Genomic DNA, 249,880 nt, shown 5'->3' with positions numbered 1-249,880 from the left:
GGTCTGGCCAGCTGAAGCGGGAGCCTTGCTGGTGGCTGAGGCCTGGTGCCCTTGGAGAGGTGTCGCTGAACGGTGGTGGGTGACCTGTGGCCCTTCAGTGGGAGACCCAGCTCCTAGGGAAGCCCTCTACCCTCCTGTTGGCCTTGCTAACATCTGCTCAGATTTCCCCTGCACTTTGCCTTAGCGCCTTTGCCTCCATCCCTGTGATCAGGCAGAAAGTTCTAGGAGTTTGAGCTCATCAAGCCAAGCTGGTCCCGAGATGGACTCAGGTCAGCTGCTGGGATCGGGTGCCTCGAAAGAGGGGGCAAGGAAGGAGCTCGTAGGGGATTAATGTGCCACTAGTTGGCATTACTCTCCTCACCAATCCCTTCTGGCCTGGCTAAACCTCACATCACGGCGTTTTGTTTCCCTTCCAGATGGTTGTGATGGTTATACAGGTGCAGCTGGTTTTGTTAACTTCATACAATGCCTGACCTTGAATTTTGTTATTTTCATCCTGTAGCCCTTGTGTATTACAAAAGAGAGAGGACAGGTGCCTCCCATCACTTTCTTTATGCCTCTAATTATTTTACCACCTCTTTCTTCTGCAGTTCCCTCCTAATGTAAGCAGTCTCCATCTTTCCATTCTTGCCTTCTGTGAGAAATTTTCAAGCCCCTAATTATTCTTTCATTTCTGAACCTCTGCTGGCTCCTTTTTAGGACGCGTGCTTTTGAAGTTGCCTTTGTAGCCTGATCTGAGAGGATGCGTACTTGGCTTTCAGCAGCTTGATAGCGTGTGCGAGCTTGTTAACTTCAGATGCGGCTCTTTTGGCGTGGCCATTATCCTGACATCAGAAGTACCTGGCACCGAGGTTTCAAGAACTTGGTGAGTTTTAAAAGATGTTAACGGGGCCTGCGTACAAAAGGCCGCATCCCGGACTCTGATCCACCACGTGCCTGTTGTGCAGCACAATGGACACATGGTATCGAGTCAAAGCCCCAGGCGGGGGCGGCTCGACTGCCCTTCTCGGCACCTGCTTGGCCTTCTTTCCTGTTTTGTATTTCACTTTATGTTGAGACTTTTTGTTTCCTTCCCGCCTGCTCTATGCCACGGTTTTCTACCACATCTGTCACCTGGTGGCTGAGCTCTTTACCCACAGCCTTCACTTGACGGACAGTTGTTTCTTTTCTTAGCTTATTAAAGGTTTTGGTTGTTAACACATCTGAGCCTGGGCACCCTGGTGTCTGACCATTTGTGTGCTCTGCCTGCAAGGACGCCGGGTTGGACTCGTTATCAGTTCACGTGGCCCTAATGATTGCCTGTCCCTGGGTGCCGTGCGGTGACACACCTGCGCTGTATTTCAGGCCTCACCGGAGCTGCTGTAGTGGGAGCTGCTTGTCCTTTGGTGCGTTGCCATATTCCCTCCTGCGCCCTGACTTCAGAATTTCGGGAGGAAGGATCTCATGCTTGTTTCCCAACGAGCTGTCTAGACAGGAGTGATGCTAATCAGTAAGAGGACTGAAACAGAACTAAACTTATTGTGCTAAACAAACTTGATGAGTTAATTTTAATTAAGCAGTAATTTAGAGCAAATGAGAAGGTGAAAGGTAGCCACTGCTCTTCGAGTGAGGCGGCTGCAGCGTTTGAGTCATGGTATTAGAACTGGCTCTGAGCCAGGCTGATTGCTGCTACTTGCATTCCTTAATTCTGATTAGATTTTAACTGTTGGCGAGACTCAGCAGGGGAAGCGGAAGAGGGCTTAGGTGAGGGAAGCAGAGGCACTGTCAGACCGTGCAGAGGAGGATACCTGTTACTTTCTGAAGGTGGTAGGAGGCTGGCTGCTCACGTTACTTGTTTTTGCCTGTGGGCCCCTCTGCCCCACCTCTGATGGGCTGAGGCCAGTGTTAGGCCGGGAGCTGGGCTTTTTGTCCAGTTCAGGACCCAATAACCAGAGTGCAGGTTGCTCTGTCATCTTGTAGACGGGATGGGACGCAACTGATTGTGTTTGCTCTCTGTTCCTCAGCTGGCTCGTGTCCCTCTCTCTTTGCAGCCCACCCCTGCCTCCCGTTAGCTGGCATGGTGCAGCGCGTGTGGGAACACGCACCGTCCGGCAGCGTGAGGCGACGATGGATGAACGCTGCGGAAGGGGTAGGAGTTCTGTTGGTTACAGCAGCCTTATTGCTCGATGCACACGGAATTGCTACTGCTGCCTTGTGCCCTGCGCTGCCTTGCCTGGCTGCTGCACCAGCAGGTGGGTGTCTGTCTCCCAGAGGAGACTGGGTTGGGATCCAGTCCTGACGGACAGCTGCGGCCACCAGGAATGCCTCGTCTTCGCATCATGTGAACCTGTGTGACCCAGCTCCTCGCAGGGAGAACTGTCCCCTCGGGCTGCTGAGCAGCCTTGTTCCGTTCGGGTCATACCTGCTTGCTTGTCAAAGTGACTCAGATCTCAATTCAGCCTGGTGCTGGGACGGGGCAGAACTTCCCTGACGCAGGAGCTCCTGCCATTGATGTCTGATACAGCTACTCGGTCCTTTTTCTGGCACGTGGACCACAAGCTTGTTTTAGTCTTTCTGCTGCAGGTTTCCTTCTGTCCCTGCCTGCTGGGAGTGCTCTGTGCTTTGTAGCGGGGCAGTGGTGGGAGAGAGGCAGGTGACAAATAATGACACTCATCATCTGATCTCGTTTGGCCCTTTTTTGCCTTTCTCCCATGCTATTTGCATTTCATCAGGAAGAGAGCTGTAGAGTTTCTCCTGCAAATACATAGCAGAAAAGAGGCAGCTGGAAGCTCGGGAGCCTTGGCTGACATTTCTGAGCCTCTTGTGGCAGCACAACACAACCGTGTTGTTGGTAAGTGCCCCTAAACGCGCTCACTTCTCAGCTTGCAGGGGACCGCTTTTAAACTGCAGTGGAAGTGAAGTGGAGGGTGCTCAGGCTGCAGGGAGCCCGGGCACAAGGCTAATAGCCCGGGAGCTGGTGCTGTGATGAGCTCCGCGTGAGCTCCCTGTGGTAACTAACGCGCAGGAATGCCAGCTGGGACCTGGTTTTGTCCCCGCCTGAGCTGCTGGAGGGAGGGAGGTGGCCACCCCCACCCCAGCAACAGCCATGGCTGTGTTCTCTGTGTCAGCAAACTCCATCCAAGGGCCTTAGATAAACCACGTGCCTCTGCAACACCACAAGGAGCCTAGGAGTAGAGGCTGGGGGGGGGAAAAAGAGAGATCTACACCAACTAATACCAATTCTTTATTTTCTTTCCTCTTTCTTTCATTTTTTTTTTTTTTTGGTTGGTACTGGGGACTCGAAACAGCTGCAGTTAAAGATGCCTTAGTTTTCCTGTTGTGACGCCGATTTAGGATCCCTGTGGAAACAGGAGGTGTTAGCGCAGGGGTGTGTGGTTCACCCCAGGTTAGCCTTCCTTCTGAGACAGGTAATGGCCCGGTAACGAGCCCCGCGCATATTCCGAGCCCCATTTCCTTGACACTGAATCTGCATATTGGTCGCTATTTAAAAAAGTACAATGTTTGATTTGTTGATTTAATCACAAAACAAAACACGTGAATGGAAACACTCATTTACGTGACTATTGCTTATACACCTAAGATGAAGCGTTGACTACAAATGGCCACACATAGTTCCTCAATGAGAGAGAGTGTGTTCTTACTGAGACCGCACCCAGGCAAAAAACCATCCAAGACTGAAATACGCTGTGCTTGCCTTCACCCCTAGGCTATAGAAAAGGATTGGGGGTGGGGTGGGGGGGTGGGGGTATTTAAGGGGTGTAATTAACTGAAATCGGGCTTTTTGCCTGTGCTACAAGACACACAGTTTATAAATGGAGGGGTCCTGAGGCTGAACACAGCTCTTGTTTATGCTGTGGTGGTTTCTTCACTTATATACTGAAAAAATGTTTTTATATGCCCATCTTCATTACAGTGCACGTGCTGTGCTGTGAAAGGGCTTCTGTAAAAGGAATAGCTAAACTGTTTTAGAGAATTTCTTTATGTGATACATTTATACAGTATGTGCAGTAGAGTATTTCTGTTAAATATTTGTGTAACAAGCTCTATTCTGGTAATTCAGGGAGTGTCTAATTGACGTAAACAGTTGAACTGTAAAAAAAATTTAGCAAATAGGTAATTATACAAAACAAAACCTGATTCTCAAATTTTCCTTTATCATGTCTTTTATTCAAGGTCTGAAACTTAAAGCTTTGGGAATGGATTTTGTTTTATTCATCTTTAAATAGCTTGTACGTCATTGAAGACTTGCCAACTCTGAAAACATATAAATAGCCTACTTCCATGTGTCTTCTGTGCATGCTCTGCCTCTCTGCAGCTCTAGGTGTAAGATTAAAAACATCTGGTCAAACCCAGAGGTGTGCGTGTGCGCTTGGCCGTCCCGTGTGTTGGGTTTGGGATGTGGTTGTGAGCGAGAGTTCTCTAAGGGAGGACGTGAGGGAACAGGGTACCCCAGGGAACAAACAGCGTTCTCAGTAATTCCAGCCAGTCTGGTCTGCTGTAACTGAGGACTGCGACGTTGGAGCTACAGCAAAGTTGGGGATTTTGCTTGAGGCGGTGCTGTCTGAGTGGGAAAGGTGAAAGCACGTGATTTCAGTCCAGCGCCAGCTACTGTCCTCAGTTTTCTTACAGCAAGCGAGGTCAGGTGCCGTGCTCGTTGCTTGGCGCGCTGCAGCGTTACGCCTTTAACAGCCTTTGGGAGCGTTCAGGTCCGGCCTTTCAAAAATCCCACACTCCCCCTCATTTCACAATAACCAACCTGGCAGGAGTTGTTCCTCCCTCACTGAAGTTTTTAAGTGATTTTTTTTTTTTTCCCCCCCCAACATACATGGTAAATCTTGATAGAAAGCGTTTAACAGTGTGCACTAACAAACTTATACAACATATACATTACATATATATATTTATATATATAGAATGTTCTATATACAAACATATACAACTTTTTAGATCTCTACAGACTACAAGAAAATTGGTAATTCTAGTCACAAGTGGTGAACTTAACAGAAATAGTAACTTGTAACTGTCTGGAAATATGTAAAATGTGTAAGAGTGGAAAGCAAGATACAGCTGTGACCTGATGGGGAGTACTAGAGAAAAGTTGCTTAAAGGTTTAGTATTAAAAATGGTAAGTTGTAAGTTTGAGGGATGCTGAATTCTCCTTTCTCTGCTGCATAAAAATGCAAATGGAAATCTACTGGCAGGTGTTTTTTTCCCCTGGTGTTAAGCTAGAGACTGTTGGCAGCCGAGGTCAGTCAGGCATTGTGTAAAAGACTTGCTGAAGACACTTTTCTCTCTGGGCGTGCTGTAGTGATTAGCAATTAAAAGTTGCTCTTAAATTTTTACATGTGATTCTCAAACAAGCGAGCGAGCTCTAGCTCCAGCCTGAAGACATCGCCACCGAAATCAAGGCGAGGGGGATCCTTCGCAGGATCAGCCACTCACCCAAGGTGCAGCCGAAAACTCAGGCAGAACCGGGAGCTGCCTTGTCACTGACTTGAAGCGGCCGCTGCCCGAGCACCACATGCTACTGCTCCGCCGGCTGCTTCCTTACACCAGTTCACAGTGGGAACTGGCCCTGGAGCCCTCGGGTGCACCAGTGCCACACTGGAACCGGTACCGGCCTTGCCACCTGCACCGGCTCCGCAGAAGCAAACGCAGAGGCGGGTGTGGAGCGGCCCTGGCCTGGCAGGAACGAGGGCTGCTTCGCTCCTCTGTGCTGGCAGAGAAGGCAGGAGGAGGGCGGGCTGGAAAGCCGGGGGGAGGGTTTGAGTGCTGCCCTGATGGATTTTGTTGCCCAGAGACTAGTGGAGTGGGTCTGGAGTCCAGGCCGGAGCGAATACAGAATTGCTGTAACGTTGGTCTCATTTCTCACTCCAGATGCCTGGTTACAGCGGCGCTTTGGTGGCCTGGTGCTGGCCGTCCCCCAGCCCGGCTCCTCGCGGCCGAGGGGTGAGCCTGCCCTCGGCACAGCCAGCCCCTGGGCTCATGGGCACGCCGGTTCCTTAACTCTCAGCAGAAACCGAGGCGTTGCTTGGGCTTTGACCTTTTTCCCAACAAGTTTTTACAGCTCTCGCAACTACAGAGTGGTTTCTGCTGTCACAGAGGAGAACTTGTGGAGTCTCATTCTCGGCAGACCTGTCACAGCCATCATTTTGATTTTGCCTATAGAGAAACTTAAAAATCCTGTAAAGCATGAAATTCCTGCTGTGCTACAATGTGAATTTAGAACTTAACATCTCCAATCTGTTCCAACCCTTTAACTTGTGCAGCTGGGCTGAGTGAAGCCAGACTTCCGGACTGTACAATTTTCTGGGCTCCATTTTACGGTAAGAAAAGGACGGACACGGGAAAGGCATCTTTGAGAGAGAACAGCGGAGCGGGGGGTGAGACCCGGGCGAGGAGGGGCGTCCTGCACGAGCGTCCGTCAGGGCTCCTTGAAGGAACAGAGGCTGTCACTCTTCTCTTACAGAAAATTTTTAAATGCTGCTTTTCCACCTTTTCCTCACTTTTCTAATTTGAAACCATGTCCAGGCACATGAGAACAAGCCCTCGCTGCCTTGTTTCCAAGCCAACCTTGGGAAAATCTCTCACTAGCGGCTGTCCCGTGTGGCAGTGAGGCTCCTGAGGGCGGCCGTGGCTGCAGCGCGCGCACGGACACGGGGTCTGTTTGCGCAGACAGGTAGTTGGTTCTACTTACTGTTCTCTCCTGTAGCTGCAGGTTGGGCGGTTTTCTGCAGAGTTCGCTGTTGAAAACAAACAAGCTACTTGGAAGCAAAAGAAAATTACTTTGAGCAGCGTGAGCAGAAAATCAATTGTCACTCACCCATGGTGTCATTTTACGTCTGTGCCAATTCAGCACCCTGTGTTGACAACTGGTTTTCGTGCTCCTCCCCTGGGCCCGTCGCTTATCTCGCTGCTGCGACCTGTCCCCCCCAGCTTTAGGGGGTCACTGGGCGGTTTCCTTCACATAATTTCAACCGTGCGCTTCAGAAAAATCGCTGCTCTGCGAGGTGCTGAGCAGCGTCTGCGGACAGAACGTGACAGGACGGTGGTTTCCCTTCTTGCCTTTCCCCACTTGACGAAGCGGTTTCCTAAGCTGGTTTTCTATTCCTGCTACTGAGAAATAAGGCAACCGAGTGGTACAGACACCACGGGGATGAAAAATGCCATTGCCCCCCTCAAGGACAACGGTGATGAATCTAGAGCACATTTTAAACAGTGTAGATACGGGTGACGTGTCATGTGCTCTGAATTGCAAATAAACCCTCTACGCTCACGTTTCAATGATAGTGCCTGTCTAGCTACTTGGATAAATCTGTAAATTTTGGGCATAGGATTTTGTATTTGTTTATTCTTCTGGTAGGCGTTAAGAGCACTGATTTCAAGCAAAGGTTTTCAAGGGAAATAAATAAGAGGTACGAAAATGCAGCTCAACACATTTTTTGTTGAGAATGGTAGCAAACATGCCTGAAATGTACTGGCTTTTTGTAATGTCACTTTTAAAAAATAAAGATTTTTGCCATTTAAGTATTTTTTGGGTATTTTTTCCCTCGTAATAGAAATAAATCCCATTTTTCTTCAGTCACAACATGCTTTCTTTTTCTCTTTTTTTTTTTTTTTAAAGGTCAATTAGTCATGCAAAGTTTTATAAGTGCATTAACATTCGAGTTTGTACAGAATATTTTTAACCAGATGCACTCCCCACAGTTCATACCTACAGCTTCTGAAAAAACTACATGCCACAGTGATGGTTGAGTTCCTTTCGGAAAAAAATTGGCTACCGCGTGAGCCCGTTGTTGGAGTAAGACCCACACGGTTCCAGCTTCTGTCTCGCGGTCTGTAAAATTTCTCCTTGACTCCCACTGTGATGAATCCAATAACAGTAACAGGAAAACGTCTTCTAGGAGAAAAAAAACTGTCTCTGGCCAGTGACGGGTACATTTGGGAATGAGTGTTGCTTCCCTGAACAGAGTTCTTAATAAAGCCACGAGCAGCTGCTTTGAAAGTCTAAAACTGGTACCACTTTTTGTCCTTGTATTTCAGCATCACCTACAGAAATGGGAAACAAACAGATGGATACATGGTATCGCATAGATATCACATAGAGATACGAGGTATCACCTCTGATACAGCCCCATTAACTGTTGCAAACTTCCCAAGTGAAAAAGGAAGAGCAATGCAGTACCTCCCTAACGCTGTCATCAGGTCTTGAGTCCACCGAGACCTTCTATTTGATTTCATAACTGTTACATTAAAAAAAATTAATAAATAAAGGAAATAGTGCTATTGCTGTTCATTAAAGGTTTTTCCTGAGGAGCTTTAACTACTTTTCTTCTGCAAAAAGTACAGAGGGATGGGAATAACCAGGAACTTGCTTTTTCCGCCTACGGAAAGGAGCTTATCTGTGGAGCACAGTAGATGTGCCCTGAATGTATAAACTTTTTGCACATTTCAGGGCACATTCTTCCTGCATATTTTTGCCTCACACTTACAAAAGCCAACAAAAATGTCAAGGTCTTGTCCAGAGATGTGATGCACCTTAAATGAAAAATGTGCATTTTGGGAAGTGTTCTTTATGTTGTTTCATAAACATAAAATCAAAGAAATTCACTGTAGTCAATTCCCAGCCTTAACAGCGTGGGGTGGAAGAGCTTTCCCTTTCCAGCTCTCAGCACAGAAGCTGTGTATTCCCGGCCAGCCCTGTGCTGTGTAACTACCGCGGTGCTGTGCTAAAATGTTCTCCTCCTCCTCCCGGGGAGATCTGTAAGGCTCCTGCACACACACCCACCTACCTGTTTTCTGCCCTACTGCACAGAAGTGGCTTAAAAAAAAAATAAACTAATGAATTAGCGAGAAAGGCAGGAGATGGGAAGCTCGAAGTCGAGAAGCTAACAATGGATGCTCATTTCTGAAAACGCCAAAGGAAGGGCTGTGCAGCGAAGGTTATTTTCAGCATCCTCATTGTTTGGGAGCAGGAAAATGGCATGTGGGTTAATGTGAGTGCACCTGAACCAGCGTGACTGGGAGAACCATACGCGATTTCCCAAAGGGAAGCAAAGGCTCGGTGGCAGGGTTGGCAGTTCCTAGTGCTGGGGGTGTGCTGCCGGCGCCCCTACCTCGTGTGCATGTTTGGAAAACGCCTCAGCGCTGGCCATCATGCTGGCAGTCCTTTCATCCAGCTCCCCCAGCTTCTGTCCTCTCTCATCAAGGGCAATGCGCGCACGAGTCAGGTCCCCAATGACGCCTCCTGCGGCTCCTCGCACGCCTTCAATTCCGCCTGATCCAGGGATGTGCTGGGCAAGACTGCGAGAGGCTTTTCCTGCTGTGGCCTCGCCAACTGCAAAGGAGAAACGGACAGAGACAGGAGTGAGGTCCTGCCCGTGGCTTTCTCAGTGCTTCTTGCCCTCGAGCTGCAGCCTCGCAGCACTGACGCCGTTCGACATGCAGATGGCATGCGTAGATTTTGCTTTGCGCAGTCGTGGGCTCCTGCCCTCAACTGCTCAAAAGAAGCTGCCAAGGTGAAGGAATCACGGCAAAGCACGATTCCCGTTCTTCACAATGCCATCTCTATTTTTTCATCAGTGATCTAAATCTTGCAGACCACTCCATCCCTAGATGACAGGTGCAGGGAATCCCCAAATTAATTTCTGCGTCTGCACACACATACACACCCATCCCACCACCGCAAATTACTTACAAAGCTCCTCTCTGTCAAAAGCTTGTCCACTTCCTCCAAAAAGTCCTTTGAGAAAGCCTCTGTTCTGGGCTTCTGGTGTTTCCACAGGAGTAAACAAATCCCCAAGCATGTCCTAGCAAAGTCAGACAAAAGTCCACATGAAAAATTAGTGAGGTGAAGGCAGCTCTAGGTGTTTGCTTTATTTGCATTAACGAGCCACACACATTAAATTGAATCAACTAATGTTAAAAGAGTCTGTTGCATGAACACTATTGAGTATTTAACGTTTGCGTTTTGTGACAGGCAAATACTTGGGCTAACGAGGTCCACTCATGCTCTCCAAGGGGCTTGGTTTGTCGCTGCTCGGTCTTACGTTCAGGACTACAGAGAAAAAAAAATTTAAGCAGTACAGAGTGAAAATAGCAGTGATAAGATCACCTTTCGCTTACAGAAAGAGCAGAGGCGACACTGTAATTAAATAATAAATTTGTTGTGAATTATGTGTTTTGCTTTAGTGATTATCCAGGCAGCAGGGCAGTCGCTCTCTGTTTGCCCTGTGTCATGTCCCTGAGTTCAGCGCCCGCTAGCAGAGTTCAGAGAGTTTTGTTGTTTGTTGTTTGGTCGGGTTTTGTGGGTTTTGTTTGGGTGGTTTTTTAAACAAAATCCCATCATCTTGCACACACCCGCCGTTACTGCGCACGCTGGCAGCGCCATCAGTGCCGCTACATATGCACGTCTGCTGAAGGTGCTGGCACGGTGCCGGGTCTCGCAGCAGCCAAGCCACCGAACGCCCGGCTCCGATGGATTTGCAGTAGGACAAGCGGGCTCTCCAGACCGGAGCTGCTACAGCAGGCGCGCAGCCCCAGCGGCGCCGGAAGCGGCTGAGGTGTGTGCACGGGGCACGGCGGCTGCCCTGCGGCTCAGCTCCATGTTTGCTCGTCCAAGCCTCGACGGGCAGCTGGAGCAGCGGGACTCACCCCTCCCGCTCCTCTGCACAGTCACCTGCTCGGGGGAGAAAAATGACCGCAGCCCTTCGCGCCCCAGCAGAGGCTCTCGCGCAGCCTGGATTTGTTGTCCTCGGTACCAGGCGACACTGGGGCGTCTGCTTTTTGTGCACGTCTGATGACTCTGCCAGCCTTTCGCCGTCCTCTCTGCATAAAAGCCAAGGTCTAAGCAGCCACAGTCCAGCAGCACGGAGAAGCAAGGGCTGTGTTTCCCTTTGGCTGGTTGTCATATGAGGCTATTAAGGTTAATTAAAAATAAATATATATATAAAAACACTCTGGCTTGTAACAGCCTTTCACTGCAGGGCCAAGTTCTAAGATCCACTGGCAAACTTTTTGGTAATTTTAAAACCAGTTCCCTGCAAAATAATGTCTCCTGCGATGCAGCCAGGCTGGTGCGCGGTGCTCCCGCACCCAGGGCTGCTCCAGGCCCGGGACAAACAGCGCTGCGACGCCAGCGGAGCGGCTCAGCCCTGCCATTCCCTAGGGCACAGCGAGGGCTGGCAGGACCATTTATTCTACATTTCTATCCTAGTTCATTACTAATTATATAACCTAGCACTTATTCCCCCTGCTTTTTTCTCTTTCATTACTCCTGTTTCTCCCTGTAACCTCTCACAATTCCTCCTCTTCAGTAAATGAAGTTTTAATTTGTATTTTCACTGTAAAATATAACCAGCCCAGACCTAACATTGTAAAGATCTTTTCCTCAAAATAAGTTATTTTAATTAGACCATTTCTATAGCTACGGTATTTTAACATACAGTGGGAGATGCTTTCCTCGTGGAAGAAGGGGAGTACCAATTATCAGAGTAAAAACAATGGTAAATAATTTAAAAATATGTTAAAACAGAGCCTATTTTTTGTCCTAACCACACTGGCTTGTCTCATGCTCCCACCCATCTACTGCAAGCTGCAGGTATTAAGACACTTCTAGAGTTAAAATAAAAAATGATAAAAATACGGGAAGGAATTCATACTTTTGCCGAGGCAGTTGCTGTATGGTTGGACACACGCGGGTACCAGCTGCTGTAGCTGCTCTCCATTTGCAGCTTCCCCTTCTTCCCCTTCAGTCGTTTTTAATGAAATCTTTTGTGCAGTAGGACCGTGAGAGGGGCCGAGAGAGGTGGGCTGCCAAGGGTCGCATTGGGGCAACCAGCTGCAGAGGCTGCAGTGCCTGTGGGCAGGCCACAGGCTCGGGCCAGCTGTCAGGGCACAGGACCGAGGTGACAGCGACAACAAAAAGCCCAAACAGCGACAGAGCTCCTGCCCTCCCTCTGCTGCTTCGGCATCACTCAGCCAGGGCAAGTGGCGAGGAACGCGCCTGCCCGGCTCCCGCAGCGCCGCCTTTGCTTCCCATACTAAACTAGCAGCAAACACCTGGCAACTTGGACCCGAGTCGGACCACGGGCCGCCCCGCAGCAGCAGGCGGGCAGCGCTGGCAGGGTTTGAGCCCTACCTGCAGGTTGTCACACATCTCCTGGCTGTACGTCAGGCGCTGGATCTCTGTGGGAGAGCTGAGGTACAGAGCTTGCCCCTCGTTGGTGAAGCAGAAGGTCCGTGCTATCCTCATGTCTGTTACAGGCAAGTAGTTGATGTCCAGCAGCGGGCGAAGGCTGGGCAGGCTGCAGGGAAGCAGACACCTGCGTTAGTCACCATCCGCCACGCACCGTACGCCCGCTCCACGGCTGCATTTTAAACCAACGTTTAAATTTATGCTTTTCGTAACTGGAATAGTTAAACTGCAGCTCTAAGCTGAAAAAACTCTGCCGTCAGCACGCAGCCTGCCCGCCACACTTCGCTTCCTTGCGTGGAGACGCCCCAGCCGCCTTGCTGCAATGACCCTTAGGGTCCTGCTACTGCCGGGATTTGGGATGCACGGCACGGCGTGCTTGTGCCGCGTGGCTGGGCCGCTCGCAGGGCGAGGCCTGTCCCCCGTTACCGCAGGGGCGCCTGCGGACAGTGGGGTGGCAGGGCCCTGCTTCCACCCTGGGGACAAAGGCTCCTCCGTCACCTTTGCTGCCCTCCAGCTTCTCCCAGTTTGTGGTTTTGGACAGCAGTTTCCAAAAGGGAACAGGGGTGAGGGCACGACTGGGGGGCTACTGCTCAGCCAGCAAACTGGCGGGGACGGCAAGGCAGGGAGCCCAGGTGCTCCGAGCAGAGAATCGTCCGAAACGGCAGGAGTGGGACTTGCTGCTTCACACCGGCTCAGCAGGACCCTTTAGCGGCCGAGTGTCTCTGCACTCCTCTGTACCCGACCTCCTATAACTCAGCAAAACTGTAAGGGTTTGCTTTTATGACAGTTAAAAGTCACCAGCCGTGAACTGCCCCGGGTGGGGGATTGCTATGAAGAAAAGCAGTTTGCTCTGCCGTGCGGCTGCCTTAGCTCCCTGCGTGGAGACAGGCTGAGGAAGGGTCTGGCAGTGGGCAGGGCAGCGCATGCAGTGTGCCCACCAGGCAGTTAAAGCAGCACGTCAGGCACCCTGGGGCAAACGCAAGCGGGATGTGATGGCACTGCACCACCTCTTTGCTTAGTTTTTCCACAGGATGAGTTAGAAAAGTACCTCAGTGTCATGATGTGCCCATTGGCACAAAAGCACGCCAGGCAGACGCTGTTACAGAGGGTGACCACATCTGCTTGCAATAAAAAGGACGTTTCGGTGATGTTGTGGACATAAAGACATGTTTGGGAAGGCAATGAGAAGACTTTGGCTTGTTTTTCTGAACAAATGACTGCAAATTGATGGTCACTCATATCCTGTGAGGAGGAAGGGGAATGCATGACAAGTTTCCTTTTCCTTGCTTTTTCACCATCGTCGGCGCTGTGCGGGTCCCTCCAGACCTCATACGGTGGATGTGTCAACGTCCCCATGCAGTCCAGGCAGGCGAAGGTCAGCACAGCTCCTTTCAGTGTCAGAACTGTGCCTGCAAAACACAAATTCCTCTCACCGGCACTGGCACCACAATTAAACCGGTTGTCGGAACCGTGAGCGCGTGGCACGGCTGCCGTGCAGCTTTTGTAAACAGAGCAAAGACATCAACCCAGGTAAGGTGACACGTCCTGCTTGCTCAGCTCCTCCCGACCACACAAGAGGTGAACAGGCTGCCAGCACTGAAGAAGTCTCAGGCAGCCGATATCAAACAGCGCATATAATAGTGCCACTGAGTACCATAAAGACAGGCTGTTGTTTATCTCTGCATTATACTAGCAGGGTATTTATTCCCCAGCAGTAAAATTGCTCCTTTTAGCCCGGTGACCTTCCAGCATTGTTTTTCTAAACAAACCGGCACTGGAAAACCTCTGTTCCTGCGCGTTCTCTGATTTTTGTCATTATTTTACTTTAAACATCCAAAGCGCATACCGCCTCTCCTCAGGCCTGACCTCTCACCGCCCTCTGTTCTCTCTGCTACACCATCTGTCACTCACTCAGCCAAGGAGCTCTCCTGGTACATCAACCTGCCAACATTTTTGTTTCCTTTCCTGAACTCCCTTCTGCTTCCCTGCAGCTTTCTGAGAGCGAGACACCCGAACCGCTCGCAGCATCCCAGGCAGGATTGCAGCAGAGCTGCACGCAGGACTGTAATTTCACATCGGGAAGGCACTCCGCTGATTTCTCTGTCCTCACGAGAAACATGTCGCATTGCCCACGACACGAGGCAACCTTTGGAGCCAACACAACCGGCGTGTTTTGGTTCACGAAGCTGCGGGTCTCTCACGAGCATCTTTCTTTACCTCTGTGCCCTCTATGTAGGAGCGACCATTCTTACCTCACGTGTTGAGGAATTTCTGCCCCAAAGGCCATCCAAAATCCAGTGGTTATTCCCCCTGTTGTACCAAGAGAGATAACAAACGGGCAAAGAGCTGCGCACTTACCGCTTGGCGACACCATGACTGGCTCCGACTGCCGTGAGTCGTCGCTAGCAGGCAGGTTGAGGGAGAGGATTAAGACCATTCCGAGGCCCGTTCCAACCCAGAGGCAGGGGGACACGGCAGAGTCGTTCTTTCGGGCAAAGGACTCCATGAAGTACAAGGCGGTAATTGCCTCCTTCGAGTCCCTGTCGATACTGGACACACTGGAGCTTCGGGAACGGCTGAAGGAGTTTTCCCTATTTTCTGCATAAACAAACACAAGCAGAGAGGCATAAGGCGGCAATTCTAGAACAGGCACAAGCCTGCAACAAATACAAACTCCCTGTAGAGTACAGAAAATACAGAGTTGTCGTAACCTGAGCAAACATTCTGATAGCAGCACGGTGCCAGCTTGCTGCCAGTGTATAAATAAGTGTGGAAAATGCTGTCAGACTTCATCAGTTAGATCTGCATTAGAAATAGCGGCTTATTATGGAGATTAGCACAGACTAATTAGAATTTACAACAGCCTTAGCTCAAAGGACTTGTTCTAAATAGCACGAAATAATTTTAGACCCATATGTTACCAATGCATTTAAAATTAATCCATGTATCTCACTGCTGCAGGACGTGAAGGGAGACACCATCAACAACTTCGGAGCACGTGTCCTTTGCTCTGCTCCTGCCTCCACTGCTGGGTTCCAGCGCCGCGTTCACAGCCAGTGGTTACTGTCAAGCTATTAATAACAGCTCTTTGGGGAAAAGACACCCATTGCTAAACTGATCCCAGCATCCAAAATGTCTCAGGGTACATATCCGCGCTGGCTTCCCAGGGGGTGAAGTGAGAAACCTGCTCCGCGCCCTTGGCCAACAGCTGCATCGTTCTGCCCAAGCTTTAGCAGGCGACAGCGAGAGCCAGCTGGAGACAGAGCTGCACTGTCCTCACTACAAACACCACGGTACGGAGACCACCTCTGAGCTTTTCAGAGAGCAGGAACAACCAACAGGCTCCGACCGCTGCAGGGCTGAGGGTCCCTGCTGGGCTTTGCTGGGTGCCAGGCAGGAAGCACAGAGCCGTGCAAAGAGCTCCCAGCATCAGCGGGGTGGCCGGTGGCAACGTACTGGAGGCGATAAAGCACACTGAGGCTAGAAAGTTACTGAAGAGTAAAGGAGCCCGAGGGAAGAAGAGTAGGGCTGGCTGCTAGCACAGCAGTTCTTCACAAAGCTGTTTGGGCCAGTGCTGCTGTCTACCAACCTCTAGTCAAAACCAGCGCCGGACCACTGGAACCCTCACATGCTCTTCTGCAACAATGACAACCAGAGGACCAGGAGGTTCTGGAGGTGGGGAAATAGTAGGAGCTTTTGGACCCGAGATAAAAGGCTCGCTTCTGAGCCCATCATTATGAAGTAGATCTGTGTCTGGTATGAAATGATTCCTCTTACAGCTCAGAAGAGAGAGATCCCTCTTCAGAGCCAGCACACACGTCTGGAAGGAGGAATACCTTCTGCCACGGCTGAAGAATAAAATTAGACAAGGACTTTCTCACGTGCCCCAACTTAAAACTGGGCTGCACCTCATACTGTATCTGTGGTTCCTGCTCTCCATCAGAAGCAGCAGTTTTGCTGGGGAATCTCTTCCTCAGACAACGTGCTGCAGCGTTGAATTCCCCCACCCAGCTGACGGCATGAACTGCTGAAATCGCCCTCCTCGCAGCAACTACCTGGGAAAGACTGGGGAGCGCCACGGCAAAGCACCGCTGCGACCGCGCCAAGCCTTGCTACATGCGCTACCTTAAGAGCTGGCACACAGGCATGGGGGCAGATGCGATGCTCCTGCTCCTCTTTCACACTCGGGACAGCTTCTGTTCTTTGAGAGCATCCGTAACTTGTCAAACGGGCGCGTCACAAGGTAGCTGTCCTTGGCACTCCAGTCCCACTTCCACGGAAGAGAACCTTACGTCTGCTTGCACTTCCAGGCACTGCCCTCACCCCGTTTCGCCTGCACGTAGGCACTGCTGTGCCTCTCTAGTTCTGGCTCAGTACTGCTAAATATATCTTATAAAACTGGGATTGTTCATTCATGTGCAAACACAGCTTCTAACACCTTGAGAATTAGTGTCTCCCATAACCCCAAGCACTTTGTACTTCTCCTGCAGTGGACTGGTTGGCCCGGCTCCTTCCTAAGCACAGTGACAGCTGCCAGGTAAAGAAGGGGAAGACAGTAATTTCAAGGCAGAGATCATCAGGGCTCCACAGATATACAGAGAGATAGATATATATATATTTTACCCCCCAAAGGGTACCTGATTTTTTAGAAAAATGTCATTATGTAATTAATTTTCTCTTTAACAGGTGTATTAATATCACAGTCACATAAAATTCAAATATGGTAGCGCTCAAAGATGTTGAAGCGAGGAAGATGTTGAAAGGACAAATGCAGTTAGTGTAGGCGCATACATAGAACTTAAAATATATGATGTGCCATTTGCATGTGTCATCAAGCTTTCTCCCTCCCTAAATTAACAAGAAATGTTCTTCACTCCTGTAGAGTACAGTTAACTAATACATCTTTGCAGAACCGACACGAACAGATATAATCTTTGGGACGCTGCTGGGAACATACTGTGCCATTTTCTATTACATATACTGCTGAAACTGAAATGCTAAAGACCAGCACAACACATGTCAAAATTTGGTGTCATTAAACATATCTGGACAGCACATGAGAACCTGTGACAGGCTGCAATCACCATGTGACTTTATTGGCTAGCTCTAAAGCAAGGTAGGAATCTCTCCTCTTCCTACATTTCAGGACAAAATTTAGCTTAGGCCTGTTCCTGGGACTCCTCTCTCAGAGGTTACGCCCCAGATTCTCTATCTAGAAACCACTCCATTGTATCCACTTTGGGAAATTTAAAAACCGTGTCATATCCCTTCCTAGCACGACTGCAATGCTTTTAAATGATGTCATGCTAAACGAACACCACCAATCTGTAGCAATGCTTAACCCAACCACCAAATTCTGGGTTTTCTCTTGTATTTTCCTTTTCCTGTGCTGCGTGATGGGAGCAGCAAGGATGCCAGCGACACCGCCTCTCCGAGGAGGGAACCAGGGCACCCCAGGGCAAACTGAGTTTATCTGGGCTCCCTGCCTCGGGGGGCAGGGGGGCAGGACGCTCGCCCCGAGGCAGATACTCTGCTGCTCTGCAGTGCTCCTTCCCCCTTCTCTTCCTCTGCAGAACATCCTGCTACATGACACTTCCTCATACACGTGCTCCTGCCTCTAAACTGCCTCCTGCTCGGAGGGAGCCCCGAATTCCCTTTTCTCGGAGAGGCACATATCCAACTCCCAGACCCCTCTGCTCCCACCCAGCCGCCTCTCTGACGACTACATCCTTTTTCCTCCTCTTCCTCCACCACACCTGGATTTCCTGGCTCTTCTCTTTTTCCAGACAGGTCTCCAGGCCGTTCCTGCAGCTAGCAGCAGAGGAGCCGAGAGCACCGTCAGAGGGGTCCAGTGTCCCCTGAGGCTGATGGGTGACTACCATCGGGGAGATGCTGCTATTCAGGCTGCTGGGCTCTGAGCAAAAGCATTATCACCTGCAGCCGGTGCATTTCTAAAAGCTGCGTTCCATGGGTTAAGACCACACAATGTGAACACCACTCCTCTCCTAACAGCAGCCCTGCTTTCCTCAAAATGTTTTCATTCTGCCCTGTCCTGTGCATGGACTGGGTTACCGAGATGCTGGTGGAAACTCAGACACCAGCTTCCTTCGTGATACTGGACTGATTGTTACAATTCCAGCTATGAGCAGCAGCGTACAAAGAGCAGGCTTCGGATTTAAAAGCAACTCCAAACCCTCTAAGCTGCTACCCACCTCATGGACAGAAACACACAGGACACTCCAACGCACATGCTAAGATAAAACAAAAGCCGTGGCTCTGAGTCTTACCTTTGTTCATCCGTGTGTGAGCAGTACAGTGACGCTCGTCGTGTGAGAATGAACTGATTCCGTGTAATTGCTGAAGCATTGCCCGTCTGGAAATGTAACCTACTGCCACAAAACCGCATGCATTGCAAAAGGACAAGAACAATTGAGCCAACCGTCATCATGACATTTCTGTGAAAGCAGCCCTGAGCAGTTCCTGTCCTAGCTCTTCCCTTGCACGCCAGAGCTGTCCCGCTGCACTGCACCGCTCTCTAGGAGAAGATTTAATTTAGGGATTAGGGGTTTTCTGAGAATTTAGAAGCTAAATTGAGTAAGCAATTCCATTTGTTTCAACTGTCACCTTTACAGAACAGAGATTGCAGAGATTGGTTTTTTTAACTTCCTTTTGCTTTGTGGAAGTAAAGCTGGAATTTCCTTACTTTCCCATGGAATTAAAAGAAAAAAGGAGGGAGGATATTAGTAACAATATGTATGTTATCTATAGGGGAAAGTCCTGACTTCTTTATTCTCAGCTGTAGCAAAGGCTTTGTAAGGGCACACACATCCTCACCTACCACCTCTTCCAAGAAATTGTCATTGTGATTATTCTAAAATAGTGGAGTTAGCACTAACACAGAAGCATAAATAAATAAAACAAAACAAAGTAACTTTCTTCTTGAAGTTAGGAATCATGAAAGTAAAAGTGTCACTTGTTACGAGGCATAAAAAGAACCCTACCAGTGACAAAGATTAACATTTTCACTGCAAATGTTTACATTCATTACTGAAGAGTTTTGCAATTGACTGTCATGGGTCTTGGACGCTATTTCTAGGGCCTCTCCTGGTTTTAACATACCGAGTAAATTGATCTACTTACAAAAAGTACACAGAAATCAACCTTTGTTTTTTGATATGGAACCCAATATATTCTGGAAACAAAGCTAAATGGTTGATATTCTCCTCACTTGGAGATTTCTAAAAGTTTTAACCCCAACTCTCAGACCTAACAGAAGTTAATGTAACTGTTAAAACATTTCCCAGTTTAAGGATCATCATACAATTTTAAGAAAACTCTATCACTTTCAAAGTTACATAGTCAGGGAAGCATGCAAAGCTCTGAATGCCAGTGTAAACATACAGTGAAGGAATTATACTTCAAACATGAATTTGCACACAGTAACTCCATAAAGACACGGAGACCAAACGGGGTCGCTGACGGCAATGCTTCAGCAGCACACAGGAGCCAGGCGCAGGGAGCAGCGCGGCAGGGGTTCACGCATTTAAGAGCGCTGCACGTTTGCTTGGCTAAAAACACCTTCAAACACATCTTAACCGCACCACTCCAAAGCTGCATTCCACACAAAGCAACTCACTAGAAAGCAGCAGAAGTTGTCTTAAGCACAAACAATGCAATAATAATCTGGAATTTTACTGCAAATGATTCCTACTGGATCAACTTGAACAAGTTTCCCTAAATGTATGTTGAAAAGCCTGTGAACCCACTGCTTGCAGAGCATTCACACCAGGGTGGCTACGTCTGCTTACACGGCTCTCACAGCTGGGGGATGCTCGACCCTCCCCGGAACATGGCCTGAACCGTGCCGCCCTGAAGCTGCTGCAGTTACAGCAGCGTAACCTGAATGGCTTCATGGAATCGTACAGATACAAGACTGACGTAAACGATGGCAAATAAAGGCCTGAAAGAGAAAATAGATTCAAGTCACCAGACTTGGATCTCCATTTTGATATTTCCAGAATATGGTAAAGTTCAGGCTTGGGTTTTAGTTCATCATGTTTTACAACCAGGAGGGAACTGTTAGGGCAGAACTATTCTTCATATCGAAAATGAAGCAGAAATAAGTTATTTTTATAGAAATATAAATATGCGAGAGATCTTTCCAGTAAGTAATCTATCAGACTTCCATATTCAATTGTATGAATCACTTCCCTTGACTCACCCGAGCAAACTGTCTTAACATCCAGATCACCAAGAGCTCAATTTGGATATAGGTTATAAGTTCGGACATATGTTTTTTAATCAAAGACATTACAATTCTCTAGAACTAAACCTTAACGGAAAATATCCATTCTGCTGAAGCGTCTGTTGTAACAATGATAGTCTGGGAAAGAACAGTATGCTGTATAACTTTCATATGTGGAAGTACCCAAGAATAAGGTGGAGACAAAAGGTATTATAGAAGAAAAACCTTGGATTCATTCAATAACAAAATCAAAATATTTAATGTTATAACGAAGCAAGTGAAAGCATTTTAACAGACTGTTTTTTCCCTCTCTGCTTGTGTAACTGAAGTGTAGTTAGAAAAGCTCTGCTTTAAAAAAACCCTTTGGAACAGCTACGATATGTGAACCATCTCAGAACAGTCCTATACTCCTCCCTAGTTCTCCATACATAACAGCCTGTTCCATTCTGCCACAGAAATACCAGAAACCACCACCACCTCCAAAAGGGTTTCCAAAATTATTACAGATGTAGAAAAACAATTTATGTTGATCTGGAGTGATTGCCAGCAAGCAGAAAAACGCTCAAGTTGAGCATGCAGTGCAAAACACACCCTCCAAATTCAACATGCCTGGAGTACAGTGTGGAATTAGCTTAACTTAGAATCAAATCATCATTTTAATTAAAACTGACTGGAAATTCAGTGAATGCAAGAACAACATTTTCACTTAGTTGGTTGTTTGATAAACAAGGAAAATTTGCAGATTCCAGTAAGAAAACAAGTCGATCCTAACATCCTAGTAGAACCTGACAAAAAATGTACTTCAAGTAAAAACCAGGCTTGAACTCCACCTAGCCCAGCAGTCGGAATCCAGGCATCAGCAGCTTGCATGCACCCATGCAAAGCTCTTCTCCACTTCTTCCCAGGCCTTCCCTGCCATTCGACGTGCCCTTTCACAAGGCGCCTCAGTCTTTAGACAGCCTCCCCCCACTGCTTTTTCCAGGGACATGGGACATTGCAAGCTCTGTTGTCACCAGATTTAGGCAGACGCACAATTAAACTCCACTTAAAGCTCTGAGGGAAACCAGTGGTTCGATCTGATAAAGATTACAATTCAGTCTAAATGACAACAGCTCCACTGGCTTTTTGTAGCCTGGTGACCGTGGCAATAGCACAAAACTGGAGGCCATAAGCTGTAGGCACAAATCAGTAACAGGGCCAACTCCATCCATCCACCCACGGCTTCTGCACCTGTGGCTACAAAACACAGCGTGGGACAGCATTCCCCGTGTCTCCTCTGGAAGGCTGAGCCTGTCTGGTCCTATTTTTTATTTACTGCGGACCTAATATAAAATACGAATGTATTCTGGGGAACCTGAACACCATTGCTAGGGTCTGGAAACTGGGCTCCACCTTGCCGTAACAACCTTCTTTTATGCATGTCCTCTAGCAGACTTGCTGGGCGAGTGGCATGCCCCGCCGGTTTGGGCTCAGAAGCCCTCTCTCTCACACTACATCCTAAGGGGATGGGTCGAAGAAGGTGGGCTGAAATGCCCCCTCACTCCCAGGACAGCTACCGTTAGATTTGATGTGTCTGCACCACAGGCAGACTGGGCTTTGCCCCTTGCTCACCTTTAAAACCTCTCTACGTCTCCTTTCTAGGAGGAAGCAGAAAAAGAGAAGGTTTTTATTTTACCTACAGTAAAGAACAAGCACACACACTCCCATCTCCACCACAACCAAAAAAGAACTTAACATTATGGACAAACCACTTCTGGAAACAATTACATTCCCCTAAGAATAATCTATGGCTCTCGTAGTTCAGTGTTCAACCTGAATGCTTTGAAATGGATTTGAAAACCTTACAGAAGATGCTGGAATATCCTTCCCTGGAACACTTGCTTTTTTTGTTGCCAAATGTTTTATTACAACCATGCAGAATTTGCTGTTCAGAAATCTTTGAGTCTGCAGTACCCATTAGACCAGAAGCGCTGTGATTTTGCTAAACACAGGAAAAAATAATGTCAACTTCCCAATAACTTCTTTTTTTATTTGACTAAAGCTTTCTGCAGTATGGAACAGGCTTTCTAGATATAGAACAGGTCCTCTACGCAACATCGTCATCTGCTTCTCTGCTCAGAGAAGAAATGCGGTGATGAACTGGGCAGTTAGTGGAGACTGTGGTTTACCATAGTCTCCAAGTTATTTCCTACTATACTGTTCTTACTGTTACTGGTTACAACGATGTCAAGTAACTTCAAACGCTAACAAAACTGAAATGATTTACAAGCAGAACAAACACCATAATCCCCTCACTGAGAAATAAACAAATTTCAAGCCAAGGGTTTTTCCATCTGCCATGAAAGCCACGGCACTCAGGGGCCTCGTGCAGTGCGGTCCCACAACGGCTGGAACGTGCCCGGCGCACCAGCCAAGTGCCACTTTGGCCGCCTGCTTGGGCAAGGGAGTTTACCAGAAATCACCCCCTCTGCAACAGAGAGGCACAGCAAAGGGAATGCGGTGGAGAACATGAGCTGTTCTGAAAACCTGCCAGAGATGCAATAACCTCCGCAGAGAAGCCATTTTGGTGGTTAACTACCCTTGTGATCAAAACTAATCCCCTACGGTCGCCCTGAAGCCATGCCTCTGCCTCAGTAACTTATGGCCATTACATCCTGTCCTTCTCTCAGCAGACATGGACAGCAGATGGCTCCCTTCCTCTCTGCAGTACCCTGCCATGCATTTGAATAATTTTGTGCTTTTTCTCCAATATTTTTCCTAGATCAAGCAATTAGGCTTTTTCTGTCTTTCCTCGGAGGCTGGGGAACCACTACCTTTGAAAACCACAGCCATCACCTTCCAGGCCATCACCATTTAGTTCACATCCACACGTGGGCTTCAGACCCAACAGATGCAAGAAGAAAAGGAGCCAATGATAAACCCCAAACCCTCCCTCTCCTCCCCGCACGGCAGGGAAACCTAATGGTCACGTTCACTCACCCAGTCCCAAAGCCCCAGTGTGCTACGCACGCAGGACCGCTGCGGAGGACGTACCAGCACAGCCATCCCTGACCAGAGAAAAACCGGTACGAGTTGTACAGGAGTCACGTAGGAAACACTGCGACACACAGCACAGCGTCGGCTGAGCCTGGTTCCTCGGGCTGCGGACGCTTTGTAAGATAACCACACAGCACCGCGCCTCCAGGACCCCGACCACAACGTACCGGACTTCTGAGAGCAAATGTCAGCCCTCCTCTGGGGCTTCATAAACACGTTTACAGGCTAACACTGATTAAGGTACAGATTAAGCCTAAGACTTTGGAAACCTCGTTACAGAGACAACAGACCAAAGTAACAGGCTGACACACATACACAGAAACCGACTGTAAACTTCGCTGAATCTAAAAACCAAACCAAAAGCTTAAGAAAACCTCAGCGCCAAAACCTAAACCAAAATCCATCAGGAAAAAAATCTGGAAGCCCCTGCCAGGCTGTCTACAAGGCTTCTTATGGTGATCCTCACAAATACTTCTGAATAACAAAAGGAATGTAAAGTATATAGCATATACCAAATACTACACTTTTCCAAAAGAAATCGGACAAAATCACATAAGAGACAAAGCAATCTATCCCCCAAATAGTTTTAATCATTCTATATGCAGATGCAAATGAGAAACTTCAAGTCTAAAATATACTGGATCTATTAAAATGGAAATTATATTGTACTTGCCATAGAATTTTTGATAAGGTTATTAAAGATAATGACTAAATACTCTTGAGCGGTTCGTTTTGCCAGCTCACAGTGACATTCCAATTCAAGTGCTCTATATCAAATTTTAACTACATGTAATCAAAAGAGTTAATCCGAAAGCTGAGGTAAATGCTGAAACTGAATTATGTTAAAGAAAAGCTAAAGTAATTCAAAGACTCTGCTCTTAGCATTCCCAGAAAATTAACATGCACAGCAAATCCTTGTTAAGATTCCTTGCTCAGAGGCAAGTTTGTAGCACTAAGACAGACCTAAATGGCCTTTCTAGTCAAGGGGGATTAAGCCAGACTAGTTAAAAACTACATAATGGGAAATAAAAATAATGAAAAGAAGACAGACAGTTTTCTACCACTGCTGATGGGAGAAAACAGATTTCCAAACAAGTCTTTTCTTTCTTCCTAAGACATATGATAGAACCACATACGGACACACATATACAGACCGCCCCGATTTCTGTGGGCAGAGCCTGCCAGCACAAGCTCTTGGTGGCACCCAGCAAGTCACGGCAGAGAGAACCTTCTGAAGAATGCAAACTGGCTTAAAAAAGCAGAATGTTTGAAAAAAGCAACAACCAAGAAGTATCGAATCTAAAAGACTTCTCAGAGTTAGTTATGATTTATTAAAGCAAAGAGGACTGTGTGCCAGTGTATGTATTGTTGATATTTAAAAGCACAATCTTAACCTGATAATTAAAAAATGGAGTTTATACACTGTGCAAGAAAGCCTTATCAAAGAAATACAATCACTAACTCCTAAAACCTCAAAAATCTCTGGTCAAAAAGGACTAGATGAACTTCCAGCAATGGAATTTCCTATACTTGTAGTTTTGTCTACAGTGCAAATAAATTCTCATATTATTGCAAGGAAGAAACAGCTTAAACCAAGATTGTTTAGAATCAATAATATGGTATTAAGAACTTGTAAAGTTCTAATATTTTGCTAAAATGAGAGATAGGATATCAAGCAAGTAGAGTATTTATTAGTATAGCTATGAGTATATTGCACTTACGAAACCAGAAGATACTACAGGACAACATATAACATTTTAAATAGCATAATATTTAAGAAGTGCTGTATCAAATGTCTAGCTAATTATTGACGAAAATATAACTTTAACAGGCTATTTGATCTAGATGCTTGTGTTTTGGGGGAAAAAAACCCCAGGCTTTGAAAATGAAATAGCAGTAATCGTTAGCTTGGAATAAAGTCTACTTGAGTTTAAAAAGCTTTAGAGCTTTTCAAGTTTTTCCATCTTGGATGAGGATACTGGGAAAAACAAAGGTTTAAACAACAGCAATCATGCACACAGAGACACCACTTCTCTGCTCATTACTTGGCTTTTGAATTCTTCTTCTATGAGTGTGGAAGAAATATCAGCATTTTATGAAACTGAACATTTGCAATATTTTGACCAGCAGAAAACAAGACACCCCCTCTCCCTCCATTTTCTTCCTATGATTCATCATTGCAAAGACGTTCTTCAAAAATGCTTTTCTATATCAGGAATCCTTCTGCGCATGTAACGAGGTAAGAGTCAGCAAAAACTTGACAATCAGCTAACAGGAATGAAGTCAGAAGAATTTATTGTGTGAAAGTTGCTCGAAAATACACTTGATGAAAACGCTGGAAATACAGTTCCTATTGCACAAAAGATCAGATTTAAACAAATAGATTTTGAAATCCAATGTGAGAAGAGAAGACTGATTAATTATTCTGATATTTTATGATTAGTCACCAAATTCTATTATCTTTTAAATCTACTAAAATTAGAAGAGGTTGTAAAGAGCAGGAACTGGAAGCATTATTAAAAAAATCTCCAAGTGTTATCAGTGCCTCAGAGACAGGCTTAAGGAAAGGTAGGAACCATTTAACCACACAAAAAAAGGCTTTGTAAATTTTTTTTAAATGAGTAAAACCTGCTTAACAGTACTGAGATCGCAATCTCTAGTCAAAATTCTACTCAGAATAATAAAATCCTATCGAATACTAACCTGAAATACTGCCTCTCCAGCAAGGACATAAACTATGTAACTTTATTCACCACATGAGAATATATATATATAAAATATAAATCATTTCTTGTGAATACATCCATTGTTCATTGTAGCATATACTCCTAAATAGCCAAAAAATTCTTAGCACAGAGAGGATTTTTTCGTTTTATTGTGGAACAGCCCAAGCAGAAGGTTTTGATCAAAGCCAGTTCCACATTTTGGAGAGAATGCTTATTCTCAGTATATTCTTTCTCAAACCTTTTAACTTCTCGTCTCCCTTCTCCCTCAACCTCCTCCTTACCCCCAGCCTAAGACTCTTTCCAAGGATCATACCACCTTCCACCATATTATTTAGTTAAACCCCTTCAGAAATAAATCCAAGCCCTTGCCAAAATAGCACGTCTAGAAATTCAAGATGCACGAAGAACAGCGGAATGGCAGTCATTCCAGCCAGAGCGGTCAGCAGAGCCAGAAGTCAAAAGACTAATACCACAGGCATCTAAAAAAAGTTTAGACAAGTTGGACAGATGGTTTTGTTTTAATGAGAGAACATAAATAACCAGAAAATTACTTTTGTCTGTAGACCTGCTGAAAGGAGCCTTGTACACAAACCCACACACCTGAGGACAAACCCAAACCATGGTCCATCACATGACATGTTAATATAAATCACTCTAAAGACTGTTTGGCTCCTCCTTGCAACAGTCATTTCACTGACCTTACTGGGAGCTGTAACACCACTCAAGTGACACCACTGATACTTTAAAATAGGGATTTTTTAATGTCACTTAACACCTCATCCCTGAAATAGATGACTATCTCTAGAAAGAGATATACTTTAATATTAAACTTGGTAGGTATTCTAATCAATGATAACCCACAGAAAGTGAATCTTTCACGATACTGATACGCAGAAGGCATCAGCATATCACCAAAAGTATCACTGTATCACTAAGTGTTTTGTACGCAAGGGTCAGTGGGACCTTAGGGGGTTGTAGGTTCTGCCTGCCAGTGACCCTGCTTACTCTGGGAGGATGGGAGGGAAAAAGAAAAGCAGCAGCATGAAAAATTGAGGTAGTACTGTGGCCCAGTTATGTACAAGTAGGGCTGATACTGCAGCAGTATTCGCATACAAGAATTCTAGAAGAGTGTGGTACTACACAGGATGAAGAAAACCACACAGGAATAGAAACTACTGTGGCAGTGACGTATTTTTGACCACGAGCTATTATATGACAATGGTACTTACCATTTTGTGCAGCACATAAAAAGAGGTAGATGAAAAGGTTATGTTACAATCACCATCAATAACTGATGTGGAGGAAAAAATGGCAATTAGGCAGATGAAAGCTGTCCTTAGGCACTGGAATTCATAAACACCTCAGAGCTCTGTAAATCTGCTTTAGTACAATGTTCACACAGGAGCCATTAATTAATCCAAGTTAAAACTGAAATTTATAGTAGGTTTAGTATTTAAACAGGATTACTTCTTATAACTGATTGCTGAGGATTATGCTTTGTCATACGTTATCGAAGCCTACAATGCGATTTAACATTTTTGCTGTTCAGCCTACGACTTAATCTTTGAAGCATCCACAGTACTGTGACATTCTCCTAAAGGAGAGATGGTTGGATGGTCAGTGAAGAACCAGCAGTGTGCCAGCTGAAATGTCACTGCTCCCCAAGTTTTGACCCTGTTCCTCTGCGGAAGATTAATACTCATCTAGTAAAGTCAGAAAAACAGATCCCATGGGCACTTCTCTTTTGCTTTAGTGCAAAGGGAGCTGGATAACGTTACCCAAACCAGAAAGATGCTTAAGCTAAACACTTCTGACCTGAAGGAGTAATGAACAACTCAAAGGATCTCTCTTCCACCAGTATCTCTTCTGGTGTGACAGACTCCGGCGATGGGAGGTGACTTCTACCAGACACCTAATGGCGCAGCTGGCAGATGTGACACCTTCAGTGAGCACAGCCGTTTCGCAGAGCCTCTGGCTGTGCTTCGCTGTGTCCCATGAATGAGTGCAGGGAAATGCTGTTCTTAAATCAAATGGAAGGCGCTGCTAGCAACGTGCTTTGGGATATCAGCTCCATTCCAGGCAAGAACATATTCTTGGAACCCTCTGTGCCAAATTAGGATGTTTTCTTACAGGGTCTCTCACATGTAAGTACTATTTTTCTGTTGCGTGATCCCCTCAGTAGTCAGAAGAGGGACCAAAAAAGAATTTGCTTTTTTATACCAAAGGTTCTAGTAATTTGCCATTAGTAACAAAGGCATTTGCAATAATTTGTATTTGAAAACATACAATTAGACACTCTGAGTGATACAATCCCTGTGCTCTGATTCGCTTAACTATCAGAAAAATTAGGGAGTACTGGTTCCAGCTGTAAAGAGCTTCTGTCGCACCAACACCTTTGCAAGTGGGCAGGTCAGCATACAAATGCTCCTTACGAGAGAGAAAGCTAGCATCATGGTGCTGTCAATTGCCTACCACTTACAGCATCATTTTGTCTTGTATAGCACAAAATCATTCTGCAACTTGATCAAAATTAAAGCCTGGATTTTTAAAAGACTTAGTTGTTAAAATCAATTATTTTATTATAAAAATATTAAACTCTATACTTTCTGTTGTTTAAATATTATTTTTTACCTATTACTAAAAATTGAATACAACCAAAGCTACAGTCCTACACAATTTATTTTGATGTTTTTGATAGACTGAAGTTTTTCTGCACAGAAAATGCATTGCTTTATTACAAGAATGAGGGGGAGCTGGAAGCGTGGGGGACGAGGGTCAAGGACACTGACAGCAGAGTGGGAACACTATCAGGATCAAAGAAAAACACATCAGCTGAATGTTTTTTGCTTAAGTGACCTGCAGATATAGCTGGCACTGCTGAAATTATAGTGGGCTTATTGCAAGTTTTAAGCACATCGCATCGCCATGAGTGGTCCAATTTGTATCTCTCAGTTTCATCGAGACTCTGCACCCAGGTAGATCAAGATTTGAAGACTGTTTTTTCAAGCATTAAAGCAAGAAATTTACTAAAATTACAAAAATTTGGTTAATTATGGGCTGTAATTTTACCATAAATGGTGGCCAGGGATTTTGGAATTTTCAAAAACCTTCAGTACCAACAAATAAATAAATCAATAAATATGTGCAAAGCCTGAACTCACATTCTAAAAATATCTTACTCCTTTTCAGACTTGGTAAGTAAAGACAACGAGAGCTTAAAATGTTAGTAATAGTAGCTGTCACAACAACTGTACATAAGCTGCTATGAACAACTGCTGTTCCAGAACCGAGTGCCCGCCCCACAGAGGCGCGGGTCGGCCAGGTTCAGCATTCCGCATCCTCAGGCAGCACCGAGCTCAGGAGCAGGCTTGTTAGTAACAACACCAACACACAGGGGTTGTCCTCATTCTGAACACTCAGATGAAGACAGCAGTTCAGGGCAGTGACTAGGACAAGGATCATGCTGAACTCATTTGCTTTTACACCCGGTGAGAAATTCACAAATACCTAGCAAAATATTCATGGCTACCCACCTTCTGTGGTGACTGGGAGAGAAATCTCCATGCAGGCTGCGGACTGCGCTTTTCTGAAGGGGGGCCTCCCAGGCCCTCGGCGGTTTGCTTTTGAGACATCTGCACTGGAAAGTCGTTTTCCTGAACTGCAGCTCTGGGATGTTGGACTTGTACAGTGACCGTTCACGTGATCTGGAAAATAAATGCATTAAGTGCTAGGTAAAGTGCCCGCTTCCAAAATTTACAATGGAGGAGAGATGCATGTTCAGATACTTAAGAATGAGTTAAATAGCATCTTCTGAGAATAACTACCCATTTGTCTTACCGACTCAGTAAGTATATGTAAGAATAACTCACCATCTCTTTAAGGTATACTTTGAAAAAACCCCAAAGGACACAGAACCGGTGCATGTTCTTGCAGCTGCAGATCCCACAGCATTTTGTTGACCTATCCCCACAGGCAATTTATCAAGATACTGCTGGTAGCACCGCCATCCCTGCTGTTGTGTCTCCTAACAGATACCAAATACATTTGAACACTATCTTTCCTTTTTGATGTCATAAGGAACTGCAAGTATAATTTACCACAGGATAGAATTTAGAGCATCTTCTCTAGCCAACTCAAAGCTGCACAAAACAGGCACCTAACTGCCACTGCTTGGGATAAAAGCAGCCATAATATTGCTAAGTCTTTTATTCTTTATGTACCACACAGATATATTTTACTGCTAAGGAAACTGACTGCTGAACAGTTGATTTGTCTGCTACAGATCTAAAGGGATGAGGCTAAGTCCTTGGACCCCTGCTAGAGGCCACGGTCAATCAGCACAGTCGCTGCTGTCTGCTGGGGTGAGAAACAAACCACGGCTGCTTTGACCCCTGCCTACATTCGCCTGTTCTTCCCCACTGGCAACAGGTCTTTAAACCCCGACAATCCACTGATTGAGGCTGAGATCAGAGTGGGTTGGACTGGATTGTAAAATATTCAGCCAATATTTTTCTTCCTCTCATGTTGGGTAAAGCAACATGAGAAGAATTACCAAACAAAATTTTCCCCTCAATATACAAAGGGATGCACACTGAGGTATAATTAAATTATTTTTGGTCTGCAAGTAATTCATACTTACTAATTTAAGTAAACAGCAGGTAATGAGCATAACAAAAAAAGACTTCTGCAAGTACACTGACTACTTCTATTCAAACTATGGAAGTCAATACTATAGGTATGGACAAGCCTGGAGTTTCTTCCTTCATCTCTAAATGTCAGTTTATTTATTTCTGAGAATTAGATTAGTCTCAGATTCTGCATATAAATATCATATTTTGTTAACTCTCTTTGATTTCTATTGTATCCAAGAAAAAGATGAACGTTAATATACCAAGATAAATTTATCTCTTGGTTACTATGCCATGACAGCTCCACTGTACCTGTTTAAAACCTATTTCTATATTCAGATGATAAAACAGATTCTATACTGAATACAGCATATAGCGTGCTATTATATGTAGTCTTCCAACGTGTAAGTCATGTCCTTTCCAAGTGAAAGTAGTACAGCCTTAATGAACAAAATTGGAAAGAATTGTTCAGAATTACAGTTTAGAAAGCAATTTAGTATCTGTACTGCATAATGAGACGGCTCTGTAGGAGACACAATTTTCATGATCCTTATCATGTTTCTTAATAACATGGCTATTAACTGAGCTAACAGCAGATATAAAGCTGATGTGGATGATTCATTCAAGTTATAGTCAGGGAATTTTCCAAAATATGCAGGAACTATTCATATATTTCAGCAGAAAGTCCTTTGAGACGGGGGCTTTGTTCAAGGGCACAGGCTGACTGTTCAACCTCAGCAGCAGACACATCCTCATCCAGCTGCTTCCTTTCTTCAAAATTCAGTTTGTGTGAAGGAGTTGCAGCATGAGATCTAATTATCTCCAGGGGGATCCTAGGAAGTGGCGAGGAACATAACAGAGTAATAAAGAATCATATTCTGTAGAAACATCAACAACATTTGTGAGGCCCTTTCCCTGAACCTTGTACAGAACGGGCACGATTCATCTTAACCCCCCTAGTCACTTGGCCAAGTTTTAAGATAAGCGCTGCCATGCTTCTCTTGGTGTACTTGCTTGTCTCTGTTACCTTCAAAGGCCTGAATTAAACAAAAACAATCAGTAGGAGCTGGGTACGTAAACCCCTATAACTGTTTTGACAATGCCATTCCAAATAACCAAAGCCAATTCCTGTGTTAAAAAAAAGTAATAAATCATCAGGCCTCATCCTAGAAACTGCAGGGACACCCCTTCAAGTACTGAAGTTGGAGAAATGCTAACGAGTGCTACAACAACGAGCAAAAGAAGGTTTTTAGTGATCAGCTATGTGCTTTTCTATGTTTTAACACTGCTCTGTTCTTCTGATTAGATATGATTATTTTTTAAACATATCCAAGGAGCAATGCAGCTCTTCAAACCTTAGTAAAACCAAAAAGACACTGTACAAAGAGTAATATAATTATGCAAAGTATGACTGCAACATTTTTGTGGAGAAGCTGAAAAGAATCAAGCAGATAAGGACCACCCAAATCTATGAGAAAATCCTGTGTGTGTAATTAAAAAGTAATTTCTCACATTTTTTATAGGATAAGCTCAGTGATATAAAACATTTCTAAAGAAAGCTTACGTCCTATTTAAGAAAGAGTTCATTACCACATTGTCTGGGAAAAAAAAAAAGCGTGCAAGAAAAGTCACCCCAAAGAACAGAGAGAGGAGGCTTGTAAAAACCTGGCTCTCCCCCCAGCTTTGTTTGACTGCAAGGAGGAACAACATACTACCTTTTTTCCTTGCTGGCTTACCGCTTTTGTCACATGCTCACCGGGGCTGTTCTCATAACAGAAACACCAGTTGATGCTGGAGACCTCAGCACTGGTACCCGAGAAGCAGCGCACAGATCGCTCTGTGCCGCACTGCAACAGCTCCTAACGCTCTCCTCGCCTGGGGAGAAAGCCCTGCACAAAAAGCCCCCTTCTCTTCCCTACCCTTTTCCACCACTGCACTTGCCATCGCCTCCTATCCCTTCCCGTGGGTGCTGCTGCCCGTGAGGACAAGGCAGTTTGCGTTACATGCTCTGGTGCTCCCAGACTGCAGCAGCAAGTACCGGTTACCACTGCACGGCCCGGGGCAGCCTGGCTCAGCAGAGCTTGCCCTCCAGGCAGTCTTCAGACTGGGTAACAGCCATCCCACTCCGTCAGGGCAGCCGCTTTTTCTCCTGGTTGTGGGTAGTGAAGTAAATAGCCAGGGCTCACTTTGTAGCTATTCTGTTCATTAATTTAAAAATGTAAGGCTCGTGTAAGCCATTGGAAGTAATCATAGCGTATTACCCCATGCCACAGTGTATTAGTCCATTTCATACCGATTTATCTCCACACATTCTATCTAAGATATATTAAAATATATAAGACAAGTTCATGACACAAAATTCTCTAATGCTCTCCGTGTGCTGCTGCTACTGCGCAGGTCCTGGTGGTTTGCCTTTGGGCTCTCAGTGTTACCCCCAACAATTAAAAATGCTTTAGCTATCCCCATTACCAAACAGTAGCACCATTCAGTGCAGCGTGCACCCCAAAAACTGCTTAAAAAAAGAAACAACAGGGCTGAATGGAAGGCCAGTGTGTCACACCAAATACCAGCGAGACTATGAGATTCAGAGGAACCAAAGAAGGAACATTAGTTACCGCGAACTTAGTGAAACCACTAGAGATTGCACATGCCAGGTGACAGCGGCAAGCCTGCTGGAGCCTCAAATTTGTTGTTTTGAGGAGTATTACACAGGCAGGGAGCATATTACATATACACATGCTGATTTTAGTTTACACACAGTAACATGTATATGTTACACAACCTGTCTTGTCATACCACTGTTCTGAACTACTGGGTGACCTTTGCAAAATGCAAAAGGAACCAAAACATTAGCACTGAAAAGCTGATCTCTTGTTAAAACCAAGTGTATTAAAAATGTCAGCAAGAAAGGAAAAACATGTATTTGCAGTTGCTGCCCAGCAAGTTGTGTTACACTGGACATAAATAAAAAAAATTAAGACCATTTCTCTCAGTTCTACAAAGAGATAAATTCTGACCTGAAAACTAGCTGAAAACCAGTTTTTACTAATGATCTGAGAGAGGCTGAGAACAAAGGAATTTAAACATGAGTGATTAGAAGCATTGTAATATCATCCTAAATTGTAACAAAGCAATCAATAAAGGAAGCAGGCGAGAGGTCCAGAGACAGATGCTTTAATATGGAGCAGAAGGAACGTGAAAAATGAGTCCCAGAGAATCTCCTCAACCAACCCTGAGGAACGCAATGTCTACTGTTAAAGGGAGGAAAAGTTTCCTCTGGGGAATTTGTCTGTATTATCAACAAATTAGATTTTGGGCGATAACTATGGGTGTGACTAACCTGATTTCTTTACGCAGCAAAGAAATACCTATTTAAATCAAGAAAGAGATCTCCTAACTGTAGAACTGGCCTGAAGAACGGTCTCAGGTTTGCATGCAAAATAATGAAAACTGGTGTTCAAGGCACGTGGTCGTTCATCAGTGAGGACACAGACGGCCACCTTACACTTTCAAGTCAGGATCATGATTTTCTCTTGGTGCAGGTCTGCCAGCCAGGCAGGGCAGGAGGCAAGAGCCCTAGCAGAAGAGGTGAGCAGAGATGTCCTGCCAGCAAAAGCGTCTATTTACCTTCATCAGTTTGAAGAGAAGGATGAATTGCCCTATTGACATACCGCTCGTACATTTAGGTCCGCACTGAGAGCATAATGTGCTGTCATTGTAATGCACTGCCTGGGTAATATAACGGCATTCTTCTCATGGTAATGAACTCCTGTCGTGCACTTGATTCTAGATATTAGCGTTTTTTTGAAAGCAAGGTGAACAGATTTATTTTTCTGAGAAATAAAATACTGTGAAGTGGTTGAAAATGTTGTGTGTTGTCACTGACAGACCCCCTTTTAAAACTGGTATTTTTCCCTGCAATTATGAATAATGAAACCAAAATACAAAACAACACAAATGAAGAACACTAAGAATATATTACCACGTCATAACATTACTTCTGCCTTATCATATCTGAAAAACCAAACCCGGCAGTGCAAATCTAAAAAATATACCTAGCTTTGTTCCCTGAGTGGGAACATTTTGGCTACCTGTATCTAAGTCTGCTCCTCAGATTCCTCTGCTGAATTTCTAGCCATCAGGTAACACCCCACTACCGGACTGAATGTCTCAGAAAGTTCACAGGTCTCAGCGTGCCTCAACAGCATAATGTAACGTAAATTGTTGCTGTGCTTTGTGCAACAAACAGGAAAGCAGACAGAAAGCTTGATTTCATTACAAAACACGCCAAGCTGTACAGAGGACAACACTGAAACATGCATGTAGAGTGGATGAACCCCAAGACCACCTAGGATATCAACAACCAATCCTGAGCACCCCTCATTAGTAGCATTGCACCTGCATTTTCAAGATGGAAAAATCTGGGTTTAATTCTCTGGTTTTGCAAAGGAAAGATTTTTCAGAGAGGCTGGATCAGAAACATTTTTTCATCTTAAACATGGCAAAAATAAAGCATGACACATACATGTTGGAGACTTTCCAAACAAAACTCCGCCTTTCCATCTGAAATGAATAAACATAATGCAAGATAACTATAACAAAAGTGTAGTCTATTCTAACCAGGTTCTTTCAGAGATTCTTCCTTTGATTTTTCCAAAACCTTTTGTTTTTAACTAGAGGTAAGAACGTCTGAAATAACTGAGCTAGCACCATTTCACAGATGTTAACATATACATAGTTTGCTTGCAAATACTTAACAGGAAAAAGCATAGGCATGGTCAATTTAGGCATTCCAAATATAATTAGATTTACACACAATTTTAACGCAGCAATGAAACAATCCTAAAAAAAAACCCCTAAGTTTTTCCAAACTCGCTAACATTATACATCATAGATTTTGACAGATTTCATACCAGGTCACTGTAATAAATAAATCAGTAACAAGTGTTCATTCTTATTTTAGTGTTGCAAACCCAAATTTTATAGTTGGTAACCCCTGATTTAGAGTTATTATTTATCCTTCTTCTGGTATCACTTTGTTGTCAAAAGTACACATGGGAAATTATTACTCTCTAAAAACTCTTCTGCTTGCATACACAGGTCACTTCCTAAACTTTGGATGGTGCTTGAAGTGCAAACAAGGCAACAGGACCACCTGCCTCCTGCCCGAGTCTCTGCCTACAGCTGACGGACTGTGAGAGCTCAGTCCCAATCCAGATTACCCACTAGAGAGGACCTCTGGGTGCAGGCAGGTCTGGTAAATCTATACGTAGCCCCAGATTTTGGTTGCTGGAGGGAATTACAATCTGAGAATTGCACAGAGCCCACAGAATGGAAGAATACTATGTATGTGTTGGCACTGCTTGAAAGGGGTGGAAAAATGACTTACCTTTGAGAGTCCTCAGTAAGGAACTCCTCTTGAAGTGAAAACAGAGAACGTAGGAACAGAGAATATCTATTACACTGTGAGCCTAACAGCTCCCTATCATTTTGTTATTATCAACTCGACAATGTATGATGATCTTCACTGCTTGTTTTGTTGTTTCAGCTAACAAATTTTACTGCCTTTCCTTCGTGACTACATTTAACTATCAGTTATAAACATTTTAGTTAGGGTATAATTTTGATAATTTTAAGCACTTACCTTTCCTTTAAACAACTTGCTTGTTGAATCTCCCATATCAGGTTTTTGTTTGTTTGTTTTAAATCTGGAAGCATTAGAACTCAGAACACAGCCCCTTTTGGCATTTGAAATATAACCACAGAGCACATGCCTACTCTGCTGTAATAGTCAGCAGTTAACCTGGTGGTCAGCTCTTCTTGCTCTTTTTTTTTATTCTGGTTATTTGAACTGGCAGGGTGCTAATGTATCTGTTAATACAGTTTCTCTTTTAAAAATTTTTTACCATAAACCTTTCCTTATTTAATTAAGGAAGAAACTGGTGCTGTCATACACCTGACCTTCAGCAAATGAAAGAGATTCTTGTCTAGTAGGGTTCTAGCTACAGAATATCAAAATACAAACCTGAAAAATGCAAAATTGCAGAGGCCAAATGCTTAAAACCATTTCTGTAAAAGACTTTCATCCAACCTACAATGTTTTTCATCTTAATAGCAACCAAACTTGCAGCAAAAAAGGCAAATCGCACTGTGCACTGAATCAGTGAGAGCACAGCCAGCAGCCTGGGGGATGTAATCGTCCCCCTCTCTCTGGCACTTGTGTCACAAGTCCTGTGCCCAGTTTTGGGCTCCCCATTACACATAAAATATGCACATACAGGCAGGAGTTCAGCAGGGGTCCACCACGCTGTGGTATGGGAGCTGGCACACATGATGGAAGGGGAGAGGCTCGGAACTGGGTTTTTTCAACCTTAAGAAGAGAAGACCAAGGAGACCTTATCACTGTCTGCAACTACCTGATCCAAGTATGCGGAGAAGATGGAGCCAAACACTTCTCAGAGGGCACGGTGATCAGATGAGAGGCAAAGGACACAACTTGGAACACAGGGAATTCTGGTTAAATGTAAGGAAAAACTTTTTTCTGGTGTGGATGATCAAATACTGGAAGAGGTTGCTCAGATAGGTTGTGTACCCCCCGTCCTTGAAGGCATCTGAGACTCAGCTGGACACTGTCCTGACCTACCTGCTCCAACCAGACCTGCTTTGAGCGAGGTGATGGCCTAGACAGCCTCTAGAGGTCCCTTCCAACTTTAATTATGCTATAATTCTAAGTGATTCCTCAAGTTAGCTGCTATTTTCAGAATGAAATTGAATAGAAATTACCCTTCTAGAAGACGATACACACTGAACAGTCCACAAAACCCTCTGAGTGTAAAAAGACATAAAATTTTCAATGTATATTGCCAAGTAAGGCAAGAAAAGCATTGTTACTGCTGGACGTCTGATTTGCCTTTTCTAAAAATGTCAGACAGCAACTCACACAATTTAAAAATTTCTGACATGTTCCTTAGCATTGTAAACAGAATCACAGATCCAGGAAAACTAGTCTAGAACTTTCCACTTAAAATCTACCTATTTGCCCAATACAGCTTCAAAGTTTTGCCAGTGCCTAATGTCTGCTGTAAAATACTTTGAAAGGGTAAAGCAAGCATTGATGTAACCCCACTGCTTATCCTTAAAATAAAAATCAGGTCTTCTTTATGATATCTGGGTACTGTTTCATAGGTTTGGGACCACCCAGGAAGTGACACTACCCTTGCAATGAAATGCAAAGGCATTGAATGACGGATGTTTTCATATTATAATTCTATTATGATATGCATAAAGCATTAAGGAAAGAACAACCAGATTCCACAAACCTCATAGAAAGTGGAATGCAGGGTTAGAACCAAAGCTCCATTGTCTGACCCCTACAATCATATTTTATGAAGCCAACTTTCCGAATTGAAGTTTTTGGGCTCTGCATCAGAAGACATTTCTCAAATCCTTGCAAAAACTAAGCTTATTTGGTACTTTGTCTAGTTTTTCACTGCTGTATAAAATGGGAGCCATTAACTCTGACCTGCTAAAGAATTCATTCACTGCTTATAAATGCAGAAAGCATAAAAAATTATATTAATCGTTCGAAGATTACAGCTTAGCAAGAGGAAACAGAAGATGTCTGTCTGTAATTTCATTTTATTTTGTTCTTTGGCTAATAAAATCTAGGTGATAGCATAAATTTGTACAGTGAAACCATCTGTTCACAGGAATTAAATAAAAATCAGCAGTTACCAAGTATCTACACCTTTAGTTAGGACTTTTGTCTAGCTCCCTGTGATCAGCTGGAAACTCTGTAAGCTTTTAATAATATAAGCAGAAATACTAACAAAAAGAAAATTACAAGCTGATACTTAAAGTGGCTGGTGAAGCAAAGTTAGAAAACTCTCATATTAAAGCAGTTGTATGTGTCTGGATATATCCCAGATTCTCCACCTGATTAAATTAGATTAAATCATTCCTTTCACTGCAACAGTGCGTGGAAGTGTAGATGATCTTTTCAGAAAACTTTGGGAAAGAGTATTAGGTTAAAAAATAAAGATACTATCATGCAGAGCTGCCTCTGCAGGATAACAGGGAAACTGTACAGTACAGGCAACAGCAATGTCATGTTTTTCTTTGGCCAACTCGAATAAACCCTGGGTTACTGTGGTCTGCAGTATCCAGCCCCACATATGGCAGAGTCTCCCGTTTCTCTGGCGATATGGCATCCACAGGGGACAAACTCTTCGGCAAGGGCAGACAATAATCACTACATCGAAATAAAAAGATGCTGAGGTTGACTTTATCAGTCATACAAGGGTCGAAATGGAGTCCCAAAGTACCTTTAAGTCATGAAAATCCTGACAAGGTTTAACTAGAACACCCTGAGTCATCAGATTATTCCCTTAAATACTAGCAAACTACTCCCCAAGCAATTTTCAGCACTTGCAGCACCTCCACCTGAAATAGATTTAATTTCTACTTAATCTCTACTATTACAAATCAAAGCAAAATGAGAGTAAGGACATTACATGAGCCAGACCCTAAGAAGGGAGCAGAACTGTAAGCTGCCAAATGCTAATGTGCTTCCCAACTAGCTGCAGTTGGTGCTGAGAGCAGGTGATGCATCAGCACTCTGTAAAGAGCTATGAGCCAGGGCCAATGCGATGGACATACGCTACCTTACCGTTTAAAAATGGTGGCCAGAGTATCTTTACAAAAAGTGTGGACCAGAGAGTACTGTTATCCCCTGAATATTCAGACTATGGGTACAATCTCAGGCAACAGCCAAACAGTGGCTAGATAATCTCTAAGAGCCCTGCCAGCATAGCCAGGGTATTTTGAAGCAGAAGTAAATGAAATGAAATGCAGACATTACTCATCACCTTTTCCAGGAACTCTTATTTAAATTTAGCTTCTTGTGTTGGAAACGAAGGGCTTTTTCCAGCCTGTTGTAAACTAAGCTATCTATAATTCAGCACAGTTTTAATGGCTAGAGTAATTAACAGGAATCTTCTGCCCTTCAAAGACAGTCAGGAAGGAGAACTGAAATAAGTTTTTCTGTTTTGTTTCAGGATTTTTTTTTTTTTAAAACCTTCTTCTGCATTGATTAGCCATGAATATCTGCCAGTTTATACACTGAATGTTGCTTCCACATACTTTATCCTTAGCAATCCACCAGGCTTCTTGGTAATATGAGTACAGAGTCCCCAGTAGCTGTGGCAGTAACAACAAACAGAATGCTCAAGTGACAGTTTTCATAATACCTTTTGGTGTGTTTGAAGCTTTTGAAATTATTGGAGTTCCACCAGTTTCTGCAAGATTTTGAAATAGACCTTCTTAGACTTATTTTTAGTTTATATTTAAGTTGTTCTACAGTATTAAAATGCAATGGGTACAGATAAATAGAGGAATGGTAGAAATATGACTGTTCTGAAATCAAAATCACAGACAGGATTATGTATTTCATTAATCTTCAAACTTCCCTACATATGTCATACATTTAAGATGGACCATCATGCCTCCTATGCTCTTAGGTTGGATTTAACTTTTACAGCTTTCCTTTTGTACATAGTTGTCCTGCTCCCCAGTCCTGGGGGTTTTAATGGTTACAATATTGTCCAGCTCCCAGCATGATTACAGGAAAGCTGATGATAAGGCAGTTTTTACCTCTGATATGCAACTTCTTTATATGACCCAATAAAGCCCTCACTGCTTCTAGCCAATTTGTTTCTTGCATTTCTGAAAATCTATAAATCCAGTCTTTTACAGATAAAATTTACCTTTCTTTTGTGTTATGATTTAGGATCTAAATCTATTTCATGCTATGCATCCTTCAAGATGATATATTTTTAATAATACTGATAAAAATAAGTTTGATCCGTGGAATATGGTTTAGCCTTAGGTCCTACTCTATGGTTATTTTGGTAGTCTAAGTATTTGCCTACCCTCTTAATAGCTGCCCAATTATTTAGTGATAAATATTAATTTACAGGTCTATAGCTGCCTACATCACTCCTTTTACCTTTTTGGAGTATTATGAGTATTACAATAATTCTTTTTTTTTTTTTTTGGTTGTGTGTATTCCTACATTCCTAGTTTCTTAAACATCACAGTTGATGGAGTAAGTTATTCCAACTAAATCCCTCTGTACACGAAACCTGCACAATCTGAATTTCCCAATGATTTTTCAACATTTATTTACTTAATCTTTATCAGGAGCTATTAGCAGTTCTCCAAGTTCTTCAGTCATTTATAATGTGGAAGACACGTTTATTACCCTGCCTTTTGCCTTGGGGAACAGTGCTGCGTTGGTTGATACATGCACATGATTCCTAGTGACAGAAATTAAGTTCAGCTGCATTATGCAAGGATGTAATCTAACTTTTATTTCTATCTCTAAAAAGACACTCAAAGTAATGAGGCATGGCTACATGGCTTTTTCAGTCATCTTACACAAGAAACTTCCCATGAGAGCAAAACTAGAAAGGACTTCTTGAGACTGAGAATATTTAAAGACAAGTATAAAAATCTTTGTGTGAACCACACATTCCAACCCGAACGCCAGGAGCAACCCCCTTTATGTGGATATTTAAGAGGGCATTATCTACTCCAAATATTTTTAGGTTAGGCAAGATGTTGAATTTTCATTTTAGGTTTCTTGAGGTGAAATTTTTACTCTCACTATGCATTTCCACTGAAATATTAAAGAAAAATTGAGAAAAAGGTAACAACAAACTGTGTACTTATCAGTTGGGTGAGGTAAGTCTCAAGGAGAGGGCTGAGATACAAATGGCTGATTTCTGATCTGACTTCTCAGAAGTTCAAAGACACTATAAACTACAGATGTACTACCGTCTTATCACTGTCGTGGCTTGGAATTTGTACAAGTAAAGAAAACAGACTAGCGCATGCATTGGGTGTTACAGGCAGAGATAAACATCACTGACAAGCAGTTATAATGGCTCAAGTGGGCAAAAGGTCCTGGAGCCTTTTCATAGTAAAATGTTACACACAGAGTGTGTAATGATTGACAAAATACATCTACATGAAATAAATAAATATTCAACAAGCAAAATGCTGACAGCTGCCAACAGAACTGTATGGGTTAATAGGTGGTTTTTAGAAAGCCTTTTCAGACAAAGCCTCCGAGGTTATTGTGTTATCTCATGAATCAGTTGGTAAAATGTTTTGCCAATGAATGTAAGGAAGTTTAAAGCTGTTGGCTTTCGCCTACCGTACCAAGATCAGTCTTAAGATCTGTTGGCAGACTTAACTTTCTTGATCCTTTAACTGAAACAACAGAAAAAGGAGAAAGGCAGTTGTTAATAAGTAAGAAAGAAAAAGGAGCGAGGGACAACAACATGCCATCTTGTGCTTAACATCATGTTTCAAATTTGTAGCACTTTTTAAAATCAGCATATAAAGGCAGAATTATGGTTTAAATATTTTCATGTACACCATTCAGCAAAATGAATGTAACTGAACAAAGAAGCACTGGAATAAACATTACTCCAGCTCTCAAGAGGCGAATGGTGCTTTACACAGCTTTGGCTGTGTGCTGCAATATCTTACCTTGTGATGACAGGAATGATTAAAAAAACCTCAAATGAGATTAAGGCAAATATTGCAAATGCTGGTTATGCACCATAGCACAAATATTTAAACACCTGGAAACCAATTTAATAAGAGGGTGCAATGAAATGATGAGTTCTGATGACATCATACCTCAAGATACCATTTGAAAAAGAGCGGGCATATTGTACAGGTAATGGAGACAGAACACACCACTGGAATATCACGGAAAGGAAGACAGATTGCACAGAAACGAAATACAGCAGCTTTGGGATATAACATGGTGTTATCTAGACAACAAAATATTACACTCAATTTACTGAAAATTTAATTGTCTGTTGTGTTCCAATTATGCAAGAAAACTATGATTTTGCTTCTGTTCAAAAATGTTTTCATTTCCTTATATGCGAGCACATTTTTAAACAATGAACACCCGAGAACTGAAATGAAGCATGTCTTGTAGCAGCCAAAATGGCATTAAGTTTATTAAAAGAATGCCTTAAGAAATCTTTCATTAATTATTCAGAAGACTTAATGTCCAATACGGTTCTTTCATTTTGCATTCACTCAGTATTTGGTCACATTGTTTTCTGGCTTTTACCCCTTACCCATACTGTCTGTTACTAGAAGTGAACAATAAAGTTTTTGGCAGCTAACTATTATACTTCTACAGAAAGTCCCACACGGTAAGTATCATAGTGACAGGAACACAGGGACACATGAATATAAGGAACAAGTCCTTTGTCATTTCTATTTAATAAGCTTTTAGGTCAGAAGGATGCCCAGAACAGCCACTTACCATTTCAAGTCACAGAGCCCCTAAAAAGAAATTCTGTTTCATTCTTTCATGGTGTCATAAACTACGAAGCCTGCAATGTGGTAGAAGAAAATATCAGCTGACACCTACATTAGATGCTTTTTTTTTTCTTTCTTCAGGGAAGAGCAGGAGAGCCCTTGAGCAACATTTCGCAACCATACCATTTGAAAAAGAGCGGGCATATTGTACAGGTAACGGAGACAGAACACACCACTGAAATATCACGGAAAGGATAGCCCTCCCAGTAACACATTTCTAGCTGTCACTTTAACTGGATGCTTTGGGACAAGGTGAAAAGATCTCTTCAGATCAACCCAGCATCAAAATACACATCGCTAACACTACTACGTGAAAATTCTCTAATTTAGATACCGAGTGTTAGGCTCCCACGTCCACTTTAGGCACACACACTAACAGCAGCTTGATTTTCAGAAGAGCCTTTTAAAACCATTCCATTTATCTGAGCAGCTGTCATACACTCTTGCAGACTGGATGGAGGATACTGCTCCAAAAAATCAGGGCTTTGCTATAGAGAAAAAAGCATCATTTGTGATAAAACCTCCTTTTAAAGGAAGGACAACATCTGGCCCAACCAGTCCGCTGAAAAAGGATTCCCAATTCCTAAGGAAGACTGTAGGACACTTTACTAACAGACTAGGATCTAGATTAGGATATTTCAGAGCTATAAAACCTAGCTGCAAATAACATCAGGAGCTTCTTTAGTGCTGTCATCATGGAGGCTTAGAGCTTTGCAAATTGGTGGTTTATTTAATGCTTTAATTTCTATGTTACAGGTGCTTCTGTACAACAGGAATTATATGTCTTGTGTTATATGCCACAGCTGTTCCCAAATTGCCGTATGTGTGTCTGAACTGCAAGACGGCAGAAATAGCTCCCAGCTATTTGTGTGCAGGCTCACACGGCACATGCAAAGCGTGCATTTTCTGATTCCGCTGAAGGACTGTAAACAGGCTTGATTTGGGAGCTGCCACAGCTGTGCGCAGTCAGAGCGGGCACACCACACTGAAGGCTGCCGTCTAACAGGCTGAGCATGCTGAACCGGCCGAGGATTGGAAAGGAATATATAGCTGATGACTTGGTTTATGGGTACAGCGCTGGAATAGAGGACATGGGGAGCAGGTGGCCAAAGGAGACACACAGCGCAGGGAAATGCAGGAAGCGCAGTTGAGGATGCCAGGAGTCACTCCTAGCGATATCTCCATCACCAAATTTGGAAATTTTTGGTGTAGGACATGATTGTGCTAGGACAGAGCGTGGACCCCTGTCAATAGACAGTATCTTTAAAGGTAAAAACAAAAGGAGCAGCTGGTTGCTTTCATGATTTACTGTGATTAAAGCTGTGCTTATTTTTTTTTATTAGGTAAAACTAACCTTTTACTGTTAAACAGGCCAGAATGCAGATATTATGTAACCTTTTTTTAGTACCCAAATCGTGTATATTTTACTCTACATTTATTATAAAGGAGGATCATGCATGTAATCCTATCTTGCTGAGAAAGAGCTTTTGAAAACCAGTTTAATTTAAGGATGGAGTATAAAGGTTAAAGAGGATAGGAGAGTGGTTTGTTACCGTTATCTGTTTGCATTCATGCTGGAGGCAGCCAGCAGAAATTGTGATGCCACAGTGCAAGGGCCAGACAGCCCCTGCCCAAAAGATCTTAATGTGTAAGAAGTCAAGTTATTGAACTGTGGGATGAGAAAGAGGCACAGACAGAGTTAGTAAGTACGGTCTGGCAGCTAGCTAAGCTGAGCACCCCGCTCTCCAGACCTGACAACATCCTATCTCACAGCCATACGGCTCCCATCACTCTTTCAACGACAACACCAAGGCACAACCGACAAATGTGTGCTTGCAGCTATGAATTTGGTGGTGTTTCCTTCAGCTACTACAGCAGGACCGTAGTCAGAGGATTTGATATTTTTTATAATGAAGGTGACTTCATAGAGCTATTTTTCTGTTAGGGAGCTTCCACCTCCCCAACACTTTGGAATATCAGTCCCAGTTCCCCACTGCTAAAACATGGATTTAAGAGCCTAATATTTAGCTACCTGGTTGGACAGGGTACACAGTAAGGTCCTGGAGATTTGGCTGCTGGGGGTCAGTGTACAGGCTGCCCATTTGCTTTGGTGGCCTCAGCAGCACTTTCCCGTAGGAGCTACTGTCAAGCTGACCCTGACTCCCTCTGCCCTGCGCTGCAGCTCCTGCCACGTCACTGCCACTTGTGCCTGGCCACTCCTGCTGACCCGGACCCAGGTGCCCAGACCGACATCCTCCCCGGTCCCTGGACCTGCCTGGCAGTCACCGGGCCATGTTTAGTCCTGGTGACCACCCCCAGAGCCACCCTGCTCCCTTGCTTAGCTCCTGCCTCCCCAGGCCAGAGCGGCCACTCGCCCCCGTTGGCGAGCTCCAGCCCCCTGGAACCCTGAGCCAGGCACCACGGGCTGCACGGGGGCCAGCCCTGCGCCAACCACCACGGCCCCAACCCAGGTCCCCATTTCCTCCCCTCCGCCACCTCACACTGCTCCCTGCTCCTTGCTAATCCCTACGGACACATCCCTTCTCAAGACCTTAAGTAAGAGCGAATTCATCTGATCCGAACTCCCCTCACGTATTGGAACAAGTGATAAAATGCACCTCGTATTCACGGTGCAGGAGCTAACCTCCCTTTAACGATTAATTTGCCTTCTGACTAGCAAACATTGTTTTTACTTCAATAAGTAGAAATGGTTATGCTGGCAGTGTTATCAATAATTAAGATTAAAAATAAATTACACTCTTTGTTTTCCACGCACACAAAATGTTTTGAAAAATTTACTTTCTTGCTTGTTTTCCAGGAGAATATAATGTTCAAACTGAGCCACATCTCTTCAGCTACTCTGCAGTTACCCATGAATTAAAAAAAGGCAACTTTTAGAAATTTAATAATATTCTTCTCAAAACAAAGCTATTTAAAAACATTTCATGTAGGAAAGCAGAAGCCTGGCATGACATGGGCCTAATCCCAGCAGATTTCATCAGCAGAATGAATCAGGATAGCAGCGCTTGGAAATCATGGTTCTTATAAAAGCTCATAATCTTGCCATTATGAACCTGTTCCAATGCTCATGGGAATCAACTGCAGAATTCTTTACATAGCCTTCTCTAAGCTTTATAGAATTAAAAGCATTTTGGATGTGAGCCCCCAGTGTGAAAATGATTTCTTAAGAAAAAATATAAATGCACTTTCAGTTTAGAACATGCATTCGAGAAGTCATTCTCCTATACACAGACTGATGATGTTCTTCCTTCTGGTCTTTGAAAAAAAGTCAAAATTGTCCATCACATCTTACACAACAAAGTTAAATGATCTCTCAAAGATGCATTTTCATGTGCTCACAGTATATTCGCAACTACTTCCATACAAAGCTGCATGGAAGTGGCTAAACAGTAAGGGACGTATATATTATACAATTATATATATTATATTCCAAAGAGCCCCTGATTAAGTTTTCCTAATGAGATGATAAAAATAAAGGTAAACTTTACTGGAATGGGTACCGTTCCGTAACACATTATGTAGTCATTAACTGTGTTACTCCACAGAGCACCATTCACGTTAGGAGTGCTTACAACGCCTCAGAGGGGCTTTTTGGTTTAGAGCTACTGAGCTCTCCAATAGCGCCGTGAATGTATGCAAAGAGTGACTGCAGCACAAAGCCCTAACTTTTGACCTCCAAATGACAAACAATGATCAAAATGCAGCTTGACTTTCTCCATCAAAAGAACACGGCATACACGAGTAAGAAGAAAATAGCCTGATGGAATTGAAAAATCCTGGCCTCCACTTTATATGATCTGTGTTCTTTATATGATCTGTGTTCTTTATATGATCTGTGGGGTTTTTTAAGCCAATCAAATACCGTTCTATGGCATGCCGTGCCGCACCACTGTCTCATGAAACATACTTTATATAGATAAGGTTTTTTGGGTTTTATTTTAAAGGGGTTATTGTTCCACAATTTTTACCAATGTTATTCCATATATATTGCTATATCTGGAATATATTTTACTTACAGTGGAAACACCACCACTCAGATATTCACAAATAAGCAGAATCTTTCAAATGGCTTTATTAACTTTTCGTCTTCCTGTATAGTACTGGAAATCCACCATTATAGTATTTGAAAAATGATTTAATTAAGATACCAGTGGTTAAGGAAGATTATTATTCTCATCTGCCTACCATTCTTAAAATGCAAGGTTGTCACTTGCTGCTACTCTCTGTGTGGCGCTGTGAATTTCACAAAGATTTTCATCAAATGGTTTAATTTCATGTTCTAGTCTGAAAGACATACAGAACGGCATTCTGATTTTTCAATTACGTTGTCTGCAAAGCCATGCTTTAGCAAACAGAACAGGAGGAGCAGCTGAAAAGACTATCTTGTGAAACAAGTTTAAAATATTGCTTAATGGAAGAAGCTGGATTTGTACTGAGTTAGAAACTAGCCCTGCATGTAAAACAAGGAGCATCCTTCAGCACGGAGTCCCTTGCTCAGTGCTCCAACACTCCTATCAGTGATAGAACACAAATGCCTAATCCCGATTTGGGGCAGGGGACAAAAGAAACAAAGCTGGCTCTGCAGAAGCATAGTCAGAGGTTTAAACACTGACAAGCAGTAGGATGTAGGAAAAATATATTTTTCGGGGAAACCAAGATGGTTCAGGCAGGCTAAGTAATGTTCAGGATCAGACCAAGAGATGAGGAGGAAGATTTTTCAAGTTCTTCAAGAAGCCTTTATCAACACTGTTCTTATGGGCCTGACTGGAACTGAAATCCAAGTTGCTAATGACTCTTAGATGTAAAACTGTTTGCATCTACATTGGCAATTAGCGTGCTGGAGGGATTCTTCCTAAGCATTGTCCTGGAGCCTCAAAGCATGCATGCAGGCACATCAATGTTGTTCCTCAAATCATTCCTCTTCTGATGGAACTAAGGATGGAGCTGCTTACTGGCATGCCATCACGTGCGTAGCGTTTGTCATGTGACTAGTGTCCTCAGGCTGTTTGCACTTTGCATATGTATTGTACAGGGGGCCGGTAACTGGCACGAACTTCACTGCCAGGTGAAGAACTGGCATTGCTGTGGTCTGGTGACCATAATGAACTGCAACAAAACAAACTGTTCCTTCTGTCTTTACAACCTCATCGGCTGGTGACGTAGCCATACCCAGTAGGACCCTCCTTGAGCAGCAACTTGAATCACTTGACTCAGCAGCCAAGTGTGCCTTCTGTTTTCGCTGAACTTCTGGAGGATAAAGTCTTGGATCTTGTGGTCACGGGTTTTACAAACACAGCTATCAGGGGACTCTGCAGAGTACAGGACACCTCATTACAGAGCTTGTGTGCCATGAACGTTAAAGAGATCAAAGGCAAGACTGGAAGTAGAAGGATCCTGCCTGACGAACCTGTAACTATGCAGATCTGCAAGTTGTGCTCTACGAGAAAGAAATGTCAGCCAGTATAAAGGCTGAAGTAGCTGCGAGCCTGTGCTGATAAGCACAAGGTAGTTCCACAAGTTCTTAGGTCACACAGATGACTAGACTGGATTGCGTCCAGTTTTAGAAAGATGTATGCCAAAGCAAAATCATTTTAGTTGTGCATTAATTTGAAAAAAGAAAAATAATATCAGTCACAGTAAAAGTAACTTCTATTTTAAAAAGCAGTTAACTCTAATAATAGTTTCTGCCTACAAAAATTGCACCTGATTTCCCATTTTGAAGTTTCAAATATAGCTTGGAAAACAACATGGAAGGGCTAAAATAGGAAATATTCATAAATATCCCATGTTTTCCCTGCTGAATGATCTCCAAAACAGAAAAGCAGAATAAATTTTGGAGCAAATTATCTTAAATTTATCTAAAACAGATATTTCTGATCAACAGCTGAATAAGAAATTGAATTTAACTGCAGAAAAAATAAGGTTTTATAGGAGTCAGTCATCATTATAGAACTTAGCATATGCACAGATGTTTACCAAGTCAGTGATCCCTTAGTTTTCAGAAAAGAGAGAGTTTCTAGCTTTTTTCTGGAGAGAGGATTGAAAGGATGAATCCCAGTTAGCCACACAGTAGTCTTAATTATACTGAGTTATCAAATGTTTTATTTTAAAGCCCATATCATGAGTTTGAGGCCCAGCTTAAGAGTTTGAGCTAGTGTTATACCAATATTTCACCTTGATATTACCATGTTTACAGAATTCGGTTGCAAATAGTACAAGGAAATATATATTTCAAAACAGCTGTTTTGTTTTAGTTCTTGATACGTCAGGGAAACCCTTTTGTTAGTGTAATTTTTCTAAGTTACTAATTAATGGCCTCCATTCCAGATTAATATGTCCTGTTATAATAAAGTAAAATACGTGAAATAATATCAGAGAATTTGAATAGCATCTCTGTGGAAATTTGTTACTGAAACTAAGGCAAAAAATCTATCAATACTTACCAAACTACAAGAAGTGTGATATGCATACCACAAGCAAAACGAATGTATCACAGCTATACCTCCTTATTTTCCATCACATTTAAAAGTCAGCTACTAGAAAGGAGTTCTAAGCAACGATTTTTATAAAGAGATCAATGCGGACTAGGCACTTGCAGGAAAAAAATCTCTAGGAATGAGATCAACTCCACCTTCTGAAGGACTATGGGTAAAATGGGAAACGTTTATAAATTTTTAAATGGCCAAGATTTCACTGCTGGGTTAAAGCGGTTGGTGAGTATTTTAATTTGAGGTTACGCTTCCAGTATAAATTACATAACTTAGCCACTGGTGAGTTCTAATGGTTAAAATTTACCACCTCCATATTGCTGGTTTTCAACTAATTTCTCTGCATGCACATATGCATAATATATATATAAAATTACAAGGTCTCCCTACTGAAAAGAAAGAAGTCAAAGTCTTTTAAGAAAACAAGAGAAACAAGCCTCTAATAGGAGGATATAGGAATACACCTGCATGATGTTGTTAATTCAAATGTTTTCATACTCTTCACCTCAAGATGTATCATGTACATGTAATTTTTCTTTAAGTAAATAGACTTAGGATTTTATTGTGCTATGTAATAAGCACGTCTCCAGTAATTCCTTCTCTTTGGAACTGTAACTATGCACTTCACTTCTTTGGGATTAATGAAACACAGTGATGCATGACATGAATGGCTTATACAGACTGCAGGAAGAGAAGCCAATCACCTTTACCTGAAGTGGGAGACTTGCAACGCTCTAGCTCCAGGGAAACTGGACTGTCACTGAGTTCAGTCAGGCCTGAAAAACGGAGTTAAAAAGTTAAGTTACAATCTAACAGGGCATGCTTCAACTTTCTTGGCTGATGGTATTCTGCACTTTAAAGTCAGTTTGGAGAAAGAAACAGTGTGAAATGTGAGGCAAATATTTTCAGGTAACTGCAGTTATCAGGCTGTCACTGCAGAAATTTAGGTCTGGTTTTAAAAAATCATGCCTCTTGTTAACTCAGGTTTGTTTTCTGAGTGCCTCAGGGTAGACAAAGAGTGACTGTACCTAACAAGAGAAAACGAGTAAATATAGTTTAAAATTTAAATGTCTGTGATATGAATCGAACTTACTCATCCCTGTCAACGTGATGTGAAACAACTCAACAACTCTATGCTTTCAACTGCTGCAAAATTAAGGGAGGAGACCTTAAGCCAGAGGGAGAAGAGGAAAAAAAACCCCAAAACCCAAAAAACACCCCAGTACTGGTGAAAGAAGAAAGCGAATAAAAAAAAATAAATTACTGCTACTACGCAATATTAGGAACTTCTCTAGGAATTCACACAGGACAGCTCTTTTTAAGGGCACAGAGGCAATGGTAATGCTATCTGAATGTAACACAGAATTTTAGGACAAGATAGCTCACGTACTGTTCATAAATACTTGTGAGGAACTTGTTTTCAGCAGTCTACAGTGGAAGACGGCAACAAGTAATCTTAGTTTATACTGCTTAAGCTCGGGCTTGTTTCTGTGATCAAACTAAGATTCCACCTTTGGCACAGGTCACACGTACAGGTTTAAATGTGCCTTTTGGCATGCCGGGGGCGGGGTGGGGTGTGAAGTCTGAGCTCGTGCTATCCTTTACCATGGCCTAGCTGCTGAGTGGGTAAACTGGGCACGGCTGTACCTGCTCAAATGTACCCTTCATACGTACCCCATGGTGCACGCTTGCTATATGGAGCCCTGCCACTTCATGCTACTGGGGACTGGCAGGCAGCCCAGCACCAGGCACCTGCCTGCTAGAAACCGGCCTCAGCCCTCAGGTCACAGAGCCTAAGGAGCGTTAATCCACATTCAGATGTGCATGACTGTCATGCCTACACTGTGTTTACACATGCTCTGCATATGTATCCTGGAAGTCAAATGTCCTATTGCAACCTTTCAATGTGCTTTAAGCTGGCACCATGACTCCTGCAATGTGACATATTTTAATTTTTATGGCTTCTGGACCCTCAGGCTCACAGATCCTCATCTCTAAAATTCACAGACTCTTGTTAAAAAAAAAATAATAAAAAATCTGCTACCATTGGGTGACCAGTGCTGTTCTCTTCATATTGAAAACAATGGGACCTTAATATCTTTTTAATTTTGAACTTTTCTGAGAAATGGGAAGAATCCAGAGTCCAAAAAAGCAGATTAAAAACCTTCTACCACTAACCAAGCTGTGTGAGTGCTTAGAACAACTTTGAGCATGCTTTGGAAAAACAGCAGTATTGATTTGGCGCATTAAGTCAGTAGTAAAAACATCTTTGCTCCCGATTTTTAAGCAAGAAAAGATCATAATCTAGATACTAATGTTGAAAACCATATATATATATATATGTATATGTATATATATATATTTTTTTTAGAAGCATTCTTGAATCCTTGAGTCAACTTAGAATCTGTGAGGGAATTTTATGTTCCAATCAATTGTGAGTCCAGTCATTTTTGCTGTTATGACTGAATTCAAGAATTGCAGCCATTTAGGGACCCTCTCTACATATAGCTTTCTTACATCAAGTCTTCTACCCAACTCTGGTGTTTCTGTATGTACCTAGAGATTTGGGACATAATTGGTTTTTGCTGCAGAACTGCAAAGAACAGTGGGACCAAGTTTGGCACATTCGCATAGCATCAGAGGCCTTGGATAAATAAAATGAAATATTAAACATTTTCTTTTGTAAACGCAGGATTTGACATACTAATATATTAACAGTATGGTTACGATGTGATTAATGAAATGCTTCTAAACCTTGTGCAGTTACTATTCGTGATAGTTACAATGTCAAATGCCAGGTCAGATTTTGCTTCTAAACGGTTTCTTTTTTGTGTGTGAGATTGCAGAAATGATACTACAGCTCAGTATAAATTATGGTGCCACTGACTTCAGTATGAAAGGTACCAAATTGCACCACTGTTCTGAAAAACCAAGAGCAACCACCGTGAGACTACCACAAGCCCTTTATGTTTGGCAACAGTTTTCCAACTTACAACAGTAAAGATACATTTCATGTTATGGTATTCAAAAACTGGTGAACATGTGAACTTCTCTACAAATCTAAATGACTTGTCAAGTCTCCATCACCTTTAACAATGGCCACCAACAGATGCTTTTTTTAAAAAAATAAAAATACAGTAAGTCCCCATGTTAAGCATAAGTGGTACTACGTGCCCTGCACAAGGGCATTGTCTTAACCTCAGACACTTAGATTTGCTCAAGCAATTTCTTTTTTTTATTTGCTTAAGCAAATAAGCAGATTTTCTCCTGCCACAAATCTTTCTTGCTCAGAAATATTATGACTTATTGTTATCCACCCATGTATCCAGTCTCTTTTAATCTTACTAAATTCTAAATCCCAAAGTTGTTACACAGCCATGAATTGCACTATCATCCTTCACTGAAAGGAATAAACATACATTTGTCAATTTTTATGTGTTGCCTTTGATTCCATTAAATGTCTTTTGTTTCCCTTTGAGATGAGGAAGGCAGCTCTCAAGCTTTTCTTTGTACTACTGTTTATTTTCTACTGTCATCTCCTTTGTAAGGAAACCAAGCTAAATCTTTTCAATAATTTATCATGTGTATTTCCACACAATTCAGCTTCCCTCGAATGTTTGAGAGACTGCAACAGCTACTGAAGTTAGATTACAAATATATTTTCATTTTGAAGTTCTGTAAGCCCAATCTGTGTCCCAAGACATTTTAGCTAATTCTAGTCAAAAACCCCCATCCCAGCAAATTTTGAGTCCAGGTAGAGCAAGAACACAGCAGCAAAACTAAAGGCAAATAACTGAGACTGGCCATGTAAACAACCACCTGTGAGAAGATACACCCACTGACATTATAAAGAAGTGGGCTTTGATTTGAAAAAAATTATAAAAATGTGAAAATCCTGCAAGATGTAATTATATCACATTAGGCATTAAAGCACTTTAGAAGACATTTCACAGGATGGCCAGGGTTGGAAAGGACCTCTGAAGACCTGCTAGTCCAACCCCCTGCTCAAGCAGGGTCACCCACCACGTCCCATGGATACTTTTCAAGATTACTGTAGTTTCCATTTCCTCATCATTAGGGGATCAAAAACCCCATACTGTCTATAGCAAGGCATAACAACTTTTAAGAACTCATAATTTAAAATTTCTATCTCTGATTAAATCCTTCAGACTGATTATTTACTTAAAAGCACCCAAAGCCAGCACATCTTTGCTTATAAATAAATGAATTATAATTTATCATAAATATTCACACGCCAATAAATAAGCCCAGTGTTATCTTAATCCATCATCTTCACAATGAATTTCCATACTATGTTTTCTTTGTGTTTAAATATGATGTGTTCCTTGAAATGACAGTTAGTTCAGAATATAGCTGTCGACTTAAAACTCAACCTATATTAGCTTCTACTGTGTTGTCAGGTGTGATTTAAAGTGTCAATTACTAATAGCTAATGACTCATAACACAGTTTTCCATGTCCTCCTGTCAGACCAAGGTTACTTTTGCTCACATCCTCTCAAGGGACTGGCCTGAAAGAGGAACAAGGAGATCTCACTGAAAATTCTTCATTCTGAAAATTATTTCCTATGGATCAACATCCTTTTAAACTTGCTGACTTTCTGGATGCTTCAAAAATTTATTTTCTTGTTTTACCAACAGATGGTATGAATTTCTACTAGGAGATGCAAATTGCTTTTGCAAGTTGGTATTGGTATTTTTATATTCTGCTGCAAGGATGATCTCTGTAGATGCAGTAAATGTACTTGTTTTAATATCTGAATATATGTTGCTATCTAGCACTAGGTAATAACATGTACCATTTTATTTCAACTTAAGAGAAAAAAGAAAAAAAAAAGGAATCCCAACCAAACACCACCACAGTTCTGCACTACTGCAGAGAGAGTTTATTTTATTTGGCTTGGCACATACTCTCGCTACAAAGGCAGGTGGCTGCCAGCAGCTGTGTATCAGAAGGGGCAGGACATCAACACCAGAAAGCTACCTCCAGCTCTGCACTTACCTCACCTTAGCCTCTTACTTTCCTCAAATTACTTCCCTGCTAGGACAATTTGGTTTCAGTCTCTGCTGTTATGTATGTCTAGAACTCATCACATTTCTCCTTCTAATTTCTTCTCTTCTTGCTTCTCCCTTCCCACTTGCACCTCCCAAACCAGAGCATGTGCTGTCTTAATCCTTAAGTCCACTCTAGTTGCTTTTGAGTCTAGCTTACACACATATACATTACTCTTACCAAGCTCTCTATAGATGTATTGGCTAGGACGTGAAACAATTATTTCACCAACTGTGCTTTGAATATTGGATGACCTTGACATGGGTGATTTTGTCTTTCCTTTGGAAAACCTCTCCAACATACTGCTTCTTTTCCTTGTTTGATGGGTTTTTTTTCCCCTTTCGCTCTTTAGTTGCAAGGCACCCCAGACTGAAACATCAATACTTTCTCTCTTTGTCCCAGGATTTGAGGAGGTTCTCTCACATAAACAGGGCAATAAATATCTTCTTTTGATATTTGAATGATTCATAAATATGCATCTCTAACTTACATGACTTCCATCCAAGTTAAAGTAGTAATCCTGTCTTTCTAAAATTTACTCACATAAACTTAACATTGCCAAGATAAACTGCTTTTTTGTGCTGAATTCTCCTCTTTACTACTTCAACGCAGCTGACAGCACCACTGTCTTCCCTGATACTCTAATCCACAATACTGTTTCATCCCTGGGACATCACACTTTAACTCCCGGATTCCGGCTGAATACTGAACTAGACTGTTTCTTCCTGTAAATCACCTCAAAAATGACTGACAAAAAGTCTAAGTATTTTGCTCACTGATAATCTCTTTTTTGGCTTCAGTGCCTGCAAGTCTTATTTTCTCAAACTGATCCTCATGAAATTATCTTCCTGGTTCATTACTTAATTGAATCAACTTCTGACATGCCTTCCCATTAACTTCCATTTTCATTTATATAACCCTCAAAACTTTAGACATAATGCTTATGTTATCACATGACTGCTGCTGCTTTTCCCTTAATAATATCAGCTTCAACTACACAATTTCCAAAAAGAATTTATTTTTCTTTTCCCATCATCATCTCTTATGAGAAGAGATAAAGTTGTACGCAAAATCCTAAATCCATTCTCAATACCCCTTTTAAAACTCCTAACTCAGATAAGACATGTAACAAAACATAACTTGAGAATGACTTAGCAAGATATTTTACAGTCTCTGATATTCTTGCCTTGTTATCTTATTGCCTAGTGCATCTTTCAGATCATACAGTACATACTCTTGTATAAATATCAAATGGAAAAAGCAATAACCAAATAATTTTTGAGGAAAGAAATTAAGTTGTTAATGATCTTGCACAAGAGTCAGACTCATACTCTTCAGTTATGATGTATACAGAAAGATTTTGTGGACTTTTCTGATTTTGTGGTTGAAGATGGAAACAAGGTCATACATTTTCAGCTATGAAAAACTGTGCTCTGTGCCTGTCATTTTGAATGAAAAAGTTGGTTATTTTTGCTCTTAGAATTTATTAATTTTTCAGTAGGGGAAAGCCCCCAAACCTTTGACTTCTGTCTGTCCCTCGGGTTCTCTGTTACACACCTGACATTAGCCAGACCAGACTAAAGCTTTAAGACATTATACACCAAATCTTTTTACGGACTGCTGAATTTGTAACTGGACTAGTTGTTTAACTAAACAGGCCACCTTTTATGAAGTACTATGAAATAAAAATCATAGAAATCAATTGATAACAATCTAGAAAGACAGAATAGACTTTCTTGTGCAAGTGTACAAATTATTTTAATAGCTACACAATTCTGTATTTATGTGGGATGATAAAACAACTGCCACTTCTTTACCTTGCCTATACCAAGTATTTAATGTAAAATTGCCTATCCAGTTGTTCTGTGAAAACTACTGTAAAATGAATAAGAGGCATCCTGGAGACCTAATTACGTATAAGCACTGCAGTTAATTAAGATACATACAGCTCATCTGTTGAACAGTAATTTTTGAAAAATTAATAATAGCTTTGTTCATTACATTCTGCAGTGATGAATACCAATATTTAAATTGCGTATCACTATAACTCAAAATTTAAAGATATTAAAAACATTAATTTTCACAGCTCTCTTTGATGTATGTATTTTTATTCCCGTTTTACATTCCCCATTAAAGATCAGAGGCATGGGATGGTTCCCCAAAGCCAAATATTCAAGTACCAAACCAAGATTAAAATTTTAAATTTCACAGCACCCAATCCAATTGGTACTCTTTTAAGCCACATTACTCTTCTGAAAATAGGGAAGAATTAATTAATAACTACAACCAGGCAGTGCCATTGCAAAACAAGAAATGCTTCATATAAGTGAATGTACACTGACATGAATATAAAACCAAAGAAAGATACTGTCATCAAGAAAGTAACATTGTTGAAAAATCATTTCTAAGGCCCAGTCTGCCCCACATAAGTCACTGGGGTTTTCTCATTGACTCTTGGAAGAAGAAAACAGATCTGAAGTATCTGTATAATAAAGACAATTGTCAAAATTAAGCATGGTTGACATCACAGAAGGTAGTAAGTTTGCATGCAAGCTGAATGTGTTTAAACAAAACACATTACAAAGCACAAATACACGGGTTTAAGTCAGGCATAGTCCAATCATGAGAAAGCTGTTTGCCTAACCGTCATAGAACTTACTCTGATAGGAAGTACGGATCCGTTTCGTTAAATCTGGATAAAAGTTAGACAGGCCACGCATGCAAAAGTTGTCTTTGGAACATGCCAGTACACCAGCATCAGCAGCAGGCAGAGGAAAGAGAGAAAAAACAGTCTAAAGTGAAAGGACGTGATAATCATAACCAGCATCTAGAACAGCCAAGGTGAAGAAATTTCAGCAGATGCTTACCTTCCAATTGGGAGATATAACAAGAAAAATCAAAAAAGTAAAAGACATGGGATGGATGGTGAGAAAGCAGCTGAGGCTTTTTTTAGATGCATAGTTTCTATAAGCAATCTAGAAGTGCAGATTCCTTCTTAGCGGTCACTTGTCCCCAGCGGGCTCCATTCTAGCAGCACGGCATAGCTGGAGGGCTGCCTCAGAGACTAGCCAAGGCTGTCGCTGGCACTGTGACACGGTGCTGATAATAGCTATTTCTACAACAGATACCCTCCACCCTTTGTACAGGGCTACTGCAGCATTTTGCTTGTGGCTAGCTGCTCAAATTACTTTGGGAGCTGCTGCGAGGCTGGCTGAACCAGACAGAAGCTGAAGGTAGCTAAAAGCTGCTTGTCTCTTCTCTCCTCAGCTGTGCCCAATTTACATCTTTAACACTTGGCACAGATGAGAACTAAGCTTGCCATGATTAAGTGCCTAGAAAGTGAGATAAATGGTCTTTCAGGAATGGAAGTGGACCTGAAGACTTACATTTTGTTCTCTAAATTTTACTTTCTGTTTGGAGTATACACACATATTCCCAATTAAAAAAGTTTCCATTGACTTTATGGAGAAATATAATTTGATGATTTAGTGCAGGGTCTGCTGAAAAAAATGCTGATGCTGTAAACACACTATAAGCTGCTGCTTTTTTATTTTACAGTTAGATTTAAAACTCAACATTTTCAAACAGATTTTAAAATAAAATTCTAAAACCACAGCTATGTAAAACACATTTCATAATTGTGTCTAACTGTAGTAAGTTACTATGGAATATGTAAAAAGACTTGAAACACAGAAGATCTTCTGACTTTTTTCTCATACAATAAATTCTTTAGATAACCAAAAATGTATGGTAAAATTTAGCTACGCTGATGGACCAATACTTCTAACATACAATGCGTAATAATAACTGTGCCTTACAAATGTGCTCCTCTTGGCATCAAATGTTTAAATGGGGTACACCTGGATTTAGTAAGTTTCTATCAAGAGCTTCAATTCACTAACAAAGTGGCTTATTTGAACTACCTGTGCTACCTACACAGCATGTCTCTCAGGTGTTAACACTTCGCCAAACACAACTGCCTTTTCACATACCAACAAATAGCACATGGCAGAAGAGACAAGTAAGTTTAAATTGAAGTCTTACCTATTGGTATGAACTTACTGAAACCAGAAAGAAAACAGCACACAGACTACACTTCAAGTGACTGCCAGAGAAACCATTTACTGCTCTGCTCATTAAGATTTTTTACATAGACTCAGCTAAGGGAATCACTTGCTGACCTCCATCCCAAAAGAATAAACTTCATAAAACATTTTCTTTCTGAGAAAGTGTCAGTACCTAAAGCATGTCAGGTTTCTTTCGTCAAGTTACAAAACTTCCATTGGCCGGCAAATAGTCATGCACTTCAAAAGCACTGTAAAAAGCCACAGGCAAAAGGACCAAAGAACATATCAGGCTCATAATCACAATAATTTATTTCCTACCTGCAGCAAACTGCTTGCTTTTGCGAGGTGAACGGGGCTGACGCTGGTACGGATCACTTGATCCATATAGGTCAAGGGTTCCCATGCTCAGCAGTACTGTCTTCTGCATGATGTCCACAACAGCCAAACCGTTGCAGTTTCCAAATGCCACTCTGAGAAAAGAAATGTTCCCCAAAGGGATTACTAATATGTAATTAAGTGGTGCAAACAATAATTATTATTCATTATTATGAATACAGCACGAAGATTTTCTTCAGAAACTATCAAAGATTACATTTTATAATTCTTAGATTTTTAATTCTGAATTTACAAAATTGTGTCCTGAAGCAGAGTAGCTGACTTTCCAGAAAGACTTTCAAACAACCTTCTGTGCCGAACGCATTGCCATAACGTCTAAATATCTCTTTACTGAGCAATGTAATTCTAGTCATAATGATCTAAATTAAGCCTACAAATCTGGACGTAGATCTTAAAAAGTGGTTATACATAGATATAAAATACAAATACAGATTAAAATCTAGATACAACTACATGTATAAATAATTATTTTAAACGAAATATAAACGATAAATTAAATCTATTAAGCTGTACTGTGGAGATACCCAAATCTGAAAGGTAGTTATATAATTTCCTACCAACTCTATCAGCTTGGCCAAAACTGTCTCTGCCCCTCTGCAATGCTTCTTACACATGCCATTCTGATGGTGGTTTGATCAAGATCTCCAAACTGATATGAGATTGCCTAAGATCTGGACTGCAGCCTTGTTATAAGGAAAAAGAGATGGAACAATTTCTTTCTTTTTTTGCCTAGGAAGTCCCTTCTGAAGCATTCTGCCTGATTCTTCTCTATCACTATTACTGATTTCCCGACACCAGTTTCAGAAAGTGGGAAGAAGCACTGGACCAGCAGCACTTTCTCCTCCTCTCCCACAAAAATGTTTTCTAGTCTTGCTTCTTCCCCAGATTGGAAGGGGTGGAGGGTGGGGGGAGGAAGAATACAGTGCATCGATCTGAGGAGAAGAAATAAAAAGGGAAAAGGAAGAAAACAGATGCTAAACATGTCTATATGTAAGAACTGGGAGAAAGTCTGAAGTTAACCATAGCATATGGAAACCCATATAACTCAGCAGGTAATATCTTTGCTTCGTATTCTCACTAAAACATTAAACCTATTTAAGATTTAATATTAAAATAGGCAAGCAAAACTGAATAATTCTGGATTAAATAATGGCAAATCAGTTCACAGAGCATATGACTATTGGAAGGATCCATATGCCAAAGTCTTGACACTGCATTGTTGGAGAACTGATTTAAGCAGGGATATTATATACTGAGAATTATTGTACAGAAGTCTCTCCTTTTCTATCAGAGTACAGTTTTAACTTCCAGATAGAAAGGATTGCAGGTGCAGCCACAAGGAAACTCAAAATCTCAAACCATGCTCAATCAGATTAAGAATAATTTGTGATCAAGTTTCATCATTTTATGTAAGAAGGGGTTAAGGTGGTCAGTTCAAAGCCCGGCAAAAATATTTAAGCATTCAGTTCATGCTAAAATTGAGCTGTGCACTCACCTCCACCTGACTCTTCTTAATATAGCTCCAAAATATCTTACAGGAGATATGTGAATTTGTGTGTGGAAAAACAGTAAGGAAAGAGAGAAGTAATGAGATGGAGGAAGGGGAATCAGGGTAGACAGAACATTTCCCTCTGTTGTACCTTTTCTCCTTCTGCTTCCGTTATAAAAAAGAGAGTTACATATAGCAAATAGAAAAGGTAAAGGATGAAAATGAGGTGAGTTTTAATTATTTGTCAAACTGTCTAATTAAGGCACCATCTATAACAGTGACTCAAATTCTACTGGTTGTTACTACACCATATTTTTTCTACCCTTGACTTAACACTGACTTTCATACAGCATCTGTGGAAATATGACGAATGTACCCTTTTCCCCATTGACTCTTCGTTGATCTGTAGCTTAAACAGCTACTAATATACACCAGCTTAAAGTGTGTACAAATCCACCTTGATTTGGCAATATTTGTGCTTATGGGGAAAGATCATAAGGTGAACTGGGGAATAAAGTCCATATTTTATGAATACAGAGTAATATCTGTTTCAGAAATTACTAAAGCTTGTTTTGCTTAATAGAAGAACAAAATAATTTTTAAGAGAGTTTTCCTGGGACAAAAAGGAACCCTGTCACATTTGCCAGAAGACCATATTGTGCAAAGTTTTATATGTCTTCATGTTTCTTAACACAAATTGACTGATAAAGAATAGAAAAAAAATATTTTGCTGTTTGTTTTTGGCATTCTTGTATTTCGCTCTAAAGCATATGTTAATAGACATTGTCAGAGAAAGGATATTGAAGTGAAAAAGATTACTACGGCAAAGCAATTCCTGTGTTCGTAAATCCCTGTGTTCTAGGTGGAGAAGAAAAATAAAGGAATAAAAATACCAAGTGTCAACCTCATCTGTTAATACTTCAGTGAGCAAAAACTAGAGCTATCTGAATTTTGAAAATTATTAACCTGAGACATTAAATTTGGAAAATATGAGTCACAAGAAGAGCTAGTGGTCATTCACTCTCTGGTCAGCAAATTAACAGAACAGATCATCACTTCCTGGTCTGCCTTTTTCTAGACTTCTTTAAATTCACACAGAAGCATGGATATAATATTGCTTCTACCTAAATTACTTTACCAAGAAAAATCAGAAATTGCTCATTAATATTGTAACACTTCTGAGGAATGATAAGAAAATCTAGAGAGACAGTACTATTAACAAGGTTTAAGATAAATTGCTAGCATCCAAGTCTTAATGAAATCAAATGCAAAAGAAGCATAATGATTTCTCAATTTTAAGTGATGAATAGAATTAGTTGCTAGGAAATGTTCTATTCTGTGGGTATCTTTCACAGAAATATCATAAAATCCTCATCAGACATTTCGCGACAATACGTAGACTGGCTGAAAATTTTTATCACATGAGCTAGTAACAAATTTTCAGAGACAATTTTCAACAGAACATACAGTAAAACATTTATTAATTGTGTTTAACCTTGTAGACCTTCAGTCGTAATTGAAGCATTTTGTAAATGTTTCTCTTCTACTTTCATTACATAATGAAGTTTTTTGATCATTTCAGTAGAAAAAACCCAGGTGTTGATACTTCTAATTTGTAGCTCGGTACCATTAAAAGTAAACAAAACACATTAAATAAAGTTTCACAATGTCTGAAGTCTTTTACCTTTGCTGGGGATAAAGTAGTTTTTTTAATCTTACTTTAGTCCTGTTTCATGGCTGCAGCAATATCAGGGACACTACGTTCCTATTATTTGTAATATACAGTTACAGAAATCAAAGTAATTAAAAGAACACTGGAAGCAGACACTTCGGAACACACTCACCATCCTGTGCCTTCCTGCTAGTTAAACTAATTATTATAGGAAAAATAATTAAGCAAAAAATGACCCAAAGAACACTACAACTAGCATGGCAAAACCGATAGTGGCAGCTTTTCCACGTTGTGAGGTTAGAAAACAGGAGAAAAGTAAAGTATTGAACAAAAATTCAATGAAAGATGGGACTGTACCTTGTCATAGGCCCAAGGAAAATGTTGAGAGACGAGAGAGGGAGAGAGAAGAGAGTTTGCAGAAGGAATTTAAAGAAATAGGCCTTTCTTGGGACTAGCTTTTGTAGGAAAGTTAAGTTCAGGTTATTGGGCTATTTTATTGATACATGCATTTATTTCTGATACACTCGTATTTAGTATATGGTGTTTTAAAGGAGGCTGTCCTCTAAACTATTACTGCTCCTAGCAAAGGAAACAATTTAGAGCATTTGATTGAATCAGGTATGTTTAGGCAACCACTGTGAGTACCAGGAGAACTGCAACTGGCAGGTACTTCACAAGTGGGAGAATGTTGTGATATTCCTGAAGTCAGGTGCTGCCTTGAGGCCTGAGACTCGCAAGGGAACAAATGAGGCAAACCCCAAGAATTTGCACAAGTGACAGAAGTATCTAGGTATGGTGAAACAAAAGAAACTTCTACAGATCATGAACAGGAAACTGTCTCAAAATTGAGGCCAAAGACTTAACAAAACAGCCCTCAAACAACATTTTTTTTTGCTCAAATGTAAAGGCTCCGCATACAGTTTCTGAAAGTCTCTGAAGAGAATCAAGTGACTTACTGGAAATCAGCAGGAGTCAGACACCTAACACCCATTATTGTCTATAGTTTTTATTTGAGTTACATCTTCTACAGGGAAAACCATTTTAATGTATCTGAGCAACCATCAGTGAGATAAAACATTAAAAACTGGCAGATAAATTGAACCTTAGGAAAAAAATACCGACGCGCCCATTTGCATTTCCATACAGAATTTAGCATTTGAATGTTCCTTACTCAGTTTTCGGTTTCAGGTCACTGATCCTCTTGCAAACAGATTAGTACAGACAGAAAAATGCTGTTCTCAGAAGACAATCTCCAACTAAGGTATGATGTCGTGATAAATGATATTTAACACTTAATCCCATCACCATTCTCTATAAAATGTATTTCACCTTGGTGATCCTTTCAAAATAACTTTTAAAATTACAGATTTGAAAGGTAATTAGATTTTATTTGAAAGGATGGATAGAATAATTTGAAAAGATTAAGCCTTTTAAATAGGACTAGTGAAAAGTTTAACTTCTCATATTACAACCTTTACGTGAGTTCAAATAATTACCCCCCAAGAATCTGGGTTAGAGCAACTTAGATTATTTTTACTCTGACTTTTAATTGTCTGTGGGAAACTTCACCGTATAATAGGAAAATACATCATTTAGTGCAATAAACAATAAATCAATGCAACCTTAACTTTGAGTTACTTACAGTCCATAAGCAGAGTTTACAGCAAGACTGGTAATCTGTTGTGGAGGCTCACCATCCACCCACACCAACTGAATAACAAGATCTGCCTGGTATCCAGGAGGCATTCGCACAGGTCGAGTCTTAACACTAAGAAGAGGAGGTACAGAATAAGAACAAACAAACAAACAAGCAGACTGGGCCATGAATAACAACTGCTTTTCTTGAGAAAACACTAGTGAAGCACAACCCTTAGTAAGTCCAGAGCAGTACCAGCCCTTGCAGCACACCGTGTGTATACCCATAGGTTGAGACTGGGTGTTCCAATCAGAACAGGATTATTTTGGAGGAATTCCAGGTTCCGACTTTCCTTTCTGTCGTAGAAACAAATCTGAAAACTTCAATGTTCCCTAGAGGAGAAACTCTGGAGAAGATGTAGGTGGGGGTCAATAAAAATATTTTTTACTTAATCATTTTTCTTTGATATTCCTTTGTCAGAACATTTTCTTATGCTAGATAATGCACACTTTAAAAAGTCCTGTTTCCTTCTTAGGGGTATAGTCACCTCGTATGTGATCTGGTCTTAATGAACGAATCTTCCTACATAAAATCTGATATCCTTATTAACACTGCTCCATGTTCTGTTATGGCAAGCTCAGTGACTTGAGAAGCAAGTAGTGCAGGTGTATGTATTAAGGGGAGGTGTAAGAACTGAACACTTCTGTATGACTACTTGATGTGTGCTCCGGACTAACAGAACTGAACGTGATGATACACCAAAAGAAGATACTATGCAAGAACAGCAATACTTTAAGGTATTCATGTTATTCATTCGTACATTCATACTGCAGGTAGTAGTTTAGACGTAAAGCCCACTAGCCAGTGCATGTTCATAGTAGCTATAAATGTTGAGTCTGCTTATACTGTGTGCACCCCTCTGCACACAGCCATAACAGGGCAGTCTATCACATAAAATCCTCTAACCCTGGAAAAAATAGTACCCAGAGAAAGACTAAGAATCAGGAAAGTACTGAGCGTAGCTAGTTAATATAGACATGGACAACACATTGTGAAGAACTGCAGTTTTTGGCACGTAATATTTCTCTCTGCTATAAGTGCTTCTCTATGCATATATCTCTACCATAAATATCTTAAGCAGTATTATCCTGTGTGCTGGATCTTACAGAGAATTCTTTGATGACTCTGATGATGCAGACTATCTCCTAAACCTGACTATGATGTGACTCAGCAAGCTTTCCAAGCAGCCCTGGCCCATATACCTGAAAAGATGATGGATCAGATTAGAAAAAAGCCCAATTAATTTCTACTCAGAAGCAAATAGGCAAGCACTTCTTTCAAGAGAGGGTATTTAATCTTATTACTCAATAACCAAGACTATCAGGTTTTTTGTAGCTACACTGACTGCATCTGTTGGGATAGAGGTCTTGGTGGCAAACAGGGCTACCAGCAGTCTTGGAAAACTAAAGATAGATGCAGAAAGCTGAAGTAAAATGAAGTAAAACATAACCACCAAAAGGCACCAGGGCAAAAGTTCTGAGCAAGATAACTGCAGTAACACAACCAACAATGTACAATGCAAGAAGTGCTCTAATCCTGGCAGAGGTTACGAAGAACAGAAGACTGTGAGATAGTTCTCACACTTTTATGGTCTGATCTAGAGCATGGGAACAGACTGGACATGGAAGTACCTTATGAAACAAAGGGAAAAAATCTCCAGCTCAATGTTAGCAGTAGAAGCACTTGAAGATACTTTTTGGAGAAGTTCTTAAGGCATAAGGACTATTCCCTTAATAAGACATTAATATTTGTGGTGGGTTAACCTTGGCCAGCTGCTCTCTCACTCCCCCTCCTCAATAGGAAAGGGGAAAAATACTACATGAAAAAGCTCACGGGTCGAGATAGGACAGGGATATTGCTTACCAATTACCATCACAGGCAAAACAGACTTAACTTGGGGCAAACTGATTGCATTTATTGCCAATTAAAGATAAAGTAGGAGAGTGAAAAATTCTTTGAAAAGACAAAACTAAAAATACCCTCTCCCCACCCCTCCTTTCCAGGCTCAATTTTACTCCTGACTCTTCTACCTCCTTCCTCATCCCAAGCAGCACAGCGGGGATGGGGAACGATGGTGGCGGTCAGTCCACAACATTGTGTCTGCTAACTCTTTCCTCATACTCTTCCCCTGCTCCCTCCCAGGCGGCACAGCCCTTCGGGAGCAGACCACTCCAGCGTGGGTCCTCCCAGGCCACAGCTTCAGCCAGAAAACTTGCTCCTGACTGGGCTCCTCTCCACTGGCTGCAGCTCCTGCCAGGAGCCTTCTCCGACGTGGGCTCTCCATGGGCTGAGGGGGACAGCCTGCCTCACCATGGGCTCCTCCACAGGCTACAGGGGAATGTCTGCTCCGACACCTGGAGCACCTCTTCCTCACACCTTAGTGGCTACAGGGCTGTTTCACATACTTTTTTCTCGCTTCTCTCTCTCACAACTGCTGTGCAATATTTTTTGCCCTTTATTAAATTTGTTTTCCCAGAGGAGCCATCCTTTTGGCTGCGGGGCCAGCCATGCCCCGTGGTGGGTGGGTTGGAGCAGGTGGAACAGGCTTGGGGCAGCCCCAGCTGCTCCTCACAGGGGCCCCTGCACCCCCCCACCCCCCATACAACATCATCTATAACTGCCTTTTCAAAAGACATTCACACCCTATTGAATTAACCATTTCAGTAATACAGTTTGTGCTGTACTGCTTATATTTTTTTGTAGAGGGTTCACTAACCTTGCCAAAACTTTCCCTTATTTATCATTTAACAAGAAAGGTATTCCTCATCTATCTTTCTAAATGCATTTTCTTCACAGTGGCTTGGCACATTATTTCTTTTGCCTGTCGTACTGTTCAGATCTTATATATCCATTGATCTGGAGCAATAATCAGCCACTTGGCTTGGATCTTGTCATAGGAAAGACACGGCAGCTGAGTTCAGCAAGTAGGATGCTTTTTCCTTGGCCTCCTCTTCCTCATTCCTGATTGTGCAGGACCAGCTGTGAGAACAGACCTCAGGCCACCGGTTTGGACTAGCACTCCTCCCTGCCCCACGCAGGGTTGCTGCAGTCACAAGAGCAAAAAGAAAGCCCTCAACAGCCACAGTCTTGACCCAAACTGGAAAGGAATCTCGTCATGACAATGTGTCAATAGTGGAGATGAACAGCACTTTATCTGCCTGGTTAGAGTCAAGAAATTAACCACTTTAATTCTCTTGCATAAGAAAGCTTGTTACCCATGGCTGGTGACAGACTGCAAGAGATACACACCATACTGCAACTCTAGCATGCCAAACAATGATGGGAGCCAAAAAGCAGGGCTGGCAGTAGTGAGATAAGGCTTTCTGAAGTGCAGGCTGACCAAGCCAGAGTAAGCACATGGTGCAGTAGGGTTGCACAAGACCCCCTGTTGGAACTAATACACGGTTGTGTGAAGCCTGAAGAGAGGAAGCAGCAGAAACACGAGCTGGTGCAAGAGTTAAACAGTTCACTGTTAGCTGTGGGATGCCTTATCGCCTGCAACTTTCTCAGGTCCCGTAGCCTCCTCAAACTCCATAGCCCTATCACAGTATACCTTTTATACCTGAGGAAATGGGGTCGCATATCTGGGTATCGCGTATCTTGATACCACAGCAGAATATATGCAGCATTTCAGGATGAGGAATGAGACCTTCACTTGAATCTCCAAGACATAAACATCTCCTCTCACCATCACGACCGTGACCTGCTCCTACCTTTTCCCCTCTCTGACCACAGAAGTACGTGAGCTGTGTGGCCAGGTTGTGGTAGTGTGGGGTGGGGGTCTACAGGGGTGGCCCCCATGCTGCAGTCAGTTCCAGCTGGCTCTGCCACAGAACCCTGGCAGGACACAGCTGAGCCCCTCAGACAAGCTGGTGACACCTCTGGGAAAACAAATTTAAGAAAGGGCAGGAAATGCTGCCTGGAAAAAAGAAGGGAGGAACAAAAATGTGAGAAACAGCCCTGCAGATACCAACGTGTGAGAAGGAGGAGGAGAGGAGGTCATGCTCCAGGTGTGGGAGCAGTGATTCCCCCTGCAGCCCATAGAGAGGACCATGGTGGGGTAGATATCCACACCACAGCCCTTGGAGGACGTAATGGTGGAGCAAGAGGGTACTTCCTGAAGGAACTGTGGCTTGTAGAAAGCCCATGCTGGAGCAGGTTTATCCTGAAAGTCTGTACTCTGTGAGAGGGACCCCACACCAGAGCAGGGCGAAGTGTGAGGAGGAAGGAGTGGCAGAGAGCAACTGTTTTGGGCTGACCACGACCGCCATTCCCCATCACCCTGCAGTGCTTGGGGTGGAGGAGGTAGAAGAGCTGGGAACGAAGGAGTGAAATAGGGAAAAAAGGAAGGTGGGGGGGCAGGTGTTTTAATTTTGGGGTTTGTTTCTCATCATCCAACCCTATTTTAATGGGCAGTAAACGACATTACTTTTCCTCTAGTTGAGTCTGTTTTGCCTATGACAGTAACTGGTAAGTGATCTCCTTGTCTTTATCTCAGCCCACGAGCTCCTTCATCTTATTTTCTTCCCCTTGTCCTGTTGAGGACAGGGAGTGGCAGAGTGGCTGGGTGGGCACCTGGCAGCCAGCCAAGGTCAGCCCACCACAGTGGGCAACAGCTTTGCATTTCCTATTAACAGCAAACCTCTGCTGAAAGTTTGCACTTTCTCCCCTGTTCTGCTGGCACTAAAGCTTTGCCCTTCCCTTTGTTCCTAAGATACATATCCATAAGCATTTCTGAAGTGACACTATCCCTAAGTTTATTGAAGCCCTGGATTATCCAGGAGTATTCATGGCGGGGACAAAGGGACGAACATGTGTGAACTCGAGCTGCTAAGGAAGAGGGGTCTTTTGAGACAGGTGAAAACTGAAACTACAAACAAGATTTGTATACGATGAAAAATGTATTCTTTTCAAACAAACTTCACAGCAGGCAGAAGCTGAGTGTTTTATATACATAGTCCTCCAGAGTATCTTTGTGATGGGCCCCTTCAACTTCTTATGCCTGTGGGTGAGCCTTTAAGAGGCATGCTAGTGATGGTGTTTCCACCTTGCACCCCATTTTCAGTTTTCAGCTCCTGCCCTTAAAAATGTTACAAAAAATATAGAACAGGTAGATGAGATCCAAGAAGCAAGACTTAACTCTAATGCCCTTTCAGCTGAGCAGACATGTTTTCCATCCATATTTTCTAATGGATAGTTGATGATGCGGGGGAATACAAGCATCAAACATGCTGCTTTGGTAAGTTCCAACAAATGTCTGTCAAGGCAATGCGTTTGTCTTTTTCTTCTTTTAAATAAACTACCATGAGACTGACAATAGCTGCAGAATTAATTCTGATCTTCTAAAATATGTTTTATTATGATATTACTTTTCCAATGTGTTTTTAACAACATGCTGAAAAAAATCAGAGAACTTGAAGTGCCTTCTAATTTTTCTTTCAGATTGTTGTTACCTGAGCAAAAAAAAGCAAAAAACTACTTTTCACTGCAAATTTGAGGATCTTCTTTGGTAAGATGGATGTTATTTCATAGAGATTTTCTCTGAGCATAAGAATAAGTTATAGCTGGTGAAAGACCATAAGACTGGCATAAAACAGTTTCAGATTACATGATTCAGTTTGTCATTCCCATGTTCCTGTGACACTGTCCTCCTTAAGGATATCTGAGCTATTTCACTGGCTTCACTATCTATCTTGCTTGAACAGTAATGTTGATAGACAGTTCTTCATTTTGTTTTGGACTGCTTTTTTTCAAGTGTTCATATACCCTGGGGCTCCCAGCATAAGAAGGGCATGGAGCTGTTGGAGCAGGTCCAGAGGAGGCCATGAAGGTGACCAGGGGCAGGAGCCCCTCTGCTGTGCAGGCAGGCTGGGAGAGCTGGGGTTGTTCAGCCTGGGGAAGGGAAGGCTCCGGGGAGACCTTAGAGCAGCTCCCAGTACCTAAAGAGGGTCGACAAGAAAGCTGGAGAGGGGCTTCTTACAAGGATGTGTAGTGATAGGACAAGGGGTAGTGGCTTTTAACTAGAAGAGGGTAGATTTAGATCAGATATTAGAAAGAAATTCTTTACTGTGAGGGTGGTGAGGTGCTGGCACAGGCTGCCCAGAGCAGCTGTGGGTGCCCCATCCCTGGCAGTGCTCAAGGCCAGGTTGGACGGGGCTTGGAGCAACCTGCTCTAGTGGAAGGTGTTCCTGCCCAGGGCAGGGGGGTTGGAGCTGGAGGATCCTTAAGGTCCCTTCCAACCCAACCCATTCTATGATTCTATGATACTATAAACCTAAAGGGACCACAGGAGTATGCGCAGAAGAAATGTATAAATTTCAGTGATTTCCTTGACATGTTCTTATTATCCTACACTGAATTTGTTTGTTGTAAAGTTTTGGGTTTTAATTTTCTTTGTGAGATAATCACAGTTCTTTATCATTTTGGAGCTACTTGGAGCTTCTGTCAAAACCCCTGATTGATCTAATTTTAGGATGATACTAAAAGTCTGGGCACAAAGACTTACATCCTGGGTACAGCTTTTTGATGACAGTATTTACATCAAAAATATTTATATGCATACAGATTCACAAATACATCAGTTTCTTATGTTATTATAGCTGTATATTTCATTACAAAATCTTCCACAATAAGCAAGAGAAATATTTATTCCACACTGCTGCCTGCCTCTCTTGGTAACATTTACAAAAAAATGCCAAGTTTTCATTGCTTCAGCCCCTTCAGTCACCCTCTTTCTAGTACCTATTCAGAGCAAATATTCAGTCATTCTGACTAGCAAAAATTACGTAGTGTGGAGCACCACTCATTTGCTGTGACAAGGCTGAGAAGCAGATATGAAAATCAACACAATGGAACCAAGATTAAAAGCTAGTCTCTATGTAAAATTTTATGTGGATTATCAATATAGTTGAAGTTGTGCACTCACCCTGCATGTGTAGGTGGCTGTAGCTTTACGTTATTATCACTCTATCTTAGATTCTGTACTGCTGCCCACCTGAATGACTTGCATATAAAGTCAACAGCATCATCTAGGTCTCTGCTGGGTTTTCTGTGTTTCCAGCACTACATTCATTTTATCATCATAATTCTTCTTAGAAGTTTTTTGATGAACAGGGAATGTGGACCCAGTTAGGGTTTTGGGGAAAACTGTGGATATTTATATGCCTTTCTCTATTGAAAAGGAAGAGAGTGTACACAGTATGCTTTTATATAAATGTAAGAGGGAGTATGTCAGCAGTCCTAGTCATATATACTTCTACTTTGAAAAAACACTTCTCTGTCAAAATAAGTTTACATTTACTTTGTGTAAAATGGGACAAAAATCAGTTGGGCAGCTTAACGTGAGATCATATGGAGTTAAGCAAACCTCTAAAAATTAACCAGCAGAACCTCTACTAGGTCCATTACAGCTTTCCTGCCTCCAAGATCAACAATTTGTCTTCTCCCCAGACCAAATCAAATAAGAAGCCCTTAAGGGCAAGTCTTACCCACTGAAATAATCAATTACAGTCTTGCTGATTTCGGTATCATAAATAGATTTCACATTGGGATTTTTTTAGTAACTTCTCTCTGCCACTTCTATTGATTTTCATGGTTTATATTAATGGTTAAACTGAGGTCTGAGGTTCAACTGCCTGACTGAATAAGGTAGGCAAATGAATGGGATGCCAAAAAATACTGTTAATTTCACAAGAACAATGTCGCGATATTGCTTTTAAATGCTAATCCTATTTTCAGGAGCTCAACTGCCCAAAGTATCTGCAAAGTCAGGGAATGTTCATTTAAACTGTTTTTGAAATAATTGAGGTATTTAAAATCTTTAATAATAATTAGACTGAAATAATAATGAATTCACTAAAATGAGGGCAATTGTTATCAGCAGTGCACTATAATTGCTGGAAAATTACAGTTTCTAGTGCTTTGTACAGAATTCTGTTTTGCAGCTATTCAAGTCCATAATTTATCTGCCTTATTAGTAAGAACGTATTAATCTATTCCGAACAGTGTCAATATGTACTCTAGCAGACAACAACTTGCTTCTTTCTAAAGATTCAACATATATACACTTCCACACAGTGCAACTGTTTCATAACTGTATATTTTAACAATTGTTTCATGAGTATGAACACAGTTTCCATCTCTTACATACAAAAAAATGCATATACTTCACAAAGAAAGATTTTAGCGTTATACTAATTAACCAAGGAAAAGCTTTGCGCACGTCTGGTCTATGGAAGTCTCTTTGTGAACTCAAAAAAATAAATCCTCATACATGCCTTGATCTGTTCTGTGGTGCTTGTGTTCCATTCAAAATTGTGGGTAAGAGATGAAGATTTACTCCTAGATCATACTGGAAAATTACAGTCAAACCTTTACTATAACAGTTTACCTTCCTCATAATTACTTCTAGCCTTTTAAAATCCCTTGTTCATTACTTTGCCTTAATTATTTTGTTTGTTCCATATTCTGGTTTCTTCTCATTTTGTGGCGCATACATACGATTAACCTCTTTTTCTTGATACTTGATGGATTGTTACTACAACAATAGCAATGCTTTTTTTTAGAAAGATAAATGTTTGAACAATGGCATAGACTTACCTAAGACATGGGATGCTATCCTTCATCGTTCCTTCGCATGCTACAGTGTTGGTACTGCCTGAAAGGCTCTTTACAGAAGGAAGCTGGGAAGAGGCATCTGGAAATGCAGGAATTATTTCTGGTTCAGGAGTAATGATATCTTCTACTTCATACTGAAGTCGTACCTCTAATGACTTAAATAAATAAAAAGCTAAGTTATAATTTAACAAAGCAAGCTGCTGAAAGTTCTGTTAATTTCAAATAAATATCAGCAAGCCTTTTTTAAAAAATACACACACACACACACACACCCCTTTCTCATTATCATTTGCAGGCAAAGAATGCTGTCACTTGTTATTTATACAGCCTGACAGCAACCCCGGATAGGAACTAGTCATCTGCCCTGCAGTGACAGAGAAATACACAGCTACATTCTTCCAGTGCTGACTGATTTAAGGCTTTTACCGTAAGTGAAAGGCAAGAATACAGTTTTCCAGAGTTTATTACAAAAAGAGAAGATAAACACTGAGCCCCAAATAAATAATATTCTGGCATAAGAAGGCATCATTCAGGATAAATGTAATAAAAATTATCTGCCTATTGCCTGTTACCTTTTCCAAATTCATTAAAAACTCCACCTCCTTACTGCTAGCACAACAGAGTCTCTACAAGGCATGTTGTAGCCAGCGTGCCGAAACCTGACAGCGTGGGTAGTACTGACGAACAAACCTCGTTTTCCCATAGGTGGGGGCCAGGAAATCTGACATACCAGAGATAACGGTTCTCCTGAACTGGGGACTCCAAAACGCAGGGGAAACTGGACAGGGAGCTCAAATCTATACAAGTAATCATCTCAAAGAATCACAGTATATATGGGGCAGTTCTTTCTACCTCATAAATTGTCCAAGGAGATGCTCATTTTGAAAAGAATAAAACCCAAGGTACAGAACCCAAAGAGATAAGGTCTTGGGATTACTAAATTAATATTAATTTCAGTTCTGGTACTTTGAAGAGATCAGAAGCAATTACAGATGTAGACACTGCAAACTCCATCTTAGTGATTTCCCACTGAGACATCATCTGTACCAGATCAGAGACTAAGAAAATACCTAAGTTTTATAAGAATCAGGAGATAAAGATCAGTACTGAAGGCTCTCCTATTTCTCAGCCATTGTGTTAAAACACATTACACTTCAGAAAGAAGCAATTTTGCTCAACTAGAAGAGAAAGGGTCCTTTCTCAAAATTTCACTTTTTTTTTTTCTCCTTGCAAAATCCTTGGACTTTTTTGCCTGATTCAGCTAAAGAAACCTATGGACAACATTTGCTTTCAAAGACTAATGAGTGAAATACTGAATTCAGGAAAAACTCATCTCCTGGAAGTAATTGCTGCTGCCTGAAACAATTTATAATGTTGTTTAATCTTCATGCAGGACTGCAGTAACTGTTGAAGAGTATGCTCTTCTGCTTGCCATGTTAGAAATGCATCATTCTTCTTTGGATGTTTTTCTCTGTCTTCCTTTATCTACTAAAATTGATTTTGTTAAGTTGTAGCTATTCTTCATTTGCAGAGAGAAGGAAAAATTTAGGCTAATAACATGACTGTGGATTTTTTTTATGCTTTGGTCCCTACTTTGACTGGACCTTGGAAGGGGTACAGAACTGCTGCACCAATTTATTTTGGCACACGGTAAAGATCTTTTTGGAGGTTCCCATCACTAGGCTCATTAATTCTCATTTCTACATTCAAGCCAGTATAATTTTTTTTCCCCATAGTTCTTCCCAAGAGCTTTGAAGAGAAGCATCACTGAGGAAAGACTGATCATGTTTAATAGATACCTAGATATCCTTTTGAGACAGTAGGGAGTGGATTCAGGTGAGAAAACAGCGGCAGCAAATGCTTTTTACATAACTGCATGGCAATGAATCCAAGGTGGGATATTACACAGAATTTGTCTCATGCATACTATTGCTTCCAGATTCCAATATGAAATGATGCAAACAGTACTTCTATTGAGGAAATCCCAGACATAGCCTATGCGTCTAAGGCATATTCAGCACCAGACTTCCCTGCTACATGGAGAAACCTTTGAGTAGCCTCCAAGCTTCCCATTAACCACAGCAATGACATCAGGCAGTCAAATCAACATGGGGTCCCTAAAATACTGGGATTTGTGTACTGAACTCAAGGTGCAATCAGGCTGGCTGCTAGAGAAGGGTGGACACTAAGTGCTAGAACTTGGGCTCACCTCAGACAGCAAAGAAATCCTATAGAATTCAGTATAGACAAAGCCAGACAGCCTAAAGTCAGGTACATATTCTACAAAGACTCCTGTATTTTTTATTATAAAAAAAAATCCTCACCTTTTGAGAGTGAAGACTTGAATGCCTACAGGAAAAATGTGCAAACCAAGAGATGAGGCCCATCTCAGGGATGCACAAAACCCAGGGGAACTCAGTGACTATGCCACCAAGATCCGATAACATTAAAGTAACTCTTCAGAGAACAATTCCTCATATACATGCTTCTTAATTACGGATGAAATCTGAGAAACTGTTAAATTGCACATATTATAACACTTTAGAAAATATCAGATCTGATGCACTTCAGCCACAAGAGTAAAAAACCCAAAAATAAAGAAATTAAATGATAGGTAATGAAAGATAAGGTGCATTTGCTATGGAACAATGTAAGAATACTGAAATGTAATAATTTCAGCAGCATTATACATAGCTGGTCAGTAACGTGAAATTACTGTTCATTAGTTTTAAAACTTTCCTGAAAGGATACGTTCAATATGTTTAATAATTGCCTCTGAGGGAAAAAAATGAGAGGAAAGCAACAGAACAGCTATAGGTAATGAATTTCCTTAGCAGATGGCACATGGCTACAGGCCAAAAATGACAGGTTTTTGCCAGGCTAGAACTACAGACTTTCTAAAGCACATTGAAATAGTGTGAAAAGGAAAAGAACTGTAACCACTGGAAAAAACAGTGGAAAATGATAGGGAAATGTTGGGTCGGCCCCTGGGGTTTGTTGAGAGCTGGCAGACGCAAAGAAATACTTTCTGGCAAGAGAGTGGCTGAGTTGCAAACTGTTCTCCAGCACCAGAGAATGGCAAGGCTGAAGGACAGGCAGTCATGTTTAGTTTGGCTTTGCTTTAAAAGTAGACTCCTGATAAACTTTTCAGTCTTACGGAAGAATGTTTTACACTATAAATGCAGTTCAGCAATTGCTGTTAGCAGTGGTTGTGGCTCTTGTACAAAAATGCAAGTTTTAAACCAAAGTCAGACTTGCTGTACTACAGTGGTAAGTACAAGGTGACTGTGGTGCAGTTAAAAGAACAAGAACTGTGTGATTCTATTTGAAATAAGGTGACTGCTTAAGATGTGAAGACGCAAAAAGGAGTATTTGAACAGGATAAAGCAACAGAAAGCTTAGGGAAATAACAAGTGCTTAGCCACAAATAATCTGGTATTACAGGTAGTGTCCATTTTTAGGGAAACAAAGTCAGCACAAGCCAGAAAAAAACATAAATCTCTTATTTTTTTAAAGCCAGTGATAATTTTCAGTCCCCTTGTGGTACAAACACTATGAACATAAATTAAAGAGATTAAATACTTGAGTTAAAAAGAGTGTTATTACGTATGTACACAACGTACATTATAGATAATAACATACAGCAGCCACTATTTTTAGAGCAGGTAAACACAACAGAGATTTACTGTATCATAAAGCCTTAAAAGAAAACTCTGTCTGAAATCTGTACTATTGGTTACTATTGAAGCAAAAAACTAGAGAGCTGGCTCCTAAAAACTCAGATTTTTGTCACTAACAAGTAGGATCAAGATTTCACTCAAAAGGTTTAAAATGGAATGTCCCTAAACCTATATTTATACAGCCTGATATTAATTTTATTCAATTATACGAGCACAGACACAGCAAGGCAATTTAGAAATTATGTTCTTTTATAAGAGTAAAATTCTGAAGGACTTACTGCAATTTCAGTATTTACTTCATGTTTGCTGAACCTGTAAACAACCACATATGCAGAAACTCCTGCCACACAGAAAATTCGGCTTTCAGGACACCAACACATCATCTGAACAGCAAAAGGATCTTCTTCCACAATCTCAGCTGTTGCTTTTCCTTCTCCCACTTTCTGTTTTTCGAAGACCTTTGATGTTTTTAATTTGTACAGCATCTGTAGAGTAACTGGAATACATTAAAACACGTAAGAATAACTAACATGAAGCAAATCAGTTATAAAATTCCTCAGTTCCCATTTTCCTTTCAGTTGTGGCAGAACAAAGAAACTTAGGAAGGCCTAAGAGGAGAAGAAGATGGGTATTATACAATACAGATATTATTCTGGTACACAGTACTGGTAGGTTATGTATTTATTTAATACATCCCAAACAGATAATGGTCTGTGAAACAGTACTTTCTAGGCCGGGATGTCACAGATCAACCACTATGTCTATAATTAGGCTTATACTCAATGTTATAAAGAGGCTCTGATAATGCTGCCATTTTCCTAATGAGATGTGAAACGAAGATTTAGTTTGTCTGAGGTTATTGTCTGGCCAGAATGTAAAGACTGTATGGCACTTCAAGAGAAAACATTAGGCAAGTATTTATGTGGCCTGAGTAACACAAACACTTTCCGAATGAACAGGAGTTCTAAAATGTTTTTTATTTCCTGACTAGTAACTATATCTGTATTTATACCTGTACATTGAACCTTAATATCCAAAATCTTTGTCAAGACTAGAATTCCACTGCAGTGAATTCTGGAGGTAAAGGAGGGATTATAATTAACCTCATTTTGTTTTATTGACATTCCTCCCTGTTTTTTACTACTTTTACATTAATTTATCAGTGGCATTAATTAATAAGTGCATAAGGTCAGAAAAAAAGCCAGACAGGTGCAGCAACTATAAAAGTGTGTATATAGATAAAGGCAAAGCTGCCACGGCTGTTAGTGTAATTGTGGTAGATCAGCCTAGCCAGCTTGTGTAACAAGAGCAACAAGAAGATGAAAAAACGGCGTTTGAGTTATGTAACAGGGTGACATACACAGCAAAATGACATTTTCATTTTGCACTGCAGATATATTCCAGGAGTTTTAGCATATATTTTTTTGTATATGTACAAAAAGTTTTAGCATAAAAAATGCCACCACATTTTCACAAATTACAGAAGCCAGGGCTTCTGTAACGAACACATAATTCTGCCTGCCTTCTGTGGCAGTGCAAGAGGCCTCAGGAAGCCCTCAGTCCCACTGGGAAATGTAGAGTGGCACTTCAGATGTCATGGGTCCACGCATACTGGGTCAGAATCACAGAACCATAGGACTTAAGTTCAAGGTGAGGCTCTCTGTGCATCTGTGAATCACTAAGCATCGTCTGCACAAGGGCAAATAAGAAACTGCAATGACTTTTGAGCAAAGATACATTTGGAAATCTGTTTCAGTGGTTTAGCTATTCCCCTTTTCCCACAAATCTACGCTTTCAGATACAAAATGACACAATTAAAACATGACTAGAAGCACAGTATTTTGTGCCTTCAAATACCAGCAGAATATTATGTTTGCCATGAAATCTCAATTGAAATTTGAACTCTATTAAAAAAAAGTGAAGACCTTGTAAATAATAAAACCTTGTAACAATTAAACCCTTGTAAATAAGAAGTACCAAGTATGGTACCAGTAACGCAGTACACGCCCTGAAAAGCAGGACTAAGACCAGGACATAAGAGATGCACTGAAAGTACCATTGCTGCTGAAGGGATTGTGAATACTCACAATCATCTAGGCTTTTACCTTTCAGAAAAACTCCTATTGCAGCAGGTAGAGATTCATTAGTGGGTTATGTTTACATTCCCTATGATAAGTTTTTTCCTTTCCCCATTCTGCCAGGGTTAGAGACGCAACCATTAGCACGCTGGTTCCTGTGCAGACTGTACGCTAAATGCTTTGGGGTCTTGCAACAGTCTGTATTGCTTCACCCGAACTTTAATGCCTGTATTTGCACATTGTTGTCAAGAGCATAAGTAATGAAATATGCACAAGACAAGGTCTAATGCCTCGCACTACTTCTCTAAATAAAAGTAATTATCCTATTTTTGTTCATATTAAAGTGCTCTCAAACTTCTGTCTTTGCAGATAAAACTCCTGTTGACCGCATTTGCATTTTTTTCTTTCTGCTGTTCACCACAACTTGAAAATACTGGAAGATGTAAACTCTAAGCTGCATGTATCTGGTTTTCCTCCATTTCCAAATAGACAAATTATATAATAAAATTATATTATAAAAACCCAACTCATTGTCATGTTCAGTTGACATGCTTATGTAAAACTCCTTTGTGAGGTGAGGCTTTGGAAATCCTCATTATCTCCTTGTCCACCCTGATGAGTGAAAATATTTGGTATTAGGCAAAAAGAAAAATACCTGACAAAGTCACCAGGTTCAGCTGACATTAAAAAGTTGTAAACGTTCCCTGTATTTGGCTGGAAATGGTAGCAGTATTAACCATTACAATTCTGTGGCACAACGTGGAACTAGCAGGCAGTTTTGCATACTCCGTGTCCCTGGGACCATTACAGGTAGGGTATTAGGGTCAAATTAAATCTCCCTATGCCTAACATTTCATACAGAAATTTTTTTAACACTCTTTAAGAGACTGATACCTCATATATTCTACCCAGACATCCCTGTACCACAGAAGAGACAGAATACAAGACAACTCTACTGCAACTTTTGTGAACCACAGTCACACTATTTGAACCAGAATATTTTAGCCTTCAACCAAAAGGTTTGTATATATTTAATAAATATATTTTACTAATAAATGCCATATTTTCTGTAGAGGAAAATGCTGGGTTTTAGTATCTGTAGTTAGAGTAAGAATGTATGGAACATGTATTTTCAGAAACCTTTTCCTGCTCAGATTAATGGAAATTCTTCCCAATTATTTCCTGGAACTTGAGACTGGACAAGAAAAGATTTAGGTCTTCTCCACCCTCGCCAGGTTAGACATGTATCAAGATGTACTATTGTATTTTATTTTTCTTAGCTGTAAAAGGGTCTGTATTGTACTCAGAATAGAACAGACGTGACAATATTAGATCAAATTGAGCCCACTCTTAGACACACAAGAAGATTATGTCCTAGGGATTTTTAACCAACACTCCATCCTTCATAGGTTTTGGTACATTGGATCTGGAGTTTTTATTATGCTTAAAGACTTCCACTCTTTTCTGTCTAATATTTCTCATTAGCAGAGTTTATTTCCCTAATTTAATAAAAAATTGCTTAATTTAACCTCATTATTCCCGATTATATCATCTCAGGTATTACTACTCATACTGTTAGCTGTCATGTGGTTTTTTTAATATATATATATATATATATATCTCTGCATGTGACTTGTCAATATTATATAAAAGTGAACTTCAGAAACTTACTGGCAGAAGCATCCCAAAACTTTACTGATCCATCTGCATGGCTTAAAAAAATATAAAAATTAAATGTGTTAAAACAAGATGCAATTCTAAAACATCTTCTACTTTCAGTGAGTGATAAACATAAGCAGAAAACCTGTGTTTTGCTCATGTGGTAACTCTCCATGTCTTACTGACAATATATAATTATATATATACTAAACATAAGAAAATACTTTGTTATTATTTTTATTTGGTTAATAAAACACTTTTTCATGCATTTCCTACAAAGAACTAAGCCCCCAATGAACTTTAAGATCATAACACCAAGAAATTAATTCCCATACTAATGACAGCACCAAGTTACAGCACTTTTGGCTTTGCAGTGGGCCAGCCTCAAGCCTTCACTAAAAATGCCATGTCTAACGGACGTTGAAAGGACAGAGGGTAACTTTGTTTTGCATACTCCATGTCCCTGGGACCATTACAGGTAGGGTATTAGGGTCACACCTTAGAGCTGTGTTCTTTTTATTAACATAAAATCATCCCCAAAGTAAAGCTGGAAAAAGGACACATTTCTCTTTAAAATGGGAAAAAGTCCTCCATCACCTTATTGGTACTATTGCACACATCATAATCTTATTTTTAAAAACAAGGTATTAAGTATCACTGATAGTAACAATTTATCAAATATATCGCTATCATCAGCATGGCTGAGACCAGAGGGAAACGCAGGGTGTGTCATAGCTGAATAGCTTTTGCTTTACAGCCTGGCCCTTGAAAACACATCAGGTGTTGCTCACGGAGCTTCGACTGCAGTCGGAGCCTTCCTACGCCTTTTCGCTATGGGGCTGTGTCTCCACTCACAAGGTGAAATTCATCCCAGTGCACCACACTCACTGTCCCCAAATACAAAGTCCCCGAAGGCCAAAGGACAACAGCAACAGAAGAACAGCTGCTCCCCTTTTGAAAGCTATTCTCTGTGCCATTCATGGCCAAAACACCCTCTTGCAATGGATTCTCCTTTCCAAAGAACTCACCTTCACAAGCATATAGAATTGCTGTCTAACACTGGGGCCTCAAATGATAATTCTTAATGGTATTTCATCCCCAAATATAAAGTTCTGTTTTCTGGAGCAAATGGGAATTTCTGTGGTGACTCTGCACAAGGGAAAAAACTACATACCTCAAATGAAGAGGGCAGGATATGCATGCTCTGTGAAGGGTCAACTCTTAGCTATAGCTAACCCGCAATCAAAAGCTGTAGACACTAAAATTTTAAAAGTACCAATCCTCAGTTTCATTCTCACCCTGTAATAATGATTTCAGGATATGTCTGAGCTCCAAGGTTCCATGCTCCACCACTGATAGGCCACTCCTAAACAAATAAAAAGAGTACAGAGATCACAACTACTTCTGATGAACCTTCCTTGGTTAATATTTAAACTCAACAGCAGACAACATCTTCCTCCAAAAAGCAATACAACTCATAAAAGGAACAAAAATGTGTAGCACTTAAGGCTTTTAAAGCTTAATGAACATTTTTATACTATCAATTAAGGCTTTTGAAACTTAGTAACATTTTAATGTTATCAATTAAAGCTCTACCTTTTAAAAATATTTCTGCACAGCCAACACTCAACAATCCAAAATAAGAACTAGAAGAAGGAGTAACAAATAGTTCTGCTACTCTTCATATCGCTTGATTCTTGGAGTTTCTATAGGACACTGAGTAGACTGAGAAAGTATTCGAAGGATGAGGACTACTGAAGAAGCTGGCCCAGACAGAAATATCTGAGCATGATGCCACAAGATACAAAGGAATGCAAATTTTAGAGAACATATGACATCATCATCTCTTCTCTGCCTTTTGTTTCCTAGTGGCAAGACTTCCATTCTCTTCCTTGGTCTAGGCTGGTAGAGCAAAATGCTGGTCTGTGCCTAAAGATTGACATGTATGGATACAGGATACAGGATGTGGATGGATGATGATGTGTGCAGAGTATGAGCGGGTGGAAAAAAGCTGGGAGGACAAACTGGTTACGTGGATATGTGGAGTGGATGCTTGTGGGTACAGAAATGGGTGGGTGGCAAATGAGTGGCTACCTACATCGGGAGTATGTTTGTATGTACACAAAGTGAGGGGACAAAAGGGTGTGCAATGAATGCACACAGGTGGCAAAAAGTTTGGGAAACTATGTGTATGAGGTAAGGACAGATAAGCAGACAAATTCAAAGAAGAGCAAAAAAAATATTTTCTGAAGTATTTTTCTGAATCAAGATCCAAACCAAGTAGACAGGGTCCAGTTTCTTAGTTCATGAAAAAAAGGCAGCTCCAAGGAGAATACTTCTGTTAATATGAATAGGAAACTGATGACAACTGATTGGTTTACCTATATTTTTTCTAATTTATTTATTATGATGGATTAGTTCTAGTCAAAATATAAACTTGATTAATGCTTGAAACGTATAATGTAAGTGCATTTCCTCTTTTTATTTCTGCAGCTTGTCCTATTTCTAAAAGCATTACATTAAGACTTTGGTAGCTCAGTAAAGTAATTATTGATATCCCTATTTAATAAAAATCTCACAGACATGCTGTCAACCCTCAACTTCCACTGAAGGTCTTATGCTAACTTTTTTTCAGTTATAAGGTTTTCACTTTTTTCTTTGATAGAAATAACTTACCATTACAAATTTGAGTTCTACACTGATGGCTTTCCTTTCACTCAATCTGATTAGGCTTAAGTCCAGCAGCCTAATGCTTACATCCTACAAAATGATCATTAATGGTTGTGCTTAAGTGATGGTGTTTCTGAGGGACAAATACCAGGCTGTAAGCATCCTGCTAAGCTGTTGGTTGGACCAACTTGAAAGTGATTATTAAAGAAGTAAAATGAAAATCATTTGGTAAGATGTTAGAAATACATAGCTTGTATATCTACTTTCTTTGTTTAAAAAAAATACTGGTTTTGTTTACCTTATTGCTGTATCCTTGCTTTTTATGTTTTGCTCCTACAGAATAGAGTACAGGAATCAAATCTGGAGGACAGTCCGCAAAATATTCTGTGCAGGTAACAGGTGACTCATGAATGTCAATAGGATATGGATTTTCAAAGATGGGAAAACTAGTTAAGGAAGACAATTTATTAGAAGCACTGTGACACACTGAGCCATAGAAGAAAACATATTCTCATATTAAAGTGTATAACAGAATCTAAGTAAAATAATTACTAATAAAGTACATTTCCCCTTATTTATTCAAACATATGCGTTCTTTTTAATGTGAATAATAATTTATAGTTACTAAAATAAAGATACAAAAATTCCATTGCCACAACAAGAATCCTCTTGTCACATAAATAAATACTCATTCATGCAAACAGTTCCTAAGGCTAACAGGACTGCTTATGTGTACGAGGATTAGGAACCGATTTTTTCCACCATCTCAAAATCTTATTTATACAGAGGTGACACATTTTCTAGAAGCTTCAGGTTCATGGATATGATATATGCTATGCCCTAAGAACTACTTAAACAACTGTGGATTTTATATTGAGCAGCTTAGCTTATTGGGTTGGTAGACTACTGATTATACAATGAACAATTGCACCAACAGATGAAGCAGATCTCAGTTTATTTCTCACTTCCATCAGTTTGGACAGTCTGATGAGAAGGAAGGCCTTGCTTCTGGCATATTACACAATGTTATTCACAATTCAAAAATGTAGGAAATTTGGTTCTGATTTCAGTTACATCCATTTCTTATTGCTGAAATGATTTGAATTATTTTTGAATGTGAGATCAGAATGTAATTCGCTAAAAATGTTTCAAGACATTAAAGGCAAAACCTGTTCCTAGTTATACCAGTGTGATTGTGGATGTACATTACTGGTAGTGTTGGAGGCAGAATTAAATAAGTAAGAATTGAATTCTGCATTACACTATGTATAGTTCCTCTTTGATATGAACACTGATTCTGATGTGAAAGAACGATTTGACATTTAAGCCAGCAACTGAATCATTAAATAATCCTGTAGATTCACTACAAATCAATGCCATCATTTACTAAGATACTTAAGTAAATACTTAAGTGGTAGTCCCTGTGGAGTCTAGTGAAGTTAGGCATGCATATAAGCAGTAGTTGAATCTGGTTTCCAAAACACACATTCAGGTGATAATTCAGCATGTGACCAAATATTACTTAACTATGATGTTGAGTGAATGTTTGAGGGCTGTGCTGAAGGGACCACAAATTTAAATTTATTTCCAAACTTAAGAACAAATATTATCATAAGTTCCTGTTGATTAGCTGATCTTAGCTCTTAAGGTGGAGGTAAATATATAAAGTAAATTATTACCAAGAGCGGATGATTTTGGATAGTAAAATGACATTGCATGATATCATTTGAATTTTTACCATCACCTGCTGGACAGTTAAGATGTGCAAGTAACTTCATAATAGACTTCATACTTACTTGCTTTGTGTCAGGTCAACCACAATGAGATCTTTTTCCAAAAGCACAACTACAGCGTAGGGTTCTTGAAATTCTGTAAGCGAGGAATCAAGTGTAAAAGACATGCAGTTCTCTTATTAATCATTTTAAACAAGTAAGTCATGTTTATGTTCTCTAAACACTCACAGTATATTAAATAAATGTTTTAAGGTACAAATACTGGACATATCTAAAAACTAGACGTATCTGCCAACTAGGGCCAGACAGGAACTGAGAAATTACTTTTGGGCACTATTGCTGATCAACATTATCTGAAAACAAGCGTCAGATTAGGGCCAGACAGGAACTGAGAAATTACTTTTAGGTAGTATTGTTGATCAACATACATAGCAGCAATAGAACTGGCATATTACAGCATGCCAGTATATTGAAAGAAATAGAAAATGAGTAAGTTGTGTGTATCCCTACATAGCTGAATCCAATTGTTATACAGAAAATGTATTTTTGCTGTCCCGTAGTAATACTTCTACCGTGTACAACAAGAGATTGTTCGCAAGAGATTGTGAACAGCTGGTCCAGTCCACTCGATGATACACAATGCCTTCATTTCCAAAGTGATTCCAAAGGAATAATGCGAGGGCTTCCTGTGACTCTGCTGTGTGCTATTCAGACACTGCCACACTCCTTCCTCCCATACACTCTATAGATTATATTGGTCGGTTTTTTATTTTGTCCTTTTTTCATTTATCAAAAATAATCAATTAAAATGACAAATAAATGCTTCCCTTGATGCATAGGGTGCATTACTTTACACAGGATAAAAGTTATTTGAATATACATATATATGAAGTTACGATTCTTTTCAACAGCAGCAAACCATTCACGCATGCGCAAGCTCAGAGTACTCTCTTCAGATGGCTGATGCCAAAAGGCTGAGTAACTTGACAGCAACTGATTTACCTCCCTTTCAGGCCAGCTATGAACACACATTATCTGTGGCCTGTTTTTATACAATGCTATGAATAATACAAGTTAAGCCAAATCTTTTAAGTAACAGTGTGTGAGCAGGGGAAGGGGCTACAAAATCTTAGTAGTATCTTGACACAGTTAAATGAAAGGCCAAACTAACTCTGATTACTGAAAACTAAATTTTAGCATGACATTGAAACAAATATACAATTTATCTTTACTAAGTGTTTTTAATATGTATTTGATTTAGCTACATATATAAGGTATATTTTACATTTCTGCTTGAGGACTTAAAATGCTAAACTTACTGTCTTTTTGACTTACAGCTTTCCTTCATTTACTCTCTGGAGTTTTCTGTGAATGTGCTTCAGAATTTGGCAGCCCCGCAATATGCAGCAAAACACTTGTAACAGTTTAATTAAGGCTGAAGTGTAAGAACTTTTTTGCAGATAAGTAATCATTTAATCTTCAATAATTAAGAAAAAAAAAAAGAAAATATTTTCAGCCTCATGAAAAATGTCAGAAATATAAACACAGATGTTTATATGTGATTATGATTAATAGAAATGTTTCCTCACACTAACCCGTGTGCTTCAAGCTTATATCTGGAGATTTGTGCATGCTTTATTGTCCATTAATTACTTGCTTCCTGTACTGGGAATGCAAACAAGTTCCAGTTACTTTCAGAGATGTGGTTTTCTTGAGATGGAGACAACTGTGAGAATTCAAGTCCCTGGAATGTTGTTATAGTATGAGAGAAGATAATTTCATTTATATTTTCCATAGCTATGTTTTCCTTGATAAACTCACCATTGGGATATGGGGTTTCACAAAGAGTTAAAAAATCAACTATAGGGTGATCCATTTCAAGAACTGTAATTGCTTTCCCATGCATGATTGTTAAACTTGGTCTTCGACAAGCCTTATCATATGACAATCCACCAGAAAATATCACAAATGGTTCACTGTATTAAAAAAAACAACACAGTAATTGTAAGTTTACATAGTACATACAAGTTTACATTCTAGGTTTAGTACCTGTAAATATTAATAAATAGCTTTGCAAAAAGAAAGCAGGAAAGATTCTAAAAGGACTTTAACTCAGTAATGTAACATTGAGTTAATTACAGAATTAAAAACATACCTGTTTTTACAGGTCTTGTACTCTACTTTGAGAATTGGTTTACAGGACTCAGGTTTTTTTCCATCTCTTTGAATTTTTCCTAAGGAAAGAAAGAAGATGAAAACTGTATTAAATCATCATGATGATAGAACTATCAAACTAAAACGTACACAGTGAAGCAACTGTATAAGCAGTAAGATAACAGAAACTGAAAGCTACAGAAGATGATGAGTACTAGCTCCTGCTTCCGTAAAATATGCATTTGTCCAAATTAATTGCATTTATTATGGCTTTGTGTTTTTACTGCCACATACATCTAAGGGACCACAGACCACACTTCAAAGACATCTAAAACCCATGCAGATTACTAAGAAGGATGGCACTTAACTAATAATTAATGCATTTGACCAAATGTATACCTTTTTTCCTGAACATATTATAACCATAAAGAGCTTAATTTTTTTCCTTAGTCATTCTTAGATTGACTCAATTCTTTTTGTTGACAAAATGTTACGTGCTCTGGACTGTAACTAGTTGAGTGATAAAATTAAATGAAGCGTACAAACGAAATTCATGGGTGCTTGGTTAATCATGGCTCAGTACTTTCTTCCAGTCAGAGAAAAGTCACTTGTAAACCAGAAAACCAACAATTTTGGTTCTGTTACTTTGAAAAGCCTATGCTTGCTTTCAATATCAACCTGGTTGGATCATACAGGGCAGATGAAGCCAGCCTGCTCTCAGAGGTGCACAGTCACATGATGGGAAGCAAAAGACTCAAGCTGTGACATGGGGAATTCTGGTTGGTATCAGTAAAAAAAAAAAAATGTAACTGGAAGATGTTGTCCAGAGAGGCTGTGCAATTTGTTGTTGGAAGTGTTCAAGTGTCCAGTGTCAACTGGACACTGCCCTGAGCAAGCTGATCTAATCAGGCCTGGTTTGAGCCAGGGGTTAGACTAGATGACCTCTGAGAGGTCCTTTCTGATCTAAAGCACAATTCTGTGACTAAAAATTATAAAATAAAAGCAATTAGGAAATGTAAGAAAATGCTAAAACTCTTCTGGGCTACACGATTTTGTCTTCACCTTCTTCCTCCCTGTCCACTCACTCAGGTTTCTTGGTCATGTATTGATTTGCAAGAGAGTCAATACCTTTTTACCTCATTTATAGGAAGCAATGGCATATAAAGTCCCAGCCATAAAAGACTCGGCCATTTCTTAACATGGCTCCTTTAAATTCTCCATTGCAGTGACTCGGGAAGCCTTGTACCACCTCTATAACAAGCAACACAGTGCTTTGTACAAAATGTTTTACTTCTGAAAACTGCACATACAAGAACAGAAGTACAAAATATAGAAGAAATGTGAAAATCCCATAGCCTGAGGGTGTCAAAGACCAGCAACAGACTCTTAAGATGAATTCAATAAAAGACGACATTAGAGCAATATTAACCAGTAAGAGTTATTTATGACATCTATTAAAAAAAATGATCAAAATCAATCTCTAATTTTTATAATATTTTACAGCTACTTCGCAGATGAAAATACTTATGCAAGAGGCAACTCCGGGTCTGGGATACAATAAAAAAAATGAAACAGACATAGAAATTAGCCAACAGCATGGGGAATATTGTATCATTTCTTAGTTATACAGTTTTTAAATATCAAAATTACCATGTGGAATTGTGGTCTGGAATGGTCTGTTCGGACTTTTCAGATTCCATAGGGTCAAGCTGCCATCAGAGTGACTGCACATGAACTGCTTCCCTTCATGATGCCAAGCAACAGAATGAATAGCCTATAGAAACGAAAGAACTTGAGACTGAAACGGAATACAGTGTTTACAGTAATGATATCTTAATGTATGACTTCGAGTTATATTAATCAAATAGTATATCAACAATTAGATGGTTATGTTTGTCTGAAGTCCATTAACAGCACTACAGCACTTTTTAGTAACCAAAAGCTGTGTTCTACTGCTAGTCAAGCAAAACAATTCATTATAAAGGCTAACATAACACAAGAATGTAAGAAAGCCTGTACTCTCAGACCAAATTGAAGGAACAGGGTATTAAGGTAAATGTATAAGAACAAGGGACATACAGTGCAATCGTAGTTATGTCTGACAACTTTCCTTGGAAGTATTTCATCTGGTAAACATACAAGGAATCCTCTGTAACAAGTGTTACAGGTATACAACACATGCAGCCTTCCCCAGAGGACTATTTAGGAGAAGCAGAAATGGTACTCTGTTCTTGAATAATTCCCCACCACCACCACCACTACCACCCCGCACACTTAAGTTTCAGAGCAAGTACACAGAAATCTGGGATGTTTAATATAAAATGAAAACAACTAAAGATACTATAATTGTTTCATTCATATAGGAAATTACCAAAACAGTGCTGTAAGATACTTCTGGAACAGATAGTGCTTCAAAGAGGAATACCGCACCCCTATGTACACAACGCAATACCACACGATGAATGCTATACAAGCCAAAAAGCAACACTTCAGAAATTAATACGCCATTTTCAGTATTTCACTTATAATTACTGAAGCTGACTGAAAATATCCATAATAAATCAAACTGGCTGAAAGGATAATGGTGTAACTCCTTCATTTTCACTGGTATGTGCTGGAAACTAACAAAACCCGTTTTCTGACAAAGCAAAACATTGATTCATTGTACATCACAGTTTTTCATACACTCCCCTCAGAAGCACGAACTCACAGAATTTTCCCTTGAATCCATTTCCTTTCCAGAAATGTTAGCTGCCAAATAGCTAAAAACACAATATGGTTTTTTTTAATGTAAATGTAAATAAGAAAGATCTATTCTTAAACGCAGTTTATTAAATTGCCGGTTTTGGCAACGCAGAAAACACTAAGATCACTTACAATTGCATATGGCCAATCACCTGATTATCCAAATCACTTTAAAATCATGCCTGGGTATTCACAAGTCAGCACTGGAGTCGTTCATATCAATCTTGCTTAAGGTGACAAGAAATAAACCTAAGTGCTACCACTCATGATTCACAGCTCCCCGTTGGTCTTCCTCTTTTGACACGTATATCGATTGTTGCGGTTGGTAACGGCTAACGGTCCGGAGGGAGTATCAGCGGGAACCACAGAAAGGCTGTGACCGTTTACCAAAACTTTACTCTGCTCCTGAGGCTGGACAGTACAGCCACAAATGAGCCCTTGGATTAAGAGGACCCAGATGTTTAAAAGGAACGTGACATGCCCTGTGTACGAAAGCTCTGCTAACGCGCTGGGAAGCTGGTCATGCCAGTAAAGCCTCAACAAACAGAGCTGAACAACGTGAACTCCAGGGATTTATCTTTGTGTGACGTAATGGGTGTCACTCAGACTTCTGCTTACCAGAGTGGGGGCTGGCACCAAAACTATACCAAACTATAAGCGAAGCAACAAAAGACAACACAGGAAGATGGTTCATACAGAGTGCAATGTCGCTGCCCTCCCGCAGCAGGAACCGCAGATCTGTGGGGAGTGCTGCTTCACTTACTCTGAAGGCATGTCTGTCCTCGTGCACATCAATTCTGACACGGGCTCATTCATGCTTGCTATCATGCAGAACTTGAATCTGCTTTTGATGCTTTATCACACATAGAAACATTTCACATGGTTACAGTCGCTAACTGTGTGTGAGCAGGAGCTACTAACTAGCAGCTGAAAACTACCAAGCTGCTCGTTAACCTGCCTCTCAGCTACCAGGTGCCACCTGCCAGCATAAACCTCCTGCTGAGGGGAGCCGAGGTGGAACGCTCCTGTCACAAACAGGTGGTGTAGCAGCAACCCAAACTCACCTGTCAGGCTTTGCCCTGAAATGGGCAAGAAATACTCGGAATCGCTTTTGGAGGTCTCAGCTGGGAGTCATGACTAATACCGAAAGGTGGTATCGAACAAGTCCCCCATTTTCTCTCTGCTAGATTATGTCTAGCGTTCTGATCCACTTTAGCATCCACACAAAAAAGGAGCAGTTATTTGCTTAGAACAGGAGTTCATCACGGTGGGTGACTCATGTGAATGTTCACACGGTGTACGCACACGAAGCATATCACTCCAGATTGGGTCTGTCTCTCCTCCTGCAGTGCCCACAGCGGCTGCATACATATTCCATCTTCTCTCATACTCAGCGTGCACTAAATGTAAGTGTGCCCAACACCCTTTCAGCTCCTTCCCAACCACAAACCTCCTCCACTGACAAGAACCCATGTGGACTCTAGGACCACTTTTAACCATATTTTGACAAGCACCATACTCATCCCATCCTACTGCTTGAATCTTAAGAATCCTTTCCGTTAGTAGTACTGGGGGACCATTGCAGCGAGGGCCACATCCGATGCGATTATTTCCACAATGGCATAGTGCTTGATAAAGGCGGGGAGTTGTCATTTGGTAAATGTCTCTGTGAACTCGGCAGCTCCGTTTTGGAGATGTGTTCTAATTAAAGATGATGCCTATGTTTCAGAAGCTCTGAATATGTGTTGACACAACTTGTCAAACTTTTAAATAGTCTGTATATGAAGATGGCTGGGTTTTTGGGTCTGCCAACTATCAACAATAACTTGAGAATCCTTTGAAGGATCGGTCTTGTTTATGTGTTCTCTTTTTATACTAATCAATGGAAATAAACTTTTGAAGGAATTTATAACAAGGGCTTGCAAGGAAAGCCTTTTATAGAGGGCATCATATCGGAGCACTGATGGAAAGGGCCTGAATATCTCATATTCATCACTGAGAAGATGATCATGACACAAAGAAACAAATTTGCAGCTGACATCTTGAAAAGCAGACACCAGATACTTTAGCAAGAGGTTCAAGTTCTACTCTGGGACCAGGTGTTTCACAAACAAGAATGTTTTAGTCCCAGATAATGTGACTCGTACAGCCTTTTCTATCCTTGGTGAGCTCTCCCATTTGAAATGAGCAGACATAAAATCATTTAGGTCGGAAAAGACCTAAAGATCATCAAGTCCAACCGTTAACCCAAGACTGCAAAGTCCACCACTACTCCATGTCCCTAAGCGCCACGTCTACGTGTTTCTTAAACATTTCAGGGATGGTGATTCCACCGCCTCCATGGGCAGCCTGTGCCAATGTTTGACTACCCTTTCAGTGAAGAAATTTTTCCAATATCCAAACAAAACCTCCCCTGGCATAATTTGCAGCAATCTCCTCTCATCCTGTTGCTTGTTATCTGGGAGAAGAGACCTACCCCCACCTGCCTACGACCTCTTTTCAGGCAGCTGCAGAGAGCAGTAAGGTCCCTCCTGAGTCTCCTCCTCCTCAGGCCTAAATAACGCCAGTTCCCTGGGCCAATCCACATAAGACTTGTGCTCCAGCCCCTTCCCCAGCTTTGTTGCCCGGCTCTGGACACGCTCCAGCACCAAAACGTCCCTCTTGAAGTGAGGGGCCCAGACCTGAACACAGGATTCCAGGTGCTGCCTCACTCGTGCCAAGTACAGGGGGATGACCACTGCCCTGGTCCTGCTGGCCACGCTGTTTCTGATAAAAGCCTGGAGCGGTTTGTGTTCCAGATTGAAGTTAGGGAAGTTAGTGATAGGAAAGTTAGTGAGTTAAATTTAAGCTTTACTAGAGTTGTGGTGGTGTGATGTTTCTTTTAAGGATTTAAATACAGTATTCATGGGTCAGCCTCACCCTCCAGCTCCTTCCTCTGATGCTCTGTCCAGATCGGCACCATAACCCCTGAAGTAAGGTTCTGTTCCATGCAGGGTGCACTCTGCTTGCACAGTTCTTGTGCTAGTAAAGCTTTCACACTTGTAAGTGAACAGTTTGCCTGCATGATATTTGCAGATAGACATAGTTTTGCTCCATTTCAACCAGAAGTTAGCAGCCAACTTCAGTCTAAAGATACTTTACTTTCCAAGGCTGCCTCCTGTTTTAGCCAAGCAAATTGTCCCAGTCCCACATTTATGCCAGCAAAAGATTAAATGGTTTTCAGTGCTAGACTGTACATCATATTGGGATGCAAGCTTTAATTTTGCTAATCTTAGTCCTGTTTGCACAAATAATTTAATAAAAAAGAATGTCCCTTGAATAGAGCCAGTAGTAATAAATGTAAGTAAACTTCTGTTCGTTTATTCTCAGTTACCAGCCCAAAGAGCTGTGTACTGAGCATGACTGAGTGTTTAGTATTAAAAATTCCAATCTTGTAGGCAGGTTGGTGTGTTCCACTCTGATTTTTAAGCTTCTAGCAAGCTGAATGGAGACGGCAGGGTTTTAAATTTAGTCCCCTTCTTTTTTTTCCCAATTTAGAAAAAATGTGTGACATAAAACAATTGAGGTTTGGGTTTTTGTTTGTTTGTTTGGTGGTTTTGGTTTTTTTTTCAGGGGGGTTGTACCATAGATCTAAAACCTGCATTTCTGGAGGATTTGCATTTCTCTTACCTGAATGTGCAGTGTGTTGCCATTCAGGTCCTTACTTTACAGGGCCAAATAGGTCTGTGATTTGAAGTCATGACAACGTAATTCCTCTCTGTTTTCTGATTTTTCAGTTTGTACGTATGTCAGAAACTATACTCAATGTTCTGTACTCAATGTATGATCTTGCAAGTTTAGGCTAATTTGACTTCTGTGCAATTGGAGGACATGTTTTACCTATGAAAGGTTCCCAGCCTTCAAGACATTTAGTGTGACAAAGATGGAATAAGGAATGCAGCTGTAAATGCTGCAATTGCAGTCTGTGAACAGGGAGGGGACACAGTCTTCAGCTCCACCACTTCCAAGCTATTGGGTTGTCTTAGTGAGCTGTTCATTCTAGGAGCAATGTCAAGGGTAACACAGGACAAATCCAGTTGAGGCTTGATCCTGTGAAAGGATGAGTATTTGGATGAAGTCTGGAGGGTGCTGACATTTATTTTGAGTGACATTACCAAGCTGGACAGCTATCTGAAGAAAATTACAGAGAAGAAAGGACTTGCCTTGGTGATGAACACTGACAGTCCATCAAAGACGAGAAAATAAGCTGTTTCTGACAGTACACACCAAATGCTAATGGGGAAGCCTGGTGCCAGGGGAATTTTTGATACTAAACAGAAGTATCTGCTCCAGATAAAGATCATGCCACCTGACAATCCTTAAATATGCCAGAAGAGGAAGTGGTGAGTTAGATGAGATTTCCAGCTCTTTCACCATCAAATAGGGTGACTACATTGGTTTCAAAACTGGTGCTAAAGAAAGCGTAATGGTATTAAGAAAAATGAGGCGCGATTAATTTCATTCAGACCTCATTCAAAGAGGCACTTTGGTATTCCATGAAGATACAGAACATTGACAGTCATTTATCTGAGACCTCACAGATACCCTGCAATTGCAACTGGCTGGCTCAGCACCAGAACGACGATACTGAAAGACTGGTCAGCTGTCATAGGGCACAGAGGCCTTCCATCAGGCCAGATAGAACGGTGGAGGGGAGCAGGAGCAATGTTTTCTGGACAGTGATCTTAGGTGGCCAATCTATAAGAAAAGGCTTAGGTCTGAAAACCTGGGTTGGTGCCAAACTGGCACACGCTGAACTAATGATCTGTGACTCACAAAAGCCATAACCCAGGATCTAAAAAGGAACCCTTTTTAGGGGCTCCCTAGGGAGATGCTAGCAGATCTGGAACATGATCAATCTGGAGCCTGAAAGTCTGGAATAAAGTACAATGGCTAGTCACACAACTGTTTTAAAGACAAAATAAGAATCTTGCAACTATTTCAATAGATAATAGCAAGCCATCACAAGTTGTATAAAGTGGAGTAATGAGGCAGCAAATAAACACTGAGAAGGAAAGCACATGACTGATAAAAAGGCCAAAAAGTGTTCCAGAGGACAGTACTCAAATGTGGAACAACTAAATTATATTAAAAATTTTCAACACCCAACCGCTCTGTCTCAACAAGGGAAAAAAAAAACCAACCCCAAACCACAGTATTATGGAGACCCTGTTTTATGTAGTCTTACTCTGAACACAAGAGAGGACAGTGAGTGAACAGACACCCCCTGGAGACCTGTAAAAAGAAAAAAGCTGACCAGCCTTAAGTAAGAAAACAGGCACAATTTCACAAGTGTCTGCACAGGCAGACTGTCACTTGGAGACAACTAAGAGGGCATGTCCTCAGGCTGAAGTGCTGGCCTGTTTAAACTGAACTACCATGTCCTTTAGAACATTTGCTATGTGAATGGTCAGAATCTTAGCCTTGAAGCTCAGGGTAGTGTTGACATGTCTGTGAAAACAGGCCTGAAAGAGTGCAGGATGCAGATATATTCAGGTTACTGTTCAGAGTGAAAATACACTTGTGTACTGCTTATATGTAACAGAGTAGCAAGATGAAGGAGGAAAGAGAACCATAGGAAACCAGTTACTGTCTGGATCACTTCAAAGAAAAGGTCCTTTTCTAGCATCAGATGTAGTTGCATTCGCATTCATTCATGATGAACTTTACAGAAGGACTGGCAGAACAAAGCATGTTTTTCCCCAGGGCTAGTGCTAAATTCATAGTAACTAGGAATATATCTCTTTTTGAAACAGCCTGTTTATTGATACAAGACTGCATGTGTGGTTAACACAGTCTGCTTACAAGCAACAAGAGGCAATTGTCTGATAAAACTATGAGAACATAATTTTGAAAACTTTTTAATCAGACCTTGAGTACTAGCTAATACCAATAGCCCTACAGAGTAATTTGTCTTCCATTCTAATTAATGTTCTAGTAATACTCAGTAAAGATAATTACATAATTCCCAATGTAGCTCTATCTCAGGTCAGCTCATTACTACACACTGTTCAACTGAGGATCCCCACACAGAAGCTGATGAACTTGTCAGAATCAAGGGGAAGAGACTCCACGTCATAGTACACTTATAAGAGGCAAATGCATTAGAACTAGAGATTCCACGTTTTGATTTCTATCATCAATAACTTGTTCAAAAGCATAGCACAAACAGTATTTCCAGAACAAGCAATGCCTTAAGATAACAATCCATCTGCTCGATAAAGCATACGACAAACCGAATAACAGTTTTTCTGAATTAATGGAAGTTGCTTACCTCATCGTAATAAGCTCTGAGATCAGCTCTTTTAGATCGTAAGTCCCAGAGTACAACAGTCCCATTTTCATAACCTATCAATAGCTAGAGGAGGGAAACAAACACAATTGCAGTTTCAGATTCTAAAGGTATATACAAATATTGAAGAACTTAACTGTTTCAAGGGATTTTTTTAAAAAAAATAAGCACCATAAAAAGAAATGCCGAACGGATGTCCAAGATTGTAGATCACACTACACATAATACCCTGTTTTCAAATAATCATTCAGTATAAATCACTTCTCATTACTGAAAATTTAAGATCTGATATGGAAGAAAAAATTTGCTTTATATATCTTTTTTTGTGTAAAAGGGTAGGTTTTTTTTGTTGTTTGTTTACTTCTTGGGGGTGGTTTTGTTTTTGTTTTCTGCAAGGTTATGGGCTTGGACAGTCTCCACAATCACGCATCTACTGAGAAAATAAGACTGTAGCATGTTCCTGCACCTCACCTTCCTTGCCCCTGGTTGGAGGGAAAACTGTTTGAAACATAAGAGATAACATAAATAATTTCACATCAAAGAGTCACCAGATTAAACTCTCATTCAGCTACTCATACTCCTTTAATTTCTGCTTTCTATTTCTTTAAAACATTTTGAAGAACTTTTCCTGCAGAGAATAAATTGCCTGCTTGCCTAGAAATTGAAAATAAATTAACTGGAATGCCAATTTTTACTTCTTCTAGAAGTGGTATGTCATATCATGACGCACACATGAGAAATACCAGCAAAGAAGGCTTGTGAAAAGATGGAAGAGGAGAAAAGCAATGCTCAGGAGAAAAATAAGAATGAACAATCCTTTCTCCTTGCCTCTGGCAGACTCTCACACATTTCTGCTATGGAATATTTTCTACAACTGACAGCGATAACTGCAGTTGTTCCTTGTCCATAAACACATGGATCACAGAATGCAGGCAAGAATTTACGGTTTCTATATTAAGAATTTGAGCAGAATGACAAGATTTTCTCTTTATCTGTGAAACCTTACCAGCATCTTTGCTATCACTCACTTCAGTTGTATAAGTCATAAAAATGGAACTCGGCTGGACTGCTAAACAAAACTGCACTTTGTTTCCAAGTACAACTGATACATCAACACTGCTATAAAAAAATCTGGGACTACTCTCAACCCTACTAGATATGATTCTTTATATTGCATATTCATTATGGGGAGATTTATTACCTAATCTGAGAATGATTTATAGTTAATATATGTAATACCTGAATATGAACAATATCTCATTAGTTAAGAATTCTGCTCCTGAAAAAAATACAATCTGTCCTGGAGAAATTCCAGAATATTTATCATTTTTGCTCTGGATGGATCCATATGGGATTCTGTGGCAGGGTAAATGTGAAAACACATCCTGTTCAGAAAGCATGCAGCTAAATGGATAGCATTTGTGTCAGGATGCCATATGGTATTCTGGGATAATAGATGGCCACTGATAGACTGAACAAAGAGGTGTCTCGCTGTGGCTGCTCTCACTGTCAGTGTAGTGATCCTAGATGGAAGACAATTGTATATCCAGGAGTTAGTGATCCACAAAGTAGTTATCCTGAGTAGGTGCAGGCTTGTGCTGTGCTATTTTGTGCTGCAGACAGCACTTGCCTTTCAGGCCTGTGTAGTGCTGCACATATCCCTTGGCCACAAGATAAACTTGGCTGGCTAATTCTAAAGAAGGCTGAGGGCAGCTCCCGCTTGGTAAGGGCAATTACAGCAACTTTGTGTCTTTGTCTTTATCTTAATGTCAGGCAGTATGTGTCACGTGAACACCCTTTTGCTTGACAGTAGAAATGGGTAGTTTTTTAAAAAATAAATCTTTGGAGATCTCTAAAGACCAAAATGCTGGCACACCTTTTCACAGAGGGGACCAACACAGTGTGCTGTGTCCTTATTGGAGGTTCATCCAATGCTACACAACTTGGGGCTCCCATCATCCTTTTCATATATAACTCAAATAAATGTTAGTTTAATCAATATGTTATGGGGCCTGAGTCTCTTCCTTACTGTCATCATAACAAATGCTTGCATTAGTGCATTACAGCTGGGTACCAAACCAGTTGAGTTCGGTTAGTATCTAGCAGTAGTCTTTTCACCTCAGCTTTTGTACAAATATATTCAGAAAACTGAAGGAATAAACCAGCTCTTAGTATATGACCCTGCTCCTTAATAGGCTTTTCTCTCTGGTGAAGCAGGCTTGTCTTTTGATTTTTATCACTCTCTTTTGCAAAGATATCATGGTCCAGGTAATTACTAAAAGGTTAAATACCTCCTATCAGAGGCAGCATTTCACTTGATCTATCACTGAAATGCTTAATGCAAAACAGAACTACAGAACTGCAAGATACAAAGTGCTGTGATTTCAGGAAGAAGCTGGAAGAGTATCAGATTTGTTGCATAGTCAGGGATCTCTTTCTCTTTGCTCAGATGGTAGCCTTCCTGCCTAACTACCAGTACTGTGCTATGACACTGAAGTCAGAATTCCAGCTGGGAGAATGATTGGTCTCATTGCCAGGATCTTTATACTCCGACCTGTCTGAATCACAGGAAACTCAAACAGTCACACTCCTCTTGGCCAGACAAGCTCTATGTCTGTAACAGAAGTAAAAAAATCAAACGTCCATAAATGCCGTTGGAGGGGAAACACAAAGAAGAAAAATACGTGTAAACATGCACAAAGAGTCCAGGAAGGAAAAAACCCAAAGATTTCTCTTCAGCTTGTGTTTCCTGGCACCTTGGTTAATTACTCATGCTTAATTAGGTTAAGAAACATGCAGAAAGTTGGACAGAATTTGAGGGAGGGAGGAGCCCTGGCAAGATCTTCCTTGTCTAGTGGAGTTGCTCCACATCTTGACTTAAATCCCTCTCCATGAAATGCATTTGATGATGTCTTCTTAGGGAGATTTCTCCTTTACAATCAACTAATTGCATCCTGGCACGTGCCATCCAACCCCTTCCTTAATCTGGTAGCACAAAACAGCTGGGAGAAAAAACCCAAGCTTGCCAAGTGCACACTGTATTTAGGTGTTATTAGGTCTCAGAAATAGGAAGGTCAGCTCACCAGCTGATAGTTAATAACATAAAACGTTTTCCTATTAAGCTTTCTCCATTTGGTGGGAAACTGCAGATCATTGCAGTTAATGTCTTCTTCTGTGGCAGAAAGAAAATTCATGTTGGCTACAGATCTGCCACTTACAAATATCTGTGCACTTCAGCCTGTTCCTAATGTACACTTATTCATTGATTTGGCAGACATAGTTATATTTCATGAACTTAATCACTAGGTCCCCAAGTTGTTCTTCAGCGACACATTAAATGCCCAGATTCTCTTTGTTGTCTGTCTTCCAGCCACGGCTTGCTTGACTCATTAAGACGACTGTCTCCAAAGTCTGCCTTGATGGCAGACTGAATTCAGACAGTGCACTCTGGAAAAATTTTGAATGGTAGAAGTCTTCCGGAATTGCATTTACTCTTTTGGCACAGAAAAACGGGTCATCAGTCACTGATATAAACTGGAACTTATAGGAATTGAAAGAATTTTAACAGATGAATATGCAGTCAGCACACAATCTTCCCTGGCTTTCAAAAAGAGATCTTACGATCATCCTAGATTTGGAAAGGTTTGTCTGTGTTTTAGGACTCTTGACCACTCCACACCTATAGGAGAATGCTATTTATTTACTTCAGTGAAACATGCCCAGATCTGGTAACAACTTTGTGATACCCCAGAGAATATACTACTGGACCGTTGCAGAGCACAATACCTTTGTACTTGGAGAGTACACACGCATCTGTATTTTGAGCAATGATTATGACTGATTTGTACCCACTATTCATTTCCTGAAGCGTATCTAAAGAACGCTTTTATCTACCGCCCACCTATGAAGCGTTGTGGAGAGTCTGATTTCTCCCACCACCACCTCTTGATGGTCTTCAGTTACCTTGAAGCTGGGGAGCCAAGCAAAGTATTTAGAGCTGTCTTGAAACAGCTCAATTACCTAAGAACAACCCTGCTCAATTAAACAAAAGTCGACCTATTGCCATGTCTTCTACTGGAATGGCCAAGAGCAAATGACAAATACCAATATGGAATGAGGGCAAGTACTTATCATACAGCTCACATATTCTTTCAGCCCAAGTAATTTGCTCATTCAAAGATAGCCAACTCCTCACCTAGAATGACTCCATTTAACCTCATCTTTAATAATCTTTTAGGAAAATTCAGCAAACCTTTTCAGTAGCCCTTCAAATTGATTTCTCCTGTGTTAACTTTTCCAGCCTCCCTTGGGCCCAATATACATTTTCAGCACCCACTGCACCATTTGGAAAGTTTCATAGCTTCTACTTACTACACATTTGTACCTAACTGGCTTGTTTGGAATCCGAATTGTTGGCTTCATTTGATATCCTTTTAGGTTTTGTACTGAAAGAGACTATAAGCTGTTTCTACCCTCTTCATAACAACTATGGGTTTCAAACTAAGAATCACAATGAGCTCTTCTCTACAATGAATTGTCCTGACTCACTTAGTTGTGTCTCGTATAGAAAACCTTGCCCCTCTGTTGAATTTCTTTTAGCACAATTACGGGATTTTTGAGCTACAAGGACAAATATACTCAGTATTCAGCAGGCAAATCAACCATGTATTTATGCAATAGCCCTGTTTTATTCTCTGTTCTTCTCCAGATAATGACTAATTTTGATATTCTTTATTGGTCACTACTGAGCATTGAGCTGACATTTTCATTGAACTATCAATCAATCATCCCTCAAAGCTCTTGATACCAAACAGTAACCAGCTCAGACCCATTGCTTTATATTTAAAGTCAGAAATGTTTTCCCACACGTATATCACTTACTATCATTTACACCAAACACTTACTTATCGCAATATTTAACCTGCTGTTTTACTTCTCGGTTTTGCAGCCTCCTAAAGTCCAGCAAACTTGATCACATCGCTGCTCACTCTCTTTTCTAGGTTGTTCATGAGTGTGCTGAACAGCAAATGTCCCAGAAATTGGTTGGCTTGCTTTATTTTTTTCCCATTCTGAAGATTGTTTTATCCTCCATTCTTTCAACCAAAGTTTAATGAGGCTTAGTCGAAAAATTTAGTTCATTTTTTTCTCTACATTTTTTGATTTAGAGCTATGTATTTTAGAGCTATATTTCTCTAAATTTTCTTCTAAAATTTTTGATTTAGAGCTATGTCTTTTGATTTAGTGCTTGGATCTTCTTAAATTCTGTACTTCTACCAATACCTTCCTGAAAACATCAAACACTGAATTCCACATTCTGCAAATCTGCAAGCATTTTGTTAGCACCGATTTGTTCTTTACACCACTCTCATCTGTCAATGATATAAACAGCTACACTGGGATGGTTTCAGTATGGCTTACATTTTCTACTCTTTCTCCCCATAAATTTGCAGTGTTTGTTTTTCAGAGGGATCCATCTGATTTTGCTGTTGCTGTTGTTTTTAGTATGCTAGTACTTCAGCAGTGCCCAGATGTCTCCAATGTGCCCTCTGAGCAACAAGTAACTATCTCCAAGCAAGTTCTCCTCTTAATTCCCTTTCCTGGGACCTTTTAATCTTCATTCTTTCTGCTGAAGTTAAAATATTTCAGGTTTCTGTTTGGACATGGTGCATGAAATTCCTGTAAGAGATGTTCACTTACAGACCATTTTTTCTTTTAGTATTATATCCTTTTTCCCTACACCATGTGCTTTAGGTAGGTCAGCAGCAGCTTCTGCTGTGGCCCGTGAACAAAAGTTATGCCTTATCAATAAACCTTTATTTTTATCAGGTATTTTGCCGTAGATAGTTATATAGCATTTCTGGATGGCTTCTTGTTTGAGGCTAAAACACTACACTTCGTAGCATTTAATGACTTTATTTGCTGTATTCTAAATGGCTCGATCTATTGCGATTCTTCCAAAAAGGCTGAGAGATCCAGTCTAACTTGTTGGAGGGCTAGCTGGCAAGTGTATGATTTGCACAGTTCACTTTGCAATATGGATGAGTCCAGGGATGGATAATGCAAATGAAATTCAGATGTAGTCATCAGTGCTTTTTCTAAGTACCCATAATAATTTCAGCTTAATGTCCCCCACATCAGTATCGGAAATTTAAATTGCTGCTAGTTTCCAATACCCATCAGCTGTTACATCAGCCACACTGTCAAATAGATACAACTTTTGTAAGATGCAGTCCTTTTACAAATACACACTAAAATGCAACTGGCAAAAGTGATCAAAAATGATGAGATAGTTAATGGCCCCTTCCACACAGGCAAAATGCTCTAAAATTCAGTAATAATAAAAAAAACTCTAATAAAACTGGTATTCTGGCAACCAAATTTCATTTTGGAAAAGCTACCATACAAATAAAGCCAACTCCAATTTTGCCTGCTGATGGTTTCAGTCACAACCCCAACACTCTGACTGTATGTTTTGCTTCCACTTGTTGACAGCTCTTTGCTGTTCTCAATTCTGTTCACAAACAACAAGTTCCAACCTTGCAAGCTACTACCATTATTTTTGTGTAAGAAAAGACTTATTATCTTATGAAAGCTTACTATAATGTTTTCACAATAGCATGTTTATCCAAGTACTGAAGTAATGATATGAGGTTTTAGTCAATTCTTACTTAAGCAAAGTTAAGTTTATTTAATCAGGAACAATTCTGGTTGGCTATAGGTTTCAGAGTGCAGTATGTTGTCTGTATCACAGATTTTTTGTTCATTAAAATTGTATGAAGGGGATTTTTTTCTTAAAAATGTAAATAGTAAAAATTACCTTGCAAATACAGAAATAAAGCAGATGATAAAATTAGTGAGTAAGCAAAAGGAAAGAGCTATAATGGCTATGCAACGTTGCAGTGTTTTATACCATTAGTTGTACTCACTTTTCCCTCATCTCTTGGGCTGTCACTTAAATGTACAACTGGCCCAGGGTGAGTCTTTGTGGATCTGCAAGATAAAAATAAATTCAAATCTGTAAATATCTTCTGTATGAAGACCTAGATGCTTACCTTAATTTCTAGGTGTGTTAACACATACCTTCAGTGCTTTAAAAGTCATCCTAAAAAGCCCAGCAGGGGAAGATAACTATCTGAAAGTTATCAATATATTTAATGTTCTTCTCTACTTCCTTTTTGCTGTTACAGGCAAAGATTCTCCTTTGTTGATGAATTCTTTCTTTTGTTGTTTTCTAAAAAATTCTCACTATTCCTTCTTCTATTACAGTGATTCTCACCTCACTCCTCATTTCTAAGGCTTTTTTGCCTTTTCTATTCTCCACTCTCTTTGTGCCTGCCCTCCTTGCTTGCTCGATTTCAAGGCTAATGTGGCAAGGACTTGCAAAGTCTTCACTGGAGTCATTTGAAATACTGGTTAACAAGACTCATTAAGTTCCAATCTCATTAATGACAGGTCTTCAGTAATCTCACCTGCACTGCTCCATCAGGTAGCTTCTTGGCATCCCTGCAGTGGGGTTTCAGAAGCCGAGCACCTGGCCTTTGTCCATTCTGTAAAGCCCTACGACATCTTCAGACCAACCAATATAGTCACACCCGCAATGGCTCCTCAGCCGTTAAGACCCAACCCATGTGCCTTCGTAAGCCTCTATGGAGATGGCTTACTGTTCTAGCTGTCCCCTCTTTTTTTGTAACATACCAGCAACATGGTATGCAACTTGGTACAGGGACTGCTGCTTAAGTCATTGACATCCAGCACCTGACAGCAAATGCAAACCATAGGAAACTGAATGGAAAGATGAAGATTTTTCAACTGTCATCTCTTCTGACCAGACCTTTAGGCCCTGGCAGTCATATAGAACAAGAAAACAAGGAGAAGTCCACAAAGCTTCAGGCTATTTGAATGTCTGCACAAAACAAGACCATTCTTCCATGTAGGTTTTGGGGTCAGAGCACATGTGCCCCTTGGAGTCCAGCTTCAGCTATAGACTTCAATGGCTGGTCTTGGTTTACTAAAGGTCACCAGGAAAAAAAAGTATGTCAGAGATTGGCAGGGCCCATAAATCTAAGAATTTATCTGGAAGCCATACCTAAAACTACCTAAGCTCCAAGTTTTAAAACAATCTGCAAGAGAATTAGAGAAACAAAGCAAAACAAGGCTCTCCAACCATACTGCTCACAGGATTTTCCTAAATCAACAGCATTCCTCTTTGGCTCAAATACTGCACTATAGCAAAACCAGCCTCTGCTCTACCAGGTCAGACTACAACCCAAGACTGAGCGTGGCATGCAAAAATTCCCAGGCAACCGAAACATTGAAATACTGTGGAGCAATCCATATCCTCATAGACTCCTGCTTCCTAAAACAATATGCTTGCTCCAATGCTCTTGAAAGCATGCACGCTCTCCTCTGGCCTCTAGTTTTTGCATGTAGAATGTTTTATATATTTTGGCTATTTGGTCATGCATGAAGCTAGGCCAAAGCAGAGTGGGAAAGACCCTGTCTGCTATTTACCTCTGAGCTAAAGCCCATGAAAAATTACTCCAGACATCCTTAGACCTTCCAGACTAAGTTTATTCCAGGCCAAAGAGATAGAAAACTTCAAGTCATCTGAAGGCCAGACCACCTCCCAAGACTACACCTTCACATATATTTTAACATTACTGCTAGCTGCATGCACTAAGCTAGTGGCAGTGCATCAAACCCCTTCCCCAGGGAATCTCTTCCATGGGATGATCCCCTGCCCACATCTTCAGCTTTGGCAGATTATGTTTCCACAGATACCTGCAGCATGTTACTTTTCTACAGGAGGTCTTGGTGAGCAAGGCTTCTGCAAGAGCATTTCGCAAAACACCCCATCACAGAAGCGAGATCAGCAGGAAAGCAGTGGCCAGCCAGTTTCTACAGCAATGTTCTATACAGGCTGCCTTTAATGGTGCCAGCAAGTGCCCATTTGGCTTGAGTCATGGCACACAGTAATTTTGTGCAGAGAGGCAGTTAGCGGGAGATCTGACTGTCATTCCTACCCAAGCCAGCTCCCCAGAAGGGACCCCTCTGGCTGAGCTTCTGAGTAACCTGTTCTGGAATAAAAAAAAATAAATAAAAAAAAATTCCCACAACACCAGAGCTTGGAGCAGGAAGGGTAGGTAGGCAGCGATGGGGTGAGATGAGGATATCTGCAAGTAGTGCTCAGACCCACATGTTTATCACATCTGTCCTCAGGGAACGAATATGCCATCTCAGAACATTCTAGGCTGCTTTGAACTTTGTTTCTGATATAGGTTCACCTATCTGAACTGGTCAGAATATGGTGATGGAAAGAACTAGCTCTGTTTGGGGTACGTGGTGCCTATGCCATGACCGACAAAGGAGGAAGGATAAGAGGAAAAACGGTGAAAAGGCAGCATAAGAAATTTTGCTTTTTAGGCAGATAAGAACCACTGATGACAGAATCAGGAGCAGAGCCAAGCGAACGTCAGGCATGACTAAGCTGGCAACAGACAAAATGGTGTAAGGAGCACACGCAGGCTGACGTGGCACACTGCTTTGGTGCTTCCCAGCCCACTGAACCAGCCAGTATGCAGGCTGGGTTGCTTGGCCATACTGGTACTGGACCAGCAATACTGGCAAAACTAGGGCAAATGGAGCGAGAAAGGGAAAGAGCATACTGTCTAAGCTAAAATTTGATCCCTCTGGGCTGCTCTTTGTGCCTACCGATTTTAACAGTCAAGAACAATTTTGATAAATCTGTGCAACCACTGTTTTCTTTTTAAGATACATGTGTCATTGCTTACCAAAGAAATGTATCCATTTGTCTTTGGATAGAAGCGAAGTCTTAACATGAGCTGTAGTCACTCTGCATTACATCTTACTTTAGGCTAATTATACTTTCATTGTCACACAAACTAGTTGTTCCTCTGTAAATGATATAAAACTGTCTTTTATTATAAGTCTTACTTCTATCTTACATTTTTGCAGGGGTGTAGCATCAAATTTCCATGCTAAGACCTCAACTAAAATGGGTAACCTTCACTAATACGATAAATTTTCGAATCTCCACCATTTCTCTCTTGAATCTATTGTAAATGATAGCTGGAGGATCCTGAGATTTATTACACTGTAATAAAATTTCTTTTTGCTTTTCAGGATATTAGGCACTGTTAGTTTCTTTTAGGAGTATTCTCTTTTTCTTATTAGGTTCCTAGCTATTTCTTTAGTTTTGTTGAGTAAAAGCTTCATATACATTATCAGCAAAGTTGATATCAAACACAGCAGTCTGTGCACTAAATGCATGAGATATTACTTTTCCTCTTTCTCTTTCCTCTGTATTTGATATAAGTATTCTCTCAATGTTTATATTATAATACTCCTCAGGACTTTAATAGTTTACTTGTTTTGTACGATATCTGACTTGGCCAGGCTTCTTCCATTTCCTTCCAGTTTTATTATTTCAGTCTGTCAGGTATGACACCACCAAAAGACTTAACAAACCATTGTTCTGCTTTCACGTGTACACCCACCAGCCCCTGGTTCCATTCCTGTTAGCTCTTTGGTGTTGGACATTGGATGTAGGTGTCAAGGTTCTGCATACAGCCAGCTCCACCTAGCTCCAACAGCCCCACCACAGGGCACAGCTGAGCCCCTCAGCCAAGACGGTGGTGACACAGGGAAAATAAACTTAAGGAAGGGCAAAAAATGCTGCACAAGCAGTGAGGAAAAAAGTGAGGAACAGCCCTGCGAGCAGCAAGGTCAGCGAAGGAAGAGGGAAGGAGGTGTTCCAAGCACCACAGCAGGAATTTCCCCGCAGCCTGTGGAGAGGATCCCTTCAGACAGATATTTCCCCTGCAGCCCATGGGAGATGCCACACTGGAGCAGGTGGGTTTTTCCTGAAGGAATCACAGCCTGTGGAGAGCCCACACTGGAGCAGGGTTATCCTGAAGAACTGACCCGTGCTGGAGCAGGGGAAAAGTGTGAGGAGGAAGGAGGAGCAGAGAGGAGCTGTAACGGACTGATCACAACCCCCATTCCCCATCCTCCTGCGCTGCTCAGTAGCAGGATGGAAGTAGAGGAGTTGGGAATGAAGGAGCGAAGTTGAGCCTAGGAAAAACAGGGTTTGGAGGAAAGGTGTTTTAGTTTTTGTCTTTGTTTCTTACCAGTCTACTCTATTTTAACTGGCAATAAATTACATTTTCTCCAAGTCAAGTCTGGTTTGCCTGTTGACAGTAACTGGTAAGTGATCTCCCTGTCTTTATCAGGATCCATGAACTTTTCCATCTTATTTTCTTTCCCTGTCCTGTTGAGGAGGCGGAGTGAGAGAGCAGCTGGGTGGGGATCTCGCTACTAGCCAGGGTTCACCCACCACAAAGACCCTGATTGTTTAACAGCTGCCAGGAAACAGAGTCTATTAAGTCTGGCAATCATAACCCTAACTCTGTCAGGAAATGAGAAAGGATCTTTTTAAAATAGTTGTACATCCGAAAACTTGTTTCGGGTGTGCCACTGCAGATAATATCACACTCAGAGTTTATGAGGTGATGACAACAGATATTCCTGAAGATTTTGGAACTGTAAAACCTACTCCCTGGCAGTCCTCCTGCACTGCCTTTCTGGGGCTCCAAAAAACATGTTGGGTTTTCATACATATCAAGTAAAGTTGTTCCCTCCTTGGGCTAAATAACAAGGAATGTTCAGAAGGTGGAGCACAAAGCTTTTTGTTTGGTTTCAGATGGGACATGCATGGTTCCATCTTGGGGGAGACATTCTGGGCAGGATAGACTGACCTGAAATAACACCACTTCAGATGGAGCAGGGAAGAAAACCGTGTGTGAAAGGGTTGTAACTTTCTACAGTCTACTTGGTCTTCTGCTTGTTGCTCTGAACCTGTTCTATGGCTGGATACAGAAGGAGAGACATAGTAAAACCACTCTGCAACACATTTTGCTTGCTTTTCCTGAATGATTTTATCTCTTTCCTAGTGCAGGACTGTGGCTAGGAACCCAAAGGAACTAGTCCTTTGCACCACACTAAAACCAGGAATAGTCTACAGAAGGCAGAACAGTGCCTTACTTCTTGCATCTTCTTGTCTCCTCGAGGAAAGTATGTATAAACAGAATAAAAGCAATGTCTCTTGGAGCCCTACAGAAGCGTTGTTTTTAAAAGGAGTGCCTGGCATTAGGCTCTACAGTCAATTTCTACTAAGGGCAGACATCATGACTGCGCTACAAGTAGGACTGAATGAAGCAATTATTTAGTTAACTGTATTATATCAATAATACTAGTTTACAGAACTCATGAACCTCTCAGAGCTACAGATACAGCAATTACTACTTTCATACAGTAAATTATACTGCATGTGGAAATGTCGACACACAAAAATATTTTGTAACTTTAGTATATATAAAATGTTTTGTTTCCCTTCATTGCTATTACAGCAGAGTTGTCAAGGAGACTGGAAAGTTGTATGCTGTCATTGTGGAACAGCCTACAAAGAAAGAACACCGCTGAATAACATTAAAGCAAAAGCAGAGATCCAGCAGCTCCTAGAAACGACAAAGAGGTGCTGGGAAACCAACCACAGTTGAAGCTATTGTGAATAAAACACACTACTGTTGATGCCAGATACCTGTGTGTAGGCATTTCTTCAAGCTGGCTTTAGAAGACTGGGTGAATACTAGCTATTCCTTGAGAAAGGAGAAAATAAAGATGAATCAGTAGGTGAAAATAAGGCGTAAGTGAAATAGTTGAGCAGAGAATTCTTCATTCCCAAGTACTAGCTGGGGTACAGCTGAGGATGACTGAGAAAATAAAAGCTCTGAAAAGACATGAAAAGGATAAAAGACAAAGCCAAGTCCATACACAGCAGAAAGAAAAATATATGAAGGCCAAATCCAAAAAATATCAGCAATGATTTGCAGTAAAATATTCCTGAAGCAAAAGCTACCTTCAATTGAGCAAGAAAAAAGTACAAGCTAATGATACAAAGGACTGCAATGTTTTGTAGCCTTCACTGACCTTTAAGCCACAAAAACAGACTGCAGAAGAATTGGAAAATGGAACAAAAGGTTCCCATGACAGCTGTACAGAACTAGAAGTTTGTTAAGAATCTAGTGATACTTGAGCTGTTTTGCAGTTCATCAGAAGTTATTCCTGACAGCTGCAGGTATTAATTTGTTTGGTGCATATGCATTTGGGGAGATGAGGGAGCTGATATGCCATTAAGACTTGGCTCTTACTCAGAAGAACAGGACTGAAATGAAGAAACCATTCACTGTAAAACAGGAGTCTTCAAAAGACTTGTAAGGATGGAATCCTACAAGTATTTAGTTATTTTGTTCTAAAATTAGAAAGCTCAAGGTTCAGCAATATTATAATATTAACCCAGGAAAATGTGGGAAATACAGAGATGATATATGCCTCCATCATTCTGGGAAGTTTTATGCAGTCTAAGAAATGGATTGTCTTGCATACTGTTGTAAGAAAAATACCAAGACAATCTTTAAAATAGATAAAAGTAATGCATGACAAAATAGACTCAAATCAAGAGAAATCCATTTTCCATTTAAAAAAAAAAAAGTCTGCACAACTGCAGAAGCATTGTAATGATTTTGGAGAAGAATGAAGATCTGGTGGTAGAAAGTGGTAGGAGTTAGGTGAGGGGGGAAATAAGGGAAAACATCTATATTAGTCGTTGTTACAGAGCTGGAGTTGACTGTATGTGACAGTGCTGAGAAAAGCACATGCATAAGCAGATAATTCTGTTGTGCCAGTAGTCAGACATCTGCCGCAGTTCTGCTTTCCACAAAGGTGCAGCGCACCAGAGATTTTAAGACTTTCTTTTCATTGGTAGAGTCACAGAGAAAAAAATAAAAAGAATGAGTTAGATACATCATTCACATACTGTGGATCAAACCTGGGAACTGAGTAAGTAAGAATCAGTTCAACCTCAATATGCAACTCTGAGTCTTAGACACTATTTCTAAAATGTCTAGAAGGATGCTTTGCAACTTGCACTTTCTTTATACTAGGAATTATTTCCATTTGTATCCATGCACAGAGGCGGCAGCAGTTGCCCCTAGACTGCTACTTCTCTTCCTGTGTGCTGCTTTCCTTCACTGCTGTGGAACTACTGGCTCTGAGACACATCTAGAAAATGAGGATGGGCAAGGAAAGTGCAGACCAAGTTACGGTTCCATAACCAATTTCCAATTTGCCCAATTCTTTGATACTCCAAATTCCATAAATTTTGACGTTTCAGTTATTCATTCATTAGTTAGTAGGGTGTTTAAACAATGGAAAATGCATGTTTGTGAAGGGGGCTTTCAATGCAGATTTCTCATTTCTGGAGTTCAGTGGACTCACATATCAAGATCTTCTTTTCCCAACTCTAGATGACCTTCCAAAATGTATGATCCTGCAGGCTGAGACAATTATTCCCATTGTAGCTGGAGTAAATCGAGACATGCAGGGCTTATTGACTATTTTTCTCTTCTGGACCTGTTTCCAAACATTTTGAAGGAAAAGAGAGAACCTGTTTGCTTATTAGAGAGTAGAAAACCAAACAGTATCAGGAGCCCCAAACATCTCTGGCAAAGGACTAGCTCTGCTACATGATAAGGAAATGACAAATTAGTAAGTTTTGAGTTATTCTTTATTCTTAGCTGAAAAGATGTGTCAGTGTGGTCTGAGATGTGGCATGAGATGATAGAAACAGCTGAGACATGAACTGCTAGAGAAAATGTTTCTAAAACTCCATGTATTCTAATGCTCTTTCTCAGCTCTGGAAAAGGCCAGGTCCACTGAAGCTAAAGGATTTTTTCCTGTAACTTCTAGAATCAGTCGTGCCTCAGCACTGAAATTAATCTCAAGTGAAAAAAATTGTGTTTCCTTTGCATTATTGGTCTATTCAGACCTTTATTTCTCATTAATATTAGATACTGTTTAAGCAAGCTGGATGATCTCTCCTGTATGAGAAGACAACAGTCCCTATGATAGAATAGGTATTGCAACCATCTTTTTGACATGTATCTCTACTAGATGCTTCTGAACTGGTCAGAATGAGAAACTCAGCATCACTGCAAAATATAGTGCTCTACAGATCTTTCAGTATATTTTGATACAAAAGTAGCCACCAAAATCACAAATGGTAACAAAAACCCCGCTAAAAAAACCAAACCAAAAGCCAACTTTGTAAGTCAAAGTAGCCATGCAGGAAAAGGTGATAGGATTTCTTGTGTCATATGCAAAGTCTAAAAATGTTACATCCAAACCTGTCTCTCCTTCAACTCTTTAAAATACTAAGTATCTTCACCTCAGTGTTTCACTGCAACAGAATTACTGTTAGAAAAAAAATTCCTGCAGTTATTTCATGGGCCTCATTGACTGACAATGCTTGGGTTTTTTTTTCTGAGGATGGCAGTTATGTTCAAGAAGTGTGATGGAACTCTTTATGAGGTTGAATCCTTGTTACGTCCATGAACAGACTGAAGTGAACTGTTGGAATATGTTTTCTATGTTCCATATGTTTTTCACCGATGCAGTAGCATTTATTATATTATTTACTGAGCAATGTCATCATGACCTTAGAGGGACAAACTCAGCCCATGATGAAAGTCCAGAATGCGACCTGTAGGTGTTTTCCAAAGTGGGAAATGACAACACAGGTATTCTGTTCTGACCTCTTCAGGTTACCTTGGCCATAGTGTTAACAATGTATATAGAGGCTCTCTTCAACAATGTCCTGAAAAACTAGGAGAACTGGAATTTCAGCTGGTGGGGTGGTTTCTGGTTTTTGGGTTTTTTTTGTGGGTTTTTTTGTTTTTGTTTTTGTACTCTCACCAAATTAGCTGTAATCTGCCTTTACAGTGGCTTTGGTACAGTAATATATAGTTCAACATTCCCAACTCAAAGCAATTCAGGTTTTTTAAAAAATTAACCAGTTTGATCTCCTATCAGTTTTCACTGTAAAGCCTAGAAATCTTACTGACAGCTGAGTTAAATCCACATTACAAAAATGCATGGAAATTTCATTACAAGTAGGTACTAGTCAGTGAAAAGAATGAGAAGGGATTTTGAAAGAAAGTCGTTATGCTGGTAGACTTAGTCTGAGATTTTAGAAGCTAGATGATCTTTGCACAAAGGGGGAAGAACTCCTTCAGGCTTGTTTGTGCAGATGACACACAAATCTGACACACTTAAAATTCTATTTATAAAGCCTCCACCTAAACAGAGGACTTGAATATAACGGCAGAGCAATTGCTTTTACTGGTCTTTCCTGCCCAGTAAGTTTGACACAAATATGCTTGCACAGAAACTAAACCCTTTCTTTCCAAGCTTTACAGAGAACTGTAGTATCTTCAAACTAACCCCACACTCTGAAATGATATATTCTATCTCAGAATGAAAAACAATGTTATGAGCACTATTAACTCTGCCATATTTGTGGTAAACCTGATTCTGAAGTTTTACATACATACGTGTCCTGATTTCAGCTGGGATAGAGTTGATTTTCTTCTCAGTAGCTGGTAAAGTGCTCTGTTTTGGATTTAGTATGAGAATAATGTTGATAACACAGTGATATTTTAGTTGTTGCTAAGTAGCACTTACTCTGAATCAAGGACTTTTCAGTTTCCCATGCTCTGCCAGTGAGCAGGGGCAGAAGAAGCTGGGAGGGACCAGAGCCAGGACAGCTGAGCTGAACTAGCCAAAGGGATATTCCATACCATAGGACATCATGCTCAGTATATAAACTGGGGGGGTTGGCTGGGAGGTGCCAATCGCTGCTCAGGGACTGGCTGGGCATCAGTCAGCTGGTGGTGAGCATCACTTGGTGGTTTTTTTTCCCTTGGGTTTTATTTCTCTCTCTCATTGCCATTATTATTATTATTGTTGTTGGTTTTTTTACTTCATTTCAATTATTAAATGGTTCTTATCTCAACCTTACCTTTTTTCAAGTCTCCTCCCCACTCTGTGGAGGGTGAGGGGTGTGGGTGGAAGTGAGTGAGCAGCTGCATGAAACTTAGGTGCTGGCTGGGATTAAATCATGACAATACTTTTTCCTATTTTCTTTCATCTTTGAAAGTACCTAACAAAAAAAGGCCCTATGAACTTATAAAGCCCTGAACAACCTAGTTTCATAGCTGATCTTACCGCAAACAGGGAGCTGGTCTAGAAAGTTCCAGAGGGACCTTCCAATATGAATTACTGTATGATTCTATAATACTAAAATGTTGAAAATTACGTGAAGATTGTGTGAAAATAATGTGAAGATTAAAAAATATAAGAACATATCCATGGCCCAAAATAAAATTGTTCTTTCAAAAATACATCTCAGTACTGTTCTATAGGAAAGTCTACTATCATAAGCCCATTTCATAAGCCCATTCTCATGAAGTACACTTAAGAGTTATAACATTTCCTTTAAAAGCTAATCTAAGTTATGTTTTTCCTGCAAAAAAGCAATAGTACTGGAACAGACATCACGGTTTGTTACCAGAAAGAGTTCAAATTACTGAGAAAAGTCACCTAGCCTCAACTTCAGCAGTGCTATAGCACCTGTTAAAGGCAGCTGCTGTGGCAAACGTCACCGTTATCCCCACCAGCCTCTTACTCTAATACAGAGAAATTACTCTGGAGACACACAGCAGCCCCTGTCCACTTGTGCAATACAGGCAAGGACACCTTCCTCTATCTCATATCAAGATGTACATGATGAGATTGAACAGAGAAGTTACAGCCTTCTCAGACTAGCACACTGCTCACGGGGATCAAGTCATACTTGTAAAATTGGTAGAACTAGAAGCAGTGATGAATGAATACCTGTGCTCAACTGCCACCGAAACAGTTCAGGGCAAACTAGCTTTTCAGAAGAGGAAACTGTTACGGTAACCATGCAGCATCTCCAAGTACTTGAAGTGGTAAGGCCTATCTGTGTCATGTTGTCATTACCTATCACAACCTATGGAAGAAAAATTTCAGAAAAATCTAGATATGCTCTTGCATAAGCAATACAAAGAAGATGTACAAAGCTAGGAGAGGCTGCTTGTTTGCCAAAAGGTTCTAGAGAGGTTCTAGCTTCTTGCACAGCACCTAGCCTATCCGAACAACTCAGTACTGAAGGTTGTTAGTAAGCAGCCCTTATTTCCCACATATTTTTCATTGAAAAGAGGCATCACCCTATTCTGTTCTCATGAAAAAGGTCTGTTGTAGCCATTAAAGAAAAAGATTTATCCAAAAGTGTTTTGAAAGATTGAGGAAGTGAAACTTTGTGGAAGGCTTCCATTTCATAAAAAACTTTCAGATTTATTTCCATACAGAATAGAAACATCCTAATGCCTGGAGGAAAGAAAATTCCAAATGCACACAAAGTGAAAATATGTTCTCAAAACCTCAAAGGTGTTATCTATTCAATACAGTGTATATATACACACACATTTTAAAATACAGGAATCAAAAACCCCTCTAATATGTGAACATCACCAAAGCAAAGATAGAAAGAGAAAACAAGTAAGATACTTCCCACTTGAAGAATTCATAAAAATGAACACATTCGTTCTGGTTTTCATGAAACCACATTTTCTAGCAGTAATTTTTCAGCCAAGACTACTGAGCAGAGCTGAGCAAAGTCTTACAAAGGCAGATCAAACAAACACTCCGAAACTGAGAAACAGACCAAAGATTTACCAGCAGGCTGAATCCTGATTACCATTTCAATCCTTGTTTTGTTTTTATCTCCTCTGAAGATAAAATTAGATTTTTTAACTGTGCCTATGAAGTTTAGTGAGGGCAGAGGAGAGGAAAGAAAACGAGGCATGTTTTGTCAACCTGGGAGACACAGTGATTAGTGAAAGTCAGTAATAACAGCGAGGGAAAAAAGGGGAAAGGGGAGAATTTTGGAGAAAAGAGGTTGCTATCAAAGTGATCTCTGCTTGGGACACAGAATTTTATCCACTAGTGTAGGCCTGTGGCCCTATTCTTAGATACTGTCCTCATGGTTCACTGAGCTTGGGGAATTTCCTGAGCTTGGGGAATTTCAGTTTACTACCTGAGGTTACAGGTTTCTCATGAACTGAAGCAGATGTCTCAGAAACAGCACAAAATACTGTGAGTTCGCCCACGGCAGTTCCCCTTGCTGGAACTTCACAGAGGAAACAGCAAAGAAAGAATTTTTCCTTTCTAGTGAGGCTTTTAGTTGCAGCAAGCGTAGATTTATCCCAGTCAGATTTTTATGTAAGTCCCCATCCGTTTCATACCCATGTCACAGGCACCTGTGTTAGCTTGTCAGAGAACTGACACTTAACAGACACTCATTACCTTTCCCATCACTTCATCATGTTTTGATAAGCCTGCTTTAATTTTGAAATTAGCCCTGTGTTGAGCAAGAGGCTTGGCCTAGAGACCTCCAGTCCCTTCTCATCTAAATAATTTTACAGTTCCACTAAGAAAAGTTCTCCATAGAGTCTTAGGGCCAATATATCCCATTATTCTCTTCGTGGGGTGTTTGAAGGAGACAGTGATCAAGCTACCCTCATAAAAAGAGCAAAATCTGAATTTATGAGATCAATGATTACCTGCATTTCATGGAACTTCATCGTTAAACAGATTGCCAATAAATTTTCCTTTTATATAAAATATAATTACACGGTCTCTATCATAAATCTGAATTCCTACTTCCTGTAACAAAAGAGTTAATACTGCACATTCATTAAGAGAAAAGGTTTTCAAAAGATTTGTTAATATTTGTAAAACCAAATTATTCTTAAAAATGAATCTTAAGACAGCTATGAAAATGACCACAGACACAAAAGCAAAAAAGTCTGCACTTACAGTTCTATTGCCTTGTTCCACATGATAACATATCCAGAAAGAATAAAGGACTCAATATTTACAATGTGTGTGTTTCCCCTCTCTGTTCCAACATAAAGCCATTTACTCTGGAAAGGTAGATGGCAGTAAGTAATCCTGGAAAAGAAAAACAAAAATGTAAATGAATATCGTAGCAACAATTTTTTTAACACTTTCGCAGATGAAATAATCGTTCTTTCCATTTTATAACTTGAGACAAGACTGCCTAGCTGGCACAGCACTCTGAAGAATTTGCAGGTTTTGGGGGTCATCTCCAGAAAAATCATAAAAGAGCACCTGAAACAAAACAGGGCCATCCTGCCTGCCTGCCTACATTAAGGGCAGGAAAAAAGCTGTATCACTTGAGCACTGAACTAAGTCATGTTATCTCCATGGTTATGTAAATTGCACTATGATAGTATCCAAACTCTCAAGGCAGGCTTTCTTATTTCCTTTCTTAGAATAAGCAATTTTTCCAGTTCAACAAAGAGAAGTTAATGGACGTCAGCAGGATTAATGTTTTGCACAAGAGCAGTGTAACACCATCATTCACACAAGAAAGCCAATAAAGAGAACATTATCTGGGAGAGCAGGGCACTAGATAAGAGCATTACCAAGTGCCGTTAAGTATTATATCATAGACACACTGAATCCTACGCTCATATTATTTTTACAGGGTGATGAACCAGTGCTTATTAACTTGGAAAGATGTCATGCCAGTTCCCCATGATAATACATCAAAGTTTTCAGAGATGATGAGTAAGTGCATTCAAGTTTATTTGATATTATAGTTATTATATAGATATTACATACATTCAAGCAAAACAAAATCTATATGAGATAAAAAGCCCATTTGCTACTAAAATATAATCAAATGCATGCTACCTACAGAGACTGAAAATCTGATCTTACAGTATAGACTCATGAGTTTTGAAAAAAAGCAGGTATTTTGCTTGGCATGCTATATGTTACTATATTTATCATTCACTTCCACAAGCAGGCTATTTCTAGCTTTTATATATAAACTTTATTTAACAGCTATGCAATAATTTTAATCCTTAACAGCTTCCTTCCCAACAAATGTATAAACAGTATTTAAGAACATACATACTTGTTTTTTCATTCTTATGGTACAGCAATATTTCCAAATTAATTATAAAGGAATGAGAGGGGTGCTGGCTATCTTTCAGTAATTTGGCCCTCTCAGTCATGTAAAGTCCTCTGAGTACAAGATTTGCCACCCTCTGAATTAAAAGAATTGTTCAATATTTATACAGATTTCACATACTTTCTGTAATTGTTCCCTGTAAGGTATTCTCAACAAGAGCTGAGATTCCAGCAGATTCTACACAGTATTTGGATTGTTCTGCATTTTTCCAAGTATCTAACCATGTGTCAGAACATTTAATGTTGAATTCATTCAAGTGAGCAACATTTTTTAATTTTTTTTGTCCTTATGTATCCCACAGATGAAACATGCAGACTTCACATCCTCATTTACGGGGAAGACTATTACTGAATCATAAATCTAAAATAAAGCTTATCCTTCACAGAAAATTTGTTCCGTTGAGTCAAGTGAGACTTTAGTGTGATAGAGGCTTTGTTCTTTCCCTCTGTACAAGGCTAAACTTTACCATTAGTTGCTTAATTTTGGCAACAATTCCAGTGCCTTTAGTTGAAAGAGAACCAAGTTTTTAAAGAGAATTGCTTTGAGAATGGCACTTACAGTTTAATATGCGTAAATCAAACTGCCTTCAAGCAGCAACTTTGTACTTATATTGTGGATGCAGTCAGATCGACAAATAACAGACAGAAAAAAATGCAGGTGCATGCCACCTACGTATCCTTGCTGGAGTTAAAGCTGTTAGCTTTACTGTTCTGTTCATAACAGATGCAAAGAACAATTTGCCCTTTTCACTTTCCAGTTTCACAAATGTGAAGCTGGTTTTCACATCTTTCCTGATCCTTCTCCTTGAACATTTCCAACAACTCCATTTCTTTTGCCTTCTCTTCAGATGTACCATTTGCTACACTTCTGGTGAGATTCATATTTAGTCCAAAGTTTTATTTCTTGCATTTCTGTACTAGTGCTACTTTTCTTTCTTCACTCCAAGGCATATGAATGCTCTGTTAGGTCCCAGCCCACGCAAAAAACCTTCCTGGTCCCTGGTTGATAAATTCTCTTAAGCACTCCACACTGATGTTTACCCAAACTGATACTAGACATTATCAAATACCACCTTTTACAATACGCAAGCTTACAAGAAAATGCTATGCCCTTAAAGGCAACCCCGATATGTAACAAACCTACTAGAGCACAGGGATTACGAGGCATTTTAATACAACACATTGTTAGGCTTCACCGAACAAAGCCATACAATTTTCATATTATCAGGAAACTATGCACTGCTCTGAAGTAATTTTCTTTTATATTATGCAAATTAAATGCAAACTGCTTTATGTATTATTGACATTTCACTTTTACAGAAAATATTAACTTGACTTTGAGGCTTGAGAGCTTTGAAGGAAGACGCAGATTTTTAATGAACATCTTCCGTTTCAGTAAGTACTGCAATTACATAATGATTTCTTCAAGAGAAAACAATGACGTCTCATACTGTAGTTTTCATTGTGGGTGAAAGGTATCCTTCTATTAGTCATATATCCTACAAGCAAATTAAGATGTCCTTTGATGCCTTTACAAAAACAGTCAATTACCCAGAAAGAAAGAAAGGCTATTTTCCTTCTTGAAAAGGTAGGGGTTGTACTGATTTATGCCAGTATGCGGTGTTTCTGCCAATATTTAATCAGATTGTCAATCTGATTGAGATAACATGGAACTCAGAGACCTGAGAATTTGCTCAACGTTGATCACTTAACAGTAAGTCAGCCAGAAATGTGGATATTATACATTCTTAGAGCAAACCACAATATGAAACACATTGATCATTATAAGAAACAGTGAGAAACATGGACTGGTACCAAAAAAGGTGTTCCTATGCTGCCAAAATGGTCTGGAACATTGCAGTTTTCCAATGTATTCAAAGCACAAAACAGGATATAAAATGTATTTAAAAAAATATCAATAGATGCCAAATAAAACACATATATCAGAGTTTATTAAGCAAAAACTATTTAGCAAAAGTCCTGATAACATTTCTAAAGTTATGTAAGCAATGTAAGAGAGATAACGGAGTAACTTCAAGAGGCCTTGTCAAGAAACAGAACCTCATTTTAGAAAGGCATATATTCTGAGTAGTAAATCTTGAAAAGGCATATTTTTCAGAAAGTCACAGATCTCTACAGTCTTAACAACTCTGACCAGAAAAAATTCATTGCGTATTAGCAGAATTCTACAATGTTAAAATAATTTAGACTGCTCCATTCTCTGAAATACCAGTAAAAACTCTCAGATGGCTTAAAATCATCTTAATTACACTAATCATATTGCTCTAAGAAATATAAATGATAATTTTGTGAACACTTCCTTCTGCCTCTGCTTTGTAATTTTTGTTTTTCTATTTTTAGTATGAAAAATTTTCCTGGAACACTATTCCTGGTGGAGAGTGGGGAGAGCTGTGGAAGGCGGTATAATAAATCACATTTTTGTCAAAATGATGAACAGTTTTTTCCAATTTAATTACATGATTGCTCATTCCTTGACAACAAAACTGCAACTAAATTTATACTATGCAGTTTCCTCTCATAAAGATGAACTGAAATATGGGCAAGCATCAAATACGTATAGCCCCTATGCCCAGCATTGGCCAGCAGAAAGGTTCAGTTTCGTTAAGTTCCTACAAAAAACAAACATCAGCTTGAACTCCCTCTCAGAATCCTCAGAATCCTGAAATTAACTACACTGTACAGGCTCTCAGAAAAGACAGAAATCTAACAAATTTACAGAAAAGGAAGACAAAACATGAAGGGGCATTACCTTGGGAACATGCGTAGGTGCCAGGAGGAAGCCCCGTAGCTGCAAGGCATGCCAGCCATGGGCCTGGAGCAGCCACCTTCCCTCAGCTCTCAGTGACCTACACCCAACGCACCGTGCATTGTCCCAGCACGGATGAGTTCAGCTGCTGAGAAAGCTGATCACCTTCTTAAGAAGGTCATGCATATCAGAAGTCTACTTTTTCATTAGCGTGATTACGGCTGTCCTCCTGACTCAAGGAATCTTCTCCAACATCCTCCAGTGCTTTCAGCACTCCCTACTCATTTATGCTACTTACCTCCACTGGTCATCACAAGCCATTCTCTTGGCACTGCCACCTGGTAGACGGGCCATCCTCCCTGGTACTAGCCAAGGACTGGTTGATGTTCTGTCAGGTCATCTCACAAAGCAGCAATTTTTAGAAAGAAATCTGTGTCCTGTGTAGCCCTCATTGAATATTCACAACAGAGGAAAACCATGAGATAAGCCCTTCCCCTGCTTCTTGACTTTGCAGTACTTCTCCCCAGGGTACCTCACGATGTTGTATACAGTCCCTTCTCCCTCCACCAGCAAGCAGAAATTATTTCCATCCAACTCTTTTCTTCCCTCCTCACTACTCCCTTAATCTTTCGGTATTTTTGAACAAAAGTAATATTCAAAGTCCTCACTGACATACAAAGGAGCCCAGACTCATCTAGTGCCCCTCCTTCTCCAGCGGCTGAAAGCAGATTGGCCTTTCTAAGGGAGCTTCTGGCTCGTCAGTATTCTCAGAAAGTGTAGGATTGCATTTCTGTCACTTCACAAAGGAATGTTACAGCTGAGTTTATTGCTTTGAGTCATGAAATGCACACAAGAAGATTTAGACAGATATTCAAGCAAAGTAATTTGTAGCTGAACTTGAAGTAACTAAACAGAACCACAGGCTAAACCTACAGACAATGAAGAAAAGGAGCTGCATCCATCAGATCAAGCAAAGGATGTAAATTATGAGCTATCTGACCTCTGGAGGTATTTACTGTTCTCCCTGAACTACATATAAATTGGGAGCTCATCAGCTCTGTAAGACATGTACAAGACGTGGACAATATCAGCAATCCATGAAATCTGCTGTCCACGTCATGTGTTTGCAGCGGACGTCTGTGCAGCTCCCCAGACAGATGTGAGCCCTGGCTGTGCACAGTAATAATGTGTTCCCGTGCAACACGGGCTGTTTGAGCGATATACCACGAAGGCAGAGATCCAGGATGAACTCCATTATTAGTATTTCCAATGTTTAACTTAAACTTTTCATTTCATTTACTTGAAGTGTATGCGCACCTTCTAGGGCTGACCTAAGAGTACAGGAAATACTTTAAATTACTAACTGGCATGACTAAGAGTCAAATTAAATATATAGCAGTTCAATACCTCTGGACAGTTTTTCCTTTCAGAGTCTTGGTGATACTGTATCATGACATGAAACCTTCTCCTATTCAAACTAGATCCTCCATGTATCCCACAAGCTCATTTCAAAAATCTGTAGTAGCTCCAGTAGATCCTAGCAGACAGCGGATGAACCAAACATACCTTTGAGACTGATTCTTGTGGTCCACCTGTTTTTTAAAAGTGTGATTTAGTTTTAATTTCAGTTAAGAAAAGTCACAGAATCATAGGATGTCTTACATGTGGAAGCTGGACCACTGACAATGACAGTGGCATACTCTCCCTGGCTAGGTCTTTAGCATTACACAACAGTAATGCAGCGGATTCAACAGGTGTAATGTGCAGACTTGGACACAAGAAATTACAAGGAAAAGACAAGGAAATTAGATGGAAACTCGGTTCCCTGAATAAAAAAAGATGCTGGAAGAAATCAGCATACTTATCATTGGTTTCCAATTTGTTTCTGATGCCAACTCAAGGTCACTAGACAACAAAAATGAGAATAAAAGTTCCACAAAATCAGTGAAGTGAACAAATTAATGAAACAAGGTTGGCAAAAAGACTCTTGCTTTCATTTTTAGGGGAACAACAATGTACGAGATTTTTCTTCTGTCTACTGGCTTGTGAAATCATTATTTCTTACCTGCAGTACTGCACTTGTTCTCCATTAGTTTCTTTGAAGGTTAAGTAAAAATGGAGCTATAATACCAAGCACAGTGACAGTGATGGGCAATACAGACTGGGACAAGAGCCACTGAGTTTCTCATCAATAAAAGAAAGCCAAAAAACAAAGGATGGAAGAGGGAGTTGATGTTCTCAAAAGAAGACATTTTTTATGATTTCTTCCATTGATTTTGTAGCAGCTGCACTAAAAAACCCAACACCTAAGGGTAGTTTCTCTCATCTTTTCACCCAGCACTGAAGCTGTAAGTCAAAAATGCAGGTTTTGCTTCCCAGTCTCATAGTTTAAAAAAAGTAACCTGGGACTTAGCTCGAAGATGAAAGGTTGAAACTTGTCTTTTGCTAAACAGCTTGACTTTACATAGCTGTTAGAAAAGTAAACTAAAGATATGCTATTATTTCATCCCCAGGTTCCTGCAACATACACAAATCTGTGTTTATCATACATTCTTAATATAATGAGATTAAAACCTATTTCATATCAATGTCAAACAAGATATTTTGAATTACTCTCTACCATCAGGGTAAGACTGAAATACTGGAATTGACTTCAAGTAGAAAGAATTGCATTTTTACATGTGTCTACTTTTTCTATGTATACACACGTTTTTTCTTAACAGCTTCCATCAATTAAAATCATGTAGACTTATTGGAGACCAGCTGTTCTTATTTGCTATGCTTCAGTAGACAGGGACTCTGTGATTAATGGTCCTTGTTTTTCTGCAATCTGTAGTCTCTCTTCCTGCTCATGTACTGTTTAATGAGATAATCTCAACACTGACATTAGGAGCTCTATTTCTGATTTACTGGAATAATGCCCAGAGTTTATAGTGACAGAAGGAAAAGTATCCTAAATCATTGCACTGGATCCTGCTTAAAGCTGACATGTGCCTGGGCACCAAATGGGTGGGGTGGTTTCCAAGAACCAAATGACTTACTGCAAAATGCAAAAAAAGAATGGGTTCATGTTCTTCACTGCTTTAATATATGACTGGACATCCAATGTTACAAAGGATGGATCTGAACAGGACTATGAAAGATATATCAAAACTCAAATTTAAAAAACTTCACAAAATAAAACAACAGAATTCCTGGTACACCACCATAACCGTAGCAAACTGAAAATTCCAACAGATAGACTGTTTATGCCATCTGAACTTGTTTAACTTTTAAAAGACACCTTTTTTTTTCGCTCTTGTCTAACATGACTATGTGTGATACGAAGTACATGATGTGTTTTCCTATTACAGTATTGGACTTCTCATTTGTTACGACTAAGGCCGCAAAACATGGTTGTTCAACACATGGCTGTGTGCCTATATTTAAATTTTGCTATGTGAAAACAACATACCACGTTACCCTATGTCTACTGACAAACACGGTTTATTTTCTTCAAAGCATCAGAAACAAGCAGTACACTGCTCAGAGTATGATCTAAAGTTTTGCAGCATATAGCAACTTTGTGTCTACTGTTAAAGGCCGAAGGATTTGTTTCTGAGGAAAGCCTAAGTTACTCAGACAATCAGAGGCGTCCAGGTGACATAAAAATTAAATAATTCAGAGTATGTTTTTCTTCCCTATTGTAAAAACAGAACTTCACAAAGATGTTTTGCAAAATGGACTTCTGAAGAGACAGCTTCTTTCTCATAGAAATAACAGAAGGGACTACAGCCAGAGTAACAGAGAGGAAGAAGTAAATTGGAAAAGACGGTTTGTCAGGCCAGAGGGCCCTCCAGTCCCCGTACTCTTGTTAAGTCCTCAAGTAATTGTGCTAGCTATGCCGCCTTCTCTAGCAGTTCTATGGGTCATGACAATTCCAGGTATGTGTGTGTGCGTGCACACATACACACATGCACACAGATATATATGTGCTTTCACACAAATACATATATGTAGAGCAAATTTATAAAGTTATTTCATTAGCTGTTACAAGTAAATTTCACTTTTCAAACATTTTTAACTGTGCTGTATTTATAGCCACAACATTTGGCCTACCACCAGCTAGAAACTGTGATTTTGGTGTTTCAGAGTTGAGAAAATTCTGGTTTAGAAGCCTTCACTTGATACGCTTTCCACAGTCTCAGATTAAATCCCAAGACTATTTTATTTAGTTGCCAAAATATTTTATGTAAAAAGCTCTAAATAAAGTAATGAGTCAAATGAACAGCTCAGGGGTAGACTGGGGGAAATCGAGCCTATCTGGTACAGTTTTAGCAATAGGGGGGAAGCAGAAGTGATCGGCTTTAAGTAATTTTTCAGGTTTTTTGGTCTTTGCGCTATTAAATACAGCTGTTATCCCTAAGAGTAATTTACTTATAGTGTATCAGCCATTGTCTGTTAAACTGCTTTTAATGCACCAGTGTGAGGAAAATGTGAATTGATTTGCAATTGATTGATAACCATGAAACAGAAAAACATTTGCCAAATTATTAATCATACTTTGTCACGTGTTTTCATAAGTCCCGGATACATGCTTTTAAAATGAAAATATATATGTAAATAATGTAACATGGCAACTGTATTTGCTGTTCTGAGACTTTTTCTGAGCAGTTACCAAAAATCAAATTACTATACACCGTGCTAATGTTATTATTGCATATTTTAAAGTCTCGTTATGGAAATGGAACCTTTATGTACAGAGCAGTGTAAAAATAGATGTTACATATCTTAAACAGCTCTACTTGCCTTCAGAGAAGTTGTTTAGCAAATAGGTATAAAAGCAGATACTGTGGCATAATGCACTTAAGGACATTTTTAGTTGAAATGCAGCTGAAAATAATAGTATGGGCAGAATCCTGGTGGACTAAAAATTACTTTGGGGAAAGCCTGTGAAAGTCACCATTAAAAAAAAAGAACAGAGAATCTCAAATTCAAGGCTGGATCTGGATATAAACAGAGATCTTTTCAATATTCTAGAATGACAAATATGACCAGGGCTTCTGTAATTTTAAAAGAGTTTATTGCATCATGTACAGATTAGAAAAGAAGCATTGCTAATAGTTATATAGCCTAGGTGTTCGTGGAAACAGCAACAGATTTCTTTAGTAAATAGTCAATGAATCAATAAAAGGCGTTGTTATTTTAGAATAACATCTACCCTGGTGTAATTTAAGCATAGAGAAACCAAGCTAGTTTTAAACTATCCAGCTTAAGTTGTTGCAGCACTTTTTTTCTGCAGTGGCAGCAAATCAGCTTGCATTACAAATCCCACCCAAGAAGCTAAGTGTAAAAAAATTAAAGCTGAAGAAATAAAGTTAAGCCATATTGTCATCTATAATGTGACCATGATGTTATTACTACTTGCTCAAATATACTTAAAAATTTACACTAACCGAGGTTTGGCATTTCAAAAGGACAAATTTTGAAAAGTTGTAGTGAAATAGGAAAGGCAGGTTTACCAAAGGTAGGCTATTCCAGACTATTCCAATTGTAGGAAAACTAGCATGTCAAAATTAAATACAGCATTTATGAAAACTACTGTTTGTAATGTCTATTTTCCACTTAATTTTACTGAAAAAGAAAGTATTTTACTGGATATTTGAGGGATTCTCAAGTATTAGTTTTACAGCTGATCTTGTAATCTCATATGATCTTGGTACTAATACTAATGAAACCTTTTAGGGACACATGATCAGAGAGGAAGGACAATCTGCACAAGTAGAGTACAAGAAATGGAGTGAAATTTAAAATGCAAAGGGCAAGGCCTAAAACTCCAAAGAATAATAAATTCTACTTTAGAGCTGGAACCCATGATACAGAAGCAATGGAAAAAGATAATTTCAATTTCAGTTGTCTCACTCTGCTTCCACTCCTGAAGGGCTGCACTGCAAAGCGGCGCATTCCCTGACAGCCAGCTATTCATCAGTGAAGGAGTGTAATGGGTGTATTAGTCAATCACAGCAAGACCACAAGCACTGATAAGATGAAGCCGTGTAAAAGGAAGATGTCATTATGGTATGCATCAGTAAACATTGCTGGGGAGATTACAAAAGAAAACGGTAACATCAATGACCGAGCGCAGCACAGATGGGACCCTACCCAGAATATGTTTCCTTGTCTAATAATCAGCTCAGAGAGAACAGATACAAGAAGAAAGCTAGAGAAAAGAAAAGGGAACGAAGACACAAATGTATAAAGGAAAACACAGAATCTTGATTTTTGTAGTGGAAAAAACAAAGAAAAAAGCAGGTTGTGAATGGATATGAATGAGTTTTTTAACTGCAAAGGAGAGACAAAATCTTTAAAATACATGATATTGTGGGTACCAGGATATCATAATAAATGGGAATAAAAGAGCCATAAAAATAAAGTTAGTCTTGAAGCTGGAAGGTTTCTTGCCATCAGAAAGACGAAATTAGCATGGAACAATTTTCCCAATTAGGAGGAGGAGTGGGCTTAAGCTTGAATAGTTACATAAGAGTGCCATGATCCTGACCGGGAGGCTGCCACATGTGGAGGAGCCCGTGACCCACACAGCGGCTAACCCAAGCCGGCACAAGCCTGTGCCTCGTGTGGCTGGGCTGCATGTCCAGCGTGGCCTCCAGGCTGGGCGTGTGGCACCAGCTGCACGATAAACACAGCCAACTTGTGACAGAGGAGCCTGCAGGCAGCTCCCGCTGGGCAACGGCACCACCTCTCTGGCCTTGCCTTTACCTAAAAGTCTGGAAGGAAGTTTTAGTGTGAACAGCCTTTCTGTTTGATAGCAGAAATAATGAAAACAGTTGTTTTCTTATAGGAAAATCCTATAGTAACTTCCACGACCAAAATGGGGTAGCCCTATTGATGGATGGGGTCTGCGCAGCCTGATGACGGGGGGTTGGTTTGATGATGCACAACTTGGGGTTCCCAGCATCTACAGGGATACAAGATTATCTACACTATTCCCTCATTCTTTATAGGGCTAGCTCTAATAAAAAGCATTTGGAACGATAACTTACAGAGTCTGAGTGCCTTTACTACTGGCATCATAAGGGACCAGCATCTCTTGATTCAAAACATAGTCGGCTTGCTCATCATATAAAAGGAGGTATATGAGTTGTCTGGTTTGTCAGGGAACGAGACTGAGGAGGTCCCTTAGCTCGAATCCACCAGAAGGCCCACAGATTTAAGATCTATTGAAAAGAAGATCTCAGGGATCACGTGAATTTTCATCCTACTTTAGTGGAATTGCATAATCTCATAAATCTATCCAATCAAAACTGCTGATTCTTGGTATCAACAAGCTAATTAGTTTTGTATTTTTCCTCTTTTTTTATTATTTAGCTAATGCTTGTTGAAGAAAAAAATGAAAATTATGACCAAGACATTCATCATTTCAACTAGGTTGCATACCACCTTTCCAGGATAAGCTTATGGCTCTCATTGATCCTACAGGTCAAGTGTACTATGAAACTTTCCATAACATGATGTGAGACCTGGAAAAAGAATGTAATAATTTAATTTTTTAATTATTTTTTTTTTAACAGACAAGGCAGAGGTGTGTGGTAACTACATGAACGTGATTTGGGTCAGTCCCACCGAAGAAACTTTGTATCCAGTCCTTTGTCTTTCTGAGGATACATTTGACAAAATTCACTTTCCTGCCCTCCGCTACTAAGGCACAGCCCTATAGATCAGAGGTGTTCTTTATGAGCTTCAGGAATCTTTCCAAGCTCAATAACTCCATGTAAACAACATTAACTGTTTATTAAATTTCCTGAGCATCGTTCTTTCAGAAGTGATAAACTCTGATGCAAGACCATGCCACACATACTCAGTATTTATCTTACGTGTTTGAAATCTGTGCTATCTTCACACTTGGCAGTACACACACTTCACAACACACACATAAAAATCCTGCACAAGATTTTTGTTGTGCAAAAAATACTGCACAAGAAAGTTTTGTTAAAACTTCATCAAGATGTCGACGTGAACACCATTCAACAGCAGGGCTTGTTTTGCTTTCCTCATTCTTTTCCATAACAATCAACCTGAGAAAATTTAAATCCTTCCCATAAACCATGGCAGGATTGTATGGTGAAATACTGCTTTATATTTGAATTCTGTGGTTCTTTGGAATAGCTAAATGCTGCGCCACACCATTTAATCAGGATCTAGTTTATGGTATAGCATGGCTGTGCAAGTGCACTGAACCTATCAACTACTTTCATGCTTGATGACAGATCTCTGACTAATTTGAAAGTACATAAACAAAACAGAGTTTGCAGTTATACAATATTAACCAGGAGGCTCATTTATGAGCAGGCAAGCTATCACAGGAATTCAGTTCCCTGAACAGTCAATGAGACAGATAATCTAAATTTAGTAACTCACAAGTCCCTAACACACAAGTAAACAGATGCAGGTACTGCTGAGACTGCACAGCCCGTCACCAGTATTCATTCAATAGCCTCTTGGTGCCGTTTTGGTAAGGTGAAGTCTTAACAACACAGACCTGCAAAGATACAGCAAGACAGACAGACAAAGATGCAGCTACTCTCAGGACAGAATATAGACCAACACACAAAAGTAAAGTCATCAGATCCAAAAATACCTATTTTTTTTCTCTGCTTCCAAGCATTGCTGTAATACTCTCAGTCATCTTGTCTAAATACTGCAAAATCTCAGATGTAAGAGTCAAGGCTCCTCTTCCTCTGTGCCAACATACCCAACACTGAAGAAAGCGTTACGTATCAGAGCCAGTTATATAGATTTTGTCACCTGGTGATTCCCCTGCAGAAGGGCACGTGGTACTGTCATGGCAGTGGTGCACAGTGCATGCAGGTGGATTTAAAGACTCAACAGAACTTGTACATTGTGTTCACATGTGCCGAGTATGTCAGTTGTAGCGCTGTTGGCTCACTTGTGACATGCCAGTGAGCCTTGGCTGAAAGAAGAGGAGGGCTATGCCCCATGTCACTCAACACAACCAACCTAGCTCACCTTCAGAACGACAGGAGATGAATGTGCTCACACGTGAAACTAGTGCATGCAGGGCTAAAGGACCTGGACTCCACACTGTAATCCTTGCTGGTTTTTCCTATCCCAGTTGCATCAATCTTAAATGGGAAAACTATTTAAAATGTTGTATATTTAAAGCTATACTTGCTGAAGTCTGCTCTGACTACATTGAAATTATTAAGGCCTGTAATAGTTTCCAGTAGCTTAGCTTCATCCTAATGTTCTCTGCAGCAGACAAAGACGGTGTCTTGTTCCAGAAGCTGAGTTACTAATTTTGGTAAAACGTCTACTGAAGGTGAATCTGGCATCTCCTATGACATCAAAGAAGGAAAAGCAGGGACTAACATAAGGAATATCACCATAACGTTAATCTTCAATAGTACTGAAGAGACTCTGATGGAGTATTTGCAGAGGTTAAAAAGTTTTACCTGTCCAACCTACTTGCAAATGGAACAGCAAATGATATATTATCAACCATATGCTACTGTTAAACGTCTTATGAGTAGCTGTGTTACCGTTACAGCTCTTGGTATGGGGCCAAGCACTGAAACACATTGCTTACATTTATATTTATATTTTCTTGAAGGTTCTTACTGCATTGTATTACATTCCAATTATAGCAATAGAAATTTAAGGTGATAACCTTATATTTTATACAAGGCAAAACCATGTAATTTGCTAAAAAGTCCAGAGCATTACACTGTAGAACAAAATATCAGTTTGCCATTATTTCTCATTCCCAGTGTTCCTTCTACACTTGCTCCAAAGAGACAGTAAAGGAGCACTGCATTATCAGAGTTGATATTGCTAATGTTGCATCATCATTAGTTTAACAACAGGTCAGAAGAAGAAAAGAATAAATCTGGAGAGGTTGAAAACTATGACTTAACAGCTACAAAAGTGCATTTTGTACGTGAATTATAATTCATAAACCATTCAGTGTCTTAATGCTGAATGCTACACGGTGAGTGAAAGATAACCAGTGTGCTGCACTTAAGAGATCTTTGTTCTTTTCATCTATGTTGTTAACAATATCTGAAGAAAAGAACAAACATATTTTTACTTTTGTGAGAGGGAAAGGGGGAATACATATATGTATACACTTGGGGAAATTTGACTCAAGTAGTTGCACAAGCATATACAGAAACACTGCTAAGGGCAAATTTTAGTCCATTATACTGCAATCTTAAATGTCAAGAAACAGAAGCAAATTCCAAATTAAACAGTTAACATGAAGACTGGTGCACTGAGTAACAGCCAAAGACTTAAGTAACATTCATCCATCTAACACAATCTAACAGCTGTAAGGTTCATGCATCAAATATTTTAAAAACTCACAATAAACTGATTCTACATGAAAGCTAATTAATTGAAGACAAATTAATCAAGAATGTGGACTAATACAATTACCTTCCTCATCACAAGCAGATAAAATATTAAAATTTTAAGTTGCATTATATTGCATCACTTCACGAAGTAAATCTGCCAGGTTGTTTGTTTTTTTTTTTAAATAAAAATCTAAACCAAACAGCATATCAAGGAGACAAACATATTGTATGAATAAAATTACAATTTTTATAAATTCTCAAGAGAGACATGCAAACAGGAAAACATGAAGCCACCACATGCTCCATTTTCATAGGTAAAATACATCTGCATAATTATGTTTTGCTACATAAAAGCTGCTTTTTATAATAATTAAAATGAAGTTTAAATGGTGTTCTTATAAGAACTAGGCTTTGACTATGTAAACACTTCCCTATATGGCCTTTTCCAATACCTTCCTGTTTTCTGAAAGCACACTAAAACCTATTCTCTGTCAACAAACATTTCTCCTCACTTAAGAAACACCAAGGCTAGCTCATTCATTGGGTCAGAAACTTAAAATAAGACAAAAGAATCTTTCTCTCTTCAGTATGAATCTTGCCTTCCCTTAACCTCCCCCTGCAAGAGGAGAGGAGAGGACGAAAATAATTTTTTTCAACTGTTCCAACAGTGAAGACACCATTAATTTTTGGAAGACAGACCTCTGAATTTCTTGAAGAAAATCAATTTTGATCTTATTGCTTTATCAGCCTCCCAAATTCCCCCTACATCCATTTTGCCACAAATTTCTTATAGCTAAGGCAACCGTTATTTGCTGTTTCTCTGAACATCATGTAATCGATAACTTTTACGCTTTAATACAATAAATATATTCAGAAAAAAAGAAAAGGAAGCAGTCTTCTAGACTTAACTCTGTTGGGCATACGTATACAAAAATATTCCAAATTAATGAGAGGGTTAATTAGGGTTTTAGCCTTACATTTTTGTTAGTTGCCCAGAGGTTTATGTTGAGTTTTACATAATAAATGTGTAATCAAACTTAAAAAATCGAAAGTTAGACGATTTGAAATTAATAGATACGTATTTTAAAAGAAAATACAATAAAAATGAGGAGATTTCATTCTGGAGCCAAGTGCGTGAATACAAAACCCCCAAAACTACAGGCAGTGCTAGAGAATGCTGAGAAGAAAAGAACTGCCTATAAAGTTATTTCTTCATACTTACTGAAAATTCTTTTTAAATTTAAAACTGGACTTACTTTTTGGACAATATTATATACCAGTGTTATCAGGATATTTGCCTCATAGCCTTTGATGTGTGAATAAAAAATATTTAAATGGCAGTGATTGTACCAGTTACTTAAAATATATATAAAACAGCTAACAGTTGGGGCTTTTTTATTCCCAACTTACTAGACTTTGATAAAAGGCAGTACAGCTAGCTATGCATTTATTACAAATAATTACAACCTCAGACCCTATTTAAACCTCAGTTCAAAAATGCCATTACACAAAATGCGATTTATGCAGTTTTCCAGTATCCCAAATAACTTCCTTCCAAACATTTTGCCCAATGTTTTAGGCTGGCAGAAACCAAAGAAAATTTAGGTAAAGGTAATGACAATTATTTACTCTTAGGAAAGCCTAAATGTGTGTGAGCTTATTTTATCAAGAAATTCTCATAAAATTCTGACCAAGATGCCACACTAGTGTCTCTGAAGAGAAGTGAGAGGCAAACAGGTGAACAGACACTGCACTCTTCTAAGTATTGATTCCTTAGGTTGCGTGGAAGGTTGCTGGCTGGGAGAGCTAGATCATGATGTACTGGAATAACGTCTACAATATTTAGATTTATCAATGACAAATTGTGGATAAGGTACCTACCTGATAAGAATACCAAGCTTCAAATATTTCAACATATGTAAAATGATGATTTTCTGTCCAGAAGCAGTTAGAAAATGCACATATACTTTTTCATTTTATCTCATGCTGTCCCAAACCACTTGATATACTTTTGCTCTGGGGTATAAACTCTTTGGAATCAGGATGTATATTTTCTAAGTTATTATGTAGTACTTCCCACAACAAAACTTGCAACTTGGTGACATTTAAGCACAAACATAATATGTATCTGAATAACAAACAACAAAGAAAAAGTCTGTTTCCATAATAATTTTCAGATTTGCTGCAGCTGAAGCTTTGCTGAGCTTGTTTACTTGTTTACTTCACTTTATTGGTAAAGTACTAATACCTTTCACCACTGCACAAGCAAATATATAAATATCTAAAAGAAGTTGCTGCACCTTAATAAACACTGAATATATATACTAAGAGAATTACACAGTATTACTTAAATTTCCAGTCAAAACCATACTATGTATTAATTCTATGTTTTAATTTTTTTTAAAGAATCCATCCCAAAGATGACGTACAGAATAACTGTATTGCTCAAGGATTCACAAAAAAACAACTGCTGCATTTATGCACTGAATCTTGGTCTTCTGACTACTGACCTAATTCCTTAATAGAAACACAGAACTTGTTCTTACTATTAATAAAAACGTAGCATTCAAGCACCATAATATTGCATCAGTTTTTACTTGGGTGACTAAATACAGATTAAGGTGCTCACCTTCTGTTTGAGTTTGAAAATTACAACCACATTTACCACTGTTCCCCAAATTCACAATTCATTTATGCTAAACTTCCAGTATTTTACAAATATAGAATCCTTTCAAGATAAAGAAAATTATTTCCCTGATCCAGCCAGCTGAGGTACTGAACTGGCTGGTACTGAACAACAGATCAGTCAAAAGGATCACAGTGCTTGTGTCTGGTCTGACAAAAACAAACACACAACTGTTCACACCAGTTCATGTAAACAGAAGGTAAAATGAAAAACATTTTGACAAAAAGCAGGCAAAATTTTTCAAGTTCTGAGAAGGCTGCAGAAAGAGAAAGTGAAGGTTTTTTTTCAATGGGAACAAGACTCGAGGAGTGGAAGAAAAAATTTCAAGACAAAACTATCCACCTTCAGAAAGGCCAACCAATAAGCATGTATTATTAGAAATCCAGAAAGAACATTTGTGGTTTTAAAAAATGAAATATTTACTGTTATATAGTCTTACCTTTCTCTGTTAAATTTCAGAGAATGTAGGATGGCTGGTCGTTTCTGTCGAAGATTCCACAAATGAAGTGCATCATCTGCACTTGCACTGACCAAAGCACCCTAGAGCAGACAAAAAAGAGCACAGCATATTACTCTTCTGCAGATTCTGTCTTATTCTTAAGTGATCTTCACTGTTAATGTTCTACATGTAGAAAACGATACAGTTTATAAAAAATAGTTGCTTTTTTTTCTAGGAAAAAAAAATCATAAATAGTAGTCAATTTGAATTGATCTGGTAAATGTAAATAGTCTAAATTAGTACAAGATCAGCCAAAGTTAAATTAAAACTCCATCAATTTAAAATGCAAATTAAAAGTTCTGTATTAAGGTCACATGTGAACTTCTATGTATTTCCACATAAACATAGAGATGTATGAAACCGAGAACAGACAACACTTAAAAATGTGAGTGTTAAGGACATAACTAAAGGAAAAAGGGATCAGTGTATTACTGTGGCAGAGAGGCAGTAGATGTTGGCCAAAGAGAAAGCAATACTTTCTTCTGGGGAAAGGTGAGAACTTAACTGAAAAGATCAGTTCATACCACCTATGACTGATCAATAAACTTCTCTTTTTGCATCTTGGATTTCCTTCCTAATCCTAGCAACTGTTCTTCAATGTTGACATATGCAAATGAAATTAATGAAGGTGAGACTTCTCTAATACAGTATAATTCGTGGTTTCATTTTCATCTCCCAAATAGTTTAAAACAATGACAGAGAGAACGCCCACCTCAGAAATCAATCTAATCCTATGTATTAGGGGTTCTGCTGGTCACCTAATGAAAAGAAAGAACACTGATACAAACCTTGCCCTCCCTGTTTTCATCCCTGCCTTCCTCTAAAGAATTCTACTGGATTAACTGTTTCTGAGGTTTCAGTTCTCCCTCCTCAGTTTCTGTGGTTTAGGTACTTTCTCCAAACAGGTGTAGAAAGAATAAATATTTCTCAGGTTTAAAACCCCCACAAAACTAAAAAGTCTTTCCTTGAGAAACTCCAAGATCTCCAGGCTTAGAAAGAGGACTTGAAAATGTCTGAAGTGTTCCCTTCTAATAAAATTAAACTATGAGTAGTTTATAATTTGGCCAGGTTATGAGGTTCTGGGAAAAACCCAGATTATAATGCTCCAGGAAGTTTTCTTGCCTATTACCACTCCAGACATCTTCTGCACAGAGCAAGCTATAAACTGTCACTGTTTCTTCATGTCATCTAAACTTGATTTTGACAAACTATTTGCGAAGACTGAGCTGCTGGTTTGATTGATGATCCCTGCAGTTGCTTTTCCTTGCTTCAAGTAGTAGCATATCCCCAACTATTGACTTTTCAGCCAATAACCATCACTATATTTCCATAGAAAGTTTTAGCTCATTTATTAATTTCTATTTGACATGGGACTGTGCAACATGTTTAGTAATTTAATGGATTTTACATCTGTCTTCAAACATTAATATATTGACTGCCTTTTATTCAGTACTCTATACTGATGTACATGAAAGTAATACTTTTCCCTGTGTGCAGTCCCATAAATAATTTTCTAAAAGGCTGTAGGGTAAACGTCCTCTGGATGTATGCCACTTACTTGTGGGCACAATTTGTCAATGTGTAAAGTTATATCACTCAATTACAATACATGAATCGACTTATTCAACTAAATCTGTGCAGAAGAATCTGAGTACATATGTCCTTACCTCATTGATTAAGAACTGGAGCTGCAGAACCGCAGCACCACTTTCATGTTGGCAGTAGCAATCAACACCAGGCCTGCCCAATCTGTTGCCATCAAAGTCAAGGATTCTAACATTCCCATTATCACCAGAAGCAAAGAGAAAAAAACCCTCAACAAACTACCAATTAAACTATAATTAACCTTTAATTAACCTCAATTCTTCCTGCTTTCTGTAAAACAAAAGAATTCATGCTGACTTTCCACTGTTCTAATTAAAGTACCCACATCATCAGGCTGAAACACATGCAGTTGGGAGTGATCTGTTCTTGCCTGGTTTTTTGCCTGCAAAATAAAGTACATGAATTAACACAAAAAATTCATCAGTATGCAAGTTAAATTTCTTTTAACACATTATTAGTTCATATAACACATTAATGTATCTTGGTAAGTACAAAATTTAGATTTTTGTACTTATCAAGATATTATAAAATTAATAATTTAGTACCATGGTCTGTAACAGTTCTGTAGCAGACTTTCTTTTTTAAATCTGAGAAAATGCTTTTTAGAGTGAGTCATTTCACACTTACATAAAAGCTCACATGTAACCATTGCTCTCTGTCTCATCAACACCAGTACAATGCAGTGCCATGCAGAATTACCCAAGTCTAACTACATTCCCTAGTCCAATCCCCAGTCCCAGCGAAACCAGTCAGACTGCTTCTGGCAACCCAGCTAGTTCACTCGGAATCAGCATCGACACTGTTTTGCAGCAATAGCTTGCTGTCCAGATATATCACGAATGTACCTTTCCACCTGTTCTCCTTGGGTCTTTTTCTCTGCATGCTAAATTGCCATCTCCTTAACTTAGGTGATGGCCTTTCCCATCTGAGTCACAGACTTTAACAAGAAACTGCTGTTCCAGAAAATTACCAAAGATAAAAAGTAAACCAAAAGAAGAGAATAATATGAAATATATTATTAACAACCATGTTGTATGAAACAGGTGAAACACCTTCATATGTATTCAAAACATCAAGATTACAATCAGAAACAAGATTTTACAACATAAAGCCCTACTGCTTATTATATATGACTATATTAGCACGTTGTAAACTCCTGAAAAAAAATGCCAATTGTCCACAAACACTGCAGGTAAATGTCAGGCTCTTCCCCTTTCACAGGTGACAAGACTTGCAGTAAACAATTCCAAAATAGGCCTCAGGGAAGTAAAGTCCATAGATAGAATATTTGAGGGTTAAAACTTTAAAGACCTTGAACTCAATCTCTACTCCCGATTTTGCCAACTGGTCCACGAAACAACCTTAGGGGAAAAAAAAATAGAAGTATCTTTTCCTCCCTGTGCCTTCATTTCCCTATTTTTAAGCTGGAGATAGTGTTTTACAGAAGAATACAGTATCTCCCTTGACAGTAATCTCAGTGTACTGGTATCTACAGATGAAAAGCCACGTATAAACCACCATGACTACATTATAGGACAGCAAGGTAGAGAAAAAAAATGGAGTAACACTATCTGCCACTTGTTGCCAGACTGTAGTCCTGACTACTATCACAACCGATAATACAACAAAAAACCTGCGCATCATTTAAACAACCTATTTAAAATACGCAATAAAGATATATGGTAGGATAATTTTTAAGAGCTGATGATAATCTTTTGGTACATTTTGAATGACTGCTCTCTGGTACTCTTTTTGAATATTGTTCCCCACTGCTTGTTTTAAGGTAAGGGGAAACAAAGTGAGCGCCAAAACCAACCCACCCACCTACTGGGGATTTCAAACTGAGTGGAAGTTCTAACAGATAAGTGCTTTCCCTTTAACTTGAGCTTTATAGTCAGTATAAGTCCCTGGCACTAGCTAATGATTGTCCTTAGTGAAAATTACACTAGCATTGCCCTGATTAAGCAGGTGTCACCCTTCAGCATCAATATCATGCTAAGTCAGTTTTCTAGGAAACATCCTAACAAAGTAGATGATTTAATTCAGCATATCCCAAACAAACAAAGCACTCTCCAATAATTCACATTTATCTGCATAAGTGTTCACCCTGAAATACTTCACAAATTACTAAAATAAGAGAGAAATTGTGCCGTCTGCTTCAGTCTGGCCAATTGCCCTGAAGTAAAGACTGATGCTTAAATAGCAGCATTATCACTGACTGATGATGGTTTTCAAACATTCTGGGAGCTGCGGTGAGGTCCCTCCAGCAGAAGGAGCTGGAGAGATATGAAGATTTGGCACATGTTCTTGGCACTTTAGCCCATCTTCTGCAAATTCTGTGCTTTGCTGCCAAGCACAGAGGAGTACAACCTTACCTCATCAAATCTTTTCATACCAGTGTACTCTACCAGGACATACAGCAGAAGTAGCTATCGTACAGGATTTGGATGGAATTTATTATGTTATTTTGCCTTTTTATAAAATAATGACTCTGCTATCAGGGAGAGTAGAGTACCTCTAGAGCTATTACAAGGGGGGACTAATACTGATCCATCTGAATACCTCAGAGTAGACATCATGAGTTTCAAGGATAAAAGCCACTCACTATCTCTTCTCTTACTAGCATGTTGGATCTCCCACAGGCCTTCACAGACGTGCCAGATTATCCTAATTTATACATAAAAGGGAAAAATGAAAACTAAGTTTGGTTGTCTGTTGGGATCTAGAGTGAAACAAGTAGAATCAGAATTATGTGCATCAAGCTATGAAAGTGTGACAGTAATAACATTTAACAGAAAAACTTTCTTTCTGAAAACAACATTTAATCCTGGTTTTAAAATCTGTATGTGTGAAATAAGATATTTTGTTCTGTATTCACTTGTATGCAACAGGTTTTCATAGAGTATTTCAACATCCTGTTATTCCAAAACTTATCATTATCCTGAAAAACAAAATCAAATAAAATAGATCAGTTGTTAAGATGCCCGGTTTTAAGTACTTGAATTCAGGTTCCGAGATGCAGACTTCCATGACAGCATAATACATTATTAACATGGAATTTACATGTCTTGGACTATTCCATCACAGATTGAAGAAAATGTCCATTTTCCAATATTACAACCTCATTCAGATTTTTCCTCTAGGTCCTTTTGGTCACTGGTATAAAGATCAGTTAGTATATATCTGATATTCTCATGTCACACCCATACTCCATCTTGAACGGCTGCTGTCAGAGCACACGTACATGTGGATGTTTTACTGGAAGCCAAAGGTGCCAGTGAATGGTTACATACATAGGAGAGGTGTCACTGGGCAGAACTTCTCATAAGCATGATCTATGACCAAATTTTGCATCTCACAACTCACTTATTCCATGAGTCATTTTTACTACATGATACATACACATCTGATGCCTCTCATTCTTCTTGGAGGTTAGTACTAATGGAATCCAAAGACTTGAAAGTCTTGTGTGTTCACTGAGAACCAAAAGCGCAGATACATTAGAACTGAGTCCTGGAGTTGAGACCAGTGTTACCTGCAGCAGGTATTTAACCTCTTAGGACCAGAAGGCCCAGAGGTAACACATTTTTCTTCATTAAGATGGGTGATTCTTTAGTCACCTCAGATCAAATCTTTTTGCAACGGGAAGGACTACAGTCTGATTTGTTCCTCCTGGCAAGGCAGAAGAACTGAAGAAATATCATAAAGGACCTCCTGCCAAGGCATGCCAAGCAGCTAACAAATATCCTCTGGCAAGTAAAACTATTAAATAACATATGGCACCTTTTTCAAACCCAAAACTCTTCCATAGAAGAAAATGACAGCAAGCTATGTAAATAAGCAACTCTAACTTTTTTTTTTTGACCATTTAACTGATTTTTTCCATGACTAAGAGCAATCTATACACAGAAATGAACACTAAAGTAAGGGGTTATACTTATTAAGTAGAACCCATGGTCTCACATCCACTATTTTATTAAGAGACACACATAGAAATGAGCAATCCCCATTTATAGCCTCTCCTTTAAAATGTTTGGGAATTGTGGGGTGCTGCAGAAGTAGCATTGCTGCTTGAAGGTGTCCTGTCATCTGATCTGCACTGACTGGTACATGTTTGAGTAGGAATATGCAGCACCCTAAGAGCAGATGCTTGTGGGCTGGCGTTACTCCATTACATAAACCAACTGTAAAATTGATTTAGCGTGTAACTTGAATATAGGACAGGTTTTCTTGCAGAAGACCTATCCCACTGAGGTGAGTAATTTATCAGTTAAAAAAGCACCCATGTATTTAACAAAATTATTAACTAATAGAATGGTCAAATAATTCAATCACACCACTAACCAATTAAACCAACCAGAAGGTTAGTCAGTTGTATCTGTGTCACAGGATGGATTTTGTCAAAAGATTACAATTATGAAAACATCACCTTTATCTCCTACGTTTACAGTTCTGAACATGCCTACTTTCAGTTCCTGGAATACAGTTTTACAGATCCTTCATGGAATTTCTGGAATTCTCCCATACATTAATTTTCTGTCTGCTAAGGAGAGTGCATATTCTGGTGTAAATAAGTGCCACAGACCAAGGTTCTGTATTTCAAATGGGCTTCAAACTGAGTTTTTCTCTCTTTTCATGAGATAGTCTACCTTCATGACTTCTGAACTACATTCCTCCAGTGTTCAGTTATCCTCACTATTAAGAATGTTATGCTTCATGTAGAATCAATACATTCAGTTTCAGTTTAAAGCCGTCAGATCTCATTATGCTTTTCTATGCTAAGTACCTTTGTATTAGCAGAAATTTCATGCTTTGAAACTGTGATCAAGCTGTACCTTACCCATCTTCTGCACAGATAAAAACAAAATAGCCTGAGCTGCTTTATTTTTATGTCATACAGCAATTTTGTTAGCTCCTGAATAGTTCTTACGGGTTTTTATACATGTTCTAGAATGTGTGCTCAGCTTCTTTCAAATATCAAAACCACAGCCACACATCATCTTGGTAATGGTTTCTTTAATACAGTGTAAAAATATAAATGGCATCTTATTATTCCTTAAATTCAATATAGTTTTTAAATACATGTGTGTGTGTGACACCTTTTAATTACCTTAATAAATCAGGAAATCATATTGTTTATGATTTTTGAGACTTCTCCATTGCTTTGCAAAACTAAGTGTCCCTCTACCAAGATTCATTCTACATTCAACTACATGTAGTTGAGTTCAATGAATTCCTTAAAAAGGACATGCAACTTAATCCTAGCTTTGTGGCCTTTATTTGCTGTGGATTCACTGGAGACTGCTTCGTTAAACAGTAAGCCTTAGTGGTTTTTGTTTTAAACATAGAAGGATTCACTTTTACAATGAGCTTCACTATGCCTTGAGTTCATTCAGCTGTTTAAATAAAGAGTTCTTTTTTTTCCCCTCCACTATGAAAAGGTGAAATACTGCTGCAATTGGTTGCTCTTTTAGGATGCTAAATGTGATGTGTTCTATAAATACCGACAAACTTTTCTGGCACCAAGAAGCGTGAATTTTCAGTCTCCAATGACCTTTGCATTATTTATTTTTCTTGACAGATTTCTCTGCTCATGTATACAGATTATTTAAGGGTTAATCTCAGGAACAGTTAAATATCCATTATGATGCATACAGGCTGAAAAATTTGCTTTTGGCAACTTTGATTTCTTCCAGGTTAAAGCATTTATAGATAAGCTTGTATTTAATGACAAGTCTATATATGCATAGGCTACAGTTGGATAGCTGAATGAATGCTGTGAAAAATATGACCATTTATTTAAATAAAATGCAAATTCACATCAGCATTATTCACAATTTTTTGATTCCTATGACTGCCTATTTTATTTCCTAAAATATCTGCAGATACCACAAGTGTTACCAACACTCACAGGGCTATATTTTTTGATCTCTTTATGAGACTTCTTTCTAAGATCTTTGTCATTTTGGGAATCATCTGCTCTGGAAACAGAATGCAAATATAATCACCATGTGATTGAACTCAATCAATCCTAAACCTGAAATAGCAAATTGTTAAGAGCAGATACTCAAGAGGTAATGACTCTAGCAATGTTTCACAAATAACATGTAGGTGAATAATTTCATATTCCATTTGTGCAGTATCAATAATTTTCAATTCCATTTGCATATCCATATATATACACACACATACACATACATAATAATCAACAGAAACCACCTAGCTCTAAATTCACCTCCAAAAAAGGAGCCATTTAGTTACTAGTCTGTAAAAGCTCCACATTGCCAGGCAGCCACTTTGAAAGACCTGTCTTTTGAGGTTGTACTTCTTGTGGTAGTAACAAACAACATTAAGAGTTTGCATTTATAGTGGGCTTCCTCTTTTTTTTCAAGTACTCATAAACCTCAGTGAGCTCACTGACACATACAGATAAGAACAAGAAAGGCAGCGACGAGTGAAATCTGAAATCTGTAGGAGTGAGTGAAAAGCGTATTGACTATATTCGCAAGGGCTATAGTTTCAAAGAAATTTACAAATGCAGACAAAAGTTTAGTCAAAGGTGTGAGAAATATGGGAATGGGAGGAGAATCATACCTGTAAAGCTCATTCATAAACACATCTGGTAGAAAGCTACAGAGAGAGTAAGTTGGGACAGAATAATACTCTTATCTAATGTATACTGAAGGTTACGGAAAACTAAACTGTGCCACAAATGAGAGGGCTATGTATTCTGGAACATCCTAAAGCCAGAAGGTCACTTTAACATAACCAAGAACCTGCAGAACAACATATCAAGATATAGATTAAAAAATGATAATACAACTGAATTTTATTCAATTTACTGCCTTTTAAGAGGACTACGCAAATTACACCATTTGCTGGCCATCTGTATGCATTAGGTACAGAGAGCAGTCTAACATACTCTTTTACAAAACAGAGCAGGTAGCTTTAACTCTGCCATATTTAATTTCTTTTTCCTCAGCCTGCAGACACTAATATTCAACACAGTATTTGCTCCATGAATAGCTGTGCACCCAGACCACACATAACATGCAGGTTACCACATGTGCGGTCACTGATGGCAAATGCAATCTTCTACAATGATTTTATACTAAACCCAACTGCATGTAAAAGTTATGCACGAACGTTAACATTTGTGTTATCCCTGCTTCTAGACTCTATCACTGAATTTGTTGACAGCAGGTTTAGAGAAGGTTTTAGGAAGTTTTGTTAGTGCTCTTCAAGCAAAAAAAAAATGGAAGACTATCTATATAAACTCTACGTAAGATCAAAACTTAAGCCTTCTCATATTTTTCTATAGGAGAGTTTTTTTTCCAAGTTGTTGAATTTTTAGCAATTTGTAACAGTGATCACAAGGTGCTGCTTTTCTTCATAGCTGCCAGTTATGAAGAACAACTGGTGACAACAGAATACAGGATGAAAAGAGATCACGTAATAAGTCTTTTTATAAAAGGTCAAAAGACCTGTCAAACTAAAAGTATCTAAAAATAAAAAGACATTTTCCCAAAATTTGGTTCCTCCTGTAGTTGCTATGGAAAAGTTATACAACTAAAATAATACATTAAACCTTGATCCATGTCATGACAGAGCTTGAGAACACACATTGCGCTTTCTCTTTCAAACACAGACAGCAAGTAGCCATTACTGGGAATCTTGAAAACAAAACTGCATGTTTCCCCAGCTGCTTCCAGCCCCAACCACTGACCTAGGACTAAGGTGATGAAGGTCCTATGGCAAATTCTGTAGTCTGTAGGAGATGAGAACAGATGATTAAATAACGTTCCCTCTTATCTGAAAATGTTTCATTATCTACTTTGGCTCATAGAGATAGGGGGTAGAAAAACTCCTTTGTTCAGTGTTAGAATAATTAACAGTTGCCTTGATTACTTCTGGTTAGTTCTCCCTGCCAGGCACTTCACAGCAATGAGTTCCACACAACTCTAGTCCTTTGTTTTATGAGCAATTATGGACTTCTAAGACAAGCTCTGCTATGCGCGCTGTTGGCTGACTTCTGATTTGGTCAAAGCAGAAGCGATCAGCAGCACATATATGAATACTTCACACAAGCCATTCTGCGCTCAGTCGTGCAATAAGAATGTCCTGGATACTCTTATCAGGTGCTAAGATCACCCCAAACCTACTGTGCTTAGGCTTATCAACAAATCAACACAGAACTGAAACAAAGAATTAAAAATTTCTACTGAAATGATAATTCCATACTTTGGAAAAATTATGAGCATTTTAAAGAGGCATTCAACAGCAAATCCTTTAAGCGCAAAATTATTTCTATAATCAACCTGTTTTCTTTCAAAGTTAAATTCACCACTGCATGCAGAGCCTAATAAATCAATCTGCTAAAACAAAGAAACAAAAAATCCCCAAATTAATTTTAAGAGATTTAGTCCCTGAAAATCTCCAGACCTCTAGCTATCAAGACAGTTAATTGGTTATGAAAGTGAGGTGACCGTCCAATACCAGATCATTAGTAGAACTTGTATTCTGATTCACATATTTACTGTAAGAACTCAATTTTATAAACTAAATTAAATCATCATCTGTTAACTTCTCTGATTATACTGTAATAAGCAGCAAGGTATGTTGTACAAATACAACCCTGAGGCACTGAAGTCAAAGTGGACTGTTTGATGATGCCCACTGATGATAGATTTTCAGTCTCATTCAGTAATATGTCAGAAACTTTCCATGTATAACACCACAAAAGACTTGTTTAACTGAGAGAGCTGAGTATCGTTGTGTATAACCTTAGAGGGATTTAGTATGCAAGGGCGCTTTAGTCAGAAAAAATTGCATTAATACACAGGTACTAATGCACTGAGAAAGGCAATACCTGATCTTGACTCAGGCTTTGTAAGCAGTAAGTGGTGTAGAGGTTCATTGACTTGATTGTTTGAACATTTCCATTGTTCCAAGTGATATACTTTATAGCATCAATATGCTAAAAAAAAAATAAATGCTTACTTTAAAAGACTTTCATTCAAACATTTCAGAGTTTATCCAACTACAAGATAATACAGATGCTGAGGTCACACACCACATTCTTTTTGAGGCAGAGCAATGCTGCCTAAAATATTAAATAATATTATTACTTAACAGGAAACTGCTCACAGCGTGTTAGTTTGTGAGTAATTCCTCAAATTCATCAGCTGCATTAGCTCTACTATCATCTGTTTAGTATTGGATGGTTCCAGGTCTCTGGTACAACACAGAAAATGCTTCACATTCAAAAACTTATTAAAAGAAGGTTAGATATGCTAAATTTGGCGGTAATTTCATTCCTGCCCCAGAAAAATGGATAAATGACATTTCTATAAATTTCTGTTAATATTAATACTCAGCACTTTTGTGAATCAATATATTTATTTTTGACAATAAAGATGTTAATCTAGAATTTCATTTGTTAAGCAAGATTAGACATGTAAAACACAGGAACTCACACGCTACCAATAGAATTCAAAACCGGCAATGAAGCTATTCAAGTTTGAATAAATAAAATTCGGAAAAAATTAAGAATCTAATTGAAGAAAATTTAATTTAGAGTTTGACAAAATTTCATTGAACTATCTGGTGGAGTTTTTTTCTTAGGTTTAGTTCAGTATAAACGGTACTATAAATATGCCTATGTTAAAAGGCATTCCAAATATCAGATAGTCGCCCTTAAATAGTTTTGTCTTCTATTATTGTAACACTCATGTTTTTTTAAGAAATGTTTTCAGCAACAAATTACATGGAAGAGACATTACTTTTTTCCTAGTGCAAGACAGAGGTTAAACGTTATCTACATTTCATCACTCTCATAATCCTCCTGACACACATCATTATTCTGTCAGATTTTGAAATAAAGTACATTACAGACCACACTTAATCAGCCCTTCCATTCAATCTGCATGAAATGGGTAACAAGCAGCTGGTTAAAATGTATCTCAGGAAGCCCCTTTGATGTAAATGAGTATGAACGATGATTTTTCCACTTTTAAACAAACACTTGTAGATTGTGTTATACAAATTACATTCATGTTTGATGCCAGCTTTATTAAGCATTTATGTTTTATTTGAATTAAAATTTATAATCACATTAGTTAACATGGGTTAAAACATGAGTAAAGGTTAGAAAGCATAATTGGTGAATACTCAATAACTTCCAAAGAGCATTTACATTTTCAGAAAAGACTGACTACTACTGGGAATAAAACAGGACATAGCAGAAATCTCTCAAGATCCCAGTTTTTCCATGCCAGTTACTGGAAGTCTGCATGTTTCAGTGAAGTGGGACACTATTTCAGAATATACCATACTAATAAGGTATTATATCAGAATAACCTAATTCAGAATCTTGTTGGACAAGAAGCAAAGGGGATCAAAACTACTTTTATACTTCCTTGGCAACCCAAATTAAAAAGACTGAGTGCTCTGCCTCCCTCCAAGGGACTATTCCTTGCAGAATTTGAGCGCGCTGAACCAGTGCCATAGCTGAAGCCCAGCTCTCCCGCGGAGCCCTGCCAGGTAACTGACAGCGAGACGGTGCCAGTGGGGGTGGTGGCTCCCAGTAATCAAAATCCCTCTCTAGAGAATGCAGAGAGCCAGCAGAGACTATTGAGGCTGGATGACTATCAATCCCTGTTTTACCACTGCCATAGTCTTTGGCAGGATCTACAGGTTTTGTTACCTACTTCAGGAAGAGGCTCTGCAGTAACAGCTGCAGGTCCAGCACAGCACAATAGGAAACACCACCGGGGCCCTGGTCTCTACTCAAGGCAATGAGAAAAAAGCTTTAAGCCCATCTAATATCTTTCTGCAGTGTGATGTGAGGGAGGAAGCCTGCAGGGAAACAAACTGGGCAGAGGAAGCAAGACATGGTGCAGGCCATCCATACTGCCTGCTGGAGAACGCTCCGTATTTATTTTAATTACTAAGCTAGGTTTCCTCTAGGAAAAGACAGTTTTAAACTCTAAACAGAATCCTAAGAGCAGCCTGTCATACATGTAGCATAAGCAAAAGAAAAGAGAAACCTGGAGCAAAACTAGGAGAAGTCCAGCTCGACAGCATACACACACACAAATTCGGTGAGCTTCTCCCCACACCGGTTTTCAGAAGCTGGAGATCTTACTTGTGTAGCCATGTTGAAGTTTTAGTGTATAAACTATAGGAAGGATAAGGAAGAGTGACCACTGACTAGTTAAAGCCTTTGACTCATTAAATGTGAAAGTCAAACAGAAATCTTTTTTGGGAGGTTAAACATGGAGATGTACTGTTAGCTTTCATTTTGTTAAACCCTAACAAAGATTACCAAACACTGAGTAACATAGAAGCTGTATCTATTCTATTCCACCCCACAAGCAATAATCACAAAACCTGCATTTCTTTAGTCCTATATTGTCTGCAAGACTTGAAAAGCAGATTGAAATATAATGAGCACATCTATACAGACACTGTTTCTGAACTTCCACATTCCTGACTTGCTTATTTACTAATGCAAGTTTACTAACTAAATGGGGGAAAATGCTGTATTTTTCCTAGCACTGTTGTTTCAAATTCAGCATAGAAACTAGCATTTAGATTAATTTTAAGGTAGATAAATGAATATAAATACAAAAGGTTGATATGGAGCAAAGTCTAGGGGAAGAGAGATATTTCTCTCCATTTCACTTCAGTGCACATAATGTCTGTCTAGGAAAACATTGGGGTGACTCAATTTAGAAACTGGTCTGCCCACTTTTAATTGTCACTCCCCACCCTGTGGCTTAATTTCCCAAAATGAGCAGGAGATTTCCAATACTTGAAGCTCAAGGGTCTATCAACTTTCCAAATGACTATGTATTAATTGGAGAAGCCTCTGTGGGACAGGCCCACAATATATTTGCTAAATTGGTTCAAAAACCTTAATCAGACTGGAAAAGACAAGCACACAAACACACTGGGATAGAGAGAAATGTTTCAAAGATCTGGGGGTGGGTAGGTGGGTGGGTGGAATATGAAGATAGCAAGGAAAGAAGGATATAGCTGATCAGTGCTTGCAAGAGGCAGAAAAATGAGATCATTCCTACCAGAAAGTCACTGACTTAGCATAGGAATATCAAATCTTTGTAATGCAAAAAGTGTTTAAAAATTAAGGGATGCCGGTGGAACAAAAAGTTACTTTCTGACATGCTCCAGACAAAAAGGGAATAAATAAATAAAAGAAAAAAAAGAGAAAAACCGTGAACAAAAATAAACCCCCAGTTCTCTTCAACAGACTTCTCAAGTTGTGATTTTTACACTTTGGAAGGCCTCAGAACCTTCAAAGAGTAGATAAACAGATTCAGGGTTTAGGTTTGCATGAGGAAATGACAGTATCTATATAGATAAAGCAGGAGCAAGAAGGTCTTCTGAGAATACTGATGTATTAGAACAAGCATTGACAAGACATACTCACAGCTACTGACAATGCTTGGAGGCTTTCTTGTCCAGATTTGCTGATGGATCTTTCTTAAAGATCAGATATACTCACATCCTAATACATGCTAAAAATGTAAGCCATAGCTTGGATAAAGTTACATCGTTCACATTTTACATCATAATGCTAATCTGTAGCATGAAAACCTGAACTGGTTAGTAAGTAAATGGAAAGAGAAGAAATGCTTCTGAAAGGGATGATGTCAAAATGACCATGTTTAAAGGCAGATGTTTATTCTTACTGGGTCTCCACGCTCCTCTCTGCCAAAAACAGGCAGAATTTGAAAATTACAGGTGTCAACAAAGCTACTTTCCCACAAGTTACACTATAATTATGCAGAATATGTACATTCAACATCTATACTGTTGTTTCCACAGAAACATGAAAACGTCACCAAAAGCCTTCTGCTGTTGTACCCCACAGTGAAACATGCTTCTCTAGATTCAGATTTGCCAATGAGGTCAGCTCTATACACATAAAAGAGACATTCGCTATCCAACTCAGTGTCCCATTTTCTTGTGGCATGATTTCGATTTTGTTTATTTTAAAACAATCAAGTGTTGAGAAGGAACCCTAGCTCTAGCCTATAAACAACATTTCCCATGCTGATCCTGTCAAGAATAAGGGAACTGCAAATTCACCACACCACAGCTTTTCCTGGGACTAAGATCTGTGTTACCCTGATTACAAAGAGATGGCATTGGTTGCTCAACATAATTTCCATGATCCCATAACAAAATTATGATTTTTTGTTTTGTTTTGTTTTAATTAAGGCAGGCACACCAAAGCAAATTTCAAATCCAGTTCACAGACATTTATAATTCTCGCAGCCTATTCTAATTTTCAGAGTTCATATTCATTGCACGCTAATCATCTGACACACCTATTTTTAATGGTACTGGAAAACGATACTGGTGGTCCCTCTGACATCAAAAAAGAATATTTTCAACAATATTTATCAAATGGCAATTGATGTTTCTGAATGGTTTATCCGCCTCATAACTTTAATACATACTACAGATTCCACACATTTTTATTTTGCAAATCAAAAAAACATTAAAGTCTCAAAATTTAAAGCTGAGCTTACTGTAGACAATAGAAAAGGTTGTCTACCAACCTTAGGAGGATTAATTTTTGCAATGGCAATCCACAGCATGTTAGAAGGGTTACAAGTCAAGCTGTTCTTTTCCTTTACTACCTCATGACAGTAAATATTTGTACTTTCCTTTCTTCCAAATCACAACTCCGCAATGAGGATACATACAATGCACCTGCTGACCCCAACTACTACAGCAATTTTGTTTCATCTGGAAAGTACAAGCACTTCTTCTGTTTATTGAACATACAAATTGCTCATTATTTCCTATTTCCCTGCTATATTTGTTAATGAATATGAGATGGAAAAAAAATGTGGTAAGAAATTAATTTACAATGCAAAATTTCATATTTCTTCTATTATGGCTGTTCTGCCCTATTACTACTATAGTCTACAGTGGCTAAAAGAGTAAATCAGTTTTTGATACTTGAGTTTCATGGGGACAGGTTTTGTTGTTGTTGTTCCTTGTGGTTTTGGAAACGGATTGTTTCTAAGTAATACAGGTAGGTAATACCCTAAATTTCTGTCAACTTCAAGATATTCATGCTTTTGGATGACTAATGCATTATGCATCCTGCCTTACCTAACAGAGTCAGAACAATTACACCAGCTTTAATGCACTCTACTGCAATGTTTTTAAAATCTTGTTTCCTGTAACAGACATTATCTTTGGATACAGAACACTCAGATGCTGGTCATATTTGTCCCACAATGACATCCCCAGCAACACTGTTCCTCTAGAACAATGCAGGTGCCGCAGCTGAACCTTGGTTTCACTGCTCTGCAGCCTCCTGAAGAGAAGAATTCTTCAAATGAAGGAAACAGTGAAGAGCAAAAGTACTTTAATGGTTTATTAGCAAAGGCCTGGCAGAAATACAAGTGGGAAAACATAGCTCAGGGCAGCTTCTCCTTTGTTTTAAGACTTATCTAAGTCAAATACCACAAATTCCAAGCTCTGCACCAAAGTACTTTGCATATCAAAGTGTCTTTCATTAATTTAGATATGTTTTGACAATTTTTTTGCAAGACAGATTATGAAACCTGAACCAGAGTCATGCTTAATTTGCTAGGATCCTCTCACTTTTTCTAGTGCTGAATGTATTTGAGATCACTGTGTAACATACCATGTTATTATAAAAGGTACGAGTAGTCCATTCTTGATTGTTTAACCAAAGCTGTTACTGTAACATCCTTTTATCATTAGCTCTCTTCTGTTTCCAGTTCCAATTCTACAACTCACACCAGAATTGCTGGGTTAGCAGTAAAATATCTTTTTACAAATTCTAAGAAGAAAAAACCCCATTAGACAAAGTACTAAAAGGAAGATTACCGTGGCTGATATTAAATTTTTAGAACTAAAATTCTCTGATAGTTAATGGAGAAAAAGCAAATTTTCTTAGCATGAAAATATCTAGTCTGACCTCTCATATTACTTCAATGAATGCAACAGTTTAACAGAAGCCTGAAAAGCAATAAAGTTTAAGATTTCAAGGAATGAAGACCTTATAACTTTCCTTCATAATTCATTTCAAAGTGTAACTGCACATATGGCTAAAAATATTAAGGCAATTTGTCAGACTTTAATTTCAAGCCACTAATACATTTCTCTGTTAGCTTCGAAAACCTTTTAAGTTTTATTCCTGTGAAAGGACATGCACAAAGCAGTAAAACCATCATTCGGTCTTCTTTTAAATAAAATAAATCAGACTGAGATCCTCAAGTCTCTCATCATAATGTACTTCTTCCAGCCAAATCATCTTTGTATCTCTCCTGTAAATCTATCAAGACTCCTACAGTTGTCTTTCATATTCACAAAAACAAACAGAGAAGGCAAGCGAAAGAGAGACAAAACAGTGGAAGCTTCCTGAATAAGCACTGCCTTCTGGTGACATGGCCCTCATTTAGATTTCACAGGCTGGTAATTTATATCTCCACTACAAGAAATACCTCAAGCACCAGTGCAAAATTAAACTAGTAATGTAACAGTCAACTGTTAAGCTTTAGTACCACTAACAAATGCTCCTGTCGGTAAGGCAACTAACCAATTCTCTAAGTAACAACCCTTACGTTAAGGTACAGAATCATATATGGAGAGGGATATCATGTATTCACTTCTCAAGAAAATGAGGCATGCATTCTGCTTCTTTATGGGAAATAAATTTATTCATTTTATCTTTACCTAAATTACCAACTGCTTCATGAGAAGACAGCTTTGTCTCTGAAGATGAAGTAATCTACTGGCCTTTTTCTGCAGCCACTGAAGAGAGATCTTCTAATGTTGTCATCATTAAGTCCAGGGGCAGTGAGTATGCCCCAGGTCAGAAAAAGTAAATACTAACTCTTTCTCTTTGCACCTTCTTTTTGGGTGAAGATTGGACCGAGCTGTGATGTGGTATGGCAGGTATGAAGTCTTTAGTCTGTAAACCAAAGCTGCTGCTACGCATAAAAGTACAGGAGCTTCTGGGATGGTCTGAGCTACGACCCATCATCAGACTTGGGTGCTTCCTAACCAGGAAGGTTGCCAGAAAAGTAATGGTCTGTAGCTAGTTGGTATAATCAAATTCTCTGCTATTGTGCAGCAGGGAGAGAGACTGCCAGATACATTTTTAGGACACTTTGGGAACATTTCTTTCCAAGTAACAGATTTCTCATTGTTAATTATTTTGCTGTCTCTTCCTCCCCTCCCACCCTCTCCCCTCCCCTGGCTTCTAAACCACACGTGATTTAAGAGACAGGTAGATCTTTCTGAATTACAGACTATTCTTGTGTACTCTGTGGCTCAAAACAGCAGTTATGTCAGCTGTCAGACTTTGATCATATTCAAAACTGAACTCCTAATTAGAGAAGAATCCCAGTACCAGCTCCAGACGGAAAGTAACAAAAAACATTTACCCACTTCTAAAGCAGGTTCTCAGAGTACGTTCATTAGCTATTAGCTACATATTTCTACTATATTGTTTGATGGCATCATTCAAAGTATTGTATTCAACCTATAAAGCTTGGCTAACCTGAAAACTCATTAATGAACATACTTTTAGCCTTATAGTATAGTTAAGCACCAAAAAGCATCTGAGGAATGTTTTCCTCAGCTCTGATAGTACCTCTCATTTTGAGGGTTAATCTTTATACAGTTCATGAATGTGATTGTGATTTAGAAGTTCCCTTTTTTTCCTTATTACTGAGAAACAGACAAAATCCGCAGTTATCACTGTATCATTAGAGAACTACATAAAATTCCTTTTGTTTCTAAGAAAACACCTAAACCTTTAAAAATAAACATTTTGCTATGCACTAAAAAATTAGTATCTTCCAAGCACAACAGCATGATTTTTCAAGAAGTGAGACATTAGTAACCATTAACAAATATGACTGATTTTTCATTAGACACAGAGTTCTCATCTAGTGCTGCTAGTTCCCTGGCTTTCACTAACTAATTAAGATAACATATAAAATAGTGGAGAAATAATTTCTTGGACTTCAGACAAAATGCTTTTGATTCTCTAAGTATATAAGCTGCATTATTAAAATAAAATCTGTCTGAGGAACATTTCAAATGGACAAAAAAATAACACAGTTCACATCAGGTAAGCAACAGCATACAAGATCTGCCTGGTATTTTGAAATGAGTGTATCTTTTGCAGTCCTTCTAATTATCATCACCCCTTACATAGCATGAAAGCATGTACATATTCTGCAAGTTAATGTCATTTGATTGTTGACCAGCACAAACAGCATTCAGAAGAGACTGAAAAACATTCTTCATAGTTTAAATGTCAATTGGCTGCTTTTTTTTTTTTTAAAGGAGCTTGATGATCAAGAAAGATCACTTTTTCAGACTAAAACACTCTTAACCCAACAAATAGTCCTTGTGATAACTTCTGAAAAAATACATTTGAAATGACACGGGTAGGAAAGCTTGTCACCTCACACTTAAATTAGTTCTCCAAGTTCTGATGTCTGATCCAGAATCTTCCAGGTGTGCATAATAAAAAGGTCACCGAAGCAGAAACTGACACAATCTGTGAAGACTCTGCTTGGTGACAAATGATGCTAGACTAAGCGACTAATTTGTTTTAAAAGTCTGAAACTATAGCGAACTCAGGACAAGCCTGAAGACAACATGAAGGAAGGAAGAACAGTTCTTCCGATCCTTCAGGCCACATTTGCCTTAAGCAAGAAGATAAGGGAACAGAAGGAGGTAGCCATGGGCAGGAAAAGAAGTCCTATTACATCGTGCAAAGCTACCCTAAGACTGCAGAAAAGAAAGGCTTACATTTGTGGAAAGCACAAGGCACTGCTTCAGCCATTTCCCCAGAATGGAGGGAGAGAACACAATGTAGCCTTGCCTCTGTTCTTCCTGCAAATTTCCCACCCTGAACACAGGAGAAGCACTGCCCCTTGGTCCCACCATGATCACACATTGCAGCAGAACCACCTACTCCTCTCCTCCCAAGCAGGCGACCCCCAGAGCTCCCTGAAGGCTCAGAATTACTGACATTAGCTCTTCTCAAGGCACAAACCTAAACAAGGGGAAGAAAGCAAGCTCAGGCTTGTCGGGAGTGAGGTAGCTTCAAATACAAGTTAATGAGAAGAAACCTCCATACTGCACACATTAACCCTATACAGTTCCTCTTTGGCACCTACAAAAGATCTTGTCTTCCACAAGAGCCACCTGTGCACCAAGCTCCTGGAAGTGCTGCCTCCCACTCTCTGCTCTTCCCCCCTCTGCAGCTGGGAACCTCCCCTGGCTGAGAGGACTCAGCAGCATCCAAGGGACACAACCTTCCCCCCAGGGATCCAGTTAGCCAGCAAGGAAAGGAGACAGAACCACCACAAAGCAAATGGAAGTTATTTCTTTCAGCTGTCCAATACAACCATTTACCAAACTAAATCCAACCAAGGACAAGTGATGCTGTCAAAATTACACCTGTTGGCTTAGGAATAAAAAAAAAGATGTCTCTTGGAGATTGCAACAGAACCAAAAAAGCAAGAGAAGTAGAGCACTTTTCTGGGGAAGATAAGCTGACCAACTAAAGGGCTGTGGCATTGTTGCTTTACTCCAAGACGCCTTTGTTGAACTGTGCTCCCACAACGCTCTAAAATTTGAGCTGAATAGTCTGGGGATAGTACAGTTCCAAGTCCTGCAAGTCCACGTGCGCTTTGCCTCCTAATGCAGCTAGATGCACCGCCTTATCGTTATGCTTACTGCTGTGCTCTCAGTCAGTACTTTCCCCATGAGGCTACAGAAGAGAAGAAAAAAAACCTGCTCCAAATTCTGACCTGCTGATGCAGACCAAGTCTTCAAGAGTCTATTCCTCTTGAACCTGTACGAGGTCTCAGCACACTTTGCACATTGAATAGAAGCTGTCATTAATAGAAGTGTTATGGGGAAAAGAACTCACCTACACTGTTCTCGGCTAATTTGTCAATGATTAATGTGCTCCCACGAGGAGGGAGACCACACTATGCCCACGCTATGCCTGTTGGCTGGATACATTTATCTCATGCATTACATGTGTCTCCACCTATGGGGGACTCCATACTTACTGTTACGCAAAACAAATACGGGACTTGGGGAAGCATACAGGCTATTTTTAATATTTTCAGTTATGTCATACACTAAGCCTTTCCAACAGTTATTTTTGTTGTCATGTGGTATTTGTATGGTATCACACTGTTCCTGTAATTAATAAGCTATTTTGAAAAATGTCTCAGCTATATAGCAATTTCTAATTTTTGGTTGGCTTTAATAATAAGTGATGCACTAAAGCTCTGCAGACAGCTGTACAGAATTCCATCACTATAATATCTGGGATACATAAATATGTGTAGAAGCATGCTATATACATTTTGAACATACAATTTTGATATCTTTATTTCATAGACACAGAAAGAATCAGATTGACTAAATATACTTATCCTCAAAGAACACCTCAAATAGTTATATATTACTGAAAACTAGGATTTTTTTTATCTCCATATTTAAGGTTTTGTTTTCAACTGGCTGAGTTTTTTCCATAAAGTAATCTTCTATCCTTCACAAATTATGTATCTGGAGGTAAAACAAGGGATTTCATCAAATTCTACAGATAACTATTGAGTTGTCTTTACATACATATAGTTTCAATCTATCAAATCATGTTTTATTCTATATACAGAACACTATTGGTCATTAGAGCACACATGTATATTTATACACACACACACAAATACAATACATATATATAAATAAAATAAGTACATACACTTATGTTTGTATAATGTATATATATGCTAGGACCTCCAAATTTCAGTGAAAAATTATTTGTGGCCAGGTTCCTATGAAAGGTAAACTCTTACTCCCTCTGAGGTATCTGTGAGATACACAAAATCAGTAGAACAAGGTCTGACACCTGAAAATTATACATATTATGTTACATAAACAAGGTAGCAAAACCAGCAAGATTTTGAAGGTTCAAGACTAATTTACTAAAAGATATTTAAATTTATAAAAGGAAAATACAGTGGTTGTGTATTGCTACATATCAGTTGTGATCTTTTATAGTTTGGTCTACAGTAATAATTTATAAGTCAATTATAAATTTTACATGGTTGCTACTATTGCTGTTTGTACTTTAAAATGTGGGTTATCTTGTAATTTATATAATCACAGAAAATATTCATATGGTTCTGTAACTGAATAAATACTACTTATTAAAATAGCAAAGGCTGTAATTTATCTTTCACTATCAACTTGTAATTCCTTTTTATTTCAGTTTCAGTAAAATAGTTTACTATGCTTATTTCTTCAGAGTGAAAAAGTGATAATTGAACAGAAGTTATTCTTACACTGTGTGAAAACTCCCATGGACCCCTAAATGGGATCCACATGGAAGTGAAAAGACTGCAGTAGACAGAAGAGGATAACAAGAGTATTCAGACATTTGCAGCCCACAACAACATAAGGGAACATAATGAGATAAGCAACAGAGAACAGTTTCACTTTAGGCCCAGCCTCCCTAAGAACATTAGCCCTTCTAACTATGAAATAGCCTGTATTATCTTTCCACAGCTCTAGGCTAAAGTCTGAGAGGATTCTGCTCACCATGATCCTTTCTTAACCCAGCTTCAAAAATCATGTACTAACGTATGTGAGGAGGTTATCTTTTCAGAAGCATTGAAACAGTGTTACATATAAACATAAACTGATTTTTGACAATATTTAAAATCCATGCACTACAGAGCTATTTTTGAGTCGCTAATGAAAAGTATCTTTCACTTCATCCTATTTGAGTACATTAGTGCCCTGTCTGGACATCAGTCTCCAATCTGAAGTATTGATTAAATATACAATACTTCCTTCCTTCATGAGGACATACCAAACCCCTCCATTTAACTGTGCAAGGTAGCACACCCAGACCACCCTTCCTCCCTCCTAGCCACCAGCTGTATCGCAGCACCTGCATGCTCCACTCTTCAGCCATATACACTTCTGCCAAAATTAGAGACCTCACTGCACACTCCCCACATTCTGGTCCTGTTCTGTCTACGTAAGAGGTTCATCCTCTTTTTACCAGACATGCTGCCATGCACCGTGACTCCCTATGAGTCACATGTAAACAGAGCTAACAAGCTGAGCCTTCATATGCTAACATGCTCCTCCAAAACAGGCAGTGAACACTAGGCCCTGCACCTCCCTATTTCATTTTCTCATGGATTGCTGTTCAGAAGATTTTTCCCCTATCGTTCTAGAAGCCAAAACTAACAGCCACCTGGCCTGGAAAAAAATCTCCAGGTAAGCAAACCAAATTCATCTTGCTCACTGCTGCATTTGGCACATGGTCGATGTCTGCTTGATGAATGAAGACACTGCCTCAGTCACAGTGAAATTTATTCTTTTGTAGAGGACAAATGAAGACCATGGAACATTTAGGGCTTTCAAATAGCTTAAGTGAGGCTGCATGATGTAAAATGCTTGTATAGGTAATCTCTAGAGACACAAAGTTTACTTTGAAAAATGTCAATGTCACTCCCAATGATTGCAAAAACTGTAAAAATCCCTAAAATGTTCATTCACTGTGTTTCCTCTGACTCAAACTACACTAAGTTTTCAGTGCTGGTTCTCCACTCTTCAGATGCAGTAGTCACCAGATTTTTCAGAGGCCCCTTTCAAGGTTCTGGAGACCCTGTATTTAACTAGCAGAATCCATATTACAACACTGATACGGTCACCTCCCATTATGAACTACAAACTCAGTAACGGGTGGGGAAACCAACAATGCAAATTCTGGTAAAAGCTGGACTGCACAAAATACTGAGATAAATGCAAGAAACTTTGTTTAAAAATGAAGTAAAAAATCAGAAATATTAGGGATAACATGAAAGTAGACTGCAGCACTCTATATAGTCAGTGTGCATGCATCTGCCCGAACCACTTAAAAGCAGAGTGACCAGAATGCTGACCAAAGAACCTAGAAAAGATGAAAGGAATATGCTTCAACCTGGAGTACAGTCAGGGACAAACAATACCTGGTTTATGAAACCCTATTTCTGATCTGCTGAACCCCCATGTCAGGCTGATACAGACATAGAAGTTGCTAGCATGGAGAAGAATTTTACAGTGAATGTCCTTCCATTTACATCCTTGACACCTCAGAAACCAGATGCAAGTACAAAGAGAAGACACTAGAAAATCCTAAAGGAGGACAAAGAATGTCAAAAGACTTCTAAGGTATCCATGGATGCATAACAGGTCATTTACTAGAGTCTAGTAAACATTGTCTATTCATCTTTTTTTTTAACCTCCTGCAACATGTGGAGATAGAAACTAACCTGAGGCAATGACCATAAAAACTAAGCCCTGTAGCCAGCCTGGAGGAAACAGACAAAAGCAACACTGCTCTGGTTCTGGTTTTCAGGTCCCACCCCATCATCTAACACAAACTTTGAGGAAGGTGATCTCACTTTGCACTTCCTTGACCCCTTTTCAGTTGCTACCAAATCCTTGGAATGAAAACAACAACCTTGGGATTACATATCTGTATCTATACATACACAAATATACATATACACACTTTGATATATGTACACATAAACACATACATAAACATATATAAAAAATAATTTAAATAAATGTATATATAAATTCAACTGGCAGAATGTGACTACTATACTGGAAATCTGTACTTTTCCTAAACATTATATTATTCATATAATTTGTTCAGCAGTTTGAATTAGCCTCTTGAACTCAGTGAAATAAAACAGAAGCAACAATTTCTGCAGAAATCCCAGCTCAGCTTTGCAGCTGAAAGGACAATGTTTACTGAGCTCCCTCTAATAACAACCTTGCTCCAAGTCAGTGGCCTTTTGCTCAACTATTTTCTCTTTTAGCAGTCAGCATGACCTTTGGTCACAAGAGGAAACAGATCAATAACATCAACATGAACTAATCCTTGCTGAAGTATTTATTTCTTTTCTGTCCTTTGCTAAGCCAAGAAAGTAAGAATTGCCCCAACTCTCAAATTATGAGCCTGACATGATACACCTCAAGTTATGTGCCTAGGCAATTTAAAACATACTGATTTTTTAGAGCTAAGCAAACTCATTTTCCTTTGTCTACTGAGCTAAGAATTTATGTAGTCAGAAACTATGTGTACTCAGTTTTTGCAGCAATAATTGTTTACAGATCTCTAAATGACACACTTACACCTTTTACAGTTCGTAAAATTAAAAACCTGAGTGTATGTATGGTAAGAGGAATCCAAATTTCCTGAATTTAATCCTAATCCACATTTATTATTTGGTCATCCTACTTTTGCACTTAGCAAAAATGTGTCAAATTCTTATTCAAGTAAAATGCCCAAATGTTAGCAGAATAGACAGATTTTGTTTGTTTTTTAACTTGGAAAGCAAAGTTATTATAAACAACATTGACTATATTGATGCTATACATAAGTTTCTAATGTCTAATTGCATATGCCATGCATATAGGAGAGAAAAACGCATTGAAGTATGTATCAATTAATGAATCTATTAAAGCAGTAAAACCACACACGTGGATAAATTTTTATTATAAAAAGCTACACAGAATAGAAAAGTAGTACATATTTATATGCAAGGTTGTAGGAGAATATATTTTATGTAATTTTTCAAATTGTATACAGGCAAGATATTCTTTGTAACCTAGAAAAAATGTAGAACTCAGAGAAAACAGATCAAAAGGCTTAAAGTAATATAGTCCATACTTTTATCCTGCACTGGTCTAAGTGATGTCCAAAAATCATTAATTGGATTTTTTTTACTTCCTTACAAGACCTTCAAAAATAATTTTAAAAAGGAAGTTCCTTCCACTTACTTTCTTTGGAGAGTTGTCTGCTTTCCATTTTTTCTCCATTTGAAGTAGTAAAGAAATAAAAGGAACTATTCAAAAGTGACAGTTTAATTTTCTAGGTTGTCAAGGCTCTGGAAACTTACCAAAGACCTTCCTTTTCCATGTTACCATGTCTTTTTCTCCAACAGTAGTGGTTACCTGTTTTGTCCCGCTAATACTGCAGCATCCCACTTGTGTGGCGTACAACGTTAGCATTGGTGAGAGTACGTGCTGTGTACTCACCATGGTGATGTGAATATCTGAATATAAGTGGAAATATTGTTTATAGACCCATTTCTGTTGCTGGTGTGCTAAAGGATTCAACATTACAACACTACTGTAGGCAGACGTTTTAAACCCCAACAATCCTACCTTTGTGACAGGGTAATTAAATTTGGTCAACAAAGATAAGGACTGTGAAGCATAAGGAAATGATAAGAACAAATCAAAGGAAGAAAGCAGATGAGAATTTGGGCCTTCTCGATTTCTAGTTTATTAAGGAAAGCAGCAGAGGGCAGACTGATCTACAGATTTTGGGATTCCTGAAATGTTGTGCGAGCTCATTCTAATAATATTGATGAGTTAACCTAAGTACTTGAAACAAACTAATAAATTCTATTTTCCCCTAGAAAGAACAGCAATTAAGGAAAAGGCAAACTCTGCATGGGCTTTTTGAGAAGCCAGCCAAAATTCTGCTCATTGTCATTCCTCAGCTATTTAATAATTCAGGCAGTATATTGCAGTCAAATTGCCCATTTGCCATTTCTGCATTTGTATAAAGCATTAATCAGTGTTTTTTAATCATGTTGCCTATCTTTGGAACTGTCATTGCCCTTTCTCATTTTGCTACTTTGAAGAGAAACACGACTGATAACAATTTCATGCCTTGAAAAGAAACATGCAATACCACCTTTAGATGTTTTAAAAATGTGAGAATATCCATTTTACGTTTCATAATTTACCACACACCCTTCCAAAATGATTTATCCTCACACTCTAGTGAGGTGAAGCTACTTCTAAATAGTTCTGCTAGTTCTATTCTGCTATTGTTTCCATTTGAATGTTTTTGGGTTTTTCCCCCCTCTCTTATTCTTTTAGGATATCACTTCAAATAAATGGGTATCTAAATGTTAAGGTCATCATCACATAATATTGTAACAGGTTGTCTTTTGCACATGGAACTGTACATTTTGAAATGAAAAATGCAGAAGTTTGAATTTATGGTAGTTTTGCATGGAATAGGTTGGAGAATACACAGGCACGTGATGCCATATATTATATCCTTACAAACTTTAACATTTAAGGATGCTTGAATCAGGAATATTCATTTATATTCAAGTTTTGATAATGTCTTCCCCTTAGTTCCTGGACAAGGTGGTCCATGCAGGAGCTGTGCTACCAGGCCATCTTGGAATATGCCTCAAAGTATACAAAATCTCACTGGATGAGTAATTTTTTCTTCTCTTTTCTCCCAGGGGTTGAAAAGGAAGAGATCCAGTAACTGGATTATACAAAGACAGCACACTTACTTAACTGGCAATATTAGAGGTCTGAAGATCTCATAAGAGTTCTTCATAAACCCACTGAAATTACATTAATGCAACCTCCTGGCCAGGAATTTCAGGAACTGTTTGTGAGGGGGGAGCAATACTTACCCCTCACTGGGAGTGGCGGGGTGGGGAAATGGTGATCAAAGATAAGCAAACAAATGTCTATTGAATTAAAAAGACAAATAGAACAGGACAAGAATTCAGGGACAGCCGAGCAATTAAGATTATTGCCACTCTCTCAAAATAATGCTGTCAAAAGTCTGACTCAAGAGTTTCTTCTACAGCTGCAGCTGGCTACTCATTGAAGTTACTGCTGTGCCGTTTCTCTGCATAAACCCCCACCTCATTCCCTCTGCTGGCTTCACAGAATGTAACTGCTGGGGAGATCACACTGGCTCATGTTGGGTAGATAAATGAAACTAGGCAGATTCCCTTGATCCCTAGTGGGTAGGAGGTTACTGTCCAGATGCTGGTCTGAATGTGAGCCAATTGCTTCACTCTGTATTATTTAAGAGATGTCACCAATGCCCTTCTTGTCTCCTCTTTTAAGATGTCCAGACATCAGCCAGAAGTTACTGCTAGTTAAGTCTACACAGATATAAAATGGCAGTAACTCATCCGAGGTCTTTTTGGGCTGCAAGCTGACCAAAAGCATGCCACATCCATGCCTTGGAAGCCACATAGTAGCATTACGGTAGCAGCAAGCTTGTGCTAACAGCAAGGAGTACTCTACAAAGAAACGCAGGAAGGAAGCCCACCAGTGTATTCTTTGCAACATTTGAACACAGAGGAATAACTATGACAGAGGCAAGCATCCAAATAATGTTCATAAAACTACTGAATTTGAATGGTGTTAAGGATCTTGTGGAAAAAATACTGTGTATTCAGATAATTTTAAACCTCCTATAGAGTACTTCCAAGAGAAAGAATTCAAATTGTAATGGCAGCTATAAGCATGACAATCTTTTATTCTAAACACATGGCTTTCTGAGTTATAATCTGTCCTTATCATAAAAAAAATTATTTTTCCACTCTAACTTAAATACATTACTGGATATAGTATCGCCATCAGGTAACTGATATATGAACAATGGCCAGTTCATTGTACATAAACCCATTGAGAGAAACTTTAAATGTTCCCTTGAGTCAGGATAATTCTGAGTGATGTGCTGATTTACTGCAGCTTGCTTACAAGTTTGCATTCAGCAGCTGTGCGATAGATTTCACTCTTAAATTCTAGGAACCTCAAGGAATGATGCTAGTTTTAAACTCTGAACTTTCTGGGCTATAGAAAAAGAAAAGGTCTAAACAGAATCTCAAAAAGCCATTCTGGAAATAGGAGTAAAAATAAGCCAGATTCATTTTGGACAGTGGCAATTTATAAATATCAAGTTATGGAGCATATTTTTGGTGCCATTAAATTTGATAATATCTTGCTCGGAAACAGCAAAGGAAATAGTTTCACCTAATTAAATTATTTGCTAGCAGGATCTTTGGAATATCTTCAAAAGGCATATGAACAAATTATTGGAAAATGGAATAGCCTTCCTGATTTCGTGTGTGATGATTTGTTAATGATTACATTAAAAAGAAAGTGATTTATAACGAGCTTTTAAGGCAAAAGGGAAGGAGATAATTTTATCTTTCGCATAATACAGGTCACACGTTTTTCGTTTGTGGTTCTTGCATTATCCTGATTCTGTTTCAACAGGCATATGTAAGTTAGAAAGAGACAATACTGCTTTAAAGATGTCAACACTAAGCAGCGTTCAGGAGTGCAGATTGTACATTCTCCCTTCTTACACCGAGCCACAGAACTGTCTTACAAAGTCACATTTAGATGAGAGCCTTGCATGAAGGTGGCATTGTTCTCTTACTTGATACAGAGAAATACACGTTTCCAGCTGTCTCTTTCCTCTTCCCAAACCACAGACCCTGTGGTCATAAAAGCCTTTGACACAGAAGGTGGATAGCTATGTAAACATGACGTCACTTCCTTAACAGAAAACACCTATAATCAAATTATTTGTTTCTTTTTAGAGGTTTCTTGGCATTTTTGCTTATGGAAAACTAGCCAACAGTATTTCATCAAGTATTTGAGGTGTGTGTGGGGGGGGGTAGATTACAGTTAAAAGTGAACGAGATGACTACTGGATGAACCTTCCAAGCCAAGAAGTGGAACACACTGCAAAATTTATACAATCCTTTGGAGTGGATGTATAGCATACCACCACCGTGTATTGAGAAACATACCTAAACCATAACACACTAACACAGCAAATCTTTTAACCAGTGAGGAGGACCTTCCTAAAGAGATATAAGCCAAGGCTGCCAAAGTCCATTCCTCAGATCATTGGGTGGTCCCCAAATGCCTTTATTAATAGGCATTGCTAACCTGCCAGAAACAAAGGTATCTGCTAATTCCATGAGGTCCTTTCTGTCATCAGAGAGATGATGCTTCTAGTGTGGCTCCACAGAGTTTCTGCGTAGGTCAAGATTAGTCATACATTTCACCAGTGACTTCAAAGTTAAACCACTGCTGGTAAAATCTGCAAGTAACACGAAGGCTATTCTTTAAGAAAAACTAAAAAACTAAAAAGGAAGAAAGTCAGCCCTGCTGAACTCCTGAGCCTGTGGCCCAAGCAAATAAAATGGAGCACTGAAGCCTGAAAAGTACTAAGTAGGATTCAGGAATCGTAACACACAAGCAACTTACTATGAACTACTTCTAAAAAACAAAAGCTACCATGGCTTTTGGGTATGTGACAATGAAATTAGAGACAATATGAAAAGAGTTAATGGAATAAGTGTTATTCACAGACAAAAAGGGAAAATACAGAGAAAAGATTCAAGGAATAAGAGTTTATATGCTATCAGTACAGTTTATAAAAAAGAAGACTGAGATTATTTACTTATTGTCTATAAATCTGCTTCAAGAAGAAAAAAATCACTACTAAAGAGCTCTTCAATCTGAGAAAGCCATAATAAGAAGCAATTCCTGAAAGATTAATTTGAAAAAGAAGCAAACTGGAAATATGGAACAAAGTTTTGATGTTTTTTTAAATAATGAGGGTAATACAGGAAACCTGTGAAAAAGGGTGAATTATGCATTTTGTAACTTCACATCGTCCTATGTCTTACTGGTAAGGTAATAATAAACAAATAATAAACTATTATATGTTCTTTTACTAATATGATACTTCATTGACAACATGAGAAGATAGGAAGTGTACCAATAACTATGAAATGCATGCATAACAGATCTTGTGTAAAATGTAAAATGAATGTATCTGTGCTTTTAGTAATTCAGTGACTATAAAATAAAAAATTCATGCTGGACAACAGCAGCTGGCTGAGAAGCCAGAGGAAAACAGTCTTTAATTAAGGTGCCTGGTCTCAGGAAAAGACCTCAGTGACTGCCATAGTTGATGTAACTCCTGGTTAATTACATAGGTATCTTTAAGTAGCCACACTGCCTGATTCTGACAACTGCCATCAAATGCATTTGGCATCTAGTGTTTAAATCCAAGGGAATATAAATCCAATAGATGAATGTGGAAGTAGTTCAAAATGCAAGGAGCACTTGGAAGGCAGATTACTGCATCTGCTCTGCTAAGTAAAATAATACCCAGGAGGCAAGATAGGAGCAGATCCCCTGATTGTCCATGTGACGCAATTGTTACTTAGCTCCCAGGCTCTGTTTTGACGAGATGCATTTCGCTCACTCTGTAACCAGGGAGTGGTTCAGAGGGAGGAATATTCCAAGGAGCACTCTCCGTAGACACTGTGAAAAGGCTGTGCCTGGTTTGACTTCTTCTGCCCTACACAGTCTCTCAGCTCTATCCCCAAAGATTTTTCACCCTCATATACCACTGCATGCATTCCTACCACATTCTGGAGTTTGTGAGACACATCCTTTGTCTCCTGTTATAAAAACACTGTGCTGTAGGGCTGAAACACAGCCCTCACATTATTTCTGAGGCTTTGAAGTGAAAAGAGAAAACAGAAGAAAAAGATCTTACGCCCACAGTGGACCCCAGGCAAGTGTTATGCTGGGTGACACCTCAGGAAACAAAGTCCTGAGTAGTTTTGAGGCAAGATACTGCACTCCATTCCTTGGAGTTCAACAAGCATTCCCTCAGATGGCCACATTTCTGCATTGCTCATATGTCGTCTGAATCACCACTACTCACAACTAAGAGAAAAAAAGTGAAATAATTTAGGTGGAGAAAAATTTGAAACAGGTGAAGAGATTCTGTCATAAACAGTGACTGAGAAAAAAGGCAACAAATAATCAGGAGCAAAATCCTGAACTAAAGTCCAGCTAAGTAAAATCTTTGCTCTACTATTAATGCTTATAGACTGATGAGAAGCAAGATGAACCATGGTTAAAAAATGGCAAGCTATGAATGCTCTGCCTCTAGAGGTTAAAAGAAAATTAATCCTGGAGGATTAATTGCTTCTATGAATGTTAAAAGAATTCTTTAAGAACCTAAGGGCTACGGGATCATTTTCCAAGACTGCAAAAGGTCAGTGGGGGAACAATGTAGCTTTCACAAGCTTTTTGAAAATAAGTATAAATGGCAAAACCTTTCCCTTGCTCCAGGAAAACCCTGAAGTATGACAGATGTCTACCCTGAATGTGTTCTGACTGACCTCCGTATCTCTCCTCTGTCTTTACAGTCTAGAGGCCAACATCCAGCGTACAAACTGGCTGAGGTCTTTTCTGCTTGTGCAACAGGAAACCGCTGCCTTACCTACACACATCCTACATTCTGGGGATGCAAGGGCATGTACTCAGCAAGCTCCCTGGCATGGTCACTTGAGGGATCAAATATAAGCATAATATAGGTATTTTACTACCTTTTGACCATTTGAATTCAGCTTTCAGTGCTTAAGAAACAAGACCTGAATACTGTTTCAACATACAGCTTTTTCGAATTTAAGCAAATGTGAAGTTAAAGGTCTCATAGTATTTGCTCCATTCCACCTGTATTTTTCCATGTATATTGTTTTGTATAATGTACATGTATATTGTACAACTGTTATGCATATATCATTCGATTAACTGTAAAATCATGCCTGACTGATGCAACACACCTGCTTTTGTATCAACTAAAAAATATTTTTATTAAGAACTCAATATATGTTTTTAAAGATTTCCATCAGCAATAATGAAACTGCAACATGGAAATAAAAAGATCAGAAGCTCAAAAAATAATCTCTGTGTGTTATAAGACATTTTAAAACTTAGCCACTCAATGAAGAACAGATTGTAATGCATAAAACCATGCTCACAAGAGGAAAGTGTTCACTTGGAGACAGAGAACGTGGAAGAAAAGAAAAAGGGACAGAGCAAAGAGAGTCATAACACTCTTCACTATTCCATGACAAGGTATCAGTTAGTAATACAATAAGATCTGACAAGATCAGCTAAATAAAATAAGATAAGGAATAGGCTGACATGTGAAAAAACATTATGACTATGTGAATGCCACATATTATTACATTTCAGTTTAAAGAGCATCTGTCTCAGCCACTGACAATGATTTTTTAAAAAGAACTGCACTTTTTATTTCTAGCCTCCATGAAGATCACGCAGCAGCCAATACAACAGCCAATACACTGTCAAAATTAAAGAGCAAATCTCTGCACGGCTTACTTGCCAGGACCTTTTCCCTACTATTATTATCATCACCCACCACACAGAAGCTGTAAACAATTTGTACACATGTAGTATTTGCCCTGTGGGAATCTGCTTTTAACTGATTCGGGAATGATGCTAACAGTAGTTCACTTCTGGTAGCAGACTGCAAAATGTTGATGGTTCAATGTCCATGACAACTCCTCAAAGTACTAGGAAATAAAAGGATAGAGGGAGAGGAGGGTGGAAATTACAGGCTGAAGCAAATATTAGAACTGTGGATTAAGAGTTATGTTGGTGTTTTGGGATGACCCGAATTATCTGATGGGATTAAAACAATATAAAGCAAAAATGTGATTAAAAATATTTGTATAAATAACTGCCAAAGCTAGGAAAGGCACAGTTACATTCTCCCATAATGTCTGAACGGAAAGTTAAAGCTTATGACTATGGTATAATTTAAAACTAATTAACTAGGTAACATGCAGACATCACTCTTTTGAAGATGATGGCAAAAAGCTATTTGGACTACTTCTATAGATATCCTTCTGAAATAATAAAAAAAATAAATAAATGTGTTGAGACAAGGCCTTACATGTGGAAATCATGACTGAAAAATAGCCATCCTACATCCCAAAGAAGCTGCTGAAAACAGAGATGTTCCTCATTGAATTTTGCAGTTTTCAGTGACCAACAGAGATATTAATAAAATATAGACTGTTAGTTAAATAATTGCACTCAATCATAGAATCATTTAGGTTGGAAAAGACCTTTAAGATCGGTCCAACCATAAACCCAAGACTGCCAAGCCCACCACTAAACCATGTCCCCAAGTGTCTACATGTCTTTTGAATACCTCCAGGGATGGTGACAAAATTAAATATTACAGTCCAAATTTTTTCATCTTTTAGTCCTGAACTCCTCAAATACAAAAATAGAAAAAAAAAAAAAAAGGAAGAGATAAAATGTTTAATTTTTCTGGATATTCATTATTAAAAAAATCTCATTAAATTACCTTGGATTTGTTGTCTTGTTACTTCAGAAAAAGATCAACCCATTCATATCTGCTTAAATAGACTGGAAACCTAACACAAGGCATCCAGGTTCTAAAACGTTGTTACAGCCTACAGTACTTTGTGGGTTTTCCCACTATCTTCAGTATATTTAACTTTTCTTGGCATTTTTGTTTCTGGAGATTTTGGAACTACAGTAGTATTAAATTACTAAGTGACAATCAAAAGTGTAACCGTCATACTTAGTATCAGTGTATATTAAAAAGCAAAAAGTCAGCAAGTAAAAGCAATGAGCAAGCAATTTATATTATTCTTATTTCCTATTTCCAATGGTATTTTACAAAGGAAAAGACTGTAAATTAACTTGTCTAAAGGGAAAATACGCAAACAGAAAAACAACCTTTTATTTTTTCTTATTCCTTGCACCATTTGCATCAGCACCAAAAATTTTTTTTGGCGAACAGTTTCAACAAAGAGGTTTCCAGTCATTCACCCTACCAACAGAATAAAACTAATAATGTGATTAGAACTTCAAGCAAAGCTTTCACTGAGCTCATGGATGATGGAGAGAGATCTGAATCTTTAGGCAAACATATAACCAGTCATACAAATTTTCATGGCTGAAGATTCTTAAACAAGAAAGAAATATTTTTGAATGTTTAACTCAAAAGTGACTTCATTTAAAGTGGGCGTTGGCTCTGAACACATTAAAGCAGCAATGAGGAGAACACATTTTTTTGCCACAAGGTTTTATTTTCCTCTGCAGCTTTCAGTTTAGGTTAATCCACACAACTGGAATTCCAAATTTTTATCAGGTGTATCATGTAGGTATCTCAGAAAACATTTTTAAATTTGCATATTCACTGTGACATAGTATCCTCTGGATTACATTTCAAAATTGCTTATCTGAAGTTATTTTGATCCTGAATTCTGCAACAGGCATTGTAAGAGAAATCCAACCACAACACAAAAGAACTGGACCTGCATATTCTTAGGAACTTATTGAAGTGAAACAATTTCATTATTTCAGTGCTTTTTTCTCACCTTCCCTGTGGAGGTGCTAGAAAGAGACCCCTCTTAAGCTTCCCCCCAACACACTGGGGAGCGGTGGTGTGTGGGAATGATAAAAAGAGGCACATGGAGAAGATCTAACGGGACAAACCAGTGGTAGAACGGACAGTCCCAGGAATTGAAGCACCACTCTTCCTAGAATTTCCTTATCCAGTTCATGTATGCAGCACAGATCATTTCCAACTACCCAAGTGGCTCCTACCCTTGGCAGGTGACCTTCTCAAGGAAGGTCAAATAATCCACCTCAGCTACAACCCAAGAACTCACTAAGGCATGAATCCTCAAAATTTCCAGGAAGTATATCAAGTACCTACGATCACATTCTGAGAGGAGAATAATTACAGATAAACAAGATGATGTATTTTCCAACTTGTTCTGAAAAAATGTTTGCCCATGATCACAAGTCAAGAAATGATTTTCTTAAACGGCTTTTTGATGTGTATTTTTAAAAATAAATCTGCATTAGAATTCTTCTAGCGCTGCTCCTAGTATTTTATCTTGGCATTGCTTTTCCTCTCCACAAGCCACTTCAGTCTGATAGGTCATGCACAAGGGATGAATAAGAAATACACAATGGCTACATATTTGAAGGAAAAACACCCAGCCCACTTGTAGAAAAAGATTTCTAGCCCAACAGATTTTTTTCACATTTTATCAGTTTAAAGGGTTATTTCTCTTTAAGCATTACAAAACAAGCAGCATTCAAGTGTAAAGTCACTTCATAAATAGGAACCACCAGTGTGGGGACGCAGTGAGCCGCTAACCAAGGTAACTCACGTGTAAAGTACTTCTTATGATGCATTAGATGTGTCAGCGTATTTCCAGGCTAAGAATAGAGTGGAATAAGCCATTTGTTATCATCTTCATGAAAATAGATTGGAATTCATATTGCACATTATTCATGCAACTAGAAAACTGCAGTCTTACATGTTTTCATTTTTACTGCTTTTCTTTGCCAAACTGACTGAAATCAATTAAGGTGACACATTATGAAAATCATTGCATATAACAAATTCATAACTTCTAGAGCAGAAGCAACACTAATTGCTCAAAAGCTGTCTTAAACATTTATGAGTTACTGTAAAGTATGAAAAAAGTACAGCCTCTAGTTACAAACCCACAATCATACAGCCAGCAAAGATGTGACTACAGAGCAGGCAGGTAATTCACGACGAACTCACAAACCACAGGTATTGTAATCGTGCTACCTGCAGCAGCACCACGATCAGTATGGGCTGACCTTGCAACATGTACTCACATTCCCAGGGAGATTTTGAGTTCATTCACTGAGGTTTTTTCCTACCACAGCTGTACTCCAGGCACCCAGCTTAGGTATGCCCACGGCTGGTGGAACCTGTAGTGGTGCTACACCCCCAAGAAGTGTCAAGGTTTTTATAAAGACTGGAAAGAAACATACTTCAAAATGCAAGAGTATTCAGTCTCCGGAGACTTGCTGACGAATTCACAGAACTGTCCAAGTCAGATGATATTTATTCTCCTCTTCCTTTTAACTGATCCAATTGCATTAAAAGAAGTGAAGAACCACTTTTTTTCTTTGATGTTTCATTGTTAGCAACAGTTACAGCTACCACTGGAATATTACTCAATTGCAAGTAGAAGAAATTGTCCCCTTAACTTTATGATCACCAAATCATCAAGTTCTATATTTAACACAAATTGTTATTTTGTATACTTGCAAACATTCTGCATTCAGCTACAAATATCAGTGTATATAGTCAATATATCCTGCTACAAACAGTAGCAAAAGGTCACAGTCCTGCAAAACCTGGAAGCTCTTACAGATGAGCAAATGGGATAAGTCTCGCTGGGTGTACTGAGAAGTTCTGAGACACTGTAGAATGAAAGACAATTGCCAGACCTGAGAAACTGCAGAGGCATAGTGACACGCAGAGGAGTACTAGGCAGGTAGGAGTAAAGGACTCCTGGGTTTGCTAAGACAGCTTTAATGTGGGCATCTGCTAATACTGAGATGATGCAGGAAAGTGGCTACAGATTTGTGAAATAGCAGAAATACCACATTATATAGTGAATAAGTAGCCTGAAGATGCTGGAACTGAAAATTAGATTTTCCTGCCAATAGCAAGACTGTATTCTACAGCACAAGACTTTGAGAAGAGTATGTCCTCACCCTGGGATGATGTTTCAGCTTCTCTCTCTCCCAGTTATCTTCTCTTGTTAGATCTCAGGCAAAACAGCCAGACAGACAGTACCAGGCTTCCAGTCCAGGTGGTACAACAAACATCACACATACAGAGCTACAGAAAAGCACCTGCTGGTTCCCTAAAGTCTTGCAGAACATGAGAGTGCAGAAGAAGCATTTCAGGGTTGTAAGATGTGGAGTACCTGGTAGCTTTATGTGATTTAGTGGAAGGGGAGGTTGCCCAAGTGATTAAAACTAGTAACAAACTACAGCTGGAGAAAAAGAAAGAGCAAGAGGACTTGCCTGTAAAAGTTTTTCCTTTAAGATGTGATTCACGCTGAGTAGCTTGAGGGCTCTATACTGCCTATGGTAGTAGTAGCAATGTGCTGATGAAGGCTGAGGTCTTCATATATGTCTTCATCATTTCAGTACATGTTCAATGGTTAACCCTGCCTCAGTGAGAAAAGACAGGGAACAAGTGATAAAGAAGAACCTGGAAATATCTCGTTCCCTGTTTGGGAGAAAGCTAGTAAGAGAAACCAGCATCTACAGTATGAATGATAAAGTTGGTGGTTGCTTGAACTCATAAGCAACAGTGATTAAAATTTGCCACTGTGACTGAAATGAAACGAGTGTTAGTGAGATAAAAGAGAAATTTAAACAGAGGTTTTTAATATGTAGGCTTACAGAACCTAAAACCTAACATAACATAGGTTTCAAGAGCCAATTCTGTCTGCCTGAGACTTTGATATTCTGATACACAGTACAAACAATTTATTCAGCCTTTTATTACCTGCATAATAAATAGTTTGTAACCCTATTAAAAAAGATCAATGCATCAACTGTTTTCACTTACAGGGATATCACTATTTTTCTCTTCTGTTAATGTTCTGAACAACTAAGATTGAGACTGGAGACAGGTGGTAATTTTCCTGACAGGTGGCCACATTACACAGCATTTTCCCAGATTCCCCCCACCCACACCCCACCCCCCCCCAATGCAAGTGCAATCTGGAAGTATACAACTGCCAAGAGTACTTTCTTTTCTTTTCTCTTTGTGTGTATACTGTTTCCCTTTTCCTCACTTCAGACAGGAACTAAAATAACACAGTGATGCACATTTGGGCAATGAAATTTTTACAACCTCTTTTTACATTTGAGGAATGTGCACACTGAATCTGTTTATCCCAGGATTTTATATAGCATTTCTGTATGTAGTGGAACATTAAACAAACGCCTGTGTATGCCATCAGAGGGCCCAAAACCTGACTCTGAGAACAATTTCCATGTATGCTACACATGCCATTCAACAACTGTAATACGTAATCCAAAACCTATGCATCAAGCCTCAACAACAGTGAAGTATATGATGTACGTGACTTAACCGTAACACATTACCCTTTTAGGTTGCTATTACAGCAGCACAATGCAAAAGAGTAAGGGAATCAGTCCTGAATTCCTTATGGTCTGGAAGACAACATGTAAGAGTATCATCAGAAACATACACACAAGCTTTCAGGTTAAATGCCATTGAATTAAACAGCTTGTGGACAAAGTGCTAGCTTGGAAATCAAAGAATCTATGCTCTTTAACCATCACTCATTAAAGACTGGGTCAAATCACTTTACCACTCAGTGCTTCTGTTTCCTCAGCAGTAAAACTGGGATAGCTCTACCAATATCCATTTTAATACTTTTGACACTTGGTGATTAATGGTTTCCCTAAGAGACACTGCTTTTTTCCCCATTTTATAGTGTTGCTTTTTGAGGTTTATCAGTATAGATTATAGAATACTGATTTAGAACTATTCTATTTAAAAGTCAGTGCAAACCTGTAAATGCAAAATGGAAACATTAAAAACTAATGAATGCTGTCTTACTTTACATGCAGTGCTTCTCAAGAGTGTTTAAACTTTCCTTTTAAAAAAACTCAGATGCAACAGAACAACATGATTCCCTGCAATTTGCTTGGTGTTACTCCCATAGATACTGGTTAATAAGAGAGATTTTCTTAGTTTCACAAGTCCCTGGAAGCCCAAATTCACTTCAGGTAAAGCCTATGCTACCTATTATACATGATGGAATCAATATGAATGCCATTTTACCTGAAAAGGGCAGAAAAAATTACTTACAATGGAGCTTTTACGATTATAAGAACAGTAGTTGGGCTAACAGTCCAACCTTCTTTATGCAAAACCAATTTTTAATACAATTCTTTGCTCATTATCATAAAAAGCAAATATATGCTCTTTTTCAAACATTTTATTTTATTTTAATGAAGAATAAAACCTGGGGGGAAATGCAGTCAGGCTGTGTGGAGGTGGAAAGTACAACATCCATCTGGATAACCACATTCAACTCAGAAGAGCTGCTCTAGATTTACACTAGTGTCCAGAGTATTAAGAGAGGTAAAGGACAAAAAAAAAAAAAAAAAGCACGATATGTTTTGATCACATTGGAAGTGGCAAGCATACAAAACAAGAATAGCTACAGCAAAACCTGATGAATCTCCTGGGTTACCCAGGGTAAAGGAAGCAAGCAAGCAAGAACATTAAAAAAACTTAATTGTTTCTTTGATTCAGCTTTTGATCCTATTAAAGATGAGGATATCAGAAATAGGTTCAGAAACCAGTAGCTAATGTCCTAATTACGAGTAGATTTAGATGACATTACATCATGTTTTGGAAGAAGCCATAGGAATGAAGCAGAATGAGTAAACCCCCCCAAAAAAAACAACAAACCACCCTGCATGGACAATAACACATACTTTTAAAAGCCACTTGAGATATTCTGGGAAATTACAACCCAGTAAATCTTACACTGGCACCCTGCAAACTTCTTTAAATTAAAATAAGAAATATAATAATAAAAAATTTACTCTAATCATTGTTCCCTAAAAAATAACAGTCATTCCTCCCAATAACTTCATGTGATACTGATCTCCTGGTACTTCTTGGCCTTCTAAAAGGTCATGAGACTACAATTTCCACGGTTGTCAAAAGGCTGCAGATAGTTTCCTTAACCATAAAACAATGCAGAAACTGAAGTAACAGAGAATAAAATACCTCCATTAATTAAAAATTACAGTAGGAAAAGAAAAGGGTATGATTAACTGTCAACAAACTGAAAAATAGAATTCTAACAGACTTCAAAAACTCCCAGTTTTTGAACTTCAAGAAATTGAAAAGCATTTTAAAAATGAATGAGAGAGAGAGGAGCAGTCCCGTTTCAACAGTGATTTTGACATTCTGAAGACAGTGACACCAAAAGCAATGGCACTTAGGCTGAGGTCACAATACTCAAGTGTACGTCTGATAAAGTTTGCTATATTTCGTAATCTGTTAAAGATCTAGAGTTACACATGTGACAAAGTCTTTGGTTTAGCAAGTTTAGTGAGGAACTTGAAACAGACCTAATAAACTTGGTCAAAGAGCAAGATGACGGCCACATGCAAAGTTGAAAAACTCAACATGATTTCCACTAGAAGAAAAAATAAGTATAGTTGCTTACGTACATCGGGAAAATCTAAACTTAGAGCAGGAATTCTAGGAAGAGCTCTGTGAACCCCTGTAACTAACTGTATACAGATTGTTGATGAATGCAACTGTTGCAATAAAAAAGCCCCATGAGAGATCTTATATGCTTAAGAGCTTGAATCTGACATGAAGTTTCACAGCTCAATTTCTCTTTAAAAGATAACTTTACAAGATTCTGTTGATAAAAATACCCTGCCTAACATTCCAGAATCATGTCTGAATAATAACTGCAGTAAGCAGTTACAACAAAGCTCCAAGGCATACACACTGTGATTATATAACCATACATTGACTAGAGCTAAAAAAAAAAAAAAAAAAAGACAGCATTGTTTCCATGGACAGTATAAACATATTCACTTAAACAACACTTGGTAGTGTTGTAGCTGGTTGATGAATAAGTTATTTTCTAAATATGCATTTAAGAAAATGTGTAAGTGAGAACTGAAAGGTTTTCCTTTTTTTTTTTTTTTAAATGAAAGATACTTGCATGAGTCTGCTCCTCCCAAAAGGTTCTGCTGATTCTTCAAACAGCTTGAAAATACTTAGTATCAAATTCCCAAACTATCTAGTTTAGGTAGGCTTTTATTGGTATCATCCAAGATACTTAATTATTTCACAAGCAGCAATATGGGCAGATTAAACTTGATCTTCTATGTCTTTGATACCAGGCTTAACTTCATTCATAATAGCCATTCATAGCTCCACGACATACTGACAGACTTTGCCTCTTTCCCTTACAATTATTGCTGGAACTACAGACAATGTTAGTTCTTTCTACTCCCTACCAAGAAAGAAGAGAAAGAAAAAATATTTAATTGAAACTTGGACTCTAAAGATATCTCTAGCAAGCAGGATGATAACTAATTATAGCTTTAATTAGAAACATAAAGCTGCTAATTAAAAGGCAAATGAACTGATGGTTTTAATAGGTTTGGCTGTTTCTAATCCAGGTTTTATTTGAAAGATACTTTATATAATCTATTTTTTCTGAAATTTAGCTGATTTTACATAAAAATTCAGTATTTGCACACATTTTAAAATACATTTAAATACATTTAGATCAATAAGTTACATTTCCTACTTTAGTGCAAAATCAACTCTAGTTCTTACAGAATTTACTATATGATCACACTGAAGAGTTAAAGGAATGTTAAAGTCTGCACATTAAAGCCAAGAATTCAAAAAGACTGCAAGAGTTAAATTTGCACGTACAACCTTGATTCCCTGTTCCATTGTGTATTAATTACAGTCATGATGCCAACATCATACCAGAGTCCAGAAGTGCAATATATTCACCCTGGGCCGGAGCTCTAAACCACAAGGTAATGCCTTTCATTGCCTGTCCTCTGTCGAAGCACAGACCTTGTAAAACTAAGAGCTGATGATAACACAGATAAAGTTTTAAATATGGGGAATATCAGAAGCAAGGACAGATAACATATCCTTACTTAAGTACTGATAATTTACCATTGCACACTCTGAGATCTGTTTATAGACTTCAATATCATGAACCTCATCTAGTTGTGTTTGAAGACAAAGCAGCAACCATTAGGCACCAGTGGAAGTCTTGTTTCTGGATAGCAAAGCTGACACCAAGCACATAGATTGTGAACATGCTTTCTGACAGTCTTCATCATTCACAAGTTTCACCTATCCTGTTAGAAACTGCATGACATTATCAGAACTGCTGGAAGAGGGAGGGCTTTTATGATTTCTCAGTTGCCAGCTTTCAGGATCCTATTCTAAACTAGGGAAGTAGAAGGCATCTTTAAACTATTCAGTAGCAATGGAATCAGTGGCAGCAGTTTTGGTAGCTTTTCCCCTCATGAATAAATTTAGCTGTACCTGATATCCGTCTAGGAACGGCAGAAAAACCTTCAGTGCCCCTCCTAAGTTTCAAACCTGCTAGGGAAATCAGGGCAGACACTTCGATTCCTCTGTTTTGGGAGCAGGCAACTGACTAGACTGTTTCAGGAAACCACCGAATTTTTCTCTTTTTCTCCTCGTGATGTAACATCAGTCTCACAGGACAGAAGATGGGAAACAAACAAAGATTGCAGCAGTTCAAAGAGGCTGCATTTCATTCTTTCACCCTCATTTCATCTAAGTGGAATGTCTGTGCTTCTTCCTTTTTCTACAGCACACAGCATGGCAAAGCAGACAAGGACCCTGAAACAGCTCTTGCTCATAAGGACCAGAAGCACAAGGTTGGTGAAGAATCCCGACAGTAGCAGAAGCAAAGCTGGAGAGATGTGGGGACAGAAGTGATACAGAACTAATTGAAAATGAATGCTTTGAACATGCAGACCTACATGTACCATACTTTTATTAACTCTGTTTCAGAGTTTCATTGGTTAGGGTAGGAACTTAGAAGAAAAATATTTACTTTTAATATAATGCCTCTTAGTATCTTTCTGCGAAGCCCTAAAATGGCTACAACTAGCTAAAATAGGCAAGGTACAACATTCTACCTGCCCACTCAGAATTAAATTAACTAATGGATTTGAATTCAGGAGATAATTGTTCCTCTAAACAAAACTAGTAAGGATTCTTAATGTTCTTCTGTCCTCTTTTGTAGCATAGGTTGTAGCTTACTTCTAGAAATATGTAGCATATAGTGTTACTTATATGCCTTTAAAAATAATTTAAATGTTTTTTAAACAACTGAAAAATGTCTGAAGTCCTTAAGTTGTTCAGCAGCCCTGAAAATTACATTGTTTTCTTATTGCAGATACTGATTTCCCTATGATTTAATTTACTTCTAAAGGAAACTGATAAAGCTTTTCTGTAGTAAAAAATATCAGCCTAATGAAGTGATTCTTCTACTTTCAAGTACAAAAGAATGATTTCTCAATTAAAACTGAAGTAACCTATAAAATGAATCAGTTTTTCATTGAAATTCCCTTTCATTTGACAGTTGCAATGCTAGGAACTCTAACCTACAAACTTGAGGAGCACAGGTGAAGACATTCTTAGGGATGATCCTCACAGGAGAATTCCCTTCTCTTGTTTCAGGAAAGGCTGGAGTTTGTTTTCTTTTTAGCTGGGACATCCTACTTGAGGAACTTGGCAGCTTGAAAAGCTTTTGGTCCTGATGATGGTTTTCATTTAGGTGAGCTACCTTTAAAATAATTTTACGTCCATTTTTATATGAAATTTTATTTTAGTTGACATATGTGTTCAGGAATGGCTATTAATTCACTTTATACAAGCCACACACATCAAAATGCACAGAATAATTCACAGATGTTTGTAACGGTGCTCATCACCGTTGTGAATGTATTTAAGGATTTCCCTTTTCTATAGATTTGGAAAATACAATTCTGGTGTTCTTAATCTTAAAAGAATTTTACAGCTTTGCATTACATTTTATAAGATTTCTGGTAGATGCTTTTCCATTTTACAGATACGAGCAGCAGGAACCAAGTTGAAGGCTCTGTTTATTAAGGGCCAAAGGACTTGAAAAGGCAAGTCTCAGGCTTTGCTAAAGATGAAAACTTTTATCTTCAAAAACTCTGTTTAGCCAATTCTATGTCTGCAGGTGTCTGTCTCTATCCATCAGACACCTTCTTGTATGAATGAAAAGGTGTACTTACAAAGCATGCAAAAACTGCCCCATCAGTTCAGTTTTTCTGGCATCTAAAGATAATGAGGGAACAAAAATGAACAGTTACTCTGCTTAAAAAAAAAAAAGTGCTATGAACAGAATGTCCTGACCAGACCCTTCTTGGAACTACAGTAACTCAATTCTTTCAGTTCAGAAGGGCAGGACCTGGAGGCTTGGAGGAGAAGGTAAGACTAATTAAGAGAAATGGAACAAGAAATCATGGCTAGCAAGTTTTCACCTGGGATGGAGAGGTCTTAGGTTCCAGCCCCTACTATAATCTGTGTATTCTCTCTAGTGACCTCGTAATACAAAATAAATATATTCACTAATGACAAAAGCTATGGGCCCATACAGGCAGCTCTAAATCTAAAAGCTACTTTGAAATTACCAAATCGATCAGATACCATTTGATCTTCTGGTTTATGAAAACTCCTGTGAAACAAACACATGAAGCTATTACTAATTAGATATTCAATCTGTCTTGCCAAGTTAACATGATCTACAAAAATGAGAATAACTTTTGATGTTAGAATTATTGCACCTAATCACTGTTCAAAATAAAATTTATAAACACTCCTTGAGCACAGACTGGAGTGCAAGTCTCCTACCATGGTTGGGCTTGCTTTTCCTGCAAAGCAAAACACTATAAGCTGAAAAATAGCTTACAAGCATAGATGGTCTGGAGGTTTAACCCTGGCTGGATGCAAGGCACCCACCAAAGCTGCTCTATCACTCCCTTCCTCAGATGGGCAGGAGAAAGAAAATGTGACAAAAAGTCATGTGTCAACATAGGACGAGGGATCACTCACCAATTACTGTCATGGGCAAAACAGACTTGACTTGGGGAAATTAGTTTACTACCATTCAGATCAGAGTAGGATAATGAGAAATAAAATCAAAACTTAAAAACATACCCCCCCCCCTCCCCTCCCTTCTTCCGGGGCTCAACATCACTCCCAAATTCTCTACCTCCTCCCCCTGAGCAGCACAGGGGGACAGGGAATGGGGGTTGTGGTCAGTTCATCACATGTTGTCTCTGCTGCTGCTTCCTCCTCAGAGGAAGGATTCCTCACACTCTTCCCCTGCTCCAGCGTGGGTCCCCCACGAGCACAAACTGCTCCAGCGTGGGTCCCCTGCGGGGCCACAAGACCTGCCAGCAAACCTGCTCCAGCCTGGGCTCACCTCTCCATGGGGCCACAGGTCCTGCTTATGCCCTATTTACGTACTGGTGGTTAGGCTACTCTCCACAGTGGAATAAGACACAGGTAAACTCTCTGTCTTCTTATCTACCAGAAGCCTCTTGTGAATATACTACTGGGAAATAAATATTACTTTGCTTGCTTGATTTCATGAATGGCACCTAAACCCTTTTCATTCTAGCACTTACTTTAAAAATGGCCACATTCAAAGTTAAGTTTTAATTGAATTTTTATCTAAGAGACTACATTCTTGGGTTTCAAAATGATGCCCCTCTCATGAATTTGGCTAGTAAGATAAAATGAATTGGCATTAAAAGTATGTAAATCTACCGATTGGAGCATATAACGTCTGTGGAAGGAACATAGGACATTTCCCCTAACCAAATCACATGTTTTAAATCAAGTTCCTCAACAGTCAAAGTACTAATGTATTGTTAGCCACCCCTTAGCAATAAGAATTTAACATCAAGTGAAATCTCTCAAACTCTACAAATTAAGATTAATAAAACTGCTGTGAAAAAACACTCTTGTTATAATGTAATGGGAACCGGGGCAAACATCTACCCACATCTGAAATCAAGAAATTATTTGAACCTGTGAACTTACATGGTGCAAATAATAATAAAGAAAAAAAATTAAAGATAATTATTTTAAAAAACTATGTTAAGTTCTAATCATAGGCTTCCAAGAGACTATATAGTTGAGTAAAGTTATTCATGTGCATGCCTAATACATTAAATTACTAAAATGTTAGTATACATCTGCCACACAGTGATTCATCTCATAATAAAAGCACAATGCATTTGAAATTGACGTCTCAGATAAGACCACATACTTTAGCCAATCCTTATTTACTGAAGCAATTGAAATATGTAAATATAATGTCATAGCGCTATCAATTTAGCATTGTAGAAAATAAAGCTAAATAACAAAACAGAAACTCAAACTCCTCTAAAAATCTTAGCATTTAAAATGCACCTGCTATAGTGCTTGAAAGTAAGCAGCCTACTAGGTGATCTGGGCTTTAGCTTTCTTGGAGCAATCACAAAAAAGTCCCAGAAATCAACCATAGTACAAAAGAATCAAATTCCGGTATTTCCTTCTTATGTTATCTGTGAGCATTTTTAGGGCTAATGTTGAATAGCAACACAAATATACACAGATACTTGCTAATAGTTATTTAGTAAAATGAAAATATCCCAGATACTGTTTATCAGGAAGCACAATTATTATCAATAATTAGAGAGAAGTTTGTGAAATACTGTTTCTGCTCAAGACAGCAGTTTTACAATGAAAGCACATTAAGACCACTAGATTTCCAGTCATCATTGTTTGAAAACTGTTCAAACAAACAGTACTGCAGAATTTTTGAGAAGTGTACTGCGCCTGGCTGGGATGGAGCTGATTTTCTCCATAGCAGCCTGTATGGTGGGGTGTTTTAGATATGACTAAAACAGTCTTAATAAAAACCCAAGAGTTTATTTTGCCCACCCTGCCACAGTGAGTGGGCTGGGGTATGCAAGAGTTTGGGAGGGGGACGCGGCCAGGACAGCCGACTCAAAGTGACCAAAGGGATATTCCCTGCCATATAACAGCATGCTCAGTATGATGCTCAGGGAAACCAGGAGGAAGCAGAGACATTTGCGGCTACAGCATTTGCCTTCCCAAGTGACTAACCGTGCAACATGCTGAGGCCTTGCTTTCCAGGAAGTGGGTGGACATCTGCATGCTGATGGGAATCGGTGAGTAAATTCCTTATTTTGCTTTGCTTACAGGCACAGCTTTGCTTCGCTTATTAAACTGTCGCCATCTGAACTCACGAGTTTTCTCACTTTTGCTTTTCCAGTTCTTTCCTATGCCCTGCTGGGGGGAGTAAGTGAATGGCTATGTGCTGCTTAGCTGCTGGCTAGGTCAACCCACCACAAGAAACAATCAAGGAAAGACACCGTAATTGCAAAATCTGGGATGTAATACCTAATGCAGCATGCCTATAAAGAAAACATTCATAGAGTAAGAAGGACATAACATAAAAGAAGGGACCTCCTCTTTTATCAAAACCCAGCATCACTGAGAGCTGACTTGCCAAGTCTGCCTTGGCTTACAGTATTTTAGTACAATGTTAGCACAATGGCAGACAGGCAATTCTTTAAATGATGTGTACTTTGTTTATTATAGTTAGTCTTTAAAGTAGTTACTATGGATGGCTTTATTGTTGTAATCTTTGCATATCAATGCAAAATCAGCAGAGGCACCCAGGACGTTATTGTAACAACACAGAGCGTAATTCAGAAGCCTGGCACAGACATAATTTGCATTCCTTTACACTGTGGGGCTAGAGCAAAAATGTGAAATAAATTCTTCAGCATTAGAGCATATGTCTTTTGCCATATGATTCCAGCTGCTGTGGCTATACACTCGCATCACCTTCTGCTGGTTAAGTCTTAGTCAGTGCTAACCACAAAGGGATGATGTAGTTGTCAAGCCGCTCTCCATGATATTTTAAAAGTCATGGCAGTCAGGTGAGGTCCCTGGTGACTGGAAAAAGTGAAACATCGCACCCATTTTTGAAAAGGGTAGAAAGGAGGATCGTGGGAACTACCGACCTCTCAGCCTCACCTCTATGCACAGGAAGGTCTTGGAACAGATCCTCCTACAAGCTATGCTAAGGCACATGGAGGACAGGGAGGTGTTTCGAGACAGCCAGCATGGCTTCCCTGAGGGAAAGTCCTGCCTGACCAACCTAGTGGCCTTCTATGATGAAGTGACTACATCAATGGACAAGGGAAGAGCACGGATGTCATCTATTTGGACTTCTGTAAGGCCTCTGACATGGTCCCCCACCACATCCTTCTCTTCAAATTGGAGAGAGATGGATTCGATGGGTGGACTGTTTGGTGAATGAGGAATTGGTTGCAGGGTAGTGGTCAATGGCTCCATGTCCAGATGGAACCTGGTGACAAGTGGTGTCCCTCAGGGGTCCGTATTGGGACCAGTATTGTTTAATATCTTCATCAGTGACATAGACAGCGGGATCAAGTGCACCCTCCCTGACACACCTGAGGGGTGGGATGCCATCCAAAGGAACCTGGACAAGCTCAAGAAGTGGGCATCTGTGAACCTCATGAGGTTCAATAAGGCCAAAGACAAGGCCCTGCACCTGGGTCGGAGCAACCCTCAGAATCAGTACTGGCTGGGGGATGAAGGAATTGAGAGCAGCCCTGCAGAGGAGGATTTGGGGGTACTAGTGGATGAAAAGCCGGACGCAAGCTGACAATGTGTGTGTGCAGCCCAGAAGGCCACCTACATCCTGGGCTGCATCAAAAGAAGTGTGGCCAGCAGGTCAAGGAAGGTGATTCTGCCTCTCGACTCCACTCTGGTGAGACCCCACCTGTAGCACTGCTTCCAGCTCTGGACCCCTGAGCACAGGAGAGAGATGGAGCTGTTGGAGTGGATCCAGAGAAGGCCACAAAAAGGCTCAGAGGGCTGGAGCCCCTCTCCTATGGGGACAGGCTGGGAGATTTGGGGTTGTTCAGCCTGGAGAAGAGAAGGCTCTGGGGCGACCTTATTATGGCCTTTCAATACATAACGGAGGCTTATAAAAAAAAAGAGGGGAACAACTTCTTAGCAGGGCCTGTTACAATAGGACAAGGGGAAATGGTTTTACACTAAAAGAGGGTAGATTTAGACTAGATATAAAAAAAATATTTTTTACAATGAGGGTGGTGAAACAGTGGAACAGGTTGTGCAGAGAGGTGGTAGATGTCCCATCCGTGGAAACACTGAAGGTCAGGTTGGATGGGGCTCTAAGCAACCTTACCTAGATGAAGATGTCCTTGCTCAATGCAGGGGGGTTAGATTCCATGGCCTTTAAAGGTCCTTTCCAACATAAATTTTTCTATGATTCACTTTGCCGAGAGAAAACTAGTAACTTTCTGCAAACTGCTGTTGGTTATCTTCCTATTTTTAATTATTTCTCCTCTGTCATAGTATCACTTCTGAGGTACCTAACCCATACAAAAAGACACTGAAGTTCCCAAAAACATCCAAAAAAAGATACAACTACCCATGTGCTTCTCAAATGAAGTCACTCTCCCAAGCTACTGAAGCTGACTTTCTGGTATTTCACACTGCAGGCATGCTTCCTGTCTGATTTTGTTTCAGAGTTTCTTCCATCACTTTAAGAGGTGACGGATAAATCTGGCACTTGTATATGACCCTGTGAAATATGATGACAATATTAGTTGTTTCCTACGTGGCCAGAGGATCATTCAAGCTGGTACAGTGGATCTTAATTGAAAATAGGTAGATAAAACTCACCATCTTGCATTATTCATGGCTCTTTCCAGAAGAAATCTCCAGAAGCATTGGTTATGTCTACATTATAACGGGAGCAGAAGTCTGTGCTGAGACTTGTCACATTTTCATTTTACCTGTTTCAGGTGGTTTCATTCAAATTTGATATCTGGTTTGAACATTTGCTCAAGAGGGACTTACCCACAAACATTTGCTTACTTAGTTTCAGACTATCTAGGGAGCGCTATGCTGGCCTTCAGCGCCTCTCTCAGAGATGACTTTAGCACTTCACTGCCCATGCCACCACTGCTCAGTAAGGTCATTCTTATTTTTAATTTTCTTGTTCCTGCTTGTACCATTTCTGAGTGGCACAATGGTAACTGCTTCCTGGCCTACCTCCCCAGTACAAGTCTGGACAATACACTCTGTGAGGTGCTTCAGAAGAAGAATGCAATTTAACCTTGCACCTGCAGATGCTATGCTGGAAGTATATTTTAATGCACCCATCCTCCTGGACCTCCTTTTTTTGTGGAAAAAGATGGGCAGAATGATTTTTTGGGAGTACTTGCCACCACGATTGCTTTATGTATGATTAATGGGAGGTTCTGGTCCCAGAAAACAAGTTTGGATTTGTGGGACAGCATTATCCTCTAGATGCGAAATGGTCAGCTGTTGATGCAAAACTTTCAGACGCGGAGCCCAGTTGCAAAGCCCCTGTGCTGTGAGCTAGTACCATGACTTCATCAGCCTTTCATGTAGCTTCAGAAGTCTATGCCTGTTTTCAAGAGCGTCAATCACCCTGTGGAGCCTGGCAGCTCCAACTCTTACTTTTTAGTCGGTACCTAGTTTGCAAAGAGTAAGTCCACCAGTGGCGACTGATTGCCTCAGATACCATTCTTCAAACTATCTTTCTTCAAATAGTAATAGCGGAGGACACCAAGAAAATCTTCCAAGCCTTTGATCTCTGTGGATTCTTGAACTATGAAGGGGAAAGCAAGTTCATGGAATCCATGTTTCCATCTGGTGCACAACCCAGGGTTGCTGTAACTACCTAAACCTCATGAACTATGACCTCACGCTATGCAAGCCTTGGAGGCCCACCAGTGTTAGACTTATAAGCATCTTAACAGGCTGCACCAGAAGGCACAATGTCTGTGCCTTACCTAACTGGCCTAAGAGCTGATGAAGACTAATGCTTTATTTACCATCAGGTACAGGATTTTTTAACACTGTTTGGGTGCTTGTCTACACCAGAATGATGTTGCACAATCTCTGTGCTCCTGGATCCTGAGAATATGCCTTGACAATGGCAGAGCCCATTTCTGCGTTGACTGAGGCCACATAGGCATGAAGTCAAAAGTGCTTGTCTGAGCGCAAGGGGCTATGTAACAGACTGGGAGTTGATGTTCCCAGTTCTCTCCCAGTCACAGGTGCCTCTGACCCTTGTAAAACCTCTGCAAGGACTCAGGGCAGCCTTTCCATTCAGAGAGGAACAGAAAGGGCTGGTTCTTTTTGAAGGACTACCTCCCACATTTTCCAAATTATCCAAGCACTAAGGATTGTACTCACGTACATGATTGAGGAGGGCAACGAACTTTCTGCGTGTCCAGAAGGGGATTGGGTGGGTTCACAGAAATGTGCTTAAGTGGTGATGACTTCTACATATAACTACATTTGCTCTCCCTTCACAACAACATTAAAAAGGAACAGGATCCCCACATTTCCGGGTCATTTCCCCCTCCCTGTGCTCCTTCTGGATAAGGAGATTGATGCTATGCTTTCATTTTTTTTTGATGCCCCCTAAGACTCAGCTGTTTCAGCTATTCACTTTCTGGGAGCTCTTGATCCACAATCTCTTTCAGGCAAGCTTTCTCCCGTGATGCTCTTTTTTTGATTCTTTCTTCTGTAGTCATGTGTGGTTTTGAATGCTGTATCTGAAGCACTTGGGAAACATCTTGTATCCTAACTTGAACACTTTCCTTAGAAAAATATGTCATTCAGAAGCTGCTTTGCACAGATCAGGAGAAAGGTGGAGACTGAACGAATATTGCTTATTTGCTGCCACTAAGAAAAGACAAGTCAGGGCTGAGGAACAGAAATCTAAGAACCATAAGAACTGGAGTGAAACTAGGTCACAGTTAAGGAAAGAGGGACTGAGCTGGCCATGGATAAGGGAGAATAACCTCTTCAAGGAAATCTTTCCATCCCCCTCTCCTGAATGAGATCCTAGTTTCTGTTTTGTCTATATCCCCATTTTCCAGACCTCAGGAAAAAAACTATGCATTTGTCCTACACCTGTACGTAAGTTTTTGGTTGAAATAGTGTGCAACTATGTCTGTCCTAGCTCATACTGAACCATCAACATGTGGTTCATGTTCCTTGCTTCAGAAGATCCTCACAGACAGATCTCTTTGGTTCCAGAAATTTCCTAAGACCTTCTACACGGGTATTCCCAATACAGAGACATTCAGAGGCACTGTAGCTTTTCTACCTTACGATGGGCATCCAACTCTCCACAGCTCCCTTTTGTCCATGGCCTCCCTCCATAAACAACATATGTGCAAAAAGGCACCTAACTTTGAGAAGTTGTCAAGAATTTAAATGGAATAAATGCTTATAGCTAGACAGAAATAGGTCTCTCTTCACAACGCTGAAAGACTCCCAGTGTACGTAGGTACCTATGTACTCTGGGTTTGCCTTTTTAATAGATATGAGTTTTCCTAAGTTGTTTGGAGAAATACCAATTCTCTCTCCCATCAAGAGTATTTTGCCAGATAAAAGCAAAATAAGAAAGAGTCAAAATAAATAACTAAGTGCATAGTATGACTACAAATTTCTGTGTTTTAAGGATGCTTGCAAATTTAGGTCATGGATAGCTGTCTAAAAAAGATAATTAGCAGACTGGAAAGGAGGGCATGTTGATATGCATTCCTTCCTATGCATGACAACACTTCTGCTGATGACAAAGTTTTGAACAAAAAAGGTAGGGAAAGCTCTGAAGCTCACACAAAGTCTAATTAAGACACATCACTTCTTTGAAATGGTTGACTATCACCACTAGTCATCATTTCAATATCACAGAAGTTGTTTTTCTAATTAAACTCAATAAAATTCTTGCAACAAACATTCAGAAAGCATTTTTTTCAGATAGTTATCTATAAATGCAGTCATTCAGCTCAACTTAAAATGCTGCCAGATCCATCGACCTGTATACCACTTTTATGCGCTCCTCCAAATATATGAAAATCTATTTTTTTCTTAGTAGGTTTGTTTCCAGATGTCAGATTCCATTTTTACCTCCTGGATAAATAGCAACCGAACATGACGGAAGCCCAGTACATTTAGATGTAACTGTATATTTAAACTGCATACTCAAAAAGCATGAAAGAGGCTTGGGAGACCAATGGACTTAAATTTATGCACATATGCAGAGACCTAATATGTATACATACATGAGTGCACACATAACCACATGCATCGTAATCTTGGTATAGATTTAAAATTCCCTAAACGCTGGTTCAGACAGATTTAATCATACAGGTAAATTTGATTATTGTTATACCTTTTATAACATTTTTTATTCTTGCAGATTGACAAATTAATTTCTATAATAACTTATTTAGGTTTCTATGCATATGAAAATACATAGACGTATTTGTTGGTTTACAGGTATTTCATAGTATTTTTTTATTCTTGTAGAGTGACAATAAACTTATTTCTGCACTAACTGATTTATTTATCTATGCAAATGAAAATACATATATGTATGTGTTGATTCCCAGAGGGATTTTTAAAAGAACTTATGTTAGGAATACTGACTCTCAGAGAGGTTTGTGTTCCTGAATCACTCAAATGCTCTGGAAAAATCCCAAATATATTCCACAATGAGATAAAGATGAAACGCATCAATGATTCTTCCAAGTCAAACAACAGAACTTTGGGTTTATGATCTTGTCTGTGCTTCCCCCATTCCATCTGCCCAATAAATCTCATAGAGTAAACAGCATGGAACACAGTTGGCTTATTTTAAGGATAAATCTACCGAAACCTTGCTTAGATTAAGAGACAGCAGTTCCAGGGAGAGTAAATCTGTCACACTTTATATTTAGATGTTATGCCATCCTTCTCACAGACCTCAACTCAAGTTATATTCTCTTCAAGTACATCCAGCCTGATATCCAACATTCTTTACCACACTTTCTTTAACTACTGTAAAATTCCATGCCTCCTCAGAACTCTGCAGGTGATGATTTCATTAGTGGTACTTGTTTTCTTTGCCTGATTTTTTTCTAGTGTGCACAAACACCCTCAAGTTTTACCTCCTGGTAATGAAGTCTCTCTGTGTACATCAGCTGCTGCTGTACATCCATGCTGTTCAACAGAGCTGTATCAGGTTTAGATTTCACCTTCCCCTGTACTTGGGATAGTAACTCTGGAATCAAATATATGATTATTGGCTGTTTCATAGAAAGAACTGGGATAATCTTATAGAACCATAGAACCATTTTAGGATGGAAAAGACCCCAAGATCATTGACTACAACCGTTAACCCAGCACTACCAAGTCTGCCACTAAACCATGTCCCTAAGCACCACATCTACACATTTTTTTAAATACATCCAGGGATGGTGACTCAACCACATCCCTGCGCAGCCTGTTCCAATGCTTGACAACTCCTTCAGTAAAGAAATTTTTCCTAATATCCAATCTAAACCTCCCCCAGCACAACTCGAGGCTGTTTCCTCTTGTCTTATTGCTTGTCACTTGGGAGAAGAGACTGACACTCACCTCGCTACAACCTCCCTTCAGGTAGTTGTAGAGAGCGGTAAGGTCTCCCCCAAGCCTCCTTGTCTCCAGGCTGAGCACCCCCAGTTCCCTCAGCTGGTCCTCGTTAGACTTTTTCTCTAGACCCTTCCTCAGCTTTGATGCCCTTTAGACATGCACCAGCACTTCAATGTCTTTCTTGTAGCGAGGGGCCCAAAACTGAACACAGGTAATTTGAGGTGCAGCCTGAGCAGTGCCGAATACGGGGGGATGGATCACTTCGGGAGTCCTGCTGGCCACAACATTTCTGATACAGGCTAGGGTGCTATTGGCCTTCTTGGCCATACTGAAGCCATGTTTTGTTTTTCACAAAAAGTACCTAGTAAAGTAAGTATTGCTGTACTGTATTTGACATTTAAAAATCACCCTTGCTATCAAAGTATTGGAAGAAACACATAAAACCGGCCAGAAAACTTATTCCAAATATAATCCTAAAGCAGAAACTCTCTTGAGCAGAGCCTGTAGAATTGTTGTGATTTGCAAATGGCTTTACATGAAGAAGATTTTTAAAAATATAAGCAAAGATAGGCTATCTTCCATACCACTCAAAATTGAAAGGTTATTTCTACATTTTGTAGCAAATTTCGTAGACAACTGCATTCTGCCATAGCTGGATTTCTGGGATTCATTTTCACATAGTAAGACAAGTCAATCTAATAACCTGCTCTCTACTGTCAAAATTTCTATTTTTCGTCTGTCTCCCTCTGTTCAGTCCCAACTATGCACTCCTACCAGTGTCCTTATGCATCTTCCTGACTAGCACCAGAGGTAAGCACCAGATAATTCAGTTCATTCATCCAGCAAAAAAAGTAACACAGCAAAGACGTAGTATTTTACCAGGCTAATGAATTGGATTGCTTACAGAAATATGTGATGAGCATCAGAGCCAGAGCAAAGGAAGTGTCAGGACCATGCAGCTAAGCTTAGGTATAAAAAGGCTACTATATTGTCGGGTAAGATTGGAATACAGCACACTGTTATGTCTATTAGAAAAGCCTTGCATGCGTTGTGGATGGTTTGCTTTTTTACTCAAGCGGGAAACAGTGAAAATGAAGATTTGCATGCCCCATAACCTGCATCCATGACAACATGAAGCCCGTAAGTCTAAAGAATATGTATTAATGACAACAACAGACAACACTAAATATGTCCAAAGACATATTACTAATTTAAACCTGTTTGATAATGGATAAGCTTTCATTGGTGTGGAGGCCATTCAGGACCCCGTAAGTTGTTTTCTTTGCACTAGATTTAAGACAAACTTTCTCCCATTTCTTAGTAAGCAAAAATGGTAATAGCTATAGAAGAGTCTCTTCCAGAATTTCTTACTGCAGCTGACCACCAAATAATCAGCAGCTCAGTACAAAAATATTTAGATGTTTTATTCTGTATGTTTGAAGTAGGTGACTGTACTGGCTAAGTAAATATTTGATGTGATAGAAGAAGTCCAAAGGAGTAGCTATAATGAATTTTAACAAGCATTTGTGTGATGAACAAATGACAACATAGAAATATGCGTCTGGAAATCTGAGAGAAAGATGCCACTTCTTCAGATCAGATACTGGAATAATCAGTGCTAACCACACTAATTTTAATCTGTCTATTCAGACTGAGAATGTGACAAACCCCTAGATGACTTCTTTTCCTCTAAAATGAGGAAGAGACTTAAGTCTGACCAAGTATCTTAATTTCTCACCCCCCTGTACGATGATACAGAACCTTCTCTGATAGTAACCAGAGACTGCACACTTTATCGTGTGCAATGTCAGAAGATTCTCCAGACTGGGACTAGAGAAGGATATGGAGATGATAAGAAAAGGAATTCAGTTTCATAGCTCCTCTTCATCTGAATGTGTTTGCCTGAAGCAAGGATAGTCCAGGTAGAGTGGTATCAAGCAATGATCTGAGCAACGATCAAAGGTATGGGAGGAGAGAACAGGCTTCAAATAGGAAAAAAGTCCTCAGAAGGGAAATAAAATTTGCTGTGTTTAGGGCAAAAGAAAAGAACAACCAGATGGCATAGCAATTGTTTCAAGAGCGGGTTTTTTGCCCTTTATTTGCAGGTTTTGTTAGCTTGTGTTGGTAATAGGAAGATACTCTTTCGTCGGTGATTTGCAGCGCATTCTGTGGGCCGGAGCATAGCTGCCCCTGTGAGGATCTGGTACCCAGCAGTCATCAGTGCAGGTAAAACCTACATGGCTGTTTGAAGTTCCTTAAGAATCCCACAGAGACTGCTAGGATCAGTAGAGCATAGCAACAGCAATTCCCATTGCTATAGAAGCTATAGCAGTTGCATCTAAAGCAGCTTGAAAAGAAATCTAGGAGACAAATTGACTGTCATACCAAAATGAATTTTCATTTATCTCTGTATTCTAATGGTGACTTATGAATAATATACTCTATTCCAGGCCAATTTAGCATAGTGAATTTCAGTACTGCTACTGGATCATTTGAAATGATCACCTGAAGGTGTGATGTTAAACATTAATTCACAACACAGAGGTACACATTTCATTTTCTTTGAAACAGCCTGTCCTTTGAGACATGTTAACTTGTGACCAATAGAAATACCAATACTTTGTGAATCTTCTAGAAAAACAGGGAAGCAACAGTACCATTATATGACATACTAGTCACAGGAAAACTTGTTCTACATCATCACATAAATACTAAACATAAATCCTGTCTTGCTATGCCTTTGTGTTGGCCAGTGCAACAGAGTCTGATCCAAACCAGGCCCTTTTGGTGCTTCCAATAAACAAACAGCTAACTACTTGGGTGCATTTCTCTGATGGTAGCCCAATAGTGTGTCCTTTCACTCCATCCACAGTACTGTTTAGAAGCACCAGCCAAACACAACGTATGCGTGGAATGAATTATTTCTGTTACCCAACAGATTCACGGCAGAATGAAACTGTGTGGCTCTGTTAACAAGTATTTTTACAGAATACTTGGAAGACTCAGAGCCATTAAAATCAATACTTTCTCAGTTTGCTTTAAAAATTCCATTATGAATTGTATTTTCAGATGTAATACTCAACCCGTTACATCTTGACTTGAATATTATTGCCCGATTTCAACAATTACAAATGGTTGCCCCAAGACTGGATTAAATGAGTAGTGTTCTGTGCATGGTCCCAGGCCTTGTTTCATTGATAACTGCTCAGCCTTGTGTACAAATGCAAAGTTATTAGTCCACAACTAGGCTTTTTACATAATATGTTCTGTGAACTTTTGACAGCCAACTGGAGAAGCCTTAGTTAAAATTGATAAATAAGTAATTCTTTTTATGGCACCCTCTGTCTTCAAAGCACAGCTTCCATTAACTCAGTTCTCAATTAAGCAAACCAGGTGCTGTGTGCCTAAGCTGAGAAGCACTTATGTTATGAAACGACATCTCTTAAAAAAAAATAAATAAGCAAATTCCCTGGTAATCTTGTGTTCTTATTTGATTCAGATACTAGAACTGGTAGAAAATTTTCTGGGAATGATGTAGGGGTTTGCTAGCAAAACTGGAGAAGAGATAGCAAAGGGAAGGGTGCTTTGAAAAACATTCTTCTCCCTTCTTCCTCTCACCCTTTGGAATTAATTTCCATAGAAGATTATAGAGAGTTTTACAGAAGGTTAGGAATACAGCTAATTGTCCACTGCTTGTTCCATTCCTGTGCAGAGGAGATGCAGGTTTAACTTAATTCTACATGAACCTGTATTAATTCAGGCTCTGTACCTGCATTTTTCTCAAAGGAGGGATTTATAAAGGTATAGGATACCTAGCCAGAAACAGCACTGCTCCTACAAAAGCCAGGTTGCTGAGATGGAAAGAAGAGGTGGGCTCAGCAGTCAGCCTTCTGCAAGGTCGTCTTCTTACACCTACATTACCCATGGAATTCCCAATAGCCCCACTCACAGAAGAAACCAATGAAGTTTCCAAAGACAAGGATTTGGCCCTCTAACCTTGCCTACCTCCCAAAAGAAAAAAGCATGACTACTAGACTTGCACTTTTCCAGAAGTGCACAAATTCAAGAGGATTTTCCTCTTCAGAACTGAATAGAATTTATTCAATCTGCTTCATACAGGTAGATATTAAGAGCAGAACTACCAAAGCAAAGCTTGTTGCATAACTAGAGGTTTAGTTGAGTCTTGTGAGAAGTACCGGATCAGATAGAAAATGAGGCTTATGCAAATGTGACTATTCAGAACAAGAGTGCCCCAAAATGGAGGAAACAAAATTTTAGTCATGCTACATGAAGCACAGAGTGATTCTCCAGGAGGAGACTTTTCTTTTCTTTGTAACCTGCCTTTGGGTTCATTAGGTTTGTAGTTACCTTGGGAACAATGGTAGTAAAAGAACCAGAAAAGATTAGGCTGGTATTTTATACAGCACTGTCCCCTACTTGAAACCCAGAATTTATTTGCCTACAAAAAGGTTGTAAAAAATACTGGTTTATTCCTTTCATATCACATAACTTTTAAACCCTCCTGTAATATTCTTTCTTCTTTTTTTCCTTACTTTATAGGTATTTTCACTGAAATGGAATACACTGGAATTATGACAAACTAAGAAAATTACGCAGAGAAACATTTTGAATTATGTAACATTTAAATATTCTCAGACATTTGTTTTTAAATCAAAGTTTTCAAATTTTTTATTACATTCATATTGAATTTATTCCACGTAGACTTCTAACTTGAAATTCCTACTGTATAAAAAAAGAGCTGGCACTGATATACATTTATAATTAATGAAGAGAAACAGACACTTTCAGAGTGTTTACATTCTCCTCTAGGAGGAGATGAATTCTACCCTAAAATCACTTATTTCCCACCATTCACTTGGAAGAGTCTAAACAATAACTCATATATCGGTATCTAGTGTGAAGATGTCTACATTTGGCTAACTGCATTGCAGTAATGAATTTATTTACTGCTAGCACAACATGCACAACTTGCTCATTACCACTTTGTAGTCTACCTTTGCATACTGAAAAGCGTCTACTTCTCATGCTGGCAAACAACAATTAATACAGCTTTATATTAACCAATGTATGCCAAAACCATATGCCAAAAACTCAGTCAAATAATTTTCTCTGGACATCTGAAGGACCTAATGGTAATTCCTCAACAGCACACCCTTTCCTAGTCCATCTAGCAAAGCAAAATAAAGTAGAATATAACAACATGAAGCCTTACCTGAGTGCTTGCAGAAGATGATTCATACCAATGTATTACAAATACACAGAATAGTGTAAACTCTGAATGAGAAAGGATACATTCGTATGGCTCCTGTTCTTGTTCCAATCGCCAGAATTTTCTGAACTGGGTCAAAAGCTAAGGCAGTGGGTAGATAAGGAAAACCATGGCGAACCGTCTGAAACAGAACAAATGAGCAAAGTGACTGAACTGTAACCACAGGTAGCAGCATGTATGTCTTTATGTTACGTGTACAGGAAGAGAATCTGTATTTTGCTATATGTTGTAGTATTTGCAATACATTTCAAGAAATGTATTTTAAAAGATAAGAGTATTTTGAACATGAAGGTGAATTTCACTCGTCAATTTCTAGATGTGCTCTTTACTCTGTAATACTTTAAATGGTTTTGTTGCAACAAAGTAGATTGCCATAATATATGCCATATACTGCCGGTATATATTGCTTATATGGTATACTGAAAGATAATCTCAATATGTAAGACAGCTGAACTGTAAATTGAAAAAAAAAGACACATAATATGCTTTTAAAACACTGTCACAAATAACCTCAGCCTCAACAGAACAGCTTCAGCGGAAAGAAATGGAACACGTCCAGGGGAAAAGATCCAATAAACCAATAAGCTGAATTGAGTCTACGTGGTAAAAATCCTTAATATCAATTTGAAAAACAAAGGTGCCAGAGAAGACGTTCTCAAAATGAGCAACTGAACCACTCACCCTTTCTTAATCTTTATTTATAATACTATGCTTTTAATTCTAATTTTTGTGGAGATACCTTGGGGAAAAAATGAACTGAGCATGACATAACACATCCCTGAGTTTGAAGACTGCTTCAAATAATACTTTGTTACCTTAACCTGACGGTTATGACCAATATGACCTGTCTGATTCTTATGAGGAAGAATTTGATGAGGGAGAACACTAATATAAGAAAAATATTGAAAACAACTAGACTATACAAAAACACACAAAAATGAACCGTCATTCATTTTGCGTGTGTGACTGCTTACAGAAAATTGGGTAACAAATAATTTCATTTAAATAAATGAGTTATTATTATATTATTACCATTATTATAATTAGTAATAATATTTAATACAATATTTAACTCTAAGATTCACTCTTTTTTTTAGAGTATGGTTGGGATTGGAGAGGAAGTACTTTGAACTGAACGAAATTTAGTTTTTAAGACATTTTCTCGTTCCTTGAAATTATCTTGCTCATGAGCTGTCTGCTAGAGCACTCAGCGGTACCTAGGGAACATGATTCCTTAATTGCAGACCTGTTGAGTAAAAGGCAGCTGATGATCTATACAGCCGTATTACTCCAACTCTTCCATTACAGCTGGAAACACTTGAACTGATACAAGTAGTTTGGGAACAACCGAACATAGATTTTTTTCAGCAAATAACCACTCCCTTAAAAGAAATCTTACTTATATCTTAATTATTGCTGATAAGGAATGTCATCTAAAGAAATACCCAGTTATTAGTTTCTAGACAGCAAAAACCTCAGGAACACATGCTACTTCAGTAAGCTGTAGAAAGTAACCCACTTTTTATGTTAATGTAGACATTTATCAAAGATCTCCCCAACTCTGTTTCCACTTTGGTTTGCTTTGTGGGTTTTTTTTTAACCTTCTGATCTTCTTAAGTGGTAGGACTACTCAAATGTATTTTTTTTGGTATTCTGACATCTAAGCTGGAACTAGACTTAACATACTATAAAAATGGGTCTAACTCATGTCACAAAAACATCAGGAATTATGAATTGTAGTATTTTCTAGTGTGTTGAATGTTTGGCCTGACTGCATTACTAATTTTCTATTATATTTGAAATTACTTTATTCTTGTGACTACATGTTCCTCCTTATCTGAGAAAACATGTATTTCACAAATGATCTTTCTTCATTAGTATTTTTTAGAAATCTTCTTTGTAATAAAATTTTAATTTCTAGCAATTTAGTCACAGTAAGTTTTCCTGATATTTAGCTATGACGAGCTTTCAGTACTATTTTTTAGATCTAAGAATGCAAATATCAGTATTTTTAAAAACTTATTTGCATTCTTGCCTTTGTATTTAGCATCTCCTTTGTATTTTCAGTATTTCCACAATCTACAGTCAGACTTTTCATTTGGACATTTTAATTGGGTCCTGTTATTGAGACAGAACTATGTTTTAGAAGCACAGTAATACACACCTTTTCAGAATCATAGTTCAGTAATAATTCTTGAACTGTAGGATTAACTCAAAGGTATTACTTCTACTTTGCAGCAGTTTTCCAAATTTGAATGTTTACACTAATTCCAATTGGGAAGTTCTTCTGTATGCAAAATTCTGCCATTTGTAGAATAAATAAAAATAAAATAAAAATTGAAGTCTATTGAACATTCAAGTAAATAAAAATTTTCAAGCAAAATATTTATATTTATTAGGACTCTAAATAAAAGACAAGAACAGTTTGGAAGGCGAGCCAAGCTACACTGTATGCAGTTAAGACAGAAAAAGATACCTTTATAATTGAGATTTTGGCACAAATTAGAGAGCCTCAGAAGTGATTCTGAAGATCAAGCCTATTCAACAGAAGAACAGGGACAAGCTCTAACACTTCAGACCTCCAGACTCTTCTCAGGCTTGGTCCAACCACCCTCCTATTTCCAAGGACTGTGAGAAAAATTGACATAAAAAGCTAGCACTTGAAGTAGATTTTTCAATTACACGTTGAAAATGCTAGTGTGAGCATACTTTTAAGAATGAGCAATGATTCTAGAACTGTGCCTGGGCTTCCTTACAGCATTTACTAATACAGATGAAGAAGAGGGGAAGGTCACAAAATTACCTTGATTCTAGGGTGACAAAAAAAGAGTATGTTCTTACTTAATCTGAGTTGTGTCTAGTAAGAACAACATAGACCAAAACTATCAATGGTGAGCAGAAAACATAAAAGAAAGATCTTTTTTCCAAAATTAAACTAATCTCAATAGCAGGCAAAAGTAGAAAAAAGTATCCTAAAACATTGCCTGTGTTTGAAGAGATATAGGACCTACCTACTCTGAATGTGCTAAAAAAGGTGCCAAAAAAAAAGAAAAGGAGAGAAAAAGCAGACAGCAGATGGAGCCAGGACTGCTTTTCTCCACATTATCCAGCTTTCTTTTATGTCTCCTTTTTTTAGCATGCTGTCTCTAGAGGCAGTCTGTGCTCCCTAGGACATACACTTTATGTGCAATATGTGAAATAATTTATTTGAAACGAGAAATTTACAAATACAGCTACAATTGCAGCATAAATCCTTGTTGAGGTTTGTTATTCTCTTTTAAAATTTCTTTTAAATTTTTTAAGCAAGTATTCTTATGGTGAATTGCACATATATCATTAAAGAAATCTTTACACAACCAATTTACCTAAATGAATATAGGAAGTTGATTATTTGGGCTCACTAGGATTCTACCAATGAACACTTTAATATGCTTTACAGAACATAACAACAATCTCTTTTTGTCTAAGATACAGTGATATATTTCATTAGCTGAAAAAAAACCCAGAACATTGCACTAGTAATAATATGCAATATCCAGTATAATTGTTCATATGTTGTATAATGAAAATTTCCAGTCTAAGAGTTTTTCTTAACTTTTGTTCTATGGTAGTTCGTATTAAGACTGCAAAGACACCATTTTTTAAAAGTGATTTTTATATCCTCTAAATAAGTCCAGAAAATAGAGGACTAAACTTCAAACTGCATCAATTAACTGATAGGGTTTAAAGTCAAAACTGTTCCTGGTAATTTGCATAAACTTAAAATTTGTAACTTTTCTACTAATATTTTAGATACCCTGTTTTATGTAACATCTGACAGCAGAACTAATTCATGTAGGTAAATAATTTTTGAGGTGGTGTCTATTTGTTAAAATCAAACTACGTAGCCTAAGCCTGTGACTCAGGATGTAGAAACTACTTCCAAATTGCAACCAACGTGCCACATGCAAAAGTCTCACTGAAGCAAGTAATTGATTCGTTTATGGAACAGAGGATGAAGTATTGACTGAAACCTATAAAGCCTTTTACTCAGCTATGTAGGAAATCAAGAAATATCAATGATTACAGCTTTCACCAAGGTAGTGGTGAAAATGGGTGCTTATAAAGATGCATTATATCCCTATAAGACCATGACATCCCTCATTTTTAGGCTTCCCTGCCTGGAATCTTTGATTAGTAAGACTACTTTCTGCTCATGTAAGATGGAAAGAGCACAAGATATCAGTAGGCTTCCAACCTAAGAAAATGATGCAGAACAGATAAATTTTTTTATTAGTTAAATTTCCATTTTTCAAAGGAATATATTTTGACAAATTCCCAACTTTTCTAAAACTTTCCAAAATTTCAAACTCAAGCCATGGATTCCATTTAGCTCTCAACCTACATTAGGAACTAGGGCTTCTGAGCATGTCCACAGGATAGTCTAAAAACTATCTTTTTTTTTTTTCTTAAAGATACCCATATATAGTTCTTTTACTCTGTGTAAAGCTAGAAACAGTCACGTGGGAAAAACCATCTACAAAAGGCACTCTGGAACTATAGACTAGGAAGGCTGATTGCTGTCCCTAGCAAGATGGTAAAATAAAGATGAACTAAGCACTCGGGTGAAGATCACTGCAGAAGCCAGCAGAGTTTCTACAATGGGAAATCCCATCTGACAAGTTTCCTCTAATCCTATGAAACTGTCAGCATGCATGGAAATAAAGGGGATATCAATATATGTATGTTTTCCATGAGCCTTCCAATAACAGTCCACAGCAATGTCACTAAAGAAGCAAAGTTTTCATGGGAGTGAAGAAAAGGGGTTTTTTATGGACTGAAAGCTGGTCAGATAACATAAAACAAAGGATCAGGCTTAACAGATTTCTACCATGAAGAAAACTCAAAAGTAGAGTACTCCACGGATGACTGCTTGGACCAATCTTATTCATAATCTTTAATGATGTATAAAAGGTAGCGATCACTGAAATCTCCAAGTTCATAGGTGCTAGTAAGCTCCTTTGGACAGTGAAATTCAGTACCTATGGTGACCAACTCCCGAAAGACCTCATTAGTCTGAGTAAGTGGGCAAGAAGGTGATAAATGAGCTTCCATGTGGATAGGCTAAGGCATCTAGAGGGGAAAAAATGAACCATCTTAACTAGGCTTACACAATGCTGAATTTGGAATTAGCATTTATGATGCAGAAAGTGATTTTGTGGGCATGGTTGGCATTCCTCTGAAGTCTTTGGTTTAATGTGCAGCAGCAACCCAAAAAACCAAGTAATGTTGGACGTTATCAGGCAGAGTATAAAGAATAACACAGAAGGCATAATTTTGCTGCTTTATAAAATCTCTGTGAGCCCATTACTTGAGTACTGTATGCAGCTCTAGTCTCCACATCTGAAGAAGTAGTCAAGTCAGAACTGATCAAGGGAAGGCAGTTAATGCTCAGGGTGAGGGACACAAGCTTTATCAGGAAAGACTAAAAGCGCTGCAACCTCAGTTTGGAGTGGAGAAGGTTGTGGGGGGATAGACTGAGATTTACATCATCCAGAGAGTGGGTAAGCTATACGTGGAACTGTTATTCAGCAAAAACACGGAGCCTTTTCAAAACAAATGAAAGATCAGCTTAAAACAGAAGAAAATACTTCTTTACCCAACAGGTAATGAACTCCTGAAACTTGCCACCATAGGAGGTTGTGAAGGCTGACAGTATCAGTAGGTTCAAAACGGCATTAGAAAAACTCATGGAAATTATTGATAACTGGATTCTAAAAGGACTGGACACTCTGTCATCTCCAATCCAGTGATGGTGGATGATGGGAGATTAGAAAGGGAATGGACTGCAGAAAGTGATCTAACTTATTACTCTCCCTAAATGACATATTCTATTGCCACTGTCAGAGACTGACTGCTGGGTGATATGGTCCATTGGTTTGTCTCAGCAGGGTATTTCTTATGAGCTTATTATCTTCACCAGCAGCAGTGCATCTAAGAGGGAGAAAATGGAAATCGGTATTGGCGGAGAAAAACATAGGAGAGAAAAAACATGGATAATGTGGATACAACAGGGGAAAAAGAGAAGTGTTACTGAAATAGGGAATACAGGGGCAAGAAGGAAAGATATGCACAAGGAACAGCCAGATTAGTAATAAAGTTTCATAACATTTACATACATAACTTTTGGCACCGAAGAATACTTTCAGCAATAGGCAAATTTGTTTTGTCTTTTAATTTTTAAATTACAAAACTTTTTCTTATAAAAGGTCACTGAAGCTATGGTAGAGTTTTGAGAAAATATCTCTCCTGGACATAAAGTAGACTTCAAACAGAATTTGAATTTTAACAGTTTAGTTTCACAAGTACTATACACTGGTAATTATATTTTAAAATGAGAGTGATATACTAGAGTATTCAAAATGAACTGATTAGTTTATTATACATTTTTGTACTATGAATCATAGAATGGGTTGGGTTGGAAGGGACCTTAAGGATCCTCCAGCTCCAACCCCCCTGCCATGGGCAGGGACACCTTCCACTAGAGCAGGTTGCTCCAAGCCCCGTCCAACCTGGCCTTGAGCACTGCCAGGGATGGGGCATCCACAGCTGCTCTGGGCAACCTGTGCCAGCACCTCACCACCCTTGCAGAAAAGAATTTCTTCCTAATATCTAATCTAAATCTACCTTCTAGTTTAAAACCATTACCCCTTGTCCTGTTGCTACCAGCCCTATCAAAAAGTCTGTCCCCATCTTTCCTATAAGCCCCCTTTAAGTACTGAAAGGCTGCTGGAACGTCTCACCAGAGCCTTCTCTTCCCTCAGCTGAACAACCCCAACTCTCTCAGCCTGCATATGAACATAATGAAATCTTTTTTTTTCCTTTGGATGCAGCTTAATATATTTTTAAAAATTAAAACATAAGGTTTCAAAAATTAGTATCAAGTCTGTATTTTTTGATATGTATTTTTTCCACTCTACTATTTTTGAGAAGTCTGTATGCAGACCATATGACTGTTTTTTAAACAGGCAAGTTCTACCACACATTACATAATTTTTCAATTTCCCGAATACTGCTTGGCCCTGAAAAAGAGAGTACATCCAAAGGCATCGTCCAGACAATTAGTCTTAAAAAAAACCCCAAACTAAAATGAAGAAATCTTGGAGTCTTCACTGAAGTTCCTCTTTTCATGACAAAAAGAGAAACTTCAGAGATGTGGTTATCCACTGTCATTTTCAGTTCTGCAAGCTGGATGTTAAGGACCATCAAATAAGGATGGTCCCATCTGTATCAATAAGAATCATAATGCGAATAGCCAAGTTAAGTGAACCACAGGGGAAAAGTAAGGCCTTCTGAATTTCAAAAGCATTCTCCTCATGCTTGTTCTTTGAAATATACTGTAGTGTATCAAAAATAAAAAATTAATATATTCAGACAGAAAAATACAGAAAAATAAAATGACATTGATCCTTGAACTGCATTATTCCCAGTTCACAGCACAGGTGAGGTCTGAAGGGAACGCTGCAGACTATCTAGTCCAACCCTGCCCTGCTCAAAGCAGAGTGGTTGGGTTTTAATCTTAATTGTTTGATGTACTTAAATCAGTGTTGCTGTGGCCAAGCAACTACTTGACAACAAAACCATCTTGCCACATCTACCACAGCACTGAGTTACAGCATAGTAAGTTAATAAAATAAGTTACAGGGTAATACATCAATATAATCATCCCAAGGTAGGTATTACCCTTTTTGGAGAAATTCTATGTTCAAGAGAAGACATTGTATGTAAAATGTTTTCACTTCTTCCCTTCCCATTCTTTCCAAAAGAACTCTACCAAGTTAAAAAAAAAATACAAAAAAGGAAGAAGATTGAGAACACAATGAAGGAATTGCATCCACTGTTCAGTAAATATACCCTAACAGACTTCCCAATTTTGTCACTTACACTGGAAAGAAGTAGGGCATCAACCTATAGAAAAATGCCACAGGCTTTAAAAAAAACTATATTTGGCCTTAGCTTTAATGTAAAATAATAGTAAAAAAAATCCTAAACCACTGATTTCAAAGGTCAGTTTGGCCTACCTACTTAAGCAAGACTTCTGTCCAAATGGGGAACCATTATAGTCAAAGTAATTCAAATATTAGCTCATATTGATTTTGTTGTTGTTGTTGCATCATTTAAGCATATTAGTCTAGAATTTGAAATAGCTTGGTTCAGAATATCATCTGTCTGATGGAGATCTGTTTTATGGAGACTTACATGAATTATAAAATCATTCAACATATTTGATAGCGCTGAAAGGAAAATACTTTTGTCTTCACTACGACTGTGGATGCAGAGAATAACAATTTCATAACTTTAATGAGAAATAATAAAAAACACATCTGTGTTTATTAAAGTCACACCAGAGCAACATAGAAATAACTCTAATTTATTTTGCATGTCTTCCCATTTTTGGATTTTCTGGAACTTTACTCCTATAGGCTCATTATGTCCTGTTCTATTACGGCTGACTGGTTACTGTTCTGAAGCAGAAGTTTTGTTTGCTGCCTTCAGAATGTTTAAAAAAAAAAAAAAATCATTGGGAAATTAAAAAAAAATTTTGCAAGAAAATGTCATTCTACTATAATAGAAGAAAATGTTGCTACTATGATAAAGTTCTTGAAGGTTTGGGGGTTTTTGTTTGCTTGGGGTTTGTTTTGTTTTGGGTTTTTTTTGGAAAAGCTATAGAAAGACCATGTTAAAACCCATTTTTTAATGGGTTTTAAGGTTTTTATGGGGAATTTTTTATTTTGCAACATGATTTGGCATTCCTGTATACAAATGCTATTACCAGATTTCATTACTAGCATTTACAACCTTGTTCACTATATATTGCTAATGCGTAATTAATCCTCTCCTATCTTCTTTCTGTATGCAATTCAAGGAGTTTTTTCTGATGTTGAATTGAGAATTTAATCCAGAGCTATTGGCTAGCATCTCACCACACATATGGTGAAGATATATTCCAAATGAAACAGAGATATTTTGTGGCAGGTTTTTGCCCTAACAGCAGGGAAATCCAGCAGATCTTGGACATTGCAACCCGCACTGCGCTCCCCATAATGCTACTGAGGGCATAGCTCACAGACACAAATGAAGACACTATATTCAACGGTCCTAAGAATCTCATCTCTGCTTACATAACCACATGGCAGTTGTCCTGCCTTTGCCTCATTCAGTGAACACTTGAAAATATATGTAGGGACAACCGATGAATAAACTAGGGTTCTTTGGACCCACAACAATTAACTTTTATCCACGGCTACAATGGAATGTAACACAACTGCTGCCAGACAGGTGTAACTGAAAGCACATATCCATCCTTTAAGGGATACAATAGACGGAATGGGATGAACAAAGCCAAGATGGGCGTTCATAATTTATTTAGCATGATGTTTTGTGATGTCCAGTGGATAATGCAGAGATTTTCTCACAGGAACCATTGCAAAGAACACACACAGGATTGCATCCATCCTTCCCATATATTGTGTACAGTTCAAATGTGATGGAGGACAGGAATAAAATATAAGCAGAGACTTCAAGAAAATCAAAATATGCAATAAAGACTGATTTCCAAGCATACAGTCATAACTGAATACTAGCCGAATAAGGGACCTGACTTTTGAGTGTATGACCACACAGCATTCTTATATAGAAAATTTTTAAATTAAATTAAACAATCATTTTTAATTGATTGGATCCAAATTTTGCAAAAAGATGTGCTGCTATATACATCTGTATCTGCACATATAATACTGAGTTCAGTAAGGCTACTTTTGAGTATGTGCACTCATCAACTCAAAGCCTTTAAATATTAAGGTTGGGGTTTTTTTCCCAGTACTGTATATAAATTCAAAGGAACCATAAAAAGCGTACCTCATCAGACTTTGACCCTAGCTACCAGCGACAGATTGTCTCTAGTATTTTTTACTATTCATAGTCTTTGCTGGTGATCTGTTAGGAATGGACACAGCACTGCACAAAGATAACATCTTATTACATTTAAGCGTGTTTACCAGCCATCTGTACCTAACAATACTGCCTTCTCTCCTCTCCACAGATCCACATTATTTATACTTCTCATCATATAATCTTCTAACTTTCCCCTATAATGATTTCAACATACATTGTAACAAATTAATATATGCCTATAAGCTGCTTTTATAAACACTTTTTCTTAGAATAGCCAATAGACCAGTACATTCATGTAGCTTAGGGTGTATTAATTCAGTTCTCTGCTACTTCCTTTTCTCTGTTTATGAAGTGAACGTACTAATACCAACTTCTCACAGTATTTTCACACAGACCTCAGAAAGGCATCTGGGCATATACCATACACCAGGGAGTATCAGATGTCTCAGAATAAGAGTCAGATATGAATGGAGATTTAGCTAAATTAACCAAGTGAGATTTGGTTCTGTCTTGGATTTATGAAGTCCACATCCACTGAGGACAGCTGCATGTTTTACACAGTATATGTATTTCTACTTGGAAAAAAATAATCTCCCACTAATTCATACTTTTATTCATGAACCTCTAAGTAATTTTTTAGTCATTTCTTTAGAAAATTAAGTCTAAGTCTTTTTTATTTCCAAAACAAGTAGAAAAAAAAAAGCTGCCTATATAAGCAGTTTTAGACAACAGCTCTATGATCAGAACACTCCCTCAGATATGGGCTAACCAGGCTGAATTCCCTCCATCCTCCCAGAAGAGGTTCAAAATCACTTTTCCCACTTCAATAGTTAGAAAACTCCTCATTAACTCGCTGGTGACCCACAGGTGAGGTGACAGTGTGCCCAGTTCCCACTAGCAGGGAATAACAGTTAAGAGGATAAAAACGATGGAACACAAAATGAAGGAAAGACAACAAGAGAAAACTTGGGGACTGGAATTAACTTTGTGAGAAGAGCCCTGTTTCCCAGGGATAAACTCAGGACAGTTCTCACAAGATGAGAGATGGCATCACCACACCGGATTGTAGGGGTCAGGCCTGTGCTATGTAAATCTGAAGACACTGCATTCCTCAATATGTTCCACTTTTACTTTTACTTTTTTTTCACCGTTTCTAGGATATCCAGGGATTTCCCAGTCCCCTCATCAGCTCAGGAAAGGGAGACTGGAGTTCTGTTACGATGGTCTGATCTCTGAACAAATGCTTGTGAAAAAGTGACCCCTGAGCAGAGAGAATATTAGCCTATCCTTAAAATACACTTTCAGTGAGGAGGGACATTCTCTCTTTCTGGTGAGGAAAAAGTATATCCTGAATTTCAATTCCTTATCTAAGGACACCATGTGATTGAAATTCCTGAATGCTTGGATTAAAAAACAGAACAACTCCCCCTCAAAACCCACTTGAAATGGCACACAAAATTACAGCAAACAGTTTAATTTTAGGTTGCCATGTGTGGAGTCAGGAGTTGAACTCTGTGATCCTCATGGGTCCCTTGCAACTCAGGATATTCTATGATTTTTATATTGCTAAAAATGCAAGGTCAACCATAAAAAGCAGGAAAGTTAGAACATATGCAAACTAAGATAAGCTATGCAACAGGAATTTGTTCCCCTTTTGTAGGGATTAATTGAATTACCTTCTTCTGCCATAGACATTTTGCCTCACTCCATGCATAGTACAGTCTGGTCTGTCCTATAGACAAACCCAATGTAAACAATTAAAGAGCTGTTGTCTGCCAAACTTGCCTATTTGGTATAAAATAGGAAGGTGCAAGGTACAATTCAGGTAGAAAACTGCAGAAAGGAAATTTTATCAGTGCCATTATTACTTAGTTTTATAAATGACCAAGCCAAGGACCATGAATTAAGCTTTCCACATGGGACTGCTGATTATGTTTTCATTTTGTGATTGACCAGTTTGAGATAATGGTGGATGATGATACTCTTGCATCTTGGGTACAATTCACAGGTCCAGTGTAAAGCCAGAATTCCATCTGTTGTCATTTGAGACAGGAAGGACATTCAGTGCTGTTTTGATTACGTAAAGTGGACATATAAATTGACAGTATGAATAACTTGCCTAAAAACTACTCTGTAGGAGTGCAAAATACTTGCCACAGAATGTGAAAACAGAGGGAGATACAATGGGAAGTCGAAAGTGGTACAAAAATGTTAAATATGTCAAAAGCTGGAAACTCAAAACAGTGGACACTAAACAACCTGTCTTTTGGGATTTTCTGTGCCTTGGATCCTCATCTATACAGCAGGAATAATAATACTGTCATTCCACAGAAATATTGTGAACGTTAATTCATTAGCGTTTATGAAGCTTTCAAAAATACAGTGGTGAGCACTTCTGTTGCGAAAGTCCATGGGGAATGTAATATTCAGGTATGCTCCAAGTTCTAAGTATGCAAAGAAATATTGAAGTGCTTTCCATTTAGCAAACACTATTTTACTAAATTATACCTATAGAAGAAATACGGGATCATGTAATTAAAGGCTGTATGTGCAAGCAAACTTAAGAAATTTGGAACTTTGCTTTGTTTTGCAAACTTAAGAGTCTTAAAATGGTTTTGAAACTATAATTGCATGTGTTGGCCATAAAGGGTCTGAAATAATGCATTTAGGATTAATATTTGATTAACAATCAAACTGTGATGCAAAAGGATAGGTATTTGCAAAAAAAAGCCAAACAAACCCACCAAGACAGTCCAGTTATACTACTACAGGTAGCCTTAAATCTCCAAAGTTCTTAAAAAAGCAACTTCTAACATGCTATGCTCTTTACCACTGATGAGTCCTATTTCTAATACAAACATTAAAAAAAAAGAGAAATGCGTTATGCTCATCACACATTTCATAAAATTACCATCACCCAACTACAGAAGTGTCATTTATGGCTCCCTAGTTTTAAACAGAACAGGGTTTTGCACCTAGCATTAGATACAAACTGTGGTATATAGGAAAAATCCTTCCCAATATTATCTTACCATGTAAGTACTGAATGAACGCTGAACACTTACAAGTAAGGGTTAATACTTATTTTAAAATGTGTTTTCTCCAAAATGTAGCACTTCACACACATTTTTATTTTTTCCCCCAAATGACCTCACTAAGGAAACAATACATTAACCAAATAGCTCAAGCTAACTAAGACACTATGGATACCTTATAACAAAGATTTTTTTCATTATTATTATTATTCATAACCAAAAATAGAACTATGTCTACTACAGAATTGTCCTTAACCTGCCGTTCCAAAATTCATCTTCTATCTATTATCACTGAACTGTAGCATCATGTTGCATTTGCAGTTAAAGTACCTACTTGACTGCTGTCAGAGGGACTAAAAGTTCAGTTTCATGGGGTGACAAAATAAAGCATTACCATCCATGAACCCTAGACATTAAATTTTTAGACCACCTTATAGGAAGTCCAAAAAATTAAGGTATTTAAATTGGCTATTGATTGGATGCATCTTGAAGGCCTGTTTTTGTCAAAGATAAGTAGGGTTAGAAAGGCACAATTGTAATTGGCCATCCATATCAGTTTCAACAAAAACCGAACACTATTCTGGTCTCTATGGGTTTTTTATAAAGATTGGGTAATGCACATACTGAAACTATGACTATACTGTTAATAATACAGCAAGATTCAAAGGGATGTTAATTAGATAGCAAGACTACTCAGTAATTAATACTGAAGACCAGTTTTGGAGAGAATAACGAATGTCATGCTCCGGGGTTTTAAGGCAGTTCATAACCATCAGCATTTGGAGAATAATTCTGTGAGAAGATGATTAATTCTGTGGTTCTTGAACCTTTTCTAGAGTACCCAGATGCCGCCTACAGCTAAAGAAAACACACTGGGCTAGATCAATTGTACATCTAGTAGAGTGCAACTGTTACCATGCTCGTAACTGAGATCTTGATTTCAAACGTTTTCTGCACAACCCTACTAACACCATGCTCTACAAATTCAACCCTATTACTGTTCTTCAAGAAAAGCTGCAGTTCTCCATGGGAGACTTATTTTCATGAAGAAAATGCACTCTGTTCAAAAAATGTACTTCTTCATTCTCATTCAGCGTTTCCCAACTGCGTCATCCCTAGACAGTAAGCCTTCTGCAAAAGTATTAAAATCACTGTTTTCTCCTTCTATGTTCTTTCCGCTCAAAGTTCTACTCAAACGATTTACAGCACCCTAACTGTGATCTTCTCACTTCCTATATTAATAGGAGATCTCTCCCCAGTGCTGTACTTCAGTTCCTATATGCTATGGACAAACACAGGCAAGCCTAAAAAAGAATCTTTGCCAGAAAAAAAAGCATATATAGAGAGGGAAAATAAAAAGGAGCAAACCCAAGGAAACATGGTCTATCCCCATTAAAATTAATATGGACTTCACTAACACATTCCAATGCACCATGACTTGTTTTTGGCATGATGCTACCATCTCACACATTCAACTCAATTAATGTGAACTATAATTGGTATTTTAATGATTTCTACTTGGATAGCCAAATCCCAAGAGCAGCCCTAGATGTAACAAAGTATACTTCAGCTTCCTGATGTCACAAAATACAGTTCTGACAAAATGTATGTTACATGAAGACTTTGAAAAGGGTGCCACTGGTTCATTAGTACAGCTACCAACATATAAACTTCCCATGCTTAGAAAAGGGCACAGCTATTTCATAAGTAAGTTTCAAGAATACTTCATTTTTAGTCTTTCAATACAGAAAATTACCTTAATGATTTAAATATAAATGCCAAAAGTAACTCACTGCGAACATCTCAGTGTGAAATGCAAAATTCAATTTACTTCTATTAAGTTGTAATCTATATCTCAAAAAGATACTGTGGTAATAAGCATCCTAGAAATGTCACAAAATGGAGAGACAGCTTTCAGGTGTGCTACTAATTAAATCAGGTGTGCTACCAATAAAAACAGCATTCTGGTAGAGGACTGGATCTGTGTTTTTAGTCAAGCAGACCTCCCACAAACTTCAGAAAGAAAAAAATTTATTTAAATAAAAACTGCAGGGCAATGCCCTTTAATTCTTAACTATGAGTCAGCTTTTATGTGCTATATCTAAAATGAAGATTTTATAATCAGCAAAGAAAGGAAAACCAGTTTGAAGTGCTACTTAGACTGCAAGTGCATTTGCCTTGATTCTGCAGATCATAACAAACCAAAACTGCCGTTAGCTTTACCTAATTCAGTGTGCAGCAAGATCATAGATCGTGGATCCTTAAATATGCAGCCTATATAACTTATGTAACCTAACATAAAATACACAACCTAAATACCTGAAGTTCTACACAACAAAAGCTCAGGGTAGACAAAGCTTGGATTGTATGTGCCCTGCTGTATTTTTAATGTAATTCAAATTGATTGAGGTACAAATTATGGCTCGGTTCCTGCACCCTGAAGCATGCAGGATGAAAGCTGCGCCTGCGTCGAGTCCCACTGGCTTTGGTACACTTGCATAGTACATAACGCAGGATAGCGGCCTGTGGGGGTTTGGTTCACTCAAACATGCTTGTAATGTTACTAAACCGTAATAGAGCTGATTAAGTAGAGCCTGTTGAATAAACACTGCAGTATTTTATGAACACACAATCACCAAGTATTTTGGAAGTTTGCTTAGCACACTTTTATATCTTGAAAAAAGGAAGCTGGTATTTTGTATACTACAGAGTAGACTTCTGCAGTACCATGCATTCATAAGCAAGTACTGCTGCAAGCAACTAAAAGCCTTCCTATACAAATATTTACTTTGTTGAGAACATTTTAACCTGAGAGCTGAGACAGGCAAATACTGCCTTCTGAAATCTTCTCAAAATGACATATTCCTATACACTAAGTAGATCTATTTCCAAGTAGATCTATGATATATATTTCCAAGTAGATCTATCCGAACATAACACCGTCTTCAAGTAATATCAAGCCAAAGAAGGGAAATAATGGAGATTAGGCAGAAAATTAATTTATTTTCATCTAATGTTGTCTATTTTTGCAAAAATATACTTGACAAAATAAAAACGTATCATGCTAAATACACATCTTTGTCCCTGTCAAATTACTTTAACATGAAGAACCATGTTGAGTTTTAGTCTTTCTTAGAAGTCTCGGGATGTCAGACTTTCTAATGATATTTTAATGTATCTTCATTATTTGCATTACATTTTTACTGAAGTGACAAAAATGGGAAATTGCTGTACTGAATACCTGGTGTTTCACAAAATTACTGTGTAAATATGCAAAAGGAGTCGAATTCAACCTTGAGAAACAGGTATGATTCTAATGCACTGATCACCAGCACTCTGTATTACAGAGTAATTTGACTCAAAAGGTCTGAATGTGTTTTGGTTCAGGATGGCAAAGACCTGTAAAGCCTGCAGAAATTAGTATTATGTGGAACCTATTCCAAAGGTCTCTGACTCTTTAAGTCATGGGAGTGCACCCTTCTTTCCCTGAACTCTGTAAGAGTGTTGACACTAGCTGTAGCTGAAAACCAAATAGAATTAGAATCATGGTATCTGACATCAGGAAAGCTGTGTGCAGACCTGGTCCTTGTGAAGCACACAAACTGTCTCACAGGCTTGTCGTGTTTGTTTATATTTCTTCCTAAATCACAAAAAGAAATGAGAATGTGCTGGCCGTGACCTAAATTACAAACCAATTGATATCTGGCTAATAAAATTAAAGTATACTTAAGAGGTGAAGTTCATCTACTCTTAATAATGTAAATTGCACTAATTAAAAATTCTGGGTTTGAAGCTTCTAAGCAAAACTAATAATGAAATAAAACTTCTAGTAAAGCCAACATAATTAATGTTGAAGTTAAAGGTAACAGCAGAGGAGCATAATATAATCTCTCCTTTTGTTTTTGGTCTTCATTACAAAGCATGATTTTCATATTCCAGGGTTGGTCAGAAGTACCAAACAATTTGTACTGATTTTTGCTTGTGCATTTAAGAACACCACTGAAAGCTTTGTTGCAAAAAACAGACATAAAACATAAGAGACACAGGGACATTTTACGCTTTGTACTCGGAGAAAATTCCCACTCAGGGACCTAACCAACACATAAAAACCAATGCCAAACAAATTTGGCAACTTTTGATATCTATGCGGTACCACTAAGTTTACTGACATATAATCATAATCTTCAGTACTAATGCTAAAAGAACACCCTGAATCTACATCCAGTCCCTGACAAATAATTGAAGTGCTAGGTTCCGTAATCCCTGCACTTTCTCTTATTTCTAGCTTGTGCCTTTTTCTTAAAAACGGGAAGGAAAGGAAGAGAGGATGAGAAGAGTGGAGAGGGGAAGTAGATGTATACAATTTTGAATTTCTAATTACTTGTAAATGTTATCTGTATTAGCACCGACGGATTTGCTTTCCTGCCCACAATCTTAACAGTTTGGGGTCCAAGTGTGAAGTTAGGATTCGGCCCTGACTGCTGAAATAAAAATTTTTATGAATCTACTGGCCACCCCAACTCTGCAGCAGGAAGAAAAAAGCACCAAGATCTGTCTTTTCATACCAAAGTCCTTATACAACCACTGCAGTTCTCAAGTAAAAGGCTTACTGGTATCATGTTACTGCCCCCATGCACAAGACAGCTTTTGTTATTTCCATAGTAAAAAAAAAACAACCAACCAACAATCAAAAAACCCAAACAAAACCCAACAAAATATTACAGCCCTTACCTTACAAATTTGAAAATAATCTGAAGTGAGCGTCTCCTGGATCTCATCTCTGGGTGTCCCCGCAGCTCCTGCAGTCCCTCCGGGGTGCACGGAGCCACCGCCAGCCCCACTTCCACCACCACCGCCACCACCGCTGCTTCCACCAGGGGACGAGGCGGTTAAACCATCCAAAACTTTGCGAAAATTAAATTTCTTCATTTTGGAAAAATCTTTCGGCAGATTTGGGAGGGGAGAAAGGATGTGCCGTGACACATCCAGCTACATGTAGCGAAAGAGAAAGTCTTTAATGGTCCTCTGAGTGAGGCAGCACTTTAAGTCTCTCGTACCGGAGTGTCAATATTAGGTATAATTGATTGAAAAATAGAAAGGCTTCATTTTGTCAGACGTAAAAGCTACCTGGAAAGGTCCTTTTAAAAAATAAATAATGAAAAAAAAAAAAATCCACAAGCAGCAAAACTAAGATTTACGTTCAAACACAGAACAATGGAACAACCGCCATCGGGTCCTCTCACAAAATCCACATTTAGCAGTGATTAAAACCGAAAAGTAAACAAAAAATTCAAGCCGGCATCCAAACCAGTAGTCTCCATCTCTCTACCTTTTCTGCCTAAGCTCTGCCTTCGGTACTTGGTTATTTTAACAAAACTACAACAATCCGGCTACGTTCAGCTTCCCGCTCCCCTCCAGCCCTGCCAGCCAGGGGCAGCGCTGCCGCCAGCGCCCGGGGGCGCGGGCTCCGCTCCTCTCCCCGCCGCCGCCGCCGCGGCTCCCGCTCTCGGGCCGCCTGCCCGCCCCTGCAAGTGCCGGCAGCTGCGGCTGCCCCCGACTCTCCCCTCCCCGCCCCGGGCTCCCGTACGGGAGGGTGCCCGCCCGCCCCACGGCGGGGTGGGAGCCCCTCACCTCCCGCGCCTCCCCCCCGCGCCGCCCCGGCCGCCGTTCCGTGAGTAACGCGCGACCCGCGCCGCCTCAGCCAGCCCGGTCGTCCCGCGCTGACCACCTGTGCCGTCCCTGAGGTAACGGACCCCACTTCAGCCCCCCCGCCCGTCGCGGTCACCGAGCCTGTGCCGTCGCCGTCCCCCCGGGGCCGCTCCAGGGGGGACCGGGCTCCCTCGGAGGGGGTAACCGCGCGTCCGCTCGCTCTGAGGCGACGGTTCCCAACGGCCCCCGGGCGCCTCTGTGCCTGGCAGGGTGGGGGGAGGGCAGGAGAGGAGCGGGGCAGGTGCAAGGAGAGCGGCAGCAGTTCTCTGCCGCTCAGTACCGTTCTCCGAGGTACTGAAACCTCCGCCGGCGGCGGCGGCAGTCGCAGCTCCTCCTCCTCCGCCACCACCGCCGCCACCACCTTCTCCGCCCCCTCCTCCTCCTCCTCCTCCCCCCCCCCTCAGCTCACCCTCCACGCCCCGCCCTGCCCACCGCACCAGCGCGCAACCGGGCGCCTGCCCCCAGCCCCAGCCCCACTGCGGGGGCGGGGCAAAGGTTGGTGATTGACAGCAGCAGCAGGTTCCGATTGGTTGCTGAGGGCAAGTTGCGTGGATGTGAATGGCCGGAGCGGGGAGGCGGGCGGGGACTACTTTCACCGGCAGGCGGAGCCATCAGGCCGATACTTTTGCTACGCACGGATGAACCGCCGCTACGATCCGCGGCTTCTTATTGGGACGCTGCATAAATGGACACGCGCTCCCGCCAATGGAAAAAGGCTGCACCGGCAAGTTGCAAGCCGTGTGTGCGGAGCCCGCGGGCGGGGCCAGGCGCGTGGCGGAGCACCTGCGGGGGCGGGGCCGTCGGCCCCGCCCCACTGCGGCGGGAGCTGAAGCGGCAGCGGCCCCCAGCGCTGCGGACGGGCCGGGGGGGGGGAGCGCTCCCTGTGACGGAGGCCTGGGGGCCGGGGAGGGGTGGGGGGAGCGGGGCTGGCAGGATGGACGCAGCCCGCCTTAGTTCGTATCCGTGGAGAGCGCTGAAGCCGCTTTCTCAGCCCCCGCGGAAGGCCAGGCACCCCCCCTGTGTCGGTGGTGCTGGCGGTGTGACAGAGCGAGGCCCTGAGGGAGCCGGAGCCTCCATTTCCCGCCGGGGCGAGAGCGCGGGGGGGTCCGGCCCATCGGCTGGCACGTTCCGCCCGGCACCTCAGATACGCGCCCCCTTTTCCTTCCCCAGAGGAATGTCGTAACCCAGGGCTGCCCCTCCGGGCTTGCTCCGAGTCGGGGAACTTGGCGTGGGACGGCTCTCGGGCTTCCAGGTGGGGGGCCGCTAGCTGTGCGGGGTCTCGGCGGGAAGGTTAGGCAGTGAGGGGCAGGCGAGGCAGCTGCTAACAGTGACTCATGGCACAGCGCTGCTAACATGGTTGGAAGCTTGGAACCGACAGAAATGGTGTAAGAAGCAAACTTGTTCTCTACGGTACTAAATACACAGCATCTTGTATAATAAAACCATTGAAGTGATGCACATTGGTCACCTCATTTTGCAAATTCTTCAGGAGTGCTTAGTATAGTTCTGATACCCGCTCTAATACCTAATCTGTTTTTTTGTAGGTCACAGTTCTGTGAAGCACGGCAAGAGTGTTTATTTTATGCTGAGCTCCATACATACATTTTTTCCCCCACTTGAGCTCATCCCTGTGTGCTCACAGGTACTCCCCATCTGAACGATAAAAAGATTGCAGCAAAGTTCAAAGCATAACTGTAGCTTTGCTTACGTCCCCATGAAAAATAAAGGGTACATTGCTGATGAAACTGGAAAGGTTGATAGGTTTCTGTAGTCGGCAAAAGAGGAACAGATCTTTGTATGAGACACAAGAGATGAGGACTGTGGCTAGGAGGCAGAAATGAAAAAGGATGGAACTGAGTAAGCAAATCTGTGAAGATGTAAGTGCAGGGTTTTGGAGAATAAGGAGAAGTCAAAACCCAATTGAAGCTGTTTGAAAAATGTCATGTCCTACTGATACTACATTCACCACAGGCAGTGCAAGTGGGAGAAAACAAAAAGCTAACAAAGGCCAAAAGAAAGATAACAACATGTATTGTAAAAAGGAAAGGGAAAGACAAGGTTAAAAATGAAAAGAAAATGTCACGGACAGACTTGCAAAACAGAATAGACTGGGAGTTGGGGGTGCTAGAGGAACTAAATCTGATAACATAATGGTCTCACAGTTCTAGGGAGGACAGAGATAAGAGGGTTAGTTTTAAATGAAGAAAAGGAAGGACCAAAATTAGAAAAATTATAAAAGCCTTTGGAAGTAGAATAAGATGCAGACATTTTTGGAATATCAATAACATTTGTCTTTCAGAGAATCAGTATGAAGAGCTGGGTATTGATGATTTAGATAGTACCTCAGAGTACCCAAAAGGGCAAGGATCCTCACACTGCCAATGTGCTGTTAGGAAAACAAACGTGGGGAAAAAAAGCAAAACCAGATACTGCCTAGCAAAACATTGAGCAGTCCTGTTTAAAAACACCACCTGAGAGAAATACATTGGTTCACTACTTATGCATGTAAGGCATGTAGGTCCCTTTTGAAAATTTTCCTCTAGGCTGAACACAAATCCAGAAGCAGAGACAGTGGTGTAAATAGGAGTTGTGGAATGGTACAAAGGGAGACGGGACAGTGCAGGACACAGGAATACTCAGTAATAGTGATGATGTGCACAGGAAGGAGTCCCATTGAATGACATAGCTGGTGAGGAGTTTTGTTGTTTAAAAAAATAAAAGAAGAAAGAAAAGAAAAAGGAAAAATGTGGTTTTGACACAGAAAAAGACATTTTATTTTTGTTTAGTGAAGAAAGGCATAAACAGGTGAGGCATTCAGTTGCTGGTTTGCACTGTGTTTACATGGTACTGATGTTTAGTAGGACACTTCTGAGGCTGCATAGTTTTGACACCAAGAGTTTTAACAGTAGGTTTGTAAAATGATGACAATGTGGAAAGATTTTAGGTGTTAAATTGATACATAACTAATTAAAGAAGACATCCCAGTGCATTGTGGGATATATGTATCTGAGTCTCTATTTTTGATAGTAAGGGGAGAATATATTCTTGAGTGTTTTCTTCTGGATAGTATCTTTTAAATTGATCAGTCATCTTGTTCTGCAAGGTCAAACAGAAACCAAATTTTAAAAGGGTAACAGTTTGCTAGCCAGATTTTGCTGAGAAAGAAAGCATCTTTAACAGTTTACACCATCAAAATTAGAATGAACTCTCATTTTGATTTTTGCTTAGGTAAGCTTGTGACGACTTGTCACCTAAAAAGATTGGTCAGAATCAAACCTAGCAAAGGAGACTAATATTAATTCAGCATTATCTAATCTCAGACCTATTCAAGAGTTGACCAAGAACATGGAGAATCAAGAAAGGTACTTATATCAGCTGACCAGAAAGTGATAGTAGTGGAGATTGTATATGCTTTGTATATGACTGATCATTGATGTTCTGGTCAGTTCTCTTATGGGTATTTTTGCTTACCTCATCTGGCTTTCTCGTTTTAATTTTCAATAGCAAATTCTGCTGCAGCCAATGGGCTAGAATTTCCTGACTTTGTAAAGCTGCGAATGTATTTTCATTTCAGGCTTGTATTGTTGGCAGTTTAAATAAAGACATGTAGAAGTGTGTAATAAGTGGTAGTTTCACAGTTTACACTTTTTACATGATTCGTACTACTCTTTTCAATAATACATGAATCAGTAGTTTAGATCGATGACCCTTGAGAGAAATCATTGTATGCTCCTCAGCAGCTGGCTAGACCACAGCCTTGCACCTATACCCTGCAAGAACCCCTGTGCTTCTGCAGAACTGAAGAGAAAGGATGTAATCAAATACCAGAAATACATTTATGCCAATGCAGGCAAAAATGTGACTTTCCATAGCTGCCCATTCCTCATTAGACTTCGGGACATTTGCCAACATTATCCATGTTTCTATGTAATTCCAGAACATCAAATGGCAGCAAGCATAGTGTTCCTGCCTGCAGAGCCCCACTAAAAATATCCCCAGTCAGTGCTGAGTATCTGGTTAGAACAGCTTGCTGAACTCTATCAATTAGCCAGATCTTAATCTATTTAATGTGTTTTATTAAGGCTATATAATGCTAATGTTTTAATCAAAATGTCAAGCAGTACTAAATCAAATTCATTAGGAAGGTCCAAGTCTATCACATCCATGTGGTTACCTTGATCAAACGAACCTGTAATCTCATCAAAAAGTGAAGTCAGGCCTGCTTGTCAAGACTTGTTTCCATAAAGCCATGTGGACTTGCTTTCATTATATTCCTACCCTTTAACTCCTTATTGATTGAATCACACATAACATGACTGCTTTAATTCACACAACATCACTGTTCTGTCTAGGATTACTTAGGATGCCAGGTCTATTATTACCTTGGTCATTCTGCTTGATTCTTGGAATAACATGAGATTTCCTTTGGCCCTTTGAATTTGGAGCTGTATTCAGAGCTGTTAAAAATTATCATCAGAGGGCTGGAAGTCTCCTACTATTTTAGGATCTTTGGATACTCAGGTGCCACACAGACTGCTGACTGAAAAACGGCAGTGCCATTTTCATCCTCCATAGGTGTTAATGGATAGAAAAATAATTCATCATCCTCATGTAATATTAATACATTATCCTTTTTTTTTTCTGATCTGCACAAGTGCAGAATATAAATATTTACCATAACAATTAGATGTTTTATGCATGCTTGGAGACCAGATTTCTTAATGAAGAAGCTGTGACAAGGTGGGATGCATCTGTACAAAACTGAGAATGTGATTTTGTAGTAAGAACTCCATTTTGCACAAGTACAGGTGTACATTAGCCCACGGATAGATTTACCTGTTACAGCCTGAGGTCATGCATTCCCATTGCTGTTAAAAAAAGGTCCTGCATCTACTTGAGCCCTTGCGGTTTTTGCCCCTTCAGCAATAAATTAATTTGATAGGACAGTCAATAGTTTTCTTTTGGTTGAATGAGCTGGATTAGCTCTACACAGGGTCAGACGAGGACCAGAGCCAGTGCAAAGAAAGGCAGAGCTATAGGCCTGGACAGAAAGATGAGGGTAGCCTCCGTTCTGCTAAACTTCGTTCATCTCCAAAATACCACGTAACTTCATCACCACGGTGGCCTATTGAGCTATATTCTAAATATATGCCCTACCCAGGAAGGGCTGCGTATGTCAGTGAAGAACTATCACAAGCTACCTAAACAGCAGTTGGGAGCATAACATTTTGACTAGTTTTTACAGACCGACCTGTTGCAGCAGAGCTGTGTATTTCTTGCAGAAGGTTCTCCCGAGGCTAAGGTAGGACTCAACCTAGATTTGGTTGCTCTGGAAGCAGGGATCTTTTTCTAACAGATTGTGGGATACAGGCTGTAACAGAAGCCACAGAAGATTTAAAGCCTCCGTCATTATTATCTGCACAGCAGCTATTTGCTGTATCTTTACTAGAGCAAATATGCAAAAACCTGGAACGTCTAATCAGGATAACTTGAGTTCTAGTCATGACAATGTGGGGCCTTTCCTGGGACACAAAACTGGTCTAAGAGGCTGGGTAAATACTAGGGTAATTAATATATGCCATATACCATGTTGCCACAGATTTCTTATCAGCCTTTATTGTAGTTCTCAGGTTGACTTTTTGGTCTTCTCTCTGCAGCCAGCTTGTCGTGTATTCCATGCACGGTTTTCCAGTTCTTCCTCTTAAGCCCTTTTCTGAATACTTCATTTTATAGATCACTGTCTGTCACATAGCTTAGCTACCTCTTTCCCCTCTTGCCCCTTCAGTAAGAATTAGACAAAACTGTCTGCCTTTCCCAGGTCCTGCTATGAGCCAGGCTATTTGAACTCCTAACGACCCAGGTTTACAATCCAGCCTGTGCATATCTGATGCATCTAGAGGTGTAATGGTTCATTAACATATTTTTAGTAACTGGCACAGATTGTCAGAAAGCAGAGCTGTTATTTTCTTACTCTGAAGTTTTAATTTCCACCAAGCGTATGTCTGACTTTTGATCAACGTGTACCTGCCTTTTCTGAATTTTTTGCAAAGTATTTTCATTGATGACTTTTCCGTTCTGAACATTTTCATCTTCTCTAGTAGCTGCAGAACAGCAGGAACTGATGCCTTTTCCGGGTCAGTTGTTACTGTTTTCCAGAACAGCTTTCCAAAATAAGGCAGCGATGAAAACGGGATAGCCACTAGCCTTCCAGTAGAAAGAAAGGTTAGTGGTCCTTGACCACATGTGTACCTGTCCAGGTGATACATAGCCAGATCACCAAACTGACTAATCACACTCCCAAACACGTTAGCAAGAGATCACAGATTTCCAAGTCATCAAAGATAAGCTTTCAGATAAGCAACTTAAAGCATTAGTTGAGCATGTTAGATAATCTACTGTATTTAAATCCCTTGAGAGAAGATCTTTTATTAAAGCAGAACCAGTAAGAGCTTTGGCAAATCAGGGAGACTGTAATTCACAGTGAATATTCTTTTTGTTGTCAGCTTCACTACAAATTTGACGTTTTATGCCTTTTCCCATTATTGCTGTGAGTGTTTTGCAAATTATCACTGGCATTTGAAGTGACAGCTAATGTATTCCAAATTGTTAGTTCATTTTACTAGATTCTGCACTAACAAAGGTCTCAATTAGGACTGGGCTACTTGTCTTGGTTGCTTTCAAACCCACACAGTCTTGCAAGTTTGAAACATAATCTTTGAATTCATATTCCACTTGCAGGAGACTATAAAATAGCATGAGGAGTTAGAAAGAAAAAAAAATATTAATGAGCCTACACTTGCTCTATAGAAAAGCCATCAGCACAGTTTGCATTTTTGGGGAGTTTCTTCCAATACTTACAGAAAAGAGACTTCTTTTTAGCTGGGGAAAATTTCAGCTGCCCTTCAATATCCTTCAGTTTAAATTATAGGGTAAAAAGGTCCATTCACTCAAACTGATGTGATGAATCATAGGAACCATAAATATAATGTGTCAGTTCACAAAACATCAGATACCACATCCTTGGTCTCTGATGCAAAGATGTCTTCACAGAAAAGCCTAGACCTGCTATAACCTTGGTCCAGAAGCAGGTGACTGGCCTTTCATATAGATGGCCTTAAATTTAATGTAGATACTTGCATAAAAGAAGAGTTGAAAATATGAAGACACAGAGAGAAAAGAAGAGCAAAAGGAAAATGGAGCCCACATTCCAGTATTTCAATCCTTCTGTCACTGAAAGCATTCAGTTTTATGTCTGCATCTTTCATTTTTAACAATTTAGATGTTCTGTAAATACATTACTATTGACCCGCAAGACCAATACACTTGTCTCTTCCAGGCTAAGCAATACTTCATAATAAACAGCCTCATCAGAAGACTCCAGGGAAGAAATGCTACCTGCTGTCTGACTTTCAACACTTTTTTGAAGTCTGTGAAGAAAAGCTAGCTAATGCTCTACAGCATCACCTCCATCCCCCAAACCAGGACCACATCCTGACCACAGCCAGGTCCTTCCTTGCAGAAGGATGCAAACCACCTGATCAGCTGTCTAAGGGTTATGTCAGGCTGAGCTACTCTGTGGGTGAATTTGATCACTGCGATGGCTCTTATGCCTTGCTTTCCCCCTCCCTGCATCATGCCTTTTTTCCCCTTTAATCTTAATTTAAGAACAAATTGAAGGCAGATCGGACCATTCTGTCTCCTCTCAAGTATCCTACGAAATATTCCATCCTACTCTCAATGCTTCATTGAAAGAAAGCCTGGCAGAAACGTTAGCAAATGAAAATCCAATCAGTCTTAGAAGTTAAAAAAAATGTTTCTTCATGCCAGGAATGACAGCTGTATTATTCCTCAGCCCTTGTTCTGTCTCTCAGTCAGGGATTTTCTTTAGGCCGTCGTGATACATCAAATAGGAATTTGGTATGTACCGCCTGGATTGGATTGAGTTGTCTTTAGGGGCTTTGAATCCTTGCTGTCCCATCCTCATCCATCAGGTAGTGGACATTTGCAGAGTGCTTTTCCAGCTAAGAAGTTAGTGCAGTGCTACATAATGCTGAACATAAAGCCTGTCCCTCCGCAATTTGTGTGCTGTGCGTAATCCTATAAATGACTACTTTTTCAAGCACTGAAGGAAACGAGAATGCCCACTACCCGCCTCAGGCCCAGATTTGAGCTTAACTCTTCAGCGTGTAATCACTGTATTTTATTTATGGTGACAGGAATAATTTGTTCTCCAGTTCAGAAGCTCAAAACAGTGTTCAAGTATTTGTAAAGATATGGTAATAAATGTCTAAATGTAAGTTAAAATAAGAAATGTTTGCTTTGAAAATATCAAAATTATTTTTTTCAAAATGTTGCTTGCCTTTTGTTTGTACTAAACCCATCACTAAACCTGACATATTCATTCAGCCTTCCCATTGACTCAAACTAGTCCAAAATAACTGTCACTGACCTCCACTGCTGTCCTGTATAAAGGATTTGCCAGTGACTCAGGTCTGTTCAACTCCAGCTTCACTTCTTTCATTTAAAAAACACCAGAGAATTCGGGTTTATGACATTTTGAGGGACAGTCTGCAGCTGGGTTGTGCCGGGCTCCCTGTTCCACTGCACTCCACAGGAAGGCATCTCAAGCAAAAGATGGCCAAAGAATATTCTCATCTAAGGAAAAACAAAGTAGGAGCCAGGATGCCCTGATTGCTTACCTCATCACTCGGGTGGCTGTTTCAATTTCTTCATACTAACCAAGGTTTCATTTCTGCTATATAGGAGAGGATATCTGTTCTCCTCACCTCACCTGCTCACGGTGGTCATGTTGTTTCTGTTCCCCTAACGTCTGACCAGACGATCTTACATACCGTGGATCTCTAGACCACACAACTGAGTGAAGGAAACATTGGTGGTCCATTGGTTCTGCTGCAGGACTGAATCTGGACATGAGGAAGGACCTGTCTGAACTGATGTTTAGGGAGGAGCATGAGGGCTTCTCCATCTGAGGGACAAAAAGAAGCAGCAAAGCCCAGAAAGCAGAAGCAGGGGGCTGCTGCACAGGTCTGGGGGCTGCTGCACAGGTCTGGGGGATGCAGCTGCCCTGCAGAACTGAAGCACAGAGCAAGTCTCATGCTCTTGGCCAGAAAGGGACAATGTGTCCACCAGGCTTCACCTCTGAACCTGATGGGAACGAGGTTCTCAAGCTCAGGCAGTAGCTATGGCCACTTGGTTGGGCTGGGGAGTTACAGTTAGTGGGTGAGCAAGTCTGAGAGGGAGAGCTTAATACTGGCCAGACCGTCAGTGAAAGTCTATCCTAACTGTGGCCGGTTTGATGCCTGTGTCAGTGGAGAATTACACACAGCTGTCCTATATCTCAAGCTTTGTGTGATGGCCATTGAACCAAATGAGTTTCCCAAGAAATTGCAGGAGGAATTTACTGAAATACCTGGTAGAGACCATGCTCCCACATTGCAAATTCAAGTCTCTCTCAGGCAGACCCACTGTCTTCTAAGAGGGAGATACCAGACTGATGTGCTTGCTTAACCCATCTGTGTCATAAAGCTGTGTTTTATTGCCCAAATCCAGGAAAAAGAATTCAAAAGTCTTTCTACTGTTCTACTAAAGTGACTAGCAAATAATTGCATAGCCCACTCATGTACATCACATCAAGCTCATCTCTATCCACAAGGAAAATCACATTTAATCTTTGGCTCCAGTCTTAGGAAAGTGTTCTAACTGATAAATCATATGGAGCATTTTGATAGTTTCTTCCTAATAGAATTCAGCTTTCTGTATTTCTGGAAAGTATTTTCTTATTTCTGTAAAGTAAATCACACTATAAAACCTGGCCTAAAGGAATATCTGGTAGTTATTAAATGACATGCACCTAAACCTAAGTATGCTGCTTTTCACTCATTTGTCATGTATTTTAGCCATTTGTTTCAGCTGTTGGCAAGTTTGAAGGTGAATAGGTGTAACAGAGACAAATGCTAATTTATTTGGTATTTAAGTTTGCATAGTGGTGCCTGGACTGTAGGAGCTGGGGTGATTCATCAAAGGCTTCTTACTGTTGTCCCCCAGACAGTACAGATTGTGACCGTTGCTTTATGAGCCCAGAATTTCTTGAAAAATCAGGGTTAGGCATGTCTAAATGTTTGATTCTTGGTTAACACAAAAACATCTCAGCCCCTGCTTTGCATCTATCATGTGCTTACAGACAGGCTGTGAAGCCAGTTTCTCATTCATTCTGAACATTAAGATCCCCAGACATTTTATAGATTGTGTGCCTTCTGAAATGCTCAGTTTTGATCAGGAGCACGTACACTTCCTATTCATTGCTCAGCAATGTAACCTATGGAGGATGACTGGCATTCATACTAGAAATGCATTATGCTTTCCTACCAGTATGAATTATTGCTTTAATCTCCAAATTTACATACATTGATGCTTGTGCAGATTCTAGACACATTTGGAAGGAAATGCATTTCGAGTGACTGATAGAACAAAGGTTTCTAGTTCTCACCAGTCTATTCTTTAAACTCTATCACATAACTGACTTAGTATTTGCTCACTCCATTTAGTTTAGGGTCACCCAAACTGATTCTATCAAGGGGAGTTTGCCTTTTCTTTCCAGGAATTTGTGCTAAAATTCAATATCTGAGATGCCTCCTTAGGACAAAACCTTCAACATTTTAAGTTTTTTCTACTGTCATGCTACTGATGCCACTACATTTATTTAGAGGGAAAAGGCTTGAGTTCCTCACAATTCCCTTTTTGCTCACACAGCTGGGATCTGACTCCTCCACTCAAGAAATGGTTTGGTTTCAGTGTTAGCTTGCACATTTTTCTGTCTCTGTGGTTTGTTCTACCCGTTACCAAAGGACACTGCAGATGTGGACAGTTGCTGTGATGTCCACCCATGACAGTCAGCATTTACCTATTCACAAGTGCGGGACTCTTGGAAGCTGAAAGAAGTATTGTACCTCTTCACCAACTCATACTCTTCATCTGCCCTTTATGATTCGAGTAGGTCTTCCCCTTCCCTTTATTTTACAATTTCTGGTGTAGATACATAAAAGCTTGAACTCTGGATACATGTTGTATTTGATAGGCTAATTGACCCATTTTAATTAACTGTCTTTGGCTCACACATAAGAGATCACCTCTCCCATAAGTAGCTTTTAAGGAATCCCGTCATTAATCTTAAGCAGCTATTCTGTTCTAGCTTCCTCTAAGGCATTTGCTCACACAGCCTCCACACCACACTCATCCACAAAGGAAATCCCCTAAGACTGTTCGCTGAGCTCTGTCAGAATCCTACCTCACAAAATTGTTCCTGGAGGAGAGGAGTCATTATATTTTGTTCAGATGCTCTTTTACCTCAGGTGAGGTAACTGAATTAAGCTGACCTCAACTTGCTTTTGAAGTTTTTCCAACTTCTAGGAACAATTACACACAAAATACTGGGAGATAGGCAAGGCCCTATGTCACAATCTTTCTGATACTACATTAAAATCACTTCTGAGTACAAAATACCATATTAACAACCCCTTGCTATCATGCTGAGATAAAAATATTACTTGTATTAATTTTAAATAATCTTTGACAACACAAAGGATAAAACCATACGGAGTCTCAGTTTTTCTCTGGCATAACTCACTGCTACAGAATTCATGAAGCAAGATGCTCTTGTGCTTTTCTCTGGCTGCATCACAAATGTTTCTTGAAACATCTTGTTTCGGCCTCACTTTCTTCTTTTGCCATGCAACCTGCTCTGGCTGCTAAGTAGAAAGATACTGGTGTGGTAATAATGTAGTAAAATCTCTGTTCTCACTGCCTTATTAGAAGCAGGAGCTGATGAACCGGTAGCATGAGAGATGTAGTTGGGTCAACGAACAGGACAGGCTGGATTTCAGAATAGTATATCATGGGAGCCAGGAGGGCTTAAACAGAACTGGGTGAGCAGCTTGGGAGAAAGCTGGTTCAAAGTAGATACTGCTGTTAGGAGGGGGGAATATGTTTTCAGTGTTTTTGGGAAGAGGGAGTAACAGAGGAGGAGGGGAAAAACCAGAAGGGGGTAAAAAAGGAGGGGGGGTGTAGGGATCAGCTTTCTGGTTTGGCCATACTGAATTTAAGTTGACAGCTGACTAGCCCCAAAATTCTGTCGGACAAAAGCTGAAATGTTACTTTGGACTGGAGACTGACACCAGTCCGTGCTGTGTTTGTCGCCTGTGGATGAAATTACCCCCAGGGAAGCCTGCAGAGGGAAAAAAGTTTTAGGGCCAAGGCTATTGGAACCACCTCAAAACATTTCAGCTGTAAAAGCCACATTGGAGGGGTTGGAAAGTCTATGTCATCCTAACCCAACACGGCTGATGCAGAAGCACAGAAACCAGGGTGCCGTGCCATCCCTGGCGGCAGCATACGCCGTGCTGTGTCTGAGGATCTGCAGTGGACAGCTGGTGGGATGAGTGGCTCTCTGTCCTTCCCAACGGTGAGTGCAGGGCTGTCCCCAGCACATCTGTGGGCCAGCGGACTTAGCACAGGGCCATGAGTGACACCAGGCCAACCACCTGAGTTGTCAATCAATCTTCCCATTACATTTTAGAAAGGGAGTGAAAAATCCCAACCCAAGGCTACCGCTCTGAGCCGGTCTCTAAGTGGAGTCATGTATGGCCACTCAGCTGGGCATCGTGTTGGTGACGATGGGGCAGCCCTGGCCTGACTTGATCTGACATTACACCAGCCACCTCTCCCTTGCCTTGAGCTCCATCCCTTGTATCAGATCTTGTGAGGTCACAAGTATAAGTCAGATCAACATGCTGAAACTGTTTGCTTTTTGGCTGTGTCAGTTGTTCACTCGGCTCACCCCGCCGTTACACAACCTCTAGAACTTAAAAGCTAATGCAAGGGAAGTCGCAGGAGTGCACAGCTGGGACAGTGGAGATAACTAACCCCTTTCAGCAGCCACTGTGCAACAAAAAGCAGCACTGGAGCTGGTCTCCCTCTCGTTAGGGTAGAGTGAAACCAGTCCTGTGAAGATGAAGCAGGCTGTGCTTTAAATGCAAGTTACTAGGGTGCAAAGCTCCAGTTTTCTATTGCATTTACATGTATTAACAGTAAAACTACTAATTGCCCTGTCTTTGATGTATCTTTTCTTTTTTGCAAATTCCTCTCCATCTTGTACTAAGCAAACACTGTTTAGATTCCCTTACATAGGCACTGTTTACATAGAGGTCTGCTTGTAGACATTTTTTGGACGCAAAGTGTGAGCAATCACTTTTAACCTCTGACATGAACAGATATACTCAGTGGTACTTCTTCTCCATCTTTAGCTCAGTTTTTACAATAAATAAATCAAAAGAGCCAAGTGCTCAGAGCAGGGTATAGTTCTCAACTTTATGACCAGTCAGTAGGTGGGAGGTGGGAAGGATCTGCCAGTGTGACCTGGGGGATAATAAATGAGAGTATTTTGACACTGCATGTTTCGCTCATGTACTGTGCCTGCCTCCTCTCACCTTGATTATAAAGTTTAAAAAAATCCAATTCTTCACCACCTACACACATGCTATTAAAATCATGATGTGTATTAACAAAAAGTCTTTCCCAGCTGGATGGGAATTTGCTGATAGTATTGCTAACAACAGAAGCCAGCTCTTCATTGTGCAGCCATCCACCATGATGCCATAAAACCAAAGCCTACAGGTTTTACAGTTTTAGAAATTGTTAGTTCCACATCTACTCCTCCAGCTTTCCTTCTGGTTTTTTTGTTCATTTGTTTGTTTCACCTCCTCTCCCCCTGGATAAATACAAACTGTCAAGATTATGGGTAGCGGTGACGAAGCATGATGGAGAGATGACCAAATACCCTGTGACATGTTCCATCATCTTTGGGGACGAGGTGGGAAGGAGCAAGGACAGCGCAGGCAGACCTGCCTTCTGGGTCCCAGCTCAAGAGGGCAATTACTGATGCTCCCTCCCGACCCTCCCTCCCTGCAGGCAGGTACAGATGTGGATGATTCTTCAGGGTAAGCTATTTTTAAGATAGTAACAAACTCCTATTAACAAGGAACAGTTCTGAAACAACTCCCTAGGCCCACCATATCTTTCAAATTTCAAGAAACTCAGACACCAGTTCAAACGTCAGTGCTGTCTTGCTCTGATAAGGCACCACCTGGTAGCTCTGGTCATGCCTTTTGTCTGGGGTCGGGAGGGGTTATCACAGGTTAGGGCCCCTTGCCGGTTTAAAGTTAGCTATGCTTTATCTGTGAAAGAGATACTGGTTTACTTTACTACTTCTTAGTAATTTAGTCCCTCACTAATTTCTGTTATTTTCCTCTGAGATTTCTTCAAGATTTGAACAGAAAATATTGGGCAAGTGAAACAGAATGACAAAGCTGGTCTCTAGGAGGAGAGATTTTCTCTGGAATTCAGGCCAACAACAGCTACTGCTCCTTCAGTGTGGTTTTTTGAGTAGAATTAAAATGCTGAATATCACATACCTACTTGCACTGGCATTTAACAGCTGCAGCCCTGAATGGCTCAGCCTGTGCTGGAAGGGTTGCGCTGTTCTTAGCAGTCCTTGTTTCTGCTGCTGTCTTCGAGACACTAGGAAAGAAGAATGATTGACACGTGGGTCGAAGTACAGGCTCTAGGTAAATTGTATGCAATTAATTCCCACACCAAAAAGAAACGTGTCAAAACCCATTAAGATATAAATAGAGAACACGTATCTCAGTCAAACAAAACCCGCAGCTGCAAACAAAAGTAATGCTATTGCTGCTGTCTTCTGAGCCCAAAGGGGACTCAAGAAAGTAATTAATGAAATACCTCCTTGGTCCGGGTGTTGTAGGTCCATTTCGGCAGTTACTGAATATTTCCTCTGCTTTCATTTATGTTCTCCCAGCACTTTAACACCAAATAACAATTTGCGCTTAGCAATTACGACCTGTCTTGCAAGCCTAACAGCCTCTCATCTTCGGCACAGCTGTGGGACCTGTATCACACCTCCTCTCCTCCAAAGCAGCTGGTCTGCACCATGTGAGGTGAGTCACTATCTAGGCCAACAGAGGTGGGACTGGAGAATGACAGACCTGCACCCACCTTAGGCAGGCACCCACCTGAAAACAGGTGGGGCTGCAGCCCAGGTCTTTTGGTTTAACCTATGCTGAACTGAGAAAGAAGAAGCACCAGAAAGGGCTGTGCCTCAGGGCCACAGGAGCTCCTGGGGAAGAATGCAGAGGATGCCCAGGGCAAGCACGAGGCAGAGCATGGGCTGTTCTCTAGAGGGAAATAATCCCAACCAGGGGATCGCTCCGCTTCATGACTGGGCTTGGAAATCAAGGCAAGGGCTCTCTTAGGGTGCATAGACCAGCTATGGTAACGGTGGTAGCTACATACCGACGGAAACTGGGTATTTCTCCAGTAACTACCATCAGTGAAAGAGTTAACAACCTCCCAAGAGCTGAAGTTAACCAGAGCCTGGTTATAATTTTTCCAGAGTCAGCTTTGCTTTGGGTTGTTGCTATTAGATCTGTTTCAGAAGGAGAAACCAGCGGTTTGTGTTTAGCTTGTGTTCAGAAGATTTTTCTGCAATGACCAATGTAAGAAGCTAATTTAAAAATAATAAAAAGATGAAAACTTCACCATCATGTTTACAGCATCTATCCTTACCTGTAAGGTATCCTGGTTATGTTTAAACTTATTTAACTGATTTTTCCCTTGGGATTTTTTCTTTCCTCTGCTGTCCCATTCTGTTTCTTGGCAAGGTGGTAGCCCGTGCTCCCCTCCACCCTAATCTAAAACTGTAGTGGGTATCTTGCCATCGTATAGCAGCTACTGCTGTATAAATGGAAGGACAGAGACAGTTGTTGCTGCTGACTCACAGTTACGGGTACCAGAGGCACAGACTTTCCTCTGTCTTCTCCAATTCAGGTAAATCTGTGCCTTCTGGTGTGGCTCGTCACTTTTGCTTTGGTGTGACCTCCTTCTGAGTTTGGCATCACCTGTCTAAAAAGGTGAACTGGGATCACTGGTGCTGGTTCGGTCAGGGATCACACATGTCACCTGTGCACCTTTGCCGATGGTCTGACTCGGTCTTTGCTGTGAAGTCACCTTCGCATCACCAGGACAGCCTGGGGAGGTGCAAGGATCATCCCAGGACCTGGTCTGAGCCTGGGAAGTGTGGGCTTCCTGGCAGTGATTTAGAGGCTCGTCAGCAGAGCTCTGTTCCCTTTCTTAATACTTCTGCATCCCTGCTCCCTGTCCAGAAAGTTACGGCATAGCTGTGCTTCACTCAATGAGCACCGCCACGGTCATGACACATTATTAGTCAGGGGTTGTTCCGTTCCTAAGTAAAGCAGAAGAACACAGCATGTGAAGCCAGAAGTAAATGAAACTGCAATTCCTGCAAATGTGGCTGGTTAGAAATGGTTGATTCCTTTTTCCCTCGTGGAGGGAACTGAGGTCCTGTTCCTCTAAGCTTCATAGTAAGGAGACTTACTCATATCAGCATTAAGAAAACACTGAGTGTAGGGTTGGGCGTTGGTTTTTTTTTTTCACAAACAAGATGGGCCCAGATTCGCTGAATCCTGCATTCTTTTGTCTGTTTTCTGTTCATTTGGCTTATGTATTCTTTTTATTGTGCTGACCGAAACATGCTTTGATACTCTCCAGCTACATTACTTGTTTAAAGTCATGACACTTATTAATCCCAATATCCATTTGGTATAACATTTTGTGCGTTTCTGCCAGCCACATATAGCAATTCCCCCTTGACTATGTTCTCATTAACCCTGTGACTCTTTTCTGTGATCTCTCCGTTTCTCCATACTCATGTTTATTCATCTCTTCCTTTATATTTATTGGGGTCGAACTTCAGTTTATTGATTTCAGCTTATTCCTCTGCCTCGCACTTTGTGTATTCTCACCCTCCAGAGTTATGTACATGCTTCTGTCTTTCTGCCCGGCAGGTATGGCTGGGCTCTGCGCAGTCTGTTCTCAAGTTGAGAGGGGTCGCTTGGGCGTGACAGGAGACCTCCTTGCTTAATCCTCCACCGTTTACACTTACCCTGGGTGTCTGCCTGTTTTTCACGAGGCTTTGTACAAGGCAGACATATCATCAGTTTTGCACCCCACTTGACATTCCTATAGTGGCCACTCTGTTTTCATCTCCCAAAGAAATATGCTTTTCTTGTTTCCTTGTCATTCAATGTAATGGTAAGAGAGGACTCATGGAGTACAAAGTCACATAGGGTGCAACTGAGAAGCAGAAACCTGTAGGAAAGAGAGTTCAAATACTTGCTCTGCACCTTCTCAGGAGAAATGGACCAAGCTGTGATCGTGTGTGACCCCTCCTGAGAAGATGGCTTTTTGTCCTCCTCCAGCAGCAAGACCACAGTGAGGTGCGTCAACTTTCTGGTACCTCTACCTTAGCTGATCTGATCCATGTCATCCGTGCTACACCTGGCTCGTGTTTTTAGCTCGTAGCAGTGATACTAACATAGTACTAGCTATGCAGTTTTTAACCACTGGATCCCATGGTGTTTACAGACCCAAAGGCAGGACACAGGGAACAAATACCTTTTACTCTAGTAATGCCAAAGTACCGACCCTGGCTAGTATAGCAAACAGAGGTAAGTGTTTGCTTACACCCAGGGTAAGTGTAAACGGTGGAGGATTAAGCAAGGAGGTCTCCTGTCACGCCCAAGCGACCCCTCTCAACTTGAGAACAGACTGCGCAGAGCCCAGCCATACCTGCCGGGCAGAAAGACAGAAGCATGTACATAACTCTGGAGGGTGAGAATACACAAAGTGCGAGGCAGAGGAATAAGCTGAAATCAATAAACTGAAGTTCGACCCCAATAAATATAAAGCCAATAAATATAAATAGCCTCTTCAGAGAGCATCTGACATGGCGTGGTATTGCTTAGATTTGCACCATCCTACACCTCTCCTAGTCCCCTCGCTAGGGGGCTGGAAGTGTATTACAGAGGTCAGGGAAAGAACTCCTGCCACACTGGCTGAACTGGGTCAGGGTGCAGGAACAGTGCCACCTCCCAGCACGAGGGATCAGGCAGCAGGTGGTGTCGGGGCAGCCAAGGGGAGGGAAGTTATGTGCCTTTGGGCAACAGCCTTCTCGATGAATTTGGAAGAGGATGTCCGTTCGCAGCTCCAACAATTTTTCCACCTCCAACAAACCGCTGGCTACCATCTGACGGCAAAATAAACCAAGATTATGTGCATCACCTCTACTGGCTGCTCTAACAGCAAAACGCCTGCATAGCTGTGGTTTTGAGCCCCTCTGGAATACTGAAGTTTAAGACTCAAATCCTTCTTATGAAAAAGGATATGGTGTAATCCACTTTTCATTCAGTGGTTTTCATAGATTTGTAGGTTGAGAAAACATCCTTAGCACAGCCGTGTAGTTTAAAATGACTGTGTTGGCTGCAAAAACACTGCATTGCGTGGCACACTTCCCTGCGTTGGCACACACTGGGAGAGCTGGAGTTTGAGAAGTGCCATTCAGATTTCAGTAACCCGCATAAAGGACATCCCAGGGAACTATACAAAAAGCTACCATGGAGTACTTTTTGCCCACTAAGCTTGTTATCCTGTCAAAGAACATAATTAAGTTGGTTTGCCAGGTACATTATAAACCCCAGTTGCCTGCTATTTATCACCTTATTTTGCCGTAGTTGCTTACACAACAACTACTTTATGAATTCCTCTAGCTATTTGTTAGCTATTGATGTAGTGTTCTTCATGTTCTAGTGTACCTGCTGTCCACTACCTGTACAGAGAGGAAGACATCTGTTTTCTTGAAAGGAATTTATACTCTTTCCCAACAGATAACGTTTAGGATCACGCTCCCCTTCAGGAATGCTCGTAAGTAATTGTCAGCAGTTGTGATTAATCAGCTGGTTACCCAGCTTACATTTTGTTGTGCTACACCAAGTAGTAGCCTGTATTCAAGTTTTCTGCATTTTCATGTTCAAATGGTTGTTTCATAGATTTGTTTTGTGATTTGTCTCGTTGCTTCCTACCTGCTATTAGGATTTCTAAAAGTATTATCCTTTTCAGTGGATAAAACAAAACTCTGCATGTCTCTACTGTAGTAATGAACGTAGTAAAGTAGTAACTAGTAGTAAAGGGTATACAACTGCTTTATTAATGTGAACTAATATGTTCTCAACAGCCCTTCTGTAACAGGAGAATATAATTATTCTTAGAAATAAGAATACTCTTGGAAGAGGCAAACTGGGACACAGAAAGGGTGTAGGATTGCTCCAAGTTCACAGAGAGCTGCAAGCTGCGACTGGAAGCTGTAACGCCCACCGTCGAGTGGCCACACTGGCGTATGTAATGCAAAAGGCCCTGGGATCCAGCTTTGTGAGCTCTGTAAGACACTGACAACTGGTGGGATCCTGCGGAGTGCTAAAATCCCAACCCAGGTCGCAGGTCAGTATCACGCGTTTGGTGGAGCTATACAGCAGCAGCGGCTATATGGCTTTATGTCCGTTAAGGTGGGAAACTTTCCTTGTTCTGGTCTGACTCCATCAGTTGTTTCAATGTAGCTGAGAATGGTCTGCAGATCTGTTGGTCATTGTCACAGACTCTTCCTTCTGACACGTCTTGTGAATAATAGCTATTAACCTGCTGCTGGGCAGAGAATTCATCACAGTTACAAGCTCCTACCTGGAGTTTTCGTTTGTCCCTACTTAAGACCACCTGAGTGGTGGCACTTCTGTCTATTGTCTATGTCTGTGCCTAGTGGTCTGTTTTGCACAACGGTGTATGAATATGAGGATCTGCCCTCCAGCTTGAGGAACACGAAGGAGTTTTTGAAACACCTTTCTTTCCCAATCTTCTGGCTTGTGATCCCACTCAGTGGAGCTCTCACGTTCCTGAGATACCTTCTTTTCTTGTGGTAGCCAGATACACAGTGTGGGCAAAACACTCCCCAAATCCTCCTGGTTGTTTTTGCCACTCCTAGAAAAAAAAGGTGGGTCTGGCAGCCTCCTCCACCTTACGGATGCACCCCATAGCCTGACCTTTATAATCCTTTTCCAGAGAGACTTCTGCCAGGAGATAAGATGGAGCAGTAGGGGCAGAGAAGACATTGTCACCTAGGACAGTGGACTCTTAGGGGTAGCAAAATCTTGTATTTTTTCAGCCTGCTTTGCCTAAGCTGTGGAAAGCCAAGTTACATGGTGCTGCCGAAAGAAGAGCCTGAGTCTTTGGAACTGGTGGGGGACAGCAAGTCTTGGAGGCAGAAGTAGCCACCCCTCCTCTCAGCAGCAACAAACTTGTTTCATCAAGGGTTTCTCCTTCCATCCAGGCCTATCCTTTTTTCTCTCTGCTTTTCCCCAGACCCTAAACTCTGGAACAGTAATATTCAGTTTTGCCAAAGTCACTGAAGCATCGAGCCATTCCTGAGCTATAGACTCTCCAGGCAGTTCATGTTTTCCCCACTCCAGCATGAGTTAAAAGCTTCCTTTCTTAAAGAAAAAGGAAAGTTCTATTAAATATGCTTCCAGGCTAAGAATACGGAGGGTGAATAAACATTCAAAATTTATATTCTTAATTGGCATGAATTTTAAAGACAATCGTGTGTTTTGAGACCTGATGCCTGCTTTTTATCATTTGGAATTGGCAAAAATGTAAGTGTATGGGGAAGACGTAAGGCTTGTTTACATTACACACAGAGTACATCGCTCCGGTTCCCCCCGCCCCAGAGCAGCTGTAGTGGGTCTTTTATAAACGCCCATCAGAAATGAGCTTCCCTCCTTCTGCCAAGGGGGGTAGCAGGAGCTTCTCTAAAATTATCCCATGTACCCTATAGAAAATACAGCTTTGCGGGTGAAATCAGGCCCTGACAGAAGGGGATACTGGCGTGGAGGCACGGCAAGAGGGATAAACAGCCCAAAGCTGCCCTGATTCATGCAGTGGTCCAGGTGGTCTGGTGTGAGACCCTTGGGCGATGCGATGGGAGAGGCAGCCGGCTCTCTGCCCGCACGTAGCAGCAGCTGAGATGTTAATCCTGCGCTGCTGCAAAGGGCAGTGGAGACGCAGGGTTAACTGTGATATCCTGCAGGAGAAGATAATATTGAAGTGCCGGCAAACGCTTTCACACACCCCAGTCATTTCATCTTTGTGTTCCACACAATGGCCAGGAAGGGAGCACAGCACTTAAGGCTCAGAAGGGAGAGAAAGCAGGGGCAGAGGTGGCTAAAAGGCTTGGAAGTCAGAGAAGAGAAGGAAAAACATTTCCATGTTTCTTACAGAAACTTGAGCAATAACCCTGGAACATGGACACAGCTGCAGCCAGCAAAAAAGATGCAAAACCAACAAGATCCCCCTGGGTTTTGGGAACAGTGAGGAACTAGACTAAAAACCAGACACATTTCAGAATAAATTCCGTATTTCAAAAGCAATGATGTGAAAGGCACGTGAGCCACAGTAATAAAATGTGATATGAGCTGTTACCGTAAACAAGGAGGAATAATTGACAGGGAACTAAACCAGATCCACAGAGCACGCATAGCCCAAGGCTCTGCAAACCTATGGCTGCACAACAGGGAGAGGAGTGGCATGGGAAGAAGTCAGAGAAAGACCAAGAAATCACTGGCAAAAAATAAATCACACAACAGCCTTTGATCCCTGAGCCTGAAAATTTAGCTGGAGTCACTAAATAGTCCCATGATGGATCAGCAGAAAGCATAGTCAGCGCGTGGAAATAACAGAGGCAGTATCCCCCCAAAATGAAGAAAAACAAATGTCTTTTGAGCTGAAGGAGAGAGTCAGTGCTTGTGAAATGGTTAGCCAGCTTGTTTCACCCTTTGGACATGCAAACCTGTAGCTTAATCCCAGGAGAAAGTGAGCAGTTTGGAGGGGAGAAGAGCCGTGGCTGGGATCTGGGACACAGCGCTACAGACAAAAGGTTTTTTGGGAACAGCCTGGTGTGCCGGTGGGGCAGCCAAGGCGGCACAGCAAACAGCACGGCGTGCAGAAACCTGCGGCTGAGCAGGGGCTCTGCAGATGATCTGGCAGGTTGTGGTGTCCTCCTGACACATACCATAGGCACATGGAACTATATGCATAGACACACGTGTATGCATGTATGTATATGTTTATGGACTTCAAAACCACCTGAGAATGACTAGAGGTGGTGGTTCTTAACCTGTGAACAGTTTGGCAGTAGAAAGCTGTTCCGACGGGGAAGGGAGGCACCCCTGGTGTTGCTGTTTCACAGCTCAGCACAGTGATGCTGCACAGCCTCTTGCATGGGGACCACATCCCCAAAATTCTCAGTGAGTTAAATAATACAGGCACTGCTCCAAATAAGAAAAAGTAGCGTAAAAAACCTCAAACAACAAAACAAAACAAAACAAGGATGTTAAGACACCGCAGGAAAGGAAAACCAGTGACATTTTCAGCTGAGATTAGAAAAAGATGGAGGGAGAGATGGGCACTTTTGACTGACCCACTAGAAGAGAAAGTCCATGAAGGTGCTGGCTGATGTTAGGTAAGGAAAAAACCTTCTAGTGGGAAGAGGGATCCAATTTTTGCTTTGTACCCCACACCAAGTGGGGAGCCAGCTACAGCAAGGGGACATGGTCATGCTACCCGGTGTGCACACAAATGGTTAGCAGCAATCCGTGCTCACAGGCATCAGAAAATCTAGGAGCTTTTTGCTGCTGCCACCCCTGCAGCCACAGACCAGCTCACACAGATGGGCGATGATCTTATCACTTATTCCCATTCATATTTGTGATGTTTTCTCCCACTGCTACTGTTACAGCACCCATTGCTGGCATTTCTCAAGCAGTCTCTGCTGAGGGGACTTGCAACCGTTTCCTGCATCTTGCCAGCCACACAGTTTACACCTTAATTGGGATGTAGATTTTTCAGTGCTGCTTTTGAATAACTAAAATGTCTTTTCTTACATGTGAAGAGAAGCGTGTCATCCTTTGATCATCACTAATTTGCCAGCCACCATCCCCTACCAAATATATCAATGGCTACTGCAATGTCATTTCCTTGCATCCAGTGAATATCAGAAGAGACGGGCGGATAAAGAAGTAAAATTGAAATGAAATTCTGAAGACAAATACAAACTCCTGCCATTACAGCATATTCATGCTGTGTCATAAGCCAATTGAAAATGTCTGGGCACGCATACTTCAGTCATTCTCCTTCCCTGCCTGCAATACCCTGCTCTGAAAAACAGAATAGAGACAAGCAAAACAAAGCCATTGATGTCCAGAGGAAAAAGAGTAGAAAAAAAGGCTTCCCACCTCACTAAACCTTGGGATTTGGCACTTACAGTGCTTGATTCTCCAAAGAGGTCACTGAGAGGTAAGAGCTTTCATCACCTCAAAGAGTGCTTAGAGCTTTGTAGACTCAACCCTGTATGTCTTGACAGACGTTCTGATTTGTTTTGCTGAAATATGTAGGACAGGTGGGTAGATCTCTCCTGCATGCTGTCGGTCTCTCACTCTGCATGCCTTAATTTTGTGGACATTTCAGAAAAACCTACTATCACGGTGCATCTAAGTCAGTCTGCTTCACGCTGTGGGAAACAGCTCCGTGAGTCTGTTCAGAGCCCTGTCAAAGATGAAGTTTCCACAGACTTCAACAAGCTTTGGATCAGATTCTGCAGAATATGCCCAACACTGATTTTGCATTAAAAGCAGACACTTCTATATGCTAAGATTCAGCATTTTCAGAGAGGGTCAGCTATACAATAAAGAATGTACTCGTGGCATTTATATTTCCTTCCAATGACATATGAAGACACCATACAGTATATATATGCATTTTGTTCAAGCTACCCATTTAAGTGAGGAAAAAAGAGAATAGCAAGGTTGTCCTTCCGATGTCATTATCAGCCATGGTGTGATTAGGAACAGAAGTTCCATCACTTTAACAGCAGACGTGAGAGTCTGGCACCCTTACAATGTCGGATGACCGTCTGTGATGACTGGAAGGAAAAAAAAAAGCTTTCACTGCTAGGCAACTTCCCCGTAAGAAGAAGATGTGCCAATGGTAGCAATTTTTATCACAGTTTGATAACCCTAAATAATCATCTCCTTTAGCCTCCTGCATACTGCAGTGTGAGCATCTGCAGGCGTCTCAGCATCAGCATTTTAGTTTGGATTAAGTGAGCACTTTTGATGAGAGACTTTCCTGGTTGCCCCCCGTCTCCTGCTTTGGCTTGCAGAGTGCAGCAGCCTTGGAGCACACTGGCAGATTCCTTTCATGTGAAATAGAAGCCAAAGACACGCTCCAGAAACACTCCTGACACCTTCCAGCCAGGAATGGTGATTCAGTCCACGGGTCCACACCAGAGCTGGTGGGAACGAGCCTCCTCCCCCCAAACACCAGCAGTTCCACTCCACAGCTCTGCTCCGATGCTGCTTCACCACTGGCTTATGGAAAAGTGCCTGAGATACCACGAACTACCCCAGGTTTGCCCTTTCTGCATCTTTTTGTTTTAGAAGCGGAGACCCACTTACCCACTAAGAAGCAACCATGGGGCGCAGCGAGACCCCGGATGCCGTTGGGGTCTTGGTGGGGCCAAGATGATCTTCCTACCAGGAAGGCATTTGTTCTCCTTCAGGAGTCCTGTGGGCATTGCTGGTCAGCCAAGTCCATCTGTTAGTTTATTCCCCTTGACCCATCATTTTGTGCTTTTCAGACTGCCCCAGAAGAGGTCTTTCATTGAGATCAGACGCTTAGGGAGCTGCTCCTGCAGATTCCTCCCTTCTCAAGGTAACTTCACAGAAATTGTAGTGCCAGAAAAAGAAATCCAGGTGTCTATCCACAATGTTTGCAAGAAGCTGCTTGAAAATAGCCCAGGTGGCTGTTTGAACAGAGCACGTGCAGACAACGATGGGGTGATGGCCATCGCAAGAGGCATCGCAAATATGTGTTGTTGTATCTGCCCCGGGTTTGGTGGCTGCCCCGCACACCACAGTGGAGAGACGAAGCTTGGAGGCAGTGATGGGTGCTCTGAAACACACCCACGGTGCGATGCTTTTGCTGGGACTCTGGTCCTCTGGGCACCGAAGGGCTCGTGAGCTGGGGAGCTCACAACGATGCATGTCCTGTGGCGTGAGCTGGCACCACTCCTGTGCACTGTGGAATTAAACTGAAGGAATTAAGATGGAAAGGCACCCATGCCCATTTCCAAAACGGAGTTCCCCTGAGTTGGACTTGCTGCCTGGTGCTGGCCACCAGCAACCACCAGGGCTGCCTGCACCGACTTTGTCTGGGCAAACAGTAGTTGGAGGCTTCAAACGGTGGTGGATCCACTCCTCACCTAACGAGCTGGTCTAATGGTCACCTGCTCCCTGTCCAAAATCTCTTCTTCTTCCTACCTGGAACTTGTGTAGCCTTGGTCTTAGCTATGCTCTTTTACAAATCTAGCTTAGCTAGGTGGTAGAGCTATCTACTGCCAGAAAATTTCGCCCTTGTGTGTATTTATAGATCACAACCAAAGTCAGTTCTTGATCTTCTTTGGACTGAACTTGAGGCTCTCATGAAAATCACTTACTGAGCAATTTCTCTTTGACAATTACTTGGACATCTATGAACCGGTCTTTAATCTCACCAGTGTAGTACAGGCTACACTCCTTTTTTTATTGCTTGCTTTTTTTTTTTAGATCAGAAGGACACACAAAACTGTCAAATAGACATCTCTGATTTCCAGCAATCTATAAAGATAATTTTAATCAGATAAATATGAAATCTCATTTTTATAAGAGGTTTCGTTGATTGCTTTTAAGAAAATACATTTTGGCGTTGGCTGGCATTGACTGTGCTACTATTCATTAATGTTTTATTCGCCTCCTGTATCTACTTAGTCACAATTTTGTGTGGGACTAGTGTCAGACTAATTGGGCTTGGGAAATCCAGGTCATCACAATACCATTTTAAAGTATGGACTTGACGTGCTGCTGGCTAGTGTGTGATCAGCATGACACCTGGCAGGCTGTACCAGCGTAACTTCAGCGCTTTCCTGGTCCTTTGTAGCTTCCCTGATCTTTCAGCATTTTTTACAAATCATGTCAGTGATGCAGGAAGCTCCTCGGACACTTCTTGTAATATCCTTTGTTGCAAATTTTCTGGTGCTGCTACTGTACGTTGCTATAATGGTTGCTATTTGACAGCCTCCATTGCTACTGATGAGACAGAAAGTATTTATTCCTTCCTGTGAAATAAGCACATCCCATTTCTTTCCAAACACAGAACATAAATATTCAATGAATATTTCTTCTTTTTGTGTATCACAATTAACAACTGGACCTACAGGGACTAACAGAGGGAGGAGACATTACTGAACTCAATGTTTTTGTCAGAGAAAATGGGTGTGAAATACTGACAAACAGATTTAAATATGAAATCACAAGGAGGTTATAACCAACCGAATTATCAGGTTCTAAAATGCTTCTTTCTACACTCCCCTGCAGCCCTTGGGGTCTAGGGACAAAAAGAACCACTTTAAGATTAATATCATTCTTTCCATGAAGAGGATTATTTCGTACGGCACTACAGATAGCATGGGGATTTAATGATCCACGAGGTCCCTTTGAATCCTATTCTCCTGTATGATAGCAAGGATTTCATTAGGTCTTAGTATACTTAAATAATGCCGCCTTGCCCTTAATCTTTAAACCCAGGATTTTTTCATTAATGTTTTATCTTCGCCATCAGCTGTCTCTTTCCTAGCTGGTGACTTGTTTGCACAGCTATCAGACTTTCTGCTAATTCACATTTGTGATATATAATAAGGTTTGTAATGATTGTTATTGGTTGCCGCTTTCACTTCTTGTCTTTACCAAGATGGATTTGAGACCAAAAAGCCTCCCGTAGAATGACAGGTTGTGGGTTTGGGGGAATCTAATTAGGTTTGTTCAAAACCAATATTCTTTTTATGCTAACATTTTTCCTTGTAACAATTATTTCACTGTAGCTGACCTCTGGGAATTGTCTTTGGAAGGAACCAAAGACAAGGTTGCAGGCTTGGAAGTCGTCTGCCTGCACACGGCCGAGCATGTCAGCGTTTCCACGGAGGGAGCCACTGGTTTCCAGCTCTCCCATTGACTCGTTTTTACCCCTTCTAAAAGAAATCCTACCTATCATCCCCAGTGAGCACAAGATTGTTCCACTCGTGCGGGCTCCTCACCTGCAGCACCCAGCTTCTCTCTTGGGGCTGTGGCGTCCGCCCCAGCCCCAGCTCGGGAGTGGGCTGCCAGCTCCCACAGCCCCACCTCGCCCGGCACCCAGCAGCCCCCCCAGCCTGGAAGTGCCGCTGGAGGGCTGGGAGGTGAGGCCAGGCACGCTGTGGGTCATTTCTCATCGGGGAGCAGCTCCCAGGGGCCTCCCCAGCAGTTTTAGGTAGAGCAGCACGAGGGTCCTCGCTGTACGGGGAGGTCGGTACGTGGCTGGCAGGGCGAGGGAGCCTGGGCACCCCCGATGAAGAACAGGCAGGGTCTGATTGAATCCCTTTGGGTTTATAGCCTGCTGGCAGCTTAGCTTTAGGAGCGTCGGGAAAAGTCTCCTGTGCACCGAAGAAATACAACAACGTTTTTCATACGTGACTGACGGTGAATTGCTACTTCATGTTCAAACCAGTTCTTCAGCAGCAGCGGGGTCGCTGGCTGTTCCTCCCTACGCAAACCACGCCGGCAGCACCGAGCACTCAAGTTGAAGAGGAGTAAGCACTTCTCAATTAGTGCTGGACTTGATGAAATGGGAGGCTGTGGCAGCGGCGCGCACGCCCGCGTGAAGCCCGGCTGTCCCCGCGCTCGGCGGTGGGCAGCAGCTCGGCATGGGCAGTGATGGGCACCGCGGGGGTCTCGGTGCCTCCATTCCTTCATCAGGCTTGCTGCTCTTTTACAGCCATAAATGAAACATGTGGCTGCAGCAGTTTAATTAACAGGTGACGTTTTAACAATGCTGGCAGCACAGTGCGGGAAGACGTTGAACATTAATGAATTATGTGAGGCCGGCGTCAGTTCTGTGGGGTTCATTCATCCTCCTCTTTTGAGGCAATCACCTATTCGCTTCTGAAAACAAATGTTCAAATAAACCCCACTCATATGCATTGAAAACAGCTTCTCAGGAGGATTCCTGATGTGGCAAAATGGCAGAGGTCCTGTCAATGCAGACAGGATGCAGTCGGTGGTTTGGGATCCATAACTGAGCAGATGACTACTGGAGGACCAGAGATAGCTGTGAAGAGAAGCAGCCTACATGCATGTGTCATGAGCACTGGATGAGAATTTTCCCCAATAATTCAGCCTTCTAGACATGAAGACTTGGTTTTAACAACAGGTTTTGTTGTTAGAACGCGTTTTCAGTGTTGGCACCTGCCTCTAGGTCACCTGGGCTTCTCCTGGAACAGTGCGTTAGAAGAAAATGGGATGTGTATACACACACGCATAATATAGCAAAACCTCCCCTCTCTGCCAGCTCCTTGCTATTTGCTAAGTGGCACAATAATTAGGGTCAGTGATTTATCACAGAAATACAGAGAAAGTCACAAGCCTGATAACAGAGGGGAAAAAACCCTCAGTTGCTAAAATAAATAGTAACCAGGTACTGAGAGTCTGTACTTGAATTGAAATCACCTTGAGAATTTTAAACCATTTAACGATATTTAACCGGCTGTTTCAAGCCGCATGAAGACAACACCCCGCTGCCTGCTGGCAAGAGCAGCGAGGCGGGCGGGAAGGAGGGCTCCACAGTCCCTCACTTCTCCTTCAGCGCTGCTTTCTGCCCCCGGCTGGCACACACAGCCGATGCTTCTTGAACCCCACCACATCCCTTCCCTGCCGCCCACCCACTTGGCACCAGAGAAAGGATCTCCTGAACTTCCATAACCACAGAGCAAATGTCCAGCCCAGAGAAAACCTTGATCTCCCATGGCTCCCAGCCCCCCGGGGGCATCCATCCCCCTGCCTTCCTCCCCCGCCTGCAAGAGCCATGGAGCATCAAAAGTTGTACATTTATAGTCTCTAAGCTCTTATTTGATGTCGTTTCTCCACATAGCGTTACCTCAACAATCTTCTCCTGCCTTGAGTGCTGTTGCAGAGTCCCATACCCACTTCTCCTCCCACCCCATGATCTGCCACCGCTGCCATCATCCTGCAGAAGGAAAACGGGCTGTCCTGCACTGTCAGGACTGCTCGAAACTGGGGTGCACCCCAACTTCAGCCCCGGTTGCAGCCTTTGCTGTGGTGTGCAGACACACCTGCATTTTGAAGGATATTCAGAGCTTGGACCAGTGGAGGTTTGGGCTCATGGCTGATCTGGCACCTACACCTATTTTTATTTTTAATTATCTGCTGAAACACTTGGTTTTTTTCTTACAGCATCCCTGCCGCACTCTGTGCGAAATCCCCAGCCTGGTTACAGGCATGTGTTGCCAGCAAGGGAGGTGGAATCTTCTTACCCTGAGACCAAGGGTCTGACCTGCTGACACTAAATCTGGGATTTCCAGTTGCAGCACCAGTTTGTTTCACCCACCCTACATCGCATCCAGTCTGGGGCTCCCCAGTGAAGAATGATATTAACACGGAACTCAGCAGCGGGTCACTGGGGTGGTCAGGGAACAGCAGCTCATGACATGCAGGGAGACACCGGGAGAAGTGGGGCTGTTCAGCTGTCGGATGAGAAGGTATGGATGCTGCCTGCGGTGGGAAGGCACAGGGAAGAGGGAGCCAGACTTTCCTTGGAGATGCGCTGTAGCAGAAGGGGCAACAGGCACAAGGTGGGACGTGAGCAATTCGGATGAGGTATGGGAAAAGCTTCTTTATCCTAAGGGTCATCAAAGGTAGAAACGGTGCCCAGAGAAGTTATGAAATCCCCCTTCTTGGAGCTGTTCAGGACTCGGCTGGACAAAGCCCTAAGTAACCTGCGTTATGGGCCGGCTGTGAGCGGGGCCTCTGGAGCATCTTCCCCACTTCTGTTAGTTTGTGAATTCATTTTGTGAATTTCATTTTTTGAGTTATGCTTTTTCTTCCCTTGCATGGCTTCTGTCAGTCAAGCCCAGCCCCGTTTCTGCTGACCATCGTTTGGGAAGATGCAGGTTTGTCACCACAGAACAGGGGTCGAGAATTGTTCTCACCCCATTGTCCTGAGCAGACCTGTGCACCGCGCTGCAGCTTTGCTCTGGGGTGGCATATGGCATCCCACACAGCATGCCTCTGCTGGGCTGTCACCAGCTAAACCTCATTCTCACCGGTTGTATAGGAGATCCAGTGACCCTTCCCAAAGCGCTGAAGGCTGAGAGATTTTATCTGGGAATATACTGAGCCTTGAAGCCTGGAGGTGACTGACAAGACGTAACCAAAGCCCAGCAAGGTCATGCTTTGCATGGTTTCTGATCAGGGAAGACACCCTCAATATTCCCACCAGGAGTCTTCCACACCAGGACAAGAATTTGGGATTAATCTCAGCAAATACATCTCCCCAAAGTGTTTTCCTAAACATCCAGGGAAATAAACATCTGTCCATTTCCAAAGATTTCTTTTGCCCAGTAGCCACCCTTGCTGCTAATTATGGCTTGTGCAAAGCTTGACTTTTCCGTGACCGTGAACTACCTCTAAAATGAAAAAAATACCTCTTTGATGTGAAGATAATATACTTGTTATAAACCCTATCCCCTAGCATCTCTCGGAACTGGAGAACTGAGGCACTAAATACATGCATGACCACTCAGAGCTGGTATTATATTGCCAGCACTTCAGAGTTAATTACTTTTTGCTTTCAAAGGAGGAAAATAATTTTTGAATTGGTTTAATATCAGTCTCACACCAAAGGTGTTTCTTACTACATTTCTTCCATAAAGCCATCAGTAGCATGAATTAAAATTCTTGCCACCACCCCACCCCCCACCCCCCCAGCTCCTTCTTTCACTGCAAAGACCAGATTTTTAAGTGAAATAAGCAAATAGTTATGACCTCACTAGTGGGTCCTTCCAGAGTCAGGGCTGGAATTTGTAGGATGTGATCCACATCTTGGCTCTTGAGGAGAGGAGGACGGTGGTGTCCGAGTTACAAAAGCTCTGTAACCAACAGGGGGAAAATCCCCCACTTGATGTTGGGGAAAATCAGACCTTGCTGTAAGTCATGGTGCACAGCTCCAGGAGCACTCCAGCGCTCAGAGCTACCTCACCAAGGATCTCACTAGCTCCCAAGGCAACAAGGCTGGAAAAGACAGTATCTCATCTCTCCTCATTTTAAACTTAAAAATAATTAAACTTAAAAATTAAAAAATACTGTGTAAGAGCAAAAGGCCACTGGGGCCAGCCAGCTACTCAGTGGAAGAAGCTTCAGAAGGACTGAAAAACCAGGGCCATGGGGAAGGAGACATTCCTAAATAGCCAGTTGTTTTATCAGAAATTGCATCTTGTCTCACACCAAACTTCATCCGCTGATTTTTTTCAAGTCTTTTTGAACATGTTTATGGTTTCTGCCCTCACAACACCTGACAGTGGCAAGTTCCACCATGCATGGGGTATACCATGGAAAAAGCCCTTCCCTGTGGTCGCACAAATGCTGCCCAGTAACGCAAGAACTGGAGCCATCCAGAGAAATCACATAAGTGAATAATGCTGCCTCTGGGGGCTTCATCATCTTAGTTTTCTGGTGACAGTCTTCATCTGGTTAGTCTCTGCTCTTAGAGGAACCGTCCCCTGTCTTCCCCTGGTCTAACTGTAGGGCCCGGCAGTGCCGCTGGGCTCCCAGGTCTGGGTGCTCCCAACTCGGCACGGCTCCTCAGCAGGGAAGGAGGGTGCCCTCAGCCCATACCAGTGCCCTCCAGCGTCCTGGGCTTGGAGGCTGGAAACAGGCTGGAGAGGTCTGTGTGTGAGAATCAGGGGAAGAAGACGCCGAAGTGACAGTAGTCTTGTGGGTTTTATCACCCTGGAGTGCCAATACATCCCTTCGAGGACGATACGGCTTGGAGGATGGCAGCCCATATTCCAAGATACAGGCACACCCAGCTATTCCAGGGTGCTGCTCGGCACCTTGCTCCTCTCCAGCTATTTACCAGACTTCTGTCTCCCTTTATGATCGCTTCTGAATTTTGTTCAGTCCCTGGGGCAGCATCAGGCTCAGCAGTGATTCTTCCAGAGCATCCTCTCTCCAGTAGGAGAGCTGAATCCCACCTTTGCTTCCAATCTCACCCTTCATTCATTTGTGAGCATTTGGTGTAGGAGATGGCTGGAGGAAGTGTGGGATACCAGCGGGATCTCCCTTCTTTGCACATTTGGTGGCTCCTTTAAGAGCATTTAGCATGGAAAAGTGCAGCTTCTGCCTAAGAACTTCTACTGACACTGTCTGCAATGGTCCCAAGAGCTCATTAATTCCATGTATTCCAGTTTCCACTATCTGGTGAGCATGGAAATCATACCCTGTAAAAAAATTGGACACGCTTACCTGCTGCTGCTGCTCTAGTACCCAGGCTGTGTCTGTGCTACAGTGCCAAGAGCATGATCGCAGGCTCACTTCTGCTCACCACCTTCAGACGTTGCGGGCTGAGAGCTGCACCAAACAGAATTGCTCTGACCACCTTCCCAGGATGCCTATTGATCAAGCAATAAGGACAAGAAATTAAAATGTGCATATTTCAACACAGAATAGATTCTTCTGCCAGCAAGTACTAGCAACACCACACATTTTAGCATCAAATCCCACTAAAATTACTTAGGACTCAAGACGGCACATAGATTCCAGTGCTGTCCAGTCACAGAGCTGTAGTATCATGCCTGTCAGCTGTGTACGAGGTTTGAAGACAGGTAGCCTTGAGTTAATGGTACATAACTATGGGGGCTAAGTCAGCCTCGTGTAAGGAGGATGTATTCCACACCTTGCCTCTCATGCAGAGGAGAACATCTTAGAGGCAAACCGTGCAATTCCTTCTGGTACAAGGAATTTTACTTGTAAATAAATTTATACTTTACTTTTATTTACTTGTAAATAAATTTATACTTTATAGCCTCTTTCTATAAATGCATATATACACAGCCACAGGCACCCCTACTTCCAGCCTCACCTTCCACTTGGGAGTGTTTTTCCAAGGATTTGCCATTCAGTGCTGTGGGAGTGCAAACAAAGTGAGACGTGGTATTTTCAGTTTGGTCTGCTCAAAGGTACCCTCTGTGTGTAGGATATACAGAAAAAGTTACTCTTTAAGCTTTCAAGGCTGCGAGGGTTGCTGTCATTATGTAGCTTTTCCCAGCAGGAAGGTCTGTGTGGCAAGTCCTCTACAAAGCTTACCTGGAAGAAGAACCCGTCAGCAGCAGTGACGGACATCCTGCAGGCCAGGCGGGGCAAGGCAACGAGATTTAGTCTTATGTGCACCAGAAAAGAAATCAGGTTGCATTTTTTAGGTTGTCTGATGTTGCAGTGCCTTGCAACATGCGAAGTGAAGGGACTGGGTTTGCAAGGCTTGTGTCATCCTTCCTAAGCCATCCTGCCAGTGACCGGGTTCAGAGGCATCTCATGCATGTTTTAGCGGCCGTTATTTCTCCTGCTCCTTTAGTACACGACTATTTGTTCATCTTCAAATGAGGTTTGACATCTCACTGTAAATAGTCTGGGTTATAAACATCTCAGGTGTCAAAGTCTGAGCGTGTTTGCTTGCCATTCTGGTTTGCATCTCTTTCTCATTCTGCCTGTTCAGCAGCTGTGTCCTTGGTGACGACTGTGTTTGAACTTGGAATCTGATTTAGGCACAGGTTGGGTATTAACTGGTTAGTAGAGCTGGCTGGAAGATGAATATTCAGCTCCAGACCAGGAAAAATTACTCCAGAAGGGCTGGCAAGGAGCAAGGGACCAGGAAGCCACAAGCTCTTGGGCCGCTGGAGGGACACAGGGCTGGGAGTGGGGCTCAGTCCCACAGCAGATGAAGCCACTTGGTGAACCAGGTACATCTGTGCTCCTATCCGCTGCTGGCAGGATCTCAGAACGGCCACGTTCCTGCAAAACATCTCCTACCACTGTGGGTCAGAAGTGCCACCAGGCAGGCGAGGGCCACCCTGCGCCGGGGGGAGCTTTACCAGCCCATCTCAGCCTGACCTTGCAGAGCCAGGCAACCTGCAATAGGCTGAACACTGGCCAAGAGCATCTGATCCAGCAATAATTTAGGGGCCAAAATTCTCCAAAGCACATCAACTTACCTCATTATTTTATAGGATTTAAATGAAAACAGTAATTCATCAGAAATACGTAAGGAAGCGGCTGTCTGATGGACATTCTTCCCATATTAAAAGAGACACAGAAGCAATTATCTTCATATGCCTTTTCCTATGCGAGTGAATTAGTATCGTGCCTCCATCTCAGAGGATATTCAAATGTGACTTGGGATTAATTAAATTGTAAGTCACCTGGAGGGGAAGTCAGAAGCATGTACATTTTCTGCTGCAGACATTTTAAGGTGAGGAAAGAGGAATATTTTACCAGCAAGACCTTTCAGTCTTGATGGGGAAGAAGAACTGAAGAGCAGCTTGGGAATTTCAGGACAAAGAGCACAGAACAACCCAAACCATGAAAATGCAGATGCTGGTAACTGTAGCCACCACCTCGTGCAGCTCATGGTCTCCAGCATCCGGCAGCAGTGGGAGAGCCAGTGGGAGGTTCCTGGAGGGGCTGCACATCGTGCATGTGGCCCTTTCAATTCAGATTCCCTATAAACCAACAGCAGACCGCTTTTAGTGACGAGCCTGGTGATGGCAGCAGTTACGGTGACCCTGCCTTCAGGCACTTCCAATTCATCACAGGCACAGAGGCTGCAGCTTCCCACCCCCTGGCACCGCAGCGAGGGGTGAGGCATCACGGGAGCAAGGACAGCCGGGACTGGAGAAGCACAGGCAGGCTGAGGAAGATGATGGAATGAACTTGAAAAGACGCAAAGAAATAGATGCTGGGCAACCAGCAAGAGGGGAATAAATACCTGGTTGTGTGACGGAGGTTGGGAGCAGGTGAAAGATGGGGGATAGAGCACAGGGCTGCAGTAGCATGTCTGTGGATCAGTGCTGTAGGAGTTGTGAGCCACAGACATTGCTTGGGGGTGTTATGGCCGGGCCCCGGGCTCCTTCCAGCCCCAGCCCTTTGCTGCAGGAGGCCGTACAGCAGGCGTCCAGGCCCAGCAGCACATCCTTCCCTGCAGAGCTCCCACAGCGTTTTCCCAGTGCTGGTGTGTATTGAAGCCTCCCCCCTTGCCAGGTCAACTGCCTCTAATGAGCAGCCACCACCCTTCCTCCAGCATCTCCCAGAGAGCTGAGGATGGACCAGTAGCCCCTGCTCTTTGAAACCTTTCTTTGGTTGGATTGTGCTGGGCAGCCGTGGCCCCATGCGGAGCTACCCAAACCACAGCATCACTGTAACTCTTTCTCACCTGGCTGCAGGAGGAGAAGATGATGCCCTTGCAGCAGCCAGCTGCAGGACCCCCCCCCTCGCCCCAGACACCACGTCCAGAGAAGAGGAAAGGCCACAGAGGCACTGGAGAAGTAAAAAGCAGAGAGTACTTCTACTTCTCCTTGCAAGGCAAGATGGAAAAGCACCTACAGCCATGGCACGAGGCTCTGGATGACGGCCAGGCCAGCACTGAGTGGAAGGAGGCTTTGGCATCTCAGTGCCAGGCCGGCAGCGTTACGGCAGACCACCAGCACTTGTCCTCCATCCTTCATGGCTCACAGCAAGGTGGGCTGGTCCCGTCTGTCCCTGTGGGATTTCCTGTAGTTGACCAGGACTCCTGCTGTGTTCTCCAGCCGTGTCACCTGCCTGTGCTCCACTTCCAGGGGATCATTGCTGAATGCAGAGCTAAGGCTCCATCCCACCTTCTGCAGAGAGGCTCAAAGTTGCCCCACTCTCCTCCCTCATCTTGTTCCAGCCATTTGGGCAAGGAGAGCTGTGTGGTGTCCTTCACCACCATGCAGGGAGCCACTGATCTCTCCATCATGTAGGAACTCCCACATGTCAGAGCCTCTGAGAACAAATTCACCTGAGATCGAGGTGGAAATGAAGCTTCAGTGTCCCTTGACTCCAGCTCAACACCTTTCTCGAGCTTTCCCACCACACCAGCTAGTAGCTTCCCTGTAAAATGTCACTTTAATTTAATTTCCCACTTGTTAGTGGCTCCCTGAAGGATTAGAAACTGGAGAAAGTTTTAGTGGAATGCAAAGAAAAGGAAGAAATGAGCCAACACAGCCTTCAAAGAAAAGCTCAAGGTAAAATGAGATAGCAAACACGTTACTATGCATCCACCGCAGCAGAGGAGCCGTCCATCTGCCCGCTCCGCCCCTGTGCAGGGAAGTGGGGATCCCAGCAAAGCCACAGGCTCTGGAAAAAATTGTACCTTAATCTGCATTGCTGTGAGTGTGCCTGGGGGAAGCGCAGTCGCAGGGGCATCGGTGCAGGGGTATCGGTGCAGGGGTCCTGCAAGGTGCCTCCCTACCCAGGCAGCTGCTCTGTGCACCTGCGCCTCTCCTGCTTTTATGTGGAGCTCCAGGGCCGGTTCACAACTCGCATCAGCTGCAGCAGCTCTGGCTGCTGCCCTGCTCTGGTACCCAGCTTGTCTCTGCAGGAAACGCTCCCCACACCGATCTCTCCGCTCCTCATCTGTCCTCCCCCCACCACCACCCCCAGATCCCACTCGCTGGAGACAGGACGGGATCCAGCAGTGCTCTGCCAAGTTACAGGGGCCGCCTGACAGCTACAATGAGGGAGCAGTTTATATTTCAGAGCTCTGTGCAATGATTGCCTAATTAATCCCCATCCCCCACCCCTACATCCAGTAACAGTGAGGACATCTCGATTTTTCCCCTTCTCCCGATGCGGGGAAGCTGCAGCACAGCAAACTTCCACGATCCGCTCCCGGCCAGCACGAGAAGGGACCTGGAGATAAGAAGCTAATGCTGAGCCCCCCCGCCGAAGGAAGCTACAGGGGATGAAGAAGGCGCCTGCCGAGCAGGAGCCCTCCTCACCAGCATCCCTCCCCACCTGGCTGTGCTCAGAGGACAATTCGATTACACGGCCGCTTCCCTTTCATTGTGATCCAATTTACGGGGGAATTAATGGGGGCAGAGGAAGAGGCCCAAGGGATGAAAAAGCCAGGGCAACTGGCAGCTCCCAGCCTTCCTGAAAAACGCAACGCTTGCCAGGATGGCTGTGTTGGAGGGGAGGGGGCTGCTGCAGCGGGGGGAGGCAGGTGCAGACGCCAGCCTTGTTTACAGCGGGGATTTTGCAGGGGTGCAGCTGAAGTCTGCCGTTCAGTGTCCCCCCCGGGCGGCTGCCACCAGCACAGGCTGGGGAAAAATCACAGCTGAAGCTTCTCGGTGGCTGCACGAGGAAGGCAGTCTGCGATAGCAGCGGGGTGTCTGGCTCGCTTGCCTGTGCAGCTCAGGGGCTCACGCAACGCCTTTGCCGATTTCCCGTTCCACGGCTCCCCTGGGCTTACAGCATCACCGTCCCCACGGAGCAGCCGGCAGCAGCCCACTCCCCCGCTGGCGGTGCCACCCTGATGGGTGACCGAGCGTACCACGGTGCCCGTACCCCGGTGGGACAGCGGGTTGGCAGGCACTGTCATGAGACACTCATACTTGGAAATACAGTAAAATCCCGGCCTCATTTGTCCGGGCTGTGGGTTTGCTGTGCTGCAGGTAGAGACATGGGAGCTGGCTCCTGCAGCGCTGTCGAAAGCCCAGGCTGGTGGTACGCCGGGTGCCCTGCTCTGCAAGGCCAGCCCAAGCTGCCAGTACCAGCTGCAGTCCGGAAGCGCTCCGGAAACTTTGCTCAGCATGGAGCCACAGCGATTGAACCGACTGAACCGTGGGGCCAGGGAGCTCTGCACAGGACACACCTGAGGACCCCTTGGGAGATGATGACCTGTGCAAAGCCAGATGGACTCCAGAGGCATCTGGTCTGGTGGCATTCCTGCTGCTCCAGAGCATCCCCCAGGTATCTCTGTGCCACGCTGCCTCACGCCGTGGGAGCAGTGCTGGGTGGTGGCACTGGGACAGGCCTGTGCTAACAGGGAACTGGGGGATGCAGGGGCCAGTGGGAACAAGAGGAACAGGGAAGAATTATTCCCAGGTCCACACTGCCCCTCTGCAGAGCCCCCGTGGCACCTTTGTGCTTTGCTCTCTGTTATGTTCCATGTTATTGAAGGTTTTCTGCTCACCTGAGTAGCTGAGCCCTTGGATGATCTCCAGGATCTTGGAGAGCAGAGAGTTGATTGCACATATCCATCTTCCAGTGTGCAGACTGAGGAAGGGTGGAGGAGACATGGTGTCCCAGGGAAGCTATAGCTCAGGTAGGTGCATTGGTTACATCCTTAAATTTACAACTCCGGTGCCTTGGGTGCTGGCATGGCACGGTGGTATTTTTTGCAGCTAAATCCTCTTTG

General features: G+C 40.5%; 1 protein-coding gene across 4 annotated transcripts; it reads right to left on the bottom strand.

Annotated features, from left to right (window-relative positions):
• Window positions 1-7,593: 7,593 nt before the first annotated feature.
• STXBP5L (syntaxin binding protein 5L) lies at window positions 7,594-210,699 on the bottom strand. Of its 4 annotated transcripts, none has more exons than XM_027777826.2 (27): window positions 210,500-210,699; window positions 192,824-192,921; window positions 134,802-134,883; window positions 133,075-133,175; window positions 115,628-115,762; window positions 102,736-102,799; window positions 95,792-95,875; window positions 88,384-88,507; window positions 86,735-86,813; window positions 86,401-86,555; window positions 84,643-84,715; window positions 83,145-83,292; window positions 81,475-81,542; window positions 80,189-80,229; window positions 76,718-76,935; window positions 72,742-72,914; window positions 64,090-64,215; window positions 59,209-59,360; window positions 57,483-57,554; window positions 50,456-50,527; window positions 29,737-29,907; window positions 14,555-14,794; window positions 13,245-13,605; window positions 12,140-12,305; window positions 9,698-9,809; window positions 9,117-9,337; window positions 7,594-8,049 (listed from the first exon to the last, which is right to left on the bottom strand). In XM_027777826.2, the coding sequence occupies exons 1-27, from the start codon at window positions 210,695-210,697 to the stop codon at window positions 8,008-8,010; spliced, it is 3,576 nt and encodes a 1,191-aa protein (XP_027633627.1). In that variant the 5' UTR covers window positions 210,698-210,699; the 3' UTR covers window positions 7,594-8,007. The 4 variants fall into 4 exon arrangements, with proteins under 4 accessions (XP_027633627.1, XP_005231145.1, XP_027633628.1 ...); XM_005231088.3 differs by having other exon boundaries at window positions 50,462-50,527; XM_027777827.2 differs by lacking the exon at window positions 57,483-57,554.
• Between the last annotated feature and the right edge of the window lie 39,181 nt (window positions 210,700-249,880).

The sequence above is a fragment of the Falco peregrinus genome, chromosome 6 (genome assembly GCF_023634155.1).
Source record: "Falco peregrinus isolate bFalPer1 chromosome 6, bFalPer1.pri, whole genome shotgun sequence".
NCBI classification, from domain to species: domain Eukaryota; kingdom Metazoa; phylum Chordata; class Aves; order Falconiformes; family Falconidae; genus Falco; species Falco peregrinus.
Note: the sequence above shows the minus strand (reverse complement) of the source record. Positions and strands in the feature narration are given on the sequence as shown.

Excerpts from the sequence above, each read along its gene's own strand:
- STXBP5L (XM_027777826.2), bottom strand. The coding sequence starts at position 210,697 with ATGAAGAAATTTAATTTTCGCAAAGTTTTGGATGGTTTAACCGCCTCG. Across the intron at positions 50,528-57,482 it reads GATCCGTACTTCCTATCAGA|GCCTGACTGAACTCAGTGAC; the intron begins GTAAGTTCTATG and ends TCCGTTTTTCAG. Across the intron at positions 8,050-9,116 it reads TTTCCAAACATGCACACGAG|GTGATGCTGAAATACAAGGA; the intron begins GTAGGGGCGCCG and ends CCATTTCTGTAG.